The sequence below is a fragment of the Podarcis pityusensis genome (assembly GCF_964106645.2).
Source record: "Podarcis pityusensis genome assembly, chromosome: 9".
Taxonomy (NCBI): Eukaryota; Metazoa; Chordata; class Lepidosauria; order Squamata; family Lacertidae; genus Podarcis; species Podarcis pityusensis.
Window position 1 is genome coordinate 54,749,701 of NC_138034.1, and position 288,358 is coordinate 55,038,058.

The 288,358-nt window shown below is 42.6% G+C and overlaps 6 protein-coding genes and 2 long non-coding RNA genes across 16 annotated transcripts in view; 2 read left to right on the forward strand and 6 right to left on the reverse strand.

Moving 5' to 3' along the window:
- Nucleotides 1-9,707: 9,707 nt before the first annotated feature.
- Nucleotides 9,708-72,069, reverse strand: NPNT (nephronectin). Of its 4 annotated transcripts, XM_081020302.1 has the most exons (14): nt 71,546-72,069; nt 65,552-65,652; nt 48,293-48,343; nt 45,151-45,243; nt 41,653-41,745; nt 36,116-36,235; nt 34,341-34,460; nt 31,935-32,069; nt 28,370-28,492; nt 24,694-25,158; nt 17,791-17,886; nt 16,837-16,935; nt 14,602-14,858; nt 9,708-12,628 (listed from the first exon to the last, which is right to left on the reverse strand). In XM_081020302.1, exons 1-14 carry the CDS (start codon nt 71,614-71,616, stop codon nt 12,533-12,535), a joined length of 1,920 nt encoding a protein of 639 aa, XP_080876428.1. In that variant the 5' UTR covers nt 71,617-72,069; the 3' UTR covers nt 9,708-12,532. The 4 variants fall into 4 exon arrangements, with proteins under 4 accessions (XP_080876428.1, XP_080876429.1, XP_080876430.1 ...); XM_081020303.1 differs by lacking the exon at nt 48,293-48,343 and having other exon boundaries at nt 71,546-72,068; XM_081020304.1 differs by lacking the exon at nt 41,653-41,745 and having other exon boundaries at nt 71,546-72,066.
- Nucleotides 72,070-79,018: 6,949 nt separating this feature from the next.
- On the reverse strand, nt 79,019-135,803 carry GSTCD (glutathione S-transferase C-terminal domain containing). Of its 2 annotated transcripts, XM_081020300.1 has the most exons (14): nt 135,664-135,803; nt 128,772-128,917; nt 125,075-125,491; nt 124,366-124,818; nt 123,592-123,846; nt 122,807-122,900; nt 96,643-96,758; nt 96,390-96,434; nt 94,087-94,215; nt 91,166-91,299; nt 89,257-89,287; nt 85,067-85,136; nt 80,506-80,624; nt 79,019-79,338 (listed from the first exon to the last, which is right to left on the reverse strand). In XM_081020300.1, the coding sequence occupies exons 3-14, from the start codon at nt 125,483-125,485 to the stop codon at nt 79,234-79,236; spliced, it is 1,962 nt and encodes a 653-aa protein (XP_080876426.1). In that variant the 5' UTR covers nt 125,486-125,491; nt 128,772-128,917; nt 135,664-135,803; the 3' UTR covers nt 79,019-79,233. The 2 variants fall into 2 exon arrangements, with proteins under 2 accessions (XP_080876426.1, XP_080876427.1); XM_081020301.1 differs by lacking the exon at nt 79,019-79,338 and having other exon boundaries at nt 80,194-80,624.
- On the reverse strand, nt 121,887-122,800 carry LOC308485095. Its single transcript, XR_013990343.1, has 2 exons — nt 122,495-122,800; nt 121,887-122,427 (listed from the first exon to the last, which is right to left on the reverse strand). It is a non-coding gene; the product is annotated as an uncharacterized lncRNA (long non-coding RNA).
- Nucleotides 135,804-138,044: 2,241 nt separating the features above from the next.
- On the forward strand, nt 138,045-148,873 carry INTS12 (integrator complex subunit 12; the record flags this gene model as incomplete). 2 transcript variants are annotated; one of them, XM_081020335.1, is made up of 6 exons in its annotated part: nt 138,045-138,194; nt 139,233-139,385; nt 140,535-140,725; nt 144,464-144,623; nt 146,177-146,329; nt 148,058-148,873. In XM_081020335.1, 6 exons carry the CDS (start codon nt 138,045-138,047, stop codon nt 148,634-148,636), a joined length of 1,386 nt encoding a protein of 461 aa, XP_080876461.1. In that variant the 3' UTR covers nt 148,637-148,873. The 2 variants fall into 2 exon arrangements, with proteins under 2 accessions (XP_080876461.1, XP_080876462.1); XM_081020336.1 differs by having other exon boundaries at nt 140,538-140,725.
- Nucleotides 148,874-151,083: 2,210 nt separating this feature from the next.
- Nucleotides 151,084-208,436, reverse strand: ARHGEF38 (Rho guanine nucleotide exchange factor 38). 2 transcript variants are annotated; one of them, XM_081020291.1, is made up of 14 exons: nt 208,060-208,436; nt 198,222-198,412; nt 187,883-188,006; nt 181,799-181,946; nt 180,024-180,041; nt 172,774-172,973; nt 171,213-171,346; nt 166,364-166,468; nt 165,346-165,468; nt 163,759-164,079; nt 161,148-161,288; nt 157,816-158,014; nt 156,467-156,732; nt 151,084-154,662 (listed from the first exon to the last, which is right to left on the reverse strand). In XM_081020291.1, exons 1-14 carry the CDS (start codon nt 208,259-208,261, stop codon nt 154,477-154,479), a joined length of 2,358 nt encoding a protein of 785 aa, XP_080876417.1. In that variant the 5' UTR covers nt 208,262-208,436; the 3' UTR covers nt 151,084-154,476. The 2 variants fall into 2 exon arrangements, with proteins under 2 accessions (XP_080876417.1, XP_080876416.1); XM_081020290.1 differs by having other exon boundaries at nt 156,458-156,732.
- An 8,332-nt stretch (nt 208,437-216,768) lies between these two features.
- PPA2 (inorganic pyrophosphatase 2) lies at nt 216,769-239,032 on the forward strand. Of its 2 annotated transcripts, none has more exons than XM_081020389.1 (12): nt 216,769-217,650; nt 220,608-220,672; nt 222,071-222,115; nt 224,678-224,731; nt 225,149-225,268; nt 226,876-226,962; nt 227,933-228,059; nt 232,110-232,237; nt 234,658-234,743; nt 236,187-236,256; nt 238,086-238,125; nt 238,800-239,032. In XM_081020389.1, exons 1-12 carry the CDS (start codon nt 217,458-217,460, stop codon nt 238,826-238,828), a joined length of 1,044 nt encoding a protein of 347 aa, XP_080876515.1. In that variant the 5' UTR covers nt 216,769-217,457; the 3' UTR covers nt 238,829-239,032. The 2 variants fall into 2 exon arrangements, with proteins under 2 accessions (XP_080876515.1, XP_080876516.1); XM_081020390.1 differs by lacking the exon at nt 216,769-217,650 and adding an exon at nt 218,266-218,785.
- Nucleotides 236,465-288,358, reverse strand: part of LOC308485094 — an 840,425-nt gene continuing 788,531 nt past the window's right edge. Inside the window, exon 2 of the long non-coding RNA XR_013990342.1 lies at nt 236,465-237,067. This is a non-coding gene — a long non-coding RNA (uncharacterized lncRNA). The remainder of the gene's footprint in view (nt 237,068-288,358) is intronic.
- TET2 (tet methylcytosine dioxygenase 2) overlaps nt 250,460-288,358 on the reverse strand; it is a 77,452-nt gene continuing 39,553 nt past the window's right edge. Inside the window, exons 2-10 of one of the 2 annotated variants that reach the window (XM_081020273.1) lie at nt 277,135-280,444; nt 275,045-275,135; nt 273,087-273,180; nt 272,229-272,437; nt 266,194-266,344; nt 265,155-265,244; nt 263,179-263,316; nt 261,719-262,079; nt 250,460-258,519 (exon numbers count right to left, since the gene is read on the reverse strand). In XM_081020273.1, the coding sequence (XP_080876399.1) occupies nt 257,147-258,519; nt 261,719-262,079; nt 263,179-263,316; nt 265,155-265,244; nt 266,194-266,344; nt 272,229-272,437; nt 273,087-273,180; nt 275,045-275,135; nt 277,135-280,336 (5,709 nt within the window). In that variant the 5' untranslated portion in view covers nt 280,337-280,444 and the 3' untranslated portion in view covers nt 250,460-257,146. Of the gene's footprint in view, nt 258,520-261,718; nt 262,080-263,178; nt 263,317-265,154; nt 265,245-266,193; nt 266,345-272,228; nt 272,438-273,086; nt 273,181-275,044; nt 275,136-277,134; nt 280,571-288,358 lie in introns of both variants that reach the window. The other variant, XM_081020272.1, reaches the window with a different exon arrangement.

Sequence of the window (288,358 nt, forward strand, 5' to 3'; positions counted from 1 at the left end):
TGAAACTAGTGGGAGGCAAGAGTTCATCTCTTTTTCTTTTGGTGGGGGGGAAAAAGCAAATATTGAGCAGAAGTTGTGACTGGTTGTGGTCTGGTGGCCGCTGGAGTCTCCAATGACAGCAACATCCTCAGCAGGGTATTGAAGGAGCCTCTCATCTATAACAAAGACTCTTGCGGTACCTTACAGATGGGTGAGATTGTTGTGGCCATATTTGTGGATTTCAGCTCAATGGAGAAGATTCTGCTCAGCCTCTGGTTCAAATCCCCAGCATCTCCAGGTAGGGATGATGATATTCCCTGTCTGAAATCCTTGAGAGCCACTGCCAATTAGTAGATACAATACAGGGATGCAGGTGGCACTGTGGTCTAAACCACTGAGCCTCTTGGGCTTGCCAATCAGAAGGTCAGCGGTTCGAATCTGCTCAATGGTGGGGAGCTCCTGTTCCTCGGTCCCAGCTCCTGCCAACCTAGCAGTTTGAAAGCACACCAGCGCAGGTAGATAAACAGGTACCACTGCGTCGGAAAGGTAAATGGCTTTTCCGTGCACTCTGGCACTCGTCACGGTCCTCCGTGTGCCAGCAGTCATTTAGTCATGCTGGCCACATGACCCGGAAAGCTGTCTGTGGACAAACACTGGCTCCCTCAGCCTGAAAGCGAGATGAATGCCATACCCCATAGTTGCCTTTGCCTGGACTTAACCGTCCAGGGGTCCTTTACCTTTTTTACCTTTACAATACAGTGGTACCTTGGGTTACATATGCTTCAGGTTGCATATGCTTCAGGTTACAGACTCCGCTAACCCAGAAATAGTGCTTCAAGTTAAGAACTTTGCTTCAGGATGAGAGCAGAAATCACGCAGCAGCGGGAGGCCCCATTAGCTAAAGTGGTGCTTCAGGTTAAGAACAGTTTCAGGTTATGAACAGATCTCCGGAACGAATTAAGTACTTAACCCAAGGTACCACTGTACAGAACAAGCTAGGTCAAAGGTTTGACTCGGTATAAAGCAGCATTCTGTGTTCCCATGTCCATCTGATGCCAACAAAGCCACCTTTTTGGAAGTTATATCCATGCGACTTTCTTAATACAGTTTATTTTTCCTGTTATAAAAACACAACACAAGGTAATTGCATACTTATTTATCCTCACAACTTCAGTGTGCCTTAACTGCTCATGACTGAAATCTTACCTGACTGAGAATTTGCTCCTTCCATCAGAAAAGAAGTTGCTCTCTCTGATCTATTGCCTTTCAGCTCACGTTTAATTTCACCTATTGACTCTAATCTATGGCCAAAACAAACAAGCCCGCCGATGCTGCAGGGAAATTGGCCCCTTCCAAAAACAAAAAAAAGGTGGTGCATAATGTTTTAATATGCAATTAATTTAACAGCTTCCCCTGAAGAAATTAGCAATCAGTGCTGGTGTTTGCAGCAGTCAAAAAATCTAATTATGAAGAACCCTTAGAAAGTTATATGGAGGCGGCTGGCTCATTCATTCCCTGCTTAATGGTGCCCATAACCGCTAAATAGTCCAATGTGTCTGGCTTTTATGTAAATCACTGACCAATTCAGCGCAGGGCTCTGAAGCTATTTTTCTGCCTTCAGCTTGAGTTACATAATACGTTGCGCAAGGCAATGCTATATTTTACCTAAGGGCACCCACAAAATATAATATGGCTAATATTCCCCGTGTCCTCAGTTAAAATTTAAGGGCAAATCTATTAAGAATCCCATCTGCCTGAGGAAATCTCCTGCAGAGATTTGTGGTGCATCTCTTCTCTCGCACCTGCATGGCACTTGGTCCAGGGAAAGGGCAGGGTGGAAAGTGTGAGGGTTTCAGCCTCCAGTCATGCGGTTAAGGATATAGGCAAAAACCCAGCATTCTTCCTTCAGCATTGGAGGCAGTATGCCCCTGAGTACCAGCTGTTGGGGAACACCAGTGTGGAATGTGCTGTGGTCTTGCTTTCTGACTTCCTGCAGGCATCTGGTTGGCCATTGTGAAAACAGGATGGTGGACTAGATAGGCCATTGACCTGGTTCATGCTGTCAGGTTAGTGTGGGGAAATCTTCAGTACTTGCAAAACGCTCTCTGCAAGGGCACACCATTGCTCTTAAAACTCCCCCGTTTGCTGCACTGTTAGAATCTGAAATTACAACTCAACATTATGCCCATGGCACACCTCTCAACTAATAAACCACTTCCTTAGCGTTCATGCACACCCACACACCCTGCTTGGGTTCTTTGTGCAATTGGTCTCATCCTGATTCCTGATTCTTAAAGTAAATCAGGATGGTTAAAAGGTAAAAAAAGGTAAAGGACTGGACTGTTAAGTCCAGTCAAAGGCAACTATGGGGTGCGGTGCTCATCTTGCTTTTCAGGCAGAGGGAGCCAGTGTTTGTCCGCTAACAGCTTTCCATGTAGCCAGCATGATTAAACTGCTTCTGGTGCAACGGGACACCATGATGGAAGCCAGAGTGCACGGAAATGCCATTTATCTTTCCGCCGCAGTGGTACCTATTTATCTATTTGCACTGGTGTGCTTTCAAACTGCTAGGTTGGCAGGAGCTGGGGCAGAGCAACGGGAGCTCACCCCATCATGGGGATTCGAACCACGACCTTCCAATCGGCAAGTTCCAGAGGCTCAGTGGTTTAGACCACAGTGCCACCTGCGCCCTATTGTTAACAGAGGAACACTTAAGTGATTTAAGTGTTATATAAGTTGCAATGCAATAGAGTTAAACATACATAAGCCCAGTCACATCAAGAATCTTAAACTTGCTTAACTCTGCAATAGATTGTGTCTAGTATTAAATATTGGGGAACATGCACGTTATTTAGTGTGTGTTTTTAGAAGAGTGATCACAGCCAGTGTGTTTATGTAGCAACATGTTGATGATAGTAATACTAATGACGTTATTATTTTTAAAAGGCCCATATTGGCAGTGGTTGTTCACCCGCAGCTAATTTGAGGAATGTTCATAGGTCTGTGGTACAGTAACTGCATTGCATGCAGAAGTTCTCAATTTCCATCCCGGCATCTCCAGGTAGGGTCTTCCAGTCTGAAAGCCTGGAGAGCTGCTGCCAGCCAGTGTATACAGTACTGAGCTAGATGGATCAATGATGCTGACTCTGTGTAAGGCAGCTTCCTTTGCTACTGTTAGCTCCCAAACGAATCATGATCTACTACAATAAGTAATATATAAATAAGTGACGACATTGTTTCACGATCATGTTATTATACGCAAATCCTTGCATTAAAATATCCAGCTGATGTGGCATACTACGCATGGTTTGGGCTCAGAAAGCCGGGAATGCTTCCCTTTGTGGCAGAGCTGGGTGCCGCATGCCTTTGTGTACTCGATCACAGCTGATGACACAAGCCATCCGAAAAAGCAATTTGTACAGAGAGGAGCAAAGGATGACAGGTTTCACTGATTACTTGCCAAGGCCAAAGAAACAGATGGAAACACTGGCCTCAAAAGGTCTACAATCACAGGAAAAACAATGAAATGACTGGGTCAAAAGTGTGATTTCTTTTTTTAATTTTTAAAATAAAAGCTTGGACTACTGCAATGCGCTCTACGTGGGGCTACCTTTGAAGGTGACCCGGAAACTGCAATTAATCCAGAATGCAGCAGCTAGACTGGTGACTGGGAATGACCGCCACGATTGCATAACACTAGTCCTGAGAGATCTGCACTGGCTCCCAGTACGTTTCCGAGCACAATTCAAAGGTTGGTGCTGACCTTTAAAGCCCTAAATGGCCTCGGTCCTGTATGTTCAGCCTGGACCCTGAGATCCAGCGCCGAGGGCCTTCTGATGGTTCCCTCATTGCGAGAAGTGAGGTTACAGGGAACCAGGCAGAGGGCCTTCTCGGTAGTGGTGCCCACCCTGTGGAACGCCCTCCCTTCAGATGTGAAGGAAATAAGCAGCTATCTTATCTTTAAAAGACATCTGAAGGCAGCCCTCTTTAGGGAAGTTTTTAATATTTAATGCTGTATTGTTTTTAACACTCAATTGGAAGCCGCCCAGAGTGGCTGGGGAAACTCAGCCAGATGGGTGGGGTATAAATAATAAATTGTTGTTGTTGTTGTTGCTGCTGTTATGGCACATACACTCGTCCTTTATTGTCAGGCATTGCTGTACCATTAGGCAGAGTGAGGCAGCTGCCTTAGGCGTCTAAAGCAGGTAGGCAGAGGGAAATGGCAGGCTGGAGGGGAATGGAGGGGGAAAGGATATACGCCACACAGGCCCTCCGAAGACGACCCTGCTCTCCTCTGATGTGGTAGAGAATGGTGTACCACGGCTGGTGTTGAAGTAATATTCAACGGCTAACCTTATCAGTTTCTCTGAGTCAGGTGCGAGGAACCTTTGGTCCTCCAGAAGATGCTTAACTACAACCAACATCTTTCCTGGCCATTGGCCATGCTTGCTGGGGATGATGGGAGTTGTAGTTCAGAAACATCCTGAGGGGCAAAGCTTCCCTATACTTGCTCAAAGTGGAATAGGAGAAAGGCCACCATATTGTCCTTCGCCTCAGGCAGCAAAATATCTTGGGCGAGCTCTGTTACTCTATGTTTGTCTTCAGGGTGCACATATTACTGTGTTTTCTTTTTTTCTGATAGGATTGACTTTGTTGGCCTTCTTGTGCCAGTGTGGTGTAGTGGTTAAGTCTTGCAGGGACTTCCGGGGTGGCGCCATCGGTAATGGCGGACTCCCTTCGAACTGGAGGGACCAGCTCCGCATGAAACGGGTCTTTTCCGCTCCGGCGAAGTGGGGACCCTTCTGGAAATCACAGGCGGATGAAGCCTGTGACCGTGGGACTCGGCGGGCACCCTTAGCGCCCCCCCAACCCGCAAAGGAACCCACAAACGGGCTCCGAAGCGAAGAGGGGGAAGTGGCGCGGTGCTGTGAGTCAATCGCTTTTCCTGCGGAGCGAAGCCGCATAGCCATTGCCGGAGAGCGCTGCCTTTTTCCTGGGACAATTTGGCATCTAAAATAACCAACCGTGAGTACTGGAACATTGAATATCTGGACTTTAAATAAGAACTGGAGAAATAGAAAGGAATTTGGACTTAAAAATTTACCCTAATTAGGTACTGAAATGGAAAGGTTTAAACAGGAAGTCAGCCTTCCGTTTCCCTGTAGCCAGAACAAAGCAAAGACAACGCAATTTAGAGCTTTAAAAATCACTCTTAAAGGATTGACTTTCATCATTTAAAATCGCTGAATCCCCCTTCGGTAGCAGGAGAAGAAGGGGGAGCTTTTTTCGAGCTGTTTAAACCTGCAGAAGTGAATCTAAAGCAAAGTAATTTTCCACCGTCCTGATCCTGGAGCGGGGTGTCAGAATTGACGTTTGAAGCTCACTGACCAGAAACAAATGTCTTTGACAGATAGTTAAAAGAAGAGAAACATAGTGACTCCATTGCTCCCTTTCGCATCTTAAAAGAACAAATATGGACAAAATATCTTAAAAAAGAAACTTTGTTGCTATTGTTTTTAAGAGAAAGAACAATCAGAAGTTTTTCCCCCTAGAGGGGAACTGTGAAATTGTAACTAATCCCTGGGAGCTTGCAGCTGTCACTGATTACAACCGTGGGAAAGGGTTTGTGACCTTGCAGGACAATGTCTGCAGAAGCACTGTTGGGTGCTTTCTGCAAAATAAATGCCCTATTGGATCAGTTAAGCCAGAAGACGGATTTGATGATGAATGCGGCCAGAACCTTTGAACAGGTAGTGGGAAACTATATGGAGCCCACCCAGGAACTAAAACAGAACAGCTGAGAGATGAGGATTCTGCTGAATCTTGGGCGCCAGAGACGGAAGGAGCTGCGGCCCAGCAGGAATATAAATTTTTGGATTTGACAAATGAACTTGGAAAAGACCAGACTTGGAAAGAAAAAAATTGGTTTGGTTTGGAAATGGGGGGGTGGATAGACCCCCCCCTATACAGGGAGATTTGGACTTTTCGAGTCTGGAAAGGGGCCGTCAGATGTCTGGAGCAGTGGGGGCTTTCAACTTTGAAGGAAATCTGGAACATGTTTTTAAATACTACATCGAGTCTAGTCTGGACTATGGAAAAGGGACTGTTTTGTTCAAAAGGGTCAAAAACATTACCAAGCTGGAGTTCCCACGAATAAAAGGAAAATATGAAGAAGAGCGGTGGAAGGGACATGGAAGAGACTTGAGGGCCTCGGATACAAGATTGCCAGGTTAATGTGCCAGATTAATAGGACAAAAAGGACTGACAAAACCCGGGACCAGGAGGAAGGGACGCTGGAGGAAGTTTGGATTGCTTAAGTTTCTATTTCTATCATTAGGACTGTTTTACAAAATTGATGAATGTTAGGAAAATGTTGAAATGAAATTATTTGGCTCTTATAAAAATGTTTAAAGAATTAGGTAAGAATGTTATGGTTTGGAGAAGTTGGTAAAAATTAAGATTTAAGTTTTAAACTTTTTTTTATATATAAGATAAGATGAAAATAGACTAAGGTAATGTAAGGACAGAATATTATGAATTATGGAAAGGATTTGCTGTGACTATTATAAATCCGGATACAGGAAAAGGGAGGAGGAGGAGGTCAAGGAAAGAAGGTATTGAAAGTGGAGAATTGGAGAATGATGGTTTTACTTTTCTTTTTCTTTTTTTGTCTTGTCTCTTTTTTTGTGTGTAATTTTAAAAAAATTCTCAATAAATATCATTTTTTTTTAAAAAAAAAAAAAAGAGCGGTAGTCTTGCAATCTGGGGAACCGGGTTCGCGTCTCCGCTCCTCCACATGCAGCTGCTGGGTGACCTTGGGTCAGTCACACTTCTTGAAGTCTCTCAGCCCCACTCACCTCACAGAGTGTTTGTTGTGGGGGAGGAAGGGAATGTTAGCCGCTTTGAGACTCCTTCGGGTAGTGATAAAGCGGGATATCAAATCCAAACTCTTCTTCTCTTCCTGTGGGACATCGGGCACCGGCAGCATCTAGAGATGGGGGCTCCAATTCAGTGGCAGGGAATTCTCCTCCTCCTACCCCAAAGTCAAGCTCCTTTGCACATTCACAAGAATCCGGTTTGTTCCTTTAAAAAGCTAAACAATTTTGCGGGTGTCTGGAATGTTACTTTTTGAAATAGGGCAACCCTACAAAAATACAATGTTGATATAAATTCAGCATGGATCAAGAGGTATGCATATATTTTTTTTTTTAAAAAAACAAACAATAGTACCACAGTGTAAGCATCATTGACCTCTCTGCCCCCACCGCTGTAAGAAAGAGGAAATGATCTCCCATATAGAGATGTAAACCTGAAACCCAGTAAATTGTGACACTTAGGCTGTAACAAGGCAGTGGAACAATTAAAAAGACATTGCATTTCTTCAAGGCAAGGGGGTGTAACTCTAAGAAGCGGGGGACATGATTGAATGAGCACAGGCAATTTTCACAGCAACTTGCTGTTGGGTTTTTCTGCCAGAGGAATAATAAATTGGATTTAGTGGGTCACATACAGAGTTATGGTGAGAACCAGATGTGCGATACTTCCTCTATCTTTCGGGAAGCAAGGAACATAATAATGAAAACATTTGCTATAGTTCAGTCTGCTTCTAAATGGAAAAGCCTGTTAGGAGGGTATCAGTGGAAATGAGAAGCCTGTTGTGCGTGAGGATTCCATCCCCTCACTGAAACAAGAATGCATAATGGTCCATAGCTGTCAACCTTCCCTTTTTTTGCGGGAAATTCCCTTATTCCAGCGCCGTTTCCTTATTCCAGCACCGTTTCCTGCTGCTTCCCACTGCTATCCCGGATTGTTAGATATCCCATAGACTGTCCCCAGGACAGATCCCTTATTTTCGAGGCAGCTGATCCCTTATTTTCAAATTGAAAGTTGACAGCTATGTAATGGTGGCTGCCAAAAATTGGGCACTATCATTACACATTCAGGTGGTGCTGGTGACCAAGATTGGTGCTTTGTTTTCCAAAGCATTTTCAAATGATTTGCCATCTGTGACTGAAGAAAGGGACTGAATTTTAGTTATGTATACAGTAGTTCCTCGGGTTACAGACACTTCAGGTTACATACGCTTTAGGTTACAGACTCCGCCAACCCAGAAATATTACCTCGGGTTAAGAACTTTGCTTCAGGATGAGAACAGAAATCGTGCTCTGGCAGTGCGGCGGCAGCAGGAAGCCCCATTAGCTAAAGTGGTGCTTCAGGTTAAGAACAGTTTCAGGTTAAGAACAGACCTCCAGAACGAATTAAGTACTTAACCCGAGGTACCACTGTATATTGTTATAATCAGAGTTGCCATGTGTCCTCTTTTTCCAGGACACATCCTCTTTTTTCAGGGATAAAATTTGGGACAAATTGCATTTATTTGCTTTTGATGGCCATCATAGCATTCTCTCTCTTCTTTGCTCTTCAAAATATGGCAGCCCTAAAGTATTGCAATGCTTTCTGTGTGGAACTAGCCTTAAAGTTATATGGAAGCTTCAGCTGGTGCAGTGTGTTCCAATGCACATATAAAACATTACCCATGGGCTTCAGTGAAAGGATAATCTTCTACATATGCCTCCCTTTGCTCATGATTGCTGTGTTGCTGGAACTCTAGCTGGTATTCTGTAGTCTGACTGGCCTTCACTGGGTTGAGGAAATCCAAGTCAGTTGTATATCGTGTTGGCTTGCATCTTATCCAATGTACCTTGCACACAATAAATGCTTGCAATTCCTTTCCTCCTTATTCTGTCCTGATTAGTGTAGCATACCCATCCCCTTCAAGCTTTCCACACAGATCTTGGCTCCCCTAACCTAACAGGCCTCTAAATGGACACATTGAGAGAGCCAATGTGGTGTAGTGGTTAAGAGCAGTGGACTCGTAATCTGGTGAACCAGGTTCGCTTCCCCGCTCCTCCACCTGCAGCTGCTGGGTGACCTTGGGCCAGTCACACTTCTCTGAAGTCTCTCAGCCCCACTCACCTCACAGAGTGTTTGTTGTGGGGAGGAAGGGAAAGGAGGTTGTGAGCCGCTTTGAGACTCCTTAGGGAAGTGATAAAGCGGAATATCAAATCCAAACACATTTCTGTCAAACAATGTCCTTAACCTGCACAAGGTTCTTAAATTGTAAAAAATAAAACTGTATCGGTGGTGCAATATTTGTGGTGTTCCGTTCGCATGTGCTGTTCAACACATGGTGTGGCTGTGATCATGTGGAACTGGGATATGCAAACCAGCCCTGCATTCAAGTTATAGTTTTCCCAGTAAGGATGTGTAAGATGACAAGGATTCTTTCTCTCCAGAGCTGTTGAGTGCAGTCTTAAAATGAGTCAGATGTCAGCAGTGCAATCAACTTTGTTTCTACATTTGCTTTGTAGAATTTGTAGATGTTGTCTAGAAGATGCAGTATGCGTGGCCTTTTGGCCTCTCTGTTTAGTTTTAGTTTCTAAAGGAATTTGGCCATGGAGTTAATGATACACATCAAAGAAAATGAAGGGGAGGGGAAGGTTGAAAATAATGTACAATGGTCGCTCAATTTCCTTGCCACTCCTGCTTGGCTCTAGTCAATGATCAGAATAAAATCATACCAAGATTAGGACTTTACAGAAATTATGCTTGTTTATTTCATCAAATGGACATAGCCTTACATGGATGACAAAACCAGATATTGTATTGTACCCATGGTTATCTGCATTTATTTTGCTTTTAGAAATAACAAGAATGACAAATGCATGTGAATTTACAAAGATGTCTTTATTTTGAGTCTGTTTTGGAAAAGTATTCATTTCTTTAAAACCATATTAAATTATTAAGATGTCCTACAGTACATTTGATAAAATGTGTTCCACTTGAACTTTGTGCAATACAGGTTTGTTGGCACCAAAAAATATATTTTTTAAAAAAATAAAAGAACTGTTGTCAGAGAGGAAAGTAGTCACTGAATGGAGGAAATATATATATATATATATATATATATATATATATATATGAATGATATTGGACTTTAGGTACATTTTAATGCCCAGGTCGAGCAAGAGAGATCTCTGTGTACAGAAAGCTTGCTACATGGGCATATCAAATGCAGATGTCTTGATCCAGATCATCATTTTATTGTTTGGACACACATTGACATTTTTACTGTAATGCAATGATAATTCACCCCTTATCTGCTCTTGTGCAATACCTTCTTTCCCCATATATACAGCTGGACCAAAATCATTGTATGTAAAATACTGTGTGTATTGCTTGTCACAATAGTGAGATCTGTGGTATAGATTTTTTGCGCTTGTTTATAAGAACCGTATTTCCATAAAACGCCCTGTGGAACGTAACTAGAGCTGTTCTATATATAGCATGAAAACAGGAAGATCAGCCAAAAAGAACGAAGGGAATAGCACACACACAAAAGTCAGCATTTATGTTTGTTAGATCAGACTAAGCCGAATAGTTGGGGAAAGGTAAGATCAATAAAGCTGCCAGTGAAAATTATGGAAAAATGTATTTTGAGATAGAAGAACTTTCGACAAGTTATCAGAGGCTGTCTTGAGATGCTGTACTGCAGACTACATGAACTAATGGTCTGCCTCAGTATTAGACGGCTTCCTATGTTCCATTGAAGATGTGCATGCAACTTGGCTTTAACATTGTAAGGGGAAGTCACTCCCTCATCCAGCCATGAGTACATGAGCTTTCATTACATCTGGTGCCCATGCATGTCACCACAAAAAGAGATATAAGACTTCCCCCCTGTAGTTATTGCACCAGCAACTCGGTAAGCAGATGCGAAAGCAATTCATGCATCTACTTTTCCAACTGGCGATTTGAAAAAACACCCTTACTGAAATCCTCTTAAGCTGGATAAAGTGATGCCAATTTGTAGCCATTGGAAGCAGCAAGCCATGTCTTTGTCAGGGACTTTTCTCTTTATGGGAGACAATCAGCGGCTTTTGCCCATTGCGAAAAGCAAAGCACAATATGTTGGGTGAGCTGTATCAAGGTTAAAATACCAAGTCCTCAGTGTTTGATATCCCTACTCTGACATGCAGAAAGTCTCCTATGTGAGCAGGCATCCCATTCACTTCAATGGATAGGGCGTCTCTGTCAGTGCAGAGTTCTTCCATTAAACTGAATTGGGATGCGCTTTTTGGTGGTTGCATTGGAGCTCCAGGCCCTGTAAGCTATTATCATGAAAAACTGTACACACACACAAACACACACAAAAATCTAATTTGAACCAAGCAAAGTTGTTAAGAGCATACACTTTTTTAGGATTACAAAAAAAAAGTTTTGTGAACACTTGCTCTCCTATCATACAACATGATTCAGGCCCATGATAAATACACACTTTAATACTGCCAGTATATCACTAAAATCCATGAACAATATGGAAACGTTTGGCCACAATCTAGAAAAAACACTTGATAAGCTTTTGAATTTCATCCTCTTTCCCTGCTCCGGGGGGGGGGGCTCTTGGACTGATCCAAGACAGAGGCAAAGAACAAAATGATGGCCGCATTCCAGATACAGAAGCTAACCAGATCGGCAACTGAATTTTGCTCCAACGCTGATGGTTGGGACAGTGTCTTTCACTGCACCTGAGAGCAGTGGGCTAGTTTAGGAGTGCCGGGCAGGCCATGTGCTAATCATAGAATTGTAGAGTTCGAAAGGACCCCAAGGGTCTTCTAGTCCAACAGCCTGCAGTGCAGGAATCTCAGCTAAAGCATCCATGACAGACAGCCATCCAACCTCTGCTTAAAAACCTCCGAGGATGGAGAGTCCACCAGTTTCTGAGGGAGACTGTTCAACTTTCAAACAGCTTCCAATGTCATAAAGATCTGCCTGATCTTTGCATGACTATCATTGTGGGTTTCTGTGTTCTAATCTAACTTGAATGTGCACAGCTGCAACTTAGTCTTACAAATAGATCCTGCAAATACGCAACACATATAAATACATTAATATCCATACACATTTATACATAACACAGCACTACGAATATTAAGGGATGCAGTGCCTACTCTATAATAACTGTCTCTTGTTATTAAGATACAACTAAAGAATAAATGATATTTTATATATATATATATACATACACACACTCTCTCTCCTTTAAAAGTTGATGGCAGTAGAAGAACAGCTCAGGTCTATTCCTGAGTTATTTTCGATTTATACAGCTGAACCAGTCCCATGGTAGAGTATAAACAGCAAAATGGAGAAACACCCAGAAGTCTATTAATGCAATTGCTGTATGTACTGAAGTTTCCTTTTGATGAATCCTAGCAACAGTTGGTTCTTCTTCATAGAGGATATTCATAGCCTTAATTCAGAATTTAGGAGGCTTTTATCACATATGCAAACGTGAGCTGGATAACTGTTAATGAAAATCCCCAACATTGGCTTGAGCTTACTTTGTCCTTTATGGAAAGTTCATTTTCTTTAGATGTAGGTTCACTGGGATTTCATAAAGGCAAGGGAGAACCAATTGTCAGTCCACCATCTCTCTTGGCTAAAAGCCATGGACAATGTAAGTACGTTCTCTTTACCAGTTTGTCTATTACCACTAATGGTCTTGAGAACACAGGCCTTTCCTCAAGCTCACATCATCCAATCCAATTTCCCCAGTTCTTCCTTTTCCTTTCTCGCCTTTGAAAATAACCTGGGGGAGAAAAATATTTATTTATTTATTAAATTTATATTCCACCCGATACCCGGGGGTCTCAGGGGGGGGTTCACAAAATAAAATCAAGATATATAACCACAAAATACATAATAAAAATAAAGAACAACCACCCAATAGCTCCCACTATTGTGAACTGTAACACAGAAAGTTTATTGTATGAACCAAACTGTAGCACAGCTATCATCCCAGTGCAGGAAAATGTGTGTATTTGTGAAAGACAAGAGGTTATTTTACCATGAACACATAGGTTAGACTGCATCACCTGTATTCTGACAGTAAAATGAACTCTCAAGTCACACTTTATGTGTGATATTGATGAGCCTAAGAAAAAGTATGCCAAGAAAAATATGACTTATATAGCATTTTCTTAGAAGTTGCCTCTGGTAGAGATAGATCAGCACCACTTTGATAATCAGAAAAGGTCCTCCTGATCATGCCACATCCTGCAGAAATACATCACATGATCATATGGAGAAGGGCCTTCTTAGTGGTGTCTAGAGTGGACTTTCCTCAAATGTCAAATCCAGTATGCCTATGAATACCAGCTGCTCAGAATCCTAAGTGCAGAAAATGCTGTTGTACTTGTAGCAGGGCTGCCATATGTCTGGGGCAAATATGGGTTTTGAGTGTTGGAAATAGCATCCGGGCAGAATTCCCCAAAATTGGTTAAAATATCATGGAAAACCCAGTTGTATGGCAACCCATGTTGGAAGTGTTGGGTTTTTTGGGTGAATTTCCATAAAAATAGCTCCAAAACATCTTCTTTTTTATTTTTTGGAGATTTTGCATAGAAAGCTCAACAAAAAAAGTCAACAATTTTGCCTCCCCTCCAAAGAAGAAGCAGCAGCAGCTCAACAACGAGCTTGTATGCCAACCCTAGGCATCAGGTTGGCTACTCAAAGAAGAAAATGCTGGATTAGATTACCTTTGGCTTGATGAAGCAGGTGTCAACAGTGTTTGCATTTCACCAATACACCAAGGTTTATTTTAAGGCCAGTTTTGCTGCTTCATGGATGTTGCGGTTTGTATGTGCATGCATCTATACACACACAAATTTGATTTGTTTTATCGTGTCGCAAACCACCCTGCTGTTGTTGTAACTGAAGGTGGTATATTAATAAATCAATAAAATAATAAGGGTAAAATCTAACCATGACTCCAGTTCTGATCATCTGTCTTCTCAATGCATCTGGCTCAAACACTCCAAAGACACTGATACAATCCCTGCTCTTACAGAAACTGTGAGAACTGCCACCATCTTCATAGCTCATGCAACCTGAGTTTGGTCTTAACTATGACAATGCCTCTTGTTTAATGGCAACAGCGAAGGGAGACATTCTATTTCAGGGAGATCTCCACTTCCTGCCAACATGGCTTTCTCCCAACAGTGAGGAAGTTGATGACTGCTTTTGAAGTACAACAGGAATGCTGTCATCTATGGTAATTAGGAGACACTGGATAACACATGGGCCACAGGCAGCCATGTGCTCTTGTTATAATCTAATATTTTTTTAGCTCCACATGATCACAAGGATGAAAGTAACAAAAGGGTCTGAAACACCACAACACTAAAAGAGAACCCCGAATTACTTAAAAGCACAGGCACACCAACAAACCACTGTTTATTACAGCATGAATGTCTGATATGGCTGAGTTATCCCCCTTCTGCCTTTCTTCTCCTCTTGCATACCTGGCTATGGAGGAGTCATCGTGGTTTGTTAAGCCACAGTTTCCTGTGGCCAAACTGGGAATGACAATTATTCTATGTCTGGGAAGGAAAGCTTAATTTTTAACTTTTTATATTATTATTAACCATACCCAGGAATCTCAGGGATTCAAACCCGGTAGCCACATTTTACAACATAATAGTTTAACCTATATGGAGTTCAATAAAGAATAATATCATTCTCAGGAACTCCCTTTTTCATGCACCCGAGAATGATACTCACACTCTTGATGCCAGATCCTTGCAGACTTATTTGTGTTTGCCTCCAGCCATGACCACCATTCCTTCCCCAAACTGCTGGTCCGTGAGCCCCTGCCTTTCTCACAAAGACTTGAAGTAAACCAGAATGGATCCCAGACACTTTATGCCTGAAGGACAGACACAGATCCCCAAAGTGACCTAAATGGCCAAGAGGAAGGACCAAGCGTGCAACGTGGCCCGATTTTCCTTTGGGTTCAGAGACAGATAAATACTGTCCTCCTATAATAATAGAGAGAAAGAGAAAGAAAGAAAATGTTTGACTCAAAATGCTCATAGTCATCAAACTTAAACTAAAGCACAAGTTGGAAACTTCAGGCTTTGGGGGCAAATGTGGCCATCCAGGCATCTCTACCTGGTGCTCTGAACAGGTCACAACCCTTCACTGGAAATGCTTTGCACTCTGAGTGTTTTAACCTGGCTGGAAGATTGTACTCCGATAATGCCAGCATAATATAACCAGCAAAAAAGGTAAGGTAAAGGTAAAGGGACCCCTGACCATTAGGTCCAGTCGTGGCCGACTCCGGGGCTGCGGCGCTCATCTCGCTTTATTGGCCAAGGGAGCCGGCGTACAGCTTCCGGGTCATGTGGCCAGCATGACTAAGCCGCTTCTGGTGAACCAGAGCAGCGCACGGAAACACCGTTTACCTTCCCACCGGAGCGGTACCTATTGATCTACTTGCACTTTGATGTGCTTTCGAACTGCTAGATTGGCAGGAGCAGGGACCGAGCAACAGGAGCTCACCCCGTCGCGGGGATTCGAACCCCCGACCTTCTGATCGGCAAGTCCTAGGCTCTGTGGTTTAACCCACAGCACCACCCGCATCACCCGCAGCAAAAAAAGGTAGTATAAGTCAAATTCCTTCTGAATGGAGTTTGGAAGAGGAGTAACTTACCCTAGTGTGACACATGTCAATAGAACTTATGCCAGCTTTCTATAATTCTTTAGTTCTCTTGCTGCGCAAATAAAGAGCAGCAGCAACAGAACAGTGTTAATAACCTAGGACTTACTAGACAATCCTCCCTTGCTTAACTCAGATTGTTCATACATCACTTGCTTGGATGTATGGCCTGAACTTACTGTCTGAAACTCATCATGGGAGATTCACTTAGTTCTCTGAGTCTTGCTCCCTAGTAAATGTGCATATGATTACAGCCTTGGATTCCCACCCATTTTTTTTTAAAAAAAAAACAGCCCGTCCATATTTGTAAAAATTGCCCCAAACCCAATAAACATGGAATAAGACCCCAGTACTCCCTAGTGTCCATTCCCTTGCTGCCAAGCATGTGGGATTCATCTGAAGTCATTCATGCACCTCTTCCTCTCTGGGATATTATCTGTTCAAAAGTCATCAGCTGCTAAATGAAAACCAGAAGACTGGCACCATTCAGAAGAGCCAAAATCAAAAAGCATGTAGTATCAATCACTTATTTCATGGGGCCTTTCATGCAAGAAGTCAAAACTCTGCTGAATGAGTCTTCGTGCCACATAAACATTAATGTGGATTTCTTTATTTTGATCTCATTTTATTAAGTGTTTCAAAGCTGGGGGTGGAGTTCATGACAGGATACATAGTTTTTATATGAAAGTGGTAATAGAAAAAACAATCAAACATACAAAACAATTGCCCTGATCCAGCAAGAAAGATCCATGCATGTAAGCAAGTCTTATATATACACATGTAGAGTTTCAGTAGAGATGTCTATCTCAAAGAACATCCTATTTTGAAACTTGATACTCTTTTAAGCATTATTGAACTGGCTAGATGTGTCCTGTATGTCAGAGACACCAGTTACTGTGAATGCCTAGCTGCTTGTAGCAACAAATAGGTGAGAGACCCACATGTTTCTGGGCTTAAATATCCTGAGTATTAACTTAGGAGAAATGCACACTAAAATTGTGGTGAATTGCCATAAGGAAATTCCATGAAATGTGGTAAAGCAAACTTAAGACTAGAAAAAATGAGAAACTGAGAGAAAAAGAAATTGACACCTGTCAATTCCTCCTAAGAACCCCCCCCCCCAAAAAAAAACCTGGAATCAGCCCTACACATTACCTCCCCTCCATAAAATCTTTAAGTCTGGAGTAGAAAATTACCCAACTACACAACTGTGTGGCTGTTCAGATTGCTTGTTTCTTGCCCCTCAAACTTTGATGATAAAATAGGCTTGAACGAAATCCAAGGAAATCAAGCAATACCTGAGGCATCTTTCACAGGTTCCCAGTGCAAATCATCGTCTTTCTCCTTCATCCACCCACACAGACCACCATCAAAGTTACAGCTGTGAACCAGAACACCTGCAGGTCAAAGGTCAAAAAAAGAGCGTAAGGTCTTGACTGTTGGAGCTGGTGAACTTTTCAGCCTAAAGCTGGTTGGTTAGAATTTATAGCCAATGTTGGGGGGGGGGGGGAGGAGTGATCAAATCAGATCTGCAAAGAGAAAGTTGGGCCTATGGGTTTTATTAAGGCTTCAATATTGTGGGTGTGTTTTGTGTTTTGTTCTTGGTTTTTTGTAAGAACTGTCCCTATTTCACTTTTATTGCTATCAAATGTGGTCCATATTTTTATGGCAAACACAAATACTAATGGTGACTATGTTTTTCCCAACAGTTGTGTTTGCTGCAGGAAAATACAGCACACACATAGCAGCATCAACTGCAACCTATAACATAGAGTCACTCTGTATTACTAGGAGTTGGAGAATGCTGGTAAAATCTTTTATCTATTTTATTTCATTCCCCCCCCCCTTCATGGAATCCAAGGTGACATGTGTATGGTTCCCAGGTGGCCCAGGCACTGACCAGCCCTGCTTAGATTCAGCAAAGAGGTGTCTTCAAACCCTTGGACCTTAAGGGGCTCCTTAGTCCATTTTCATAGGTGGCACCAAAAAGTGTCATGATGACCCCTGTATCCGGTAGTGATCTGGACACAAGAGCTGGGGACTGCAGGGGCATCAGACTTGGAGGCAGGTCCTGATCAGGGCTCAAAGCTTAAAGTAAACGGGTCTGAAGAGTGGTGTGTCTCAGCGCCAGATTGTAGGCCAGTTGACTCAAGGATCGCATTGCAAATGAAAGGAGTAAAAATGTTGCACGCACACACCATAAGCCAACAAGAAACACAATTAAAAGAAGATGTGAGAACTGTGGTGGCCACCTGGATCATCGTTCGCTTCGTCGTCATCGGCACTAATCCCTCTTTCAATTTCAAATGTTTCAAAGAGATTATTGCTCACTCCAGGCTGGCGTGGAACTGGGGGAAGGAGAAAAAAAAAAGGAAGCTATTTAGAAGGAATGAATGCAGTAGATAAGGAAGTAGGCCACTGAGTAATTCCAACTTTAACATTAAATAAATAAATAAGGAGGGAATGCTTTATGCTCCTGGAAAATTCAATCTATTTAATCGCCTTTCATATATGGATTTATAGCCCCCCTCAACAACTTATACAGTAACGTTTATCTGGTTTCTGTCAAAGGTAAGTTGAAAAAGCTCAACGGCGTTTCGAACTTAGCAGACTTTGCCCCCATAGAAAACTTCTACTGTCTCCTTCTTCTCCTTTCCTATCCCTGACATAGCAATTGTTATCGTGGCAGCATTTCAAAACACAGAGATGCTGCTACTGCAGTGCAGCCTTTTTAGAGTGGTGGCATCTTAGAAAAAGTAATCAGTTTTGTCATGAGCCTTTTGCAGACAAGACCCACTTTCAAATCCAGTAGGTACACATGATTACCAGGTGTACAGAAATCATTTGGAATGCCTGCATTCTGCTGGCTTGTGTCCAACTGGTTGTGTGCAGGATCTAGTTGCAAGAATCATAGGAAGCTTCCCTGTATTGAGTCAGACCACTGGACATATCAGTATTGTCTACACTGACTAGGTGTAGCTCTCTGGGGTTTCAGGCATCCTGGGGCACCCCCAGCCCTACCCATAGATTCTAAGGATCAAACCAGAGGCCGTCCGCATTCAAGGGTTTACCACTAAGCTACGGCTCTTCCCTCACATAAACAAGTCAGGTGTGTATTGGTTGACCAAGGCAAAGCGGAGGATGCTCTTCACTTCAACACAATTCCCAAAGGAAAAGCCTGCTTTAAACCACTCCTTGTTGAAACTGACCAACCCCCTGCAATGCAGGAATCTCAACATGTGGTCCCTCAGCCACTTTGAAACCATCCTGGACCCTGCTTAGCTTTGCAATTGTGCTAGCAGTTTTATTGCCCCACTGGATGCAATCTTAACTGGTTAAAACCTTTAACTAGGGAGGAGAAACGTGGTCAAATGCCTTTTTGTGTATGTGAATTCTGACTGAAGGAATGTTGCAAAGGAGACTACTTGAGATATGCCTTTCATAGAATATACTCTGCACATGAGCCTAGTATACCTGAAGGAGCGTCTCCACCCCCATCGTTCTGCCAGGACGCTGAGGTCCTGCGCCGAGGGCCTTCTAGCGGTTCCCTCATTGCAAGAAGCAAAGCTACAGGGAACCAGACAGAGGGCCTTCTCGGTAGTGGCGCCTGCCCTGTGGAATGCCCTCCCACCAGATGTCAAAGAGATAACCAACTACCTGACATTCAGAAGACATCTGAAGGCAGCCCTGTTCAGGGAAGTTTTTAATGTGTGACATTTTAGTGTATTTTTTGTCTTTGTTGGAAGCCGCCCAGAGTGGCTGGGGAAATCCAGCCAAATGGGCATGGTACAAATAATATAATATAATATAATATATTATTATTATTATTATTATTATTATTATTATTATTATTATATTGTTGCTATGTATCTTGAGTGGATATAACAGGGGAAAGAACCAATAAAGTTATTTCTTGCACATCTTCAAAGAAATGAGTTATGTATCAGAAGATTTACTGTGACCGCTGTACAGTGGTATATCGAGTTACAAATACCTCAGGTTACAAACACTTCAGGTTACAGACTCTGCTAATCCAGAAGTAGTACTTCGCATTAAGAACTTTACCACAGGATGAGAATAGAAATCGCGTAGTGTCAGCAGCGGGAGGCCCCATTACCTAAAGTGGTACCTCAGGTTAAGAACAGTTTCCGGTTAAGAACAGACCGCCAGAACGAATTAAGTTCATAACCAGAGGTACCACTGTATAATCATAGATATCTAGCCATATTGTTTTAATTTTTTTAAACTATTCTATATGACATCTGAATGACATTTTATCCCCTTATTATCTCTGCACAGCATGTTTGGCTTTCGAAATAAGGTTGACAAATAAACAATACAGCCACTGTATTTATACAAGTTAGCCTTCATTTAATAAAAGCTTTCATTGCCCTTCCTTTTTTTAGCTCTTTCCTCCCTTAGACACATTTTTGTTAAAACTGAAGGCAGAACTAATTCATCTGAACACACAACTCTAACTTTGCAACAAATAAGGATGGATGAGGAATCCTGTGACAGATCTCCCAATATATGCACAATTCATATAAATTAAAAGTAGGTGACAAAAATCCTAATGAGAAACTGTTTAAATTTCCCATTTATTTCAACCTATTATGTTCATTAAATGTAATTTTGATGTTTTCTGCATTCTTTGGCAGAAGGGCGGAGTTGTGGTGGAAATGCTTGGCTTGCTAGGGCAGCATATTAATTCCAAAAAATTAACAAAAAGTAAATAAAGATCTCTAGAAAACAGGAGTGCCAAGAGGAGGGAGTGGGAACAGAATATTTTGAAGGGCTAATTAAAACCAATTTTTCACTCTGCCTTTTAATCTTGAATGCTTTTATCTATTTGCCAGTGGCTGAATTTGGTTGGGAAAGAGTTGCATTGTGGTAAGCCATGATTAAGGGTCTCGGTTTCAAGTTGATTCAACGGGGCAAAAAGAAGCTTACTCAATGCTGTCAGAAAACCTGAGCACTAAATATCAGCCATGAGATTAAAGAGATTGTTAAATTAGGACTTTCTTGAGAGAGAGGATGCAGAAAAGGAAACACAACCACCCTATGAGCTAATAGAAAACTCATTCTCGACTGCTGATCCTTACGTACTCAAAACTGCCATCTGCACACAAGGAGGAGATATCAGCAGGTCTCAGGAAAATGGCAATACTGAAAATCTTTAAGACAACACAAAAGCTTGGTGAGTGGGATTAGTAGGCATGGAATGCTCATTGAATTTAGAATTCAAAGTCCTGATTTTGACCCCTAAAGACTTAAATGGCTCAGTACTGCAGTACCTCAAGGACCGCCTCTCCCCATATGAATTGATTGGATCCTACAATCATCATCTGAGGTCCTTCTTCATGTGCCCCCTCCACAAGAGTTCCAGTGTGTAGCACATGAGAACAGGCCTTTTCTGTGGTGGCTCCCTGTCTGTGGAATGCTCCCCCTAGGGAGGCTTGCCTGGCACCTTCACTACATATCTTTAGGCGCCAGGCAAAAACATTCCTCTATAGCCAGGCATTTGGCTGATTAAACAAACCATAGCCTTTTAAATGTGTTTCTGGGAGGTGGGTGTTATTGGTTGCTGTTGTTGTTAAGATATTATTTTGTATTTTCATTTTGTATTTTTTTACTGTAAACCACCCTGTGATCTTCAGGTACACTAATAATAATAATAATAATAATAATAATAATAATAGTTGGCCAAGGACACATCTCAAATAAAACTCCCCAAACTGGTCCAGACTGAAGGCATGAAACTGAAAATGTAAAGGGGACAGAATCTAAAATCCTTCTTACAGAGATTATAACCAAATGAGTTATTTTATCTAACAATTTAGTAAGAAATTGTCTAGGCAAATGGGTTTTGAATACAGAAGAAAAGATTCCCATCACATGCCCTGCACAAATTTTCTGTCTAAACTGAGAGGGCACCTGTTTATGGTATCTTTAGATAAGGTTAATTACAGTGCTAGTTTTGAGCTTATGTTGTACCTTCCTATTATTTAATGGTTATGATTTTTTTTAAAAAAAGATTTATGTGCTGCTAACAGGGTCCTCAAGGCAGTTTGTAGCAAAACATGATTATAGTATGAACATTAAACAAAAAAGAAAATCATAAAACCTGCCATTAGTCATCACCAATTAAAATAGCAAAAAACGACAAACAAAACTTTTTTAAAAATCAAATAAAAAGAGTTGCGCAGTTAACCTGCTCAAAAATACCTGCAGAAAAGTAGCTGCCTTTGATTGTCCTTCTGCTCAGGACAGATTCTGTGGGTTGACTTTTTTCCCCTATTAGCCAGCATGCTTTTGTCCTGGACTACGTCATCGACTGTCAGGGACAAGAAGATCCCTGGCAATTGATGTGCCTTTATACAGTGTGCCTTTTAATTTCAAGCCACTTTGGGCGATAATCTTGTCAGAAAAGAAAGCAGGGTGTGAGCTGAATAAAAAATATTTTCTAGGGGGGAAATCACTGCTCTGAATTATTTTGGTCCAAATTACACAAAGAGTTAGCAGTTTATTTAAGTAGTTTGTTCAGGACTGGGCGCAATCCTTCTTGAACAAAAAGCAGCTGGAAGGGGGCGACTGTTCTGGAAAGTTTAACTTTCTCCTTTAATGCTACTTGGAAGTCGGTTGGCTCAGTTGGTTAGAGCATGGGGAGAGAGGGAGAGAGTGCCTTGCCAGGCAATATCCACCTAAAACTTAAATTTAAAGCTTTATTTCATTGTTCACACTATTTTTCAAAAACTGACTCGAGTTAAGTTAATAAAAGGCAACATAAACTGGCCCTGGGCTCTCTGGAAAGAAAAAGGCCTCAGGGCAACCACCATAGGAATGCTTAACAAATCGTTAGCATCCAGAGCATGAAAGGAATCTTGTGTGCAGAACACACAGCTGTGCCTTTGCTTCCATGTATATCAACTAAAGGATAGCATTTGGTTAATATTGCCTTGACTTGCATATATCTGTAACTCAGAATGTCAAGGCATGCATGTTGAGTACCTGACATTTCTGCAAGGATGATATGTGGTGTTTGCATGGCACACCTATCACCCTATGCTCCTTACACCCATATGACTTCCTTAAGTACTGGGCAATGTCTTCCAAGTATCCTCTCTCACTTGCTCCTTTCTATGACAATTCCCTTTTCCTCCACTTTCTTCCTCTTTTATGTAGGTACCCTCAGACTTAGAACCTGCAAAAGGACAAAATTCCAGCCAAACTGGGAAGATGGGCTGCTTTTTCAGAGGTGAACCCTTAGAACAGGGGTAGGCAACCTAAGGCCCGTGGGCCAGATGTGGCCCAATTGCCTTCTCAATCCGGCCCGCGGACAGTCCGGGAATCAGTGTGTTTTTACATGAGTAGAATGTGTCCTTTTATTTAAAATGCACCTCTGGGTTATTTGTGGGGCCCGCCTGGTGTTTTTACATGAGTAGAAGGTGTGCTTTTATTTAAAATGCATCTCTGGGTTATTTTGGGGGCATAGGAATTCATTCATCCCCCCCCCCAAAAAAAAAATAGTCCAGCCCACCACATGGTCTGAGGACAGTGGACCATCCCACAGCTGAAAAAGGTTGCTGACCCCTGCCTTAGAACCTGTGAGCACTCCATGCCATCATGCTACCCTGGCTGCCAATCACACTGTGGCTTTACTGCCACAAGCACATTACAATATAGACCACTTGAATGGTCAGCCAGAGCGTTGAAAATACTTTTATCTGTACAAATGTACTTATAACTTATTCTTTTACAGTGATACCTCAGGTTAAGAACTTAATTTGTTCCGGAGGTCCGTTCTTAACCTGAAATTGTTCTAAATCTGAGGTACCACTTTAGCTAATGGGGCCTCCCGCTGCCACTGCACCGCCGCCGTATGATTTCTGTTCTCATCCTGAAGCAAAGTTCTGTAACCTGAAGCGTCTGTAACCTGAGGTACAACTGTACTTGGATACATTAAACTGAAAGATGCTTACAACACAATATTCTTTTCCAAAAACAGACAGAAAGGAGACACTTTTTAATAATGCCAACACAGAAGCAATATTTTGGTCACACTGCGAACAGTGCCTGCATGAGCACCCTTGAAATGAATGGGAATCGCAGTATGGCTCCTCTTTATTTCAACAAGAATTGTACGTTCCCAGATTGTGACTTCATTTTCCTTAAACCTTTTGTCGTGTTTTGTTTCTTCTGTCCCAATTTATCAAGCCTTCATATCTGCAGCATGTACTTAAAAGGAACAGATATCAAACCAGATAGTCGTTTCAACAAGGGGAAGAGCTTAACATGCCTCAAACTGTGCTGCTGGGAGTTGCTGAAGCCAAGCCAAAATCACTCCCAAAGCCATTAAGGAATGCACATGTCCATCTGCCATAAGATAACAAAACTCACAGACTATTTTGCTCAGCAATGCTCCTGTTTATGAGGCTGAAGAGCAAGACTTGTCCAAATACCAACCCCAAGCTCTATAATTAACCTCAGCCCTGGTGCTATAGATGAAACAGAGTGCTGGGTATTTCTTGGCAGGCATGCTAAAATGAGCAAGCCAGCAAGTGTCATCTGTGGCATGAAGTCAACTTGGCATAAAAGTAATGCAGTATCAATACAGCTCTCCGAAAGATACTTCCTCATACGAGGAGCATCTTTACAGCACCACGAGCTTTAAACGTGTCTCCTTTTGGTGGGCACATTCCACAAAGCAGGAATCAAAAGTTATTTTTAATTTGATTTTTGCAGTTGCTTAGCAATAAATACCGAGGGGATGACTCTGTGAATTCATGGATAAGAGCATTGTGCCACTTAAAAGCTTGCACTCGAAAATAGATATGGAGCCAATAAAGTCACCGCTTTATCTATTTCGTGTCCCTCGTTTCATTCAGTCGTAAAGTGGAAGAAACTTTCCATAACACAGCAACTTGCTCGATTCGTTGCCTTCCAGATCTTTGGTTAAATGCTTTCATTAAAAAAGCATTTAACCAAAGTCACAGTTAATTTACCAGTTTTAGCTATGGCACAAGTCGCCCAGGCCTTGAGTGACCAAAACTACAGTTATAGCTATCTACAGTTTTGTGTGTTGCATGAGACTTCTAATGTTTTCCATGTACACAACGGCAAGATTCGTTGATAGAAAAAGATTCGGTGGTACTTACTAAAGACATCTCCTCGCGGTTTCTGAGGATCGATTGGTATCCTGTTGTCAACTGTGAATCCCTGCGGAGCTGTGGTTTCACTAGGAAAGTGCAGTGGCTCTTTAGTTGTGAGTCGTGGTGTTTTTGTCGTTGCAGGCTTAGGCGGAGTTGGAGGCGGCGTTGGGGGCCTTGTGACTGGTGGGAGTCTTGTCACTGGCTTCAAAGCTGGCCTTGTGGTTGCAGGCTTGGGTACAAATCTGGTAATTGGTTTGTGTGTCGGCCTCGTGGTTGGCTTTGGGCTGGGTCTCATTGTTGTCCTGAAAGGAGGCCTCGCTGTAGCTGGAGCATTCGGTGGTTTGATGGGATGCCTCACACCACCAGTTTCAGGTATCCTATTTGTCATGCCACCACTGCCTTTAGGAAAGGTTGTATTTCCCTTAAATACAGTATGTGGGCCAGATGGATCAATCATAACTTTGGGAATAGCTGAAGGAAAAAAACACACGGATGATGTTATCTCTCTATGCAAAGCATACCAAGGACACAATTGAAATATTCGGAACATATGTTTGCTTCATGATTATATGAACAGCATCGCATTACTCACAGCATCTGTTAATACCAGTTCCTTTCCTCCTCTCTTTTACTTTTGAAATGTGATTGATATTATTGCTCATACACACCCTTTCATAATAATGAGAATAGTGTGCAAGGTTCACGCTGATCAATGGTCCCCAGACTTTATTCCCATGGACCACTTGAAAATTGCTGAGATCTTGGTGGACCAGTTATATATTTTTTTTCTGCCTGTTGCAGCAATTGTAACGCTCTGTGCTAGATGCTGGTTTTTCATTATATTTTTATAGACATGCTGCAAACCACCTGAATGAAGTTTGTGGACAGCTGGTCAACCACAGACCACAGTATAGGACATGGTCTTTTCAGGGGTGTGTTTGAAAACACCGAATCAAATCTGACACAACCAACACACTCAAGAACCCACAAACTGAGCACATGAAAAGTGTATATGAATACCTCTGAAGTGAAGGAAAACTATAAGTTTTGAAGAACTATAAGTACAAGACTATCTGGCTGAAATGTGAAAACAAAGGTATTTGTTCAGGGTGGGGTGAGTTCTACATATATGAATTGGCCTAAGCTGCAGTGCCATAAGGTGTGAATTGAGTCTTAGAAAGAGTTCCCCAGGGGAAGAGACTGGCACCTCTGTGGTTTCTGTGGGCCTAACTTACCCATGTTGTGATATAGCCCTATCCCACCAGGATAGTCTTGCATGACAGAGCTAGGCTGCATGGTGGTGCTTGCTAAGCAACATCAATAGGCTGTAGCATTGGTGCAGGGACTCAAGCTGTCTTTGACCCTACTCTTAGGCTGTACGCCAGAACATATTGGAACACTTCTATTACAGTATTGGCCTGAATATAAGCCTCACTTTTTTCCTAAATTCGAGACCTTACAGTATGCAGCCAGGACCGCGGGGCAAACAGCGCCAGGAGAACAGCAAAGTGGCGCCCGCCCCACACATAGTCCCCCATCCTCTCCCCCAAGGCCAGGAAGGGAGAGAGCGAGGAAGGGGAAAGGCCCCTGGCAATGCAGCTTATATTTGGGTATTTTAATTTTTTTTCCCTTTCCCACCCTCTTATTTTGAAGGTGCAGCTTATATTCGGGCCATCACGGTACAATCTGTGTCTCCCGTGTCCTTGGCATTAGCCACTAGAAATGTGAAGCAAGGCTCTGGAGATTCACAGTGCAATGTGACAATTTACACAGCAGGTAAGTCTAGACTTAGTGTTGTGTCAAACAAAGTTCCACTCAGAGTCAACCCATGTTCATTAATTTCAAAGGGTCATCTCTGGGTGATGTAATCGGGATTGAAGGGAGGACATTTTTAGCAGCTTCTTCCTAGCAAGTTTAGCATGTGCTTTTGTTGTAGTTTACAGGCTTCATCTATAAGGTAAATACAAATAGCCATCTAGCCTTGACATAGAACAAATAATCTTTTCAGATTACTGAGACACTTCGTGTTTGAAAAGCTATAACAACATCCTTCCTTCCCCACAAAAATGAAGAAACCAACAAAGGAATTATTGTTAAGGAAGAGGATTGATCATTTGCTGCAACTGTTACATTGGTTATCTGTCATCCAAACGTCTAAAGGTCTAAGGGTTGAAGCCTCACTGCATTAGGAACGGTACAAAGACAGACAGAGACCATCCCTTACCCCACATTTCCCTCTGATATGCCATCTCAGAGAGAAGCACATTAAAAGGATCCTGTTCACCTCTGCCATGCGCCTCAGCTGAGCCAAAACCCGTCTCATTTTCAATAATATCGAAAGCTGGTGAAAGATTTAGCACTATCAGCAAGGCTATCAGTCACGTTCTCGAAAGAAAGACATCTTTGAAAATCACCTATTTGGATCCATCAAAGTCTTTCATGCAGGTTGCCTGACCAAGTCAGGTGTCTGTGCAGTCCAACAATAACCACACTACCAATCTTGTTTCTTCACAATGACAAGCAAGCACGTTTCTAATTCGCATGCAGAAAATCCCTCCCAACAAGCAAAGCAAAAGAAGCCAGAAGCAGCTTCTCTTGCACAGATTCTCAGATCTCTCTTAAAAGCTAGTCACATGCTGTCAAAAGCATGCAGGAAACAGAAGTTACTATTTGCTTCTATAACTTTATAAACTCTCTAACTTTACAAACTCAGAGGTGACTGTACCATGCAAAGTCCCTAAAGATTTCAACATGCTTCAGACAACAGGAAGGAGTAATTTGGGGAACAGAATTTACAAATGCGGATGTCTATAAAGACATCTTTAAAGGTTTTCTTCCTTTCTCCTGTGATTCTTCACATATAACTATTTTCAGCGAAAACAGTGAACATACTATGCTTCCTTATACTGAATCAAACCATTGGTACACCTGGCCAAACTCTGTCTTCTTTTCAGGTGGCCTTAACCTCTCCAAGGTTTCAGACAGAGGGCTACCTGCTACCTGAAATCCGAATGATAAAGCACTGAATTTGGAGCTTTCTGCACACTCTGCCACTGAACCTGACCAGACTCCACTGGGTTAAGCCAATGACTTCCAAATGTTCAGTTAAGATCAAGCTATAACTATTTGCTTCAAGGGAGGCTTCCTGAAATGGGCACTGAGGCCCTGAGCTGTGAAAAGCAACTGATAGTGCAAAGTAGGAAAATAGCTTTCAACTCAAAGAGGGACTAGTGCGTACATGGCTGGGGAGACTTCTTAAGAAAGACCACATTGCTTAGTACTTGAACTCTATAATGAAATCATAAGAGACGTGTGATCTGCTGAAGTTAACTACTGAGAATTACAATTTTATGCAATGCACACCATGACAGAAAAAGCATTAATAACAGTCAACAGGAAAGGCTTAGGCAAGCAGACCATATTCCTAAGAAAAACCGCAGACTGCAAAACATTAAAACAATTAGAGCAATGTACAGAGATGTAACTGCAAACTACGACCACTGGCTTTTCATTCTAAAAACGAAAAGTGCTTGAGGAAATTTATTTTTACACTGGCATATCAAGGCTCATAAAACTTTAAATACACTATCCATTCCTTCAAAATTAGATGAGTGTGATGGCACGAGGATGCCTGGCGATGTTTCGGGATTTGGAATTCAAGAAGAAAATGATCATTACGTACTTATGCAGTTCATTCCGTCACCTCTGTATCCTTCTTTACATTTGCATTTGTAAGATCCCTGCGTATTGTAACACTGTGAAAAACTCCCGCACTGATATTGGCCAAGTGAGCACTCATCTATGTCTGAAACGAAAAACATTGCATGAAACTCGTGTGATAGCAATCATAGGGCACATTTTAAAACTGAACATCAATTATCATTCTCTTGCTTGCTGAAATAGTGAAGCAAATCAGGAATAGGTAATCCGTGGCCCTCCAGTTATTGATGATCTTCTGGGACGGATGTGAGTTGGAGTCTACCAACATCAGGAGGGCCACAAGCCAGGATTTAGGTTTAAGCTACTGGAGGTAATGGGGCCCTTTATATGTCCAGCTGTCCTTTGTCGAATATTCGGTATGCTATATGGTAATTTATGGGCACCCTGTATATAGAAATGAGCAAACCAGTGATATTTTAGGGAGCAGGCTAGCAGGCAGGGCCTATTACAGTGGTACCTCGGGTTACATACGCTTCAAGTTACATACACTTCAGGTTACAGACTCCCCTAACCCAGAAATAGTGCTTCAGGTTAAGAACTTTGCTTCAGGATGAGAACAGAAATCGTGCTCCGGCGGTGCGGCAGCAGCAGGAGGCCCCATTAGCTAAAGTGGTGTTTCAGGTTAAGAACAGTTTCAGGTTAAGTACGAACCTCCAGAACAAATTAAGTACTTAACCCGAGGTACCTCTGTACTTATATCATAGGAGCCTACACAACACAAAATACTGTTGCTGTATGTAGGTTTTATTTTATTTATTTTTTTATCTTATATTTTGGAAATGTACATCCAGGTTTTTTTTCCTTTAAATTTTTTGGGGCCTCCCAAGAGAGTGGAGCACTAAGCTATAGCTTGTTTAGCTTATACATAAATCTGGCACTGGCCACAGGTTTCCCATCCCGGAAAGAAATTGTACTTATATTTTAACATACTGAAACACCAATTGTGAAAATAAAAATAAGAAGTTGACAAATGATTGACTTTATTGGTATTCTGAGGCCCAGCCCCAACACTAGATGTTCAAAATAGTCTTTGGAAGTAACCCTTCTGCCACAACAAATGCTTGCATATTTTTAGTAAATGGTTTTTAAAGAGGCATTGGAAATTCTGTAGGCAGGCAAGCGAGAAGGAATGGCTGAGACATTTTAGGCCATTCTAATTATAACTTACAAGTGGGAAAGAAAAATAAATATATATATTTTAAAAAACAAAAAACTTACACGTCTAGTAATTCGCTTCATGAAAACATTCAACACACTTCCAAATGCATATTAGGATGTGCAAAGTCCACTCCATTCAAATTATATTTGGCTGACTACGTGGTTCCTCCATAAACAGTTGGAAAAAATATTGGTTATTTACAGGAGTTTGGCCATTGTTTTGAGGATTCCAATCTTTTGGGTGAAAGTTTTAGGAAAGTTTTATGTCTTCTACTGAGTCAGTGCATTGATCCATCTAGCTCAGTACTATCATCACCATTATATTTAATTTATCTACCACCCTTCATCCGAAGTTCTCAGGGCAGCCACATTAACTGGCAGCAGCTCTGAGGGCTTTCAGGAAAGGGCATCTCCCAGCCTCACCTAGAGATGCTAGGAATTGAATCTGGGACTTTTCACATGCAAAGCAGATGCTCGAACCCTGATATACAGCACTTTTGCTTTACTGCTTGCACGTTCTCACAGTTCCCCTGAGGAACTGTGGTGTGGGGTAGCTGAAGCAGCTGTGCAACACTCCTGTTTGTTGTCTAGCCTATGGGTAGGCAACCTAAGGCCCGGGGGCCGGATGCGGCCCAATCGCTTCCTCAATCCGGCCCGCAGACGGTTCAGGAATCAGCGTGTTTTTACATGAGAAGAATGTGTCCTTTTATTTAAAATGCATCTCTGGGTTATTTGTGGGGCATAGGAATTCGTTCATATTTATTTATTTTTTCAAAATATAGTCCGGCCCCCCACAACGTCTGAGGGACAGTGGACCAGCTCCCTGCTGAAAAAGTTTGCTGACCCCTGGTCTAGTCCAAGTTATGAGGCACTGGGCCCCTATTTGGGTGCTGAAGCATGGAGGAGTATGTGGTATCATCAGTTTCAACAGCAGAAGCAGTGATGCCAGCTAGATGACTAACAACTGCTACCATAGGGCCGATGTTTGCTCAATGGCACATATCGTCTTCTCTCCTCAGGTGGGAGTGGAGCCTAATGCATGTGTTAGCTTCCAGTTTGTCAAAAATCTTTTCGAAAAACCTCAGTAACGGATTGCTCAGTAGAGATCAGCAATAGCAACGTTTGGGATTTCTGCGGCAAAGAGTTCTCTGCACCTGAGCCTGCAATAAATCCGAATGTGGACCTTTATTTGCACAGGAATTGTTGGAGAGGTCACTGTGTTACCAAAAAGTTTGTTATATGCACGGGCCTTCGCAAGAATGAAATCCTGCTGACAGGTCATAGATTATTTTAATGGATAAGGCCTACTTTAGCTATTTCAGGACTTTGCAAATTAGTTCATTGTGAAGAGCTTGTGCAGCAGCTATAAAAAATCTTTCCCTTCCACAGCCTCTTATCCCCTAAATCTCAGTAAATCTTAAATTAGTATTCTACCACACGCAAATCACGTTGGAATCTGTCTCCGTTTTAAGCAGGCTGATTGGGAACGAGAAAACTCATGACCATCAAGATGAGGTATCGGCTGTAATGCCAGTTACAGTGTGAATGCAATACTTTTAAAAAACTTAGCACTGAACTAACTCTTAAGGAATTGAAGACAACTTCTGTGCAATTACAGAAAAATGGGGACTATGCAGATTTGTCATTTGTCGATGTGCTGTCTGAACTGCTTTATCCACCAGAGAGGAGTTTGTGGACTTTGCAGTATTATCCCCAACCGCAAAAATGGGACAAGTAGTGGAGGCAACAATTCTAGCCCAATGTGAGGGAAAGTTTCTGTATTCTAAGGATGGAACTACACATTATGGGAGATATAGACCTGCATATCTCAATAAAGGTAAAGATAAAGGACCCCTGACAGTTAAGTCCAGTCGTGAATGACTCTGGGGTTGCGGCGCTCATCTCGCTTTACTGGCCGAGGGAGCTGGCTTTTGTCCACAGACAGTTTTTCCAGGTCATGTGTCCAGCATGACTAAGCTGCTTCTGGCAAAACCAGAGCAGTGCACGGAAACACCGTTTACCTTCCCGCCGGAGCGGTACCTATTTATCCACTTGTACTTTTGACATGCTTTCAAACTGCTAGGTTGGCAGGAGCTGGGACTGAGCAACGGGAGCTCATCCCGTTGCGGGGATTTGAACCGCCAACCTTCTGATCGGCAAGCCCAGAGGCTCAGTAGTGGTGGAGCTGTGCTGAAGATGCAGGACTACTGTGTTTTTTTGGGGGGGGGTCTCATGATGGGCTGTTATGCACATCACAGAAGGGAAGACTGCCTATGCCTCCTGTAATAAGTAGGTAGATTTGGAGTAACATTATATTTTGCACACAGTTTTCTTCTAGGAATGCTTTTGTGATCAGCTCATTTCATTACCGTAGCACTGGTATTTGCCTCCAATGTACATCAAATCAAATCCTTTATGGCACTTGCAAATATAGCTTCCAAAGGTATTGACGCACTTCCTGAACCGAGGACAGGTAACTCTGCCAGTGGCACATTCATCCACATCTACAAGTAGAAATCCATTAATTTCACCAAAAGGTTTAATCATAGTACATTCAAAAGTATGTTCATGCGACAAAACCCGAAGGTCATAAATACTTTTTGGAAATTAGCTTTTGCTCTAGCTTTGTGTTTTAAACTGCCTCACAGAAAATACAATTTTGTTTTTAAGGCATATCCATGCTCAACTTTTCTGTCTCTCCCCTCCCAAACTCAGGTCACACACAAGACTTCCTTTTGTGCCACAGTTCTAGGTACAGGACTGGACTTTAAAGTTCCATGTATGAGTGCTGGAGTTTTATTGTCCCAGAGCTTTCCCTGGGGAAATCCACATTATACTGCGTTAAAACCAGATTTTTTTGCAGATTGTTGTTTGCTCCAATTCAGCAGTAAGACGCAGGTCTGCCCAGGAAAACGCCAGAACCCAACCCCCCCCCCCCCAAGCTTAGACACAGAGCTTTAAAGCGTCTGTAAAACTGGATATAGGAGTAACACAGTTCAGTTTTGTTTCCCAAACCTGAATAGATTTTAGTATAGTATACAGTTACCCATGTGATTTTTGGTGAAGTACTGATTGTAGGAGAAACTTGAGGGGCATTAGCAACAGTTTTTGTTGGGGGGCAGTAAGGGAAAGATGCAAAGCCTCAGACTCATGCTTAAAATAGGCGGTTTGTTATAGTCTGAAAGTTGTCCGACACATTTCAAGAACGATCAATCCTGGGGCAAAAGGTCTTCATATATATTACTCTGTTGAACCAGTTGAATAAACTCACTCAGGGAACATTCCTTCAGTCATGAAAATGTTCTTTCACAAAAATATTTCCTGAGTGAATTGTTTCTGCCGAGGTACCAGGGTAAGAAATACAGTGACCCTTTGCTCCTGAGAAGATCATTCTCAAAATGTGTCAGGCAGTATTTTCAAAACTCCACTCTGAGACTTTGACCTTTCCCTTTTCCCCCAGTGCTGATGTGCATCAATTCATTCACTATTAGATATTGCCTTTAATTTTAATTAAAAGTCACTGGGTGAACTCACACAAAACACCCATGTATAGTGTTGTGCCCTCCAGATGTTGCTGGACTCCAACTTCCATCAGCCCCAGAGCCAGCATGGCCAAGATTGAGGGCTTATAGGATCTGTAATCCAGCAACATCTAGACGCATGGTACCCACCCCTAGTTTAGCTGTATCCAGCTTGATCAAAGTGTCAGCTCACATGCTTCTCCCCTGCAACATATAACCTAAGTCGTCTTTGTAGATGACAAAGCGGCAGCAGGATTGCCAACTTTTTAATTAGTTCTGCTCTTGTTAGTCTATCAGGAAAAAATAAGTTGGCGAAGGCTGCACTTAGCAGTAAGCTTTCTTGATCACAGTGCGAGTTACTTTCAAGTACACAACCAGAAAGGATAGGCAACAAAATATATAGTCTGTCTCAGGTAAAAATGGGCAGTTTTAAGCATGTGCTATTAGGGTGTGTATGTGTTTTGCTGCTGGCATCCATCTGTCTCAGGAGATAATGAAAGAGTTCATCTTCAGGGGTGAAGTCAAACCATTGGAGAGTTACAGTGCCTGCTGTGGCTGTAGAGACAAATACAGGAGAGACATGTTTTGTTGCAGCTGGGGCAGATGACGGCATGTACCATGACATTTTTTCCCCTCTGCACTCCTCCTAGTGATCATTTCTCCTCTGGTCACTGCTGTGGATACGTGACCTGACTGATTGTCTCCAGGCACTGTGGTCATCTGCAAGGGATTCCCCCATGTGTTGTCAGCTATCCTGTCACATTTGCGGACATCTTTGTAATGCAGAGTTGGTCTGCCAAGGGACCTGGTGCCTGAAGCCAGCTCCACATGGAGCACGTCCTTGGGGATCCTGCCAGCTTCTGTTCTGTGGACATGACCAAGCCAGTGTAGATGTCGCTGAGACAGGAGTGTGAAGATGCTGGGAATGTGAGCTTGGGAGAGCACATTTTTGTTTGAGGCTCTGTCCTGCTATGGTACCCCCCAAATCTTCCTGATGTAGCGCATGTGGAAGGCATCAAGGCATCGCTCCTGGTGATGGTCAACCATAAAGCAGTGTGGTCAACCATGTGTGTGTGTGTGTGTGTGTGTGTGTGTGTGTGTTTCAGCCAAACAACCATCTGATGTAGCTCCATGTAAAGCTAGGTGTCTTGCCTCCCACCCACCAGTGTCAATGGCCAACAACAACCACTGCTGCCCGGAATTTCCCGGTGCGCATGAAAGGGAGAAATAACACGCTTACAACTTTTGACTTACCTACACAAGTTCTACCATCAGGAGCTAGTTGCAAGCCTGGGGAAGGACAACGGCACCGCACCTCCCCTTTCACGACATCACAGCCGTACTGACAGTTTGCCATTGAACATGAGAGAGCGTCTGTGGGAACATCATACAAATGAAATTATCTGTTATCAACAACAACATTTCAGAGGCTTTGTGAGATTGGGGAAGGGAGGCATAGCTCAGTGGTAGAGCATGTGTCTGGCTTGCAGAAGGTCCCAGGTTTAATCCCTGGCATCTCCAGGTAAGAAGGTGAGAGATTGCCTGCCTGGAACCCTGGAGAGCTTCTGCCAGTCAGTGTAGACAATATGGAGTTAGATAGACAGGGCTTCTTGGAGAACAAAACATATTTTGTTTGATCTTACCTACTTAGTGCAGGAACCATCCTCAATCTGGTGAACCTCCAGGTGTTGCTGGACTAAGACTGCCATCATTCTTGACTTCTGGCCAAGCTAGAAGGCACTGATGGGAGTTGTAGTCTAAAACAACTGCAGGGTACCCAGTTGGAGAAGGCTGTTGTACAGCAAAGCTCCAGTATAGAGGGAGTCCATTATTCAAGTGACCACCCCATCCTGTGGTGATTTTAATTGTCCGTATTCTTCTGTCAAACAGTCCCAGGTACTGATATGGGAAAAACATGTGACAGAATGGCTATATCTGTAACCACCCTGTGACTTTCTGTACCTTGAAATTACTCAAGAGGTTGGCCGCTGGGTTTTTGCAGAATGGATCTTTCAGTGAACTCACTAATGAAAAGCAATTTCCATTCTTAGCAGAAACTGGTATGCTTTTATCTGAAACCCTCCTTCTAAAATCTAATCTCTTGGCTGTAGGGAAGGTTCCGTCATTCCCTCTCCCATTCTTGGTGTGGTGAAGTATTCAAAATATTCGCTTTTGTAAGAGGAAGGAAGAACCTGGCCACTGGGGAGTTTTGTACTACGGTTTCCAAACACAGAAACCAGCAGGCGCTTGACAGTTTTAGTGAGTTGCGTTTACATTGTACAGTAACACGCAGCCAGGTATGTTGCAGCTCTTGCTAAGAACAACATTCCCAAATGAGCTGATTGTGAGTAAAAGAGAGGCTGTGCTTGTATATTTCGAAGAAATTCAATTTCTGCGTACTCCAAAATTAACTAACATGATCCATACCACCCAGACAAATGTGTGAATTGGAAGCTACAGTAATTGTCCTTCTACTACTCCAAATATTGCCTTTCAGTTCTTGGCTCAAAAAACCCAAACCAAAATTCATCAAGAATGTAGATTTTAAGATAAAATATATTTTGAAATGCATGCATTGACGAAGTACAATAGAACTTAGTTACATACAGTTCATGACAAAGTACACGGGCTGTATATAACTAAGTTCTACTGTGAGTAGGGTCATTGAAATTAAGGACCTAAGTTAGGTATGTCATTTAATTACTGTTGGTCTACTCTGCTTATGACTGACATTGGATACAACCCCATATTTTTACACACACACACACACACACACACTCAAACACTAATTTATATTTTTCATGTGATTATTTTCTGAAACAGGACAGAACAGATTTATCGATGAACATGGGCTGCAAAGAAACTGCTCTGTCCATCCCATATATCTTGCAATAATAAAAATAATGGGATGAATTATTCCATTTTTATTGTTTGCTTTTCCAGTTTAGCAGACCGTTCATCCTTTACTCACAGCAACGTTTTCTTTAATCAGTTAAAAAAAAAACCTAAACAGAAGGGTCTTGACTTACTAGAACATGATCCATCTGGCATAAGCATGTATCCATTCAGACAATAACACTTGTAGCTGCCATAGGTATTCATGCACCGGTGTTTGCATGGTCTTGGTTTCAGACCACACTCATTGAGATCTAAAAAGGGCACAGAGGGGAGGAATCAAAAACAGAGCAGGCATTGCATATTGGCATCTTTAGAATTGCAGAAGATGGTAGTGATAAGGTTCTCAAAACCAGACCAGCCTTGATCCTAAAATGCCTCTTGCAATATATTCCCATACCTACATATAGTCAGGACAGTCTGTTTGCAGTACTTCTAATCCCATAACAATAGAGGCATTGCACACTCTCCACTTCCATCCCACATCAATTATCCCTGCCTATGTAGCTGTAGTCAAGGCTTTTGTTGGCACCAGACTTAACCTGCATCAGTATAAACGATTCCTAAGGTCTGGGCTGGTGTAAATCATAATCATTATTAAAGCTGGCTGGCTGGGGAGAGGAGGAGTTGTAAGTATGGAGTGTATAGTTCAGCATCCCTCAGAACAGGGACAGGCAACCTTTTGTCTGTCAAGGGCTACAGGGCTAATCTGTCAGGGGCTACCTGCCAGTGAATCAAAGTCAGCATGGGATGGGGCCAGAATCAAAAGTGTGTGGAGTCATCCCTTTTCTCTTTCTGCCATTTGCTCTTCTTTTCTGCCATCCCCTTCCTTCCTTCCTTCTCTCCCTCTCTCTCTCTAGCTACTATCCCTTTTCTTTCTCTCCTTTTCTGCCACACCTTCCATCTTTTTTACCTCCCTCTTCCACCACCCCACTCCAACAGACTGAAGGGAGAGGGGCAACATAATTTTTGCCAGAATATTTTTAGTACTGACATTCTATCAGTCCTAGGATAGATTTGGCTATAGATAGGCACTCAATTGCTCCATTTCCTTTAAAATCAAGTTCAGCTAAACTCTATAGGTTAGAAGGCAGATATTAAGTGAAGAACATAAACTAAACCCAGCAGATAGAGTAGGTTCATATCTTTTTCTCTCCCAAATAATGCAGTGGCTTAGTAAAACTAAATCCCAGTCCACCTGTTGTATTGTTTGGATCATTCTACTGAGCTTTGAATCTGACACCATCTGGCATAATATATTTTGGTACTCAAGTGTAATGATATTGGCTAGCTATTAGTGGCATAGTCTAAGAATAATGTGCACATACTTTAAGTGTTTCTGCTGGGAAGTGTATTCATACTTTGTTCCAGTAAGCTTCTATAAGTTGCTGAATTTTAATTATATGCACAAAATATTTTTGCTGGCTTTACTCGATCGCTTCATCAGCAAGACAGTGCGAGCATCTAGTATAGTGCTAGAGTTTTGTTTAATGTTTTGAGATTCACTTCTTGCAAAACATTCTAGAAACTTTAGGAAGATGCATAAGGTCACATTTGTTTTCCCACCCCTGGTGTTCCATTCACTGGCCAAAAGCAATACAAGGGGCTTAATTAAGGGTCTCCATTATAATTCCATTAAATCTAAACAAACATTGTGTGATTCCTTCCCTTCCGCAGCCTTAGCTTCTTCTGGGAAATGGTTTACACTTTCAAGTTATATTTGTAACAGCTTTCACTCTGCCTTGTTTAGAACACATAGTACACAGGCAAGTGAAAGAAAAGTCATCAAAACCCTTTTTACGGTTGTTGTGGCTAGTTTGTTGTTCTTTTCGCACATTTCTTACCATTTCAGAAGCACGTTCAATATTTCTGTGTAGCAGGTTTTGCTCTGTGATATTTCTCTCAGTGGTTTTCTCTTCCATTTGAACTAGCTAGGAAATGCCACTGTTTCCATGTGCCTTGTGAGTATCAGTTATGCTGAATCAATGCAATGGACATCTGAAAAATACATCACCTGGCGTAGTTGCATGGGGTGGCCACAAATGTTGATGGACCTCAGCTACCATAGACTCTAACCAGAGGCCATACTGGCTCAGCCTGATGGGAGATGGAGTCCAAAAACATCAGGTTTCCCTTCCCTATTTTAAAAGATATTCTCCACTTCTTCAACCATGGCACAGCTACCTTTTTCGAGAGGGGAATGGTTTCCATCAGTGGGGCAGTGAGAGCAACCACTGTTTTCTCCAACCATGCTCCTGGAAGGATAATATATCATGACTGAATCAGGGAACTAGACACTTTAAAGAGGGACATGTGCCCTGTGATACTCTCAACTTTCATCAGCCTTGACCACTGGTCATGTTGGCTGGAACTGATGGAAGTCCAAGCACATCTATAGGGCACCATGTTGTCTGCTGGTTCCTTGGTGTGTGAAATCATTTCACAAATGTTGCATTGGAGAAATATATACATATTAGCTTTGTCTAGGTCAACAAATAATCCTTTCAACATCCCTGTAAATTAGATCACTATGATTATCCCTAAATGCCAAAGAGGGTGTGTGTGTACGAGGCTAAAAGAAAGAGAGAAAGCAAAGAGAGAAAAGGCCATCCATTTTCATGGAGGAGAATAGTGTTTAGCCAGGAATTTCCTGGGTTTTTAAACAACTCATTCTCTTAGCCACTACACTTCACAACTCATTTTACATATGGTTTTATATTGTGATGTTTAGGGGAGGACTGTTTATTACTGAGCAGGTTCAGGCTAACATTAACATTTAGCTTGGAGTCAGAGAAATGCAAGACTCTTAATAAATTGGCACGCACATGCTGCATTTGCTGAAAAGGTCAGGAAACTTTATCTTTTGTCTATTTTTTATTTCACAGGCTCTCCAAACATTTCACTTAGCACAATTTCTCTCTGGACAAAAGAGGGGAAGAACTATAACCCAGCAGTCTGAATCTTCTAAGATTAAAAGTTTCAAAGACTTTGCAGAATCTTTTCACAACATCTATCGCAATCCTCCTTGCTTCTTTGCGCTTCGCAAAATTTCTAATGGGGGTTAAGAGGTTTTTTTTAATGAACCCACTTATACTCCTCACTGAGATTTCCCTTCATTATTCCAAGTTAAACAATATGACAGTGATGCTATTCACACTCATGGGGTGGGGTAGGGAACCAACAACAACAACAATGCAAGAATAGTGTCACCATCAAAGCTGCATACTGAAAAGCTTTTGGAGCAGGTTGGATGCTGCAGCACTTTGGAAAAGCAGTCTCAGATATAAGCGCAGGCTGCTAAGCTTGAACATCACATTGCAAGAAGAAAGACAGTTAATGTGAACACATGAATTACTCCAGAAAGACAACTGCTTGTGCGCTGCTATATTTGCATGAGAGCTACAAAGAGATAAGCGAGACTCCACCTACAATAATGTGGTGTGCTGTATGTAATAATGAAATATTATTTGCTCTTGAGGATATAATTGCATCCCTACATTTCATTATTGGTCTGAAGCTGCTTTCAGACATACATCTGGGGTCAGCATCAAGGGCTGGCATCAACGGATACCTACAAAGAACCACAACCTGCTGGGTGCCCATCTCTAAGCCCTGGAGGTGCCAAATCCTGCCGCTCTTTTTCTTTGCTGTGTCTACCTGTTCACCTGCTGTCTCTAAGCATGGAAGCAATGACAAGGGTGATGCAAAGGTTGGATGGACCCTGGGGAAGAAGACAAATTGGCAGCAATGACAATGAGGAGGAGGAGAGCCCCATCAGAGAGGTGAGTCCCCTAAAGGAAGCTTCTTGCCCAAGGCCCACCCCAAAAAACTAGCAGTGTCCTCTTTTCACACAATTAACTCTGCAGATTCCTAGTATATGGAAGTGACAAGTGTATGGAGGACACAGCCTGGGGCTGTTTAAAAAAAGCATAGGGAGAGATTCATGTCACACCTTGTGTCACATCTCAAGTACCATCCAACGAATGGCTTTGACACTACTGAAAAGACTTTCCCCACAAAGGAGGAGATGCTATAGTGTGGATTGCAGGGGGAGGGCAATGGTCACAATTTGTCAGCAACAGGTGATCCTGGACTGAAGTGTGAGCACAATTTTCCCAACAACAAAAGCACCTGCACCCAACCACCACCAAGGATCCCTAGCAAAAACACAGCACTGCTCAAGAGCGTTCAGATTTTGATCGTCAGCTTCAAACTGTACTGTGCCAGCGAGCATCACAAACAATCGGGAGCAAGGATCTGTGTGGCTTGATGCAACTTTTAAGAATTGGTTGTTGCTGGCGCTGTCTCGAAGGACAGTGGAGTGGGCCTCTGGGGGTGAAGTCAAACCACTGTTTTAGCAGTACTGAAGTGACGTCCCTGGGGGCGCAAGCCTCGGCAATGTGTTTAGAGGTCCTCGGCTGCCCAGGCAACAAGCCCCACCCCACCTCGGCCTCTCTGATTCGGTCCAAAAGGAAAGGAAAGCAATACGTTCGGCACCAGCTTGGCTTCAGGAGTTGCCAGAAGGAGGCGTACAAGATGCCATCCGTCTTGGGGACTCCAATCCGGATTTGTGCAGAGTTTACTCCTTTCCCTGTTCTTCTCCTGAAGATATCCCACAAGGCAGTGGAGATTTAGGATCAGAGTTTTCCTTCTCCTAGAAGGGCTATCTTCCCAGGTTGATGAGCTCCATCTGCTCCTTGCTTCCCTCTACAGCGTGTACAGAAAATGCCTTCTTGACTGTTGTTCTAATACCAAGTCAAGTTATTTAACCATCCATCCCAGTGCTGTCTTCTCTGCCTGGGAGTGGCTCAGGAAGAGACCTCAAACAGAGATACTCCTGTTTGAAACCCTCAGGAGCCATTCCCAGTCAGCGTAGGCAATAGTGAGATGGATCAATGATTTGACTTCAGATATGGCAGCTTCTTAATGTCTACTTATGCTCCTAACTGGAGATTCAGTAACTGAACATGGTCATTCTGCATGCAGAACATGTGCTCTGCCACTGAGCTATGGCCACTCTTCCTCAGATATTAATGCCTATGTCAGGATGGCATGTAATGCTGTAAGTTGCAAGACTGCCTGTATTGGTCATGTGTCACTGCCATTCCCACAGTACATGTTATGTTTTACATGCATTAAACATGCTAACCCAGACATTAATATCTGTGTCAGAACTACCCCAATATTAAAGATTATGAAATAAAATTCTTCGGCCTATTTCAATCAGACTGTTTCCTTAACCAATGCAGGATTTGGGTTTTCTTGTATTTTGTTTTTAGTGCTTTGGTATTTTATGGATTTGTAAGTTGCTTTGTGAAAAGTGATGAATAAATGTAAATAACAACTATGGCAACAGACTGTTTTCTTGGTCTGAAAAAGAGCTTAGAAAAAGCAGCATGTGTCGTAAAAGATCTGAGTAGGAAGGGAACTATGAGAGCAAATGAAGAGAATTGTCTAAGGTCAAGCCTTTCCAGGAGAGAGAATTGCAGCCTCAAGGAAGTGTCAAAGCAAAGTCGCTTTGCATGCCAATTATATTGCAGGCTGGGCTTTCACATGGCAGCCAAAATAAGTTCATTGTCCTTTCAGCACACTTGCAAGAGGTTTCATGGTGGGGGTTTAAAGCCGTGCAGGTGGAAGGAACGCACCACCTGAAGTAAAGGATTGTCCTCACCCCTCCACGGGAAATGTGTTGCATGATGATCTGGAGGGCTGAAAAAATGTGGTTCACTGGGCCAGTCGTGTGAGGTGGCATATGGGTGGTCAGCTTCACATGTTGAGGAGAAGGCATAGCAGAAGTCAAAAGACCGAGACCCAGTAAAACAACATGGCAAATACCATCAAATACCTGTATGTGCAGGCATGGAGCTCTGGATCAGGAGAATTTTAGGCGTATCCCGTTATAGACCTTCACACTGAACACCAAGCGAACTACAGATTGCACATGAAAAGTCTTTTGCATGTAACTTATGCTTCCCTCCTAATCCAGAGGTGGAAGTGCTTACTTTCTGGGGAGAATCAGCAGATATTCATGGCTATTTTACCCTTTCTTTGCATACAGATTCTGTCCACCTAGTATTCTATCCCACCCCCAACAGTTTAAAATCATTTCCCCTATGTCAATTCCAAAAGCAGAGCCCTCTGGGAAAGCTGTTTCAGGGAAGAATTAGTGACCACAGGCCAGTAAACTCCGCATGTCTGTTATCTTAGCCAGCACACAAATGGATCCACAGGTTTGCCTCCTAGTTCTACTGTAAGATTTGTCGAGGTCCTGCTGATTCTTTGAACTGTGACTATTTCAGATTATTATTTCAAATGAAATGTAAGTGACCACTTATATGTCATAAAAAGAGGAAATGCGTCATCATCACCACCATAAAAAAGGAATGACACTATAAATAGAATGCAATAGAACGGTAAAGTTGGAAGGATCATCTAGTCTCAACCCCCCACAATGCAGAAATATGCAGCTGTCCCATGTGGGGATTGAACCTGCAACCTTGGCATTATCAGCACCATGCTCTATCCAACTGAGCTATCTCCCACAGTATTACTATAAATCAAGTAGAAATCCAATACGTCTCGTAGTGGGAAAGTCTGTTACCAGGTAACCTGTGTGCCTGCTTAGTCTATTCTCCAGGTGTGAATGGCTGGTGGGCAACTTCAAGGCCCCCACTCTCCCTTCTTCTGACCATCTTTAAGCCAGACATGGGCCAGTCAAATAGAGAGCTGTCCTCTGCAAAGTAGGATACATGACTACCATGCAAATGTGTTATGGCAAAAACAAATGTGAAAGTCACTGAAAAAGTACATGGTAGATTTTCTGTTTTCTACTCACTCAATTTACTGTACAATCCTATGAGAACATCTATGCATCTGGCCTCACTTCAGGTAAAGGTGTATAGGATTATAGCCTAAGGCAGCAGTTCTAATGCACACCCTCTACCCTTAGGACTTTACAGATCCACCAAAGAATCACAACCCAGTTGCTCACAGCATCAGCTGCCAGAAGTGGGAAATTTTAATGTCTTCAGCTCAGCTAAGTTGGGGAAAGGAGAAGAATTTGGAAGTCATGTATGCAATCAATTAATTAATTAATGCAAGCAATTGATCACATAAACATCATTATTTCATTTCAAAGTTCTGTGTTTAGTGTGCAAGAAATGGAAATAAATGTTAAATGTCCTGCCTTACGAAAAGGAATTGTCTTCCACTTGTTAATGAGAAGACCCTTAAACACTTGCACATTTATAGAACTCTGTTATAAAGGGAATGCACAGGAATTGTAGCCTTTTGGGATTATGACAATCATAAATGCAGTGAAAATAAATTGCCACAGACAACACCATCCGGTTGGAGCTGGACAACTCCATCTGATCTCATTTCCAGCAGGAGAACTTTTATTTGATGATGGTGCGATAATAATTTAGGGAGACATTTCCCATTCAGGAAAGGCCATTCATATTACAAAATGACATTGACCTATAATAGAGCCAGGCAGTGGATGCCAAAGAAAGCAACAATAATTACACCCATCCGGCCGCTTGACGTGTGATCTGCAGATCTGCCTCATAAGTACAGTTTGTTTAAAATATAGGCAACTCTTTGCAGCCAGGGCTAGAGGAGTGAACAGCTTAATCTGGTCAGGTGGGGTGTTGGGCCCTATTGCAAAGATCTAATTGATTCCTGTTGAAATCAATGAGAGGAAGAGCATATCGAAGCCACTGGGCATGGAGGTAAATGTGTCTTTGTGTTCAACATGCAGGTTTTTAACAAATGCAGATAGTATCAGTACAAGCACAGTCCTCACCCCATACATCAGCTGATTCTATTCTATTCTATTCACCCCATACATCAGCTGATTCTAAAATCTCACTGGAAAGCTCCTCATTGAAATGAATTGGAGTCCTATGATTAAGTAGCAGATTTGTCAACCGGATGCTGTGTATAATCTAAAATCAGCATGAGCTTTCTTCTCTCTGTTGAGCTCGTTTCACAACAGCTCCTCAGTTTTTGATATTTTAAATTGCTGCGGACATACAGTATCTTTGTGGCGGGCACTTCTGAGAGCTGAAGTTCTAGAATAAAAGCAATACATAACATTTCTCCCCAAAGTAAAACAATATATATGGCAAAGTGCCTGTAAGATGGAGAAAAAGAAGGAAGCAGAGGAAATGAGGTCACAGGGAGGGTGGGCTTAGATTCCCCATGAATCCGTCAAGGAAGGATTAATATATCCAAACAAATGAGTTTTAAAAAGCGTTTAGAAATCATTATGCCATCAGAGGATTAGTAACTCTCAGGGAACACAGTTCTGTACAGCACCACCTTACTCAAATTGTCAGGTTTTCTAAAACACTCGTTTGCTTTTCTGTAATGAGCTTAGGAAAGCTTTATCAAGGCTAGCTGGAGAGAGTGGCTGTGACTTCCTTAAGTACCTGGCAGTGCTCAGCACTATATAAAATAATACTTTGGGGAGAAGTGAATAAAAATAGTGTAATATGTTGACAATACTGGTCATTTTAAACAACACTGTTCTTTTTCATTATAATATGACTGGGGTCATTGTGGGTAGTTTGCTATTACAAAGTGAAACTGGAATTATTATTATTATTATTATTATTATTATTATTATTATTATACTTTAAATTAGCATGGGGACTTGCTTTCATAAAAGCAAGGTCCTTGTTACCTAAATCAAAACCAGCATTTTAAGTTTTAGGCCTTACAGCTGATCTTGGAAAGGAACCAATCTTGTACCTCTAACAACAAAAGCACTTTTTTTAATACTTTCATAAAATGGATTGTGCTGGGATGCAGTATTAGCAACTCCCAAGTGGGTGTCTTTGAGAAAGGTGGAAGCTCTAATTCAATTCAAGTAGGTGATTGGTGCTGTGATTTTCATGCAGGGAGACCTAGAAACTCCAGTTCATAAACTGCATCTGGCAGGAAATGACCGCCATAGATATTTTTCCACCAGTTCTTCTTGGGCATCACCAATAGGGCTGCAAATATATGAACCAGCTTTCACCCTGCTAAATTCAGCAGTATGTCAGCTGACCCAGGGGCAGTTGAAACTTGAACTAGCTGCAGAACATTTAGTTTAAGTTTCAATTGCTCTTTTCATTACCTTGAAGCAATACCACATTCCTTAAAATAACATAAATCTTACCTTGATTGCATGTTTTCCCAGTGTATCCTGGATGACACTTGCACTTGTTTGGTCCAACGCATTCCCCATGTTTACATCCAGGCTGACATACAGCTGTGAATACACGTAAGCAGACTTGTCACTCTTCTTGTTGAACTGAGGTGCACAAACACTATTTGATTATAATGCATTTGACGCAGTGGTCTTATTCACATGAAATGCTATGCCAAACCATGGTTTAGTGAGACTTACTGAGCAAATATCGTGGCTGGTTTGCTCCTCCTCTGGACCTGTTGCTGCCATGCTACCCTGAGCTAAGGCATTGTTTGAACCTGGGCTTGTGGTTTGTGTCACTCCCAACAATCCACAAGTTTGTCCTTTGTCTACAGGTTGTGGATTGTTTGGGGGATGTGCCATGAGCCCAAGTTTGCACATAATGTTCATAATGCATAGCTCCAGGTACTTGGGGAGCAGCAGCACAGGGTGATGATGGAAGCAGTTGGATTTCCTCACCCTTGCTAAACCATAGTTTAGGGCCGGTGAGGAGTAAAGGAGAGAGTTGGAGCACAGAAGTGATGGGAAGAAGCAGTGCTCAATCTTTCCCTGCTCACCACTTTTCTGCTACAACTCTCCCCTGCCGCCCAATATGCTTCCATTAAAATACACACAAACAAGGGGGGGAAATGGTTAGCCTCACTTTTAAGTAATTTAAGTTAAAATGCAAAATATAACATGTGGGTTGTTTAGGGAATGTATTGTATGTCCACTACAACTTCCAATGACACTATGAAGAACCAGTAAAAAGGGATATAGCAAAATAATAGGCCTATGCATGTCTACAACTAAGCTGCATTGAGTGCGTTGGGAATTATGCCCAGATGTGGCTGGGGCAATGCAGCCAGATGGGTGGGGTATGAATAATAAATTATGATTATCATTATCAGATATGTATAGGCTTGCAGGCTAAGTGTGTATAGAGTTACAGCATAAGTCCATACATTCATACCATAATAAGGTGATAGTTATTTATTAAAAGGAATTTAAAAAATATATACTACAGATGCATGCATTGTGTATGTTTTATGCATACTTTGGAATGTCATGCTTGAACTTTTCCTGCTATTAAAATTTAACCAGTTGTGTCTGGACACATGTCGGGTCCCTCTTTCACCATACATACATAGCCTCGTGAGCCAGTGTTGGTTCATAATTTGTAGGCAAGGAAGAAGCTTTCAATTAAATGAAGAGTAGCCCTTAAAAGCTTCTCTAGACAGGCACTGCAAATGCATTTTCTTGTCAAAAGTATCTCTATGTATCTAGTACGGATGACACTGAAAGCATGGAACTCGATAGGTTGGCAGTGACATTTCCTGAATTTTCTATGAAAAGTTAGTGCATAAAATATCACATTTCTAGAGTACAGGATTGGTGGGGAAGCAACCTAAGGCAATGATTAAACTGCCCCTTTCTGATTAAGGGACACATAACTATCCTTGTTGTACTATTAATTTAAGTTTTCTTAATCCAAATAAAAAATAATATGTAAGTTTCTAAAACACATGCTTCATTCATGAAACGTATTTTACTATAAAGCCATTGTAATGGTTCGATGTGCACATTTACAACCTTTTAATGTGCTTTCCCAACACTTTATTGCGGGCAGCTGGCCTTTAATCTTTCTCTCTCTCTCTCATATTGGAATTACAGTGCCAAATGTTGGACATATGCTTCCATATGCAATGGGGAGAAGCACTGGAGAACTAAACTTGTGGCCATCTTAAATAAAACAGGTATTGGAATTCCAATCACCCACCATATTATGGCATTATTATTATTAGGATTGTGTATGAGAAAACTAGTGCAAACAACATGCTGCTACTGTTTTTGAAAATGGCTTTCATACTGCACATACAGTTGCTTTACCAAAAAATAAAAATCAAGTCCCAGGTACCTAACCAGCTAAGCTACTTACATTTTATGTAGCAGTAAATCAATATTGCACATCAAGATAATATATGACAAACATTCCTTTGTATGGTACATAATGTTGGAACACCTCCAGGAAAGTTCAGTGCAAATTACTCATACACCGAAGTCTGAAGCAGTATTTCCCAAATCTTATGCTGCAACAGAGGCTGAAATTGGCTTCAAAAAATTAAGCCACCATGTTGGATGAGTTCACCATTTTTTCCTCACAAGAGCTGGGAGGCTCTGGGGCAGATTTGATCCTCATTCTCTGCCAATATTTGGTCAAATGGCATCAGTCCAGGAGCCCTTGTTGTGCCTTGCATTAAAACTGACAGGTGTGAGGAAATCTCACATTTGTCAGCCTTGCTCAGAAAGCACAATCACATTCCTAAGCCTAGCTGACTAGGCAAAAGAGACACCAGAAAACCAGAAGGCAAGGCAGCCTCTGGTTCTGTGAGCTGGTTGATAAAATATGTGTGCTCACCAGAGTGTGTCTGAAAACTCAACATGGCAAGTGGAGTTGGGGTTCCCAGTTTTCGGAAAAAGTAGAAGGAATCAAACAATTGTTTTAAAATGTATACCATGCCAATCACGTGCCCCTTCCTCTGCTTGTTTACTGGGAAGCTCTGCTAAATTAAACTGAACTTTCTTTCAAGAAGTATGCATAATATTTTAGCTTTAGGCTGCAATCCTAAAAAAACCTTATTCAGAAGAAAGTCCAATTGAATCCAGTGGGACTTACTCCTGAGTACTTGGGCAGAGCAGCTCTATGCATATTTACTCAGAAGAAATAAGTCTTGCTATACTTAATGGGTCTCACTCCCAGGTAAGTGTGTATGGGTGTGTGCTACTCACACTGATTTCAAGTCACAATGAGGTTAGACCTCTTTAATAAATTGTAAATATATTACAAAACATATTAATAGCATCCATAAAGGGATAAAGCAAAGTATTTGAATCTTAAAGCCTAATCATTTAAATATCAAGTCATATATATATATATATATATGTCTACATTAGTCATTAAATACATTCATGAAGTTCTGCTATCCCCCTAAAATAATAAGCAAAGTAATTACATGCATATTTCCTGTTGGGTTGTTATATCATTCTTGCGCTCCATGCATGACTTTAGAGATCATGCCTGCAAAACACCATCTTGCCAAAATTATTTTGAGAAATATGTTCAGCTAACCTTTGGGCTGGCACCTTATCCTGGCTATTCTCTGCCTTAAGATGTAGAAAGCTGCAAAACAAATGTCCATAAAAAGCAATTCCAGCTTTTTGTGTTTCCCTGCAAGGAGGATGGACTTGGCTTGGATTTTATCAACTTGCTACATTCCCGGTGACTTACACACATTCAACATTCAGAGCTTTTTTTCTGAAATAAAAAAAATAAACTGGGACACATTTAAAAATAGAAATGTCTTATGTCACTATCTTGTTATGAGACGTCTGCAAACAGATGTTGCAATGCACTCTCTATGAAAGTTACAAAAAGGAATGATGTTATGCTATTCTTATTTCACCCATCAAAGAATTCCAAGTAAACAGTGAATAGGACAGTGTTTCCCCCCACTTCCAGCAGCAAAGGTATGCACCATTCCGTAGTCTAAATGTAAAGCATCTTACAGAACAGTGTTGGGTTGTGGGCTTTTTTTGCCTTTAAAGAGACAGTATCCCTTCATATCCAACTATAATAACAGATTTCCCCCTAATTGTCTTCAGGGTGCTAACTCTGGTTAAACTGACATCACTTGCAACTTGAGTAGATTTTTAACAGTTGGGGACCAATAAAGGAACCAGCCGTCTTTTCATTTTGGTTTTCATTAAACCTAAATAAAGCTTTCGGTCCACAAACCCTTTCGACTTCCATAATGACAGATCACGTGAAAGGCAGATCGCCGTACTGTAGAATCAAATGGAAATTAGATGAAATATGTTTGGCTTCAAATACTCTGCCATGCCTCAACAGCTGATTATAGTACTGGATTATTTAAAAACATGCAAAATATCAAGTCCAGATTTTGTTTTATTGCATTAACAAGATGGGATTGCAACACATCTGGAGCCTAAGAGTTCAACTTCAGTATCACTTGTGTGAGTTTAAATTCTGATTTAAAGAGGAAGTTCTGACTCAAAGCCAGACCCTGATGAAGCTCAGGCCCAATTGCTCCCTTTTACCTTTTCAAGGAGTGTGGCCACCAGAGATTATCCTGCTCTGCATGCAACCTGCACCCCCTATATGTACACCATATTGTGTCAACCGTCTGTCCAACACTGATGGAACAGTTTGCCAACAAAACAGCAGCAAGTGGTTTGGAGGGGAAGTTTAAAAAGACGCACGCCTGCATGGCTTTTTGCCCCCTAAAGTATCTGCTACTGAAGGCCACTTTTGCTCCTGGGCACATGTCTCTCTGTGTTGGTGCTGAAGCAGCAGGATTGGATAGATATGAGAGGAAAAGGTAAGTCTCTTCAAGGGTAAATGGACCCCTGACCATTAGGTCCAGTCGTGGCCAACTCTGGGGTTGCGGCGCTCATCTCGCTTTATTGGCCGAGGGAGCCGGCGTACAGCTTCTGGGTCATGTGGCCAGCATGACTAAGCCGCTTCTGGCGAACCAGAGCAGCGCACGGAAACGCCGTTTACCTTCCCGCCTATTTATCTACTTGTACTTTGACGTGCTTTCAAACTGCTAGGTTGGCAGGAGCAGGGACTTAGCAACGGGAGATCACCCCGTGGGGATTTGAACCACTGACCTTCTGATCGGCAAGTCCTAGGCTCTGTGGTTTAACCCACAGCGCCACCCGCGTCCCAAGACCTCCTAAATGTAGCACAGTACAAAACAATACAGCCAAATTTCACATATATACCTTTTGCTACGAGTTTTGTTGGAAAGCAAATGGTGCCAGTTACTTGTGTATGGGGAAAATGGGTCTCAGTGTGCATGGGAAAGGATACTGTTTCCTTAATACACAATTCATTCCTCTGCGGTGTTTTGCTTAAAATACATTTTGATGTTTTAAAGCAACACGCTGGGGATGGGGGGGGAGCGGAACAGAATAGCAGAACCTCATTTTTGACATAAACACAACAATGCAGTTCTGTACTATAGGTACAGCATAGTTAAAGATTCACAAATTGAAGTATAAAGAGTTAAAATAAGAGTCCCAAATTAAAAGCTCTTTTAGTGAGAAAGTTCTATTCCAGGTCATCTTCAAGACCATCATTTAATTTCTACTTAAGAGTTCAGACTAGGGCATATTTAGTTATTATACAGAATTGCATTTATGTTCAAGCACACAACCCCCCCCCCCAAACAACTAGTGGCTTCCCCACCCGCACCCACCCCAATATCTGTAACTCACGAAGGCATTTCCTATGGGCAACACTCAAAAACAATCCCCACAATTAAGCATAAACATGCATGAAAAGGAATACAGTATCAGTAATTTGAGATGGCAGAATCTAGCATGTATTTTTATCCCCAAAGCATAAAGGAGGAACAGCAGTTTCTAGAGTGTTGTTTCTTTGCAGCTGTAGCAAGAAGGCAGAAGCATGCAGAGCTCTTGGTTATATAGCAGCATCTACAGCACCCTCCATAATCGTTTTCGCAAGCTCTGAACTTTCTTACATGCATTCTACTGCAAGTAGAATATCCTGCACAGATTAAGAGTCACACTCTTAATCTCAGGGAGGTGGGTTTGTCAGTGGCTACTGTCAGTGGGTCCTTTCAACTCTACAATTCTATGATTCATTGAGTGTTTTGTTGAAGAAGGCTAAGCAATGCAGCCAGTTATTACACTATATTTTCATTACCAAGGATATTTTACTGGTGATGACTTTAAAAAACAAAACTTTGGGTTGCATCCAGTGTCATGTTTAGTCACTTAGCACTACGCATGCACTGCTGGTGAAATGTTTGGCACCAGCAAAATGTTGCTACACAAGAGAATGCATAAGAAGATTGCTGAGAACTTTGTTGCACAACAGACAGTGCAACCTGATGCACAACAAGTTTCCACAAGTGCAACTGTTGCACTGGATTTATCTGTTGTGCAACATTAAAGCTCACCCATCCACTAGTGTAAGAGCCTGTTTGCTAGCAGACAGAGGCTAGTGGATGCAGCCCTGTCTTATTCTTTAACCGTTAGCTCCGTGGGTGTTAAAAGCTACATTCCGGTCCCTAAGGAGCTTTATCAGATATTGCTCAGTGTCATTAGTAGTAGAAAAGTGTCCCTGAAATACAGCTTGCTCAGTGCTGCTGAGCTTTCCCTGCAACGCATAGCCTCAGGGTCATGTTAGGTCCTCCCTAAGTTCACTGGTGTAGTGGGCAGGCAGAGGAGAAGTACCAGAGTTTTTCCTGAGAGCTGAAGCAATAGTGCCCTCATAAATGGGTGTGGGGCATTCCACTTTTTCTAATAATGACAATCCTGTGAGGTAGGCTAGGGTCAGATAGTGATCAGGGATGTGAACCCAGGCTTCACCAGACCAAGTTCAACAGGAAACCACTGTACCACCCTTCTTCAGCTTCCTATCCTATGAGTGTCAGCTCATCCCAATAAATTAGGTATTTATGCTACACATTGCTGTTGTGTGTGTGTCTGTGTGCACTTATATGTGTGTTGGGCTCAACACTGTTGGGCTCTCCTTGGGGGTGTTAACAATGGACTCTCCTTAGGAGAGAATACTCAAGGTTTGAGAAACACTGAACTAAGCATAAGCAAGATTCTTCCAGAGATCCTTGCAGTCTATCATTAAGGGGTGACAATTATTTCCCCTGCCCATACTCTATAAGCATGACATATTCCTGTGTTCTCAGTGTAAAGGCATCTGGTAATCCTGAAATGACCAGAACAAAGCCAATCAAGTCCAAAAACTTGAGATTACATTCTTTAAAAATCTGTGAACTGTCCTGCTTGCCATGCTTACATTTTTAGAAAGAAGTCCACTATTGCTCTGAAGATGTAGCAACTTTAAAGGCCACATGTGCAACATAGCTTGATTTGTTAAAGCTGCTGTGCAAACAACAAGCAACAATCAAGCATGCAGGTCAGCCCAGAATAGGTTCATCTTACCAAAATAACAACAAAGGCATATAGTGGCATTTTAAAACTATGTTACAAAGAACCCTGAGGCTCCATGTAAGCTTCTCAGAGGTTTCTAAATGAGAAGATCAATAATGATAGGCAAGTTTCTCTGAAAGACAGTTTGAATGTCCATATATTGGTCCATATATTTAGGATTGTGCTAGCATGCTCTCTCATTTCTCATAGTGCTATTCTATAGCTCAGCAGGCCTGGCAGAATTCTGTGCAAGCTGACAAGACCCTAAGTTAGTGATGGCCATTAACTTCAATAGGTCTACTCTGAGAAATATTTGTTGAATACAATCCAAAAGCTAAGAAATAAAATAAGTTTAAAAAAATGCAATTTAAAATCATATAGCACCTAGAATATCACTTTACAATTTGCTGCAACAGGCAAAAAAAATCCTTAACCTGTCCACCAAGACCTTCAGCAATTTTCAAGTGGTCCAGGTGCAAAAATTTGGGAATCACTTTATTTGCTGTTGAGTGGTACACATATTCTGTTAAACAAATAAATAAAATAAAATAAAAATGTGTGTATTTAAAAAGCAAAACACTAAAAGTAGATTGAGCAGAACTGTCACTCCCATTCAGGGGGGAGGAGGAAAGATGCTCAGAAATGATGTAACCCATATGCCTCATATTCAGCTATCTTTGCAAGTAGCCTTTCGTTCACCCAGCTCCTTAACTGCCTGGCATGCTAAGACCTTAATGTAATCGTACCCAGTATGCAATAGTATCACATAAATACACCATATGTGTCATCTAGTCACTTAACGTATTCCAGGCATTGCTGATTTCTAATTAAGGGGCAGCTTCTCAGCTGATGCAAAGCAACATTACTTTATAGCCTTCATCATGTGGCCAAAGGGAGACAGAGACAGTTTTGCCTTCCTGCACAGGGCTGGGGGACTGGGACCAAATTAAAGGACAAGTGGATTCTGAATATACACTAGAGGTGTGGTCTTCCAGATGTTAGACTCCCAGCATGGCCTAATGGTCAGGGGTGATGGTGGCTGAAGTCCGGCAACATCTGGAGGACCACAGGTTCCCCATTTCTCTCCGATATCCACAATGTTCTGGAAACCTTTGTCTTTGATGTTCAACCAAGTCATGTTTGCCTCCATCTGACAACACTATCAACTCTTCTCAAATTTATGTTGAGCCGAACCTACCTTTGCCCCATTTCAGTGCAGCACCAGTGTTTTGTGCAACACTAGCCCTGACCGGAGGGACGCGGGTAGCACTGTGGGTTAAACCATAGAGCCTAGGACTTGCCGACCAGAAGGTTGGCAGTTCAAATCCCCACGACAGGGTGAGCTACCATTGCTCGGTCCCTGCTCCTGCCAACCTAGCAGTTCGAAAGCATGTCAAAGTGCAAGTAGATAAATAGGTACTGCTCCGGCGGGAAGGTAAATGGTGTTTCCGTGCGCTGCTCTGGTTCGCCAGAAGCGGCTTAGTCATGCTGGCCACATGACCCGGAAGCTGTACGCCGGCTCCCTCGGCCAATAAAGCGAGATGAGCGCCGCAACCCCAGAGTCGGTCACGACTGGACCTAATGGTCAGGGGTCCCTTTACCTTTACTTTTAGCCCTGACTAGAGAGCTAGAAGCAGATCACAGTCATGCACTGTCTCCCTTGCCAAGAGGCCAGGTCTGCACAGGAGATGGACTTGAGGGTATAAATCCATGGCATGCGGTGAATTTTTTTGTAGGGGAATAGTTCAGGTCAAAGGCGCCAGCTTGTGAAGGCAACTTGGGGCGGGTGATGTCATGCATGGGATATCTTGACATCCTGACGTGAGTGTTGTGCCTCTGTCCCTAAACCAATCAGAACCTTCCCGGACTTTAGGAAGGAGGCACCAGGGGAACATTTAGGCGACTAGCCTAGTCACCCTAGCCCACTGACCACACCCAGTGGGATGCATCCATGTTGAGTCAGAGAGACAGAGTGGAGATTTTGCTACTAACCACCTTGCCCCCCAGCAGTCTCTCTATCCAAGCTGGCAGAAGTGGTCTTGAGTGTGATGCCAGAAACCCACCAGATGCTTGTCTTGGGAGATTTCAGCATCCATGTGGAGGCTACCTTGTCTGCCCCAGCTCAAGACGTAATGGCTGCCATAACAACCATGGGGCTGTCTCAGTACATCACTGACCCAACTCATTAGGCAGACATATCCTCAACCTGGTTTTCATGACTGGGCAGTGGGTTAATGTTTCAGTTGGAAGGGTAGATATTGAAACGATCTCATTATTTCCTGGATTCCATCTTGCCCCTAGAAGCCCAAATGACTTTGGCAGCATGGGATGTCTATTTCCAGCTACACCTGCTAGCTACAGCCTAGACAGGGATATCCTGGCTGCTGTGACCCACATTGTAGTGGATTCCCATTTAAACTACTGCAGGGTGTTCTATATGGGCTGGCTTTGAACACAAGCCTGGTCTTATTTATGTGCATATTGGGATGGAAGGGAAATTCCTATTTTCTGTGCAACAACCAAAACTCTTCTTTGCAGTATATAGAAGTGGTGAAGAGTTGGCATGGCTACAGGAAAATACCTTGAGGCACATACCACTCTTCTTCTGTATAGGAGCAAGGCCAAATTCTATTCCCTCAAAAATATGAGTGGGAGCTTTGCATTTCAATGGAGTGGGAAAAGGCTGACCATTTGCAGACCTGCATTTCTGGACACTTTTCAAAGATTTTCTTCTCTATAGTAAACATGCTGAAAGTTCTTACTGAGGTCAAATATGTCATTACCACACCAGCTTAGTTCCTCAGTGCAGGCCCATGCCACCAGAATGTTCTTGTGTAAATCTCCCATCTTCCTTGCACAGGAGGTGGTCTGGTGGATCATGCCCTGGTTTTAGATCACCTGTCCTCAAAGTAAACAGCAGAGGGGAAAGTCTTATCTGAGCATCTATAGAAAAGAATTTGCTTTCATTTGGCTTAATGTCCTTCTATGAGCCACACTTCTCTTTCTTGCCCAGATGGAGGACCAAGGGTTAAAACTCAGTGTGTTTTGCAAGTTTAGCATATCCAATCAGAAGCACCACTGAGTTTAAGGGCGCTTACTTATCAAATCATAGAATTATAGAGTTGGAAAGGACCACCACCCACCGGCTCACTCCAGTAATTAAAAGAGAAGGTGCTTCAACACCTTCAACACCCAATTGCCTTATAATTTACAAAAGTGATTATTGCATAGCAAAAATCTAGTACACCTGCAACATTTGTCCAAGATGGGGGGGGGGGGGATACATGACCAAAAAAGGACAAGTTAATCCACATAGTTACATATGACTGGGTTTAGTGAAAATCTCTATTACAGAAAAGAAAACCTGTGTTCGTGATAATTAACCAGATGCTCATAAACGGAGACATATAATTATTTGTGTCTGCCTTTTTTCGGTACACTGTGGCTGACTTAATCAGCTGAGTAAAATTTAATAATGTAACAATTCTGGAACTTAGCACACACTTTGCTGTTGAGGCAAGCATCAGCTTTGTTGGAAGCAGTAAGAGCAGGAATAGATTTCCTATATATCTCACTGAAGCAGCCAAAACAGAATCCAAAACCAGATGTGAGCTGTAAATCACTGTTGCATCATACACCCAAACCCTTACAAACAAGTAAAGGTAAGAGCATCCATTATTTATAGGTCCTTTTGTAAGAGGATTTAAAAAGAACTGTTGCCTTCGTCTTCAGCCGTGTACAGAAATTAAATACAGCTATAAACTGCATTATAAATCCTCATAAAAGACCAGGCACCTCAACAAAAGATTTCGCTGGTGTAGCACTCAATTGACTTTTTGATATTCCCTTCTCTTCATATTAACTGAAGTCTGGAAAACAGAATTAGCCACACCCAGGACCTTGTCTTCACTTGTTTCTGGGGGAAGCTAGTTGCTGGGAAGCTAGATGCTATAGAACCTGGACCTTAACATAAGGGGTTGATAAGACTAAAATCTAAATGGATTTGTTGCAATGAAGTTTCAGTTACTTCATTCCAGTTACTGGCATCCAAAGACTCTCTAGAGCGACACAAAATGAGTTTATTTGAGTTTCTTTTTAAATGCACTGTCGATTCCTATTTTCAGATCAAGATATAATTTCCCCAAGTTCAGTAATTTGGTTTGTGTCTTTAGAATTCTCTTCTGGCTGACACCTACACTGAAACCAGGCTTCCATGTTTGCTGCAAGGCTAATCAACTAGAAGAAGATGCTAAACAGCTGCAGCCAAAGTGATGCCCTCTAGCTGGTGTTGTGGTGCGACTCCTATTAGCCCCAGCCAGCATAGCCAATGGTTAGGCATTATGGGAGTTGTAGCCCACCAAAGATATTTGCTACTCCTGGGATAAGGATATGTCTGCATCTATTGCAGCTTTGTCCTCATTTCCCCTTTTATTGCTCCTCACTTGTTCAGAAAAGAGTAAGGGACAAGTAAACACACAACTATGTTGGTCCAAGTGGCCATGTTGGTCCAAGTAGACATGGCAAACTGGTAAAGATACTCTGAGATAAATGCAGCAGGACACCTTGAAACTTGGATGACAATGTTCTTAAGTACATCCATACATTGCAATGGATGCTGAGGGGAAATTAGTACTGACCTTTCTGTGACAAATGTGGAAGTGGAGCTCTAGCCAGGGACATTAGCCAGGATGAGATGCTGACTGCACCAGTTGTTCACAGTATGTTTTGGGACACATGACATGAAGAACAGCTGGTACAAACTTAGTTTTCAACAGTGTAGGATTTAAGCTATCAAAAAGCAGTATCTTGCTAAGTACCTGATACTGGAGACAAACAGCAGGGATTGACTATCACCATTAGGCCCAGTTTGTGATATCTGCAGAGTCTTCCAGCTGGTTAACCACTGGGAGAAAGTATACTAGTCTAGACGGATCTTTGATCTGACCAACCAGGCTATTATTTTCTTGTTAAGAAGTCAATGGCCATGTTTGCATGTAACACTAAGCCCTGGTGGTTTATGTTAGCCATGCTTTGGTTAATAAACAATGGCTTACAAAACCATAGCTTAATGTTGCGTGGAAACAGGATCATTGTGTATGGCACCCATGTTTCTACAGTGCCTTGTACAAAACTAGTTTTAGTGGGAGCAGCATTACCTAATCCAGGCATAGGCAAATGTTTGGGACTAAAATTCCCATCATCCCTGACCACTGGTCCTGTTAGCTAGGGATGATGGGAATTGTAGTCCGAAACATCTGGAGGGCCGGAGTTTGCCTATGCCTGACCTAATCTAACCCCCAGTCTGAGAACTTGCGAGGATTCTTAACACCTTTGTCAGACTACAGTGTTCTGCTGACACTGATTTAGAAAATCCAGCAAACACAGCAAGCTATGCCAGTCCCAATAGGGCCCTGCTCCAATCCCATTAAGAGTGTACACGGCTCATGAGCAATGTCAAGAAAAAACAGCAGCTACTTAGCTAAAATAATAATAATATATGACTGCATGCACACACGTGTACACCAGGCAGAGGGCCTTCTCGGTGGTGGCACCCACCCTGTGGAACGCCCTCCCACCAGATGTCAAAGAGAAAAACCACTACCAGACTTTTAGAAGACATCTGAAGGCAGCCCTGTTTAGGGAAGCTTTTAATGTTTAATAGGTTATTGAATTTTAATATTCTGTTGGAAGCCGCCCCGAGTGGCTGGGGAAGCCCAGCCAGATGGGCAGGGTATAAATAATAAATTATTATTATTATTATTATTATTATTATTATTATTATTATTGTGTGTGAGCAGCGGCAGAGCAAGCTCATTGGGCACTTGGGGTAGCGAGTGTGTCCTGCGCCTGGGGGCAGGGCCAGGCAGGACACTCCGCAGGGCCTCCGAGAAGTCTGCCTGCCTCCTCCCACTCAGCCGCCCTACAGCTGAGGGGGAGGGGGGAGGCGGACTGTTTGGGGCAGCACAGAGCCTGCGGGTGCCCAAGCCACCGTGTCACTCCCAGGAGAGATGTGTGACTCGGGTGTACTGCAGGCTCTGCGGTGAGTGCCGCCCAGCATTTTGCCACCCCGCTCAGTTGTGACACGCAGGGCAAACTGACCCCACCGCCCCCTTCCTCCACGCCCCCCTCTATCTATCTATCAATCTATCTGTCTGTCTTTTGAAGTCTGTGTCTTTAATCCAAACATAGGATGCCATTGTTATAAAAGGAGCACACACGTTGAAACCAGGTACTGCCTGCAAGGGCTCATCACTGGATTCATCACATATTAGTTTATGTGATGAGTCCAGTGCTGCCACTTAAGAAACTGCAGAACTTTCCATTCCATAGCACAGTAGGTATTTCTCCTTTGGAGCCAAAGTTGCACATTAACTTTTAGAGGATGTGCCATGTTTTATGCCGACTGCACTCAACGGTGAAGCAATACTGCTAATCTACTTTGCTATACAACCCTGTCATACTTCCTGAGAACTGTCACCTGGAGCAGTCTGTACCACTTTGGATCCCAAATGAATCATTGGTATAAAGCTTTTAAGAAACCTGCCAATTTATCCTATAATTTTTTCAGGAGCTTTTGTATCAGGCACATTTCAAGTCAATGAAAGTGGTAACCGGTTGGTCTCAACTAAGTAGGTCGGGGGGAGGGGGGAATCAATGATCCAAAGCAGATCTGCCTTGTCTAAAACCAGCTTGCTCATGAAACGGAACACTTTCTACTTCTATCCAGTCATCTATAAATGTTTCATGTTATCATTTACTAATAATACTATGAATTATCCAACCAAATACAGGCCAGTAAGTCTTCTAACTTTTTGGCCTGTTTGGCTGGATTATTTACAGGCCTCCTCTTAAAACTGGCATCAGACTTGCCCTGCTCCAGTCTCTTGTTATGCATCATGGTTTGCCTGTATGTAATTATAGAAAAAGCTGCTAAAATGGGAGCCCATTGCTTGATGCTGAAATTCCATCTTTAGCACAAGCATGAAAAATCTCTTTTCTATCTGACTAAAGCTGAAAATAACAATGACTTTAATACTATTGGCAAGCAGGTGGGGGGGGGGACTATGTCTTAACAGCCCAATCCTGTGTTTATTGTTCTGCTATTGCTTCTCTGTTCCAAGTGTCCAATGTGTTTTAAAATTTCGATTTCCATGTGGTTGTCTAATGCAGCCTTTGCAAAGATGATGCCCTGAAGATATTCTGAACTACATCACCCATCAGCCAGCACATACTAATGGGAGCTGTAGTTCAAAACCTTGGGAGGGCAGCAGTCTGGCAAAGGTTGCATCTAATATATCTATTTTTGATTCTGTTTATGAAGCCTGAGCTTAGGATGTGTAGCCTGCCTGCCTTGGTGTCATGTTAAGAAGCTCAGTCCCTGTGTCCATTCAGGTTCTTGGTTTTCTCTTGGTTTGTACTTTCTGCTTTGGTCTTGTCAAAAAGCTTGATGGCTAGAGCTGTGCTTAATGTTTGCCTACAAATATTTTCAGTGATTCTATGGGATCTGAAATATCCCACACCTTTTTCCACAGCCCACGCATAACTACTCCACTAGCAGATACTTTAGTGCTTCTCAAACTTCTTCCAGGGAACACTGATGCCATTGTATAGCAAATCCACTTGGACAAAGCTAATTCAGAAGGCACACAATGCTTAACATAACCAGTCAAATTTAGTTGCTTGATGGTGTCTCTGGGGGCAAAGGGAGCTATTTCAAAGTGAGGAGGCAATGTTTCCTGTGTTGTATTGTCAGGACTCTGAATGGGCAAACACTTCCACACCTTTTCAAAAACTCCTCTTAAAAAAAAGAAATCTGAAAGGAAGAAGGGATTTGCTGGTGAAGAAATCTTCACAAAGCACCCGCCCCCATTGTTTCAGATCAGCCCTGCTGGTGACCTTTTCAACACACCAAATGGTATTTGTCACTTTAGTGATGAACTTTTAGTTTCTAATAGGAAGGAATTCTATCTTGATGTATTTATTTCAGGCATTAGGTAGATATTTTTTTCCTACTGGTTCTTGCTCCTTTGCCTTCAACAGATACTTGTTCAGCAGACATTAATGCTTATCTACATGTTGTGTATAGGACGCGGGTGGTGCTGTGGGTGAAACCACAGAGCCTAGGACTTGCCGATCAGAAGGTCGGCGGTTCGAATCCCCGCAACGGGGTGAGCTCCCGTTGCTCGGTCCCTGCTCCTGCCAACCTAGCAGTTCGAAAGCATGTCAAAGTGCAAGTAGATAAATAGGCGGGAAGGTAAACAGCATTTCCGTGAGCTGCTCTGGTTCGCCAGAAGCAGCTTAGTCATGCTGGCCACATGACCCGGAAGCTGTACGCCGGCTCCCTCGGCCAATAAAGCAAGATGAGCACCGCAACCCCAGAGTCGTCCACGACTGGACCTAACGGTCAGGGGTCCCTTTACCTTTACATGTTGTGTAGATCAGGCATAGGCAAACTTGGCCCTCTGGATGTTTTGAGACTATAATTCCTATCATCCCTGACCACTGGTCCTGTTAGCTAGGGATGATGGGAGTTGTAATCCCAAAACATCTGGACGGCCGAGTTTGCCTATGCCTGGTGTAGATCTTTATGCACCGATCTCTGTAAATCAAGCTCCTGCTAAGTCCCAGGAATTTTTTTCTGAAAATGTATTTGAGCATGAAGTCATTGTGCAACCTCAAGCAAAGCATTTTCTCTTGCTGCAACTTTCAAATCTGACTTTGGCTCCATCCATGTACCAATAGCTGGGGTTAGGTAGAGGAGCACTAGGTGCCTCTTTCTTTTCCCCCAATAAATGAATGCATGTGGAAGAAGAACCCATTTGTGTTCTGTACAAACTCTATTGTAATAAGCATGCATGTTTTACTTTCAGCGCTGCCTGAGCACCTATATGTTAGGTAAGCACACACACACACACACACACACACACACTTCATAAAGGAGCCCCCAAACAGATAATCAGCACTGCTACCTTAGGCTCAGAGAGCACCGTGGTCTGCTGCCCTCTACCCCAAGTCTCCCCTGTTCTTGGAGACAAAGGGCAGAAGGAACAGGTGCTGCTGGCGTAACCTGTCGAGTTTGCAAACTCCTAGGATGGAGGTTAGGTGAACTGTTGGCAGAACACATTGGCTCTCCCTCTGTGAATCTCTCTCATCAGATAGGGGCCTATTGCACCTGCAATAAGCAGCACCCAGTCAGTGTGGGATGCACAAGCTCCATCCTGGTTCTATCTTCCTGCTGCCTCCACCCACCATGACACCATGTGACTCCTCTTTCACCTACAGGCCTGCACAACTTTTGACCCATTAAGCTGAACCCAGCCCAGCAGTCATGCATGGGAGCATACTAGGGACTCGCTAAACCTGTTTTTGCTGCCCACCTGAGACTACAAAAATTGGGGGGTGGGGAGATATGTTGTCAAGCACATTGCAAGCCACCTTATAGTTTTAGTGGGCTGAATTCAACTTGGCAGGTCACTCATTTTTCAGACTTGCCCAGTAGTAAATGGTGATTTCCTTCGCAGGGTTACTGCAAGAGTAAATTAAATGGGATCTGCAAAGTGTTTTGTATATTAAGAGTGATAACAGCAGTTACAAAGATGGTGCGGATCATTCGCAGAACAATTACTACTCTTCTTATATGGCATCTTCCTTAAAACCCAGCTGAAATCTCAAGTAACTCTGTTAATCATTGCAATTTTGTTTGCTCTTCCTTAAGGGAATGGCTCCAGTGACCATTTTTAAATAATGTTTAAAAATAATTACACAAAACCACTGGCTATTATCTGCCCCTGGATCCAAAAATGGTATTCTTGAATTGTTTGAATAAAAACATGCCTTCTCCCCTCAAAAGAGATGAGATTGGTTTATTTTTTTTCTTTAAAGAAGCTAAATGGGTAACAAAGAATTTGTTATTTAATGTGGCTCAGGAAATAATAGCCTGGTAACCTATTTATTGTGGATAAGAAGAAATGATGCCAAATGAAAGTGATATAACTGGATCCTACTATTCCTGACAACTTCCTAATCATTTGACCAGCATTTATTACATTGATGTAAAGTAATGATTTTCATGCCTTATATCACTAACTAAATGTGAATCGTTTTCACATTTATATGTGAAACTTCAGTGGAGTTTCTAGGAAATGTATCCAAAGCTGTTATTACACAAGCAGAATAAACTTCCACTTGCACAATGAAACTTCCTCCCCACCGCAGATCCTCAGCACTATGGGTGGAGCCAGGATTTTTTTTGGGGGGGAGACTTTGTCGGGGGAGTAGGACTTTTGTTAGGCAGGACAGAATCCATGTGATTGGTCAGTTATTGTTTTACTTGGAGGGGCAGCTGCTCCCCCACCTCTGCTTGGCTACACCCATGCTCAGCACCCTCAAAATCTGCTCCAGAGAATGGAAGGGGGGGGGGACTTTCCCAAATACATTATGGAGGTGCATAGGGTCTTAAGCAGAGGAAGAGGAAGTCACGTTGTATAAATGCATTGTTCTTTCCTTCAGTTCCTCCCTCGATACTTTATTTTGTTTTAAGATATTTGCGAATTGAGATGTTTTAGGTTTGCATTTAAATGGTTCGAAATGTTTTGAGATGCAAACTTATATAAATAGGGTTCTTTTTTAAAAAAAGAAAAATAAATATTGTTCATTGCCCAACTAAGTTAAGCATTTTTCACTTAGATTTATTTCAATGGGAGAATTAAGCTTAGGTGCAACTCTTTCCCATTAGAAACCGTGGGAGACTGAAATGTTCAACTCTGGTTGGATTGCACCCATTTGTGCTCGGAGTACAGAGGTAAAGTTCTAATTAGATTTGTCAACTGCAGAGCATCAATCAGCAGAACCAATAAAAACCTTAATTTGGGGCAGGAAAGAAGCACAAATGTCACACTGCAACCAACTGCATTCCATCACAATAATGAAGACAGATTGATGCTTGAAGAAATGTACTTTATCAATTGTGAAGAAAGCTTTGTGGTTGATTGTCTACAGCGTGCCAGATTTTGCATTTTTATTGTTGCCACAGGCTTCGTTTTGCGCAGGACTAGAACCAGCTGATAGAAATTGCAGAGAAGCAGATTTAGGATAAACACTAGGAGAAGCTTCCTAGTAGTAAGAGCTCTTAGATAGTGGAAACATGGCTGGTGCAAAAGGTTGCACTGCCAGGTCCTCCTCCTCCTCCCATCACCCTCTCCTCTGCCTCTTCCCCATCATTGTTGCTTCCTCACTACCCCTCCTCCTCCTATGCTCCATTCTCCCCCACGGCCACTCATCTTGCCGCCACATTATTGTGGTGGTGGCACTGGCAGTTTTCCTGCCTTCCCCTTTGCCTCCTCCCTACCCCACTCTGAGGAAGGACCATGGAGCTCCTTGAGAGCCAGTATGGTGTAGTGGTTAAGAGCGGTAGACTCATAATCTGGGGAACCGGGTTCGCGTCTCCGCTCCTCCACATGCAGCTGCTGGGTGACCTTGGGCTAGTCATGCTTCTTTGAAGTCTCTCAGCCCCACTCACCTCACAGAGTGTTTGTTGTGGGGAGAAAGGGAAAGGAGAATGTTAGCCGCTTTGAGACTCCTTAAAGGGAGTGAAAGGCGGGATATCAAATCCAAAGCTCTTCTTCCTTCCTCAGAGCAAGGCATTCTGGGTGAGGTGTCTAGGAGACTGCCTGCGCTGCCACCGGTACTGCAACAAGCTGAGTAAATGCTGCTCAAACTTTTAAAAGTTTGAAGTGACTCATTGTAAACATCTTTTTCTAGCTGCAGCAAACTACAACAGTGGCACTTGCCAGGCCCAGAATGCCTCAGTCAGAGAAACAACACTCAGAATGAGGCAAGGAGAAAGAAAATGTGGAGAGCAATATAATAATAATAATAATAATAATAATAATAATAATAATAATAATTTATTATTTATACCCCGCCCATCTGGCTGGGCTTCCCCAGCCACTCTGGGCAGCTTCCAACAAAATATTAAAATACCGTAATACATCAAACATTAAAAGCTTCCCTAAACAGGGCTGCCTTCAGATGTCTTCTAAAAGTCTGGTAGTTGTTGTTCTCTTTGACATCTGGTGGGAGGGTGTTCCACAGGGTGGGCGCCACTACCGAGAAGGCCCTCTGCCTGGTTCCCTGTAACCTGGCCTCTCGCAATGAGGGAACCGCCAGAAGGCCCTCGGCACTGGACCTCAGTGTCCGGTAGAACGATGAGGGTGGAGACGCTCCTTCAGATATACTGGGCCGAGGCCATTTAGGGCTTTAAAGGTCAGCACCAACACTTTGAATTGTGCTCGGGAACTGAATGGGGTGGCTGGGAGCACAAGCAGGGCCAGAAGGGTGACAAGGCAAGTAAGTGGAGAGGGGTTGCCACATCACCATCCTCTCCACCTGCTATACAAGACAAATGTCTTCTTAGCTTGCCTTGTTATGGCACTGGCCTTGAGTGAAGCGGACTGCCTCAGGAGGTGGCGGGCTCTTGTTCTCTGGAGGTATTCAAGCCAAGGGTAGCTAGGTGTCAAGTAGGCATCCTGAACTGTAATCTCTGGCTTGAGCAGGGAGTTGACCTCCATGGTCGCTTCCAACTCTAATTATTTTATGATTCTGTGATTGTGAGATTGTGTCTAATCTGGTGCAAACATAGAAAAATATGCAAGTAGGCAACAGAAAACATGGCAATCTATGTCTGGCTACTTTGGTCAGCTTTCCAATTCAACTGAAAGCCAGCATTTCGGTATTCCCATCGCTTCTATAGCTTCTAGCTGAATGCTTCTTTTTCAGAAATTGTAGTTGATAAAGTTGACAGGGCAATGAGAAAGTGAGAAATGTTATTAATATATGTACCACCGCAAGACACTGTCAGGTTAAATACTGGAGCATAATCTGGGAAGGATTTATTTTAATCTTTTTCCTTTAACTTCAGTAAGGATGTTTCTGAAAGGTTCTTGTTTAACCTTCTCTAAATGTTATTAAAGAACAAAATATACAGCTAAAAACTGCTTATGATTGCAATAAGTTCCACCCTTTTTTCGGAAAATTGGGAACAGAAAATGTTAATCTACAAACAAAAATTATGTAGATAAACTTTTTCAAAAACAAAAACCACCCTGAATCAAATGTAATGCTGTAAAAAATAATAATAATGAAATGAAGATACATTTGGTTTAATGCTGTATTTAATTTCCATAACTTACAGTACTGTTCATATGGAAATCTGGAGTTTAAAATGGGTAAGATTCTTAACCTGTCAGTGTCCCTCTAGGTGAAAGCAAAAGCCCCATGTACATTATAAGCCCTGCATCATGTGAGTGTCTGTGATTATATGAAAGCCATTATTAGAGAGGAACAAGCCCTGTTTTAAAAGGCTCAAAGCCCCAGCAGTGGTGATACTCACGTTGGCATTGGCCCCATGAGTGGCGAGCCCAGCCCCAGCAGCAGTCGACTCTGCTTCCAAAACGGCACAATCCAGTCGTGGAAAGTATTTGCCTGGGCCACCTGCACCAACGCCAAAAATAAATTTGGAAAAGAATGAACATGAGGACACATGGTTGCAAGGAGTCCAGCAGCTCATCTAGCCTAGTCCTGCTGCCCTGTGACACAATATTGACATTCTATACTTATAGGATTCTTGACAAAAGGCCTCTAAAACCTTTGGACTGAAAATTTCCACTGGAGACAGTTACTGTCTTCCTTAACAACTCACTCCAGTACACTGAACTGCACCTGTTACTTTAAAGCAGGATTCGGGTGTATTCAGACACACAAGTTCGTGATGGTGCATCTGCAAGACATTACTTGATATCACAGCTATCACTTGATGATTATGCAAATATAGCATCATAACAGAACTTTCCATCTTTCCCATGTCAACTCAGAGGCAGTATTTTTCATTGCAGTATGTTCGTTCAGTTGCCAGCTGTCAGGTGCCAGCAGGGGGGGAAATCAGTGACGCGCACGCAGGTGTGAGACAGGCTACAGGAAAGTTTTGCAAAGGTTAAGATTAATGGACCTTCCTGCCAACTGAAATCTTTTTCAGAAGCCATTGTTCCTTGTCCTGTCCTCAAAAGGTAAAGTGCACCCTTGTTTTATCTCTTCATGCTTCTATGTAGATATTTTGGTTAACTAAAATACCCTCCTTTATCATCTCTTCTTCGCTTAACATAACCCATTTCCTAAGTGTTGCATCATAAGAAACATACCTTTATCATGCTTTTAGTTTTCCTTTTAGGTTAGATTCACACAATAACTACCCTGACAAGGAGGCTTCTCAAAATCCAAAGCATGGGGAAACTACCATATGGCCACATGCCCTAAAATCAAAAATATTGCAAAGCATTTCCTGGTGGTTGTGATGGTGCCATGAAATCTTCAGAGCCAATGGAACTCCTACAGACAGAACTGCTCACTTGTATGGGACAGCCTTTGCAAGGTCTGAATTGTAAACAACCACCCTCTTCCTCCATAATGTTTAGAAGGTTTTACTATCCCAAACCCTTGTATCCCACCATGAATAGCCATCCATCCCTCTGTTCTGTTTGTTCTATGCTTGTCTCTTCTGCTCCATGTTTTTTCATGAAACCATGGGTAGTCGCAGTGTGATGGGCCACGGTTCCAGCACCCCCTTAGCTTTGGGTGGAGGGATTCTGAAGGCTCTGTATAACCCACCACCAATGAGACTCAGGTCTTTGTTAGCTTGGACAACCGCTCTTACATTGCTCTCATACATTCTCATTTAGAAACACAGGAAGATTTCTTATACTGAGTCAGAACACAGATACAGCAGTTCTCCAGGGCTTCTTCTAGTCCTACCTGGAGATGCCATAGATTGAAACTGAGACCTTCTGCATGCAAAAGAGATGATCTACCACTAACCTATGGTCCTTCCCTTTCTTTCATGATACTGTGCTCAGTGGAACTTGTTATGCCCCACAGGGATATTACTAAAGTAATAAACTAGGTGTAGGGGACCTTTGGTCCTCCTGGTGCTGCTGAACTACAACTCCCATCAGCCCTAGCAATTATGGTCAATGGGCAAAGTTGATGGGAGTTGTAGTTCAGCAACATCTGGAGAGCTGATGACATCCCCACAGCTATGTACAAGTCCTGGCTATGATCTTAGGACCGACATCGATAAAACTTATACATATATACATGTAACTTTCCTATTCTCCTCCAAATCCATTTGAAGCACGTTCTAACTTCAGAAGATGATTTCCCCTGCTTCTTCCCCATCCTCAAGATATGGGAGGTGATTGAGCCTCTTGTGGGTTGCCCTGTACCTCTGGGGCTCTTGTGGCACCTTGGAATTACAACACAACTGCGACAATCTCCAGCTCTCCTCCCAAGTTTGAAGCAACTGAGGTGTGGAATTGTCCCCAACACCGTGCTGAATTTCAGAACAGCAGTGCAAGAACCCAATAAAAATACTACCCTAGGGGAATAGATGGAATCCTGGTGACCACAAATGTTGGGTTGACTATCATGAACAAGTGGAATTTGTGGACCCTGACACTACACTGCAATGCACAATGAGGTAGGAATAAAACATACTTTATTGGAGCAAAGTGTCCATATGAGATAAATGTCAACTGCTAAACAAATTGAGAAAAGCACAGTTAAAGGAAAGACCTTTTCATGCAAGATCCTGTTTAGTCTTTTCTACATTCTGCATGACCTACTCCCTAATTTGCATCAAAGTTTTTCATCACATTTTGACATATTATAGCTGTAGCAATTACACACACATTCCAGCTCTTCAGCGCTCATTTTCGCATTTCACTTATCTAGATTCATGTTTAAACTTGAGCTGCAGTCTTCTTGGTATACTGATTCACTGACTCTGTGCTCAAGACATCAACTTCTGACTTATTTAGCTTATAAAATAAGATTTGTATATTAAATGGGATTTTTTAAAATAAGCCATCCAGCAGATCCGTATGATTGTGAAGTAAAATGGATTATTGGGCACATAGCAAGAAGAAATTGCAGGAATTGCTGTTACTGCATTGGTTCTCATGCTACATTTACTAAATAGAAACTCAATGGCTGTGTTCAAACACAGTGCAAAACCACAGTTTAGCACTACGTAAATGAGCCTAGCCTCATTCTGGGCTCTCACACTCCTCCCTCCCCTTTCTGTACTGCTGGGATAAGAAGTTCAGAAGCTTTTGCTTTCTGTTTTAATTAATCACAGTTTGTCATTTCATCTGAACCGAGGATAGTCATTCAACATTAACTATGGCTGGCTTCCGAACAAGCCAATTTAAAACCATGGGTAGTTGAGATAGCTTGTTAAACCACAGTGAGTGTTAAAAACCAGTTAGGATGTAACAACAAATCGCAGTTAATTAAAAGCAGAAATGAATGCTTCTGAACTTTTCCTCCCAGCTGTGCGGGAGGAGGAGAGAGAAGGGAATGTGCAAGCCTGAGAAAAGTTGAAGTCTTCTAGGCTCTTTCACACAACACTAAATCATGATATAACATTATATTCAAATACAGACAGTGCTGCATAAATATCCAAACCATGTAAAGAAATGCATGCATACATGAAAATAAGTTTCTGAATGTGTATTATTAGGAACAGCAAGCATAAATAAGATGCACATCCAAATGTGTGTTAGGAACTGCCCCTAGGTACACATCCAGCTACAGATTTCATCCATGCACACTTCATCACTTTCAGCTGGATGAGTATTCAGTTGGGTATGCATCTCCACACCACTGCATCTAGTCACAAGTAACTACCATTTTTACATATAAAAAGAACTCAATCAAAACAACTGCATAAGGTGGATTCGCACATGTGGCTTAAATAGTTGAACCTTAACTGTTGTTAGGTTCTGTGGTATTTCTTTTACAAAGAAAAAAAAAGGAAGAAGCATTTCCAGTCAATCATTCTACCACACAGATCTGCAACCTTTAGTAAAAACCCTCCATACTGCTTAAAAGGATGAAAGACAACTGAGCTACCCCTGGCAGTGAGCCAGTGTGGTGTAGTGGTTAAGAGCAGTAGACTCGTAATCTGGTGAACCGGGTTCGCATCTCCGCTCCTCCACATGCAGCTGCTGGGTGACCTTGGGCTAGTCATGCTTCTTTGAAGTCTCTCAGCCCCACTCACCTCACAGAGTTGGGGAGGAAGGGAAAGGAGAATGTTAGCCGCTTTGAGACTCCTTCAGGTAGTGATAAAGCGGGATATCAAATCCAAACTCTTCTTCTGGCAGAGGCAGATTTAGGGCAGCGTGAGCATCTTATTGGTGCCCCCCATTTAGTTCAATGTCATTTTATTACATGCTATTTATATCATTGCTGTATTGCTATAAACATGTTTATTGCTAGCCAGCTTACGATGGCTTGCTTCAAAATGCAGGGTAGAAATAATACAAAGTACCTCCATATGTGCAAGCTTCTCCAAATTAGGTGCAGTTGCACATGCAAATTTCAGATACTGTGAAAGCCACAGGAGCTCATTACATTGACTGCAAACTATATACAAAAAGGGTTGGCTACACCTCACTATCCCCAGGTGTCTTCATAAATTCCTTAAGAAAAAGACACTGTGTCAGTTTGCAGACTTTCGTCATTTCCAGTCAATGAATGAGGCAAATTTCCAGGTGTGCCTTTTTTCCTTGGCTTGGGGGATACCAGAGAACATTAAACAGATTCCACTGGAAACTAACACCTCCCAGTCAATTTGCTTGCCACTGCCATGTGCACCATGGCATCTAAAAAGGAAACTGTTTTGTAACAGTCATCAATTCACCACAAATTTCAAATTGAGATGGCTTTATATACAAAATACACAATAGCCATGATCTACCTGATAAATCACACAGAGATTATTGGCTATTTTGCATGGAAGTAGCAACTGAGTAATAAAGTTATAAAGAACTCTGGGTTGCCCAAACCTGTCAAAGCTTGTCTATCTCACATCTCCACACAAGTGAAGTATGTACATTCCATGAGGGAATGCAAGCTAACCCTACATTTCACAGCTTTTCTATTTCCTACTTTAGATACCTGTTTTGCAGCTACACAAGTATGTCTGGAAAACACACACACACACACGCACACACACACACACACACACACACACGTACTTGGGGTATTATGAATATTTGCAGACTTGATGTTGGTTGTACAATTCACCTAAGGGATGTCCCTTCTCTGCACCATGTAAATATATATATACATAAATGAGTTTTGGAGGTTTCAGCTATTCAGTTTTGACAATCTGCACAATTCTGCATAAATAAAGGGGAAATGGTTGCCAATGCACACACAGCAATGTACTTTATTCTGAAGTTCTTGTTGATATGTTTCCCTTTTGTGAGATGTGTCAAAAGTATCGTGGAAAAAGAAATCCATGGAATGCAGCCAACATCCATTGATATGACTGCCACACACCCTTGTCTTCTTCCTGTCAATTAATCCAGAGCAATTTTCCTTTGGTTTCATATGCAGTACAATTCCTCATCCAGATTAGAACCCCCAACTAAATCGTTGCCACCTGCTCTAAGAAAGTAATAGGAATCCACCCTTTTAGTTGACCTTACAGTTAAAAGCCCATAAGGAAGAATCAGTCTAGATTAGGAGTTGAATTGTGCACACACTTACTCAAAGGCAAGTTCCGGAGAACAAAAATGGAAGTTATTTTCAAATAAAACACACCTAGATTGTGTTTAACATAATCAATACTCCAGTATTATAAATGATATGCTCTGATAAATAAGCAGGATTGAAAACAACCCATTCCTACAAATGCAGCCCCCCAGGCCAAGAAAACTGCTGTAGTGACACTGACAGTGAAATCCTAGCTACGTCTACTCAGAAGTAATTCAACGGCTCTTATTCCCAGGCAAGTGGGCTTCAGATTGCAGCCTAAATTGTGCACCAGAAGTCCCCGATTTGACTCATTCCTCCGTGAAACAAGCCATCTCTATGTGTGTCAATGTCCCGTATTTGCAACAAGGAGACACTGACCTGCCTCGTAGGATTGTTGTAGTCCTTGTTATTAGTTACTGCATGGGGAAAAGGGGAACAAACTAACCCTCCCCTTCCCTTATTTCTACGGATTATGCTCCTGTGCCCTCTGCAGTTGGGGTTTGCAGGTGCGTCTGCCGCGTGTGTTTTTTCCCGAGTGCCGAGCGCGCGCCAAGCGCCAGATCTGTCCCTTGCACACTCCGGAAAAAGCCCTGACCTCTCGGGCAAGCGTGGGGCGAATGTGTCACGACGACGAGTCTCCCCGGCTGGCAAGTTGGGACTCCCAGGTTCCCCAGAGGAGCCTGAGCCCGCCCGCCCGCCCGCCGCCCTGGGTCTTTCTCGCCTCGCCTCCCCATCCATCTACCCACCCGTCGGTCCAGTGTCCAAAGTGTCCAAAGTCTGCCCTTACCTTCCGTCGAAGTCCCCTAAAGCCTCCAGGTAGAGCCAGGACAGAATGATTAACCTCAGGGATAAATCCATGGTCGGGAAGGGAAGACAGACAGAGAGAGAGAGAGAGAGAGAGAGAGAGAGAGAGAAGGAGGGAGGAGAGTAGCCTCGGCGCGTCTCTAGCAATAGAAACGACGGTAGCAGGTTGGGGAGGGATGCGAGGCGGCGAGGGCGAAGGCGCACGGATTCCTTCTCCTCTCGGAGGCGCTCCCAGCCAAGCGCGCGCTGTAAACTGAACTCCGGGTGCCCTCGGGGCTGTTGCTAATCCTGGCTGGCGGAGGGATGGGCGGAAGAAGAGAGAGAAGTCCACGAGCAGCAGCAGCAACAGGAGGAGGGAGCCCCCTTCTCTCTCTCTCTTGCGTCCCTGCCTTTCTCTCACTCGCTTCCTCCCTCCCTCTTCCTAAAACGAAGGAGACGCTGCGCTCTGAAGGCGGCGCTGCCGCTCACCAACGAAAGAGGCGCACGCGAGCGCAACCTCGCCACCTTCCCCCGCGGCTCTTTCTCCTTTGGCAGCGGGGAAGAGGAGCGCAGGCTGGGAGGCGGAACTTATTTGTTTCTTTTACTTATTCCTCCCCCCTCACCCCACCATTCATTAAATCTCTGTCCTTCCTTGCCTCTCACCAGACAGTGATAAAGCACCTACAAACATCCAGCAATTAAAACCATTCGAAACCATCTCCATCTATAAAAACAATTGCAGATGCAGACTTCTCAGCACCGCAATGGAGAACTTATTTTACCAAACAGGGACCATTTTGGAACCCTGTTATCGTTTCGTCCGCAGCAGCACCACCACCACTGTATGCTATGCAAGAACTCCATAAATATATTATAAAAGCAAAACAACACCTCAAAACACATTTTGAGTCATAGAATCATAGAATTGTGGAGCTGGAAGGGATCCTGAGGATCATCTAGCCCAGGACTACAATCATTTATGTCGAAACAAAATAAAAAAATTTCTTCCAGACCAACTAAGTTAGTTATTGGTATGAACTTTCGTGTGCATGCACGCTTCTTCTTCTTAGACCAATTGCAGTCGTTAACAGTCGTCAACAGGTTTACCACACCTATCAGCCAATCACCCATTCCCACCACCCTTCTGAGTAATACCCCTCCCCACCCTCTCACTATATATAAGGATCTGGTGACTTCTGTTTCAGTGTATCTGAAGAAGTGTGCATGCACACGAAAGCTCATACCAAGAACAAACTTAGTTGGTCTCTAAGGTGCTACTGAAAGGATTTATTTAATTTTGTTTCGACTACAGCAGACCAACACGGCTACCTACCTGCAACTAAATCTTTTATGTGTTTGACCTTATCAGGCACCCAATGAATCCCACCTGAAATTGGCTGGAAGGTGCCTGCAGCTAAGATGAGGTTCAAGACTGTAAGGAGGCCAGCTGTTAAAAAAACCAAAACCAAAAAGCCAACTCTGCTAGGACAAAGCCCCTTGCATTGAATCTAAGCAGCTTTTTGAATCCCAAACATTGTCTTTTGAACCCCAGACACTTGATACTGGTATCCTTGTCCTTTTGATATTGTATTGCTGCTTTATCTCTTGTAAAATAGGTTACAGAAATGGATGTTGTGGTATTGCAAGATACTTTTTAAGTAAGCATGGAACATGCAAACATGCAACATCCATGGGTTTTGCTGCTGTCGTTAGTAAAGGGGTTTAGAGCAGGAACCACCAACTTTTTGCATTTTGAATTTGAGAGAGTGCTGGGTGTGCCATTCACAAAATAACTGAAGGTGGTTATCGTTCACATAGCAGAACATTAGAGAGCCATCCCCTAAGAACCTTATGCTTACCATGGGAAGTCACCTGTGTCCTGATTCTGGAGATCACACACTGATGTCACACACACACCACAAACACAATGGTGCTTTTGCTGTCCAATAGCAATGGGTACCTGCAGAAATATACTAGGTGGCTCACAACATCCAGTCTACTGGAAGGAATTTTTTTGTTTTGACTATGGCAGACCAACACGGCTACCTATCTGTAACTGGAACATCCAGTCTTATTTCACAGAAATCCTTTAAAAGCTACCCACACATTTTGCCCTGTAACTTCCTATCTAGGAATAGAGATTTGGTTTAAAAAATAAAATAAAATAAAACTCAAGTCTGGGGCACCTGCCCTGGGTCAGAGGTGAAAGCATTCACTGGAACAAGGTTGCTGACCCCTGGTTTAGAGAAAGAAGCATCTAAAGGGAAAAGAATGCAGAAATGAAGTGTTCAGCCAAATAGCAAAGGGCAGATAACTCCTTGAAAAAAATGTAACTGGCTAAATTCTAGTACAGCTTTTCCATGTGGGGAAGCACATGCGTATATGCACAAAGGACCATGCAGATGCTTTGTGAGTAATAGTGTCCTATCATAATCACCTACAACCCAGAGTTCTGCCCAATCTGTGCTTGGTTACCCTGCCATAAACAGGGCACAAATTTTCATGGGTGTGGTGGTGGCAGCAGTGGAGATTGTATGGCTCCATCAAGGTTGGCACATGCCAACTTATGAATTCATAATTCAGACTTATGCACTTTATGGTGTGTGTGTGTGAGATGCATTGTGTTTTACTACAGCTTCCACTGACCAAACCTTTTGGAGGTGGGACTGTGAAATCATGACTGCTCACACCTATGTAGTTGCAGACTGCATAACTTGGGAGAACCACTTTGTACACAACCTGCGTTGTTATGTATGTGGGTCTTCCCAATGACACAGCTGTAGTCTACCCTATTAGTGTTTGGCCCAGCCTACATGCCTTGCCTTTGCGTGGACACTGCATGGGTCCTGTGAGATGGGTGGTTGAGCCTGTATATACATTCTAGTTAGAACTAATGGAAATGGGGTGAAGAGGCAGTCGGCATACAATGCTTGGAAGCAGTACACATCAAATTGCTAGATGTTGTGGGTCTATGTTTTGATGCCATGGCTGCTTTAGTTGGGATTCCTGCACTGCGGGGCATTGGTCTTGATGACCCACAGCGTCTCTTCCAAATCTACAATTCTATGATCACCTTCATGCCTTACCTGTGAACTTATATAGCAGGGATGCAGAATCTGCCACCTTCTGGATGTTGTTGGACTTCAGCTCTCATCATCACTGATAACTAGCTATGCTGGTTGGGGCTGGTGAGAGTTGGGAGTCCAACATTTGGAGGGCCACAGGTTCCCCATCCATTATGCAAGCAGCCAATCAGACAGCATTGATGAACTAGTTGTATGTCGTGTTGATTCAGCAAGGCAATTCATAATACTCTCATGAGTATCCCCTCTGTGTCTTATGCCAGAGTGTGTGCTTTGCTTCATCAATGCAAGAGAACAGGATCAAAGACCCTCCCTTGTGGTTGACTTTTCACCCATTGATGCATTTTAGGAAAATAAGTTGAGAGCTCTGATCCTGGATCCCCCAGATATTGTGTAGCTTGAGCTTAAATAAATTTGGTGGGGTCATCTCATCCGTCTTCATAATGCATAGTTGTGGCACTGAACATGATACCAGAATGCAAGTTAGAAGCTAATAATAAAAAGAAAGGGGGAAAATGCTTTGAAAGCCACTTACCAATCTGAAAATATATCCATGGAATGCTTTGCTAACACACCCTAAACCATGACCTCGGTTTGAACACGAGTATCATATGGAAAAAAATAAACAAACCACAAAGCACATAGTTGAGCAGATAAAATTACAAACTGTGTGGATTGGGAAACCATGCAAGAATTTAAACACAAGCTCTAGTTGTTGATGCATTATGGCAAACAAACATAGAAAATGCCAAATAAAGGGATTCTGAAATTATGTTGCACTGTGATTCCAGCAAGTTGGGTCAGAGTGAGGCGATTTAAAGCATCACAAACCTTGCATGTCTTGCATACTGTAAGATTTTCATCAGTTCGTTTTAGTAAATACACAACACAGAATGACTAATAAAACATGGCTTTTAGGAAAGGCTTGGGTTTTTCTAATCCCAGAGAGAAATGAATCCAGGCAGAAATATGTAGGATCATGCACTCTTGGGAGGAAATACACATCGAAGGCACTGCAGCAAGCAAACAAATCAAATTCAGTGGTGACACTGGCAAATATTCCTCTTGGCTCCTTGTTCACATGCCAAGTTGGAATGAGTTAAAGCAGGCAAAGGAAACAAGCATACCAGAGACAAAAAGTGTGGCAAGATAAAGCAAGCTGATTTCTTGCCCAGAGACAGTGAGCTGTGTCCAGGGTCTTACTGGCTGTGTGTATACACATCAGGTGGTGTCCACAGCAAATCCTCTACTTAACATTCCAATGTTAAATTGCTCTTGCATAGCACGGAATATCTGTAAAATATTCTACCATGTCTAATTTACCAAAGGACTTCCACTGTGCACCCGGACCTGATTTTCTACAGCCATGTTGGTCACAGCTGCTGGCTGTTCTCCAAACTTGTCACTTTTGAAATGTCATTACCAGTGCATGTGAGCTATCTGTCAGTCTGTTTACTTAGCCATCTGCTTCTCTCTCTCCCTTCCACTGAGTACCTGAGCTGTGACTGTGTTGACAGAGTTCAGAGTTCCCCCTACAGTTGATGCCAATCTCCCAACATTTTCCCTGTTTCTGCTAGGTGGCTGCTAGGTAGGATGAAGAGCCATTTGCCTTATCACATTTCTCTTTAGATGCTGGAAAGCTTTTGGACACACGTTCGTAATTTATACACTGTTAACGGAGTAGACCTGCAGGAAAGAGGACAAAATGATACATTGCTTGTTATCACCCTTGTACCAAACTTTAAATATGTTGTCGCTTTTTCAGTTCTGATAGTACCATGCCACTAGGTTTACACATGTCCCAGATCAAATTCCCAACTGAATTCTTCTCGGTTTGAATCTTTCTGACCATGCTACTTCTAACTTGGGAGTTGTGATCCATTAGTTTTAATATTTGGGAATCAGTTTTTTAAGCTGACGATACTAAATTGTTCAGGGTGGTTAAAAGAAAAAGGTGTTACAAAGAGCCCCCAAATGAGTTTTCGAAACTGAGCAGACAGTAAAATGACAAAAGAAATTCCATGTAAACAAGTATAAAGTGATGCATTCTTGGGGACTGAATTATCTTTAATATCTTTCATTTCATTTCATATTACAAAGGCACATCCAAACATCTCCAGAAACAACAAAGTGTGTCTTCAGCCCTCAACTTCACTTTTTTAGCTTTCGCTGATAAAAACTGGGGCCTTCGTATTAAGCTCCTGCTGATTGGTTGAGAAATTAAACTGATAATGCTTGTAAATTCAATACACTCTTACCTAAGAGTAAGCTTCATTGAACACAGTGGGGCCTACTTCTGAGTGAATATGCATAGGATTGAGTTGCAAGGCTTCAGTTCTATGCAATTTGGAGTAAGCCCCATAAATACAGTGGAACTGTAGGAATGCCATATAAAACTTCTAGACTTGCAAACACCCAAACAAACAGATCTGGCTTAGGGCCAGGTGAAATGTTGCATGACAGATGCAGCTATCACAACTGTCTTCTGATATTTTTCTTCCTTTTTGCAGTGAAGCCACAAGAGGCTGCAGTCTTGAGCGAAACGGTTTCTGGGTATGGTGAGCTCAATGGGTCCTTTTCCAATTGTGTTGGGCTGTGTGTGTTGAACTGAAAACCAACTGAAGGGGAAGGTTTAAGCAGGCTCTCTTTCACCATTCCTCCACTTAAGGCTGTCGCTTCCTGTCCCCGCCTTTCATTTAATGATAATGAAAATAAGAAATAATTGGGAGATTGTTACTCACATCTGCCATGTGATGTCTAGTTTGGCTTTAAACCAATGACTATTTGCTCCATATTTTCACTGCCAGGTTAGTTTCCCCACTCTGTCACATTATATGCAACATACGTCATAGTATGGCTTAAAACCATACTAAATAAGTGCTGCTGTGTTCCGCTCTGCCGTAGTCATCTATTAAATACAGAAACTCTTATCTCCACTTTTGCAGATAAGGGTTTGGTTATGAACAGAGTGCTATGAACATGGCTTGTTTACTATAGTTTTGATCCATTTCCTCTGATGAAACACCTCTGAGAGTGTGTAGGACCTTTGATTTTGCTTATATTTATTTTGTCAATTTTACTCTGGTATACTTGGTCCAAGCAAAGGCTCCTCCAGTGGCTTACTATGTTTTTCCTTCCTCTTAAATCATACACATGGCTGGGGGCATTAAAACATGCAACATCTAAACAAATGAAGTGGAGCAACATTGAGAATGCTAATATTTTATAACTGTAGACGGAACACTTTATCATCCAAGGATAATAGAAGCAAATTGCTTTCTTAAAAAGCAAATGTTTTGCTAATTTGCTGAAGATGCCCAGTGTGATGGGTAAGAGCACCTTCCTGGGAAAATAATTGCTAAGTGTGAGTGCCAGGACACAGGAGCTCCAAGATTTTACTGCTCACATTTGTGCTTCCACATATTAAGGAACTAGCAACAGGGCATTCTTTGATGCTCCTTGGCCATTTCCCATATCCCTTAAAAATCTGATATTCAAAGACCCCCTTCATATTTGCATAGTTTGCAAGATCTGGTATTCAAAGAACCCTTTGTACTTTACATCTTGCAATGCTTACAAACGACTGTGTGAAGAATTACTTGGAAAAGTAAGGTCAGACAATTAACTAGAAGTGAAGTAATTCTAATACTAAGAGGACTCTGTCCAGAAGCTGTGCTGCCCAAGGGGACAAACCAATTGTGCATTCTTTGCTCTGAAAACATCTACGGTGGTACCTCGGGTTAAGTACTTAATTCGTTCTGGAGGTCCATTCTTAACCTGAAACTGTTCTTAACCTGAAGCACCACTTTAGCTAATGGGGCCTCCTGCTGCCGCTGCACCGCTGGGGCACGATTTCTGTTCTCATCTTGAAGTTCTTAACCTGAGGTAATATTTCTGGGTTAGCGGAGTCTGTAACCTGAAGCGTATGTAACCTGAAGTGTATGTAACCCGAGGTACCACTACCAGATAACTTGATCATTAATATTTTTTTATGGGTTGATCAGTTCTATATCCAGCAGGATAAAAAATTTAAACACAACAATAATGTGCATTGGACATGCATTTATATCTCAGAAACACAACAGTGAATCGAAAATTGCTGAGATTAAAGACAGCAAGCACAAGAGAAACCTGGTAGGAAATAACATGCTGAAATGTTATAGCAACAGCAGCCACCATCTTCTGTGCATTACTAAAAACTGTGCAAAAAGAAGGGGCAAAATATCAGATCTCATTAGATGGTGAGAAGTCCTTAAAATGAAGTGTGATTTCTATAGGCTTGTTTAATAAATTTAAGAAAATGCATACAGGTCTTGCCTTTATGTTCCTTGCCTATATACAAAAAAGCAACCGATGAATCATTCAAAAATAAATACTTTTACTGCACAACCACAGCACTGCTTATTTATTAATTTATTTCATAAAATTTATGCCCCACTTGATTGTAAAAAAACACACCTGAAAGTGGTTTACAAAAAAAGTAAAGCAATAAAAATCAAGAAAAATTTACAACCATACTTAAAAGATACAAAAGTTAAAATACTAAAACAGATTAAAATTACCTTAACTTTCTAAACATCTGGGTAGGCTTGTCTAAACAAGAATGTTTTTAGCAGGCACCAAAGAGAGTACAGTGAAGCTGCCTACTTGATATCAATAGGCAGGGAGTTCCAAAGTGTAGGTGCTTCCAAATGCAGAATGGGCTTGGAAGGAGCTGTGGCAATGGAAATGGAAAATGAAAAGACAAAAGGAAACTATAAAGCTAAACCAAGGATTATGCTCCTTAATGAGTTCTACAGTTAATTAAGTCAGAGAAAGTCCTCTAAATTGCTGTTGTGGCAAGTCGGCATAAGATCATGAGAAGAACCTGTTGGCTCAGGCCCATCAAGTCCAGTATTCTGTTCTCAGAAGCATACTGTCTCTATGAGCAAAGCCTAATGGGCAGTAACCAATGACAAGACCTATCCTCCATGAATTTGTCTAATCTTCTTTTAAAACCATCCAAGTTGGTGGCCGTTACTGCCTCTTGTGAGAGTGAATTGTCCACACTTCTGCTTGTCCTGTGCCTAGAAAGCAGAGGTTTGAGTGGTCCAAGCATGCCGCCCCCCCTTGCCTCACTCATTTCCCAAGGAAAACCCACTCTTTAGCTCTAAATCAGAGCAAACATCAGTCCAGAGAAAACCTGAATTGCCGGTTTGCTCCAACTGAAAGCTAAAGAGTGGTTTTCTCCAGGTGAAAGCAGCGAGACTAGAGGAATTGTGGATAAGCCCCAAGTGCTGCATGAAAAAGTACTTTCTTTTGTCTGTTCTGAATCTTCCAACATTCTAACTCACTGAGTGTCTCCCAGTGTTATGGGAGAAGAAGAAAAACCTTTATTGTCCACATTCTTAGCATGGTTGCAGAATAAGCATGTTACTAGATTTTAATGATGAGAGTTGAGTTCTGTAGTTGGGTACCCTTGTTAGTATAGTCAAAGTCTGAGTACAAAAATACTTGCAAAATCTGTTTTCGAACATGCAAGATCTATCTTCATAGAAAAGGAAATGAAATCACCTTGCCAGTGATGAAGTTTTTTTAAAAAAAAACCTTTATTGGCATTACTGTGGGGGCAGATGGACATTTTGGGATATTCCTGCTCTGAGAACCAGCTGTCATTTAATCACACATTTCAAGGAGGATTTAGGAAGCTTTGCAAGCAGCCCCACTGCCAACCCCTTTCCTCTCTGCTTCCTTATTTTGGAGACAATGGATTCAAGATGTGCACTGTCTGCTTCACAGCTGCAGTTTGTATCTCCAAAATGTTACTGGACTTTGATCACAAGGAGTGATTATTAATTCAAATTGATCAGAAAAGCCCTTTGAACTAAATTGGGACACCCACTATCAAGTTGTTCTTTGGGGAACATGTCTCTGGTTCCATTGATATCACTTGCGCAGAGTAGTTGCATTTTTCCACTCCCCAAGCCCGGTCCAGATCCACCAGTCCCATGCAGTGTTTACCTAAAAATAAGAACAAGTAACATATACACTTTCTCATAATTATTGTAATACTACAAATGCAAATGTACATTTCAGCATCAACACCCACTGATGAAAACGGGTATCCTAGCATCAATTGTAACAATAGTGAATACGGTCATTTCAGTATCAGTCATTAACAGTAGTGGTGCCAGTATATATTTTGCAGTGTCTCAGACCTTTGTTTTGCTTATTAATGCAACTTGGGATAATTTCCTAATCTGGTTATTTCTAATACAGCTGAAATGTCTCTTTATAGCAGGTGTAGGGAACATTTGGCCCTCCTTATGTTGAGGAACATCACCTTGCCAACAAAGGTCCATATAGTTAAAGCTATGGTTTTCCCAGTAGTGATGTATGGAAGTGAGAGCTGGACCATAAAGAAGGCTGATCGCCGAAGAATTGATGCTTTTGAATTATGGTGCTGGAGGAGACTCTTGAGAGTCCCATGGACTGCAAGAAGATCAAACGTATCCATTCTTAAGGAAATCAGCCCTGAGTGCTCACTGGAAGGACAGATCGTGAAGCTGAGGCACCAATACTTTGGCCACCTCATGAGAAGAGAAGACTCCTTGGAAAAGACCCTGATGTTGGGAAAGATGGCGGGCACAAGGAGAAGGGGACGACAGAGGATGAGATGGTTGGACAGTGTTCTCGAAGCTACCAGCATGAGTTTGACCAAACTGCGAGAGGCAGTGGAAGACAGGAGTGCCTGGCGTGCTCTGGTCCATGGGGTCATGAAGAATCAGACATGACTAAACAACTAAACAACAACAAATGTTGAGGAACGACAACTCTCATCATTCATGGACATTGGCCATGCCTACTGGGGCTTATGGGAGTTGTAGTTCAGCCACTTCTAGAGGGCCAAAGGTTCCCCCCACCTGTTTTATAATATTTAGAGTAGAAAGATTAAGGGCTGATGTTTGCATACTAAGTTACGATAAATGAAAGATGTGTGGCTCAGTGTTAGAAGACATGCAGAAGTCCATGGATTCATCCCTGGCATTACCAATTAAAAATGACTTCTGGCTGAAACACAACTAGCCAGGGTGGACAATATTGACTAGAGCACTCATATTTAATTGCAAGAACGTTTTGTAATATTGTTGCTAATTAATATTCTTGCTGATAATCTGCACTGTTGCTGTTGTTGAACATTTGACTATTTTAAAACATTTTAAAATTTTATTTTTATATTTTAAAATAATACATTGTTAACATTTAACTCCAGAATGTTGAATACAATATGGGCAAAATATCCCATTATATTATGGATAAAATAAGCATGTCGAGTTACTGAAGAACTCTGAAATACGAAAGAAAAAATTAAATATGCCACCTCCCTTAAAATAATAGAATTGAATTTTTAAATGTCCTGATTCTGCATTTGTTTAAAGTGGACTTGTTACACATAACAGCATATATCTGCAACTTCTTATGTAGGTAGATTGTACTATCTTAACATCTAATACTGGAATCCTATACTCACTTGCTTGGGAGTAAGTCCCATTGAATTCAGCAAGCAGAAACACACTGGATTGTGCTGCAAGTTATTTTTATATGATTACTGGTAAGGAATGAGTAGCGGTGCAGTGGTAGAAAAGATATTTTTGTTGTATTGTTTTGTATTGTTTCATTTTGGGTTGAATTTTATTATTTCAGTCACAGACCAGTTCCAGACCACATACAATATCAAGGAAGTCATAGAACATGATAGGGATACATTTGAATTTGCAATTAGGTATAACAGGGACAATACAGATACAGCAACAGTTAAAAATACATAAATTAAAATTTAGTCACTAACATATAAGCTAAAATTATTATTTAAAACCTTAATCATTACGATAGCACAGCTTGTTCCCTAGGTTTTATGGCAATCACTCACAATTTGGCTACTCTTAATGTGATCTCAGGATCCTCATTTTGGGTTGGAACTTTAATTCAAAAACAATCATCTTTATAATAAACGAAGCAATGGTGGTGGTGACCATTTTAACTATGCAACCCTGTGTGTCTTTTTCAGAAAGAAGCACTATTGAATTCAATGAGGTTTACTCCCAAGTAAGCATGCTCAAAATTGCAAGCTAAATAGTACACCTTATGTAGAATCTCACTATCTGATTCTGCCTCTAACAGAGCATGTGGTTAGTGCTGATCTGATCTGACCTTTACCCTAGTCATTTGAAAACAAAACTTAATCCTCACCAACCACACGCCCATTAGCAAGTTTAAAAGGTGAAGAAAGATGACTGAAATGGAAGAGATTCTTTTAATGGAGCGAATAAGCCTGATGTCAAGTATATCTTCAGAAGAAACAAGGAGAAGAACAAAAATGCCAGTGAGAGATCATTTTTGTGGTTCACAAATGTCTGCTCTACCTACTTTATCTTTGAAAGGGGGGGGGGTAGAAGTACTATAGTGTCACAACATCAAATTTACCTGAAATGCTGAGTTGACACTCTGTGATTCATTTACAGCCATCCACTCCACCCTTCATTAAGTGATACATTTCCTTCCCACATCACCAAAGGGCTGGAAGAAATGCCCACTCCCATTTGGTGGAGTGGCACCTCTTGAACTCACAGCTGTGACCTTGTCAGCATGTTTTCCTTTCCAGATACAGGAGTGGCTTTAAAGTTTTGCCAGTTTTTGTGAAAAAATAGGTAAGATTATCTCAAGTCCTCAATGCTTCCTGTTGTACTCTTAGCAGCCACAGAAATGTTTACATCAAGGGTCAGCAAACTTTTTCAGCAGGGTCCACTGTCCCTCAGACCTTGTGGGGGGCAGGACTATATTTTTTGGGGGGGAAGAAAGAATTCCTATGCCCTACAAATAACCCAGAGATGCATTTTAAATAAAAGCACACATTCTACTCATGTGAAAACAACAGGCAGGTCCCACAAATAAGCCAGAGATGCAATTTAAATAAAAGGATACGTTCTACTCATGTAAAAACACGCTGATTCCCGGACTGTCTGCGGGCCGGATTTAGAAGGCGGTTGGGCCAGATCTGGCCGCCGGGCCTTAGTTTGCCTACCCATGGTTTAGATGCATAAACATTGTTTCTTTTTACTGCCTGTTATACATTGGGAGTGAATTTTGTATCCAAAACATGCAACAGTATCGAACCCTGTTTTGTCTATTTATCCCAAACACCTTGTCTTTATTTTTTGAAAATCAATGCCCCATTTACACGTCAACAAAATTCCCAGAGCAGCTTGCAAGAAAACATAACTCTAATATAAAAAACACTAACAAATTAGTAGAACTGATTAAAAAGGCAGAGAAGCCATTGAGTCTAAGAAAACAGCATAAAAACAAAAGGATATAAAGTGCCCGACCATGTTTTAAAAAGACCTTTATCTGGTGCTGAAAATAAAAGAGCTTTGGCATCAAGTAAAACTCCCAAGGGAATCCCTAGAATATCAGCTCACCCTATGCAAACCAATCTTACATATTCTGAAGACATTTGAACAGCTGTAAAAGAGAAACACAAGCTCAAAGCTTCCTTGGGCATATGGAACTAGCTCTGCAGTTGTGTGGATCCCAGCCAGCTACTCTTCCTGTTTTAAAAGGTTCCACTAGATCTATTGCCATCCTTTGCAAATGCGTCCTTGTTACTGTCCTTTTTTTGGCAAGAGGGACACTTTCATAAAAAGGGAGAAAACTTTCATAAAAGCCACCACCCTTTTCAGATTCTATTTATTTTGTTTCAAATACAGTGGTACCGGTTTACGAACTTAATCCGTTCTGGAAGTCCGTTCTTAAACCGAAACCGTTGTTAAACTGAGGCGCACTTTCCCTAATGAGGCCTCCCGCCACTGGTGCCCTTCCATTGTTTGGATTCCATTCTTAGACCAAGGTAAAGTTCTCAAACCGGGAAACTATTTCCAGTTTTGCGGAGTTTGTAAACCAAATTGTTCTTCAACCGGACTGTTCTTAAACTGAAGTACCACTGTATTTCTATCATGCTTTTTAAAGTTCCCCAGACTAAGGCTGCTAGAGTACTGGGCTTGCCTAAGGCCATTTATTTAGTTCATGGCTGATGTGAGATTTGAACGGGTGATTTTCCAGCTCTTGCACTATAGTAGCTCCCTTGCACTGTTACTAACAACCAATGGCATCAGAAAAAACATTAGCATGTTTCTCAAATTCTATCATCTCCTTTATTGGACTGTAACAGATGAATGTTCACTGTATCACTGTGTGATACTTTCAACCCCAGATTTAAACTGAGCTTCAACAAAGAAAACTATTTCACTGTATCTCTAAAGATACCTCCCTGTGTGTTCTGAGAAACCATCACTTTCATTACTTGTTGATAAGCATGCCACGGCAACCCATATATAGTAAGCTAAGCACATCACCAAGTAGAGTGTATGTAATCTACACAACAGCTGTTCTATGGAAAAGCGTACCTATTTGCCTGCGTTCAGGGGGAAGCTGGACAGCTGTCTGATCAGCAAATCGGCAAAGAATCATGTGCTCCTAGAATAGAAAAAACACACAGAGAGATAAATATTGCCAGCTTCTTCCATTACATTATTCCAAAGTAGCTACCATAGTAGCACATACTGGGAGACTGTGTACATATTGATTGGAGTTGCCTGTTTTGCTATGCAATATTATTCAGAACAGGTCCTTCTGGCATGACATCAGTTTTGGAAACCAATGAAAGGGATGCTAGTAGAGGGTATAAATTGAAGCATTCAAATTAGCCTAAGATGGCCCGGTATGACCTGTGTGGACTCTTTCAACACTGTAGTTAGATCCTTAAGCATCTATATCACGTCTGACCCGTGGAAGCTTTGTATCATGCAGCTTCACCAACACAGGCGAGATGGGAAACAGGCAAAGAAACTACTTCTTCATGCAGCACATACCATATTTTTCGCTCTATAAGACGCACTTTTCCCCTCCTCCCTTCTCCCTCCTCGAGGAAAAGCCCCCAAGAGCCGCAGACATGCTCCGCGTGCTCTTTAAAGGGAGCGCGGCTCTTGGGGGAGCCTTCATCCGGCTGCCCTGAAGAGGCTTCACCTGGCTATCCCAGAAGCCAGAACAGCAAGAGGCTATCCCAGAAGCCAGATCCCTCTTGCTGTTCTGGCTTCTGGGATTCAGAATATTTTTTTTTCTTGTTTTTCTCTTCCAAAAACTAGATGCATCTTATGGTCTGGTGCGTCTTATAGAGCGAAAAATGCGGTGGTTAAACTATGAAATTCACTTCCATTAATTGTAGTGGTGGTCAACAACTTGGACAATCTTGTGGAGGATAAGGCTTTGAGCCATGATGACTATGTTTTGTCTGTCTGTGCCTCTGAACACCAACAAGCGAGGAGAGACTTCTGTTCTGCTTGCAAGCTTCCCATAGGCATCTGGTCAGTCTCTATGAGATAAGAATGCTGGACTAGATGGGTCTTTAGCAAGGTTCATATTATGTTCCCAGTGTTTTGCTACTGTGGCACAACACCAGACTCACAACATTGCAGTGCCCAAAGAACGCTTGTACCCAGGCTTTTTTGTTTTCCTTTGTACAGCAAATCATAGAATTAGGCTACAAAATCTATCAATCTCACCTGGTGAACCACAATTAGGTTACGTTGATCACATTTTATGACCCACAGCGACAAGGTTTATAATATACTTTTACACACACTAGACCTTGGAGGTGATTATGCTTTTGATCGGGGGGGGGGGGGGGAATGCAAAAGGAAAGAAAAATGCCATAACAGTGCTTTGGCTGACAGCTGCACTAGCTTGGACAGCTGCAATTTCAAGTGCCAAGTCACAGCAATCAGAACCATTTCAGAGCTGTATATCTTGACAGAGCTGTTTGTAATGTTAGATGGAGATAAGTATGTGAGAACACAAAACACTTTCGGAAGGAATTTAGGTAATACCATTTACAAACGACATCCTCCCATTCTGCTTTTTTAAAACAACAGGGGTTTTAATTTTGCAGGATTTCTTGAATTTTTAGGTTTCCAAATTATGGTTGGATATTATACTCTTTGTTTTTGCTATTTATTTATTGCATTTTTAACCCCAACATTCTATAAGAAATGCCTAAGATGGCTAAAATCCAATTAAATAAATTAAGAAGGAAACAGGAATGTTGAAAATATGCCGAGTTATAGGGATTTAAAAATAAAATAGTCTTTTTGTTTAACAGAGAATATTTTTAGAAACTATGGGAAGGGTGCTATTCCTGTACCTTGACAAAACAACACCAACAAGGTATTTGGGATAGCTAACTTTTGGGGAGCTGTAGAGCACAGGATATGCAATATTCAGCTTCAGGAGAGGGAAAAGTGGAGAAATGGCAGGCAAGGTATGGGTTAAGCATCCTCTTATATGCGCCACTGCTTGTCCAATCAAAATCACCCTGGCCAAATTCTTTTTCCTTTAAAGGCTGTTTCCCATTATGTGTGTTCAGCCCTAATAGGTTTCAAACTGAATAGTCAGTTTCAAACTGAAATGTATGTATACTATTTCCCATGAGAAAAGAGAACTTGCTACAAATTGTTCTAAAAAGTCAGCAATGAGTTGAGTCTTCACTGTGGGATGCCACAGTTGCCATTTTGAATGGGGTGGGTGGGAATCATCAAGTCTCTATAATAACGCTTCGGTTTTACTTGACACTAATCCTTGAATTTCCCAGTGAAAGGAAACAGAAAATTAAGATGAACTATGGAGACAGTGACACAGTGTCTAGCCACCACATTCCAACTTTTGGCAACACATCAGTAACTGAAAATATATCAATCCAATATGCAAAGTTGTATATTATATAAAGCCTACAGAACCAAAAATATATAAATTTATACACTGAACTGAGATACCATCTGGTCTAGATCCTTGTAAATAATACAATACTGATTTTAGAGGGGCTTCTTAGCACAAGTTTTTTTCTTTAAAAAAAATCAACTGATACAAATTTATTAAAACAATATGCTTCTTAGAACCAGTGTAGATTTTTTATCTGTTATGTTCTACTTAAAAGGTTGCATTAATTTTTCTCATAAAATACAGTCTTTTCAAAATTTATGTGAAGGTTGGAAATGTAATGCAATGGAAAATGGGAAAATGTATCAACTATTATTTTCCAGTGAACTATGTGATGGTCTTAGACAAAGTTAAAGATGCATATACTCAATGCCAGATTTATGTATGAGCTAAGCAAGCTATAGCTTAGGGCCCCACTCTCTTGGGGCCCCCCCAAAAATGTAAAGAAAAAAATAACTGGATGTATATTTCCAAAATATAAGATAAAAAACAAATAAAATAAAACCTACATACAGCAATGGTGTTTTGTGTTGTGTAGGCTCCTATTTTTTATGTGCAAATGGCTCTAGATACCTATTAGGTTCATAAATTACCACATAGCACATGAATTCAACACACAAAAAAGTGACAATTGGTTGTTGACAAAGGACAGCCGGACATATAAAGGGCCCCATTACCTTCAGTAGCTTAGGGCCTCATCAAACTTAAATCCTGCCTGCATATACTATAAATAATATTTAAGTTATTTTTCAAATGAATATGTCATATTTTCTAGCCAAATAGGGCATTAAAGTAAAATACGGTTTTAAACAAGCCAGAAAGAAGGCAGAACATAGCTCTTTATGTATTCTTAGAAAGACCTCAAAGCATATTTGTGTGAGCTGAAACATACATGGTTATCTTCTACATTTTGGAGCAAGTTTCAATGGAAAGAAACATTCCACACATGAAGTGTTTGCTTCTGCTGAAATGAATGGAACATTCATTGTGGGTGATGAACTTCATCTATATGTCCATAACAAATTGGCAGGAATTATTATGAAAATTTATTTTTACTTATTTTATTTAAACTCTTTGTTTCTGTAACTATGTCACTAGGCTTGCTTGTGCCAAAAGCAATTCAGCCGCCCATCTTATGAAAATGTGGTTATTAGTTCACATGCTGTTCACTACAAATACTACATCTCAAATACAATTGGGAGAAAAATAAAGCAATTTCAAGCCATCACTGTCCAAATTGAATCTGGATAGAAGAAAATCAAATGAAAAGGGGAAATAGCAGCCATAAAGAAGGAAAACGGTTTAAAAAATGGGAAACTGGCATAAAGATGCACACAAAAGCCTTCAGGCCTATCCAAAATATTCAGTGGAGCAGACTAGGAAGAAAGTACTCCTAGAAGGCTCAACAGGTTCTTGACATCTATGTATACTTGATGGATGAATATGGTTCTTTTATAGTGAAACAATTCAGTTGTTTTATCATTGTTCTTTTCATGGTTTTATGTTTTAACTAATAAATAGTTGTTTTAATTTTTTTTAATGATCTTGTCATCTACTTTTAGAAATTATTGAAACTAAAAAATGAGATATAAACTAAACTACACACAGAAATGTATTCCATACTGTATTTACGAAATGTCTTTTTCCTGCACTAAAAGAAAAAAGAGGAAGGAACACATGGAATGCAATGGTGAAGTTTCAGTATTCTGATGAGTTTTTACCCCTATCATTAAAAGAGAATTACTCATTCCACTCAAACCATACAGAAAGACACAGAAAAGGGCACAGAAAGAAATTCTAAACCACAGCTTCACCTTTTGCATACCTTATAGGATAACACTTCCTTGAACTGACGGCTGAAATAGAAAAGAAGATGGATTTGATCACCATGAGAAACGACGATTTTAAAATAGATGCAGTCTTTAAGGCATATGGCTGAATTTTAAACAAATACTTGGGTGGGTTGTTATCTGGAAGTTGAACAAGATCCAGAAGCAGACACTACTGAGAGTTTCTGTTCTTTTTTAGTAAATGTCTATAATGTGCCAAGTTTTATCACTTACAGACATTTATCATTTAAGATATTTTAAGTGCTAAACAAATGCATAGGGCTGTATCATGTCACTGCTACTGACTCACTGAAAGCAAGCATCTGACTTTTAATATATGTATCCTACATAGGGTTGATGATGGATTCGATGTTCAGTCTGCATTGGTTGGGATTATACACCCTTTTTAGAATCAGGTTTGCAACTCGGGAGTACTTTTGAACATAATAGCATTGCTCCTAAACTAGTCAGATGGTGGCTGTAGCCAGGTTTGCCACACATGTTGGTGGGCCCGGTGCACTTGTTCCTGGAGAAAGATGGTTGTGCCACAGCTACATCCACATGAACTGGTTCTACATAGGGCTATCTTTGAAACTGCACAGACAAAAATGTAGCAGATAAAAGGTTTCTTTGCAGATTGTCTACCACTGGTGTTGTACCAACGACTGAGAATTGTTATAATAAAGAATGAAACAGAGACATGAAGTTTAATTTCCTTCTCTGCACAATATTGTGTACTCCAGTGAATCACAAAAGTCAAGAGATCACAACTGGAAAGTGAAAGGACTGTTTTCAATCCAATAAAAATAATATGACTGTATGAAAAGGTATATAATCAGGCAATCAGAATTCTTGCACCTGAGGAACTACTTGACTTCTACTATGTTCTGTGGTCCTTTCATAGGTGCATCATGGCTGCAATTCTCATTGAGACTTATTTCTGAGAAAGCATCATGGGATTTGCATTGCAGAAGTTTCTTATTTTATAGATCAATGACTTTATTTAAAAGAACCAAGGTTTACAACTGTGGGTGTGATAAATCTTAAAAATAATGTGTGCATGGATGATTAGGCGCGGCTAATTAAGCCTCTGAACAAAACGATAAACAATGTGACTCAAGCATACTGAGAGAGCTCTTTATTGCAGGCATGTATTATGTATTTTTTATAGCTGATACTAACTTCCATTTCAGAAATGTCACTGGTAATTTGCAGAACAGTTAGAAATGTATCTTTACAGCTAGAATTATGAAGTCGTAGCTCTAGGTGACACATTCAGCCACTGTGACAATGAGCAGGAGGTAACTCACCTTTGGGATTACCTGTTCCCCTTAAACAGAGGCAACCCAACCAACCTATTATTCTCATGTCTTCTTCTAAATATCTGAGCCTGAGGTGGAGCTTCACATCACTGGACAGCTGTCTTCTAGCACTTTAAGTAAGGTGTTAAAAATAAAGGTATTGTTGGACTTGGGTATTTTTCTTGTTCTGTGGGACCAACACATTCACTACCTATGCAATCCTTTGTAAGTTTTCTCAAAAGTAAACTCCAGTGGGTGGTAGCCAACAAAGTAGTTTGCTAGCACAAGGACTTTGGGCTGCAATGAAGCTCCCTATCCCACTCTTCTGCCTGTGTGTTGCCTGCACCACATACATCTGTTTTGGGTTTTTTCCCAACCCCCTGGAGCAGATCTGAGGAGGGCACAGGGGTGCATAGCGAGAGGAGAAGGAGAGGAAGTTTCATTGTGCAAGCAGATATATTTATTTTTTGCACTAGCAGAAGCACTTTTGGGGATACCACCCACTAAGCTCAACAGAGCTTACTCACTAGTAAGTAGTCAATGCCATACATGTCAACCCAGGTTCCTCTCCACACATACACACTGATGTCAACAAACCACTGACCTTTGTGGAAATGCAAACTTGGCTGTGTTCTGAATGAAGCCATAACAACATGGAGAGATAACAAACGCTGCATGAGCTTTGACACAGCGTTCAATCACCATGTCTGTTGCCACGCCACAAGCATGCAGTGCTACCTGTGACAGTAAAACAATGGAATTTAATGATAACTGTACATTCAGTTACTATTCAGCCATTTCTGGATGGCAGTAGATATAAAATACAATCCAAAACGAACTAGTGCAACAGCATTATAAAGTTAAAATCTGGCATGATACATAAAGGTCTCAACCCAACATTTTTTGACAGTTCTAATCACCATTTAGGGCCAGATGCCATTTCTTTTCCAGATAAGAACAAAAACTGCAGGCCTCAGATGTTAATCAAACAATGCGTTAAAATTGCCCAGAAAGGTTCATAGGTAACGGAATTTTCCAGTATTACTTTTGCATTTCATTCATAGAGCTCCAAAATGAATCATGGCTGATTATGCTGAACATGGAGATAGCTGAAATTTGACAGTGTTCTGGCATAGGTTTCAAAACAAACTGAAATGCTTCCTGCCAGGTCTACTCTCAGTCACCTGAGATGACAGCTTCAGTCACAGATAGTTCTATAAGCATGATAACTACATAGTGCTTAAAAAATGTTTGGGTTTGGCTGATGAACTGAAGATACTGTGGTTGTTGTTTTTTAAAGACTAGTTGAGAGTCTAGACTCTGCAGCACTGCTATGACAGATTACAGATTACATTGCAAGAAAATATTTAAGTAAATATTTCATCCTTGGCAATATTCAAATTATGCATACAGCAGCAATAATTATTTCAACGCCCCACGCCCAAAGTCATTTCCGGCTCAAATATGACTGTATAATGAAGGTGTTCAGCTGATATGGGTCATGTACCTTTTTAACACCATCTGCTGATAAGAACAACTAAATTTATAAGCATCCCCTCTCTGATTCTACAATTGGTTTGTGTGGCACCTCATCCAATCCAGATTTGTGTTTTTAATTCCCATCTTTTATGTTACAGTTCTCTCTGTCCTAACTGTACTATCATTTTGTTTTCTCTTAGCCTTTTCAGTAGAACTTATTTGTGAGCTTACTTCTGAGTAGACATATATAGGATTGCAGTGATAGCTCTGTTTCACATCGGCTAATTCTTTGGGCCAGAGGATGCTTAATGCAGCCCAGCCCTTAAGTATGTGATTTCCTCTCCTTTTAGAGTACAAATCGTCTAGTCTTTCCCCAACAGTCTTGTCTGTGGGCTAATATTTAACAGCTTGAACTTAGCCAAGATCTGAAACCAAACAGACCATGAATGGGGAAGAAACCATGGGCCTTCAAATGTTGCTGGAGTACAACTCCCATCATCCCTGAACATTGGTCATGCTGTCTGGGGCTGGTGGTCATTGGAGTTCAACAACATCTGGAGGCTTAAGGGATCCCCATCTCTGCCATAGATGTTCTCAATGCGTAACAGGACTAACTCAGAAGGAAGTCCCACTGAGTTCAATAGGGAGGGGAAACTCAGGCCTGAGGGCCAAATGTGGCATTCTAGGGCTCTGTTTGGTTCTTGGGACTCTCCCTAGCCGCTCTCTCTCTCTCTCTAGGCCACCCCCTTCACTGGCTTTGCTTCATATGCCCCTTGAGTGTTTTTGCCTAGCTGGAATTTGCCCTTGAACTCTGACCATGACTCTTGCTTGCCTGGATAGAGGCTAGAGCAGGCATAGGCAAACTCGGTCCTCCAGATGTTCTGGCACTACAACTCCCATGATTCCTAGCTAACAGGACCAGAGGTCAGGGATGATGGGAGCTGTAGTCCCAAAACATCTGGAGGGCCGAGTTTGCCTATGCCTGGGCTAGAGAGTGGTGTGTGTGTGTTGAAAGGTAACATTTACAGTAGTACCTCTGGTTGCGAACGGGATCCATTCCGGAGGCCCGTTCGCAATGTGAAAAGCCCGCAACCTGAAGCACAGTACCTATTCAGGTGTGCGGCGCAATTTGGTGCTTGTGTGCATGCGCAAAGCATGATTTAGCACTATTGTGCATGTATGAGTGGCAAAAGCCAGAAGTAACCCTTTCCAGTACTTCTGGGTCGCCACGGGACGCAACCTGAAAAAACGTAACATGAAGCAAATGTAGCATGAGGTATGACTGTACATTCATTGTTCTATCCACTTTTGCTTCAGGCCCTGCCTATCTTTGGCATGTGACCCTAGGAGGCTCCCAAAAAGGAAACACCACCCTTGCACAGGAAAAAGTTTCTCTCCACTATATTACAGCCCTAAGCATGTTCAAGGACCAGACTGCCTTATGTCTGCATCATCTCTTAGTATCTTCTTGCCTCCTTGTGTATCAACTGAACTTGTATCAACTATTCCTGTCACTATACTATTAAGAAATCATCTCTACTGACATTTCATACTTCTTCGTGTTGAATAATGTAATAATTATTGGAAGCTGACATTTCACAGAGCTAATTATGTTCTGGTTTTAAACACACTCTTCCAAGAGCTAACTTCAATGCTCCATTATTACTATTTGCTTGCAATAATATAAAATAAAATCCTCCTGCCTCCTCTTTGCCATGCCACCATTTCAGTACTACACTAATTAACCTCAGTTGTTTTCTGAACTTGTATGTTCATTTGGCCTTATAAGGTAGCATGGAGGACACTTGAATTCCTTATTTTGTGCACAGCACAACCGTTGGAAATCAACAAATTAGCAATAGCTCAAAACTAACTTCTGATTTCCCGTTAACACAAGTTTATACAATAGCAGGGTTTATAGAAAAATAAGTTGAGGTTACATAATATTAAGTGATATGTTATAAGCGATAAGACAATATATGAAGACAGTATTTTCTTTTTAACATTACATAACAGCAAAGTCTGAATATTTTCAAAATCACTTACCCCTATATTAAAATTTCCTTTAAAATAGTCCATATTTGCTTGGATGAACCAAATGTTGTCCAATCCTAGCACACTGCTTCTTTCTTCAGCACGTGTCAGTGACAACTCTTTATTTTCTACCAATATGATCTATATTTTACACAAAATAACAGGTTATGGTAAACTTTTTGGTGGAATAAAAATTGTTGCAAGAGCATGTTGAAGCACTTGCCGGGGCAGGGGCAGGTGAGAGAGTTGTATTCTGAAACAGAAATGTATCTGTCCAGTCATTAATAACAGCAGACTTCACTTGACTCTATCCTTTAATCAAACCAGACTATGCAGGATTTTGTGCATGCCAAGCAAACTTCACTGCTTTCTTAGTGAAAGATTGTACGGCCTGCTTTCAAAGCATAATGCAAAGTACCTCCATGTTGCTAACCTATCAGAGGGGCTTCCAAGCCTGACATTGATACAGCAACATATCTATGACTGCTGCTGCCCCAGTGAAAGGGACAGTCTGGTTCTGCCAATAGAGATTCAGCTGGCAACTTGTGTGCCAACTTTTAAATGCATGCCGGAAACTTTTATATTGTGCTACACCTATGCAGCAATTAAGAATAAAACCTTCCACAATGGTTAGTTGATGTCTGTTTTTAACTTGTTATGGTTTTTAATGTATGGTTTTATGTTTTGTTGCTGTAAACTCCTTTGGGAGTTTTTTTAGGGCACAGTGGTATACAAATAGCTTTATAAATAAATTAATCAAGGCAGAAAGAAGAGGTATCTTTTTCTAGTACTACCCAGAATCTAGTATCCCATCTTGTGAGTAAAGTGGTACCTCAGGTTAAGTCTTAATTCGTTCCGGAGGTCTGTACTTGAAACTGTTTTTAACCTGAAGCACCACTTTAGCTAATGGGGCCTCCTGCTGCTGCCGTGCCACCGCACAATTTCTGTTCTCATCCTGAAGCAAAGTTCTTAACCTGAAGCACTATTTCTGGGTTAGCGGAGTCTGTAACCTGAAGCGTATGTAACCTGAAACGTATGTAACCCGAGGTACCACAGTAAGTGCTACTCTGCAGAAGACCATAGGCTGGGAGCGTTTAGTTATATTGCATATGGCAACTATCCTATATGTAGCCAGACTTTGCTCCTACAAAGGAAAAAATTACAAAAATTACATTTTTTTTCCTAATTAAAACACATGTGCCTGTCACATCTAGTTTCTTCAAACACATTTGTGGCAATTGGACCCAGTTAACACAATTTTGGAGAACTGTGGAAGTAGCAGTTCCCAAAGGTATCTGTGAACAGACCTCTCTGGTTCATTTTTCAAACATTTGGAAGAGGGCCAACTTTTTCAGGTTCACTTGTAGGCCTGAACATGATAGACTCAAATTTCCCAGAGAAAATCTCCTTGAGACTTAATATGGAGATGTGTTGCTCCTTAGGGAAGCATACAAATCCCGCTTCTATAGTTTATCAGCCAGTAACTGCATCTGGGCATTTCTCTATCATCCAGTAAATGCATCTGGGCATTTCTCATATAAAATCCTTCTAGAAGAATGGGGAAAAAACACAGATTGCCAATCTGGGCTTTTGATTGTAATTTCCAATTGAGTTTTTGTTTTGTTTTGTTTAAACTGTGATAGGATTGCTCACTCTTTTTGGGGGGGGTGTTGATGGTTTTCTCTGTTACTAAGCCCAGAAAGGAGTAATGTTGTCTGTAAAACAACTTAGCCAAAATGAAAAACTACCCCAAATTAGCCACAGTTTGAGATTAGTTCATGCAAGGTTTTATATTGGGCCTAAAATAAGGAAGGGGCTGTCAGACAATGAAAGCCACAAACCCCACCTCCTGCTTGTCCACCAGGAGCCTCTCCTCATAAGCCACACCCCAGCTCATAGGATCTTGCTTAACTGCACTGAAATGGAAGAATTAAGTTCATGTTCTCAAACAATGGCTTTAGCTTAGTTACAGAATAAATGTTCTGCATGCAAAAGGGTTTTAGAGTGTCTATATATTTGAGAGTTTGGAGAGCTGATGTGAGGATGTCCCTGTGCTACTTTTATTCTTACTTTTTAAAAGTTGCCTTCAGTCATACTAATTTTATTGCTGGGAGTGAAAAACAGTGCTTTATCTTACTCAGAATATGAAAACGGGTAAATTAAGTACTTTATTCTACCATACAAAAAAACGTGAGTGGGTGTTTGATTTAGATAATTCTATCACTTTCACATATTTTACAAACAGCCTGCATTTAATTGTGTATCTGAAATTCCAGGTTATTAAAGTCTGAATTTACATTTTACTGAAACCTTACCTGACATGATGGAAGTACGTGAGCAAGGACAATTCCAACATGGCCCTGTTCAAAGCAGAAGAAAGTGCACAAATAAACCTTAATCCCAAAGAGCTGATCCATTTGACAACAAAATATTCCAATAAAATATTGACAGAGACTTTGAAAGCAGATCAAATTCCAGAATTTTGGACTCTTGAGCTGTTGGACTTATAAACATACAAAAACAACTGCTACCGAACTTACAAACAAACAAACAAATAAAATACCTTACCCCACCACTGCAAAAATCCACAATTTTATCTCCAGGTTTAGCCAGCTTTTTCACTAAGGCCACCATATTGTTGAGCTGTTGCTGTTTCCTAAAAGCGCGATCACTGGACATTTTTCCTAAGGATGACAACAAGGAATATACATTTGCTATTGCTTATGGCAAAAATGTGGTTTTTACAGTATTTCCTTTTAAATGTAAGTGATTAGATACAGACTTGCAGCTCCAGATATTGAATGGCTTTTTCCATTCACAGAAAGGGCCAAGATCCAATGGAGGTTGCCAGATACAGGAATCAACTGACACTGATTCCCTCCTGCCTGCAGTTTCTGCACCACTTCTCATGCTGCTCCAGAGTGTTCCCCAAACCCTCCAGAGCAGATTTTCAGGGGGCACAGGGGGCTGCAAGAGGAAGGTGGAATAAAAAAAAGGCATCTTCCTTTCTTCCGATTTATAGTTTGTCCTAATGCCAAGGATTTTATGTTGTAGGTGCCAATGAAAAGGAGGAGGAGCCTGTTCCCAAAGAGCTTGTGATACATTTTTATCATTTATTATTACTTGTGTTATTAGTCACTTGTTACCCTGAGGTCTCCAAGTGACTTACAAGACATTTAAGAACATAAATACGAATGCATTGATTATACCATATCAATAGAACAAAACAACCACCATAACAGCCCGAGGAATATTGTTATATGGAAGGTTTAGAGACCAGCAATGAAGTGCTAACAAGGTGAAGAAGAAGACCACCAGAGGAACTACAACACATTTAATACTACAACACACAAGTGCATTCGTATATAACAATAATAATTTATTATTTATACCCCACCCATCTGGCTGGGTTTCCCCAGCTACTCTGGGCGGCTCCCAATCAAATATTATAAAAACAATACAATATAGAAGGATTTGATCTCTAAGGAGTTTTTCACGTATATGAGCCATCAATTGACATTGCAGCCATCTAGAGATGTATGCATTTGTGTCCATGGGTAACAAGAGAAACAGAAGCTACTTCCCCTCCTATGGGGGAATCTTTCATATGTCTATGCTCTCATCCAATATTCATTTTCCAGATAACTGTATGGTGTGAAAAGGGTTTCCACATGTCCTTGATTATGAGGGAATAAGTCTTCTATCAAAAATTGTCCCTGTTCCATAGCACTCTGCTGCATGTGCTCTGGCACAGCAAATGATGGCTTGGATCCAGAGATGCTTGGGCTGGGTTCCTCTCATACAAGAGTTTTTCTAGCTCCTTTCTGATAATGCCCTTTGCATTCCTTGAAAAGCTGCTCTAGGGAGTTAGAAGGCCCTCTGGAAGAAGGTATTGTTGGAAATCAGTGACACCACCTGTTAATTGCAAGCTTAAAAGCTTGGGGAGCAAGGCCCACTCAGTATGTGGAATTTGGGATACTCAAGAGAGCTTGCAGGGCTGTCCCAGTTCCTGCAAGATCTCGCATGAGCAATCCTAGCCACGCTGAGCAGGCCTAGCCCAGGAAGCAAGGCATGCCGGGTCTGCTTATAACAGTAGCTCTCAATGGTCTCAGGCAAAGAGGTCTTCTTACTTATCTTATCCTTTTAACTAGAGGATTCAACCTGAGGTGCTCTACTTGTCAAGCATATGGTCTATCTCCCAAATGAACTACTGAACAGGTATGATTTGTGTAATAGCTCCCCAGCATATATAGAATGGATATCTCTTTTGGATTTAAAAAGATAAAGCAAAACAATATTTTAGTAATAAAGTATACTACTTATTTGTCATAGGCAATGACATTTGTTTTTAAACTGCATTCCCTTTCTCGCAGCAGCTGAGCTGACATACCGTATCTTAAAACAATCAAATTGAAATTGTACTATATTGGATTGGTACAAGCTAAAAACAATGGCAGTACCCGTAGTAAACAATAATACTTCTAGAAAGTAGTTTTTTTCTCCTTTCCACATCTAGGCTTGTGGAAATCTGATACTGATACCATGTTTGGTGGTGTTCAGCAAGTGGCTATGATTTCTTGCAAAGCACAGGTCTCATTAAAAGTTTAAGTATTTGTTGAAATGCCACATTTTCCTTCACAGTCTCAGAGCAATTTATACAATAGCCATAAACAGGAGCTGAAACTTATAACATGGGAATTAGAGCCAGCCGTGCATTTTTTAGGAATAATTTATGCACCAAGATCAAAATATTTCTTCTTCTGTAATTACTTTTGGTCCAAACACATTTAACTTGACGTAGAGGAACAGCAACAAATGTCTCCGAGTTATTAATGTCACTGTGGCTTTAAAGTATATCCCAGCTGGCTTTGTTCTTCAGAATTATGCACACAACCAGGTAAAACACAGGAAGTGATTCTATTGCCTTATTATAGGAGGATCAGAAATGAAATATTATGACCAAGCAAATGAAACATCTCATTGCCTCCGTGTAAATACCACTGCCATTTTTAGAACGTTGGACAATAAATTGCAGTGAGGGAGCTGCCTAAAAACTCACTACAGAGGGAACTGCAACTTCACAGAGAAATGGACACCTGCAGTTTTCACTCACAAAACATGGCAAGTGCTACTATTACTGTTTGGTGTGGCTGGGGTCGGCCAGATGTTACAGGAAACCAATTCTCTGCATTGTCGTAGTCATGTCATCTCATGAGCAAAGCTTTAGCACTCCCATAGCTCAGTGGCACAGCATCTATTCTGCAGGTAAAAGGTTTCAGGTTCAACCCCCAACATCTCTTGAGATGCTTGAGGTAAATGCTCTCCTACTTCTGGCTATTTCAGGGCTTTTGTATTTGGTAGCAGACTTGCCCCTGCACGGCAACATGCTAATTCCATGGGAAATGCTAATGAACTTTGCTGCATTCACTTTATTTGGGAACCCTATGACCTCATGAGAAGAGAAGACTCCCTGGAAAAGACCCTGATGTTGGGAAAGATGGAGGGCACAAGGAGAAGGGGACGACAGAGGATGAGATGGTTGGATAGTGTTCTCGAAGTTACCAGCATGAGTTTGACTAAACTGTGGGGTCACGAAGAGTCGGACACAACTAAACGACTAAACAACAACAATGACCTAAGTTGCTATAGCTCATTGAGGGCACTTCAGGAGCTGTGGCTGAGGCACAGAAGGATGAGGCCAAGTGAAGCCAAACTGAATGAATGCCTGAACAGGGTTTGTGGAAAATTCCAAGCATAAAACACAAGGCTTTCAGATACTTTACCCTTTTGTGTTCTGCGAAGTACAAAGGCCCTTCTCCATCTCTCTCATTTACAGACAACAAGATTCTACTTTTAGACACACACTACAGTTGAAAAGTTGGTTTAAAAGGTTGTTGAAGACAGAACAACACAATAATGGTTGTTTTTTTAAAAAAAACTAAATAGTACCTCCCCCCCCCCCAATATAGCTAACTAATTTGTTCTGCATTAAGGTAAGCTCTGAAAAATGGTTTTTATCATATAAGGTATCAGAAAATAAAGCCAATTTCTTCTTGGACTTTTAAGATAAAATCAAGCATTTCAAATTAACATTAGCAGCTTGCTTTACTTGTATTTATTTTATCAGATGTCAGCAAAAGTTTAATAAAATTTTGTACTGAAGGGAAAAGCACACCTAGTTTTAATTATTTCCAAGCCTCTTGTTAATCTGTCCTTTTATTGAAGTTCCCACTGGTTGTGATTTTTGTATAGCCTGCTTTGTTTTGCTGTCCAAATAGACTTCTTAACTGCAAGCAAAGTAGGGCTTAAAAAGAGAAATCTGATTCACATTGTATAAATCATCAAGGGAAGTTTTCATAGTCATTTGACCTTTCCAGGAAATAATGGAAAAGGCATGTGTAGGACAATACATATGTGTGTGACTACTTTTGTTATGTTTGTAGTTTTTATATGTTGTAAGCTGCCTTGAGCATGGTTTTAACTTTGGAAAGGCGACATACAAATAAAATGATTGATCAACAAAGTTATTCTCATATGCAAAAATGTGCAGGTTTCCAAATCTCTGAAGATAAAAATAATTTAGCCTTCCTTTCCCACTATTTTCTCTCTTCTATTATTATAACAAATTTATGAATCATCTTTTACATATGCCTCAAGATGATTTACAGCCATATCATAAAACAGCTAAAAATCATGGTTAAAAATACAAAAAATTGCCATAGATTTAAAAAGTAAGCAGGGACCTTTCCATTATTCTGGAAAAGCTTGGTGAAACAAAAAATTTATTTGTTTGCAGAAAATAAAGATAGCGCTAGACAGCATGTGACATCTCAGCAGCAAAACTATTCCATGGAACAGGGGCAGCCACATTGAAAGCCCTGCTGCATTTTAGGGACTTCAAGGAGAAACTCTCCTATGGAATCCAGTAACCTACAAGCAACTTGGTCCTAAGTTCTATAGGGCCTTATATTTTAGTACCCAGTCCCTGAACTTGGCCCAAGAGCAGATTGGCAGCCAATGCAAATCCCACAAACATGGTATTCTAGGCTGTTAGTAGTGTGCCTCCACAAGCAACCTACTGTAGTCACTGTGTTCTACCCTAGTTGAAGCCTCCAGACCTCCTTTTTTTTACAGTGTTGGCATGCTTGTTTCTTCTTTGTAAATATATTTTAGTGATTTTCGATGTACAAAATGAAAACAACCACCACCATGCAAGATAACAGGCTATTAATGCTTCGATCCAGAGATAAAGGGTGCTTCCAGGCAGGTGAGATTATTGTGGGATTGATACTCCTCAGGCATGCAAGTTTCTCACACTGTCCACGTGACATTGTCTTCATTTAAATGCTAGATCTTAACTCCCTTAATCCTAATTTACCCTTTCCATGAAAAATCCAATGGTTAAAAAAACCCCAACTGTTGCCAAGAGGCTGTTTGCAATCTCTGAAACCCATCTGCAATATTAAGACCCATCTAGAAGTACCCAAAGGCACCCTGTATAACCAATGGGTAGGAGAGCTTCAGATACTTCAATTCCCCAATTTGGCAGGAGGTAGCTTTGAAGTTCCACATTATTACAATTGTATGCTAATTTATTCTGAAAACATGAAATGGATATTTATTCAAAGTGTGCTCAGTCTATTCACCATACCATAATGCCACTGCTTTTCTTCTGGTTTTGATTAGTAAAAAGAGGAAAGCGTCACTGAGAAATCCACCACATGTTTTTAATTTAACATGCAAAGATGGTTTGGTTACTAAGTACATGCAATGTTTAATTTCCCCTGTCTTGGGTGGGGGGTGGGGGGAAGGATATCTGAATTAAACTACAGTGGTACCTCGGGTTAAGTACTTAATTCATTCCGGAGGCCCATACTTCACCTGAAACTGTTCTTAACCGGAAGCACAACTTTACCTAATGGGGCCTCCTGCTGCTGCCGGGCCGCCGGAGCACAATGTCTGTTCTCATCCTGAAGCAAAGTTCTTAACTTGAAGCACTATTTCTGGGTTAGCGGAGTCTGTAACCTGAACCGTATGTAACCTGAAGCGTATGTAACCCGGGGTACCACTGTATAGGGTTTTTTACAAAGTGAATATTAAAATCTAGTAAAATCCTATTAACTAAAGATTTCTTGTTCTACTGTTTATCACTAGTTTAAGTAATTCAAGAAGTAAATCACCTATTATGGATGGAATGATGGGAAAGTCCCTTTGGTTTGATTCAGAAAGGGCTCAGCTAATAAGCGTTATTTCCCCTACTGAAAATAAAATCAGAATACAACCTGTTTCACCATCACCACACACACAAAAATTCTACATTGCAAATTCACTGCATCCTCAATGGCATCAACTGGGTAGCAATAAATCCAAAGTCCCACTGTTGATCCCATGAGCCCCCTTGTTTGTCTCTTCCCTGAAAATGTACTTAACTGGTGTTGGTGGTGATGGCAACAACTGGGAATATCTCACACAGGCCTCTGTGAGGTTTCTCAGTTCACCCCAGATAACTGGCATACTGAAATGGCAGCATTTCAGACAGCAAGGACTCTGGTAAACAGTTTTCCAGGATGACTAAATATTTAGTAGGGACATTAGCTGCCTGGACGCGGGTGGCGCTGTGGGTTAAACCACAGAGCCTAGGACTTGCCGATCAGAAAGTCGGTGGTTCGAATCCCCGCGACGGGGTGAGCTCCCGTTGCTCGGTCCCTGCTCCTGACAACCTAGCAGTTCGAAAGCACGTCAAAGTGCAAGTAGATCAATAGATACCGCTCCGGTGGAAAGGTAAACGGCGTTTCCGTGCGCTGCTCTGGTTTGCCAGTAGCGGCTTAGTCATACTGGCCACATGACCCGGAAGCTGTACGCTGGCTCCCTCAGCCAATAAAGCGAGATGAGCGCCGCAACCCCAGAGTCGGCCACTACTGGACCTAATGGTCAGGGGTCCCTTTACCTTTACCTTAGCTGCCTAGGAATCTGAAAGTCCCAGGGCTCTTTGCACCTTTGTGCTTCATGACAGTATCCCAGGGTTTAAGAAGCCCAGAGACATATGGTTTCCAGGCCACCTAATAGCAATATGAAATGCAGTGCTCAGACACCCAAGGAAACTATAATTCCAAAGGATTCTGTAGATATTCCAGACACAAGGGAGCAATGAAGAATTTGGAGAGGTCTCCTTGTAGCATCTACCACTGCTAGATACATTTTCAGGGAAAGGTCTGGAATGAAGACACCAAGACAATCTTATCATGTGATAGACACTGTGAAGTTTGGGTGGAACTCATATTGCATTGGAGGGGAGGCCTCCATTAAAAAGTGCTCCCCTTCAGTACTTTACTAACTCCAGGCAATCTTCATTTTTGTGCAGAGGTTACGTTCTGGACACCCCCATATGTTGGCAGACTGCACATAAGTCTGCTCTGCCCCTTCCCCGTCCACTTTGCCCATTCATGACATCTTTATGACATTTTGGGGCTGTTTCTGGGTTCAGTGCTGTGTATGCAGGCATGTGCAACTGCATGTTATTAGGAAACGTCTAAATTGGTCATTGCCTGTATAGCTCTTTGCAGCAGCTATCAAACTAGCCCATGAATAACAAGAATAAAGTTTCTTCACAACCAGAATGGTTAAATCTTTATAGCTACGACTTAAAATAACAACCATTTTTATGTTATCTTTACTAACATAAATTCTCATACTGCCTCCTAACATGAAGTCATGTACAATGTGCAAAGAAACGTAAATTAGGAATAATTACCTCATTTGCTTTTGTAATAAATCATATTAAAAGTTCAGCTTCAGGATAAAGCTATTTGCCCTTCAGTTGCCTAAAAGGGGCAGGGAAATGGCAGCAACATTTCTGAATTGCTGTTACATGGAATTAATAGAAATTAAAACATTTTTGGAGAAGTTAATTGCCTCCTCGGTTCCTGAATGTCTGATTTCTTGGCGTAAAAGAAAAGCAGCCTTCTTTTCTGAAACAAATGTACCCCTCAACCCCAAACTTTTCCCAAAGACGGTAACTCACTGTCACACAAATATCAAGCTCAGCTAATCCTGTTAAAATAAAGACAAAAATCTGAACATGTCCTAGAGATTCCAAGTTTAGAATATTATGATTTATAGGTATTCCCAGCCTAGCTATCTGTTAATCCAACTTCAAAAAACCAACTAGCACTCTTGCACTCAGCAGTCTTTTCAGGGTGGGCTTTAGCACTACTCATTCTGTTTATGAAGATAAAATGCCAAAGCAGCCCTAAATCCCTTTATTGGCTTTCGAAAGAAAGACCAAGATGTGGGTGGAAAATTAAATGGGGAAAAAGTTTTTCATCACTACTGAGAGATTGGACACCAGCCCAAATCCTCTGAGCCTTAAAGCTCTGTGGTGAAAAAAAATTAGTAAGTGTTCACGAAAATATTAAATGGTTAAATATATTTATGCCTTTCTATATATCTGTTTTGCTGGTTAAAATACTAGCCATGTTGCAAATGAATATATGTCATCAGGCGTCCATCATGTGGCTGAGTGCAAATATAAATAATAAAAGAGGCATGAGATATTTCAAATATGCTACATTACATATAATATATAAGGCTGCTCTGGGCAAAAGCAATTTTTCACCAGTGGTACATCCTGCCCCAGCTGTCAAAAAGTCCACCTGTCCATTTTTCCTCCTGCTGTATAGCAGGGTATCAGCACAGAGGAGAGGAAGGAAGGATCAATGTACTATATGAGCACTGGGGCATTGTCTCTGCAGGAAATTATCTTACCACCATAGCTTTTATTGCTATAACACAATGTCTACATCTTCATTACCTTAAATTCCTTCCATCTTCCAAGGTCAAGGTGGCATCAAGCTTCTTCCTCTCTCCCTCATGCCTCATATTTTCACAACATCACCATGAGTTACCTCTATCAAAGATAGTGACTAGCCCTAGACCGGATATGTCCAAGTAGGCTGTGATCTACAGTCCAATATCAAAAATTGGCAGTGATGTACCACCCAGGACCGGGTGCAGGGTGGGCAGCAGGGATGGATGCAGGGTGGGTGGGCAGGCAGGCACTGGCTGCTTCCCCCGAGGGGGAAGGGATGAGTGCAGGGTGGGCGGGATTATTGGTGCAGGGTGGGCCACGCTTCTCCTCTTCCCCCACCCCCCAACCAGAGTGCGATATCTAGATCTCTTCCCTGAAACCAGCTGGGCTGGGGATCTCTGGGTGACACTTCTCTCCCCACCCCCAAACAGCACACGATCATCTCCCCTGAAACCAGCTGGGCTAAAGATCTCTGGGCGATGCTTCTCCTCTCCCCCAACCAGTGCACAATCTCTCTCTTTCTCTCTTACACACACACAAACAAACACATGGCATGCCTTCCCATCTGCATACGCCTATGTGCTCTTCCTCCTCCCTGCTCCCACCTCACACGGGCTTCTCTTTCTGCCTCTGTTGTGTGTGTGCTCGGCCTGCGATCGAACCCCGCGATCGACCAGTTGATCACGGTTGACAGGTTGGACATGTCTGCCCTAGGCTATTCAGTAAGTTTCATGGCCAAGTGGTATTTGAACATCCCCATATCTAACAATCTAACCATGATGCCACACAGTATGGAGCTGGTAACTCTAGTAAACCAGTAAGATACCCTATTATGCATGAAACTCTTATTTATGTTAGAAATCTTTCAGCTCGGTTGTGACCCTATCTGCTCCACACCTATGTGGGGCAGGTGGGCATGGTTTGATCAAAATAAGACAGGCAGGCTAAATGGGGATGCCTGATGCACCTTACCTGGCTCCCAGGCCAGAGGTTCTGCTTTACATAACACATAGCTCCTTCAGCCATAGCAAATGCGATCTTACATTTTTGAGCCAAAACAAGAGATTGTGGAACACACAGCTTCTGAAGTTCCATATTAATCATTGAAAAATGAGAGTACTTCTTACTTGAGTGCTAACACCACAAAATAAAAATAGCATTATCGTAACTGCTAATAAACTTCATAAAGAACCCATAAGGCCAGCAAGTTCAGGCATACAAAATCCATCTGTCATGGGGAATGACTGTGCTTCGGGATGATCTTACTCTTTATATAAACAGCTGATTCTTGAATAAAGCTTAGCAGAAACCCAAATATTAACTTGATTTCATGTCAAGTTATTTAATACTTTCTGAGAAGGCTGACTTGTCTTCTCAAAAGCTCATTCAGTTATATCTAAAATTGTTTTTTTATTATGAGCTATGTAGGGAGACCCATGTTGTTGGCAGAAGGAAGAGGGGAGCTGCCTGTCAGTCTCCATTCTAACTCCTGAGAATGAGGTTTCCATGGTAGCTATGGAGATGGGTTGGACTTGGTTTTTGTCACTTTCAGTAGCACTGGGGTGGGCAGATCCAGCACCCCCCACTCCTTAGGAATGCAAGATCGTGCAAACCCAATCTTCTCGCTTGGGACAGGAATAACTGGTCCTGCCCTGCTCTTTAAAAGTGAAGCAGGAGGAGTGTGCCAGGTGTTGGGACAATGTCTTCAATACTTCTTAGTCATGTATTTTAGAGCTCTGTCACAGACATATGAATTGTGTGCTCTGCACTATGGGCTAATGTTTAGACTGTGTGCTGACTACTTGAACAAAGTTTTCAGCTCTCCTCGACCAGAAAATCTGACTACTGTGTCCAAGGATAGGAAAGAATTCAGTGTAAGTTCCTGAGGCATAATATCAGAATGACTACCTTATCTCTAGGACCATTTTTTTTCCAACACCTGAGCAGCATGTTTCACTGGAATTCCTTTTTAGCAGCTGAACACCTCTGTTTCCCAGTAGGAATTCCACAGTTAACTATATGGCATTGCTCCTGACACCCTCTTGAGTTTTAAAGAAGTTCATCTATATGTGTGCTGTAATAATGGAGCTGCTTCCTATTAAATCCAGATATCTTTTAGAACCATTGTAAAAGAGCTATATATTCAGGTTGGCTCTAAGCATTTGTTTTTGCCATGTTTTTTCCTCACCTTAGTTGCAAGTGAATATTACCGTATTTTTCGCCCTATAGGACGCACCGTCCCATAAGGCGCACCTAATTTTTGGGGGGGGAAATAAAGGGGAAAAAAATTATTTCCTCCCCAGCTCCCAGAACAGGCAACTCTCCACAACCCGCGGGAGCCCAGCACCGGGCTCCCGCACCTTGCGGAGCGCCGCGCGAAGCCTGGGCAAGCTGAGCTCAGCGCACCCAGCCTTCGGCATGCAGGCAACTCTCCGCAAGCCGCGGGAGCCCGGCGCGGGCTCCCACGGCTTGCGGAGATCAGCGCGAAGCCTGGAGAGCCAGAGGGGTCGGTGCACACTGACCCCTCTCGCTCTCCAGGCTTCAGCGAAAGCCTGCATTCGCCCCATAGGACGCACACACATTTCCCCTTCATTTTTGGAGGGGAAAAAATGTGTCCTATGGGGCGAAAAATATGGTATGTTTTAGGTTTTGGGGGTTTTTTGCTTTAAATTTCCTATCTTAAATCTTTGGGATGTAGTGGATTACTTAAATAACTGCTCTTAATTTTGCCTGTTCCCAATCTCTACTTGTTAACTATACATGGAAAACTGAGTTGCTATATCAATGGCAAACTATTTAATAATTGTATCTCCTGACTTGATATCTAAAAATCAAAGTGAGCAATTAGCTGGTAAGCACCAAACCAAAAAGCCTTTGGGGTGGGGGGAGGAACATATGAAATATGCTTTTAATTATATGCATGCAGTTTCAACTTTGTGTGTTATGGCTGGACCATGAAATCTTTTGAGATAGGTTTAATCTGTTTCTAGTTAATTTTCAAAACACTGTAATCTCCTAGTCAGTAACAAACACTACTGCTAAATTTAACCGACAGAATTTAAAATGAACGGTACATTCTGTTCTTTTAGATACTTGGATAAGATGAACTACAGAAGGAAATGAATATTTTTGGAGCTTTTTGGTATGTGGCCTATTTTATTAAGTATTCACAATATACAAGGAGAAAATCAAGACTTTTATTATTATTCCTACAGCCTTTTTATATGCTGCACTGAAAGCCAGACTAAGAGAGAGACTGGTGATCCACTGAGTAAATCTCCAGTCTTTTAAAATTTCTGTAAAAACCTGTGGGGTGTTTCAATTCAGATCAAGGCCATTGCACTAGAGGGAAAGGGGTGTATCCTTTCCTTCAACACCATTTTCCAAATGAAAATCCCCTCCACCAAGCACTTTATCCCATTAGGGAAATGTATGGGCATTTGTAGGGGAAAGCGCTGGCAGACTTGTTTGAGCATTAAGCATTATGGCACAAACCTCTAATAAAGCAAAGGACATGATAAGGCTGACCCTCAAATTATAACACAGTGTTGTTCAAATACTTGCTGCTGTGCTTCACTTATAACACCAGTGATCCCTAAGTTTGGGCATGTACAATTCATACACATGCCAGTTCATCTGAAAACAGTGTCTCTCTTCTCACTGGCTCATAAAGCTACATACCACTTTTAAACCCTTCACCGAGGTTTGCTGCAAGATGTGGAAATGAAAGAGACATTACTGTGCTAAAAGCAAAACATTGCAGAACACACTAAATCCCTTTCGATTACACAAATTGCTTTTCTGGACAATGACCAACAGATTCACATCTGAAAACACTTGGTCGCAAGCAATACTACCACCTTCAGTAGGACTAGTATCAGTAAGGTGTTCTCAGGGTTTCTGCCAAATTAAGTGTGAATGAGCACATCCATAAAGCTAAGCACATACATAACTATATTTGCCAACTTGAAGATTTGGCTTGAAACTAATTGTGCATAATGTAACTTTACATTTTTGTTTTTAAACAAAATAAAGGCTCTGATAAAATTTTTCCAATGAAAATATTGTTTCTGCAATTGCCTGTTGCAATTTAATGTGTCTGCAAATGAGTGCTAGTCCCTCTGCAGGGACTTTAATTGTGCTTAACAGAAACAAAAAAAGTAAACAAGAACGCAAAGTATGGGAAGACCATTTTTCAGTAGGGTTTCTGTATTATTAGCGTCTATATATGGATGTGTTAGAAAGTCACAGCTTTAAAGAAAAGTTAATGTTATCCTCGTAAACACTCTCAAAACACAAAGTTAACATTATCCTTGTAAACATTCTCAAAATACATTTACAAAGGACAAACGTTAAGTTTATGATACACAGAGAGATACTTTTATTTGTATCAAGTCACAGAATGGCTGGTTTCTGACAAGGGTTGTCTTGGTGAGCATGCAAACACAAATATCTACTGAGCTAGGCCAAATTTTCGCTTAACACATCATCTAAACTGGGATTCATAGTCAAGCTCTCTCCTTACTAACCATAAGCTGTAGCCAAGGTTAGCAAAATAAATAGCTTAACCAACAGCCAGGGCTTGGACAGCAGAGTCAGCCAAACTTTAGCTTAAGTCAGCATAGCACAGCAATAAAAAATGATCAGAGAGCAAAGCAGCTGGGAGCTCCTCTCTGGGAGCTCACAGTCTCACTAAGTCTGTGTTTGACTTAGTATGTTGTGTGAACCAGCTGGTTAAGTGGTAGCTTACAATGGCATACATATGACCCAGCGATAAGCAGATGGCCAGTAATGCCCTACCAAAGAAAATCTTAGCAATCCCCTGCTTCCCTGGATTTTGAATCAGGTGCATGAGTGTAGTAAGATTTTCTTCAGCTGTCACTTAGCAGGAAAATACAGACCACCCAGTTTGCTGAACAGTTACATGCACATTATGGTTAGCCATTGCTTGGTCATCTGTATTCATTCTTCATATCTTTTCTAGGTTTATTTCACATGACAAAAGGCAGTAGCCTGCTTCCCGGAGCGTCGGGCGCCCTGAAAGCAGAGCGCCCGGCGCTTCGGGAACACATCCGCAGCCTAGGCAGCCCTGCGGGAGGTCCTGCAGGGTTGTCTAGGCTGCGGATAGCAGCCTGCTTCCCCGAGCGTCGGGCGCCTTGAAAGCAGAGTGCCCGGCGCTTCGGGAACACCTCCGCAGCCTAGGCAGCCCTGCAGGAGTTCCACGCAGGGCTCCCCACGCTGCAGATAGCAGCCTGCCGCCCGGTGGGCGGAACGCCCTGAAGCAGAGCGCCCCGCGCGCCGGACAGACATCCGCAGCGTGGGGAGCCCTGCAGGAGTTCCACGCAGGGCTCCCCACGCTGCGGATAGCAGCCTGCCGCCCGGCGGGCGGGACGCCCTGAAGCAGAGCGCCCCTCGCGCCGGGCAGACATCGGCCAGCCCCACAAGCTCGGGGGACAGCAGGGAGGCGCAGCGCCGCCATCCCGCTGTTCCTCGACCTGGTTCGGTTTCCCCGACCTGCTTTTGGGGGGGAAATAAAGGAATTTTTTTCCCCTTTATTCCCCCCCCCCAAAAAACTAGGTGCGTCCTATGGGACGAAAAATACGGTATATATATATATATATATATTAATAAAATTTTAATAATAAACGGTGGGGAAAGAAATGTTGTTCAATGACACATAAGACCCATATTTCATTGTTGAACTTTGCCACTATGACATAGGGATGGAGAAGAAATTCAATGGTTCTTGTTTTAATACAAATCTATCCAACTTGCAGTTACTGAAACAATGCAAAAACCAAAACACAGGCATAACTTGAAATTCATACTTCTTCAAATTTTGCAATGCAAAATGTGTACAAACAAAAAATGTGTACAAAACTGTAAATTAGGGGGCAAGTTGGTATAATATTGCATGTATTAGTGAATATAGCACACAGAATGCATTATGTTAAAGGAAACTGCTTGCAAAAATGTGTAAGGATAAATTGCATACAAAAATGTACATATTAGGAGAAATATGCACCAAAATGTAGACCAATTCTTGAGGTTTTCTTTTTAAAAAAAAATCACAAATGTGGCGAGGTGTATTTAAGATAGGAAAAAGGAGGAACTGAGGGAAACAGAAACTGACAGATTTGTCTATCCCTACTATGTCATTGCTGTTGCACAACACAGTTGTAACATTCAGAATTTGCTACCACAAGACTTGGATGGTTATCTCCACCATGGCAGCCTGATGGTACAAGTTTCTTAAATGTATATATCCCTTCTGATATCAGTCCTAGAGATGGGTCTGGGGCTTCATTTCTTTCCATCAAGCTAATACATGAAATTTCACCTCATCTCTCCTTTAAAAATAGAACAACAATCTGGACTAAGAACAGCTAAGTACATCTTGACAATTTCACATTCACAAAGAAAACATAATTGCCCTAAATACAGATTTTACCTTGATCTTTATCTCATTTTTGTATGTATCAAACACATCACAGCTGAGGCAGAGCCCAAACAAGCATGAAAAAAATCAATGTAAAAATGTACAGCAGATAAGATGTACCAGTAACTTAAAACCTCTAATGCAGATGGTATTAGATGTCATAAATGATGGCATGAAATTGGTCCATGTCGAATCAAGTATGCAATGGATGAACTCTTTCAAGGAAATAGGATTTCTAATGAATCATTCCCAAATGTTCCAAAACAGAGTACCAGAATGAATATTTTGGGTACTGGTATATGTCTGTTGTCACACAAAATCACTATTATGCCTTTTGTTGTTGTTGTTTAGTCGTGTCAGACTCTTTGTGACCCCATGGACCAGAGCACGCCAGGCACTCCTGTCTTCCACTGCCTCCCGCAGTTTGGTCAAACTCATGTTAGTAGTTTCGAGAACACTGTCCAACCATCTCATCCTCTGTTGTCCCCTTCTCCTTGTGCCCTCAATCCTTCCCAAAATCAGGGTCTTCTCCAGGGAGTCTTCTCTTCTCATGAGGTGGCCCAAGTATTGGAGCCTCAGCTTCAGGATCTGTCCTTCCAGTGAGCACTCAGGGCTGTAAGAATGGATAGGTTTGATCTTCTTGCAGTCCATGGGACTCTCAAGAGTCTCCTCCAGCACCATAATTCAAAAGCCTACACTACTGTAATTCATGGCTTTTCAATAGGACTCATTCATATATAGTGGTGTCTTAAGGTATAATTGCCCTTTCCTAGAGTGAAATTACTGTTTTGTCTTGTCGGAAAAACAGACAATTTCTTAGAAACCTGTAGTCAATCAAGTGTTGCTTGATTTGGTTTGGCTACGCAGGATTGTACCTTTAAAGCTAGGGGTGCTTCAGACTGCACAACAGGGATGCAAGGGCCATTCAATTTTTATGGTTCTTTTTAAAGAGGGTACATCAATTTGCTATAGGGCCTTTTTTATTTTTAGTTGTAAAGGTAAAGGGACCCCTGACCATTAGGTCCAGTCGTGACTGACTCTGGGGTTGGGGCACTCATCTCGCTTTACTGGCTGAGGAAGCCGGCGTACAGCTTCTGGGTCATGTGGCCAGCATACTAAGCCGCTTCTGGTGAACCAGAGCAGCACACGGAAACGCCGTTTACCTTCCCGCCGGAGCGGTGCCTATTTATCTACTTGCATTTTGACATGCTTTCGAACTGATAGGCTGGCAGGAGATTTTAGTTGTACCTGAAGTTAAAACAACAGCCAACTCTTATTTCACTCATTGAGGGAAGGTGTGAGGCTAGGGAGCAGATAAGGGAGTAACACCCACCCAGGAATCTCCAGCTGAGATCCCACCACCTTTCTGTGTAGTGTCAGTAAGCCTAGATGTTGTGTTATCATGTGTTGCTTTTCTGTCCCATAGACTGAGGACAGGTTTATACTACAGCACACTTCACTGTACAATGGCCACAGTTGCCCTAGTCTCAGTAACATAAAAGGAATAATGAAATAGTATTAAGTTAAATTATACAGTAATCAAATCATATCTGTCACAATCCCTAAGTCCTCAGCCAATGACTGAAACAAAGCCAAAGTTTAAGTAACTTTATTTACGTATATTCAAGCTTTGTTGCCCTCTTATCTATCTCCCAGTCTCTTCTCTACTGTTACAACTACAGGTTGTAAGGTCCTCAGGGCAGAGAATAGTTGTTTTGCTTACATTTTGGTACTTAGAACAGGGGTTACCAACCTAGCCTCCATGGGCACCATGGCACTCACAAAGACTTCAAACAGTGCCTCTGGGCCAGTTGCTCCAGACTCTGAGCTTTCACTTTAAAAAATAAACTAAAATTCTAACCTACCAAGAAAGAAAATTATGGGGCAAAATGTAAAGGTACCTTCTTAAGGGGTTCTGTTAAATCAGAGTGGCACAGCTACCTTGTTTATTTTTCCTGGTCCCAAGTGTGCACATGCTCTTCATAAACAGAACCAGCAAGACATGATTGACTTTCTCATAGGGTTGTTAGAGGTGGTTGCTTCTCTAATTTTGTGTTATTCCATGTTTCCATGTCAGCCATTTTGTGTTATGCCATGTCTCCTCCATGGCAGCCATTTAGTGATTGGTACCCCCAGTACTCTCTCAAAATGCAAGTCCAAAAATTGGCAACCCCTGAAGTCAAAATATGAAAGAGGAGGAGGAGGAGGAAGAAAAAGAAGAAGAAGAAATCCACGAAGGAATTGCAAAAATTCAAAATCTAAAGGCATAGTTAGGACAATCTAGAGTTTGTGGAATCCAACACGGTTGGTCAGAGATTATTTGCAAAATAACCTATGTTATTGTCTTCTAAACCTCCTAGGCAGAAATAAATTGAAAGCTTGCTGCCACAAACGGACCTGCTTTTTGCTGGATAGACCTGGATGTGACCTTGTGTTTGATGTCCTGCCAGTTAAAACAAAGAGAAAGAACCAGCCTCTACAACAACATTCTATTTAAAATAATCAAACCTGTTGAAATGGTGTCAAAAGAAGTAACAACAACAAAAAAGAAAACCCACCCTGGATGTACTTTTTAAGGGATTTAGGCCACAATGCTGATTAAAATTTAAAAATAGTAATACAGGGAGTTTGCCAAACTCTTTGGCTGCTGTGGGAACAGTGATGTGGAATGAAGGCAGATAATTCAAATAGTGGGTTCTAGAAAATGAGTAGAATGTCTGATGGCCTCTTCATCAAGAGTGACAACCTGGGACCATGTGAGTGGCCCAGAAGTAGTCTAAAAGTATATGGCGTGGTTCTAGAGCTGAAGTAAAAAAAAGTCTAGATTTGTAAGCCAGGTCAATGAGATACTGCTGGAAAACTAAGTGCAAACTTCCCTGACAAACAGCCTGGTATAACATAATGTAGAAATAGAATCTCATTTTATCATTCATGCCAAACTCCTTTGCATAGAAAAAACCACTTACATTACCACAACAGCCTAAAACTATCACTGAAGCACTGTTAGATCAGGAAGGTACCACAAGTTCACACACTTTCCCACACCTCTCGTCTGCAAGCTAGCCATTAAGAGGAGTTAGTGCAGTATCCATGCTGTGTCAGAGTCATAGCTAAAAATGTGCCTTTGAAAAAGGATTTTTTCTTAAAACATGTTCGACTCTAAATGAACACTGCTCAATCTCCAGACTCTTGATCATCTTGGTCGCCTTTCCCTGCACATGTTCCAGCTTGTCAATATCCTTCTTAAATTGTGGTGCCTAGAACTGGATGCAGTATTCGAGATGTGGTCTGACCAAGGCAGAACAGAGCAGTTCTATTACTTTCCTTGTTGGGAACACTATACTTCTGTTGATGCAGCCTAGAATAGCATTAGCTTTTTTTGCTGTCCATACTAAACAATGCAGCATTTTCTAACACAACAGGATTTTGGGGCCATGCCAGGTTCCAACCCTGGTTGCACACTCTGAAAACCTTGCATGAATAATGCAGAGGTAATGCAGTTAGCTTCAAAAATTTAAAGTGTAGATAATTCTCCTGAGAGTGAATGAGCCCAGAACACGGCCTTGGTTTCCTAACCATGGTTAGAAGTCTGAGAAAGTCACAACCAATAGTCTTGACTGAGGAATTCTCTAACCTCTCTTTTCAAGTGATGTACATTTTTAATTGTTTTGAGTATAAAACTCAGCAAGTCTTAAATGTATCTTGATCTAGAATCACCATATCAATAGGATTAAGTATTTTAGTAGGGAAATAGGTAGGAAAAACCTCCTTTAAGATTATTAATTTATATGTCACTTCTTTTTTAAAAAAACACACAGGGTAGCCGTGATGGGCTATTTATTTTTTAGATTCAGGCTGGATTTTTTTTCCAATGGAAAAAATAAGTTATGTTAGGTCTGCACAGTTTTATAAATAGAGTGTCATTTAATGACAGAAGGCCAAAAGGTTTCATTTTCCCTTCCTGTCATTTCCTATCTAAAAATTTCTCCTGCCAATGAGAGATGACAGATTTACAGTAAGTTCTTTGTTTTGGTTATCTCTCAGGTATTGAGCCATGAAACTCTGCCTCATATCAAAGTCATGTCATCATCTGTTGCTACAGGCTTTAAAAACCTTGCACTGGATGGTCTTTGTCTATATATGCACATACTCTAGTAACAACTTTAGTCATAAATATATCTGAGAAACTAATCACTTGGCATCAGAACAAACTCTGCCTCACCTTAACTCTTTATGCGGCACTTAACTTGCTTATAAGTTAATGCAAGGCAGATTTTGGTCTAGGCAGACCTAGGACAGAGGCATCTTCTGCTATCTAGAAAAAGGTCTTTCTTGCATGTCCAAGTTTGTTCATGTAAAGGGTTATGGCTGTAATTGTTCCTGCTAGTTCAGATATAATTAAATAATAATAATAATAGGAATGTAATGAAAGATAGGAAAGACAAAACAGGAAAGGTATTTTGTTCTTTTTAAAATTACCCAATTACATACTTTTATCTTCAAACAGAAATATACTGACATCTATAAGGTTAGCAAAGCAATCATCAATAATTTCTCTTGACTTTGACCTAGAGTTCTATTTTGATTCTGCCTGCAACATTATTCCACTTATGACACCTGTCTCTTGAGTCCTTGACCTCTGAACTCCTGAACATGATTCATTTTGATCGTACCTTCCATTTGTTGCTTGATGTCCCAGACATTAATCATAGCAACTCTTCCTTGAGCAACTTGAGGAAGCACTACCTGACTAGGAGGTCTCATGGTTCCTGAATTTGTTGGGATTAGAGTCTGAGGGGAAAACCCCTGAAGACATCTTGGAGGAAGAATCAAGACCTATCAATGGTATTTGAGGTAAAGAATAGGAATCTACTAGGCAAAGACTCCCAGTTGAAGAAGTCAGAAGACACAATCAGAGGTGCCACAGCCCTTGGGCACAAGCCATTGTCCCACCCCGATCAGAAGGTCGGCGGTTCGAATCCCCGCGACGGGGTGAGCTCCCGTTGCTTGGTCCCTGCTCCTGTCAACCTAGCAATTTGAAAGCACGTCAAAGTGCAAGTAGATAAATAGGTATCGCTCTGGCGGGAAGGTAAACGGTGTTTCCGTGCGCTGCTCTGGTTTGCCAGAAGCGGCTTAGTCATGCTGGCCACATGACTCGGAAGCTGTACACCGGCTCCCTCAGCCAATAAAGCAAGATGAGCACCGCAACCCCAGAGTCGGCCATGACTGGACCTAATGGTCAGGGGTCCCTTTACCTTTATGGTCAATTGAGGACCAAGGGGTTTAGAAGTCATCAGGTCTTTCTAGGGGAAGCTGATCTCTGAACCTTGCTGGAACAATGCCTGCCTTCTGAAATAATTATACATATTAAATCACTGGGCTGCATTCAATGCTGTCCACTCACGAGAGGAATGGACTTCAGTCTGGGCAATGGGATTTCCCCCTCCCCTTTCCCATTCTGCTCTGGAGATTTTGGGGGAAGTCCCATTTTGCAAGCAGAAGTCCTCTTGCACAGTGTTGGATTCTATCCAATACACACAGAGCAGTCTGGCCTTTAATTGGGATAATGAAAATCTTTTTGTGTATCTGAACCAATGATGAACTGAGCATAATGAAATACTTAAGATTCATTTGTTATTTTGTCAGAACAATGCTCCTGGCCCAAAATCTGCCAATATAAATTTTAAATCTGTAAACATGTACAGTATAACTTTACTTTTAAACTTGAAGGAAGAAACAAGATAAAAGTCTGACCCTGCTGAATATAGGACTGGATCCAGTTTATGAAATTCATCTGCAGTTCTTAATTTGGAGATCTGAAACTACTACAAAGGCAGATGGAAACAATAAGCAGATTCGGCAGATGAGATTTCCTTTATCTCTGAATTTTGTAGCAATTTGTGTTACCAAAAAAGTCAGCATCAAATAAAAAGCTTAAACTGCTTAGGATGTTTTTTCTCCTTCAGATATTTAACCTAATCCTAGCTTTAATTAATTTAAATCAGCTGCTTCTTTTCATACCCTTGCTAGTTAAGTTGAACACATTGCTTTCACTTCATCTTGATGACATCTGTCCAAATCTGCTCCTCCATTCTTGATCCAATTGATCCAATTTTAGACATACTGAGCAAAGAAATCAAACTGTGGCCAGGGAAGATTGGAGTGACAGAGTCACCACATCCAAAGCCTTGCCAGCTCATGACAGTCAGGAGTACTTCTTTTTAACAATCCAGTAATTTTCTTTAAGGTCACTAATGCCTTGTTAAACATAATACCAAGAATCACAGCAAGCCATATGCATGCAGCATATCCTTTGCCAATGTTGAGTGTTATTTTCTACCAAATAGGCCACTGGTTATACAAACAGATTTTGCTGCCCTCTAGTGGGAAACAAAGGTTTCCAGCCTACCAGAAATTTCCTGTGGAAATTTATTAAAAAACAGGTACAACACAGATAATCTGTCTGTATCCTATAACCTTTGTACTGATTGCCAAGCTGATATAGCATTGTGGATACTTACAGCCAAGATGAATACAGTTTACAGTGGTACCCCGCAAGACGAATGCCTCGCAAGACGGAAAACCCGCAAGACGAAAGGGTTTTCTGTTTTGGAGGCGCTTCGCAAGACGAATTTCCCTATGGGCTTGCTTCGCAAGACGAAAGCCCATAGGGAAATCTCCGGGGACCTCTTTTAAATGCTGGCGGTGGGGAGCAAAGCCTTTCCCCCCCTCCGGCCTTCAGAAGAGGTCCAGGAAGGCCGGCGGGGGCCGAAAGGCTTTGCTCCCCACCGCCAGCATTTTAAAAGCAGTCCGGGATAGCATGGAAGAGCTTCCCGCTATCGCGGACGGCTTTTGAAGGCAGGCGGGGGGGCAAAGACTTTCGCCCCCCGCTCGCCTTCAGAAGAGGTCCAGGACCTCTTCTGAAGGCGGGCGGGGGGCGAAAGTCTTTGCTCCCCCCTGCCTGCCTTCCCGGGAGAGCGGAGAAAGGCAGCGCCTTTCTCTGCTGTTCCGGACGGCTTTTGAAGGCAGGCGGGGGGGGGCAAAGACTTTCGCCCCCCGCTCGCCTTCAGAAGAGGTCCAGGACCTCTTCTGAAGGCGGGCGGGGGGCGAAAGTCTTTGCTCCCCCCTGCCTGCCTTCCCGGGGGCTTTTACATCGCCCCGGACAGCGGAGAAGTCCTCCGCTGTCCCGGGCGATTTTAAAATGCCGCCCGCCAGCATTTTAAGATCGCCCCGGACAGCGGAGAAGTCCTCCGCTGTCCCGGGGTTTTTTAAAATGCTGGGGGTGGGAAGAAAAGCCCTTGTCCGTCCCCCCCAGCCTTCAGAAGAGGTCGGGGGACAGACTGTCCCCGGACCTGGTCTGAAGGCGGTTTCCCTAGGAACGCATTAATTGATTTTCAATGCATTCCTATGGGAAACCGTGCATCGCAAGACGAAAAACTCGCAAGAAGAAAAAACTTGCGGAACAAATTAATTTCGTCTTGCGAGGCACCACTGTAGTTTAAACAATACAAGTCAAATTGTTTTTGTATCTAATAAAATATCTTTTTAAAAAGTGTTATATTCTTGTTTAAAACACACTAAAATTTGTTATTTGCTAAAGAAATATTCTAAAATTTGAATTTTCTTCTAGCAATGAATACACTGATATAATATTATAAACAACTACAGTATTGATATGATTAACATTTGTTCCAGTATCAAACACAGAACTGGACTGTATATTTGAGATGTGATTAAAAACGGATTCTCTCAAGAACACGATTTTGTTTACAAAGCAATCTGTACTACTACTACTAATTAAATTTGTATACCGCCTTTTCACCAAAGATCCCAGAGTGATTCAAAATGGAAAAATACAAAATGAGAATACAAAATACATAATAAAACTTATTGCATCTATTAGAACAGTCATGTCTGTGCCATATGTGAGCAATGATACAAAAGGCCTATATAATGATATTTGGGTGGGGGCCTGGATTATTTGCATGGGGGGGATGGTATTCTATGCAACATGAAAGTACATTTAACATTCTAAACCACTGCAGACATTAATTGCAAATAAACATTATGTGCAGCAATGAAACTGCAAATGATCTAAACCTGCTGCAAACTGGGGACAAAGACAACAAACTATATAACTCAAAATTCAATAAAACTGTTTGCTTTTCCCAGAAAATGCCAGAGAAGAATGTCAAAGGCATTTTTTCAGCTTCTTTATTTTTAAGAATAGGCTGCCAAATGGCATATCAGCCATGTTCACAAGACACATTAAGTCACACTTTAGGTGCAGGGGTGAAGAACTGGATTCAGCCTGAGGGCAGGTTTTCCTGCTGCAGACCAGCATAGACAAGTAAGGCCACCCATCTGTCAATCACCTGGTATCACAATGACATCAGCTGACCAATTTTCCTCTGCCCCTGCAGTTTGGAACTGAACTATGTGACAAAGGCACAGAGCTTTGCAGGCATCAACAATCAGCTGATTATTGTCAGGCAGTGCTTGCAGAAGCAGTTTTGCAAGCACCGATGATCAGCTGATTATCAGTGCCTGCAGAGCACTGTGCTTTGCGAGTGGTGCCAATCAGCAGCATGGATTGGCCAAAAACGACCTGGTTTAGAATGATGTGCATAAGTCACAGCTTGCATGCTTTACTCTTCCCTCTCCGCCTCCTGCAGAGTTTGGAGGAAGAGTTTAGGAATTTCTGCTTCCACATTTGCTTAGCCAGTTTGTCACTTCGTTTGAATAATAATTAATAATAATAATTTAGTTATACCCCGCCCATTTGGCTGGGTTTCCTTAACTAAGGTTTGTTTAAAACAAGTCAACTAAAACAGAGCCACTGCACTCTCAATGTGCTGAAACAAAATTTAAAATCTTATATACTTGATTAGTGTTACTTAACTTTTTAAAAAAGAAATAGGAACTTCCCGTTTCCTTAAGGTAATGTGTTGGAATTGTGCAGAGCCATTCCATCTGCTGTTGGGGTCATAGGATCACCATTACTCTGGTACCATTGTGCAATGAAATTTTCAAAAATGTATGAAGATTTTAAATGTAGGACACAGCAGAAGAGATTAATTAGAAATATTTGTTGATTCACTTGAGCTTCACTTGCATTACATTGCTATCCTTGCAGATTAACAGGCAAAGAACCGTCTGTTGTGAGAAACAAGCAGCAGCAAAGGAAGCTTAAGAGGAAGGAAAGCTACCCAAAAAAAGATGAGGTACTTCTCAAAGCCATTCAAAAAGTTCTGACAGACTCAGAAAGAAAATAAAGGACTTTCAAGTACAGTTTTTAAAACCTTATTTTAAAGGGTAAATAGCTATTTGAATCCTACTTAAGGGGGGGGCTGTTGTGTTTATTATTGAAAGAAAAGCAATGTTTACAGCAGTGATCCTATCACTTTAAACTGGCAATAAATTTTAATACCATATATTTTCACAAGAGCTTTTGCTTTCAAGCTTTCTGTGCTAAATACAGCACTGAAAGAAAATTCAGCTATATTACTTACTGTTATTTATTGTGACATGTTTTGAGAACTCCTGTGAATTATTTTATTCTTCCAGTGAGGATGCAACTGGTAGATTTGCCTAGATTCTCTTCCCCACCTCCACTCCCATGCTTATTTTAAACAGATATTTGGAATGAGTGATGACATGTGTGCATGGGGAGTCCAGGAACTGGAAAAGGTGAAATCTTCCCACTTCAGGCCTCAAAAGACTTACATTTCAATCCAGCCCCAATGCATTGTTGGTTTTCAGAACAATGGAGTCTTCTCTAACATATATTAAACAAACAGATCTGTGCTGTGAATTATGCAGGTAATTGTTTTATGGTTGAGAGCAAGGTCAAATCTGAAAGATCAGGGAACTGCATCACAGTTGTGCAATGTCTTCAGTTATTTTCTTTTATTCAATCATTTCCACAAGTGAACTAGCCCAATACATAAGGCTTGGTGTTCCTTTACCATACACATCTCAGCACCACACATTTGGTGGCCTCATACATCAAACTCTTAAGGCCACACAAGAATACTTTTAACTGACAGCCCCTTCCTGTTTTGGAAAGCTTAAGGAACTTCTGCTGAGACTAGATAATAGGGTTATCAAAAGGCAAATGCCTTAAGAACTATTCCTGCATTCAGACACTATTCTGCACCGACATGCAATTTATGTAGTGATTAAGCCCTTTAAAAATAAAACCAAATTGCAGCTGTTTTGCATGAGTGTCAACCAAAAGCCACCAGAGGTAGCAGTTCTGGGGAAGTTTAAATAGATGGCATCTGCCTGTGCAAAGGACATATCATGCCTGTGAAGAAAGTTGTATTTACAGCTGGGACACATGGTGCAAAATGAAAACAGGCAGCAGTGATGTTAAAGGAATATCACCAACAAAAGCATTCCTGTTAAAAATTGATCTGAGGAGCTGAAGAAACTGCTTGCATTATGTGTTTGTGAGATCTTAAAAGAATGGCAATACATCTGGGCTGTCTATTCACCTTACGTTTGAAACTAGATATTCAATAATCTAAGTGAACAGAGAAAAAGATATGGATAAACACAGGATTAAGTTTCAGGAGTGTACAGATTTTTAATAATGTTAGTTTGTACAATAAGCTGAAGTGTAGAACAATCATAGAATTCAAGGGAGAAATTGATCTAATGCACCTTTTACGGAAGGGATGGAGAACCTGTAGCCCTCCTAATGTTATGGACTCCAATTTCCATCTTCTCTGACTCTTTGCCATGCTCTCTAGAGGTGATGGGAGTTGAAGTCCAACAATATCAGGAGGGTTGTGGATGCTTCATCCATTTTACAGCCCAATATTTTGTCTATTCAGAATTACACCCCTCTGTGTTTAATGATTCCAGGTAACTATGCCTAGGACTTAAATCTTAATCCCTTCTTAACCTTGAATATTTTAGTACTGATTCACAAGTATATGCCAGAGCTAGGGTTGCCACCTTTGAACTGGCAAAAGACAGGACAGGAAAGGGTGGTGCGGTTGGGGGGGGTTATCTAGTGCTGAAGTGATTTCAAAACAATCCATTACACTCTACTGCAGCCTAACAGGATGGCCTCTCTGGAATTTGTCTCTCTCTCTCTCTCTCTCTCTCTCTCACACACACACACACACACACACACACACGTGTGCATGTGCGCACACATACACGTATTTGTAAATCTGTCTGTGCTTGGCTTAAATACATGAATTTACACACACCCTTTCAAACACATACATTTGGAGATGATCCCTAACTCGGCAGAGGTGGGGGGGGCTGAAATACGGTACTGAACTGTATCAATACAGAACGTAGCATTTGAAATAATAATTAAAAGTTGGTGCATTAGAAGAAAAAACCCCCTCCAAAATCCACAGTTGGACATATACTTTATTAGGACCTGTTAAAGTGTTGTCAAAACATCCTTTTGCAAACAAATGAATTTCAACAGGAAAAGCATAAGGCAAATAAAACAAACCTACCTTCTCCTGGATTAACCGCTGCTGGCAGACTGTCCCAATCTAGTGCCCAACTAGGACAAGGATGAGGAGAAAATGTTGCTTCAATACCACTTTTCTGCATTTAAGAGGAGGGGGAGAAATCTTAAATCAGCTAAACAGAAACGTGAACTTTGCAAGTACTGTAATGATGTCCAAATGTTATGGGAAATTATGTTTGTTAAACAGCACATGTAAAATACAGAGCCACTATGTTTGTCAACAAAACATGCTCACTGGGACTAAGGGGAGTTGCAGTCTGAAACATTTGGAGTGTATCAGGTTGGGGAAAGCTGGCGAACATGAACCAGGAAATCTCTAGTTCAAATCTCAGCTGAGCCATGAATTCAATATTTGGGTAGGCACCTGCTCTTTCAACCTCAGTCTCCACCTGCAGTATGGTTATAATGTTGATCATCTTTGCAGAGCTGTTATAAGGGTTACTTGGGAGTTTTGTCTACTTCAAATGAGCTGTATCAGTATTATAGGGTCCTCCCCCTCCCTGGTAGGATTATACCATCAAACAAAATACAACCTATTTTTAGTGACAGAGACCTTTGATAGAGAAATATGCTTGATATTGCAAGAAGCCAGATAAAAAGTATCTATTATGGATGAATGCATTGAAAAGTGCCTATTTTGTTAAATATGTGTACAATTTAAATGCTGACTTTTTGTGCATTCTTTCAAAATATCAGCACAATCCATTCTATGACTCAGTGCCAGTGAGTGAGTGAGTGAGTGTGTTGTGTGTGAAACTATTAAGTTACCATTAATTTTGTCATGGTTGGCCTTGGTCCACCTATAAATGAAGTGTCTTCATGCTCTTCCTCTGGCTCATCAGAAGCCGTGCAGATAAACTGCATGTGTTCATCTGATAAAGAGACTGAGCCTTGATGGGGTAAAAATTGCATATTGCATTTGGCAGCAGCTCTTTTTATTCCAGGTACTTCCTGAACTCTCTGGAACCAACTAGATATCAAAGGCAATCTGAACAAGTTCTCTTGGTGTTTCTTGCTGAAACTCTGCAAGGAAGAAAACAAAGCTCTGGTTATCAGAAAAAAATTATGAACCTACCTGATGTACAAGCATGAATCAAGCGTGTCTCTGTTATCTTAAGACATTCACTACCTTGTGGGCTTACCCAGGAATATATTGGCTTTCTGCCTCACTCAGATTCAAACTGTGGAGTGGTAGTGGTGGGGTTGTACACAAAGAGAGATTCTCATGCCTAACTTAACCACTATGACTACAAAGAGTGACATAATAGATTAATGGATTTAAAGCTTAAAAATAAATAAATCAGAGCCATTACAGGAATAGAGCTTTTAGTGGAGCCAGCATTGTGGTTCTACCAGTCTGCAGGGGCTGCAGTCCTAAGCACACTTACTAGGGAGTAAGTTGCATAGAACTCAGTGAGATATACTTCTGAGAAAATATGCTGAGAATACATAAGCCCTAAGCGATTCGTCTCTTCCCAACATCTACTAGATAATGTTGACAGTTTACTGGGAAGCAACATACATAAATGTGTAAATCCTTACCAAAAAATGATGGATGCATGGAAAGAGGACTACATCAGCCAAAGTGAAGTATAGTCCTTCAGCAAAAACGTGTTCCAAGAGTGGCAATTCGGATGTTTTCATCTTCCTAATATGAGAGGGCTCCCTTTTGGCAGCAACTGGTGTTTTCTGCACAGTTAATTTAGATAAAGCTAAACTCAGTTCCAGTTCTGCAGGAGAGGACTCCAGATTTTCTGCTAATCTTCCCTCTTGTGAAGAAACAGCTTTACATGCTTCCTTGACGAAGGTCTTTTGCTGTTGAACTTTCTGTCTTCGAATTTTGTCATCGTTATGTACTCTTACAGGCTCTCCCAGCTTCTTTTCAAACTGTAATACTTCCTCCGGAATACTCTGAAGCTGATCCAAAGACACGCTCAGAAAGTTTTGAACTGCCTGAGGGATGCTGATTTCACAAAGTCTGGTCCATTCACTAACCTGCAAATAAATAGGATTAATCAGTTGACTGTTTTCCAGGCCTTTCATAACAAAGTGGTGACTCAAAACATTCATTAGCTCCATCCAGCACGACCAATGGTCAGGGATGATGGGAGTTGTACTGCAGACATATATTAAACTTTGTTCAGTGAATAGCCTAACTGGTCACTTCTGCATTAGGGTCATGCACTGAACAAGGTTTAATATATGTGAAATCTATTACGAAATAGATTTACGAAAAACTAGAAATACTCACTTCAGCACAAGCCTTCAAGCAGGTCTTTTTAAATCCCAAGAGTTCCAAAATGTCCTCCTTTGATGGATCTGCTTCATATGTTTTTTGTACTATGTGCCTCAATACCACAGCAAGTCCTGCTCGACAAAATCTTCCATTCTTCTTGACAACAGCAGGTAAACAGCAGCTCTGGACCACCAAAGGAAGTTGACATCTTTTGATGAAGCAAATATCCAGGTCCTTGGGAAATACTTTGTCTTTAGGCTGGGCATCTGAAGCTGTTTCACCTGGCAATACTAAAAATACTCTGAATGTCTTGCAGTCACAATATGACAACAAAAACAAGGATATGGAGGTGTGGAGAGGAAAGACACAATCTGCATTCTGATTAAAGTAGTCCAGGTACAGGTGATCTTCAGTCAATCCTTTCATTTTTTTCTTAAAGGAAGAAATGTGATTAATAAAATTATAAAAGGTTTAATATACAGCTATGCAAAGCAATAATGAAGATGATCCAGAACACAACCCCTGCACAAATTGGGGGTTGCCTGTATATATAAATAAACAGAAACAGTGATCCCTAAAATCCATCAATTTCTCCCTTTCTCAATACAAATATTAATTAATCTTTGTTGTTACTGTTTCTAAATGGATTTTAATATTCTGCATTTTGAGTATATTTCTTATTGTGTTTTGAAAGGCAGGACAGTTAAAATAAAAATAAAAATAATAAATATTACCAAGATTGTTTCAAGGTCACATAAGAGAAGGGTCTTCTGAAGCAAACATTTGATTATTATTAATGAAATGCACTTTTTGGAGGGCCATTATAGGGAGGTCACAAAAATTAGTAATGTATATGCAGTTCTTTCAAGTATAAAATGTATTTGGTTCTATCTAAATCTTACTCAGAGCAGACATAGACTTAACTATTTTTAAAACTCAATATATCGTGGTTATTCTTTTTGTTTATATATATAAAAAAACAACCAAAAGAAAATCAAACTAAACTAAAACAAGAATGGAGGGAAGCAATAAGATGAGAAGAGGAATGGGTCAGCATGCATAGGTTTTGCTCACTTTCAATGTAGAGGCATCATAAAAAAACCTGTACATTCAACTAGAGCCAGAGTTCAGTACAGAATTGCCACAGAGCATGATAAGTACCAAATTTACGTAATCTGTAGCTAGTTCATGTATGGAAAGCAAGAATAGATCTTTTGTCCATTGTTGGATTGTTTGTCCGTTTACTTTTCCAATGTTGTAAAATGATATGTTTGGCAACCAACAGAGCACAACTAATATATTTCCGTTCCCCGGGATAAGCTTCCACACAATAAGGAGGTGTTCTATCAAGGCCCTTTTGTCCATAAATTTTAGTTGTTTCCAGAACCAAGTTGATATGATCAGTGACCTCTGTCCAGAATTGGAAAATAACAGGATAGTACGACATCATGTGAAATAAGGAGAGTATTGACTAAATTAAATCTAGATAGCTCAGTGGATCTATTCTAACTTTGTCCACATGCAATCCACTGTTATTTTCTACCCACAACCAAGACCATTAATATCCCTATCATTGGCTTGGATCAAAATATGCAGTTCTGCTAGCAGAAAGCCTCTTCTGCTCGGGGAAGACTCATTTATGTCCTAGAGAAAGAGAATTGTATGAGGTAATTTATGATAAATCCAGAGATGTTCTTCCATTTTAATGAAGCCCTTTTTCATAGACGTATGCTAGAGGCATCCTTATTCCCAGTTTCTCATACTGTAACACAAGCCCTATATACTATGGTAAAGGTAAAGGGACCCCTGACCATTAGGTCCAGTTGCGGACGACTCTGGGGTTGCGGCACTCATCTCGCTTTACTGGCTGAGGGAGCTGGTGTACAGCTTCCGGGTCATGTGGCCAGCATGACTAAGCCACTTCTGGCAAACCAGAGCAGTGCACGGAAACGCTGTTTAGCTTCCCGCCAGAGCAGTACCTATTTATCTACTTGCACTTGCTTTCGAACTGCTAGGTTGGCAGGAGCTGGGACAGAGCAACGGGAGCTCACCCCGTCACGGGGATTCAAACCGCCGACCTTCTGATAGAGAAGCCCTAGGCTCTGTGGTTTAGACATATACTATGGTGCTACTCTGCAAAACACTTTTCACTACATAGCCCAAGAATTCACAAAAGCCTAAGACTTCAATCCTGTTTGCTATAAGTAAATCTAACAAACATTCTTAGGATTGCAGCATTAGGCTGTACACCTAAGCACTTTATAGGGTATAAGCACTAATGTACCTGGTGAGAATTATTTCTGACTAAACTGGAAACTTGTACTGGGTTGCATTTTAAGACATTTTCTCCATCTGATCAAAGTTATTTAGATCAAAATCATTATTTTTCTTAGACTATAGTATTCCTGAATTGCAGGGGGTTGAACTATAAGACCCTTGGGGCGCCTTCCAACTCTACAATTCTATGATTTCAATTAAAATTACCTTAGTTCTTGACTGAAAACTCAACTTCCACTCCCTTTACATTATTTTGAAAATAGTTGAACACACAGAACTTAAGGGAATAAATTATATGCACAATTAGTTATGATTCTGCACCAATTATATCTGATTTATGGAGACTATATGCTTAGGATCCTAGACTTGAACAATAGTACATATTTAATAAATCCCATTGACTGTCTTTTCAATTACAAATCAGGCTGCAACTCTTGGACGCTAGATGGCACACTTTCAAAACAATTGCAGCTGAAGAACATAATACCATATTAAAAAAAACCCTTCACTATACCAAGAACTGTGTTTATTTATTCATATTTTTTTTCATCTTTAAGTAGAGCTGAAGTGTATTATCAGCCAATACAGCTACAACAGATCTGTGCACTGATTTTCCTTTGTATTAATTGTCATTGTTTGTCCAGATGCTTCGCACTGAGGGATGTTTGTCTTATCAAATGCTAATGTTCTGTGTAAACTGTGTCTGGAACTACATAAAACTTGCTAAAGCCTCAGGAATATCACACCTTGGCCTGCCTGAGCCACAGTAACCCCACCTTATGTGTGATGTAATTTCTGGTTGTTTGTCCTTCTCCACGCCAAAATACAAACCCTTAAAAGAGATGTTTCTTCTTGCTTCGGGGTCTCTCTTGCCTCCTTGATAGGAGGGGAGAGAACTCTGTTGCAACAGAAAAATAAAGATCTTCCTTGCTTTCACTGCATCCTGCCTCCATCCATTCACCTCTGACCGATCATACTTAGGGGACTCAGTCCCTTGTGTAGGAGCCATCCTACTCTTGTGTAGGACCCTGGTCTTCGGCACACTTAGGGATCCGCAGAGTGTTCGCAGTTTGCATAACAGAACTCAATAGCTCAGCATTTGGCTAATCTACATTTATTTACATATAATACACTTGGAGCATTCTGACTTAGCTCCTTCCTCTTTCTCATCAGACAGCAAAGAGAAAGAACAAAGGACAATAGTCCCACTTCATGGAACACAGTAACACAAACACCCTGTCTCTGTCACTTCCCACTCTGTGGAGTCAAAACATACACCGTCATGTGATAGACAACAATCCCATGACTGCAATCACAGAGCAGGAATCTTAACACCTTGGGGAGTTGGGCAGTAAAAGACAACCATCCCTATTTTTCTATATCAACCCCAAATCTCTAAATATTGGAAACAAATATCTTTCAGAAAAACACTCACCAATTAAAGAGCTAAATGTTCCAGGTGATGGTATTTAATGTTCCGCTGTTCCCCTTTTCAACATCTGTAGTTCAATGACAAAGTTTTAATGGCAGTTGTCTATGAAGGATTTAATCTCCATCTCCACCCTGTTTGCACACTGATCCCTGTAGAGAAAGTCAATCCACTGTAAAGTTGAAATAGAATTACCATATTTTTCGCCCCATAGGGCGCACTGATCCATAGGGCGCACCTAGTTTTTTTGGGGGGGGAATAAAGGGGAAAAAAATTATTTCCCCCCCAGGCGCGGGGCTCTGGCGGGGGAAGCCCGAGCTTCCCCCGACCCCAGCCCCCAGAACAGGCTGCTATCCGCAAGCCTAGAGAGCCCGGTGGGAAGTCGCGCCAGTCTCCCTAGGCTTGTGGATATCTGCCCGAAGCCCAGGGCGCGCTGAGCTCAGCACGCCCCAGGCTTCGGGATGCAAGCAGCTCTCTGCAAGCCGTGGGAGAGCTGCGTGACTTCGCGCCGGGCTCCCACGGCTTGCGGAGAGCTGCCCGAAGCCTTGAGAGCGAGAGGGGTTGGTGCACACCGACCCCTCTCGCTCTCCAGGCTTCAGCGAAAGCCTGCATTCGCCCCATAGGACGCACACACATTTTTCGCCCCTATTGGGCAAAAAATACGGTAAATTGTTGCCTTTCCTACTTTTTTAAGTCAGTAAAAATACAGCCTCTTCCATAAGGATACTATATCTTTTCACAAATATATTTCATATAAAGAAGAAGTCATACTCATCCAGAGCAGGCTAACTGAATGTTGCACAGGGCTAGATTTATATGATTTCTAATGGCACCTATTTCTGAGTAAAAATGCATAGTTAATGCTAAGTCTCTTAACTTGAAAATAACTCACAAACTTACTGCTAAATAGAATTTTTTTTTAAAAAAAAATCAAAATATCTAGAGAGATTTAATAAGAATTGTTGGTGTAGTCAAATCTGGAAAATTAACTTAAAAATTAAGGTGGAGAACAAAAAAATTGTTTTTAACTATGTGGCAGAAAATAAATTATATAAAAAATGATAACCATGTTTGAATGCCTCCTGTGAAATATGCTACTACAGTGGTGCCTCGCAAGACGAAATTAATCCGTTCCGCGAGTCTCTTCGTCTTGCGGTTTTTTCGTCTTGCGAAGCACAGCTATTAGCGGCTTAGCGGCTATTAACGGCTTAGCGGCTATTAACGGCTTAGCGGCTTTAAGAAAAAGGAAACAAACTCGCAAGAACTCGCAAGACGTTTCCTCTTGCAAAGCAAGCCCATAGGGAAATTCGTCTTGCGGAACGACTCAAAAAACGGAAAACTCTTTCGTCTAGCGAGTTTTTCGTCTTGCGAGGCATTCGTCTTGCGGGGCACCACTGTACTTGAAAATCTTTGTAACGTTTCAGCTTCAAGTTAGAGTATCATGACTTCAAGGACAATATACCAATATTTATAAATAAAGGAAATGTTTACCACCCTCAAAGATAAGTAACAATAATTATTATTCCCAGGAATTGTGAATGAAATCACCAAAAGTTATATTTTAAAAAATATTATTTGTGCGGCGTATGTTTATTTTTAATTCAATTGTATTGCTTCTTAACTTTTTGTATGTCATTGAAATATATACTCTTGGTTAAAGAAATATAGAAAATATTTTTACTTCTGAGTAAACATATTTAGGAAGTGACAGTACTGATAAACGTTATGAAGAAGCTGGTGCATAAAGGGTGTGAGCAGTCCAATGATTTTATCCGGAGTTATTCAACGCATTACTGAAATGGAGTATACAGCCATGTTTTGCAGAACAGGAAGATCTTTTAACTGCTAGTTCTTCCTCTCTCCTGTTTAATACTGCATGAACTGAGCAATTATGGACCACTCTCAGCAAACCCTAGGGACGTGATTGTCTCACGTGCATGTCTGCAGCCTCCGCTTTCTAGTTGGTACTTGTGAGCAAATGCACCATTTATCCTTTTCTTTCACATTAGCAGTGCACTAGAGTTTGCAGAAGAGGGACACAGCTTTCTACTCCACTTTTAAACTCATTCTGTGGAGAGCAACAAGGTGACATTCTCAATTAAGAGTGTGCCTAAGGCAACAACATTGTTCCTTATTCACAGAGGGCTTCCGAGCAATGAGTAGAGTTCCATTCAGTGGAAACAAAAATGATAAATTCTGTGAAAATACAGAAGAACCACCAGGCAGATAGTTCTTCATTCTAGCTTCCTCTGTTGTTTGTTATTACTGTATTTACTCGGATCTTATGCTCACCATTTTTGGCCAAACTACGTTGCAAAAATTGAGGTGTGCATTAGATTCGATGGCACATTAGACTCGAGTAAATACAGTACTTTAGCTTTTATCTACAGGTCCAATTGTTAAGTTTCACAACGGGTTAAACGTCATCATTCCCATTTGTTTATTTGATTTCTGCGTCACCTTTCCTCCAAAGGGTTCAGGGCAGGACATATAGTTTCACAGGAAATGTACAGATCATCCACTTTCTGGCCCTCCACTTTGGTACCTGAGCTCCAGACTTAAACTTCCTCATGGCAATCACAGAATTATCAGTAATGGTGTTATTGGCAATTAACACAATTTATTCAAGAGCTGTTCTTGCTAGATCAAAGCAAAAACATTCTGGAGCATCTCAGCCTTGTTTTGGAAGCTTAATGAACAACCCTATGCAAAGGAGCTGAAATCTGCTGCAAACACTGTAGTACGTGATTTAAAAGTACAGTTTGGCCTAAATCTCTAATGTAATAATACTACATTCAAAAAGTCACTGGTTATACACAAACCGGTGCACCTCAAGACAGGTGCTACCATTATTTTCACCTGTGTCTTCCACAGAATATACCAGCTGCAATATAACATGCTCAACTCAGTCTCACCGATATATATTCTGTTGATATTTAAAGAAATCAATCATAGATTAATCCTGCAGGCTTTCTTTCATTGTCATTCCCCAACCCATCAAAAGCCTTTTTGTCATAAAACAGATAGTTCAATGGCATTATCTCAAATATTTATCTAGGGAAAAAGGTCTTTTTCAATCTAAGGCAGATGGCAGTGATCAATACAAGCCAGCCTGCTATGTTCAAAGGCCTCCTGCCTTTTATTCCAACTTAGCTGGTCTCTCAAACAATTGGTTCTCCTTTTAAAACCAAGCACTGCCAGTTTCCTGAGTGAACAAGTCTGTTATTACTATTAAAAAGAAATGCCACAAACGATTTTAAAGAAGAATGTTATTTACCTAAAGCAGACCAACATGAGAAAGACAGTCTACCCATCACTAAGAAAAGGTATTTTTTTAACAACCATTCTACAAAAATAAGAGGTATGGATGGCTAAACAATTTCAGTATTTTCACGCCCTGAATGGAATGAAACAACAAACTATTCTTTTACAAACTGATTTGCGTAAATTATCCCCAGTTTACATTTGCATATAGAATACAAAGCCTGCTCTAGAGGTGATCCAATGCATGTGCCACATTCTCATGTAGTTTCCTGGGAAATTAACCAAATATGTGTGTGTGTATACATACATGGACAGACATACACACTTGAGCTTCTAAGCAGGAGATGGAAATTTTCCGGGAAGGTACTTTCTATAATTACAGGGTTGTATCCAACATTAGTCATACTCAAAGTAGACCCACTGAACTCAATAGGCATAATTAAGTCCATTAATTTTAATGGGTCTAATCCGAGTGTAACTTAGTCGGAAAGAACCCAGTTTTTAGGCTATTTGTAGTACAATAACCCCTCCTTAATGAGTTAATGACAGTAACAAATGCATGGTTTACCAATCTGTCACCAAAGGTACCATAGTCAGGATTTTTGTTTTCTGTTATCCTACACAGGAGCAAGAGGGCCTGGAGACCAAACTACAACCTATGTCTGCACTCTTGCCTTGCGCTGTGTTGCAGCTGTTTACTCCCAGTTCAGTGGACTAGATGAAAACCAAACTACGGTTTGTAGTGAGAATGACAACTGCATCTCCAAACAGCAAGAGCAGTTATTACCACAACAGAAAACCACTTGCTGAGCAGGACAGTAACTCTCATCTACTTTACCACAGACAACCTTCTAATTAAGTTGTGACTATACAAGTAAGACGTATAGAATATAAATAGTAACTCTAACTGCTGGGAGTGAGATAGGATGAGAAATGGAAACCATAGAGAATTGGATCATGGAGTGCCCTCATACATTGAACAGTTAACTGATAAAATTCACAGCCACAAGATCTGATAGTTTAGATGATTGTCAGAGGGGATTAGATGAATTTAAGAAGCATAAATCTGTTAATGGATATATGTCATGATGGCTATATGCTTCTTCCAGGTTCAGGGGGCACCATGCCTCTCCATATTAGTTCCTGGAGAACAATGGGAGAGAGCACCATTGTCTTCTTGTCCTGCTTATGGGCTTCTTGTAGGTATCTGGTTAATCACTGTGAGAAACAAGATGTTAAGCTAGGCAAGTCTTTGTCTGATAAAGCAGAGGTCCTTATGCAAACAGCTCCAAATTAACTATATTGCATTATTTTATATAGGACCCTTTGGGGAGCCTTTTAATTAGAAAGTGGGTAAGGGAAAAAATAACATACAGCTGCGCTACATCTAGTTAACAGTAGTGATTAACTTAAAAGCTGCATATGGACAATCTCACTTTAGGAGACTGGGAGAACTATTTAAGCACTCACAATCCTTGCATTAAGTTTTGAGTGCCCGTACAAATACATGAGTACAAATGAGTATGTTTGTATGTCTCCTATATAAAATAATAATAATAATAATAATAATAATAATTAAATTTATTTATGCCCTGCCCATCTGGCTGGGTTTCCCCAGCCACTCTGGGCGGCTTTCAACAGAGTAGTTAAAATACAGTAGTCTGTTAAACATTAAAAGCTTCCCTAAAGAGGACTGCCTTCAGATGTCTTCTAAAAGTCTTCTATGCCCATCCTAGTTTGCCTATTGTCAGTCCGTATGGAGAACAGAGACCAGCACATGAGCAGCATGTGCGTTGCTATCTACACAACTGACTCCCCACCTACTTCCCATGCTAGTTGCAAATTTCAAACTGGATTCACACTCCACCCTGGTCATGGATTTACTGAGTGCTACATAGTCTCCACCCTACTTCCAATAAATGGGAAAAAATAGTAGACTACTTAATTGAAAACAAGCAGTCCTGCACCATGAGGCTGAATTATTCAAGAAGTTGGAATCAACTTAAGCCTTACTTTTATATCCTTGTAATGTGCTTACAATTGGATCTTAAAATTTCAAGCACTCCAAACTCTGTTAACGTGCAGGGATTCTAATCCACAAATAACCAAAATTCAGTAGCTTTGCAGATAATCCTTGTGTGTTGCCCTTTAAGATTTATCACTGTTTTGTTGCTCCACACTAGCATGCAGCGTAAACAAACAATCTCTGTTTTAGCATGATGTTTGAACCTGGGATAGTGGAATTGTTTCACTCCAACAAACTACTGTACAATCTGTAACCAAGGTTTATTGTTGGCTGGCTAGCTGTACTTAAAGCAAAATAAACCATGTTCTCCTGCCCACTAATGCAGAGGGGCAAAGTAGCCCAGATCACATGTTCATGGTAAACCATTAATGTGTGAACAGTGTAATTGTCTTCCTCTCACTGGTACACATGCTATATTTCAGGAGCTATGCGCTATCCTGCACCATGAACCTTTTATTAAGCCTTTGAGAAACCTTCATTGTGGTGGTATATGCTTTTGTGCTTGTGTAAATGAGGCAAGCTCTTCCTTACTCATAGCAGAACAAACATTTAGGAATTTAGGAATACAGTATAGGAAGCTCATACACATACACCATCTACAGTGCCTGCCAGCAGCTTTCTAATATTTCAAACAGGGTTTTCCAACCCTACCTGGAAATGCCAGGGATGAAACCAGGTAACTTTTTGCATACAAAGCATTTGTTTTATCACTGTTCTAGCCCTTCCTTACATTTTCCATCAGTTACACTGTGCAGAGTGTTGCCACGTGTTTAAAAACTGAAACATGTGCATCTTTCAAAAGTTGCCTGATGTGCAGACATTCAACAGATGCAGCCTCCTATCCAGCTCCACATGCTGGTGGAAAACCCCACCTGTTGAATTTCGGCTGTGCCCGTGAAATCATCTACTTAAGTTCACCAGCAGCCAGTATTCAACAGGTGGAGTTTTGCTCCCCCCCCCCCAAAAAAGGGGGGGATGTGCTTTGTAAGAAAGAAGCTGGCAATCTTATGCTCGGTCCTGCAATGAAGCTCAGCCCTGTCTGGAAACCACCCACCTCCCTAAATGAATAGGTAGAAACTAAGTGGAGCCCACTGTGCCCAATTCCTTTGGATCACCATCTCACCTCCAGCAGCAAGAGGAGACTGTAGAGGCAGCAATGGGTCGCTGGCACTAAGCAGCTACAGATTTCTGGGAATCGGGTGGGGAGGGAGGACTAGATCACAACCCTCCACCTACCCACCCCCCTCTTTAAAACAAAACCTAGTCCAGGCATAGGCAAACTCGGCCCTCCAGATGTTTTGGGACTACAACTCCCATCATCCCTAGCTAACAGGACCAGTGGTCAGGGATGATGGGAGTTGTAGTCCCAAAACATCTGGAGGGCCGAGTTTGCCTATGCCTGAGCTAGTCAGAACCGGCCCTGGCTGGGTCTGATCCGAGGGGGAAACGGTGATGCACTCTGCACGCGCTCAGGAGGCTGGATTGCCCAGAGCACCATCGCCCCCCCCCATGAATTTCAGCCAAGGGGTGGCGCCCAGCTCCCTCTTCGGTCCTCCTCCTCCGTCGCCCCTCTCCTGCTCCCCCGGGGACCCTCCGCCAGGCACCTACCCTCAGGAGCTGCTCCCTTATTAGCAGGCAGCCGCCTCCCGGCTTGAAGTCTCAAGCTCCGCCTTTTCCTGCCTTCCGTCATGGCTGCCGCCCGCCGCTTCCGGTGCCTGCCTCCGCGAAGGAGCAAGCGCGGCAGGGCCGGCGGCACCTCCGGGGAGAAAAGCCGGGAGCTTCGCGAGGTGGAGGTCGGGGAAGAGGAGGAGGTTGCGCCGGCCCGACGGGGGCGTCGGCGTCGTCTGCGTGGTTCTCCCGGGCCCTACGAGCGCTCGGCGGGGGAAGAAGGGGCGAGTTTTATCTACGGGGTTTCCCGGGCGGAGACGCAGCTGAGGTAAAAAGAGCAGGGGCGCTGGCGGGAAGCGCCTTTATCTGTCTGAGGAGCGGCAGAGGGACCTAGTCCCGCCTCTCCCGTTAAAGCTCTTCTTCCCCGCCGCATTCAAACACCTCGCTCCCCTAATCTGACAGTTTATAAAATCCCCGTCTCTCCCGTTAATATTGCAGCTAAACCGCTTTCAGGTGTTGAGGCTTCCCCCTCCCCGCCCCCCTCACAATCAAGCGGGGTATAAAATTTTAGGAAACGAAACAAGCGGTGGTTTGTAACCCGGATGTTGATGCTTGTATATAGAGAATGAATCGAGGCGTTCCTTGCCCTGACTTTGGGTCCGCCTTGTTTCGTTTTCAGACGACATTACAGCTCTTTATATTGTGTGTTGGAAAAAATGTTAAGGTTAAATTTATATACCGCCCTTTATCCGAAGAGCACGGGCGTTTTGCAGCAGAAAAACATAATACATAACAACGAAGCAAATACACTTCCCGCTCCTGCCTATTACAGTATTTCAATCATCATCTCCTAGTTTCCACCCCAGTTTTGGTTTGGTTATTTATGTTTTTTGTCGGTTTGTGCTATTAAGATAGGCTTGTATTATAACATTGCAAAACCCAGTGCTTCCCCCCCCTTTTTTAAAAAAGGTATGGGGGCTCTCCTTTTGACTCAAGAAAATCACCATCAAGAAAAATAAATACAGTAAATGGACCAAAGTATAAAGATTCACAAAGTGTTTAGGGGTATGCGTACCCCTGCGTCCTTCCAGAAAAAAGCACTGGCAAAACCTAATAAAAATTACTTTTAAAAAAACACATGACACAGATCAGCGCATAGTGTGAAGAGCTTTGTACAAATTAAAAGTGTAATCATCGTCATAATTTTATTATTTATACCCCCGCCCATCTGGCCGTTTCCCCCCAGCCACCTTGTTGCGCCTGATGTCGATGGGTTGCAAACACATAAGAACACAACACCAAAAAAAGTCTTGTTGGATCAAACCAAAAGGCTCATCTAGTCCAGCATCCTGTTCTTACAGTGGCCAGCCCAATGCCTCTCATTCTAGAGGTAGCCTTATGCTTGGTAGCTCCTGGTAGCCTTATCCTCCATGAATTTGTCTAAAAACTTTCGAAGCCGTCTAAGAGGATGTCATTATTGCATCTTTTGGCATTACTTGGAGTTCCTGGACCAAGGTCAGGGTGTTAAACATTGGTATATACCATAGTTTTCTGTGTATAAGACACTTTATACACAGAAATCCCCAACAATTGGGGGTTGTCTTATACACAGATAGTGCAGGGGGCGGGGACGGGCGATTGGTTGCAGCCGCGAGCAGGAAATTGTCAGTGGCGATTGGGCGCATGATTGGTGGCTGCTGGCGTTGAGCAGGGAGACGATTGGTGACTTTGGCAACACCTGCGATTGGCAGTGCAGTGTCAGGCGGGTGTGTGATTTTCGGCAATCCCCCCTCCCAAAAAAAGCTCAACAACTCTGGGCAATCTCCCCCCATTTTCTTTATTTGGAGTCCCCAAAAATAGGTGTCTTATACACAGGGGCGTGTTATACACTGAAAAAAACGGTAGTATAGCTTGAGACCAGAACAGTGTGGGGCTTGCCCCAGATATGACTTTAGTCTATGGAACTTGCACTGTTAGAGATGCTAAATAACCCTAAATAACACTTAGTGTGGTGGCATCTACACTTTGAAACTGCTCACCTATAAACACCAGACAGGCGCCTTCACTGTAATCTTGTTTTATTTTCTGTAAATTGGTTAGAGGTTTTATTTACAATCAAGAAGTAAATACATTGTTTTAAAGAAAATAATTATAAGCTGCAACTTTCTTGAGTAACTTGAGTTAGTTACTGGGACTGTGTCAGATTCAAAAGTCTTGCAACCTATATTCTAAATGCACAGTATTATTTCCAGAAACTGTTTTATTTTTGCTAAGAATAAGGTGACAGATTTCCTCTTAAGAAACTTGTACTTTTCGAGGGGGGCATATATTTGTTTAAAGTTCTGTTCTTTCATTATTTATTTTCATTTAAAGAAACTGCTATGGCTGCTACTCTGAACTTGGAGCTAGACCCCATATTCCTGAAAGCTCTGGGCTTTCTGCATTCAAAGAGCAAGGATTCAGCTGAAAAGCTAAAAGCTCTACTGGATGAATCTTTGTCTAGGGGGATTGACTATCGCCCATCACAGAAGGTACTGGAGTGAATGAATGAAATGTGTTCGATATATTTGTGCTATATATAACTTCTGAAATGGGAGGCTCTTTCCTATTACTTGAGGAAGCAAGTAAGAATTGAAAAGAACTTCAAAAATAATCAGTATCTACTTTTATTTGTCCATACATTTGCATTCTGATCCAGTACATGTATATTCAGAGGTGAGCCCCACTGGGTTCAACGGGCTTATTTCTTGTTAAGACTGCTTGGGACTTAGAATCCTATTCCGAATATTAGAAATCAATGAAAAATAGAATTTGTAGCCGGTGAGCAGAATGTGGCTCAAGTAAGTAAGGAGCGGTGGTGGTGCTATGAGTCATGTTTCAGGTTCTTTAAAGCACAGGAACAAGAACGGTTATAACAGACCTACCAGATTTCTTTCATCTGGGCTCCAGAAGGCCATTTTAATGGTTCTGATGTTTTGCTACTGCCATCAGCATTGTTACTTGTTCCTTCACTAGTAAAGGGTTGGCCAGTGGGTAAGTTCTGCTTAGCCTTTGTAGTACCACGAGTGATAGATTGACCTGGTAGCTGATCTCATTGTTGATTTGGGATGTAAAGATAAAACCTGATAGCAGGGGAGAGAGAAGTTCTGTCTTGCATAGTAGAAGTGCTGGCATTACTATCAAAATGGCCCAGATCCTTAGCATACACAGGCTGCTGCCATCTTCTACTTAAATAATTTTGTGTAGGATTGGCGTGTAAGTGACTGAACCGAAAAACCCCTGCTGCTTTTAAAATGCCTATACTATCTGTATTAAAGAATCTCAATTTCCTCTGCTTGCTTTGGCACTTTAGGGCAGGGGTAGCCAACATGGTGCCCCCTGGATGTTATGTATGGCAGTTCCCATCCTCCTTGACAACTGGCTGTGCTGGCAGGGGAAAATGGTATTTGGGGTTGGGGTAACATTTTAAGCTTTGTCACCTCTCAAAGTGAAAACATCATTGTTTTGATCTCAGCATAGCGACTATATCTAATATTACCATTAATACGTTATTGTTATGCTTTATACAGGAGGTAGATCAGCCCAAAGTATCTATTACAAAACCAGTTTCTGTTAAGCAAGAGCCTAAGGCTTCCTCAAACCTTCCTTCAGGTAGCAATAATGGCAAGCCCATTGCGGCCGAAAAGGTGAAAAAAGAAGCGGAGAAGAGGTCTGCTGATAAAGTAAGTTCTACTGCTACATGTAAAGCATTATTTGGATAGGAATTTAAAGGGTTACATATTTGTATTTGCAAAAACTGACTCTTTATTATTTCTTGCTTTGGGGGTGGTATTAATCCTTGTGTATGAATGTGTTCTGCTTTGCTAGCTGTGTCCTCTCCATAGTTAATTGCTCACTTCTTTCAAGAGTAGGAGCTGTGTGCTTTCTCTTCTATGCAGATTGTTTAGTTTTCAAAGGGTGCCCTTTTCCTTGTCTACAAATTCCTTAGCAGCTTTCCAGTGCTGCAGGCTGACAAGCAAGCATGATAATTTTGCTTGGGCTTTGTTTATTTTGCCTCGCTTGCAATCTCACTTTACCCACCACTGTTTTTGACTGCATGACAGCAGGGCTTCTATTTAATGCAAGGCTGTAATTAAATCTAGCTGGTGCTAGCATGGAAATTAAGAGTAAGAATGATGGGCCTGGGAGCATCTTAGTTCAGCCATGAAGTTGCTTGGGTAGCCTTAGATTAACCACTACCTCTCAGCCTCAACAAACTTGCCCCATTTATAATATGAGGTAAGAATACTGGTGTTCCATGCATACCACGGTAACAAACAGGTATAGAGGGTCCTTGTAGGAATGAAGTGCTCTTAATAAATCAGGAAAATCACTTTTAGTATTCATAAGTAAGAATTCATTTCATTTTAAGGGATCTACAAACTTGGTAAGGCATTTAATCCAGAAGATTATGAATAATACACCTGATCTTCAGATGATCCATTCTGCTTCACATTATTGGTAATGGAGTAAGATCAGAGTAATACTAAACTATGAATCTGCTGGAAGAAAAAGCCTGAGGCACTTTTTCCAAATGCTTTAAGCAACAACAGCAAACTACTTTGACTTCAATGTGCCAGTACACTTTGGTTCCTTTCATAGTGGCGATAAATACGTTTATCAGTATTACTGGACTTCTTTAATTTTCAGAGCACCTCACATTCTACATAATTTGGAGATATGGGGGGAAAGGTTATGTTAACGAATGTAATGCATTCTGTAAATTTTGTGTTATGCAATGAACATGCTTTCTTTCAATTATAAACTGATTTCCTATTTACTTGCTCGAAGCTTTCATGTTTTCACCATCGCTGTGTGTATATATCATTCAGCAGATAAAGCTGGAAAGCAGTGAAGGAGTTGACATGCCAAAGAAACCAAGACTAGAAAAGCCAGAGGCTCGTTCATCTCCAATCACAGTACAGACTAGCAAGGATTTGGCCATGGCAGACCTTTCAAGTTTCGAAGAAACTAGTGCTGATGATTTTGCCATGGAGATGGGTTTGGCTTGTGTTGTTTGCCGGTGAGTATGAGAAAATTTGGCAATTGCAGCAGATTTATAGGATGTAATTGACCATTTTGTTGTCAATTCTAAATAGTCACTTTTCTTTATAAGCCAAGCGGTAATTTCTAATAGGATTTTCCCATGGTTCATGAGACCTAAAATTTAAACAATAAATTATGTCTGTAGTTTTCAGACTAGCAGCCCAAGCTTGTGCATGCTCACTTGTAGGTAAATATCACTGAGTAAAAAAGGATTTACTCCCAGGTAAGCAGGTATAAGAATGTAGCCTTAATTCACTTTGTTGTTGTTGTGTTCGTGGTTGGTGAGTGTTTTGTGGACATGCATAGGTTTTGTCTTTAAGCATATGGGTATTCAGGTCTAACTGAATGTTCATGCTGCTGTTTTAATGCGGTATGAGAAACAGGTTCACATTGCACAGCAGTATATTGCAGATTTATTAAGTTAATGGGGAAAAAAGAAATATTTGGTTCAAAATCTGTCCCCTACTGCAGCTCCTAATATCGTAGTCGCTTGGGGTTTGCAGAAGATGCCTTTGTGTAATGCACTGCATATCTATGCAACTTGAAAATCTTAAAATCTCAGTTCTCAGGTATCTTTCAGATATTAAAGACTTTTGACTTCACCAAGCAAAGGAATAGGGCTGTGTTCAGTCTTCAAATTGCTCGCTTCAGAAGTTCACCCTAAGTAATCTCATTGAATTCTAGGTTACTTCTCTTGAGTAAATACGACTGAAGGGGGGGGTGGCAACCTGGGCTTAGACAATTGTTGAATTTAACTTTATGTATGCATATATGCTAACCAGTGGCATGAAACTGTCAGTAGTAGAATAAGTATAAGTATAAAAACAATGGTAGTCTGTAGGGAGACCTTAAATAGCTGTTCTGCTTAACAAATATTGTTAAGCCACTGTCTGGTTTCCAAGTGTAACTAAATATTCAAAAGCAAAATGTTCTGTGTGATTTGCAAGTGACACTTCAATCCTGTCAAAATAGAGGATTTATTAGGGAGAAACCTATATACCTTTTCAAGAACTCTTCTATATCATACCATATATATTAATGTTACTGTGTTTTATTTAAGGCATCAAACTCTTTCAACTGTTTCCATTTCAAACCAGCTTAAAATGAAAGTTGGTTTTGACCATTTTTGTCACACAAAGTTTTTATGTTTCATTTGGCGTGGAATTTTTAAAATCTCACCACAGTTATTATTTTATAGATTTAAAATATGAAAGTATGTGTCATATAGTTGGAAGATCTTAAAATTTTGTGATCCAGTTTATTTTTTTATTTTTTTAAGAAACTGTAGCTGCTCTATTTAGCAGTCAAGGCTGTAAATCCTTAGCACATTTCCTAGGAAGTAAGCTCAGCCTGCTTAGAATCACGCTGCACATACTCCAGAACTGGCACAAGATTTTTCTGATTTGTTTTCAAATTAGCCCACCTTTTAAAAAAAGCTGTTTCTGAAGCCATCTGAATATTATCTTCTGTCTTCATTTTCCTGTTAAATAAAGGAATAGCGTATTTCTCTTACCACATGCACCTGCAAATAGAGTTTCCATGGTTACCTATGTACCTGTACCATGGGGATATGTGCCAGAGCAGCTTAGAAGTAACCTGATTTGTCATCTAAAAGTAGTAACGGTTTGGGAAATTGTGTTTGGCTGACTCCAAGCCATATTTCCCTTAACATATAGTCTCTAAATTGTCATTTATATATTTTTCCAAGAGAAGAACCACCTCCCCTGACATAGTAGTAACGTTTTAACTGTTAAAAACATAGCACCTTGACTACTTTGATCAAAGCTGCTGCTAGAATTATCCCATTTTGCATAACAATACATTAGGATAATGCCTTTTAATTCTGTATGCCTCCTTTCCCCCTTTACATCCTGTGCAAACTTCCTGGGTGACATCTAGCAGCGGGCAGACTTCCACTCACAGAGAGGGACTTCTTTTCCTCTTTGTCACATTTTAGGTCCCTGTATGTCCCCAAAATCTGCTCCAGCTGGTTGGGGGTGACCCAGGAGCAGATTTGGGGGCCTGCAGGAGGCAACAAAGGGAAGAAGAGAAAGGGGAAGTACTGTTGTGCAAGATGGAGTCTGTTGCACAGTCTTGCTCACATTGTTGTCTCTCACTGTTTCTTTTTGGAGGTCTTCTTTTTTAATCTGTCATTATTCTAAGATTTGGCTCTTCTTCCACAACTAAATCAGTTTTTTGTTGTAATTGGGCTCTCCTTGCTCTAATGTCTTCCATTATCTAAATGGACTGGATCCAGTCTTCAAACTGTATAACTTGTGTTGACAGTTTGGACAGTTTTCTTTCCAGTTAGATTTACATAACTCAGATAGTAGCAGTCAGCACTGAATACAAGAGTAATAAAATAAGAATTAGTCATGATAGTAATAGTTCAGTTTCTATCTTACTTTGCCGCTTTGGAAACAGCTGACCTTGGTACAGATACTTCAAGGACTGCTTGATATGACTCTGGGCTCAAGGCCAAACCTGCTTTGGGGAAAGAATATATTTCTCTCCCCCTCCCCCTTTTTTTTATTATGAGGAAATCAAAATAGCTATACTTTTTATATAAATGATTTGGTAGCATAATAGCACATCTAGAGTGGATAAAGTCTGCCACATAGATCTGGAGATTTTTGTGAAGGGTATCTTCCAAAAAAATTTTTTTTAAGGAACCCTTTGTAACTTCCTTATTTTTTGGCAGAATTGGATGAAATTTGCAGACATCCTGAGGACTTTTATGGAAGACTCAATCTATCCTAGTATTTTATGGGCAATTTGTATGAAACCATCTTAAATGAGAGAGGTACCCATTGGTAATAAACCAAGTATATCTAGTGCTTTTCATACTACACAGCTTTTTAAACTTGATTTTTTGGGGAGAGGTGAAAAGTAAAGAGAATCATTTTCTTCCCGGTGGCTTTGTGGGCAGCAATTCATTACTAGTGTATCTAGGTACACAGAGTGAGCAAAATGTTTTGAGTTAGGGAGCAGGCTGGCACTGGCAAGTTTCCTCCTTTTGTACAGAAACAGGCTTGCCAGGGCATATCCTGTTCTCTGAGGAAAGATCCTATAATCCTTAGCTTTTTCGCCTCATACCCACTTTTAGATGGTTTAGGTTCCTCAGAGTTGGGGCCATCTTCTGAATGTAGGCTTCATTGTAATGCACATGGATGTTGTTCTGCTGAGAAGTATTAAGAATAGCCCTTTGGAGGCAGCTTTGCAAACACCCAGACTCTGTTTTGAGAGGAAATGTTAGCTGTTTGACAGTGGAACGGACTCTCCTCCCCCCACTCGTGAGGTGGTGGACTCTGCTTCCTTGGAGGTTTGGATGGCCATTTGTCATGTATGATTTAGTTGAGATTCCTGCATCGAAGGGGGTTGAACTAGATCAGGAGTCAGCAAACTTTTTCAGCAGGGGGCTGGTCCACTGTCCCTCAGACCTTGTGGGGGACTGGACTATATTTTGAAGGGAAAAAATGAACGAATTCCTATGCCCAACAAATAACCCAGAGATGCATCTTAAATAAAAGGACACATTCTACTCATGTAAAAACACGCCGACTCCTGGACCGTCCGCGGGCCGGATTGAGAAGGCGATTGGGCCAGATCCGGCCCCCAGGCCTTAGTTTGGCTACCCATGGACTAGATGAACCTCAGGGTCCCTTCCAACTCTACAATTCTATGACTCTTGGGCCGTACATTTTGTGCTTTGCAGACAAATGACGGTTACTTCAGGAAATCCATTAGTAGAGTGCCAGGAATGTCATAATCTCTACCATCAAGATTGCCATAAACCTCAAGTGACAGACAAAGAAGTGAATGATCCTCGCCTAGTGTGGTATTGTGCTCGATGTACCAGACAAATGAAAAAAATGGTAAGAAGTTTCCCCCCTTAGAATAATTGATAGCATGCACTGAGCCACTAATTGGGTTCTTTAAGTAAGGAATTTCTTGACTAAATATAAAAAGGGGAATTAGAAGGGAGGAGGGTTGATGGAATACATTTCCCCCCTATATTGATTTATTGTCAAGTAAGAAATGCCTTAATAAATAGTTATATATGCTTTTTGAAGTCTGCTGGTGTATTTTTAGCTGCTGCTGTATTGATTTTTATATCTTAATATTTCCCATGCCAAAGGTAGGTGTTTGGATTACAAAAAATGTAAAAGTCAGACAAGGTCATTGGAGCACGGGAAGAAGGAATCAGCTAAATGAATCAATAACCCCCTACTCTGTGCACTTATGTCCTGAATGAATTGCTCTCTGCAAATTATCTTTTAAGTAAGAGAAAGTAACAAATATTGGGCTACATTAACCATCTTTAGCTCCCGTAGAATCTTTATCTTTCATAGAAGATGAAAGGCTTCTGTTTCATTGCTTCTCTCTGGGGACATACCATTTTGCATGTTAATTGAAGATATGGGAAGAATATACAATTCCTGCAATTTTAAAAGTTGGTTAATAGAAGGAACATTTCAGTGTTAGAAAAAAATGCGCTTCTCGTAACTTTAATTAAAAAAAAAAAAAAACCATGAAAGAATCACTCAAATTACAGATAAACTCCTGTATCTTACTTTTAAAATCATATAATACTTAGCTTAGATGCTAATGTCCACTTCAGCAATTGATTGAGGCTTCATTAATTGCTGTTTATGAAGCCATGAATGAGCTTTGGAGCTAAGAACTCATCCCCTTGCCCATTTTCTCCCTTCCATCACATACTAACTTTAGTGCAAAGATCCTGGCTTGCATTAGGACAGAGGTGCCAGTTACATCTGAACCAGCTTAGCATTAGGTTAACAAACCAGGAAACCATAATCTGAACTGTGCCATTGACTGATAAAACAGCAATATGACCTAGTCTGTTTAAAAAACAAGCAAACTTTGTAATGTTAAAAAATTTAAATGTTGACTTATTTCTTCCTAGATTGCACCAGCCAACAAATGTACTATTTGAAGGACCTCATCCTTTAATATGTTGGGATGGGGTGTTGACATTTGAATGGGAATTGCACTGCTCATTGCATTTGCTATTCTGCAATTAGGAATAAATTCATATAACCCTGTCTTTCTTATGACTTGTTTGACTTTTGTGATTGATGCCAAAAGAGCAAAACCAGACCTATTATTAGAATCCACCCCATACTAGTTTTCCAGTTCTGTTTCCTTTGACTAAATGCTTCCACCTTACCCACTTGTACTTTTTCCATTTTCCTTGCCATTCTTGCTGCTCTTTTCCCAAAGTTGAGTTCTTGATTTATGTGCCCATTCTCAAACCTTTTATTTCCATGCAGCTTAAAATTCCACACTCATTTTTGTTTCAACTGTTTCTCATGTCCAGTGATGAATATTTCCATTGACATTGCTAAGGCATTTCATTTTGTTTTTAATTCCATATAAAGAATGATAACATGTGTAATTTATACAGGCTCAGAAAACGCAGAAGCCTTCTCAGAAGCCAGCCCCTGCTGTAGTTTCAGTGGTTCCAGCTGTGAAAGACCCGCTGATAAAGAAACCAGAAATTAAACTAAAGATGGAGACAACGTCAACTTTCCTAGCTTTTAAGAGGACAGAAGTCAAGGTACAGTACATTTGTTTTGTGGAAAAAATAAGTTATTTTATTGTGTTTAGCACAGGTCTCCCCCCCCCCCCCAATATCACACAAACCTCATTAGAATCCAGAACTGAAGCACTTTTATTTTACACTACTAGTTTGTCCATAATTCTGAATGGGTGATAAAATATCTCTTCCATTTGGATAGCAGCCCTCAATAAAATACTGAATTCATCCTTTCTAATTTATAAGAATCATTTTGTGTTTGATTTGGTAGACTGAAGGGGTAATCTGCGTTTCTTCCGAGGCTTAGATAAGATGTAAGAATAATTTTGGCTGTTCTTTTCATCCCACTTGTGGGGAATGCAGATAGGTGGGAAGGGCCTAATTGATTTATACTGGAATTTATAAATCACTTTTCCACTTCAGACTGATATATAATAAAATAATTAAAATTCAGTTTTGAACAGTTGAAATAATAATTAAAACTAAAACTAGTCTTATCTCACTATCAGCTGAAGAAGTGATGAAAACAAGCCAGGGGGATAGCTCACAGAGACTGTAATAAAAGCCTTGGCTTCTGCTATTGGCTTTCTGGATTAGGAAGCTTTCCAAGGCTTAAGCTGACAAGCTCCAAGGCTGCACAGCTTCATTTTTTCCAAAGCTTAAGGGCATCGCTGGGCTTGCCCACCAGTAACTGAAACCTTACAGAATCCCTGTTTTGTTTAAGCTGAAATTAGTATGTAGGATTTTTGAACAAATGGAAAAGAGGACTTTTTAAGCCAATCTAATATTGTAGTGTAGCATAGTCAACATTGCAAATCAATTCAGACCTGGAGGCAGGGGGGAAAGATTTAATTTTCAAAGAGTTCTCTAATAACACGTGTAATTATTGACCCATTTCCAAATCAATCTGTTGGGAGTTTTAAGAAATGATCTTTAGAAACAAAGATCAAGAAGTTCAACATTGCCATGTTCTTATACAGCATCCATTCATTTCCATGGGAAATTGTGCAGCAGAATTCCTAGCTGATTGTGCCCAAAGTTTGTGCAAGTGTGATCTATGTTGAGCCAAAGTGTAGATGAGTTCTTTAGTAGGTTTTTCATGGTGATTGCCTTCCAAACAACTTGTCAGAAGCCTGGGCAAATATTTGCAAGGCATTGCAGACAGCCAACTTTACTGTCTATTAAGGCTAAATGGAAGCAATTCCCTTTTTCAAAACATGCAAAACAGATGAAGTCTGTATCTGGGAATTCACATTTGTTGTCCTGATAACAGCAATTTCAGGTAATAGAAAAATAGCCATGGATTATGTTTATCTTTTTAATTCCCAAGTGCTGAAGTTTCTTAGGTCCTGCAGGTTGTTTTGTCATTTTTACATCCGAGTGAAGGATCATTGTGCTTATTTAATTCTTAGGTAAAAATGTTGGTGTTGTCTTAACCTGGAGAATTAAGATATACCTGTCGCTTTGTGCCCTGTTTTTTTGATCAAGGTGATTTGGGATAGTACACTACTTCCTAGATTCTTCTGTTTCAGTGTATCTGAAGAAGCGTGCATGCACACAAAAGCTTATACCAAGAACGAACTTAACTGGTCTTTAAGGTGCTACTGGACATTTTTTTAATATATTACACTACTTCCTTGTTGATTTATTTTCTAATACCAAGAATGTGAAAAATATTATTCATGCTGGTCTGTGTTCTGCAAGGATCAGCTTTAACTAATGTGGAGTTTGTATTGGTCTTTATTTTAGACTTCGGCAGCTATTTCTGGTAACTCCAACAGTGCCAACGTTTCCTCCTCGTCAACCAGTGGCCTTACAGGATGGGCAGCTTTTGCAGCAAAAACATCCTCCGCAGGTCCATCAACAGCCAAGTTGGGATCCACAACCCAGAGTACTAGCAGCAAGCCAGCTACTGCCTCAAATAATCAAAAACCTGTGGGTTTGTCAGGGTTGGCGACAGCCAAAGCAGGGCTAGGCTCAAAAATAGCAACGCCTAACAGTGGCACAACCCCTGTTCCGTTTAAGCCCCTGCCCCCTCTCACGTTGGGAAAAACAGGTCTCTGTCGTTCAGTTAGCAGTGACAATGTAAGCAAAATAGGGCTCCCAAGTCCAAGCAGTTCAGCTCCAAGTATCAGCCAGGCTGCTGGTGGAAACGGAAGTGGTGGAACAGCAGGCAGCAGTGGGAGCAGCACCAGCAAAGCAAATGCAGAATCTGGCAATCAATCCCCTTCTCTGAAGGGTCCTACTTCTCAAGAATCACAACTCAACGCTATGAAAAGGTTACAGATGGTAAAGAAGAAAGCTGCTCAAAAGAAGCTAAAGAAATAATAGAAGTATCTGATGAAGTGCAAGCATGTCTCTGGGATCAGTTGAACAAGAGAGTAATAAAGTCCTATAATAAAAGCTACAATCAGATGTCTTTATTTGGTGGCAGCAGTTGTGCTTTGAAGTCGAAGCAGAATTGGATTTTCAGGTAATGCCATATTCTGAACCTGCTTTAGACCCGAAGCCTAAGAGTATGAACTATTTCTTTAAAATATTTCAATAAAAATATTGTTTGAAATATATGTGACTTAGCACTTTTCTCTATAATTCCTCTAAGAGGAGTTCATATAGGAGGGGAGGAGCTGTCTTAATGCCAGCTTTCCACACATTTTTGTGATTTTCACCGTGCAACAACAAGCCTTTCATTTTTGTGAACATCTCAGATTGCATGGGCAGTTATGTACCGATTGAGATTTATTTAAATGGTGGGCTACACTCACACCCAATGATGTGGCTTTCACATTACGACTTGCCTTCCCTCCTCACCCATACAGCCCCCTCCTGTGAGCATCCTTTACCTCCTCTTAAGTGTGGAGGCATCTTATAGAGTACGAAGGGGGTTGAGATTGAGAGAGCATAACCATTGGGAGGGCAGGCAGATGTCATCGCCTGATAAATAACTTTGTTTGAAGGTAAGGAAAATAAAAGTTTTTTTCAGATTTGTAGAGAAAGTGGAATAGGATGCTTGACAAGTGCAAGTCAACAGCTGTGTAAGAGGAGCAAGCACAAGAATGAAAAAAGGTGTACTTTGTTTTTTAAAGGTCCTGTCCTTTAATAGCAGCAATAAAAATGCATGCAAATGACTGCTGTCATAAAGTATTGAAACCTGTTTTTTGTTTTATGACACATGTCAAGATCCATGATTTGCAACAAAATGATCACCTAAGATAATCACAACACAGCAAGCATTTAGACAACAAATATTTGTAAAAATACATTTTATTAAAAGCAAATACCGTATTACTCTGAGTCACAGACATTGCTGTAGTTTAAATTCACAGTAATAAATCTCTAGTCATACAGGCTTTGTCCCAATAATATTTGCTGTAGAAGGAGCTAAGCTTTTCATTTGTGTTTTGATGAACACTTTTGAATGCAAAGGCATTCTTTAGGATTATAATTGAGATCACAAAAAGATGGTAATATAAACATTCGTGAAAGGAATAAGTAAAGATAGTGTTTGGCCTAGATTCTTTGTGTGCCATCAGAATAAGAAGGTGTATATGCAGACATTGGTTTACCAAAGACAGGCGTGAATATCCATAACAATATTTTGATGGCAATCAGCTCTGATTGAAATGAATAGTGCTTCACACAATGCATTCCATGAGCAATTGCTGCACAAGCACCTTTCAACTGCAGGGTTATTATTTTTTATTATTTTTGCTTTAGCTTTGCTCCTATTCAGCTGAATGAGGCTCCCAATTGTTCAGTTAATTTGATTCTTGATCCTCAAGAATAAACTAAAATACAGTTACACTTCAGACACGACCACAGTTCAGATTGACCAACTGTGTTCCTACCATGATCCCAGTTATTTAGGCTGTTGATGCTATTAGGGTTGCCAGATCCAGACTCAGACAGCTCCTCTGCATTCAAATTACATAGAAAGGCAAACTTTGTTTTTCCGTATGTAATTTGCTGTCGTGATGAAACAACGTGTAACAGAATTTGTATTTCTTTACTACTGCTTAGCAGGGGTGGGCAACCTAAGGCCCATGGGCCACAAGCAGCCCACAGGAGTTGTTTTACAGGCCCACAAGCCACCCCAGAAACGAGCCACCCGCTCAGCAAGTTCCCGCACGCTGCGCTAAACCAGTGTGGTCCGGGGACTCATTTCCACGGCGCCAGAAACTGTGTGCGCAGACAACGGAAATTGCGTGCCCATTATCTGGCCCACGGAGGGGGCTCCACAGCAGTGAACCGGCCCAGGCAAGGTAAACCTTGCTGACCCCTGGCCTGTAGCACAGTAATCCCCAAAGAGTCTACACGCTGAATCTGCAGTTATTTGCTGAATTCATCTGCTTTTATAAGAAAATAAAAACGTTCAACTAGGTATACTATATGGTATGTTTCATGCAAGCCCATCATAAGAGTGAATTCTTGAAACATAAACACATTCTAGACTCCATTGTCCGTGGTTGGCAACCAACTCCTTATGATTCTCCTTGAATGAAATTGAGTTAGAATAGAATCCCTTATGCATCTTTAACAAATCTATCTGAAACAACTGTCCTTCATTCCTCCTTAATCTGACACCCAGTAGGTAAAGGCACATTCAATGACTTGTGGATCTTTAAGATAAGATAAGATAAGATAAATTTATTGTCATTGTCCGTATATACACAGTATACACAACAACGAAAATCAAACACCCACCCAAAGACCGGGTTCACATACACATTTGCACGTATCTCCAACACTCTCATCCTATTCAGACATATTTTATTTCTGGCTTGAGCTAAACATTTTTAACATGACAAGTGCCTGGAAACTAGAGACTTTAAATATCATATTTCAACACCTCAAAAATGAAATCCTGAAAATAACTCTCTGTCACAGATAACATTTATACCCTTTCAGGGTCTCAAAAACCCCCGCCGATAAATACAATAAAAACAATATCAAATTGTCGGCCCAACTGTTTCTTCTTGGCCTCCAGAGCTTCATCAGTGTGTGAGTTCAGTCCTTTGCACACCGTTCAGCGGCTGCTGGAGGAAGGGAAAACTGCTTCATCCCATTTTGAAATGTAAAGCATACCATAAGCAGTGCGGGGAGCCTTTCAGCAAAGGAATGCTTTCTTCATTACGAACCATTTGGTATATAAACAAAAGACAGTGCAACAGATAAGGGTAGTCAACTCAACCACATAGGGCTTTTAAGCTTCATAATCCCCATTAAGATTCAGAAAAGCGGGACAGCAACAAGCAGATACTTCATTCCACCCCCATTTCTCAATTTGAAAGACAGGTAGCATTACTTATAAAGCCATGTTTGTTTTCTAGTCTGCTGAATTTCACTGTCACTGCAAAAACATTGGTGTGAGTGTTCTGTTTATTACAGAAACTGCAAATGCTTAAATGCATGATAGGCTTTCCCCTGGGCAGCCTTCCGTGTGTGTTAAGAGACAACAGACACACTTAGTAAAAAATAATAATTTTTAAAAGCCCAAATCCAAAACTCTTTTAGGGGCCCAATGTATTCCTTCTTATCACAAGGCAATCAAATTGGTGCCATGCACTAAATGTCTGGAATACTTATCCTCTGCCCTGTTGCAGGCACATTAAATAGGGCACTAGGGATGTTTATAGCCCAATCCTGAGCACATTTACTTAGAAGCACATCTACATTCAATGGCACTTACTCCCGCCATTAAGTGTGTTTAGATTTCCAGCTGTACAGAAAATCCTAGGCATGTCTACTCAAAGGTAAGTCCCACGGTGTTCAATGGGTCTTTCTCCCAGCTAAATTCACATAGGAACGTGGCACTGAATACTTCTCCAGCAAAAATAACAGGTATAGGTGAGGGAACTTCATAATTTTATTTTGTACATTTTACTTTTATTTCAGAGATAAAAAGGGCACGTGCTACTTCTGCACTACCCCTAGCTAATTTTTTTTGAAAAGTCTACTTGGGATGCAGTAAGCAACTTGCTGCAAACCATCAGAATCAAGCTAGTGTGGAAGACATAATTTTTTTGTGGGATTCCCCTCCGCCCCACACCAAGCTGCATCTCCTTAGATTTTAACCATTTCTTGGAGATTGCAAGACAACTCTGGGGGAAGAGCTAGGCCAGGGGTTGGGGACCTGCGGTCCTTCAGATATTTTTGGAGTTAAACTCCTATTAGCCCCAACCATTACAGCCAATTGTCATGGATCTTGGGAGTTGTAGATCAGCTACACCTGGAGTGCAACAAGTTCCCCTTATCCAGGTTAGGCTGAGAAATACTATTGGCCAAGGACCCCTGGTGAATCTCATATATGAGTTAATGCAATCTTCATCAGCCTAGTGCACACCCACCAGCCCTAGCTAGGATGAGAGCAGGCTGGGGAAGACAGAGTTGTTGACCTCAAATCACGGTGCTTGCTCTTATGTGGATGTGACATAGATGATTATTTACTTAGTAATTCATTGCATTTATATCCCACCTTTTTCTCCAAGGAGCACAAGGTGGCATGTGTTAGGTTCTTTCCCACCTAATTTAATCCCCACAACCTCAAGGACTAGCTGGGTGACGAAAAATGAAGAGAGGTACCAGCTTGCGTACCCTCTAGAGAGGAAGGGTCAGAGCACGGGACGACGACACTAAGGACAGGTCAGAAGATGAAGGTGGGGGGAGAATGGTGGGCCACTGAAGAAGCAACAGGCTTGAGCGAGAGGGAAGAGCCAAGGGCAGAAAGCAGTTCAGACTCAGCACTTGAAGCTCCCCGGGAGATTGCCTGCCCTACTGTGTTCGGTTGCCATCCCTGCTTATCTCCAAGGGCACAAAGAATTATGGCTGAACAAGGAGCAAGAATTCCCTCTCGCCGTGGTTTACATCTACGTGGGCAGCCTCCAGAGGAGGAGGGGTCTTGGGGGGGAAGTCAGAAGCAGAAACCGTCTGTCCTGGCCAGAGGCGTAGGAAGGGGGCAAGGGGGGCAGATCGCCCTGGGTGTCATCACTGAGGGGGGTAACATTTGGTGCGCTGCCTGCCCGCAACTCCCAAGTCTACCCTGGGCCATTTGGGGGAAGCGGGGAGCTGCGCAGCTTTGCCTTCATTTTGACAGCTTGGGGGAGGCTTGGGAGTCGTAGGCGGGCGGTACGCCCAGGGGTGACATTCAGCGCACTGCCCACCTGCGACTCCCAAGACTACCCCAAGCCATTGATGGGGGGGGGTTGCCAAAAGAAATTCCACGCTGGGTACCTCCTGACCTTGCTACGCCTCTGGTCCTGGCAACTGCGCTATGGAAGCTGGCCCTGCCTTGAAGCTTCTCTGCCTTGTTTGCTGTTTTCTTGTTTGAAGAATTAAACTCATCTCTGTGCTTGAGTGCTGACCTGTGTCCGAGCCAGCCTGTTCACGGGTGATCGAAGTCCTTGCAGGGGACATCAGGACCAGGGGCAAGATGGCGGGGTGGGAGCAGGAACAGGGGTCCAGAAGCCAGGAAGCCAAGAGTCCAAGGGTCAGAGAGCTGGGAATCAAGAAGCCAAGGGTCCGAGGGTCAGGAAGCAAGGAGTCAAGAAGCCGAGGTTCAAGGATCAGGAAGCAAGAAGCCAAACACAGCAAGGCAGGGAGTGTGTTGCTGTGGCAAAGAGCCGAAGGGAAATGCTGACCTTATATCCCTTCCCAGCTCTTGCCATCAGGTGCTTGCCATCAGGTGCATTGGCCTCAGCTGTGAGGCCATGCCTCACCTCTTCAGAACAAGCTTAGGAAGGCCCCAGTCCTGCAAAGTCCTATCAATCACAGGGCCTGGCTCCTGCACGCACACCTGACACAGCCCTGATGCACAACAACCCTTTGAGGTAGATTTGGCTGAAAGGCAGTGACTGGCCCAAGGACGCTCAATGAGCGACTGGGGATTTGAACCCTGGTCTCTCCAGGTCCTAGTCAGACATTCTAACCACGTTGCCACACTGGCTCTCCATACACCAGGGGAGATTCCAACAAAAGCAGTGTGGCAAAGAGAAAGGATGCAAGCAATTCAGGACAATGACTGGAAACAGTTTTTTCTTTGTTTTAAATACCTCCTTCATAAGTTCTTCAGCTCTTGATTTACAAACGAACTTTTGAGCAGACCAGAGCAAAACGGAAGACTTTTGCCTCTGACGTTTCAGAGAATTAGGTGTTGTAAGTATTTCCGATGTTTACGCGTAAGTCATCTTCCCAAGGTAATTTGCTGGCACGTATCCCTTTTGTCCTTTCGCTTCTGCTAACCACCATTCCTTGTTGCCGCTCAGGTCAGAAAAACGAAGGATCCGAACTCGCTGGTACTCTTGAAGGCTGAGCTCCTGGTGGCTCCTTGCTTGAAATGCATGAACCGCATAAAATGTCTGAGAGGGAGAAACAAAAGAGAAAATGTCTTTTCGGTCCTAGCTGCTCTTTCAACATACAATGGCTACATACACACATCAAAAGCACATAGCTCCCCCCAAAGAATCTCAGGGACTGTCATTTATTAGGGGTGCTGTGAGGGCTGGACTGCAGTTCTCAGGATCCTTTGAGGAAAGCCATGTGCTTTAAATGTATGGTATGTATACACCACCAATGGGAAAGGTGGCAGGTCAGTGGGAGAGCATCTGCTAGTCATGCAGAAGGTCACAGGTATGGCTGGTAATGTCTCCTGTCAGAAACCTGGGATATAAGCAACTCTTACGTGCTATGGTGACATGCAGCACTCCTTCTATAAACACAAGCGAGTTTGCAAACCAGAGGCAGCCAATGTGATGTCATCCAGATGTTGCCAAATTACAAATATTGGATGTCCTGTCAACCCCAGGCAGAATGGCCAACATCTGGAGGGCACCCCACTGGCTACCCTTGATGCAGAAAGGCAAACAGCAGGCAAGAGGGAACTTCTTATTTTTCTTATTTGCTGCTTACATTTCTAGCCTGTCTGTCCTCCCAAGGTGGCACCTGTGCTAGGCTATCAGCTGGATAGCTCAGTTGGCTAGAGCCTGGTGCCAAAGTTGTAGGTTTGATCCCCCATATGGGACAGCTGCATATTCCTGCAGTGCAGTGGGTTGTACTAGATGATCCTCAGTCCCATTATTCTCAAATCCAGGTGGGCAGCCTCAGAGTTCCTAGTTCAGAAACTGGGCAGCATGATAGGGCCTCACAGTTTCCAGAAGCACCACTTCACAACTTTAGACTATTTCCTATGGGCTGCTGCTAAGTTTGACATAGGTAAAGGTAAAGGGACCCCTGACCATTAGGTCCAGTCGTGACCGACTCTGGGGTTGCGGTGCTCATCTCTCTTTATTGGCTGAGGGAGCCGGTGTACAGCTTCCGGGTCATGTGGCCAGCATGACTAAGCCGCTTCTGGCGAACCAGAGCAGCGCACGGAAACGCCGTTTAGCTTCCCGCCAGAGCAGTACCTATTTATCTACTTACACTTTGTGCTTTCAAACTGCTAGGTTGGCAGGAGCAGGGACCGAGCAACAGGAGCTCACCCCATCACGGGGATTCGAACCGCCAACCTTCTGATCGGCAAGCCCTAGGCACTGTGGTTTAACCCACAGTGCCACCCGCATCCCTCTAAGTTTGACATAGTCTTCTTCAAATCTAAAGCTTCCTTTGACATGCTCTTCCTCTCACCACAGCAAGGGACAACAGAAAAAAAAACTTTCTGACAGTAAGAGCTGTTCGACAGTGGAATGGTCTCCCTCAGGAGGTTGGGGACTTTCCTTCTTTGGAGGCTTTTAAGCAGAGCTTGGGTGGCCATCTGTCATGGATGCTTTAGCTGACATTGCTGCATTGCAGGTGGTTGGACTCTATGCATTCTATGATGCTATAATACTATGACCTTTGGACAGGTCTTTGGGCAAAGTAGGACCAACTGACTTACACTGTCTAGCTTAGCATTATTCACACTGACTGGCAGCTGCTGTCTCTGGTTTTAGACGGGGCTCTCTCCAGTCTGAACTGGCAATGCCAGTGACTGAACCTCAGACCTTCTGCATATGAGATGGATGCTCTTCCACCAAGCCACACCCCTTCTGAAGATTCTCTGAGGGGGCCACCTCCTTGCCACTACTCATTTGTGTGTCTTCTCCTTGCTGCTCACACGCCTGGAGAGAACAGGTGAGAAAGCAGCTACAAGGAGGAGGGGAATGAAGGTGAACTCACGATGCTTACATCTTGGTCGTCCACTCCATAGAAGCAATCCACCTCTGTCCCATTAATAGTTGCCTTTTCACACAGGCTATTGTAGGAAGAGCTGCTTCCGCTTCTCTTGTGCTGCCCTGTGGGTTTTGTGCTGCCGTCATCCACTTGCCTCACGGAGACAAAAAGGCTGATGTTATCAAAGTCGCCGTCGCAGAAACTGGCATCTGAAGCCTCCTTTTGTGCCTTCGCTGGATTGTAGGGCTTCAGGAAGGAGGAGTAAACATATCCTTTTGAAACTAGGGAGGGAGGAGGAAAATTTAAAGAAATTAGGATGTGCTTCCCTGCTCCCTAGTCCTTCTGCCCTTCATAAAAAGCAAAGAAAGGCTTGCCACCAATAAGGAGTATGGAAACAGTGGGGAGACCACTTGGTTCCTCTTGTCCACCATGTTCTCTCATATACCTAGTCTGGGCCATAATCCTCCCAGTGAGGCTGGGCAGAAGTCACTGGCGGTCCCTAGTCTTACAACTAGTGTTGTTGTGGTGTGGCAGGCCACTCTGGGTTGGGTGACACAGAAGGGGTAACAAAAAAGGGGTTTGGCCCTTTGAGGTCATGAAGAGGGCAAGAGTGACACCTCCTTTTTTTGTTGTTTTAGCCTTTGGAGGTGAAGGAGGAAATATTGTGGGTGATGCCTTATTCCATGTAAGTAGGAGAGATAGCTGCCAAGGTGGGAATGTAGCTGCTACCTATAAATACATGTTTGCCTACTTGGTGGGTGACGCTGGTTGCGTCTGTTGTATTTTAGTATTTTGGATCTGCTAATAGTTGTTATGGCGCCCAATACGTCAGTTGTTTTAGCTTATATTGATGTTTAAGAGGTTATCTTAGATAACTTATTTAGTTATGTTATCTGTGCTACTGTAAAATGTGCATTTTAATTTTCTTTTTTCTTTTGTATTTGACTTCAGTCTGGGATATTTTTAGGGTGTTGTAAAGATTTTATTTAAAACATGAAGCGTTTCACACACCCCTAAAATATATACTGCCAGTTAAAGACCAGAATTCTGCAATTCAGAAACCCAGTACAAGCAGGATAGAATATAAATTAAGAACAGCTTATGTGTTTTCGTAAACTCCATCATGTTGGAAGTTGCTCTGTTTTGCACCAGCAGCGCCAAATCCTTACTCAGGATAATGCCACTCATGCTAGGTTAGGTACTTGTGATGTGAGCCATGACCAGCTCACAGGGCAGGCTAGAATACTACTCGCAACCTCTGTGAGAAGTCACAACGTGGCACAACAGGGCTGTTGCATCCATATTTAATAACCATCACAGCCAAAGGAGATCCAATATTGTGATGAATGTGCCTGAGGACTTACTTCCAGTGTCAACAAGCCATCTGCCAGTACTTCCGAAAGGATCCTTTCGTTCCACGACAGCCACCAATTCTCCTTCGTAGAGATCAATATCAAACTCCTGAGTGGCGTTGCATTTGCGCTTGGCTTGGTACAGCAAGTCTGAGTTGTATGTGGAGAGTATCACGGACCTGTGGCTTTCAGTCTGCCGTGGAAATTCAGGCTGGAAACAAAACAAAACCCAGCTTGAGACATACTTTCAATTGCAATGCCATAGGAAAGCATATTCAGGGTAAATCAACATTCCTGCTCCTCTTTCCTCCACCATATACGACAATCTCTGTCTCATTCACTTTCCCAATCAATCCCCATCACACTCCCTTGGCAAGTCGGTATTATTCAGTATCTCTTCTTCTTCTTTGGCGATCACTCGTAGCCCAGTAAGACTGTCTTCCAAAAACACAGTTTTAACAGTGAATCCGTAAGTATCTAGGGACGCGGGTGGAGCTGTGGGTTAAACCACAGAGCCTAGGACTTGCCGATCAGAAGGTCGGTGGTTCGAATTCCCGTGAGGGGGTGAGCTCCCGTTGCTCAGTCCCTGCTCCTGCCAACCTAGCAGTTTGAAAGCACCTCAAAGTGGGTGCTTCCGGTGGGAAGGTAAATGGCGTTTCCGTGCACTGCTCTGGTTCGCCAGAAGCGGCTTAGTCATGCTGGCCACATGACCTGGAAGCTGTACACCGGCTCCCTCAGCCAATAAAGCAAGATGAGTGCCGCAACCCCAGAGTCGGCCACGACTGGACCTAATGGTCAGGGGTCCCTTTACCTTTACCGTAAGTATCTAAATTCAGTAGCTGAATAGGTATTTGAATCCTGGTAACCCATGTCTAAATCTAGCATGTTGCTTATTGGAATACTCTTGCTTATTTCAACACAGAGCCATGGCCAAACCACTTACAGCATTCAATGCCCCTTTGTATTTAATGCTTCTTTAAAAAATGAGATAGTGGCCACTGGGTGTGTTGATAATTAAAAAAAGGATGCAGCACATGTGGAAGATGGTTTGGCTCTTTCTTAAAGTCCTGACAAAAAACACTCATTTGAAGCTATTTTCACAGGGCTGAAACCCTCCATTGGTAGCACGGGAAGAAAGGGTTAAACTTCCCTTCCTCACCTGCTCTAACCCCCGCTAGTTATCAGCTCCCTCCAAAGAATGCTATTCAATATATATTTTTTAAGTACACTTTAACACCATGCCTAGTTTCATGCTCATTTCCACTGACCTGGGAAAATAACAGCTCGCACACAGTGATTTGTCATTTCGTAGAAGACGTGCCCGATCTAACAATGCCTATGTGAGTAAACTGCTCGTGTAAGTAGGGTTTTTGTGGAAATCGGCTGCTGGGCTCATTGTTAACCATGAACTATTGGGCAGACTGCAGTGCCATGGCATTAAATTCACAGGTTAAAGCTGTGTACAAATTGCTGTAGCGAACAGAGGCTTATTGTACATGGCAGATAGTCTGAGGTACCTGTGCGCTTTACTTTGACGGCTGTAAGATTAGTCCTCTATGAATAGTCATGTAGAGGAAATTTGCCTTCGCCTCCCGTCTTAACGCACTTATCAGTGTCGGTGTCAATTAGCGGGAAGCATTTTGAAGTCACCCCGCACAAAAGTGACAGGGACGTGTAACATCACAAGGCTTGAGAAACCCGTAATCCACGGATTATGCTGTTTTAGATATGGAATGGGAAGTTACCGATAGAGGACAAGCAGGACTTCTACACAGCTCTTGGTGACATTGTGCACTAGACACGTCTAAATCCCAGCACTCCTTTTTTTTTTAAAAAAAAAATAATAATAATAAAATCACCTGCCATCACTATGAAAGGCATTTAAAGGTTTCCTGTGTAATAAAAAAAAATACATCGGAAGACTAGAATTGCTATACAGATGTTTAGTGGGAAATGTGTCTGTGGACTGAATATGCACAAATCGAAGAGGAGCTTACGACAATGGCATTGCCAAGGGCTGTGGAATGAAATGTCAAGCGTGTTTCGGAGAGGAATGGCACAGGGTGGCGTTTGCTTTCAGAGGAATGCATTGCTGGGCACACTTTTTGGAGTTCTGGACCAGGCTAGGCGCAATAAGAGAGATCCCATGCATTTCTGTTCCCTGCCTAATGTTAATAACAGAGCGATACCCAATTCAGATTGGGAGCATGATCCTTTGGAAAAGAGGGATTAACTCCTGATCCTTGTGCCTTTCCCCTGATTAATGCCAGCTACTCCCCCAAGCTGAATTTCTCTGCTTTCCTTTGGACCACATCAGTGAGGCTGAGAGAGGGGTCTTGTTGTCTGGGCAGCCCAGGACCTGCTTACTCCCCAGGGAGGTCACTTTGGTGCTGCTAACACAGCAATTTGACTTCCCCCTGAAGGCACACTCCATTGTCTCTTGAGACCGATGGGTGCCAACAACAGCAACACAACAACAATTCCCACAAGTTGTTATTTGTTGTGCAAGCAGAATACACTGTGCAGGGCTTTGTTAGCCCTTTGTTAGTCCTGCCCTTTACTTCTATGCATACCTCCTGGAAGTTGTGACCTGTTAAAACTCAACGAAACTTTGGAGCCAGACTAAGATGAACTTACACCACATTTAAATCAATGGGACACGCTAGTCATGACCCATGGATTTCAAGTCCCACGGATTTCAATGAGCACTAGGTGCAAATCCTTAACCACAAGCCAGGTCCTTTTGAGCTCTTGACTTTATGCATCAGGGATGGGGAATCCATGCCCTTGCCCATATCTTTGGACTACAACTCCCATCATCTGTTGCCATTGGACATGCTGGCTGGCACTGATGGAAACAGGAGTCCAACATTGTCTGAAGGACCACAACTTTCCCATTCCTGCCGTGCATAATCCAAGACTCATATCTCAAGTTTATAAGCAAGATTAGTCTTTTCTTTCCAAAGCAAATGACTGCTCATTTAACAAATAAAGTGTACATATTCATGTATTGAAAGTAGACAGTAGAACAACCCACAGAAAGTTAAGACAGCTGAAACTGAAATGCAGCCCAGTCAACTACTGTTGTTGACACAGCAGTAGTTTGTAACAACTCAAACGGGACTTACTCCCAGGTAAAAATGCATAGTAGGATTGGGGCCTTAACAGTGCATGGGTGAAGGAATAGGGTTGGAAGGGAAGCTAAAGACATTTAGCTTTCAGTAGATTCAATTGGCAATAAAAATGTGGTTTCTATATATTTACTTCTCTGCCCGGCATTTTGCTTTTCCTACAGGAGTTCCCAAACTTCCAGCGGGGACTCCTGTCAAATGTATGCTACAAACCTGGAGAGGGGTTGGCTTCTTTTTTTCAAAGCTCAGCTTTCTCTCAATGAAATTTATGCTGTTGTTTTCTTTGACAAAATTCAGACTGTGTATGTCTTCGAGCACCTGGTGCTGAACTTCGCTGATGCTTGGAGACGACAGCTGTAAGTTCAAAAGAGGTTCAAGTTTACATGATTAGTCACAAGCTGTGATGGATTGGGGAGTATATATACATAATGCTGGTTCTGATTTGTCAGGCTTAGAACAGCATCACTGCTTTTTCCTGTGGTGGGGCTTCTGGCAGAAGCTCATCAGGGAAAGCCTGATGTTGTACCCCTTGATTTTCTGCAGACACAATGCTGAATTTTTGATGTGAACAACACATAGAATCATAGAATTGTAGAGTTGGAAGGGACCAAGAAGACCCATCTAGTCCAACACCCTGCAATGAAGGATTTTTTTGCCCAACATGGGGCTTGAACCCATCACCCTGAAATTATCAGCTGAGCTATCTTCTCCCATGGGTAAAAAAAGACTACCCTAGTCTAGATGGTAACCTTTATTATATATCTAGCTATCCCTTGAACCATTGGCCTTCAATTACCATTGGCCTTGGCCCAGCATGGGAACGACAAGGAGTTGGACTCCAATTACATCTAGAGGGCCAGAGGTTCCCCATCCCTAGCCCAGCAAGATATGAATAAGCCCACCTCAAAAGCTTCCATGCTTCCCTCTCCCCTATGGCTAATTGGGGTTTGGCAGCTTTCGTTTCTGCTTTTAACCATAGCCTGATACATTACACAAACCCAGAACTGTGCAGCTGGCTTTTTGGAAACTTGTAGATGTTAAAATTAACCGGAGTTTCCCAAGACTGACTGACACAACAAACTGTGGTTAATCACAAGTGGAAGCAGAATCTTCTAAACTCCTCCTTGCAGCCATGCTAGAGAATAAGAGAGGGGAGGAAGGGAGGGTGCAAATCAGGAGAAATATTATGCTCATTAAGCTAAGCTATAGTTTAGTGTGACATCCCCACGCCCTCATTATCTTGTATGCATGTGTTTGAGGAGTAGCAGTATACACTAGGACACTCTCTCTCACCCAAATAAATATTTCCTTTGATGTTTTCATTTTCTTTCCAACACGCCACTGCACATGAGAGCAGAACTACGCTTCCCACCGCTGCTCAGTTGCATATATTAAACTCATTTTAATACATACACATTGAAAAACACTTATTACCTAGCAACAATGCTGAGTCAATTAAAGGGAAACAACATCCAACTAGGTGGCACAAAACCTGGTTGAACCAAAGGACGCTAGAGGGCACCCTTCACACACTGGCAGAACCACACTACAGAAAACCAAATAATATGCTAAGAAGCATGTCATTTTCTGGGACAGCGGGGAAGGCAAAACTGTCCAAGCACACAATCATTTAATAACCCAGGCAGCCCAGCCCCATATCTGTTTAATTGAGTTCAACAGGGCTTAATTCCAAATCAATGAGCATCGGACTGCAGCTGTACTATATCCAGGATTAATTCTGGATAGAGATACCCTAACCACGGTGATTTTTTGCTCTGGTATCATCCAGATCAGAGAACTTCAAATCCCGAGTGGCAAGTCATGGAAGAAACCAAGCTGGTTATTTATCTGGAGAGAGATAAACCACAAGCCTGGGTCTGGACATCGCACTAAACCAAACTGTGCCTTGGTTCACAGCAGCAGCAGCAGGACCAGAGGAGCAAAGCAGTCACAATATTCTCTCCAGGAACCCACACATCTGCACGTTCACACTAAACCATGGCTTGGCATAGTGTGACTGGCTCATAAAATAGGGCTGCCATACAGTATGTCCAGACATAGCTGAGATTCGTCCGTCAAAAATGTTCAAAAAGTGGCAAAAATGTCTGGGGAGCCCAGGCGTATGACAGCCCATATCTGAAGGGTTGATTTTTTGATGCTTTTCCTTAAAAAAAATAAAAATCAACAACTTTGGCCCCCCAAAAAGCTCAAAACTTTTGTGTCCACATTTTCACTTTTGGAAATATGCCAACCCCATTGGAGTTGGAGGTGGTCTTGCCCTAATTTCATGCAGCCTGTTAAGAGTGTTGGGAAATGTAGCTCTGTTAGGGATGAACTACAGTTTCCAGGATTCTTTGAAGGAAGCCAAGTGCTTTAAATGTGCAGTAAGTGTATGGTGTATGGTGTATGGTGTGTGTGTGTGTGTGTGTGTGTGTGTGTGTGTGTGTGACCCAAGTTCATATTACAGTGGCACCTCGGGTTAAGAACTTAATTTGTTCTGGACATCCATACTTAACCTAAAACTGTTCTTAACCTGAGGTACCACATTAGCTAATGGGGCCTCCCGCTGCTGCCCTGCCACTGCCATGCAATTTCTGTTCTCATCCTGAGGTAAAGTTCTTAACCTGAGGTACTATTTCTGGGTTAGCGGAGTCTATAACCTGAAGCCTGTAACCCAAGGTGTCTGTAACCCGAAGGACCACTGTATTTGTCGAATATAATTCTCCTAGGCTTTTGGTTTTTAAATAAGATTTCAAAGGTGCATAGCAGACAGGCAACCTTAATTGTAATCATCTCAATATGAGTATATCTACAGCCGACTTACTGATGTGAGGGATTCCCCCATGGAATAGGATTGCAGTGCTGATGACATCATCCCCCGCAGGAGAGTGACGAGGCAACACAAGCAGTTGGTCACGATTTGCTTTGCTGCCCGGTTGAACGTCTGGAGTTCCTCCACCAGCTGGGCATTGAGAGCCTCGTATTCTTTCCTGGCCAAATCCATCTCCTCTCCCGCCGCCTTTTGGTGGTAGCTATTATAATCCAGCAGTTTGTCATAGCGCTTCTGGATGAGCTTCTGAGGGCCTGGGAAGAGGGCCTGCAACACTGACAGGGGGGCCAAAACCATCTTCTCTACTTGCTCTGCCTAGATGTGCACAGGTAGGGAAAGAGAGACAACAAATAAATCTTCACCACCCACCTCTCCTCCTTTAAAGCTAACATTTCTCCTTCTCTACCAGTTACATATCCACAGAATGGTCTTCCCTCTGAAGTACGTCTCACCTCAACCTGGTAACATTCCTTTGGTTTGATTAGAGGGTCAGACTTGTACCTGGGAGGGCAGGGTTCAAATCCCCACTCGGCCATGAAGCTCGCTGGGCAACCTTGGGCTTCTCAGGCTAACCTACCTCAGAGTTTTCATTGTGGGGATTAAATGAGGATGAGGAGAACCATGTACAGTGGTACCTCGGGTTAAGTACTTAATTTGTTCCGGAGGTCCATACTTAACCTGAAACTGTTCTTAACCTGAAGCACCACTTGAGCTAATGGGGCCTCCTGCTGCTGCCGCGCCACCGGAGCACGATTTCTGTTCTCATTCTGAAGCAAAGTTCTTAACCTGAAGCACTATTTCTGGGTTAGCGGAGCCTGTAACCTGAAGTGTATGTAACCTGAAGCGTATGTAACCTGAGGTACCACTGTACCTGGAGCTCCTCGCAGGAAAAGGTGGGATATAAGGGCAATAAGACAAATAAATGCATTTTAGGAACTGATGGGTTAAGTCGCTTTTTAATGATGATGCTAATTATGTAATGTGCAATAATGATTTTAATGTTTCCGTTGGCTATGTATTATGTTTTCAAATTGCCGTATTTTTGTAAACCTCCCAATTTTGGAGTGAAAGGTGGGGCATAGAAATCTATAAATAAATATGTGTCTGGGGATTAAGGGCGGAATTAATCACAGGGTATAGCCCTGATCCAGCACAAGAACTACTCACGCCACATCTGTCTGTGAGGCAACGTGATTCCAGAAAAACTGTTGTAAGGCTATCAACACATTTACCCTGAATTTAGAACCCTTGGCCCTGGATTTGTGTTGCTTGCCTACACAAGTACAGAGGCCTTTCTGCTGCAGACATTTCCCCTGAATATGTGGAAAGCTGGAAGGAACCATGAGGCAGCCCTTTTTTAACTCATTTTGCCCCTTCATGCCAGTAATGACTGACAAGGGCTGAAATCTTCCTTCCTCCTCATTGTGGAAGGCTAGAATTTTTATTTGCAAGAAATCAGGGCTTCAGGAAGCTGGGTAAAAAAACCACACCTTCTGCTGGCTTTGTTGCAGAAGCAACAAACTTCCTTAAACTCCCTATCCCTTATCTTTTGTTTGAAACCAATATCTTTCAAGAACATACATATCGTTCGCTGGGCTTTTCAGCATTAATCAAGGTGTTTGAAGAGCCACTTTCCTCATCTTCTTTCTCTTGCAGAAAATCTTGAAGTTCGGTTACATTCTGTGCAGCTAGAAGCGTAGACTCCTGGAAATGATGAAAACGATGAAATGGGCAAAAGATGCGCATGCTCAGGTGTACACGCAAATGGAAGAGGATGCACATGAAGGAAATGAAACGGCTAGGTCAAGGTTGGGCCATTTGTGGCCCATCCAGATGTTAATGGACTGCAACTCCCATCTGACCAGTGTGGCCAATGGTCAAAGATGATGGGAATTGTAGTCCAGCAAGATCTGGAGGTTCCCCACCCATGTGCAAAGCAGTCTGCATTCCCCTCCAATGCTAGCATGTGTTTCAGTGGATGACATCCCCACTAAGGAAGCTAGAAGTCTGTTTGACTTGATATTCACTTAAAACAGAATGAGGTGCACCAATGGATAGTTCGTTTCAGAGGATCTTGTGTGAAAAGTTCTACCCAAGCAGGAAATTATCCCTGCAAAGACCGGACTCTGCTACAATCTCTCTCGTTTAGATTTGTCATATTTCCTACTTGATCCAGGAAGTGTTTTAGTTTTTTCTCATGCTTACACCAGCCTGCAAACCACCATCTTCTTCTGCACCAGGCCTTTGACCAAGGATGAGGAACCTGTGGCCCCCGCAGATGTCCACTTCTCATCCTCCCCAAACAGCATGACCAACAGTCAGAGATAATGGGAGCTGTTGTCAAGCAGCATACAGAGTGACATGGAGCCACCCATGCCTTGGACTAATATAGCCCTAAAAGCTTTTGCCAGGAGCCACACTAATTGAGGTCTAACCTTCATATCATTATGCAACTTGAGAATTCATCCTGGTCTTTTGATTTAAAACATCTCATCCAGTGGATTCAAGTTTCACACTCATTCAGAAGCAGCTAATATTCGCTTGCAACATGCAAGTAGCAAATGGATTCTTTTTTTAGTTGTGCTGCTTTAACACTCACCTTCAGATGCTGTAGAGACACTGAAATATTCTTCACGCAGAGTTTGACTGTCTTTTCCAAACTTCTAAATAACTTCTCCTCTTTATTAAAAGTTTCATCTTTCACCTAAAACACAGGGCAACACCGAGATCAGGAGCAGAGGCCACTCATTAGTAATTGGTGGAGTAGCCCTAACACTAGCAGAGATATTGCATAAAGTATTTCTGCATTCCTTCCACTGAAGCTACAAGAATAGCTTTAAGTGCTCTTAGACTGTGGTCTCATTAAGACATAGTGATAAATTATGGCTTATCATTATTGGAATGAATGAGCTGAGCCAACCTCAAGCCAAGAGGAGGAGAGGAGGTTGGAAGATTATGTTGTCATTTTTATCTACGGTTTGTTGTTTCTTCTGGAGGCAGACAAACCATGGTTAGTCTTAGCTAGAAAGACACCTTCAGACTTTTGTTTATGTAACTGACTTGTTTCAGTTCAAATGAAATGCTAAAACATGGCTAACTGGAAGCTTTTGTGTCAATTTTCAATCTCCTCCTCACAGCTGCATCAGAGAGGGGAGGAATGCATAAGTCCAAGGCTCACACAAGCTCATTCACAGAACGCTAAACCATAGTTTAGAATTGTGCCCAAACCAGGCCTATATCTTGTCACATTTCATTTCAGTCCCTTTGCCCGTGTTCCCAGATATACCCTTCATCCTCTCAGAATTACAAGTTCCATTTCATTCTTTTAAAGGTAATGCTGAATTTATGCAATTGTTATCATAAGGCAAGAGTGACACAAATTTGATCAAATTTGCTGGCAGTGGGGGAGAGATGTAGTGTGGGAACCTGAGAAGGGAACAGTAAGCAACCAGTAAGTTGTATCATCTGCAGAAAGTGGAGAATTGAAGAAGTACTGTGTGTTTTTATGAATGGATAGATACCCAAAGAGACATCCTCCACATTGATGAGTCTGCCTTCTGTATAATCAATAAACGTCCACAAAAAAATGCACATGAATTAAGGGAGTGTGTGTTTGTGTGGATGGATGGATAGATAGATGTTCTCCACCCTTATGAGTCTGCCTGCTGCCTGGGGTCATGCTCCATATCCCCCCCACCATTTGAAGCACAAAGAGTGAATATGAGGGACAGGGACTTTTCTGTGTGGGACCTTTTGATGAACAGCTCAGCCATGACGTTTTCATTGGAGTTTTTCTGGTGTTGCTTTTTAAACTGCTCCATTGATGCTATTGCTTTAATTCTGTTTGATTGCTATTCCTGTGTCCGCTTTAAATTTTTGAATTTTTATGATTTTGCTCTATTCCATTAATTTTATTGCTAGTGATTCTACCTTTACAGAAAGGTATATATATATATATATATGTAACAATCGCTGAGATGGCTAGAGCGCCGGTGGCGGATAACTCATTCTGAAGCTGACCAGACACGGGTTAGAGCTCAATGTCAAGCCTACTAAGTGGTGGTCTTGACAGTGAAGAAGACTTTCTTCACCACCTCTATTGCATCTGCAGAAAACAGCAGCAGGAGACTCTTTCAGGTGGTTCGCAATTTAGTGGAACCACCTGTTCCATCGGGGCCCAGTACGGGCCACATGATCTCCTGAGTCATTTTGGACTCAGCTGTCCATGGAGGCGCAGGTCAATTCTGTGTCCAGGGCAGCTGTTTATCAGCTCCATCTGGTACGCAGGCTGAGGCCCTACCTACCCACAGACTGTCTCGCCAGAGTGGTGCATGCTCTAGTTATCTCTCGCTTGGACTACTGCAATGCACTCTATGTGGGGCTACCTTTGAAGGTGACCTGGAAACTACAACTAATCCAGAATGCGGCAGCTAGACTGGTGACTGGAAGTGGCTGCCAAGTCCACATAACACTGGTCTTGAAAAACCTACATTGGCTCCCAGTACGTTTCTGAGCACAATTCAAAGTGTTGGTGCTGACCTTTAAAGCGCTAAACGGCCTCGGTCCAGTATATCTGAAGGAGCATCTCCACCCCCATCTTTCTGCCCGGACACTGAGGTCCAGTGCCGAGGGCCTTTTGGCGGTTCCCTTGCTGTGAGAAGCCAAGTTACAGGGAACCAGGCAGAGGGCCTTCTCAGTGGTGGCACCCACCCTGTGGAACACCCTCCCACTAGATGTCAAAGAGAAAAACCACTGCCAGACTTTTAGAAGACATCTGAAGGCAGCCCTGTTTAGGGAAGCTTTTATTGTTTAATAGACTATTGTATTTTAATATTCTGTTGGAAGCCGCCCAGATTATTAAATAATACAAATTCTCATGCATGCATACATACATATGCAAATATCTACGACTGTGACAATGAAGCAGATATGAAGTAGGGGAACAGCATTGCCCTAGAATGAGGGCAGTGCAAAACATCTGTCTGGACCACTCATGCAGAAATGTGAACCTCATGAGATAGAAGCCATAGTGTGTGGCATGAAGTTGTCACACCTGACCTCCTGATAGCTGTGTTTCTGCTACTTATTTCGGAGGTACAGGGAGAGGGATTGAGGCAGCAGGGAGGTTGACACAGTGCAAATGTATCAGCAGCAGCATTGGATTGGCTCTGCCAGTACATTTGCACCGCGCCAACCTACCTACCCCCCCTCTCTCCTGGTATGCAGCAGTGCCTTGGCTTTCAGGAGATTGGGTAAGCACGACAACCCCAACATGCTGCCCGCTATAGGATAAAAGATTTTGAACATAGTGTGTATTGCAAAGCTATCCCACTGCAGTTCATAAACACCTGCTAACCTCCTGCGTGCTTGGAACACACATGCAACTGTTAAAAGTTTTAACAGCAAAAAGAAAAGGAGGAATGGTAAGCTTAAGAGAAGTGACAGAAATTTCCCTTTGCTTGTTAAGTAGGGTCAGCAAGATATCAGAGAAGCACGGGGTTGATTTTATGACACTTGCCTAGACTTTCATCTTTATGATGCTCTCTTAGCTTGCATAAAAATGTATACGAGCAATGCATCATTTTATATCATGCATTTGTCTGTCCCTCTGCTCATTACTGTACTTCTGCAGAATTAATACTTGCGCAAAGTTTGAGAGAGACTCTATTATTTCAGAGGCTGACCAATACTTGCCCCGATTTGTAAAAGAGGGTTGGCGTTTTTATTTGCTTCAGTTTTCTTTCTTTGTATAGAAGAGAGAGAGAGAGAAGATGACGGCAACAACCTTGGAAGTGTCAAATCTGGTCTTCTCTTCTAATGCAGTAGGAGTTGCTGCAGATGTCAGAGATGTGAAATGTGAGTGCTCTGAACCTCTAATTAAAGGGGGGGAAGGATGCTCAGTCATTCATAAAAGCATCATCTCCTCCCCCCACTCATAGTGTTTCTCCAGTATTTGAGTTTGAAAAGTGTTTGCAAAAAGAACACCAAACCAGAGAGAATTTACTGTCTGAATAAAAATAGCTTCTCTTCGCAATTAAGGACATTTCACGGTGGCTGGCATTGGAAGGCTGCGAGTGCTGCTAGCAGATAGTTATAACTTGTGTGTATGTGTGTGTGTGTGTGTGTGTGTGTGTTGTGTGTGTGTTTGGAAGATGTGGGAGAGTCACATGGCTCATCCAAACAGGCCTCACTCTGGGGACTGGGAGAACTACATTAGCAGTCTTAGTCAGTGCTATTTTCTAGAAAAAGAGGTGCCGGAATTCACATGAACGTCTCCCCTGTTCTCTTATAATGCAATGGTGGCCACCTGAGAGATGCTGGAAGAGAGTTCTGCTGAGTTCTGGCTGAAAAAAACCCTGGTCCTAGTCTCCATAGTCCAGATGTAACATAGGATATACCGTATTTTTCGCTCTATAAGACGCACCTAGTTTTTGGAGGAGGAAAACAAGAAAAAAAATATTCTGAATCCCAGAAGCCAGAACAGCAAGAGGGATTGCTGCTTTCATTGCGCAGCGATCCCTCTTGCTATTTTGGCTTCTGGGATAGCTGTGCAGCGTGCATTCGCTCCATAAGACGCACACAAATTTCCCCTTACTTTTTAGGAGGGGAAAAGTGAGTCTTATAGAGCAAAAAATACGGTAATTCACAATGGCCACCATCAGTTTTCACAGCTGATAAGGCCACATTCATTGCCCACACTCTTCCAAGAGCTATCATAATGCCTTTTACTTGCCAGGATGGAGAGATTTTTGTCTCCATGTGTGTAGAAACCTTTGGCCTTTGTGTGGCTTAGCATATCAATGTAATCATTCCATCCATTGCCCATTTTTTACTCTAGCGTCACATACTATGACTTCCAGCCCTGCCCACTCCTGACACGTGGCCCCACAGAAGGTTGCCAGTGGGGGAATGCACCCTCGTTTGAGAAACATGAATACAATATCCATTTAGATTCCTGAATTCCTTTGCAAAACAGGGAGCCATGCTGTGCTGCAGAGCCAGAATGAATGTTGCCTGCTGTGCTCTCAAGTCCTCTTCCTGCCACAATAAATCTATTAATGATGGACAGTCCCATCATATGAGCAGCTGCAGAGACTGTGTGATTGCAGCTCCCTGGCTCCAAGGGGGTGACAGTGATGGTTGGACACTCCTGAACCTCTGTGCTGCATCAACAAGCCCATTCCAGAGCAGAAGATGCAATATAAGCATTGCCCCTTCTTATCCCACTGGAAAAGCAGCCCCATCAGAAACACAGGACTTCTTCTGAAAATGCCAAGCACAGAGCCTTGTGCTGCAGTGCCCAGTGGGCAGTCCTGTCTGCCTGTCGAATTTGATCTGCAAGACCGACCCTGATTAGGGGTCTGGCCAATGGAGCAAAAAAGCTTCTCCACTCCTAGTTTACGCCCTTTAAAACACTCTGTAAAGAAAAATGCCAGACACCTAAATACCTGAGGTTCTCCTCCAGTCAGAATTTTCAGGTGGCCAGTTACTCTCTTCGATTTTTTACTAATCGAGTGAATGTTTAGTCTTGCAAATTTCTCTTTTAAAGATTCATCTTCGTCATTTTTCTTATACTTCAGCACTGCAATTAGAAAAAAACACATCAATACATCAAATCTGCATTTATATGGGGCTTATCCTACTGTCCTTCAAAGTCATGAAGAGACCAACAAAAGACAGAAAGAGATGAAGGTTACTACCTATGGAAATAACAAGGATAATGAAAATCATTGTGGCCATATAAGCTTTTAAAAATCCATCTCTCTAATTGTTCCTGTTGTTTGTAGTAGCTCCTTTGATGCTATTTACTGCAGAACATATAATTCCGTGTGCTATAATAATTTCCATGCCTTCACGATTTAAATCCCTAGTGAATTTGCTTGACAGAAGCTGAAACATAACAAGAAAAAAATGCCCCAACTTTCTTATACACCTTATGCAAATGCAAGAATCCAATGGTGGACCTGAAACAAATATAATATTTCTTTTTCTCCCTCACTAGTTAAGACTAGTAGGCTGGAAGTCAAATACTGTATGCTGTTTTTCTCATAAACATCTGAGGTCACCTAGCTGGTAACTTGAAAAACAGAATGTTGAACAAGACGGACTTTGGTTTAATTCTGCAAGGCACACATTAACATTTTTAAAGGACCCATTTAATTATCACGGTCAGTGGCTGTGTTCAGATAAATTATGGTTTATCACAACATGAATAAGACTTACATCCTGCCCCTCTCTTAGCTAATCCTGACCTACTCCTCTCCTCTCCCACCACGCAATGGAGTTCAGAGGCTTTCATGTTAGGAAGTTTCCTTTCATTAAATATAGCAGGCATAGCCAACAGGTAGATCACTGGACGTTTGTGGTAGATCACTAGCAGATCACTGGCAGATCACTGGCTTCCCCCAAAGAAGCACAAGAACTTTGGCTCCCCTAAAAAAAGCTAAAAATTTTAGCCCTGCAGCCCATAAAAAGAAGCTCAACAACTTTGAACTGAACCCCAAAAAAGGGGGTAGATCGCTGCCAGTTTTTAATTCTGCGAGTAGATCGCAGTCTCTTGGGAGTTGGCCACCCCTGAAATATAGTTTGCACTGTTGTCCAAACCCAGAAAAACCAGACAACTTCAAACCATGGTTTATGAAGCTGCCTTGTTTCTACTAACCATAGTTGAGTTTAGCCAGTTTAGTGTTTAGACACACCCTAAACTGTGGCTAAACTAAAATGTAAGCTTCCAAACTCCTTCTCACAGAGCATGCACCCAAACTGACATGGGAACATAAACAATACCTGGAAAGGCAGTTGAAACATAGGTTGAAGCCAAGACTTATTGCATTTTTGAGAGCACAAGCCAAAAATTACAAGAACCCCACTGGATAAGGCCAAAGGTCCATGTGTCCAGCATCCTGTATTCTCCAGTAGCCAATGAGATGCTTCTGAAAAGCCCTCAAGCCGGGTTTGAAGGAAATAGCCTTTCCCTGCAATTACCCCACATTGTTGACACTGTCTTACCTAAATCCTTTCTTCTTTTAAGTTCATTTATATTTGTATTCATGCCTTTCACAGCAACCAAGGCATCCTGCAGTGCTGTGTGGTCCGGGTGGGACCTGGGAGTTGCATTCAAGAGCTCACATAGCAACAAGGGATACTTCATCACACGTTGGATGGGTTTGATCATCAGAGATCCCATGTCCAGCAGGTTTGGTTTCCCCCTGAAATTTAAACAAAGCCCTGTTAAGTCAACAAATGAGTTCCTGAAGCTGGGGGAGAGGATGGTCTTAGTTCTTTGTAGTGGCTCCTTTCACAACAAATCCATAACTGGCGAAGCTATTCCCTTTACTGTAAAATATCTAGTGGATGAAAGAATATATGAACTTTGGAAAAACAAACAACTGTTATCATGAGTCATTCTAATTGCAGGTATACCTGCTGCTAGCTAATGCTAATATTCTTTATTGATGTGGCTAATGCTTCCAGCTGTTTGATGCTAGGAACATTTTCACCCCTGTAAAAATTACGATTAGTTGTCACAATCAACCATTTAGCTTTGTTCCACTTGCCATTTAAGCTTTCTTGCTATCTTAAAAAAAGGTATACACAGATGTTTCAAGAAACAGGAGCCTAGGGTGCTGAAACAGTGTTTAGGGTGCTGCATGTGAGATCATATGATTGCTTCCCCCTAAAGTGAACAGCAAGCAATGGTGGCTATCGTCTGTCACCACTACATAGGTACCATATTTTTCGCCCTATAGGATGCACCGGCCCATAGGACGCACTTATTTGGGGGGGGGGGGGGAATAAAGAAAAAAAATTATTTCCCCCCCGAGCCCCAAAGAGCAAAGAAGCCATAACAGCGAGTGGGATGGATCCCGCTCGCTGTCCTGGCTTCGTTTTTAGCCTCGGGGCTGCGGGTCCAGGAGCGAAGGCGAGGTTGCGCAACCTCACCATCGCTCCCAGAGCTTGCGGGGCTGGGGGCGGGGGAAGCCTGAGCTTCCCCAATCCCCAGCCCCCAGAATGGGTCCGGGAGCGATGGCAAGGTTTTGCAACCTCGCCATCGCTCCCGGAGCTTGCTTGCATCGCTGGGAGCTGGGGAAGCCCGAGCTTCCCCCCGTCCCCAGCCCCCAGAATGGGTCCGGGAGCGATGGCGAGGTTGCGCAACCTCGCCATCGCTCCCGGAGCTTGCTTGCGTCGCTGGGAGCTCGGGAAGCTGGAGCTTCCACCGTCCCCAGCCCCCAGAACGGGTCCGGGAGCGATGGCGAGGTTTTGCAACCTCGCCATCGCTCCCGGAGCTTGCTTGCGTCGCTGGGAGCTGGGGGCCCGAGCTTCCCCCGACCCCAGCCCCCAGAACAGGCTGTTGCCCCCCGGGCACGCAAGGCACGGGGCGTCCTCTGGAGGGCGCCCCGTGCTTTGAGCTGCAGGCTGCCGCCCGCAAGCCTTGCGAGCCCGCGGGAACTCCCCCCAGGCGCGCAAGGCTTGCGGACACCTGCGCGAAGCACGGGGCGTCCTCCGGAGGGCGCCCCGTGCTTTGAGCTGCAGGCTGCCGCCCGCAAGCCTGCATTCGCCCCATAGGACGCACACACATTTCCCCTTCATTTTTGAAGGGGAAAAAGTGCGTCCTATAGGGTGAAAAATACAGTACTCAGTATGACTTTCCCAAACAGACAACATCTTTAAGCGTACCTCTTTATTACATTTTTGCATCAAAGCCAGTAGCAGACAGGGGACAGAGGGCAAGGAGGGAGGCAATAGTGTCAAGATTAAATGCACCTTGTGTTATTAGAAAGTTGGCAACCCTAATATAGAAGCATCATCATGGTCAGCTTGTGTATTTGGCAACCCAGTAAGTCAATGCTTGCTTGCAGCATATATGCTTCTGATATATTCATTCTTTATTAGTACACAGTTGTACCTTGGAAGTCAAACAGAATCCGTTCCGGAAGTCCATTCAACTTCCAAAACGTTTGGAAACCAAAACGCAGCTTCTGATTGGCTTAAGGAAGCTCTTGCAGCCAATCAGAAGCCCCGCTAGATGTTCGGCTTCCCAAAATAGTTCGCCAACTGGAACAGTCACTTCCAGGTTTGCAGCGTTTGGGAGCCAAAACATTTGGGAACTAGGCTATTCCAAAACCAAGGTATGACTGTATAATATTTTTGAGGCATACATCAAAGCCTTTCATTCTGTCCTATCTTTTCATTTTAAACAGTTTCATTCTTTCCTTTCCTTCATCTAAAACATCTTAAAAGCAATTCCAGCAAAGATGCAAGCTGGGGAAGATTTAGGCTTGTTGGGAAAAGGTCTTCAGAAGGTGCTGGAAAAACAGCAGAGACAGCACATGTCTAATATTGAACAGGAGTGAATTCCAAAGGGTTGATGTCACAACACCAATGGCATGATTCCTACATTGTTTGGAATGGACCTCTTGATAAGATGGCATAGGGTGAGATGATCTTCAAAAAATAAAAATAAAATCCAGCATTAGCAACCTTACTCTTCCTTGCTTGATGCTGCACCAAATATAGAGTTCTGCTTCTGCAGCACAATTGATTTTAAAGCAGCAGCAGCAGCAGCAACTTGAAATTACTGTTGTTTTCCTCAGAAAACCCATACGAATGCAAATATTTAAAAGCAGCTTCAGGAATGGCGTGAGGTAGATTTCAAGCGTGCCTTTGCTTCCACAGTTAGTCTTTGGATGACTTCCCAAGTGATAAACAGCTCTCTGCTTGCATTTGTGCATGCCAAAATCTAGCAATATGTGTTGGAAAGATAGGAAGTTTGCGAAAAGATGTTTCCCTGGGGCATGAATTGCTACCCAGTCCAGCCCATCTAATTTGACCGAGTCAGATTACCCAGCGATAACTCTCCTTAGATTAGTTGTGTTTTTAACATGCATGTTTTTGCATTACACCGCAACCCTGGAGAGGGAAGGAAGGAGAGATAGAGAGGGAACACAGTCTCCCTGCATAAGTTAAAACAGACCTGTAGCATCTTGTGACATACATTGTGCAGAAAATTAAGCCAATAATTCATTTGTGATGCTTCTTCAGCCATACACCGTCTTCACGCGGATTTAGTAAAAAAAATCTAGCACCATAGGTAGCTACACTGATCTCATCGCAAATCGCTGCTACTCCTTTACACTCATATTAACGCAGCTGGCTTAATTCTGACAGAATCCACTTCCTCTGCAGATGGCAAGCAATGAAATGAAGTCATATGCTGAATAATAACATGTAGCTTCTCCCCTCCCCCCTTCAAAAAACCCTTGAAGTTGATGCAATTGTAAAATGGAATAACTTCATGTTCTGTCGCCCTGAGCAACTTGAAAGGAGGACAGGGGGCGCAAAATGGAATAATGATCACAGATATTCTTGATTCGTGAAAAACCCAGGTAATCAGGCCATCGTTTGAAATCCTCTTTTCCTAAAGCCCTATCTGCACCATACGCTAAAAGCACTTTTGTGCCACTTTAAACAGCGAAGCCTTCCTCCAAAAGAATCCTGTTTTAGAAACTGGTGAGCTCAAAGACAGTGACTGGAACTGATCTTGAGCATTGACTTGGGGCAGGGAAGCAACAAGGTTTTGAATTTGGTGGAATAAGCCTCTTTAGCTCTCCAATGCTAGAATGGGGATTCTTAGCAGAAGTCGGCAAACGATGGGTTAAACTCAACAGGATGAATCATTTTTTCAGAGGCTCAAGCAGGAGGTTGGGGAGAGAGCTGCTTGAAAGCCATTTTCCAAGCAGCAAAAAGGCTTTCAAATAGTGCTGTGCTGTGCTTTGAAGTCTCAACAACTGGTCCTTCAAGGCACAGCATCATCTGGTATTGTAAGTGGGTGGCCTGCCTAATAAAATGCCATTTTACAGTTTAGTATTGTTTTTATCTTGAATTACATCTTGGAAGCGCACCATGATCATTTCCTTGCTTTGTCCCTCTAAATATGATCCGGCCCTGCTGTAAGTATTTTGCGGGAATGAGCGGACTAAAGGACACAGGTGGCACTGTGGGTTAAACCACAGAGCCTAGGAATTGCCGATCAGCAGGTCAGCGGTTCGAATCCCCGCGACGGGGTGCGCTCGCGTTGCTCAGTCCCTGCTCCTGCCAACCTAGCAGTTCGAAAGCACGTCAAAGTGCAAGTAAATAGGTACAGCTCCGGCGAGAAGGTAAACGGCGTTTTCGTGCTCTGCTCTGGTTTGCCAGAAATGGCTTAGTCATGCTGGCCACATGACCCGGAAGCTGTACACTGGCTCCCTCGGCCAATAAAGCGAGATGAGCGCCGCAACCCCAGAGTCGGTCACGACTCAACCTAATGGTCAGGGGTCCCTTTACCTTTACCTTAAAGGAGTCTTGTTGATGTAATGCAGAGTTTCCCAAACTTGGGTCTCCAGCTCTTTTTGGACTACAACTCCCATCATCCCTAGTTAGCAGGACTAGTGGTCAAAAATGATGGGAAACCCCTGTTCTAATGCAACAAATCTAGTTGTTGTTGTTGGTTTTAATTTTGACTTTCTGCAGTTTGGAAAGTGACTGAAATATGTGAGATAAACAAATCATTAATGGGAAAATGTATAAACACTCTGCAAGCAAATCAGGAGGAATTTAGGAGGAACGCTCATTGTCATACAATCACTCCATAAAAAATTTGAAATGAATGCTCAATAAAGACTGGGCATAATCTAACCACTACATAAGCTTTACACAAACAAATCATGATGAATGATGAATAATTGGTTTATCTATACAGCAGTGTGCATTCTCAGATGTTGTTGGACTACAAATCCCATCATCCTCAGCCATGCTAGCCCTTGGTTTCGGATGATGGACGTTGTAGTCCATCAACACTGGGGACCTGATGTTGAAGAACACTAATCTAGAGGGACTCTTAGTCTCTGCTTGGGGATGTTTCCTCTATTCTATATATGAAGGGCATTTTGTAAATTTAAAAAAAAACTAAGGCAGGAGCAACATTCAGTCGTGAATCTCCTTACCTATAGCGTCCTGCTTCTCATTCCAAATAGGCTACCAATATTTTAAACTTTTCACAACTGGGGAAGTTGCTCCCTTGTTAAGTGAGAAGTGATGAACCAATATGTTCCAAGCTGCAAATAGTTTTAGAGGAGTCCAGCAAATGGGACAGCACAGTGACTTTCTCTTCATAGAGAAGTTATCTGGTATATTATCCCAGTTTAGGGAACAACACTAGCTGTGATCTCGCACTACAGCACACTTAGCCTAAAGGTTAAATCAGCTCTGCATTGAACTCAGCGACGGTTATATGGGCAGAGAAAGAACCAGGCAATTTAGCTTGACAGCTTGGGGGAGCTGCTACCACGCAAGAAAGTACAATATTTCTCCCTGCTTAAACTGAGCGGCAAACATCTATCCTCAGAAGAATTCTGATTTCATCGTGGCCGCATATTATTTCTGTGTGCGACTGTCAAAAAATTATTCACAGATCTCACAGAGGTATTTATTCTGCTATAATCGCCAATCTGCTGCCTTTGCTGTGAGTTATGGGGCTTGGCACAGAGGCAAGAGAAAGGGTTACTGTGAAGCTGAAATGTCTTGGAGGCAGGTGTTTCCAGGGCAGGAATCCACAAGCTAAAATGCTCATTAGGGTTTCCAAGAACAGGGACTGTTATTGTGCCTGGATTGTGAAAGCCAGAAGGTTTCATGGGTCCCCCTTATTCAGCCACCACAGGGTCATCCATAAACTGGCCTCTGAAAGGTAATTGCTGATGAATTATTGACCAATTTACATCCCATGTGCAACTCACAGTTTATGGCATCTGTTTTTGAAGGTGATAACTGCACATTAATTTGTGGAAGTGCGGCACAAGCAATTTGTGGCAAGTCTGTGCTCTTCTTACACACACACACACACACACATACACAGGCTTTCCTCTTTCTTTTATATGGCTTGTCTTTTGTTTAAAGCTCCACAATCTTCACTCAGAATCTCTTGATCTTTATCTGGAGAGGAAACTTTAATTTCTGCCTCATCCCATCCAAGAGGAATCTATTGGATGGACCCATTCATGCAACACAGACATTTAGTTTCCTGTAGATCCCCAGAAAACTCATCCACTTGGTGCATGGGAAGGGGTTATTTTCAGTCCGATGCAAAAAAAGTGGGCAGGACAACAGGTGTGACACATACCTCCATACAGTGGCCAATGAAAAGTAGCAAGAAAGAGGCATTATCACAGTTCAAGGCACTTGAGGTGTGCATGTGGATAGGACCAGAATACATCCATAATAGAGGTTTTTAATAGAGGATGAATTGAATTGGGGGGCTGGGGGTTGGATGAGAGGCGGAGAGAAGAGCTAATTTGTCAGTGGCTAGGGGGCGCAATCTGGACGGTTCTGCCAGGAGCGCAATATCACCTCTGATTTTGGAACCCCTGGCCTCAAGTTCCCAACCTCTGGCCCAGCGTATTCTTTCCACGAATCAGTCAGATATTAATCTGGCACCATAACATATTTCCCCCCCTGAGATGACAGCCTGATGAAGACTGCACAAAAGCCATTTCCATTGCTTTAAATTCAGCTAAAAATAACCCCGTCAACTGCCCCCTTGCTCCTTTGCATCTTGCTCAATGGCTCAAATAGCAGAGCTAAGAGGAAGAGAACAGTAGTCTCTGCTTTCGTAGAATTCCAGCTGGAAAACTGGAATTTCAGGGGGAAATGACTGAGACACGTGAAGCAGCAAAGCCACAGCTCAAGTCCTCTTGTCCCAAGGGTCTTCAGCAGAAGAATATCGTGCCCCTCCCAACCAGTGGTTTGTGGAACTGCAGATTTATTTATGTATTTGAATTTTTATTCTCTGCAGTTTCATAAAATATATCAGAGTGGTTTACAGCATAAAATACAATAAAATCCACCTATAAATATCTCCTTTTTTAAAAAACCAGTCAAATTATTTTGAAGGTAATTCTTGCTTTTATGCTTTGTTCTGATCACTACTTAGGCTCACCTTCATTTTGAAGGGGGAAAGTGGGATGTAATTTATGAATGAATGAATGAATGAATGAATCATACCAATTTCCCAAACATGTTGCAAGTGCTGTTGGATTCCCACTCACATTAGCCCCAGTCAGCATCTCCAGATGTGTACCTCAACAAAATCTGAAGGACCATAGGTTCCTCACCCCTGCTGTCCCTCACCCACCCCCCTTCAGATATTTTGAACTACAGCTCCCATCAGCCCTGGCTAGCAAGGTAAAAATGTAATAATAATAACAAAAAAGAAATATGGTACATACCCTTCTTCATATATCTTTCTGCCGAGAGAGAGAGAGAGAAACAGAGGGATCTGTTAACAGTCTGATCCTCATTATATTGAATTAAATGGCCAAGTCCACACGTAATGCTAAAACATTGTCTTTACAAGGATACAGTGCAGTAAGCCTTGATTCCTGAGCTCCCCCTTCCAGCTCAAAGAGGAGACTGAAAGCTTTCATTTCTTTTATAGATTAATCATAGTTTAGGGTAACATCCATACCCTAAACTGTGGTTAATGTTAACTATGGATTTTTTTTAACAAGACAGATTCTTAAACCATACTTTAAAAAGCTAAACTGATTCAACCAATCATAGTTAACATTAAACACAGTTAGAGTTCAGGTGACATGGCGAACGGTATAAGCTAAAATTAAAAGCTTTCAAACTCTTCCTTGTAGCCATGCAGCAGGAGGAGGGAGACGCAAGCGAACCAGATGCTTGCCTAGGCCTATTTTTGCAACACTAAACTATGGCTAGCTGATATGTCCAAACCACACCAGTGGGAGTTACTGCTGAGTAGACAAGTTTAGGATTTGGGAGCAAACAGTATTAACTTCAAGGAATACTTAAATCAACTGCATTATTGGACTTCAATCACTACCAAAATAATAAGGCAACCTGCTAATAAGGCTTTTTTGTTTTTTTACATATGTCCTAAATTAATCTTAAAAAGCAGAGACATCACCTTGCCAACAAATGTCTGTATAGTTAAAGCCATGGTTTTCCCAGTAGTGATGTATGGAAGTGAGAGCAGGACCATAAAGAAGGCTGATCGCCGAAGAATTGATGCTTTTGAATTATGGTGCTGGAGGAGACTCTTGAGAGTCCCATGGACTGCAAGAAGATCAAACCTATCCATTCTTAAGGAAATCAGCCCTGAGTGCTCACTGGAAGGGCAGATCCTGAAGCTGAGGCTCCAATACTTTGGCCACCTCATGAGAAGAGAAGACTCCCTGGAAAAGACCCTGATGTTGGGAAAGATGGAGGGCACAAGGAGAAGAGGACGACAGAGGACGAGATGGTTGGACAGTGTTCTCGAAGCTACCAGCATGAGTTTGACCAAACTGCGAGAGGCAGTGGAAGACAGGAGTGCCTGGCGTGCTCTGGTCCATGGGGTCACGAAGAGTCAGATACGACTAAACAACAACAACAAATTAATCTTCCCCAATCTGGTGCAGCTCTGATGTTTTGGACTGCCTGGTCAGGTATTACGGGAGTTGTAGTCTAAAGCATCTGGGAAGGCTTTTCTAGATTCTCTGGGGTTATACACAGAAGCCAAAAAGTTCCAATAAATCTGATCCTACAGCTTCCTGAAAAAGCAGTTTGTAACGGGAAGGGCCATAATGAAAAGGCTTGCGGGGGGGGGGGGCAGCAAAGACAAGCCCCAATATACTTATGCACAATTTTACAAAATGAGGGTTAAGGATTTTATTATGGTGATAATTTAATTTAGACACAGATGTGCTCAGTGCATTAAAAGGATGGAAGGCTTCAGTTTAAGATGGTGCTTCCCTGAAGCAACCTATTTTTTTAAAAAAAGCCTGATTTGGTGGCATCTTGGATATTCTTTCCATTTGGGATCCCTCTAATAACAGTGAAATATATTCATATTTCCAGGAAAGGAGCATAAGTGTATGTTCCTAGTAAATGCCATAAAAGTAAATGCCAAAAAAGATATTTTGTTTTATATCCATTTAAGCTCTCCCATGACAAGCAGTGAGCAAGAGATGGAAACAACCATTTGAAAAGTTCTTACTTTAAGGACAGTAGGCAGTCACGTATATGCTGCTTCAGTTCTTCATCTTTTTCGTAGGATTCCAGCAGGACGTGTGCATCATCGTGCTGGTAACAGTAGATTTTATATGTGTCTTCTAGTAGGTCTTTCATCTGCAAAAACACTTGCCCTGTTAAAGTGCAAACAAAAAAGCCAAGAAGATGAAAAAAAGCACAACATCAGACAATTTAAGGTCTGCTTCAAATATGTGAACCTGCCATGCCTTGATGGAAGACTGCTCTCTGTCCCATATACTCACGAGATCTTATATTCCAGTACAAGAGACAGGGACTTCTTGGTGATGTCACCAAGAATGTTGCATATGAATACCTTCCTGGGTAAGTTCTGCTGGTTTTCTCTTTTTTGCTCTGTTATCTAAACATTTTAAAACCCAAAGCAGCTTCCGATGTGCATTTTAACTCTTCTAATGTTATCTGCTATATGCTGGGACCTGTAGGATGGACCAGTGGTCTGACCCAACATTCTTACGTTGCTAAGAATGGTGGAAGTTGTAGTGTCTCTCTCTCTCTCTCTCTCTCTCTCTCTCTCTCTCTCTCTGTGTGTGTATACATGCACTGATGATAGTCATTGTTTGGATGGGGGGCTTTTATCTACTTCTGCAGTCACACAATCAATCAATCAGTAGCTGAACTGAGTTCCACAAAGTCACAAAAACAAGTCACGAAAACAAAGTCACAAGCCACAGTCACAAGTCAGTCCCATAAAATGAAGAACAAGTCACAGTCAAAAAAATGAAAAAGCCACACAAACAAAAACACAAAAAAATAGCAAAAACAAAAGCTCCTTTGTGTTGTGTGGATGCTCAGGACTCAATATCCAATAGACTCAACAGGAAGCCTGTGATTAGCAGAGGAGGACTCAATTTACAAATGGAACACACTCAACAGGAAGTGGAACATGTTCTGCATCCAAGGCAAAGTTCACAAACTGGAACACCTACTTCCGGGTTTGAAGCATTCCATTTCCAAGTTGTTCATAAACTAAGCTGTTCTAAAACCAAGGTACCACTGTATTTTGTTTCCCACAGTGGCCAATCAGTTGCCCACGGGAAGCCCAAAAGCAGGGCGTGAGGGCAATAGCCCCAAAATGGCATTCAGAGATATCCTGTCCCCGATTCTGGAGGTAGCAAATGCAGCCATCACGACTAGCAGCCCTTGGCTATATTTGCGCTCAAAAATGTTTGTTTTATTTTTATTGTCTTTGTTTAAGACATTAATATCCTGCTTAATCATTATCAATTCTAAGCTCTAAAAGCAAAAACAAAAGGAAACCACACAGAAAATAAAGCAATAAAAACTCATCATAAAACTGAAGTCTACCTTAAAATGCCTGCTGGAACAAATGAAGTATTGGTCATGCATCTGAGGTTCAGCAAGTATGGCGCCTGTCAAATTTCAGCTGGCAGGGAGTTCCACAGGCTTGAGTCGGCCTGCGCCAAATGCACAGCTTCTAGTATTTATGAGCCATACAGCTCGGCCATTGGGGGAACCACCAACCAACACTTAAAGATTTATATCTCTTCCCTTCCCCACAACAACCAAACATTTGGAAACTTTTCATACTGCATTTCCATCTTTTCGTATTACAGGGAAGTACAAAAGAGGAAGCGTAAGGGAATCGTGCTTCCTTTTTGCACTGCTGAGATAATGTGTGCTTTTTATCCTGCCCTTCAACACCTGACACACAGAACACACCTGCTGAACTTCTGCATGCAAGACTGCTCTTAAAGTCATAGAAGCAAGATGGAAGAAAGGAAGGAAAGAAGAAAGGGGGAGAACAAGGCAGCCCTGTTCTTCGGCTGTAAGAGAAAAGAGCAAACAGAATGAAACTATTTCCCATTTAAGTATATGACATAATTAAGAGTAAAAGTAAGGTGAGGTAAAGGTAAAGGACCCCTGGTTGGTTAAGCCCAGTAAAAGGTGACTATAGGGTGCGGCGCTCATCTCACATTTCAGGCCGAGGGAGCCGACGTTTGTCCACAGACAGCTTTCCAGGTCACAAGGCCAGCAGGACTAAACCGCTTCTGGCAGAACGGAACACCGTGACAGAAGCCAGAGCGCACGGAAATGAAGTTTACTTTCCCGCCGCAGCGGTACCTTCTTATCTACTTGCACTGGTGTGCTTTCAAACTGCTAGGTTGGCAGGAGCTGGGACAGAGCAACGGGAGCTCACTCCGTCGTGGGGATTCGAACCACCAACCTTCTAATCAGCAAGCCCAAGAGGCTCAATGGCATGGACCACAGCCCCACCCTTATCCTATTAAGAGTAAGGCCCATTAGATATATAATGCAGGTGCCAGCTGGTTTCTACAGTGGGTATGAAATTGTTATAACTGTTTTTTTTATATCCAAATGTTTATATCTTATTATGAATTAAATTGTTGCATGCATGTTTCATTGTGGACGTTCTTGTTGTCCTTATTCTTTATTGTGGAAACATCTCAAGATCTGTCATAGAAAGTGATTCATAAATGAGAGAGAGAGAGAGAGAGAGAGAGAGAAGAGAGAGAGAGAGAGATGCTGAACTATAACAGAACAAAACACGGCCTCATCTGGTATGTCAGCTGCTTAAAGGCTTGCAAATAACATTACTTTCGTCTAAGAAGGAGTGCATCCCTATTGTACATTTCTTTAGGCTTCTGGCTAATTCCAGCCATCCTCTGACTTTCTTTTGTGCCTAATGACTGCGATGAATGGCAGATACCAGGGAGGGAGGAGGGGGTGAATTCAACCGACAAGAGGTTAAATGTGCAGCTTTCATTAAAGACAGTGTGCATCCACAATCTGGCTAAATGGGGCCATGTCCTTTATATTTCAGATATACAAAGAGAGAGCTCTCTACCACTCACATCATTTGCTTTCCTCTTTTAAGCAACAACAACATACCAGGCTCACCTAGTCAGATCACGCTTGGATGTTGGAGAAACCTGAAGGTTGCTTCAAACAGCAATTCTTTAAAGCGCCTCCAGACTGTATGTATTTTGGAGGAGGGATTCAAGAACGTTAGGTTTGTGCATTTATTTATTTTATTGACTGCCTTTGTGCCTCACCTTTCCAGCCTAGTCTACGTCACAGGGCTGTTGTGAGGATAAAATGAGGGAGGGGGAGCTCATTTGAAGTGGATTAAGGGGCTCTTTTGCTCTAGTGAAACAAATCTACTTAACAAAACACACAGAGAGAAAAACTTTTCATGGTTTGGAAAGTGATGGGGAAATAAACTGAAAAGTATGGGATGAAGATTCCTTCATGGGTTAATGGGAAAAGGTGTAAACACCCTGCAACAAATCAGGGTGACTGCAGGATGAGTGTTCATAAACAAACTAAACTGGACAGTTAGGTCCAGTCGAATTTGACAATGGGGTGCAGCTCTCATCTCCACTTTCAGGCCAAGGGAGCCGGCGTTTGTCCACAGGCAGCTTTCCAGGTTATGTGGCCAGCATGACTAAACCACTTCTGGCGCAACAGGCCGCCGTGACAGAAACCAGAGCACACGAAAGCGCCGTTTACCTTCCCACCACAGTGGTACCTATTTATCTACTTGCACTGGCGTGCTTTCAAACTGCTAGGTTGGCAGGAGCTGGGACACAGCAACGGGAGCTCACCCCATTGTGTGGATTCGAACCACCAACCTTACAATCGGCAAGCTCAAGAGGCTCAGTGGTTTAGACCACAGCGCCACCCACATCCCTAAACATACGGGTAGGAATGCTCAGTAAAGACTGGACATCATCTAATCACCATTTAAGCTTTGCGCAAGGAATATCAAAATGAATGTTCAATACACAGGTCATCTGTAGGAGCATTTACTGTCTAATGGCATATTGCTGGGCATGGATTTCCCCTCCATTGCTGTCCAAACTACAGTTAACCCCAGCCAGACTGATCAATGGTCTGGGATAATGGGAGTTGTAGTCCAGCAACATCTGGATGACCTCAAGGTTCCCCATTCCTGCAGCAGGGGAAAGAATGCAAGATTTAACAATCCTGCATTAAAAACAACAGCACCTCCTTGCCCTTGGAAAGTTAACCTGCTTCTAGCTAACTCACTGCCATGCTGGTTTCCTATGTACAAGAAACTTTTAAACATGGGGAATTCCCCACTTGCATTCTGGAGTTAAACCAGGATGGATGGCTGTAGCAATTGTGGGAGAGAAATGAGCACTCCTCCCTGCCCTCCAAATCTCCACTTAGCACAACCCACACTGGGAGGTGGAGGGGGGTGGACAGCTGGAAAGGGAAAGGCCCTCATTTCTCCCCTCTTCATAGCCACTTTCCCGGAAAAAACTTCCAAGGTAGGGTATTCAACTTGATGAAACTACACAAATAAAAAAAGAGGGGTGTAGGAAGCATTTGAAAATAAGCAAAAAAAAAAAAAAAAATTTAGGTAGCCAGCATGTTCTGTTAAGACAAAAACAATCTAAAAGTAATATCTTTCTTAGGAACCACTTCAAAGATCACTTCAAAGAAGTTAACAGACTTTCAAGTCCATCGAAACTCTGAATCAGGCTGGAGGTTAAGCTGAAAAAACAAAAGGGGGAGCAAGGAGGAGAGAAAGCAGTTGTTGGGCAAGGTGAAAATGACCTGGTCTTTAAATAGAAGGCAGGTGGATGGCAGGGAGATGTTACTCATTAACCTTAGGGTGCCCTTGGTATAAATCAGGGGTGGAGGACCTTTCTCAGCCCAAGGGCTGCTTTCCCTTCTAGGGAACCTTGCACCAGTTGGAAGACTTGGCTGGAAGCAACTGGAATTTATTCACACATCCCCCTAACCTCCATCTCTAGGCAAGAAGCAAGCATGTCTGAGTTCAAAGACACAGTCAAGGCAAAAGCAGTCAAGGAGGGTGCAAAGTAGGGCAAGAGAGGGGTCTGGATGGGGAAGGGGAGCAGCCTAGGGTGAGGAAGGGAGGCCTGGAGGGAGGGATGCAGTCAGCGCCCAAGCAGAAGGTTCCCCATCCATGCTGAAAACAGAAGACTAAGTAAGGCACAGCTGCTTCGGATCCATTTGACTCTAGCACTATTTGGACACATGTGGGTTAAAAACTTGCATTATATCAGGTGGGGAGAACCTGTAGCCTTCCAAGTGTTGTTGGACCACAGGTCTCATCATCCCTGATCACTGGCTAAATGGCCTCGGTCCAGTATACCTGAAGGAGCATCTCCACCCCCATCATTTAGCCCGGAAACTGAGGTCCAGCGCCCAGGGCCTTCTGGCAGTTCCCTCACTGAGAGAAGTGAAGCTACAAGGAACCAAGCAGAGGACCTTCTTGGTAGTGGTGATCCCCCTGTGGAACGTCCTGCCTTCAGATATCAAGGAGAGAAAAAACTGCACAACTTTTAGAAGACATCTGAAGGCAGCCCTGTTTGGGGAAGATTTTAATGTTTGATGTTTCGTCGTGTTTATAATATTCTGTTGTGGTTTTCCCAGCCAGATGGGCGGAGTATACATTTAGTATTTCTTCTTCATCATCATCATCATTAACATGAGAGATGGCACCTAACAACATCTAGAGCAAAGCTTTCCAAACCGTGTGTCACGACATGCAAATGTGTTACCTGCAGTGTGTACGTGTGTTGTGCGAACGCTTCCTGCTCTCCTCCCAGGGCTGGAAAGGGGTTAGTTTAACCTCTGGTTTGCTAGCAAAACCGAATTACTGAGTCACAAAATGATGCATGTCTAAAAAGCATGTCACCAACATGAAAAGTTTGGAAAGCTCTGACCTACAGACTTGCAGGTTCCCCATCTCTGCTTTATATGTTGTCAGTAAAGAGACATCCCAGTTAAGAGAGGACCAACGAATGTCGTCTTTTATTCCCCATGTCTTTAGCATGTAGGATCGTTACTTTCCACGCCGCATGAATCCACAGCTGGCCTCATGATTATGGGCCTGCTTTTGCTGAACGCTAATTGTTTCTTTTTTTTATCCTCCAGTTATTTATTGAAAGAAATGGCAGCTTGGGAAAAAGCACGGGCTGGAGAAATGCGCGTTTTATTGCATTATCATTATTCTGTGCAGCTTCGAAGAGCTCACAGAAGACAGCAAACATACCGATTACTTGCTTGGCCGGCTCCACGTCCGCCGTTGCTTCTTCCAGTGATGACAGCAGCCTGGTTGAGATCTGATGGACGGATTCAATGTTGCTAAATAAGCCGTCCACATCGAGCCTAGCAATCTGGTGAAACACAAATGTTGGACAGCAACAGTCAGGGGGGGAAATAGTAAGGGGATGCTGTTTATTGCCGACCCTCCCCTGCTATGCCGTTTTTGCCATTAGATGCAGTTTCAGCAAAGCCTTCTTATTAATCCTCTCATGTGGAACAATGGCTTGCATGGGCAACATTGGTTGTTTTTCTTCAATTAATACATTTCGGGCTGACACAGTTCATTGATTAACTACACAGTTATTTGAGATATTCCTTTGGGGATGCCTTGCGAAAGGAAATATTGGAATATATGTTGGATCCAGAGCAGACCTACTGAAATCAATGATACTGAAGTCCATCATAGAATTGTAGAATTGGAAGGATCATCTAGTCCAACCCCCAGCAATACAGGAATCCTGCCCACAGCTGTTCCTGGGTGGGCTCGAACCACCAACCTTCTGGCTAATAGCCAGACATGTTAACCCATCACACCACAGGATATGGGATGATCATTGTTCAAATGTTTGCCAAAGACATAAAGATGGTAAAATCCAACTTGGTGACAACTGGGGAGGAGGAGGAGGAATTATACACTTGATTTATTCTATTGCTTAAAGGCAACCTCCCTTAAAAAGGTAAAGGTAAAGGACCCCTGAGAGTTAAGTCCAGTCGCGAACGACTCTGGGGTTGCGTCGCTCATCTCGCTTTACAGGCCGAGGGAGCTGGCATTTGTCCGCAGACAGTTTTTGCGGGTCATGTGGCCAGCATGACTAAGCCGCTTCTGGCGCAACGGAACACCAAAACCAGAGGAGCACACAGAAATGTTGTTTACCTTCCTGCCGGACCTGTACCTATTTATCTACTTGCACTTTTTGGCATGCTTTCGAACTGCTAGGTTGGCAGGAGCAGGGACCGAGCAACGGGAGCTCACCCCGTCACAGGGATTTGAACCGCCGACCTTCTGATCAGCAAGCCCAAGAGGCTCAGTGGTTTAGACCACAGTGCTACTCGCATCCCTAGAATCTCCCTTAGAAACACACAAAATAAAGCAATGGTGTAAGGGCAAAATTAAAGACATGTAATGAGAAAAATCACAAAAATCTATAAAGAGATTGCCAATGTGGTGCCCTCCAGCTGTTGTCGGACTCCAAGTCCCATCAGCCTCAGCAGCATGGTCAATGGTCAGGGATGATGGGAGCTGTAACATCTGGAGAGCATCCCACTTTGCTGGCCCTGCTGCAAGTTAAATCAGAAATCTAATGAAGCTAAACCTAAATAGGTACAAATTTGACAGGTGTTGGAATATTCAGGACAGAAAGCTCTTCTGCACACAGCACATGTTAAACTATGGAACTTGTTCCCACATGAGGCAGTGATGGCTGACAACCTAGATGGCTTTAAAAGAGGACTGGACAACCAAAAATAATTATTATTATTGAGATTTCGAGGAATAAAAGAGAATCACAATGAGAATATCAAAGAAGTAATAATAAAAGCCCTGGTTGGAAATTCAGGAAGAGGACATCTCTGTCTTCATGGACAGAAATATCCAAATCCATATGGCAGTATAAAAAACCAAGAATTAAACACAAACTTCTAATAGATAAAAAAACATAGAGGCGGACTAGCGCTACCTGACCTAAATTTATATTACGACGCTGTCTGTCTAAATTGGCTAAAAGAGGGGATTGTATTAAAGATGGTGAATTGTTAGATCTAGAAGGATTTAGTAATCGTTATAGTTGGCATGCGTATTTAGCTTATGAAAAAGGGAAAGTACACAGGGGATTTATGAATCATGTCATAAGGAAATCATTATATAAAACATGGACAAAATATAAGGATCTCCTAGAACAGAAAACACCATGGTGGGCATCACCTCTAGAAGCAATTACAATAAAAAAAGAAAAATATGGAATTAGAATGGGCCACATATAACGATCTGATTAAGGAAAAAGACAATAAATTGGTAATTAAAGATTATGAGGAAATTAAACAACACCTTACGGGTTGGATCCGATACCATCAATTGCATGAAGTCTTCAGGACAGATAAGAAAAATGGTTTCTCAAACGAACCTTCATTATTAGAAAAAGCGTTATTACAAAACAAAACCAAGGTTATTACAAAACAAAGCCAACAAAACCAATATCAAAAATGTATGATACATTATTGGAGTGGGAGATCAAAGACGAACAGGTCAAGGAGGTAATGATCAAGTGGGCTTTAGATATTGGGAAAACCATTAACTTAACAGCATGGGAAGAACTATGGAGTAAGAACTAGCAATTTACAGCCTGTGAAGTATTGAGGGGAACCTAATCAAGATGTTTTATAGATGGTACTTAACACCTACCATAATAGCTAAAATGTTTAAGACAAAAACAAATCTGTGCTGGAGGTGTGGAAAAACAGAGGGGACACTTATACATGTTTGGTGGAGCTGTGAAAAAAATCAAAAGCTTCTGGAACACAGTATATGACGAGCTTAAAAAAAATGTTTAAGTATAACTTTATGAAAAATACAGAAGCTTTTCTACTAGGGATAACGGACACGGGTATAGCAAGAGAAGATCAGAAAATATTCCTCTATGCAACAGGAGCGGCAAGGATCCTAATTGCTAAAAACTGGAAAAAAGAAACTGTGCCAACAAAAAAAGGAATGACAAGACAAACTGTTAAGAGTATATTGAACTGGCTAGAGATCACACTAGACAAGAGTTTCAAAAAGCATGGGGGAAATGCAGAGAACACTTCACAAAACAGTGCCCTAAAATACATACCTGGACTTGTTTCGATTAATGTCTGCAGGAGACTTTGTGGATATTTAACTTATAATTAGACTTCAAAATTATTCATGAAGGAAACAGTTTATAAGAAGTAAATAAGGAGGCCAGATACAGGATAAAGGCAGTCTTTTATTTGGTTGTTTGTATTGTTGTATGTTATGCTCACTGTACGTCATGTTCACATTTAATGAGGGTGGATTTGTGTACTGGGGGGTGGGGGGTTGTGTTATGTTGTAAAAAAAATGCCAATAAAAATTTAAAATAAATAAAAGAGAACTGGACAAATTCATGGCAGAAGAGAGGAGCTATTGATGGCTGCCATCCATGATGGCCATTCTCTGCCTCTATGGCTGGAGGCAGCAAAACTTCTGAATACCAGTTGCTAGAAACCACAGGAGCATGGCGTGTGCATTGTGCTGAAATCCTGCTTGTAGGTTTCTCACAGGCCTCTGGTGGGCCCCTGTAAGACCAGGCCTGATCCAGCATGCTTCTCTTACGCTCTCAGCTGCTGCCCATCAAAAACAGTTCCTTTGGAATCATTCAAAAACAAGAATCCAGCTCTCCTTTGCCCACATCTGTTTTTGCCTTTTAAGATGAAGGCAGAATGACTCAGCCTGCAAAAATCATGGAACATACAGCAAGGAGCAACGCATGACGCGAACAATAGTGTTGATTTTGGCAGATAGGTGAGCACCTTCAAACATGCCTGCCCATTAGTATTCATTAGTAACAGAACTGTGTATTTACCCAGCCGCTTTCAGAATACAGCCCTAAAGAATCAAATTGCACGTTGTAGTAATGGGAACAATCATATACCGCAGTAATTGCCAGTGGGAGTAATGTTTGATTACAGAGCCCAGTAACATTTTCAGTGCATAAGAAACTTCAAAGCAGTCTCAGCTAAATTCTGTTCTTCATTCAAGAATAACAGATTTCCTGAGATTTGTCCTGAGAAGAATAAGTTGGTAGCCACTTTATTAAAAAGAAATGAACAGAGGGTACAGCTGTCAAATTGTAGGTTTGGCCGTAGTCCCTCTAACAGCACAATCCCATGCAGTGTGTAGGAAGTTAATTCAGAAATAAATACCACAGAATTCAATGGGTCTTACTCCCATTGGGATGTCAGTTACAATGTTATGATTATTTTAAAGCCACCCACGGGAATTCCATAGTTTAACTAAGGGCTGGATGAAGAAGGACTTTCTTTTACGTGTTCTGTTGGGTGCACAAGATCTCTTAATTTCAGTTAAGGGCCAACATGTTACTTCTGCACTGACCCAGAGACAGAAAGAAAAGTCAGCATGTTGGGTGTCGGCGTTTTAAATAGAGCTTTCTCTGATCAGCAAAAATATGTTTCAAAGTTATACTGGACCGACACCCCCTCCCCAAAAAAGTTGTGTCAAGGAAGAGGTATTCTTGTAACGTGACACAGTTGTGGATGCTCTGTGCCAAGGCTTCAGGGTGGGCTATGATATAAGAGTGCAATTGTGGTGCAGATCATTGACAAGTTGCAATTTGTCCATCTCTCCTGCTGTATTCCAGCAGGTGAAAACAGCTCCTGCCCGCAGAGCATGCTGGGATTCCCAACAGGGCTTTGCCTTGATAGCTCTGGGAAAACAACAGCATGTTGCCGTCTAAATGGTAGCTAGACAGCTTTGAAGCCCCTGCTGAACAACAGAACGGCGGAGTAAAATCTGCATGGAGAGATATAATTGTAGTAAGCACTTCCATTAGCTTCGCTGTCTAAACCACAGTCCCTTGGGACTTGTTCTGCTTCTCGGCAAAGTATTTTCCCACAGTTGCTGTCCACAGAGCCGTGGTGACTTTATCTGAACGGTACAGTGCTTTAGAAAGAATGTTGCTGAAGGATCGCATTGTCCGCAAAACTGGTAGGACCAGCTAGGGCTTGAAGAAGGAACTTGATGGTTGGTGGGCTTTCGGGGATCTGCTCAAGACTGCAGAGACATGGGGAAAGCATAACAGTGATAGTCCATTGCCTCCTCACGCCTCTGGCCTAGAAATGTTTGCAGGCTGGGCCTGGGATGGGGTCTGGGATAGAGCCAGTGTGGTGTAGTGGTTAAGAGCAGTAGTCCCCGCTCCTCCACCTGCAGCTGCTGGGTGACCTTGGGCTAGTCACACTTCTCTGAAGTCTCTCAGCCCCACTCACCTCACAGAGTGTTTGTTGTGGGGGAGGAAGGGAAAGGAGAATGTTAGCCCCTTTGAGACTCCTTCGCGTAGTGATAAAGTGGGGTATCAAATCCAAACTCCTCCTCCTCCTCCTCCTCCTCTTCTTCTAGTTTAGGTCTTCCTTGGCCTTCCCTTCAAGCCCAGAGGTGGGAGATCAGGACTCTTTCCACATCACATCCTCTCCTCAGCCCTTCACGAGCCCTGCTTCTTACTCTCCTTGAGTGCTCTTGCCTGGCAATGACGTGTCCTTGGACTCTGGGTCACGCCCCTTGCTTGCTTGGATTGATGGCAGAAAGGGGTCTGTCAGTGTGTATGTAGAAACTAACTAGCCTACTGTACAACCATATAATGTACATGTTCTTTTTTTTTTTTTTAAAGCAATTTATTAAGTTTTACAATAAAAATAAACATAATAAACAATGTAACATTGATCTTAACATATTTTCACATTTTCTTTAGACTTCCTCACATCTCCCGCTCCCATTTTCATCGTTATAACGTTTTGTCAGCAATTTATCATCTTATTTAAAATTCTTATATCCCTTATATTTCATTATCTTATAGTTCTCAAAAGGAGCTAAGTTTCACAATCTTACTTATTTTCTTAAAAACTTCTAAATTTAGTGGTGCTCAGTTATTTTGATCTAGCGTCTTGTTTAGCATTCACTCAAGTTACAATACTTTTGTAAATAGTTCTTAAATTTCTTCCAGTCCTCCTCAATCCTCTCTTCTCCCAGGTCACGGATTCTGCCGGTCATTTCAGCCAGTTCCATGTAGTCTATCAGTTGTATCTGCCATTCTTCCAGTGTGGGTAGATCTTGAGTTTTCCAATGTTTTGCGAGAAGTATCCTTGCTGCTGTTGTTGCATACATAAAAAATGTCTGGTCCTTCTTTGCCACCCCTTGGCCGACAATACCCAAAAGGAAGGCCTCTGGTTTCTTAGTGAAGGTATATTTAAATACCTTTTTCAGTTCATTATAAATCATTTCCCAGAACGCCTTCACTTTAGGGCAAGTCCACCAGAGGTGGAAGAACGTTCCCTCACACTCTTTGCATTTCCAACACTTATTATCAGACAGGTGGTAAATTTTGGCAAGTTTGACTGGGGTCATATACCATCTATAAATCATTTTCATTACATTTTCTTTCAGAGCGTTACATGCAGTAAATTTCAATCCATTGTTCCACAACCTCTCCCAGTCCTCAAACATGATATTATGCCCAATGTCCTGTGCCCACCTTATCATAGCCGATTTAACCGTTTCATCTTGTGTATTCCATTTCAACAGCAAGTTATACATCCTTGAAAGTACCTTAATCTTTGGTTCTAACAATTCTGTTTCTAATTTCGATTTCTCCACCTGGAACCCTAGTTTTTTATCATTTTTAAAAACTTCTTTAATCTGAGCGTAATGTAACCAATCTCGCACTTTGTCTTTCATTTTCTCCAAACTCTGCAATTTCCAATTGTCTCCATCCTTTTCTAGTATTTCCCAATATTTTGGCCATTTAGCCTCCATATTGGGTCTTTTTCGGGCCTTGGCTTCCAAAGGTGAAAGCCACCTTGGTGTCTTATTTTCCAGCAAGTCTTTATATTTTATCCAGACATTAAACAATGATTTTCTGACAATATGGTTCTTAAAGGCCTTATTTGCTTTAACCTTGTCATACCATAAATATGCATGCCATCCAAAAGCATTGTTAAACCCTTCCAGATCTAGCACATCAGTGTCCTCAAGAAGTAGCCAGTCTTTTAGCCAGCAGAACGCTGCGGCTTCATAATACAACTTTAAGTCTGGCAGGGCAAAGCCCCCTCTTTGTTTTGCATCAGTTAATATCTTAAACTTAATTCTGGGCTTTTTGCCCTGCCAGACAAACTTAGAAATGTCTCTCTGCCACTTCTGAAAGCACCCCGTTTTGTCCAAGACCTGAAGTGTTTGAAATAAAAACAACATCCTTGGCAATACATTCATCTTGATAGCAGCAATTCGGCCTAACAAAGAAAGTTTCAATTTTGACCAACTATCTAAGTCTCTCTTAATTTCTGTCCAGCATTTTTCATAATTGTCCTTAAATAGACTTAGATTTTTTGCTGTTATGTTTACCCCTAGGTATTTTACTTTTTTAACCACATTAAGTTCCGTCTCATTCTGAAACCGTTCTGACTCTGTATCAGTCAAGTTTTTCCCCAAAACCTTAGTTTTCTGTTTATTTAGTTTAAATCCAGCCACCCGACCAAAGTCATTAATCAGTTGTAATACTCTTTTCGTACTGGGCTCTGGCTTCTGCAAGGTCAAAACCAGGTCATCTGCAAAAGCTTTTAATTTATATTGTTTCTGACCGACCTGAATTCCTTCCACCAACCGATCCTCTCTAATCATGTTCAATAGCACTTCCAGAACCGAAATAAATAACAAAGGGGAAATAGGGCAACCTTGTCGTGTCCCTTTTTCAATTTTAAACTCTTCTGTAACCACATTATTAACTATCAGTTTAGCTTTCTGTTCTGAGTATATCGCCCCGATCCCATTCTCAAAACCCCGTCCCACTCCCATCTCTTTTAAATTTCCCATCATAAATTTCCAGGAGATATTGTCAAAGGCCTTCTCCGCGTCTATAAAGATTAAAACTGCTTTTGTATTTATGTCTGTTTGCAAAAGTTCCAAAATGTCAATAATGTTCCTTGTATTAGCAAACAGATGTCTTCCTGGGAGAAAGCCGGCCTGGTCCTTATGAATTACTTCATTTAAAACTTTTTTAAATCTATTTGCCAAAATGTCTGCAAATATTTTGTAATCCACATTTAAAAGAGAGATGGGACGGTAGTTCTTAAGTTGTGTCTTTTCAGCTTCCGACTTTGGTATTAATGTGATAAACGCTTCCTTCCACGACTCCGGTGCCCTCCTCCCCTCCATAATTTCATTGCTGACCTCCATCAAAGGTTGTATCAAATAGTCTTTTAATGTCTTATAGTACTTGGAGGTCAGCCCATCTGGTCCTGGAGATTTGCCAAGTTGCATGTTCTGGATGGCTTGTTCGATCTCCTGTCGTGTTATTTTAGAATTCAGGATTGTCCTATTTTCTTGTGACAATTTAGATAGTCCGTTTTTTACCAAAAATTGTTTAATCTCAGCATCATCTTGCGGCCCTTGGGTGTATAATTTTTTGAAATATCTCTGGAAACACTTTCTGATGTCCACTGGATTCTGAATGTTTTTTCCATCAACCTCTAAGTTTGTAACAGTATTTAATCTTTGTCTTCTCTTCAGCTGCCAAGCTAGCAGTTTTCCACATTTATTCGCCGACTCAAACGTTTTTTGTTTCATTAATTTAACCTTCCATTCAATTTCCTGATTTATCAATTTAGAATATTGTGTTTGATAAAGTTTAATTTCTCTCAGAGTTGGCTGTGACTTCGGATTCACTCTTAATTTTTTCTCTAATTCTTTTATTTTATCCAAAATCTTATCTTTTTTCTCATTTTGTGTTCTTTTCTTTATTGCATTCTGTTGTATCAAGAATCCCATATAATGTACATGTTCTTCTCCTTCTCCTTTTGCTTCTGGCCCATGGGGGCCTGGAAGGGAATGCTTTCCTTTGGCTGAAAATGGCCTCCCACTTCTGCTTTCCTACCTGTCTGTCATGACACTACCCGTAATGAGCCAGAAGTCAGCTTCGCCTACTGGCTCAGCAGCCTGAAGGGGATGAAGTCGGAGCGACTCCACCTGCAGCTGATGAGCCTTCACAGAATAAGAGGCTCTGATGAGAACCGCTGGCCCTGGGCTTCTTAAACTGAACTCTCAGCAGTAGTCAGATGCCGGAAACAACACCTTTGGTTCCCAGCTCTACCTTGGTCTCCATCTCGACCCTTGGCTCTGTGATCATCTGGATGCCTGACCTCTGGGCTGTCAGGCTTTGTATGTGGATTCTGCTCTCAGGCAAGTGTTCCTCAGAGGCTCCTAACCCGTGCTTGCTCACCAATGGAACTCAGTCAAGGCTGCGGCACTACCTTTGAGGACATACAGTGGTTTTCACTCCAGACAGTGAATGATTACCCCTTTCTAGATACCACCACCCCTAACTCACCTGTCCACCACCCATTCAAACTCGACTCTGCCTTGGCTGCTCATAGCCAAGAGAAGGAAGTATCCTAACCCTCAGAAGGTGTCTAATCCAGAAAAAGCTAGAGCAATCCTAAGGTAGGATGTTCAGGTAGGATGCGTCTATGATATGGCAGATCTGCCAACACATCTGAAGCTTGGCAGATCAGAAGACAGCAGATTCACCAAACATTACAGCCCAGCAGATCTTTTACAAATGTCCCCCTTTGAAAGAAAAGTGATGGGAAGATTAGCTACAGCAACTCTGATTCCAGTCCCTCTCAGGGGAATGCATTTAGGAGGTCCACAGCTGACATCAGAGCCCAGCAATGGCTAGAGCCAACAGAAGCATCACTGGCAAGAGCTTTCCACCCATCAAGGTCTCCACAATGGTGGAGCGTCCCCCCCCCCATAGCAAAAACAAAAAGCAAAACAATGGGGAACACGTCCACCATATCCTGACTCAGAGGTGGAGAACCTGTGGTCCCCCAGATGTTGCTGGACTACAACTCCCATCATCGCTGATGATTAACCATGCTGGCTGGGGCTGATGGGAGCTGGAGTCCCACACCATCTGGAGGGCCAAGCATCTTATGACAGTAGGGTGAGATTTCTCTCTTGGTTCATCTCTCCTAGAGTACGCTAGATCAGGGTTTCCCAAACATGGGTCTCCAGCTGTTTTTGGACTACAGCTCCCATCATCCCTAGCTAGCAGAACCGGTGGTCAGGGTTGATGGGAATTGTAGTCCAAAAACAGCTGGAGACCCAAGTTTGGGAAACCCTGCGCTAGATGATGAATACATTTGTTTATCATTTATGTATTAAACATATTTGTTACCCACCGTCCACAAAAAAACCCTGGGGAATAAAATTGCAAAATTCAGTACCTATATAGCAAACAGTTAAAACTACAATCAACCAATAAAAACATTTATATAAATAAATAACCATTGCACTGTCCCAAAAGCCTGGTATTAAGCATATTTCAGGTAACATAAAATTTAAAAAATACAAAGAAGTCAGAGGAACATGGAAAAAAGCAAAGGAAATTCTTAATGGGAATTCAGTTGCTATTCATTGTTGTTGAGCTGAGTAATACTGAATCAATATCTTTATCAGAAACCTGTCCCTGCCAAAACACAGCTGTGATAACCCAGGACTTTCTTACCTGCCTTCCTCTCAAGGGTTCGACCACTATTCTGATGCACAGTTCCAGATCATTGAGATAGTCTTTTTCGGTCTGAACCATTTCTGTAATTATCTTGTGCCTTCTAGCCATCAGACGCCTGTTCAGCTGTTCTTCACTTTCCAGGGGTGAGCCAACTGGCCCCAAGGACCCTGCTTGTGGTGCCATTTTTTCTGTAAGAAACAAACACCGCTTCTGTTTTTTTCTTTATTTTTTAAAAATATCAGTAAGGGCTAGCAACTTTTGCTGCTTTCAAACCAACCAAGGTGAAGTTCAGTCGTAGTTTGTCATAAGCAAAAGCTTATGAACTTCTCACAGCCGTGCCAAAGGAAAGTATGAGGAAGCATAAGAGCCTGAGGATCATCTCGGCCTGTTTCCAACACAGTAAACCATGGCTTGGCTTGCCTTTCAAATGCAGTGACTCACATCATTTTGATATACAGTGGTACCTCGGGTTACATATGCTTCAGGTTATATACGCTTCAGGTTACACACTCCGCTAACCCAGAAATAATGCTTCAGGTTAAGAACTTTGCTTCAGGATAAGAACAGAAATCTTGCTCTGGTGGTGCAGCGGCAGCAGGAGGCCCCATTAGCTAAAGTGGTGCTTCAGGTTAAGAACAGTTTCAGGTTAAGAATGGACCTCCAGAACAAATTAAGTACTTAACCTGAGGTACCACTGTTTTTGAGAGTGGTAGGAAGGATGCCCATCTTTTCTATAGGGTTTTGTTTTCCTAAGAAAAACACACACAACCACACCAATGCAGAACAGCATAAAAACCCACTAGGACAACTCTGAGTTTGCTATCAGCTCATATATGCTGCATTATAAAACAATCCTAACCTTTGATTTGAGTTGATGGAGGGGATTAAAGGTAAAAGGACCCCTGACCATTAGGTCCAGTCGTGACCGACTATGGGGTTGCGGCGCTCATCTCGCTTTATTGGCCAAGGGAGCCGGCGTACAGCTTCCGGGTCATGTGGCCAGCATGACTAAGCCGCTTCTGGCAAACCAGAGCAGCGCACGGAAACACCGTTTACCTTCCCGCCAGAGCGGTGCCTATTTATCTACTTGCACTTTGACATGCTTTCGAACTGCTAGGTTGGCAGGAGCAGGGACCGAGCAACGGGAGCTCACCCCGTCGCGGGGATTCAAACCACCGACTTTCCCATCGGCAAGTGCTAGGATCTGTGGTTCAACCACAGAGCCACCCGCGTCCCGCATTATAGAACAACCCAACCTTTGATATGAGTTGATGGAGGGGATTAGGATGCAGCAATTTCCTTCCACCTGGCTGTGCCAGCATCTCTGTGCTCACTCCAGCTGGGTCTGCCGATGGTGTAGGCTATGAATGGGCTACCACTGCTGCATTCCCATTGGTGGCGGCCAATTTAAGCCCCCCAAATAGGGCAGGACTGGAGAAGGGGTCGGCCACGGTTGGTTTGGGTTTTTAAGGAGGTCCAGCAGCACAAGAGGAGACTGCTTTAATCTCTCTGCCCTGCCAGAGCAACAAAAGTATTTTAAAAAACACCAGGCCCTCTCTATCTTTTGGTGAATGCATTGCAGGAGGTTGAACTAGATGATCCTCTACAACTCTACAATTCTATGATTCATCCTCCAAATGAAATGAATCCTAAGCAGGTCTAACTTCATTTGCACATTCCCATCTCCTTGCTTCTTCCCTCCCTTCACAATCTGAGTTTAGATTGTAAGCTTCTTGGAGCAGGGACCTGCCTTGTATATTTATAAAGCACCATACACGTCTTTTGTACTACAGAAATAAATGATACAAGGACTGTTTTCACAAGTAACGTTCCCAATGTTATACTGCATGAATTAAAAATATGAAATTAAACCAGTTCCCTCTTCTTTGGATGCAGTGTGCTGCCATTGACACTGAAAGGGGGTTAGTGTGGCCTTGGAAATCAGATCTCTGTCTAATTGCATTGTTTTATAATATTACTAACTTTTGAGGGCGGTGTTGAAAAATCCATAGAATTTGATTCACCTTCTGTGAATAAAAAAAAATTTCAGAGGTAACATAAAATCAGTGTGACAGATGCAGGCACTAAGTATTTCTTATTTATTTGTTTATGTACGCATTAGTCACATTTCTAGATCATCCGTCCTCCCTAGCAGCCCACAACAAAATATAAACATGTATACAACAATAACTTTTAAAAATACCTTTGTAAAACTCAGAACAATAAAAACACACCAATCAGCAGTCATTTTTGTCCCCTATAAGAGACCATCCTTCCTTTCGATCCCCTGTGTTTTACAGATAATGTGATTTGTTTTCTAACTAGCTCAGTCGAGGGCTTCTGCGTTCCAAGTCAAGAGCTTGTGCATCCTCCTCTTGATTTGATAGTAATGGCATGGAAGTTGGAGTAATGTACCCAAAAGCACGTATTCCAAGCACCAGACACCCACCTCTCTCAATTAGATATTTGCATCCACAGCAGGGTGGATGTGGGGGAAGGGAAGCCTTGCTTTTGGCTCCTTGCCATTACGCAATACAATAGGAGCTCGGTGGTTTGCTTGTCCTTGGTGGTGTCGGGTTACATGCCTGCAAGGCTCTCCCCGAGGGGATGACATTGCCAAATAAGCTACCTGTGTCCTTTGCAAACAAAAAAAAGTATATTGGAAAAATTAGAATAATAAAAACAATAGTAAAAAGTAAACCATTTCCCATGTCATGCAAGGTAAATCTCTGCACTTACCTCCACAGGTGTAATGGGGTGTGTGTGAGAGATTCTCTGAGTGAAAGAGTGGCAGGAGAATGTGTGTGTGTGTTTGCAAAGCCCTTGGCAAGCTGTGCAGCTCTAAACTCTGCAGCAACTCTCTATGCATCAGCTTGCAAGAGGTGTGTTGGGGGCTGTGTAGGGACAGGGAGGGTCTGCCGCCAGGAGTGTGGATATTCCAGTCTTTCCACTGCATGGATTCTTCCATTCAAGGATTTAAATAAGCCCTTTTAAGTGCGCAAACTTTCAGAAAGCGCACCCAGCTATGCAACATGCCACTTAAAAAGGCACAGACATACATGGCCATTATTTGAATATTTCCTTTGTGGGGGAAAAGGCATGGAACCCCCTGGTTTGCCGAAGCTTACTGGCTTATGTGCTTGCCAGCTGAAAGATTGCCATTTGGTGCCTTGGAGCCATGCCGCATTTAGTCTTCTGTAGCCACACAGCCAACCCCCATGTTGCCCCACCCCACGGCTACTTGGAATTCTGGGAGGGCAGAGGAGCAATGATGCTGGACATGAGAACATAAGAAGATGTGCCAGCCCAATGGCCCATTTAGTCCAGCATCCAGGCCAGCAGGCCAAACATGACCCACCAGGGATAAAATTTGGCCCACAAAGCTGTTCCCCCCCCCCAAAAAAATTATGCCATCAGGTGTGTGGCAGATAGGGTTGTGGTTGCCAGTGCCACAGTGGGGCTGGCAGCAGGGTCAGGGAGGGGTCAGGGGTCAGATCTGCCACAATGACCTTGGTAGCATGGTAGGTAAGGGTGCTGAGAGTTGCTAGCAGACCCCTATTCCCCTTAGGTAAAGGTAAAGGGTAAAGGGATCCCTGACCATTAGGTCCAGTCATGGACAACTCTGGGGTTGCGGTGCTCATCTCGCTTTACTGGCTGAGGGTGCCGGCGTACAGCTTCCGGGTCATGTGGCCAGCATGACTAAGCCGCTTCTGGCGAACCAGAGCAGCGCATGGAAACGCCGTTTACCTTCCCGCTGGTGTGGTACCTATTTATCTACTTGCACTTCGTGCTTTTGAACTGCTAGGTTGGCAAGAGCAGGGACCGAGCAATGGGTGCTCACCCCGTCGCGGGGATTCGAACTGCCGACCTTCTGATCGGCAAGTCCTAGGCTCTGTGGTTTAACCCACAGCACCACCCGCGTCCCCCTATTCCCCTTACAGAGCTACAATTCTCAGAGTAGTTTAATTGTCGATTTGCTGTTCCCACTGAACTCTGGGAATTCTGGCTCAGTGAGTGGAATAGAGTATCCGTAACAACTCTCAATACTCTTATCAAACTACATTTCCCATGAAGCTTTGGGAGAAGCATTTACAGCGGTATGATACTGATTCATAGCGTAGATGGCGCCTGAGCGTGTTTTGCTCGGCATAAAGAAGTTCTAAAAATACGTGTGTATCTAGATTTCCAGAGTATTTGAACAGAGGAAACATTATAGTCTCTGTGACCTTGCATGAACTGCCACCAAATTTGAGAGTGCTCTGATACTATCAGGTCCAGTGACAGATTATTGATTAGGTAATCCAAACTCCAGACACCAGGTTTTGTTTTCCAATGAATTATTTTTTTGGCAATAGATATGAAAGAGGCATCCCTTCCAGGAAATATCTGGTTTCAATTTCCTGACCATAGAGTCTTTTAATTGCTAACCGAGTGCTCTCTGGAGTGTTGAAAGAGCTCAATGAAAGAAAGAAAAATTGCACATATGAAATAATATCCTCACTGTGAATTTTTTTTCTAGTGGATTCAGATGACCATTTTCTCTTCTCAGTGGGTGATAATTTCTGAAGTCAATGCATAAAAGGATTGCTGTATGGATTCTGCAATAGTCATTTCTGAAAGTTACAGGGATGGAATTTGGGGTGAGATGGGTTAGCAGCATCTCCAAAGAATAGTGGTCACAGAATTTATTTATTATATTGACACTGAGGTCCAGCACCGAGGGCCTTCTGGCAGTTCCCTCACTGCGAGAAGCCAAGTTACAGGGAACCAGGCAGAGAGCCTTCTCGGTAGTGGCGCCCACCTGTGGAATGCCCTCCCACCAGATGTCAAAGAGAACAACAACTACCAGACTTTTAGAAGACATCTGAAGGCAGCCCTGTTTAGGGAAGCTTTTAAAGTTTGATGTATTGCAGTGTTTTAATATTATTATTTTTGAAAGCCACCCAGAGTGGCTGGGGAAGCCCAGCCAGATGGGCAGGGTATAAATAAATTATTATTATTATTATTATTATTATTATTATTATTATTATTATATCCTGCCTTTCATCCAAGGAGCTCTTCTCACCTGTGTCGAAAGAATTCTATTGGCCATGGGATAGCTCAGTCGGTAGAGCATATGACTCTTAATCTCAAGGTTGTGGATTCGAGCCCCATGTTGGGCAAAAAGTTGGGTTGGACTGTATGACCCTTGTGTTCCCTTCCAACAATGCTATGATTCATAGCTGTCAAAGTTTCCCTTTTTTTTAAGGGAAATTCCCTTATACCAAATAGGATTCCTCGCCAGAAAAGGGAAAAGTTGACAGCTATGCTATGATTTGTCCACCAGTTTGTTTCTGAGCCTGCTTGGAAATTCTGCTTCCTCTTTCAGGGGGCAAGAGATCAGTAGTCACTGCAACCTCAGTTAAATTTACCTTCTTTTTTTACCCAAAAGAACAATGCCGTGTCATGTTAATAAAGAGTTCAATATGAAAAGGGAAGAAATAAAGGCCCTTAGAAAATATTTTTTACCTACCTGCTGGTCCCCCCCCCCCCATGTAATTATAGCCTCAACCTTATAGGCTGTTGTATTCCTATTTGTAACTTGATTCTATTGAGGAAAAAGGGCTATATATACACATGCAGCAGGACATCAATAATGGAAACAAATCCATTGAAGAGAAAGTGCAACTGACCTGCATGGACAACATCCAGAGTTAAAGGAAATTTGGCAGCCAGTAAGAAAGAATCAGCATCCCTAAGGGCTGAGAGATGGGGGGGGGAGGCCCTGCCCTATATAAACTTTAGCTTAGGAAAGAAAGTTGCTGCCTTGATGGGTTGCATATACCCCACTCCCCACAGACCAATGGTATTTTTTTTTCTAACCTCTGTAGTGCACTGCCTGCTTAAAGATGGTGATTGTCCACTTAAATTACACTAACCTGTCAAAGTAAGTAGAAAAGGGGGGAAGTTTGAGATGTGTCCAACAGCAGCATTGGTAAACCACTGAAAGAGATTTCAGAAACATACTTGGAGGACAAACTTTCTAAATTTTAATAAGGAATGTTTCACAGATAACTACACCACTTTTCAGAGATGCATGGATGGAGGAGGAGATGCAGTACAAAGAATCGTGGGGATCCAGAGCAAGTTTCTATCATTTGTAGAACCTGAGATATAAGGCAAAATATACAAGCACTGTTTGTCTTATTTTTCTGGTGAGAAACTAGCCTGTTTCCCCCCATCCCTCAGTGTTTTACTTATCTGCCAGTCCACCCCTTCTTTCTGGGGAAAAAATCCTACAGCCACCTATGCAAAGAAGTTAGTATTGCAATGGCCAGCATTGTGGTTTGTTTGTTTTTTTGTTTGTTTGTTTGTTTTTGAGACCTCGTGTAAAATCATGCAAATTTCCATTTAATTCTACTGGATCTGACTTTTATCCAGGTATGAGTGTGTGTTTCTGTCTATGTCTTGGTGAGATGACCCAGGAAACAAAGTATATTATAACATACATAATAGAACTGACAAACCTAGACAGCATCTTAAAAAGCAGAGACATCACCTTGCCAACAAAGGTCCGTACAGTTAAAGCCATGGTTTTCCCAGTAGTGATGTATGGAAGTGAGAGCTGGACCATAAAGAAGGCTGATCGCCAAAGAATTGATGCTTTTCCGGGGTATCTGAAGAAGTGTGCTTGCACACGAAAGCTCATACCAAGAACTAACTTAGTTGGTCTTAAAGGTGCTACTGGAAGGATTTTTTTTATTTTGGTGCTGGAGGAGACTCTTGAGAGTCCCATGGACTGCTGGAAGACCAAACCTCTCCATTCTTAAGGAAATCAGCCCTGAGTGCTCACTGGAAGGACAGATCGTGAAGCTGAGGCTCCAATACTTTGGCCACCTCATGAGAAGAGAAGACTCCCTGGAAAAGACCCTGATGTTGGGAAAGATAGAGGGCACAAGAAGGGGATGACAGAGGACGAGATGGTTGGACAGTGTTCTCGAAGCTACCAGCATGAGTCTGACCAAACTGCGGGAGGCAGTGGAAGACAGGAGTGCCTGGCGTGTTCTGGTCCATGGGGTCATGAAGAGTCAGACACAACTAAACAACAAGAACAGAATTGCAACTTCCTATATACTAACAGCCAGCTCATTCTGCAGGTGCCAATCCTTATATCACCAAAATGGTTCTTCCCCCATCCCAAAAAAGAGGGAGATATCAGCTGACTTGGAGAGGGGAATCCCAAAGCTTCACAGCAACACACACACACACACACCAAGTACCATCTAAAGAGGCAGGGACCCAGCAACAAATCTGAGCATGCTCAGTGGGCACTGAGGGCTAAGTGTCTGATGGAGGGAGGGGATGGAATGAAGTTTCCTTGAAGAGGGCATTGCTGGCTGGCTCAGACACTGAACAAGACATTGCAGCATTTTACTGAAAGTCCCACTTGTTCATTGGATTTGCAGTGCAAACTTACCCAGGTATATACTACAGAAACTCAAAAGATTGCCCTTATGAGTTACTTAACTGAAAGGGAAGCATGTAGCCTGAAAACATCTTGAATGACTAAAGAAGGCACCCAGGTTAATCAAGCCACGGGTTTAAAAATGTTGTTTTGCATTACTTTTAAAATGCAAGTATTTAAAGCACCATTGGACACAATGGGATGTGCATGGCAGAGCAGTATACAGCAGCAGACTCCGCCCCTTGACCTATATGCATATTCATGGAGCTCTTATATGTTTGAAACTTCAAGTCGGCCATTGGGTTTTGGCATCATTGGGCTGATGCTCACATCCCAGTAGGGGGACCAATACCAATCCATGGGGTCTCCTGGCCCTGCTATTCCCCCTCCTGGCTTGTCTGTGCAGGCCCTCTTTAGGCAAGCAGTGAGAGGAGCACAGAGAAGGAGCAAAAACATCCACATTCCTTGTCCTCTCCTGGTATCCAGCAACTGAAGCCAGAAGTGAGGGAAGCAAGGAAGGCTTCCTTTCCCAGGGAACTATCCACTGGGAGCATCTTGATCAAGGGAACCCACACTATGGGGCTATTTGATTTTTCATGTGATCAAATGAATGACTGGACTCTCTTCTATGGAATGACAGCCCTGATAGGAAATGCTCTTTGAACAATAAAACAAGCTTACTGTGAATCACAGAACCATAGCATTGCAGTGTAAAGTCTAATGTTTCAATGGCAAGGTCAACCGTATTCAGCACCCGACATCAAACGAGAGAAAATTACAAAATGCCACTAACAGGCTAGGCAAAGTTGTGAAATCTAGTTCCCATGCAAATTGGGCCAGGTCCAACAGGCACGTAAGCTCTGGGGCATATTTACTGCTCACCAGGAACTAGATCATATGACATGAAAGTACGTCCTGGAATTACTGAATAGGTATTGCGGAAGGTGGGGTGGGCAGAACACTGCCGGCACTGGGTCTGTATATATAGCAGAGCAACATAGCCTTCCCTTGACACACCAAGCAAATGCACACATGCTGTTTCCTTGTGTGTTAAGAAGAATGTTCCGTGCAGCTGAAGTGTTCTGCCAGGTAGCCTTTGCATATAAGGAAATGCCGTGTCTGCAGTAACCTTTAAAAGGGCTGGAGGGAGGGAGGGGGGACTAAGAACAACACGGACTATTGTTCATCACAGAGATCTAGTTCTCCCTGGAAAGGGGTGTGTGTGAAAGCCTATGGGGACATGGCCTTAGGGCAGCATAACCAAACCTGTTCCGTATTACCAGTGTAGTTTTACAGACTGCATTCCTCCAGTGAAGCAAAAAGAAATTTCACTGTAGTTATTTAAACCATTTTGCTGATAATCCTATGCACACTTACAGGTAAACATACGTAGAACTGGCGTGTTGATCGTATAGCCTAACCCTCTTTTAGAGGATAGTTGTCTAGGAAGTCGTTTTAATGGTGCACAGATGGTTCTGCATTTTTATTTTCCCTGCTCAGAAATGGCACTTTATTTTCATTATTTCAAATCTGCTACAAGTCCTAGGAACCATGTTTTTTCTCCCTGCACTCTGGGAGATCAGAGTTCTGCTGAATTCACGGAGACAGCTGTGCAATAAATAGCACTGGGGATTGCAGTTTGCAGGAGAGAAAACACACCCTTCTGCCCAAAGGGAATATATATGTGTAAAATAAAATGTCATTGTACTTATGTGTGGCCTCAGGGGTGTGCAGGGGTGGAAAATGTATGTTGTCTCAGATCACCTGTTCCTAATCCAAACAAGAAAATAACCAAATCAAAGCATCTCCCCCCGCCCCACAAGACAAACGTTCACCAGGTGACTTCCTACTATTTAAGGCTGCCTACAAAATATCTCACCCTGTCTGTATATTTCAATGCGTGGCTTCAATGCATTAAAATTGCCCCTTGTGTTACTTACAAAGTGTTACAGCAGGAGCAGTATGACAGTTATAATGCCACAAAATTGCATTTAATCACGCACTTCCCCTCAACGTGAGATGAACTAGGTTCCCTTCAAAGTATTTCCTAGCTTAGTGGTGCTACAGTGGAGAACCTATTTCTAACAACAGCAACAACAATAATACCAGCAAGTGCTTAATAAGATCTATTTCATAAAAATGTTTTCCACCAGCTCTCACCACATCTAACCTGCTCACCACCTTCCATCACAGCTAACACCATCATGCAAGCTTTTCTGGTATGGAATTGTTTTCCAATAGTTAGACCAGTACTTCAGAAATGTGGGTCACAATGCAGTCCTAGCCAGGTCTACTCAGAAGTAAAGATTCACTGAATTCCATGAGGCTGGCTCCCAGGTTAGTAGGGTTAGGATTGCAGCCTCAAGCCCTTCCTCTCCTCATTTTTATTACCTTGTAATTTCTGGTTGTATTCACTCCTGTCGGACTGACTCCTCCTCAAAGTCCCAGAGCTGTTGTGGTCTCCAGAAATATGACTCTCCACCACCGTGTCTGTCTTCCTCCTCTCCAGCATGTACAGCCTGTGCCTTATGAAGGTCAAGTTTTTTTTCCTGGCCCCCACACTTTCTTTCCCAGGTGGCTCTTTGGCGTCCATTTCCAGACCAGAGCAGGAAAAGAAAGGAGATGGAAAAGGAGAAGGAAAAGAAAGAAACCTGATTGAGTAGAAAAGCTAAGCTGGTTCTCCCTTGCAGGAGGTGTGTTTGCCTGCTTGTTGCTTGGGTGAATGGAGCAGCTTCTCCAATGGATCAGCTGTCTTGCTCAAAGTTCCACTTCTTACCTGGCTCACCTGACTGCCACCTCTGCAGCCTAGCAGGGCTCCACCCCTATGAGGTCATCCTTTAGTTACACTGACTGGGGAACCAGACACCTGTTACCTGAGAGACTTGCAGCACAGGGCATGGCATAGCAGCAGGGACTAATCAGCTGGCAAGGCCCTTTAGGAGCAAGCAGGCTCACTTGCATATCTTTCCCTCATTTTTACATCTCTTTCTTTTTATCACCTTTTTATCTATGTGAAAACAAACTAATGCATGGTTTTAATTCTGCTCCACCCTCGGCATGTCCTGTCCTTTAGGTGAAGTAGGTGGAGACTTTGCATATCTTTACACTTGACAGGCAGTGGACACCTGAGTCATTCTCATGCAAGGCAAGGTGAGAACATCTCTATTCTCATGCTTCAGGGCATGATTAACTAACCCAGATAGAGGTCAATGTTTTTTATAGCTCAATCCAATGCTCAGTTGCAAGGCCTTTTTATGATTACAAGGTTGCATTTATTTATTTTATGGTTGGAACAAAATTATACATATATTCCCTTCACTCAATTGAAACACTTTGTATTCTGTTAAGCAGCAACTGTAACATCTAAGTTCTGTGCACTGCAAGGAGCAAAATAAGGTTTTTTTTTTTTAAAAAAAGCTTTTTAAAAACCAAAACTTGACCTTCCTCCAAATCGCTGAGAGTAGCATACAAGGTTACCCTGCCCGATTATCCTCACAATTACTGTTTATTTATTTTTTTAAAAAAATAAAACCTGCCTTTCTGTTTATACAGATAGTAGATTGAAGTGCAATCTATATATATTTTTTTAAAACCCACACAATACAATTCTAAATAAACAACAGAGAGGACAACAGTGGCAGAGCAGGTCAAACAGTAAAACCCTTAAATTGCCCAGGTGGATAAACTTAAGTCTTGACATGGTTCCAAAATGTTAACAAGGCTGGCACCAGTTGCACATCTAAAGGGGGGGCATTCTGCAGAAGGGGGGGCATTCTGCAGAAGGGGCACCACCACAGAGAGGCTCCTCTCCAAGCATCACCACAAAAGGCAAGTGTCCTCAGGATGGGATGCAGGGAAGAGCCATCTATGAGGATCTTAAGGCACAAGAACCCCATGAGATAAGATTCAGGTAGGTAGCCGTGTTGGTCTGATGCAGTCGAAATAAATAAATAAAATTTAAAAATTGTCCAGTAGCACCTTAGAGACCAACTAAGTTTGTTCTGGGTATAAGCTTTCGTGGGCATGCACACTTCTTCAGATAGCTGTGAGGTAAGTGAGGTTGAGAGATGGCAACTGGTGGCCCAAAGCCTACCAGCAAGCTAGCTTAGTGGAATTTGAACTCTTGATATGCTAGCACACCTGGACAGTTCTGGAGTCTTGGGTGCAGAATAAGGTGAATAAAGTGGCAGGGAAGAGAAGTGAAATGTGGGTGGGGAAGTCATCTTCCCACCCATGTTTTGCCACCCTGACACAACAAAAGCTGTTGCTTCAGCTGCTGCTAGAAGTACTTCTTCTTCAGTAACCATTTCCTCCTTGAAAGAATGGCCTTAGGGAAGAGGACCTCAGGGAGGAGAAAATATGGCCCGTGTAGTATCATAGAAACACAGTCTATTCAGTCAGTTCGTAACAGGAACATTGCAGGCAGAGCTTTCTCATGGATCTCTCTGGCTCACATAACAAGCCTCTACAGAAGCACCACAGGGACAAACTAGGTCTGGCAATAACAGAGAGCAAGTGGAAGTCGCTCTTTTAATAACATTGCCCATATGCAAAGTGCCTAAAACACGAATGTTCCTGCCCAGAATATTAAATCTTTCATTTGCAGATAGAATGAGCGTTTGGGTGGATGCAAATGGAGAATTTACTGGTAGGATGTTAAAAATAATTCGATCAATGATAGTAAAATGGCCGTTACTGTTTAGCTAATCAGGTTTCAGATGGAAGATGCATACTAAGATACACTGAAATATGTAGCAACTAGCTTCAACAAAAAGCACTTATATGTACAAGGAAGAACATAAACCATGTGTTTCCCCACTCACAATGGAAGCACACACTGTCCTCGTGTTAGCTGCAGCCTTGCCAATGTTAATGTTCATATGAATTTCCTTTTTATAAGATAGCTTTTTCTTAAGTGGGGAAACAGGTGCTGGTCTCCGAGCGGAAAACATTGGTGCTGTGTTCCCAGGCAACATCATTACAAGTGTATCAGTAGTTATTGTTCTATGCTCACTGCTAATCCTTGTCTGCATCTCCAGTGGTGAATGTGCCTTTATCATGCCTCTGATAGCTGCTAGGTAAACCAAATGTTCCTTTTCCTTTGCAGCCAACTCCTTCTCATTGGTATAGGGCATTTCTTTGTAATCTAGTGAAAATAACATATGGGGCATTTTTAACAATGATTGCAATTTGTTTGCAATTTTGCAAACTGAGGCTCAGTTATGATGCAAATGTGACTTTTAAAAAATACAACAGCAGAGCCATAAACTTGGAAGAGCTTCAAGGTCATCTTGCCCAATTCCCTGCCAGTGCAGGAAATTCACTGATAACCTTATCCTTCATAGGTGTCCATCCAGCTGCTGCTCAAAGACCTCTAACCAGGGAGTCCATTTCAATGTCAAAGAACCATAGCAAGACTTCAGTGGGCTCTCAGCATAGTGCTTCTGATAGGCCCCAATATGAAGTGGCAGTGCAACAGTTGACCTTGGCTCCCAATAAAAGTGGAACCATCAGCTACACTGAACCTGGCCCAACTGCACTGGTGGCCAATTAGTTTCTGAGCCCAATTCAGATTGCTGGTTTTGACCTAGGTAAAGGTAAAGGGACCCCTGACCATCAGGTCCAGTCGTGACCGACTCTGGGGTTGCAGCGCTCATCTCGCTTTATTGGCCGAGGGAGCCGGTGTACAGTACATGAGTCATGTGGCCAGCATGACTAAGCCGCTTCTGGTGAACCAGAGCTGCGCTCGGAAACGCCGTTTACCTTCCCGCCAGAGCTGTACCTATTTATCTACTTGCAGGTGTTGAGCTACAAAGCCTTAAATGGCTCAGGACCTGAAGGACCACCTCTCTCCATATGCAACCATCATCTGAGGCTCTTCTTCGTATGCCACAAGAGGTCCAATGGGCCTTTTCTGCAGTGGCTTCCCGTTTCTGGAATTCTCTCCCTGATGAGGCTCTCTTGGTGCCTTTATTATAACATGTTTTTAAATGTCAGACGAAAATGTTTCTCTTTAATGAGTCCTTTGGTTGATTAAGATTCTATGTGGGCGGTTTTGTGGAGGGTGTTGTTTTTGTTTTTATTATGTAATTTGTGTTTTCATTTTGCATGTTGTGAACTGCCCAGTGAACTTCAGATGGAGGGTGGTATAATAAAACTGAAATAAAACTATCCATGGGTACAAAGGCTATCCTGGGGGAGAAAGTGGGGAGTGGTGGTGCTTCCACATTAGGAGAGGGCTATTGAACTCATGTTCCTATTTGTGAGCTTCTCAGAGGCATTGGGTTGATCTGCTGTGAGAAACAGGATGCTTTTACTAGATAGGTGGCCTTTGAGTGATCCAGGAAGGCTCAAGCTCCGGGCCCCATAGGTCCCTTATACAGTCATACCTTGGGTTACAGATGCTTCGGGTTGCGTGTTTTCGGGTTGTACACTATGCTGAACCTGGAAGCACCGGAACAGGTTACTTCCGGGTTTCAGCGCTTTGCGCATGAGTGCCAAATCGCAACCCGCAGACATGACGTTGCAGGTTGCGCACGTGCCTCCCGCACAGATCACATTCGCGACCCGAGCGTCCACTGTATGATAAACACACAAGGACACGGATAGTGAGTGGTTTGGCTTAGGCATTGGATGAAACCAGACTATATCCTGGCTCCTGCACTCTTAAGTCTCTTAAGGGTCAACCACTGGTAGGGAGAGCACCCCCAATTAAGAGCACCCCCAGGGTCCCCAATGGGGTTGTGGCATGGCCCTAGCTCACGCATAGGCTTCGGACAGAATCCACACCCCCAGACCCCTTCAACGGGATACCCTTATCGAGGAGGGCAGGCAGAGGTAACAACCTCCCCTCCCATCACAAAGGCTTACCCAATGCCTAACCACACAAAGTTGTGACGATACACGGCCTCATCAATATGGCAGCTGACATATGTCCATAGCAAGGTCATGTCATACCAAAGCTTAAGAAGAGGGCGGGTGGGCTGGGAAATCTGGTGAGGAGGCGAAAGGAAGCAGTCCCCCTGGCCGCACCGCTGTTTAAACGTCTTGTGGCCACGCCCCCTGGCCGCACAGATTGGTCGGCCAGCAGCTGGGAGTCTTGGTGACGTGGGTGGCATCCCTCCGCCCCCAATCCGAGTCACTGGGGGTCCTGTATGCCAGTCTGCAACACTGCCCCGCCCCCAAGGAAGGGAAGCAGGCTTCTCATGTTCTTATCGCCAGAGTCTCAGGAGGAAAATCTCTCCCAGCCAGGCTACTTGAGATCCTCTGATGAGAGATGCAAGAGATTGAATCTGGAATCCTAACACATAGAAAGGCAGTGCTCTCTGCCCGCCATCACTGTGAAATGAGCCCTTTTTGTGTCCCACAATTTAATTACATGGCCATTCAGGCTTTTACAAGAAGACCGAAGTCACTGCAAATGGAAGACCATTGTCAATGGAAGTAATCTATGGGTAAAAAAGTAAACATTTCAACTGCTTTTTTTCAAACTTTTAGAGCTCTGCAGAAAGCACACATTTGAGATACCATTTATCAGTGAACCCCTTCTAAAGAGCCCTTGGCTGCAGGAAAGCTCCCATGGAAGAAATCACAGAGGTGGAAATGAGTGATTAAAAAAAACCAACCACCACCAAACCTATACATGGCTGTGTTTCAGAGGACTTTGAACATTGCACCTATGAACTTTTATGTAATTTCTCCTCAGTTAACAGTGGCAAGATAAGAACAGACCCATGATGAAAGCAACAAGAAATGCAGGTAGTCAAAGGAATAAATATGGCACCTATTGACTGCTTATTAATGATAAATCAAAGCTCCAGTGTTAAGAGTAGTTTCTCATCGTGGGGTAGTAAACTGATGAGTTAGCAGCCTTTATACAGTTTCTGTGCTTGCCATGCCTATTTAGAGAACATTGGATATTTATTTGATTGATTGATTGATTGATTGATTGATTGATATACCGCCCTTCATCATAAGATCTCAGGGCGGTTCACAGAATAAAATACAGGATAAAAACAAGTAAATAAGTGAAACAAAACAAGACAAACACTCCCCTCCCCAGATACGTTTAAAAGGATGTAGACTCTTAATCAGCCCAAGGCCTGGTTGAAGAGGAACATTTTTGCCTGGCACCTAAAATATATATAATGAAGGCACCAGGCTCAACTCACTTGGGAGACCGTTCCATAAACAGGGCGCCACTACAGAGAAGGCCTGCTCTTGTGTTGCCACCCTGTGGACCGCACATCTGCTCAGTACGTACAGAGAGTATGCCAAACCACAGGCTCAGTAAATGCACTGGGAATGTAACTTGCAGTGTGGCATTCAAGATTCCAGCTGCTCCTATCAATTCATCTTCACCACCCCATTACCCACCCCTACCTAGAGAGCATTTCATGGTCACTGAGCATGCTCAGTCCTCCCTGGCCGTCTTTGGGAGGCCCTTCCTCTTTAGGTCCCCCCCCCCATCTTCTACAAACCCTGGGATTCCTTCTAACCAGCTAACATCTCCCTCCAGTTTATGGGTTTGGGCTACATGAGTCTTGGCACATCGTTGGCCCCCCAAAAAGGGGGGGGGGTAAAGAAAGGGCATGAAAATCAGTAACTCTTTGGCTTTCGTGTGGTTTGTATCATTTGACACAATGCCCTTGATCTGATGCTATGGCATGTTGCGTAAAGAAAGAGCAAGGAATTTAAAATGCAAATCTACTAGGGGGCCTGATCTCTCGAAGCCACTGCGATTGCATTTTATGGCTGAAAGGTTTATGCAAAATCTTGGTTTAACAAAGTTTTATTCCCTTTAATGATCTTTGTAAGACTTTGAAGAGGAGATAATCCAAATGAGGATCCACAATAGGGAAAAGGAACGCACATTCTTCTTGCTTCAGAAACCCCCCCCCCCCCCCGCTCCAAGGAGTCTAAAGTTTATACATATACAAAAAGCAAGTGTATTGCTACAACACTATATACACAGGTGAGCATATTTCCAAAATAAGCAGTCAGAAAAGGAAGGGGACAGATTTCTGTTTCGCGGAGCCAAATGACCTCAATAAATTAATGGGGCATTTCATCAGCAGAGCTTGCAGACACACATTTTTGAAATTTGATTTAATGCTGGGGGAGGAGGGGGGTCACAGAGAAGCCAAGTCAGTAACTAGGAAATATCATACATGCAACTTTATGTTTCAGAAATACTGTGTAACTGCACCTGGAAGAATATGTACATGCAATCTTCTGGGCTAGGATAGGGCTTCTGTGTGAATTAAATGGCACTTATTGTTTTTAAACCATGGACACGGGTGGTGCTGTGGGTTAAACCACAGAGCCTAGGACTTGCCGATCAGAAGGTTGGCAGTTCGAATCCCCGCGACAGGGTGAGCTCCCATTGCTTGGTCCCTGCTCCTGACAACCTAGCAGTTCGAAAGCACATCAAAGTGCAAGTACATAAATAGGTACCCCTCCGGCGGGAAGGTAAACGGTGTTTCCGTGCGCTGCTGTGGTTCACCAGAAGCAGCTTAGTCATGCTGGCCACATGACCCGGAAGCTGTACGCTGGCTCCCTCGGCCAATAAAGTGAGATGAGCGCCGCAATCCCAGTCGGCCACAACTGGACCTAACGGTCAGGGGTCCCTTTACCTTTAATGGCCAGCCACAAAATAAAAACATCCAGACTTAAATCCTAGCATGCAACCTGAAAGCTCACACTTTCAGTCCGCACAGGGAATTGATGGATTGAGCTTGATGGATTAAACCACTGGCCCACCTGGTCTAGTATCTCCGCACCTTTGCTTCCCAGCAATTTTTTGCTTCATTTATTTGTTAGAGGGTCTATGTTTGAATTTAAAATGCTGTGTGGGTTATTTTCTCTGCAAACAGGCCTATCTCTCTCACACATATTAGAGCAGATATAAAGGCCAAAGGGAGGAGTTGCTGTACTTTTACAAGCTTTTTTGGAAGATGTGAATCCTGATTTGAGGTCAATGGGCTAGATTTGAACTGGCACAACCAGTTCTCTTTTAGCCTTCTGGCTACTCTCCCTTGGCTTTTAAGTTAACAGGATTAAATATTTGTGAATATCAGCTAATTAACATGCACAAATAGACAAAAGGAATTTCCTCCTCTTCCCCTGGAAAGACATTAAACCCATTTGTAATCGGCACAATTGCATGCTTTCTGTCAGATATTACGCTGTCCATTTTTCAGCTGCCCCTCTGCACACTGATCTATGTGTTTAGCTTGCAGTAATTAGGAGGTGGCAACATTTTTCTCTGAAAAGCTTCATTTGCAATTTCTGCAGATCAAGGCTGCTATTAAAGAGACAACCAGAGAAGCCAGTTGGAAAGCTGCCATTTCTATTGAGTTCAGAACCAGACTTAATTTCCTGCAACTATTATTGCTTATACCATTGTTGTAAGTTGACGGTGCATTTGTGGCATCCCACAGCTCATTTCAGGATCTGACCTTAGATGTTGAGGTGTTTTAATCTTTCTTTTAAAACTTGCTAACCTTTTAATTATCTTTAAATGTTGTTTCTAACTGTTTTTGTTGACAACTGTAATATTTCTTGTAAACTGCCTAGAGGTTTTACCAGTGCTTTTTTTCTTTTCTTTTTTTTAAAAAAAGTTTAGGGATACTCTCATTTTGGCTCAATAAAATCACCATTTTATAGTTCAAATCAGGAAAAATAAATACAGTAAATGGACAAAATTACAAAGATTCACAAAATGTTTAGGGGTATGAATACCCCTGCGTCTCCCCAGAAAAAAACCACTGGGTTTTACTACAGTCAAGCAGTGTATACATTTTGTTAAATGAAAAATATGTTAAGTGCCAGAAAAATCTTAGAAAACAAAAGTAAATCCTATTGACCTTGTGTTATCTGACATATTTTTATCCCACCTTTCCATAGTGATCAAAATAGCTTATGTTGTAATTAAAATCAAAACTATACAGCAATATCTATATTAAGGAATAAACATAGGAAGACTGGGAACTTGCCCACAAGTCTGTCAAACTTCAGCACTTTTAATAAGGCTGACTAGAATCCATTATTTTCCATTTAAGATGATGAAATTAGAGAGACAAGGATCCCACGTGGAAATTTTCAAATCCCTCCACGTGCTTTCTTGTCAGCGCACCAGCCTGCAGGGGTTTCTATCCTTTGCACACTTTCCTCGGAGGAAGCCCACTGAAAACAAAGTATTATTGTACCGGAAGTGGATACAACGCTCCGTTTTAATCTGCCCGCGGCTGTATCTGCGAATAGGTTTTTTTGGTTTTCAACTCATTTCGCTATTTACTGAGGTTGCTCATACTCGGGAAATGCAGAAAAATAGCAGAGTGCAACCCGATCTAACGTTAAGTTTTGCACAAATTAAATCGGACTCAGGTACCGGGGACTTCCTCCTAGGTAAACGTGCTCGGGACGGCGGCAGCCCGTCTCTCTGCATGTTTGCTCGGAAGTAAATTCCCTCCGAACTCCATGAGAAATACTGCCATTGAAAAGTACTGGAAGTGCGGAGCTACGGCGAAGGGACGGCTTTTGCCTCGGGCTAGGCTGACAAAGCAGATCCCCTCCTTGCGGGTTTCCCGCCCCCGCGGGACTACCCACAAGCCCCATTGGCCGGTTTCTGGCTGGCTGCCCGTTTCCTACTGATTAACCGAGAGGTGAAACCAGGCTGCTGGCAAAGGCGGCCGGGCTGCGACTTCAAGGCCGTTTGCTGAGCATGCTCCGAGCTCCACCCGCTGCGCCGCCAGAGGAACTGCGCGGAGAAGCGGAAAGCACGAAGCATGCGTGCGGGGGCTGGCTTGGGGCGGCTGCTTTGGGAGGTTCAGCGACACCGCTCTTCGTGCAGGAGAGGGACGCCGGCGCGGCTTCTGCAGCCGTGGGTCCTGATCTGCCGCTCGCACGGCGGCCTCATGGCTCAGTACGGCACGGAGCAGCGGGGGCAGCTCCACTCGCCCGATTTCCGCCTTTACTTTAGTAAGTAGCCGCTCGGCAGGACCCGCGTGGGCAGCGGCGGCGGCAGCGGTGACGCTTCCTTCGAACGCGCCGGCGTTCTATGGAACGCTGCGGGAACATTCGCTTGCTTTGATCTTTGTTACATGGCGTTCTAGGGCGGGGCTTCAGCGCCCAGCGAACACCCGCCCCTCTCCCTCCCTTCTCTGATGGGTGGAATTTAAAAGCAATACAGGGTTCCAGGGCGGGACTCGGGGTTGTTCCTCCCCCTTCCCTTCTGATTGTATTGTCATTGTAAACGCGTAATGAATTACCGGGCGTCCTAGAGCGGCGTTTAGGGAAAGAATCCTTTCCCGGTGTCGACTGGTTATACAGTAATTTAAGATCCTTTGCTGGAACAGATCAGAGATTAATCTAGTCCGCTATTGGCGTTTCCTAGTGGGGGAGGGGGCAGTGATTCATTTTCGGGTGCCAACTGGAATCTGCCCTGGCGAGGCTCAAGCTTTACGTTATAATTAAATTACAAAAATCAAAGCCTGATTCAGAATTTGGGTGCGTGGCCTGCCTTGCACTTACAATCACTTTTCGCATGCCGCAGTGACAGGAGACTCGGTTTGTAACTCTAATGTGTGGATCTGAATAACTGATAACCCCGCAAAGTGCAAATAGCAAGCATATCACATACAAGAGTGCAAGTAGTGTAGAGCCAAGGCCACTTGTAAGCATCCTGGAGTGTGTATTGGAGAATAAGGCCATCTGGCTACTAGCCATGTTGGCCCTGCTCTGCTTCTGCAGTTGGAGACAGTACACTTCTGAGTATCAGTTGTTGGGAACTGCAGGACGAGGGAGCGCTCTTGTGCTCTGGTCCTGCTTGCCGGTTCCTCACAGGTGTCTGGTTGGTCACTGAGAATAGGATGCTCTACTAGATGGGCCATTGGCCTGATCCAACTGTATGGTTATGTGCATTCAAGAATCACACATACACATCTGGCAGATTCTTCCATGATAGCTTAATTCTGAAGCAGCCTGTAGCAGTGGGGTGAAGCAGCAGTATGTACAGTACTGGAGATCTTCAGATGGGACCAGCTTTTCCAGTCTGGAAAGCATATGTGGACTGCCCATGCCTTCTTCTTCTTCTTTGGTGATCACTCGTCGCCGAGTAAGATTGTCTTCCATAAACACGGTTTTAACAATGAGTCCGTAAGTGACTGTGGAGGCCAATTCTGGATCCACATGTCCTTCCACAGTGGGGACATTGGTTTCCGGGCGGGATTTGACAAAGTGTGGGTTTGCCAAGCGTGCCTTCCTCTTAGCACGTTTCTCCCTTGCGTCCTGAGTTTGAGTGTCTTCAAAGCCCATGACACCTTTGGTAAAGGCCGTTCTCCAACTGGAGCACTCACAGGCCAGTGTTTCCCAGTTGTCAGTGTTTATACTACATTTTTTAAGATTTGCCTTGAGACAGTCTTTAAACCTCTTTTGTTGACCAGCACTACGCTTTCCATTTTTAATTTCGGAATAGAGTAGTTGCTTTGGAAGACGATCATCAGGCATCCGCACAACATGACCAGTCCAACGAAGTTGATGTTGAAGAATCATTGCTTCAACACTGGTGATCTTTGCTTCTTCCACTACACTGGCATTAGTTCGCCCATGTATGATGTATGTGGATTGCCGTGCATGACGTTTGCACGGGTTTTGCTGAGTATACCTGTGCTAGAAAGTCTTGGCCACAGCTAATAATAGTTTCCACTGTGCAGTGAAAATAATAGGCCCTGCTTGTAGCTTGGGGCCACTGAGAACAACAAGTTCTCACCAATCAAGCTCTTATCTTGGCTTTGCGGGCAAAATCCCCTGGAGAATGCTTGTTTTGCAGGTCAGCCCTCTGCATGTTTATTCAGAAGTCAATTCAGTGTGCCCTGCTTCTGAGTAGACATAGAACTGAGTTCCTAGGAAGGCATATCTTGAATGCTTACTTTTCTCATTGTTGCAAAGCGTGCCCAGTAAGTGTTGCTGCAGTTGCAGAGCAGATGTACAGCAGCCCTCGTGGTTAAAAAGTCCCATGAGAAGACTGAGGGAGCCATAGCTTAGGGATGGAGTGCATGAGTTGTGTGCAGAGAGTCCCACATTCAACCACCAACATCTCCATTATAGTATCTCCTCCCTTGCAGAGGTGCTATAGACTCGCAAGCAATGTACTGTAGACTCACAGGTACTGTCCCAGTGTTGACCTAGTAACTAGCCTCCCATGAAGGTAGCTTCATACATTTATATGTAAATCTCCTCTACCATCTGATGAAATGAATCTGCATAAGCACACACAGCAGGTTAACCACGGCAGCAACACCTTCCTACAGCATGTTAGTGGTACAGTTCTTTGTGATTTACTCACTGTTTGTAAGGAATGGTCCATCAAATGGTGAAATGTGGGCAAGTTCTAACACTGGTTGCTAGTCATACAACATAGGACCTGCTACCCTAAGGTTACCAGATTTTTTTCAATGAATCTGGAGACACTTTTCAACTTCAATTGATTTTATATGGGGACTGATTTGTAAATCCGGGGACTGTCCCCAGGAAACGGGGACATCTGGTAACCTTGTGCTACCCTATTACCTAGAAAGTTAATTGAATTAATTGAGTTTTTTATCATTGGTTTCTTAGATCTGAAAATCATAGTGTTGAGGTGGGAGAGGAGACAAGCTTCTAGGTATTCTTGAATTTATATTATTGCTTACTGATTGTAGAGCAGGAAAGCAACCCAGCTTTTAAAGCAAGCTGAAAACTAGTTCTCTGCCACGATAACGTGAATTGTTTGTGCTTTGTAGAGGAGGTGGTTAAAACTGTATTGCCAATATTTTAGCTGAGCAAGCAGAGTTTATAGCTGAATAACTGCAAACTAGTTTTTTGTACCAGTAGAGAGACAAGCAATTGTATACACTGCCTGTGTGTTTGTGCTTATAACGTTTTGTTTAATCTTGTAGAGAATTCAAAGGGAAAATACATTTCCCCATTCCATGACATTCCTCTGTTTGCTGGATCAAATGAGGTAATTAACACATGTAACACTTTTATTTGTTGAAATTGCTGGAAGTTGAGATCTTTTAAGGTAAGAATGAGTCTTTCACTTTTAACCTAACTAGTTCTATAGTCATAACTTTTTATTGTCAGGGGAAAAAATCATTTCAGCCAAAGTTTGATTTCATCCACATCTCATCAATTCTGAAATTATCAGTGACATTTGAGTTGTGGTCTTGCACTGGTAGAGGTCAGGAGACCTCATTAATTGCAATGGCCTGCTTCCTAAAGCAAAATTCACAGCAGTGTGTGGGTACTATCCTTTTTTGCATTCTGGGTTCTTTTGACATTATTTGGGCTAACTTGTGTGGTCCACTTGTTACTAAAATCCTCATGGTCATCTGATGTATTTTAAATGTGAGAAGCAAAAGTGAATATTCAATACACAAATTCGTTACGCCTTAACTGTGTTATGTGCTTTTGAGAATGCATTTTTTGTTTTGGGGCAGAAGTAGTCAAAGAAGCACCAAGTCTAGAATTATTTGCAAGAATTGCAGTAATGAGGATTTCCTATTCTGGATGATGGGACAGTCTGCCAATCCATTCTTTATTTTTTTATATAGCATTTTATTTTTACAAGAAGAGACTAGGATAGTGCCTTCTATAGCAATCCTCGTGATTACAAATCATTACAAATTCAAAGATCAACACATCTCAGGGATGGGGAACCTCAGGATGCATTCCAGTCAGTCAAAAATTCTCAAGGTTTGTGCAAGCAGGAGTGGCCTAAAAGTCATCAGATAGAGAGACCTGGAAGGATGCATTTGGGATGCAGGTTCCCCACTCTTACTGTAGTTGAGTTGCTCATTCAACAAATATCCACAACCTTTAAATAACTTTTTTTGGGGAGGAAGGTGTTGAATCTAGTTAGTACTAGACACTGAGATCCAGCGCCGAGGGCCTTCTGGCGGTTCCCTCATTGCGAGAAGTAAGGTTACAGGGAGAGAAACCAGGCAGAGGGCCTTCTCGGTAGTGGCGCCTGCCCTGTGGAACGCCCTCCCAGCAGATGTCAAGGCAATAAACAACTATTTTACTTTTAAAAGACAACTGAAGGCAGCCCTCTTTAGGGAAGTTTTTAATGTCTGATGCTGTATTGTTTTTAATATTCAGTTGGAAGCCACCCAGAGTGGCTGGGGAAACCCATCCAGATGGGCGGGGTATAAATAAATTATTATTATTATTATTATTATTATTATTATTATCATTATATTAGTAATTAGCCAGCAAACTCATAATATTTTTGAACACTCTGGTGCTGAGCTTGACACCTGCATTCGATAGTCACTTTATCACTTGGCCCCATTTTTTAGACTTGTCTCTTTACAAGTTAGCCTTGTGTATTCACTGATTTTTCTATTTTCCTGTACAGGATAAGGAGATTCCTGCAAAGAGGTCGAAGAACAGTGAAAGTGAGGTATGATCACAGAGCCCTTTATTGAGATTATTTGCTGTACCTAGCTTTGCAGGGGAAGGAGAAATGTGGGGGGCTTTTTAAAACTAAAGGCAGCTGTCTGATTGTTCTCTGATGTGTTCAGTTCCTTGCCTTCAAGCCAGGGTTGAGGAAAATTAGGGTGCAATAATTCTGGGCATCAGTAAGAGGATTTTGCTACACTTCTTGTCTTGTGTCCACTGTATGGCCTCAATTAAATATTCATACATTTGAGCAAAGCCTGTATTTTTCATTGCCACCACTCCAGATGGAATTTAATTCGTATTTCAGTAGATACAAATGTCATCACTTGAAAGTTCTCAGATACCCTTTTTGTGTCTCTTTTAACTGGGCAACTTTTTTAAAATAGTAAATCCGTCTGCCTATAGCAGGGACACCCAACTTCCAAGAGACTGTGATCTACTCACACAATTAAATACTGGCAGTGATCTACCCCTTTTGGGGGGTTCAGGTCAAAGTCGTTGAGCTTTTCTTAGGGAGAAAAATCACGTGTGTTTTTTTTTGGGGGGGGGGGAGAAGAAGCCTAAGGAATACATGGAAAAAGCCGCTCAACAAGAGATCACTAATGAAACAGTCAGCCTCGCAGCAGGAGCTCTGACTTCTGTTCTAGCGATCTGGAGGACGGGGGGAGGGGGGGAGGGGCTGGATGGATGGAAGAGCTAGCGATTGACCGCAATCTACCAAAACCTCCCGGGGATCAACCAATAGATTGTGATCGACCTGGACAGCCATGGCCTATAGCAATATTTTTCTGGAAGATAGCTATACAGTGGAACCTCGGGTTACATACGCTTCAAGTTACAGACACTTCAGGTTGACTGTACCATTACAGGCCAGGGTGCGTGTGGCTGTGTTCACGTGTGCTGTTTTTGAACGCTCTTCCACCTAAAAACTCTGCACACATGGGAGAAAGATGGCTGCTCTTCATTCTGAAATGTGCTTCCTAAAGAAGTTTACCAGGCCCACTCTGTCAAATCTGTAAAAATAGCTATGACGTGGTTTTGTGGGACAGCCTTGCACCAGCCATTTTGCCTACAGCAATCATGAAGCACCATTCAAAGATTCAGATTCCCCAGTGTTAAGTAGGACTGCCCATGAATCGATGACTTTTTTCTGGAACTTCATTCTGCTATCAAGAACTTTGTGTTACAGATGGGTAGCCGTGTTGGTCTGCCATAGTCGAAATAAAAAAATTCCTTCCTGTAGCACCTTAAAGACCAACTAAGTTAGTTCTTGGTATAAGCTTTCGTGTGCATGCACACTTCTTCAGATACACTGAAACAGAAGTTACCAGATCCTTCTATATATTGAGAAGGTGGGGTGGGGGATTACTTAGAAGGGTGGTGGGAATCGGAGATTGGCAGATAGCTGAGATGAGCCTGTTGAAAGCTTATACCAAGCTTATACCAAGAACTAACTTAGTTGGTCTTTAAGGTGCTACAGGAAGAACTTTGTGGATTAATTTGCCATGCTGGTCATCTAGTTTATCATCACAGGCGTGGGCAGAGATGCTCACCTGAACTCCGGGCTGGTCACATCACTGATTTTAATGTTACGTAGAGAGGGAGGGGGAAAGTGTTGTGAGATGTTGGTGTGGTGCAAACATACCCGCAGGAGCACCAGACTAGCTTTCCCAGTGTGTCTGCACCACATGACCCTCACAGCTGCCTCTTCCCCTGTACCTCTCCATAAACAGCCATGACACTACCAACCAGAGGTATAAATCTATGCAATCATCAGAATCGCTGTATTTGACCAAGCAGTTTCTTCCACTGATGCCCCATGCAAACAACTCAAATCTGCCTGTCACTTTTATCCTATAAGGCAGTCTTCATGGTCTATGGCTGATGTTTGCCAGATGTAAACGTCCCCTAAAATTAAACAGTTTATTAGTTTACACCACACTCTGTCTATAGATGTTTCACAGAGCCCATGGAAATACTGATAACCAAGATACTACCTAAAACTACAGTGGTACCTCGGGTTAATTACTTAATTCGTTCTGGAGGTCCGTTCTTAACCTGAAACTGTTCTTAACCTGAAGCACCACTTTAGCTAATGGGGCCTGCTGCTGCCGCCGCGCCGCCGGAGCACGATTTGTGTTCTCATCCTGAAGCAAAGTTCTTAACCCGAGGTACTGTTTCTGGGTTAGCGGAGTCTGTAACCTGAAGCGTCTGTAACCTGAAGCGTATCTAACCCGAGGTACAACTGTATTGTAATACTGTGTATGATGATAATACTGTGTAGTGTGAATGTGATCTTTGTTTGGAGGTGGGCCGTATTTGGCAATGGGTTGCTCTAACCATGTTTAGGAAGGGGAGGGACTGTGATGAGCAAGCATGAAGTCTTGAGGCTGGCTCCCAGCTGGTCAGCCATTGCCAGCAGAGAGCTAGCACTGTTTCCTTTGACCCTGAAGAGTATGATAATAACCATGGTTGCTCTGTGCTCATTCTCTGTAGATTTGTGTCTGTTTCCCATTAATTTCTTAGTTGTTCCTTCCCACCCGCTTTTTCTTCTTCTGTTAAGGTTGTACTTAACATGGTTGTAGAAGTGCCTCGCTGGACGAATGCTAAAATGGAGGTAACCATGGACAGCAGCTTGCAAAAAAAGTAATAACTTGGCAAAAGTTTGTGGCAGTGCATCTTCAGGCCCGAAAAGGATTCTTTTGTGAGAGTATAAGATATATAAGTTGTCAACGGCTTGAACACACCACAAACACTATTTTAAATAAAGTATCCCTTAAATGGAAAGAAGCATTTAATATCACTTGGACTGGCATGTCAAGGGAATTCCCTAACCCACCCCAATATTTTTATCACCATAAACAAATATGTTCAATGTACTGTTTCCCTCACTTTGGGAGATGGGGCAAATATATAAAGCTTGACGCTTTGTTGTGTTGTACGCTATGGGGATAATCAGTTGAATCATTTTACAGTAATCCTCCTTTCTCCTTCCTTCCCAAATCTCTCCTCTCCATTTTGCAACATGTTCCAGATTGCCACAAAGGAGCCATTGAATCCCATTAAGCAAGATGTAAAGCAGGGCAAGCTGCGATACGTGGCAAATATCTTTCCCCATAAGGGCTATATCTGGAATTACGGGGCCTTCCCTCAGGTAATGTGGTCCCCCCCCCCCCGTGTGAAAGTTTTCTGTCGTCTTAGTAAAGTCTAGTCATAAATCTTGTAATTTTTTTATGAATGCAAAGTGGTTGCATGGAAAACAAAGGTGTTCAGGAGCCTTGTGCATTGGCTAAAGGGCTGGGGAGACATTATGCAACAATATTTGCCCATTATTTTTGAGAAGTATTTAAAAACAGAATGTATGTGTTCCTGGGAAAATAGTCATGCAGGTTCATAGTGGTCTGATTCATGCAGAATTGTAGCGTTGGAAGGAGCCACAAGGGTCATCAGTGAAGGAGTCTTTTGCCCAACATGGGCCTTAAACTCACAACTCTTCATATTAAGAGACTATCATACTACTAAACCATGGTTTAGTAAACCATGGTTTAGTAAACAATGGTTTACTAAACCATGGCATAGCATCATGTGTGAACCCAGTCTAGTAGCTTAACTATGGTTTATCGACTATGGTTAAAGGTTGCCCATTAACCAACGTTTGTAGCCAATTTATAAAACTTAGGTTACATTATCCTCATCTTGGCATTTTGTGAGAGACTGGACCTCCTCCTCAATTACGGTTAAGGAGTTGTCATGTTCCCAAAGCTATAGACCCACAACAAAGAGCGATTTTCCTGGCTTTGCCTCCTTTAATGGGTGAACCTAATAAACCAAGATTTAAGTCATTGTCTGCCAGATGTTTCAGTTTTAACTATACTCTATTAACTATGGTTATCCTTAATAATGGTTAACATGAACCATGGCTTAATGTTATGTGTGAACCAGGTTAATGTCCAGGGGTTTTTCTGCATAATGCATTTATGTTATATTCAAAACTTTGGGCAGATGGTGAATAGCATTGAAGTGGAGGTGGGACAACTGCTGGCCTATTGTGCGTTATGTGGATCTGTTCCTTAGCACCGATATTTCATTCATTATATTTTTGCCTAGGACTTTATGTCAAAACACCCCCCCCCCGTCCTGTTTATAGCTTCACAATACAGTGGTACCTCGGGTTACATACGCTTCAGGTTACATACGCTTCAGGTTACAGACTCCGCTAACCCAGAAATAGTACCTCAGGTTAAGAACTTTGCTTCAGGATGAGAACAGAAATTGCGTGGTGGCGGTGCGGCAGCAGCAGGAGGCCCCATTAGCTAAAGTGGTGCTTCAGGTTAAGAACAGTTTCAGGTTAAGGACGGACCTCCAGAACGAATTAAGTACTTAACCCGAGGTACCACTGTACCTTATAAGAGAGGGTTGTTACTTTTCTACAGCAGAGTGAAGATTTGACCCAGATCTCTACCCTAGCCAAACACCCTGTAACATGTGCCCCTCACCCCCAGAAATTGTTGGATTCGAACTCCTATCATACCTGACACTTGAAGCCACACATCATCTGGAGGGCCACAGGTTCCCCTGTATTATTTGTTGGGGACACCCGTATGCCATTGTCTCAAGGGAAATGAGAGTCACTATTAAACCTAGTCCACGCAAGAAGCATGGCTCTTTATTTTGGGAATCTTTGTAACCCGTACAGACCAGTAATAAGGCAAACGTTGATCACCAGAGCTGAAATTTGAGATCTTTCCTTGCTTTCAACAGACTTGGGAAGATCCCAATCACAAAGATGATAGCACAGGATGCTGTGGTGACAACGATCCTATTGACGTCTGCGAAATTGGTTCCCAGGTCTGTGTTAACTACTTGCTCTAGATTTTAATCTAATGTTTCAGCCATTTTTTTTCTATTATGAAGTAGGAGAATAGGCCGCAGCAGTCCAACTGGGAGATAGGGATCAAAACCTTAGTTTAGACCCGTGGTAAAGGTAAAGGGACCCCTGACCGTTAGGGCCAGTTGCGGATGACTCTGGGGTTGTGGCGCTCATCTCGCTTTACTGGCTGAGGGAGCCAGCGTACAGCTTCCGGGTCATGTGGCCAGCATGAGTAAGCCACTTCTGGCGAACCAGAGCACCGCACGGAAACGCTGTTTACCTTCCCACTGGAGCGGTACCTATTTATCTACTTGCACTGCGTGCTTTTGAACTGCTAGGTTGGCAGGAGCAGGGACCGAGCAATGGGAGCTCACCTCGTTGCAGGGATTTGAACCGTCAACCTTCTGATCGGCAAGCCCTAGGCTCTGTGGTTTAACCCACAGCGCCACCTGCATCCCGTGGTACCTGCAACCAAATATTGCAGAGTTTCATTTTACCTATACAGGGTTCTAGCCAGCTAGCTGTAAACTAGCTGTGAAAGCTCAAAGAAGTCCAGCAAGACATTTTCCTTCATCTCTCCTCTTTTCCATTTTTCCATTCCGGATGACGCTTCATGCTCTGTTTCCACTAAGCATCTGCAATGAATAGGTGGTGTTTATTTGTTTTATTGCTCTTCTGCAAACCTTGGGGTTCCCTCAGTACCCTAATACCTCTCTCAACCCAATTTTAGCTCTAGTATTGTTGGTACTCACCATCTGAGTTTGCTATTAGAGCGAGCGATGCTGAGACCTTGGGAGATGAAACAATACCACTGATGCGGTAGAAGCAGGCTAGAAAATTAACACATCTAGGAAAGAAACTAGGACGTAGCTGAAAAATAACAGTTGTGGAGTCTTTCTTCTTTGCAGTGCTCTTCTAATCCAGAAGCTCGTTTTCTGTGCTTTTAAGGTTCGAATGTTTGGTGAGGTGGTTCCGGTGAAGGTCCTTGGAATTCTTGGTCTTATTGATGAAGGAGAAACTGACTGGAAGGTCCTTGCTCTCAGTGTGGATGACCCAGAATCACAGAAGATTCATAGTAAGCATTTTTAATCTCCCTGTTAAATCACCCATTGCACCTAATCTACAAACATCCTGTGTTTTAACTGTCATTGTTAGGAACCTTGAGAGTTGTAAGGCTCTATGGAGCATTGAAGATTGCAAGCAGAACTTTCTCAGCTTGCCCACCAAGCTACAATTTGTAGTGTTTGGGGTCAAAGCCATAGTAGCTAAAGAGGTTAAAAATTGGCTTGAGTTTGTGTTTATTAGATCTGAGTTGCTTTGTGACATGTGAAGGCATTTGAATTTGTAACATAGAATTCCTAACCAATCTTTTAATGGCATGACTTTCCAGTATATATAATACCCATCATTATTGTTACTATGTTGACGTTTGGTACCTTAAAAGAGTAATATAATTTATTATGGCATAAGTTTTCATGGACTGGGGTCCACTTCTTCAGATGGACGAAGCGTTAGCCTGAGTTGCGTGTGGATGCAGGTGAGAATTGTAAACAGAACTGAAAATCGGAGGGAAATGAAACGTTTAAAGTACGCACAGTGATAATCGCAATATTAACAGCTGCCATTTTTATTTGGAAAAGCGTATCTTTATTCTTTTCAACCTGAAAGCAACTTCCTCCAAGTTTTTAAGGGACTTCAGTTGGTCCACCAGTTACGACATTTTATGGACAGGGATGATTTGGCCCCTGAACTTCATGCTCTGGATTATTGCGATGTTGTCTATGTGGGGCTTCCCTTGAAGACGATTCAGGAACGTCAGTGGGTCCAGAATGCAACAGGAAGATTTCAGATGGGTTTCTATCTAGATCTCACATAACCCTTATTTTAAAACAGCTACACTGGTTGCTCAGTTTGGGCCCAATTCAAGATGCTCTTGTTAGTGTTTAAAGCCCTAAATGACTTAGGCCTGTCTGAAAGGCCTTCTTGAGGGACCATCTTGATAGTTCTTGTACCTTCTGAGGCCTGGGGATGGGTGGCTTGGGAGAGGGCCTTCTGAATGGCAGTCCCAAGTTGTGGAACTCCCTCAGAGGTGCGTTTGGCACCTTCATTGTACATCTTCTGGTGACTGCTGAAGACACACCGCTTTACCCTGGCTTTTTGACACTTGAGGTGTGTATATTGTCAGAGCCCACCTGGTTTTGTGTTCGCAAGTTGTTTTGAACTGTGCTTTAATGTTTTAACCTTCTCTGGGACCTATATTATTGCTCTTAGTGTTCAATTCTCAGGGTTTTTTTCAGGTGCGAAACCAGAACCATTAACGTACTGTATTGGTTCTCCACAGATAGTGTTTAAATATGTTGAGCAGCAAGGAAGATTTATGAATGCATTGGAGTGAATTTGAATAAACATTCAATATTGAGCAGCTTGAAACATGTGTGAGCTCCCTTTCCCCCCGCTGCAAAACATTGCAAATGCCTTTATATGGTCTGAAGTGGTGCTTCCTGTAAATGTTTAGAAGATGTCATTAAAAACATATGTCCTCTTCCCACAGGCTTTCTCCCCCTGAATGCGTGCTGCAAATTGGGTGTGTTAGCTTTGCTAGAAAAAGAAAAAGGGAGAGGGGAAATGGCCACACGCGCATGTGGAGACACACACATGCACACAAAGTAGTTATGTACAAATTGTTTCTCTTGGTGCCAGTCCCTTTAGAGTTGGGAACTGGCATTCAGTTGCTCAAGGCTGCTTTCATGCGTTCATTAGAAACATGCGCCAGTTCACATTAGTGATCCAAATAGCTCGGCGTTGCCTACTTTGACTGGCACCACCTCTCCAAGATCTCGCTGGGGCTGAGGGGGTGGGGAAGGAGCCCCAAAACATCCTGAACACCTCTCCCCCTGTTCTTCACGATCCTTTAACTGGTGAGGCCAGAGAAGAGCAGTGGCTCAGTGGTAGAGGACATGCTTTGCATGCGAAAGGTCCTGGTATCTCCAGATTGGGTTGGGAGAGATCCTGGTCTGGAACCCTGGAGAGCTACTGCCATCCATTGTAGACAATACTGAGCAAGATGAGCCAGTAATAATAATAATAATAATAATAATAATAATTATTATTATTATTATTATTATTATTATTATTATTTATACCCCGCCCATCTGGCTGAGTTTCCCCAGCCACTCTGGGCGGCTCCCAATCAAATCTTAAAAACAGTACAGCGTTAAATATTAAAAACTTCCCTAAACAGGGCTGCCTTCAGATGTCTTTTAAATATAGGTTAGCTGCTTATTTCCTTCACATCTGAAGGGAGGGTGTTCCACAGGGTGGGCGCCACCACTGAGAAGGCCCTCTGTCTGGTTCCCTGCAACTTCACTTCTTGCAATGAGGGAACCGCCAGAAGGCCCTCGGTGCTGGATCTCAGTGTCTGGGCAGAATGATGGGGGTGGAGACGCTCCTTCAGGTATACAGGACCGAGGCCGTTTAGGGCTTTAAAGGTCAGCACCAACACTTTGAATTGTGCTCAGAAACGTACTGGGAGCCAAATCAGATCTCTCAGAACCGGTGTTATGTGGTCCCAGCTGCCAGTCCCAGTCACCAATCTAGCTGCCGCATTCTGGATTAATTGCAGTTTTCGGGTCACCTTCAAAGGTAGCCCCACGTAGAGCGCATTGCAGTAGTCCAAGCGGGAGATAACTAGAGCATGCACCACTCTGGCGAGACAGTCCAGTGGTTTGACCCTGTATCAGGCAGCTGCTTATGTCCACACAAACCTTGAATCTCCTGTCTGCTCTGCCGTTGAGTGATGGTACTTCCTCATTATGGAGGAATAGAGTCCATTATTCACCTTGGAGGCACTTTTAGGCTTGCCAGGGAGTTGTTTTTTTCTGTGTGTGTGTGTGTCAGTCATAGCTCTCTGCTGCTCAGTGGCATAGCGTGGGTTACTAGCGCCCAGGTCAAGGCAAGTATCCTCAGCACCGCTCGCTGATAAGCTGGAACAAAGGGTTAATAGCTCACAGCGCCTTATGAGCATTGGGCACGGCGGAGAGCGTGATGGGGGATTGGTCAGGAGTGGGTATCTTTCTGAAACCCATGCAGAGGGTGCCCAAATCTGCTCCTCAGTCTACCCATGAGAACATTGGGAGATTTTCTGTGTGAGGAGGAAAGAGCGCTATTTTTTATTTTTATTATTACTACTTTCTCTTTTTTTTCCTATTGAAATTTTGCTCCCCCTTGAATTTTGCACCAAGGGCAACAGCCCCCCCCCTATGCCTGTGCCGCTGCTGCCTCAGACAGAATTGAGCCATCATGTACAAAGCCCTATTTTTTCGACAACAGTGGAGCAGTAGTTGCTGTGAAAGTTTGCTGCAAGATTCTTCCTGTTGTGTTCTAGTGAGTCTCCATGCCAAATCAAGAAAAAATACAGAGCTTCTGTCTCTCAACAGTCTCTCAACTGTACCTCTGCAAATTGGTGGAACTGCCTTCTGAGCTGCCAAAAAGCAGCAGTCTCTAGCTCAGCCTTTCCAAGTCTTCTGGACTCCAGCTCCCATCAGCCCCAGTCAACATGGTCAATAACCAAGGATGATGGGAGTTGTAGTCCAAAACAACTGGCAGGCACCAGGTTGTGGCAGGAGAACCTGTGGCTCTCCAAATGCTGTTGGACTACAACTCCCATCTCCCCTGGCCGTCAACTATGATGTCTGGGACTGATGGAAGATGGAGTCAAACAACATCTGGAGGGTGTTCCCCATCCCTGATTTGGAGTGCAAAACCAGTGTAATAAATTACATAGACTTACAGTGTTGGTTTTCAGAATCAATGTGTACATTTATGGCAAAGTAACTGAAATTATATACAATGCATGGTATCTGTTGTGCATCCAGAACTCTTTGCAAGCAGGGACTAAACCGTAATCCATTCACTTTAGTTTTACAGAAACCTCCATGCACTCACTGAAATGAATCGAATTGTTTCTCTTTGTGGGGTGTGTTTTATTGGAGACCTTGCAGGTGTCACCTTGTAGACCAGTGGAAGCACTTGCATGTACATTTAGACCCTATGGAGTTGGTGCAAAGTGGGATATAGCGCTATTTTGTGCATAAGTATAGATACCTGTTTTTCTAACCCTTTGCAGATATTGATGATGTCCGGAAGTTCAAGCCAGGTTATCTTGAAGCTACGGTTGACTGGTTCAGATTATATAAAGTTCCTGACAGGAAACCAGAAAATCAGTTTGCTTTTAATGGCACTTTTAAAGACAAGGTGAGGTACTTCCTTGTGAAAGATGACAGATTTGCTAATGGTTCTCGTTGAAATTGTACTTTTTGGAATAAAACTTTCAGAAGAGTTCTGGAATCTCATGCAAAAAAGGGTGGGAATCTCCAAATAAAGTAAACTTTTATTTGTGTTAAAAATGTACACCTGATATTTCACCTTTATAGTTCCATGCTTGGCTATGGAACAAGAAGTATTGAGCCTCACCATGTAGGAATAAAGCAGAAGTAGTTAACACACAGGGTGCGGGCCAAATCTGGCTGGCCAAGCCACAAGAAGTGACCCTCCAGCCCTTCCCCTCTCTCCAGTTTTATCACTCCATTTTGCCAGATAATAAATCTCCCTGTCTGTCTTGCTGAGGGTGATTTATATATATATATATAAAAGAGCTCTTTATCTCCCTATGGAGGATCTCTGAAGAACGTTCTGAGTGATCTTTCGTCTCTGATCTCGGCAGTCATCGCAACAAGCTCTGAGATCTAAGCCCCTCTACATCTTCTGTAAGAGTACAAGACAGTGTTTTCTTCCTCTCCAGTGCTGGCATGTGGGGAGGGTTCAGACCCTGCCTTTTTCAACAGATCCATTAATGGTGATAGGAAGGCTACCGATGCTGACTTTGACTATGTGCATGTGCGCCAATGTATTTTTGTATTTGTGTTCATACGCAGGCGTGTAGGTCAAAGGGATGGAACAACTCACCTTCGAGGAGATTACTTGATACTTTAGGGGGAAAGGCAAGCAAGGCAAGGAGCATAATAGAGATGGCATGGAGAACGTGGAGAAGGTTTTCCCACCTCTTTCATAATCCTTGAGCTCGGGGACATTCAGTGAAGCTGAAAGCTGTATAAAAAGAAAGGACTTCTTTAAACTATTGAACTTGCTCCCACAGGAGACAGTGATGGCTGCTATCTTAGAGGAGGACACAAATTATTGGAGAAGATGGCCTCTACCCATGATGGCCGTGTTGTGCCTCTACAGTTGGAGGAAGCAGTGCTTCTGAGTACCAGTCTGCATGTAGCTTTCCCACAAGCCCCTGGGTGGCTACTGTGAGAACAGGGTCTGAAATAAATAGGCCATTGGCTTGATGCAGCCGGCCCTTGTGGTCAGCAGTTGTCAGGGTTATAAGCAGATGTCAGGGAACTGCCATCGGCTCAGAGGCGAGGAATAGAAGGGCAGTTGTATTACAGGGAGCCCACAAAAATCTTGCGAAGCAGTTCCCTTCCGGGGAGGGAAAGGCCCACCTCTAGTGGGGAAGAGGTGCAAGGACCAGAGGATGCTGGTGGGAGCCTTAACACCATTCCTGGACAAGCCGGACAGGAGGGAAACACGCCCTTGCCATCGCCCATACTGCACATTAGCCTAAGACGCAAAGAGGGGAGGAGAAGGTTGGGGGTAACAAAGCTCTTATGTTGGGGGAGGTCCAAAGAAAGACCACTCCTGGATTCTGCTAGCGATTTAGCCAGACATGAGCTTTGGAGCTCTACACTGTAAATAGTTTGCACCAAAATAAAACCTGTAAAACACAGGTTTGGGGTCATGCCTGGTTACTCTCGAGCAACCGCAACAGCCACCTGACATCAGATTTTGAAAGATTGTGACAACAGCAATAAGAAAGAGATCCAGTTAGTCTTGTAGACAATTCTGCTGCTGTAACTTAGGATGTTTTGGAAGAAACCCCACCTTGTCTTCCCAGTGCCTGCGACTTCCAAATAATTGCATGGTCGTTTGAAAGCTTCCCTTTCCCAAAGTGCATTGTTGTAAGCTCATTGACGGTCTGCAATATTCTCCCTCTTTGAGGTTGGGGGAAGCTCCCAAGTCTCAGTTATATTCTCAGACTGACCTTAATTAGACACTTTCCAACTGTTTCACTGAGGTCCAGGGAGGGCCGTTGCCAAAACAGCTGGCATTTAAAAAATTAAGTATCTGCTGAAAAGCTTTGCCTAGAGCAGAGCCAAGGCATGAACTGAATTATTTCGCTCTCTGATTGAACTGTCTTGGAGAGGCTTCACAAAACGGTTCTGGGAATGCTAAGAGGGGTTACTCTTTCCCCAAATATGGCTTAGTTCCCATGGCCTGCATGAAACATAGCTGTGCTCAGGCCATTCCATTCTTATGAAATGCACATTCTCATTCCTGGTGTGTCTCACCCCCCCTTCTACTTTTTTGGGAGCAGATCAGTGTTTTTTTGGAAGTTTCCACAATGTTTGGTCTGAATTGGGGGAGGTTACAGCTTCTTATTTTTAGAATGGAAGTGGCTTAGCAAATGTATTGGGACCTTCCAAGCTCTTGTTCAGCCTGTAGTCTTAAGTGTTCTTTGAGTTCCTGTTTTGTTTTGCAAATCATACAATGTAACATTGATTTTAACGAGGGGGTGGAATCACACCTTAATTGTCATTTTTTTAAAACAGGCATTTGCTTTTGAAATCATTCAATCCACCCATGAGTACTGGAAGGCTTTGCTTCACAAAAAGGCTGATGGAGGCGCCATAAAATGGTAAGCATTCACTTGGCACACAGATCTATTGAAATCCAGTGTGAATTAATGCAAAATTGACATGGGTGGCTTTTATTACAGTGGTTGCCTTTCTGTTCCTGAAGATCACTTCTGCGTACTGCCTTTGTTGGCAATTTCACTTAAATAAAATAATTAAGTCACAACCGCATGAGCCCCGCAGATTATTCAGTAATTAAATCGTAGTAACGGCTCAAAAATAAATTGGCCTGTAATCTCCTACTTGTAAAAAAAAAAAAAAAAGAGAGAGAGAGAGAGGAAAACCTTGGCTTTTGCTTGAGGATATATTGAGTTTCTTGACTTTGCTCATTCTAGGGCCTCATCTGCACCAGAGGTTTAAAGCACTATGATGTTGTGCTTTAAACAGTCATGGCTTTTCCCAAAGAATGCTGGGAACTGTAGTTTGTTAAGAGTGCTGAGAGTTGTTAGGAGGCTCCTATTCCCTTCACAATTCCCAGAGTTCCCTGGGAAGCGGGGTTCAATCCAGGCTGAATCCTGAGAAGACAGAAGTACTGTTTTTGGGGGACAGGAGGCGGGCAGGTGTGGAGGACTCCCTGGTCCTGAATGGGGTAACTGTGCCCCTGAAGGACAAGGTGCGCAGTCTGGGAGTCATTCTGGACTCACAGCTGTCCATGGAGGCGCAGGTCAATTCTGTGTCCAGGGCAGCTGTTTATCAGTTTCATCTGGTACGCAGGGTGAGACCCTATCTGCCCACGGACTGTCTCGCCAGAGTGGTGCATGCTCTAGTTATCTCTCGCTTGGACTACTGCAATGCGAGGCTGTGGGGCTACATTTACCTTTGAAGGTGACCCGGAAACTACAACTAATCCAGAATGTGGCAGCTAGACTGGTGACTGGGAGCGGCCGCTGAGACCATATAACACTGGTCTTGAAAGACCTACACTGGCTCCCAGTACATTTCTGAGCACAATTCAAAGTGTTGGTGCTGACCTTTAAAGCCCTAAACTGCCTCGGTCCAGTATACCTGAAGGAGCATCTCCACCCCCATCGTTCTGCCCGGACACTGAGGTCCAGTGCCAAGGGCCTTCTGGCAGTTCCCTCGCTGTGAGAAGCCAAGTTACAGGGAACCAGAGGGCCTTCTCGGTAGTGGCACCCACCCTGTGGAACGCCCTCCCACCAGATGTCAAAGAGAACAACTACCACCAGACTTTTAGAAGACATCTGAAGGCAGCCCTGTTTAGGGAAGCTTTTAATGTTTAATAGGTTATTGTTGGAAGCTGCCCAGAGTGGCTGGAGAAACCCATCCAGATGGGCGGGGTATAAATAAATTATTATCATTATTATTATTATTATTATTAACTACTCTGGGCAGCACCAGCTTCTTATGTTCCTTCCTGTTCACATTTTCTGTCATAGCACTTGACAGTCACGCCCCAGTTGTTGGTAATTCTGTTCTGTTTTCAGCACCAACACCCAGCTGGATACCAGTCCGTATTGCTGCAACGAAGAGGAAGTGCAAGCTATTGTGCAGTCTGTAAGGGAATTTTTTTACATCCCAATTCTTAAATGTATGTCATTAATTGAAGCATAAAATTTCCAAATGTGCTGCAAAGTGTAAAACAAAGACCTGACCTGAAAATTAAATGGAGAACACAGGTAGGGTGTTTGGGTGTGATGGCGGGAACGGGGGGCCAGGAATCTAGGCGGCAAGGGGTAAAAATATTTCGCAGCTTTAAGTACTGTTTTCTTTACCATTTCTCAATCGGAGTAATTCCATTACCAGTCTTCTCAATGCAGCGAATGCATTTCTCTCTTTACTTATTTCTCTGAAAGCGCCATAAGGCTGGATTTTCTATCTCACTAATACTGAATAATAGCAAGGTGGACCATTTGTATCTCGCCTACTCGGTGTGCTGGCTTTGATTTGCCCTGTTGTCATGCGCTACTAGCACTTAAAGCACATTGACTAGCAGCAATATACTCGTAATCATAGGACGCGGGTGGTGCTGTGGGTTAAACCACAGAGCCTAGGACTTGCGGATCAGAAGGTCGGCGGTTCGAATCCCCGCGACGGGGTGAGCTCCTGTTGCTCGGTCCCTGCTCCTGCCAACCTAGCAGTTCGAAAGCACGTCAAAGTGCAAGTAGATAAATAGGTACTGCTCCGGCGGGAACGTAAACGGCGTTTCCATGAGCTGCTCTGGTTTCGCCAGAAGCGGCTTAGTCATGCTGGCCACATGACCCAGAAGCTGTACGCCGGCTCCCTTGGCCAATAAAGCGAGATGAGCACCGCAACCCCAGAGTCGGCCACGACTGGACCTAATGGTCAGGGATCTCTTTACCTTACTCTTAATCACAAAGAGCATACTTTATTGCCTTGTGTAATTCAATGTATCTTGCAGGAAAAGATAAAAGTGTGTGTGTGTGTTTTAGAAAGAGAATTATTTAAAATATTATTTTCGGTCCATCCACATGTTTCCATTTTCTTTTTTAAGAACACAAAAACTTAAGCAAAGGAGCTAAAAATATCAGAGCCTGCTTTTATCCTAAAAATGAAGCCTCGCATTCTGATCTGTTTATAAATGGGCTTTGCCAGCTGCAATGATTGCATCACTTACATCGAGAGTTTTCCGCCGCCCCCAGAAGTGTTCCCAGCTATTTAGCCAGCTGATTTTTAACTATTAATGCCCTGAAGTGCCCATTTTGTAAACTGAGTCATGGCAGTTGCACAGATGCAGCCCGTACAATGAAGCTTCTGTTTTCTATGAAGAATCTAATCCAAGCTTTCAGAGACTCGTCTTCCCCCACTTTTGATTACAGCAGAATGCATAGTGCATGTTCAGAATGTACAGCGCATGCTTTAAATGTGCTGTAAAAGTATGGTGCCTTTCAGTGCAACCTTTTTATTAAATGAAATGTATGCTTGTCTGTTTTTGTTTTGTTTTGTTTTTAAATCCCTTTTTGTGTGTGCGTGAGCCCTTCAGCTCAGCCTCCAGGTTGCTACACCCTTCTGCAATTAACCCTAAGTGTATGTAACTACCGTATTTTTCGTCCCATAGGACGCACCGGCCCATAGGACGCACCTAGTTTTTTGCGCACCGACCCCTCTCGCTCTCCAAGCTTCAGCGAAAGCCTGCATTCGCCCCATAGGACGCACACAGATTTCCCCTTCATTTTTGGAGGGGAAAAAGTGCACCCTATAGGGCGAAAAATACGGTAAATTAATTGCATGTTCTCCCTTTGTGGACTGCTGCCTCCCCTTCCCTAGTTTCCCCTACTGTCAAATTTTTGATTTATAAGCTTGTTGGATCGCTTTGCATGTTGGTGATGCAAAGTAAATAATACAACTGACTGTTCTTTCCGTAGGTTCCATCCCCTACAGAGGACTATCCTGTTTCCAAAGAAGGTAAGACCCATTTTTCCAGGCTTCTTCATCCCACAGCTGAAGCCTGCCTATCAGCCACACATGTGATAATTTAAACTCCTTGTTCAATGCCACATACAGTTTTGTTCTAGTTGAAAACAATATGATTGTGAAATGGTGTCCTGTGGTCCTATTTTCTGTGACCTGACTTGAGCAAGTAGGATACCCCCCCATCCCCCAAACACTGGAATGATGGCATGAGACGTTTGCACACCACCTCTAGAACTGGAATTCTTCTTAAAGGAAATTCAAAATATCTTGTAGTAGGTTTTATGCAACTTAACATATTATTATATCAGGGTCTTTGCTCCTTTTTGCTACTTGTAAGCATTGCTAACTGCTGGACATCTGTGAAGCATAAATATTTAGCAGATCTGTGAGATCAGGTTGGCACAAACTTGGGGGGGGGGGCTTTTGCTAGAAATTAAAAACATGTCTGTTTCCCTGCCCCTTTATGCTTGTTCCTGATGTTATGCTTTATGTTCTTAACATTTTCTAAGTTGCTTAGAGAAACTTTCTGCAGCAAGCAATTTATAAACTGAACGAATGATTATATATTGATTCATTCACAGACAGCCGTGGTCTGTGTTTGAGTATTCTGTCCTTTTAAGGAACAGTCTAGTAATGAATAATATTTGTTCTGTTTTTTCCTTTAGTTGATAAGTGGCATTTTCTCAGGCAGTGATCATGAGCGTTCCCTGAAGTCAGTCTGTGCCATCTATCTACATCTATCTATCTTCTTTACACACATTCGTTTAATCTCTCTTTCACACACACACACATTTTTTTTGAAAATATGCAAGAGAATATATCACCAAATGGATTCTAAAGATAGAAGTCTACATGTGCTGTGCAAATTTCTATCATGTAAATAAAAGCAGTGATTTTACATTCTCTTTGTGGTATTGTGTGTGCGTGTGCGTAAAATTTTAGATTGTTACCTAAAATACACTTTTAACCAAGTCTACCATTAGGTAATAACTGCAACCTCCCTATGTGTGCTTTACAAAGCAGATTGCCTTTTCCGCCTTGCCCCACTTTTATTTTATTTTTTAGACAGAGCAGTTAGGACTATCGACAAACATCACCTTCTTTGAGCCTTCGTTCACTATCCATGCCCCCCCAAAGCAGTTGTACCCAAATACGCTGGCGTAAATAACTCTGAAACAGCCCTGTCACAATTTTTGCACTTTGTATAGGCAACTCCTGTTTTAGGCGCGACCGATTTGTGCGCAATTACGCACACAGCGCCGAACCCAGAAGTGACCCGGAAATGTCATAAAGATGTCCTTAAAAGAGTGGGATGGGGGGCAGGGCAGAATGGGGTGTTTTCAGTCTTTTTCAATGGGTTTCCAATTTCACGCAAGTGCGCAGTGACTCGGAACGTACCCCTCCCCACATGCAAATGGAGAGTTGTCTGCAATTAAAATTTTAGTTTCGTTTCAAATATGGCATAAAAATGTGTTTTTAGTCCTTGTGAATTTTTAGCTATGAAGGTGAAAAAGAACGAGTGTGGTATAATAAAGAGTGTTGGACTTGGTCCTGGGAGGCCATGGTTGAGTAAAGAATCGAACCCTGATGCTCACTGGGTGAATTTGAGCCAGTCACTGTCTCTCAGCCTGACCCTACCTCACAGGGTTGTTCTGAGGGTAAAAATGGGGAGCCATGTACCCCACCTTGAGCTTGGGGGGGGGAGCTAGTATATAAATACGTTCAAAGTAAAGGGCACTCTCCAGTCAAAAGTGTTTTAAAACCACTGATTTGAAAGGAAGTGTTGGACATGTTCTTAAATATTTCCATTGGAATTGATGTGCCACAGCAGAGTTACATATGGCCTATCAGATATCTTTTCTTAGTTAATGCAAACAATTAAAACAATTGTGCATTCCTGACTGCCCAATTGACTTTGATTTTGTTTACGTAGCCTGGAGTTGAAAAGTAAGTTCTTATAAAGATTTGTGGTTCAGTTTAGGTCAGAGTATGCACCTAATAAATACTTGCTCTAAGAAGGGCTTCATTGACCACCAATGCTTGGGTGGTCCTGTCCGAAGTCAATGGAATGTGTTCTACATTAAATCAACAATAAAGTCAGCCGGACGTCTCTGCAGCCAGTGTTCTGTACGTGCCAGTTATTTACAGGCTCAAACATCTAAACAAGACAGAAAAGGGTGGAAAGAACAACTTGCTGGCATTTCTCTGTAGAACGGTGAGTAATGAAATGAAGTAGACTTGAGGAATTGCCTGAGGAAGAACTGAAGTGAACCATAAGACGTCTTGTGATGTGTGCGTTGTCTTGGAGTTCTGAACATCTGTCAATGGCCACTGTTTAACTAGGATAACTGGAGGTTACACTGGACTCAGAGTTCAGTTATGTTATGGGATGTCTTATCTGCATGCAACTATGGGAGTGTTTGCTTTAGTCCACAAATGAAGCTGTCGTCTGCTGAGTTGGTCTATCTGTCTCAGTATTGACCACACCAGAGTTTCCCAAACTACAACTCCCATCAGCCCCGTCAGGGATGATGGGAACTGTAGTCCAGCAACATTTAGAGACCCAAAATTGGGAAGGCTGGTCTACACTGACTGGCAGTGGCCCTCCAATCTGAATTCAGCAGAGGTCTTGCTTCTGGTTTTTGAGTCTGAACATGCATGCAGGAAACCACTCACTTGGGGAGATTGGCTTGTTCCTGGGCTACAAGCTGCTGGTGCCAGCTGTGCCCTTGACTTTTCCCTGTGTAAGAACATCATCTCTCAAGCCCTGCCCATAAGTAACCAAAGAATGACCTGAACTCAGGAAATGCACAGTTCTCAAAGAGACCAGGAATTACTGTCAGCCTGTGTGTTAATGACATTTCCCTTCCATCCACAGGATCTGTGTAGATAAACTAGACGATAGTTCAAAGGTTCATAGAAGTGCAAAGTAGAAGTGGAGAGATGGGCACTAGCAACTGCCCTATTTACTCCTGATACATTAGGACCCCTGACCTTTAGGTCCAGTCGTGGCTGACTCTGGGGTTGCGGTGCTCATCTCGCTTTATTGGCTGAGGGAGCCGGCGTACAGCTTCCGGGTCATGTGGCCAGCATGACTAAGCCACTTCTGGCGAACCAGAGCAGTGCACAGAAACATCGTTTACCTTCCCACCAGAGCGGTACCTATTTATCTACTTGCATTTGATGTGCTTTCGAACTGCTAGGTTGGCAGGAACAGGGACCGAGCAATGGGAGCTCACCCCGTCGCGGGGATTCGAACCACCGACCTTCTGATCAGCAGGCCCTAGGCTCTGTGGTTTAACCCACAGCGCCACCCATGGCCCAATTCCTGATGCATTACATCAATCTAATTTACATCCCAGGAAGAATTGCCAACAGGACCCAGAGCCAGAGAGGGCCCTGTCTCTATGAACATGGCAGGCTCTTGAGGTGTAGGGAACTCCAGGAGGCTGAGGCATGCAAGGGCCCACAGCCCAGCTCCCAAGCTGGCCAGGTGGGGCTTGCTAGCTCTGGGAGGAGGGGTATGATTCCTCAGATGGATTAGGCTCAGGACAGGTGAGGGTCACATGTCTCGTCAAGCCCAGATGCTGCAATCAGCAGGCAAAGCACAAAGGGAAGCAGAACTGAGGTGCTGTGTCTGCTCTACTGCCCATGTTGATGGACCTTGGCTTGGAGGCTGGTGGACCTCCGTGGGACTGTGCTTCAGGTTTGACTCTGGACTGTATCCTGACTGCTGGACCTTGTAAGAAAAACACTGGGGCCTGATTTGGTCAGTGGAATGTTTGGTATCTGGTGGGAGGGGAGGGGCTTGTGTGTTATGCTCTGGAATTGGCTCCTCCTTTTAGGGTGTTCCATTAAGTTTCAGTTAAGAAACTTGTCTCTCGCCGCAGACTTTCCTCATATTGTTGTATTGAGTTTCTCTCATTACACTATTTTTGTTACAGTTATCTTTATTATTAAAGATTACAGGGGTTGGCATTTGCACGAGCCACTTATTTTTCTCAAAGAAAAAGAAACTTTGCTGAGGAAAGGTGTGGAATACCCTAAACTGCACTAGTGAGGGGATATTCCCAGTTTGCCAGGAGGATTGGTTTTGTTTTGCGGTTGGGATAATGTCATTGCATATTATTGTAGCCTCTTATTGTGACCTACCCTGGGCTATACTTCCCTTCCTGTAGGAAGGGTGGTTTAGAGCTATCTTGACTGAACTAATGTGGTTTCCCATTGGCATGGCATTTTGAGATTGTACAGTCCAGGGATGACTGTACCGCTTGCTGCTTGTGCAGATTTTGAATGGCCAGCCAGGTACTTTCTATGGAATCAACTCACAATGAGTGATAATCTAATGGGAGTCAAGTTAGACCCTTTGCAATCTATGGACTTTCAATGGATTTACTCAGAGTATTACTAACCCTGGATACCACCCAATGTGAGTACAGAATCCCACATCCTTCAAAGAGTGATGTACACTTCAGAAAATATATACGCTTCAATATCTCTATTGAATATATATATGTATATGGAAGTTTTTAATGTTTGTTGTTTTACTGTGGTTTTATAATTTGTTGGAAGCCGCCCAGACTAGCTGGGCCAACCCAGTCAGATGGGCAGCATATAAATAAGATGTTGTGGTTGAGTTTCTCATTGTTACTGTTTCTTACACTTTCTCTTGTGACGTTTGGAATAATTCATTATTCTTCCACTAACCAAGCTTAAAGTCCTCCTCCTAAATTGCTTTGACCACACTTAAATCTGTGGTTTCAAATATCCTTCGAGTGCACATGTGCTTACAGTCTAAGAAGCAGCTTGAGTTGGATATCTGTTGTTGAAATCCCCTGGTTGAGTTGTCCCGTTGAGCTGCCAAAGAGATCTTAAAACATCTTTCCTTTTTGGTATCTGGAAGGCATCAATCAGGGCACTTCACTCAGGAAGAAGGCCCAGGGATTGCGGGAAGGGGTTTCTGTGTGTGTGTGTGCGCAATGGGATGTTTTGTTCTATATCTTTCCTTTTACAGTTAGCTTCAAATGACTAGGCAGCAAATGAATGGCTATTCTGTGTCGTAGGCGACTCTCTTTGCATTAAACCTCATCCCAGATGAGAACGAGTACTGTTTTTACTGAGTTAGTGCTTTGCCAGCAAGCACATAATTCTGGTGAGCTCGACTTCCACGCAAGCCAAAGCAGGACGATAGGTGGCATCATTAGAAGTCGGGACGAACTAATTTGCCATCTCACTTTTGCCACTGCCAAGTCAGCAAGGCCACTTTTGCTCTCTCTTTTTGGAAGCGCATTCCCCATCTCTTATTGATGCAGATAGGAGTTTGCAGGCCGCAATTACATTTTCTTTATTGACCACCTCATAACAAATCAATTCAAAATTTGCCTGGGCTGTCAGTTCGGTGATCTGAAATGACAGAGGTGAGCGACGATCATTGTGACTGAGAACTGAATACCTCGGGGTGTCCAATTATAACTGCGGATAGAGGAAATTCAGAAAAGTCATTTTCGCTTCCTTTATGTTGGCCCCCGAATGAGCAGCTACTCCGCTCCTTTCAGGTTTCACAGTGGAAAGAACATTAATGGCAACGCTGAGCAATTTTGGATTCTCATGTTCAGGAGGTCGAGAATCAATGCTTCTTTCCCCTCGCTTCGACTAAAACAAATTTACCATCCATGCTGTGCAGGCTGTTCCCATCTATACCTGCTCCGAAATGGCAAGAGACAAAACTGCAATAGTTTTATATATGAGTGTTTCTCTTCGCGCCCCCCCATAAAGTAGACTTTGTGGGTAATGCACAGTGGGAACAAAAAGGGGGGGGAAGCAGGGGAAAAACTCAAGCAGAAGCAGGCACCTACTTTAAAGAGGGCTTGACGATTAGCAACAACATGGGGGTCTCAAATATAGAACTTCAAAGGGAGACTGTAGCAGGAATTATGAAGTTTGAATCAGGTCAAGGGGCTGCATTCACATGGTAGGTTATTCCATTTTCCAGAAAATCAGTATTTCCATCTTGGAAAATTTTCAGCCAGGTTTTCTGGGATCTTTACAACATGAGATCCAGCCATTCAGAGATTGGTGTGAGTCCTTAGCAGCTATTTCATACACTCATAATTTTTGTGGTTTTATAGTTTGGTTTTATTCTGTGAACCACCCTGAGATCTCTGGTAATAATAATAATGTTAATTATGAACCAATTTTGTGCCTGCTGGTCTGTATTGGCTGGCTGATGCCGCAATAATGTACATGTGGCAATTTTGCATGTAGTGATATAAAGGAAGAGTAAAAAAATAAATAAAAATCTAACCTTGTTTATCCCCCCCCCAAACCAGGCTTCCTCAAACTCGGCCCTCCAGATGTTTTTGAGACTACAATTCCCATCATCCCTGACCACTGGTCCTGCTAGCTAGGGATCATGGGAGTTGTAGGCCAAAAACAACTGGAGGGCCGAGTTTGAGGAAGCCTTCAGCAAACCTTCAGAAGTTCTGCCAGTCAGGAGTAGGACCCAAGCAGTCTAGTTTCCAACGACGCAGAGAACAGTATTTCCCATAGACATCATGCCATGCCATGATTTATTTATTTGTTTTAACCTGACATATGACGTGAAACTCTAGAGGTGTTTTGAAGGTGGTGGGTTCCAATCAGATCATTATTAAATTCCAAAAGGATTCAAAGTGTAACAAGAAGGCATCCTTCTGCAGAGGAGCTGAAGAATGGCTGACTGTTGCGGCCGCAGCCCCTCCACTCTCAACCTCACCTCTGACTCTCTTGACACAATAGTGATCTGCTCAGCTTATGTTTCCACAGAAAAGCTCTGCTCCAGAGATGGGGGAAACTGTGGCCCTTCAGCTGTTGTTAGACTCCAGCTCACATCAGACCCAGCCAGCATGGCTAAATGGCCAGGGATGGTGGGAATTGTAGTGCAACAAAGCCACAGCTTCCTCAACCATTGTTCTGCTCTCAAGGCATAGCAAGTTAGATGCTGCAGTCAGGGGCTGAGTCCTAGAGATGGACCTCTCCCTTTCCTTTATCAGTTAGCCTTGATAATTAGCCTTGATCAAAAATTGAGGGTTTGCTTGTTTTACCTCTCTCTCTCTCTCTCTCTCTCTCTCTCTCTCTCTCTCTCTCTGTGTGTGTGTGTGTCTGTCTGTCTGTCTTACCCCTTTCTTGGCCAGTCTTAGAGGAAAGCCAACTTTCATCCCAGTTCTGGAGTCTGTTGATGTCCATCAATCATCTACATAGATAGCATTGATATCTTTCTGTGATGAGAGATGAAGCCCTACTCAGAGTAGACCCATTGAAATTACTAATCCTCAGTTAGTCAATATCCATTAACTTCAACGATTCTCCCCTAGTAGGGCTAGCATTGAATGCCACCCAACACATTTTTTTTGGTGTTGATATGCTGATATCTGTCCATGCTCTTTAAGGAGCAAAAGTAGTATTTCAAGCTGGAGTGTTTTAAAACTCAGGGCTTTTGAAAATTTGAAATTACCACATTTTGTTCTCAGTGACATTGACATACCTTTTTTGATCGTATTTACAATCCACTTGGGCAGATCCCCAAAATACACAAAAGGGGGGGGGGAGAGAGATGTATATATAGGAGGACTTCCTTATATTTATTTATTTTTTAAAAAAACCCTCCACAAGTCAACACAACCACTTACTATATAGCTGCCCAGTAGAGGGAGCTCAAGTTTAATTGTTAATTATTTCCTTCAGAGTTGTATTATGGAGGAACAAGTTTTATTTGCCACGATTTATTTATTTATACTTTGAAACCTAAAAACGCAACCTTCTAAAACTGCAGTGCCAAAGGTCGTGGGAATTTATGTTGAAAGTTTTAATTATGGATGTGTACCTCTCTGGGCTCTCAGTTGTGTGGAAAAGCAGTATAAAAATCAAATAAATAAATACACTTATCCTGTTCGATTTAGCACACCCCCCCCTTTGGATTATTTGAATTTCTGAAATATTTTTTCTACTTTTAAGTTTGTTCAGGGTTTGGTTATGTTTCTAAGGAAACGCTCTGTGCGGTGTCCTATGGGGTGGTTTAACTCTGGCATGCAGGCAGCTCAGTTGGTTTTGCATTGTCTTTACTTGTGGAAAAAGTATCATTTGGTCAGATTGACTTGATTCTTGGCTAATTTGTAGTTGTTTTAGAGGCAGTGGCTACAACATTCAAACTCCCTTGTTTCATTGCTGTTACATTTGCTGTTATGTTGCTTTTTTTTTAACTGCTACTATGTAATTGATCTTGCCAGGGTTGATTTTCTGATGTACAGTGGTACCTTGGTTCTCAAACTTAATCCATTCCGGAAGTCCGTTCCAAAACCAAAGCGTTCCAAAACCAAGGTGTGCTTTCCCATAGAAAGTAATGCAAAATGGATTAATCCGTTCCAGACTTTTAAAAACAACCCCCAAAACAGCAATTTAACATGAATTTTACTATCTAACAAGATCATTGATCCATAAAATGAAAGCAATAATCAATGCACCATACTATAAAATAAATAAGACAGTATTGTAGATGATAAAAATTTAAATTATTATTTTTTCCTTACCTGCACTGATGATAGTCATTGTCTGGATGGGGGGGGGGGGCTTTTATCCATTTCCGCAGTCACACAATCAATCAATCAATCAGTAGCTGAACTGGGTTCCACACAGTCACAAAACGAATTAACCGAAAAAGCCTCAAAAACAAAAAGGCAGAATAAATAGCAAAAGCAAAAGTGCCAAACTTAATCTGTTCCGGAAGTCTGTTTGACTTGCGAAATGTTCGAAAACCAAGGCGCAGCTTCTGATTGGTGCAGACACCCTGGAAACAATAGCCGACAGCTGCATCGGACATTCAGCTTCCGAAAAACGTTCGAAAACCAGAACATTTATTTCCAGGTTTTCGGCGTTTGGGACCAAGGCATTTGAGTACCAAGGCATTTGAGAACCAAGGTACCATTGTACTGCGGTTCTCGTTGTTAGCATATGTGGCTTACCCTCTCTATCCAGATGTCATCCCAGGTACACACTCTTCCTATCACTTTGGTGCCTCCCTGCAAAGGCCAGGGCTACTCCTGCTTCCACCAGATGCCATTGCACCAGGCTGCATCTTACCTTGGCTGAGACCAACTAAGTGCCTTCTGGCTTCTCTCCTCCCAGAATTGCCTCCCACTGTTGAAACCGCTGGGTCTGGCACAAACAGAAGGGACCCTAGTTCAGGCATAGACTGCATACTCCACATGTAAGATCCTGGTTTATTCCCAGAAATCTCCAATGTAAAAAGCAAGTAATGCGGTAGACTGCTGTTTGAGAGCGCACCCCCCCCCCGAGTCAACACAGGCTATCAAAATGGCCAAAATTCCCCTTTCCCAACCTTGGGATCCCAGAACTGTTGGACAACAACTCCCAGCATCTCTGACCCATTGGTCACATTGGCAGGGACTTTGGGTATTGTAGTTCCACAACATCTGGTTCCTCACACCTGGCATTCTTGAAGTAAATATTCCAACTTACGGGATTGTAGCCCAGATGTTGGGGACACTGAACAAGGGGGTCTTTACCTCAGTGCCAACACTGAGGGACTTTCGGAGGGGCCACTAGGGGCGCATCGGAAGATGGCTGACAATAACATCTCTCTGACCCGCACAAGGTAATTAGGAGGCTGTGATGGGAGTAAATAGCCTCCCTACCCCCCCAAGTTTGTGGGGGGGGGCTGCCCTTGCCTGCTGTGCCCTATACCACCCCCAAATTTGTGGGGGTGGGGGCACTAGGCAGAATGCCCTTGTGCGGATTTCGGCGCTCCTGGACGCTGTCTCTGATCCTCGCCTCTAGCTGCAATAACTTCAAAAGAAACAATTAGGAGGAAGCTAATGCACATATTTCAAGGAAGGAGGGGGAGTAAAGACTGCTAACCGAAGAGATCTCTGAAAAACAAGACGAGTCGGAGGAACAAGAATAAATCATGAGAAGACTCACCAAGGCTCGGTATGGCAAAGGGACTGGATGGGGGAGGGGGAAAAAACTTTCCTTTCTTTTCTCTATGTGATTAACTAAGAATCCCCCCCCCACAAGTCACAAATGCTGTTTTAATGACTTAAGCTGTGGATTTATGACTGTGTGGAGATAACTTTCTAACCAAATCATGTTTTAAGAAGACCGTGGAAAGTATAAGAGCTTTGGAATGACGCAGTAAAAAATACCGTCGCCATGTTGGCAAGTTCTGTCGGAGGACTTAAGTCTGGGAGGAGGAATAGAGCTGCTTTTATATTGTGGGTGAGACTCCTCAGAGGGACTTAAGAGCGACAGATCTGCGAGATGGAAAGAGCGATGTTATTTATGAAAGCGATGATATATGGAAACCATCTTGATATGAGGATTGAACGAATGGAAAAATTCACACAGGATTATAACTGGTGTTTATCAGCTTAAGGAGATTATCAGAAGAGATCATAAATAAAAAAATAAATAAAAATATGAACAAGATGAGATGTGGAAACAGCAAGATAAGACTGGATAGAATTATGAACATTATTTGGACTGATTTGGACATTAACGCAGTAGCAAGAAGATGATCGGAATCCCCCTTCGGAACTTGAAATATGGGTCCCCTCAACAAAAATTTAAAATTCGGCTTTGTAATTCGGAATTTATGTGATGTGATTTGATTTGATTGGTCGGTTAATAAAAATTATTTAAAAAACAAACAAACACTGAGGGACTCTCTTGGGGACTCTCAGGTAGGGCAGTCTCTGGGCATAAACCAATAATCCTCTCACACTACTGTTTGACTTCCTTGGGTGCTCTGCTCCAAGCAAGGCTCATGGTTGGATCTCATAAAAATCAATCCTTAAGCCTTGATTTTAAAACCTTGAAAACCAGTCGTACCTTGGTTTTCGCACACCTTGGTACTCATACATTTTGGCTCCCAAATGCCGAAAACCCAGAAGTACAGTATTGGCCTGAATATAAGCCACACCTTTAAAATTCGAGGGGGGGGGGAGACAATACCCAAATATAAGCTGCTTCCTTAAAATTCCACAGGCACTCACACCCATTCCGTTTTACCATATGTCTGTTTCAGCAGCGTCATAGTAAAAGCCAATTTTTGTACGGTCGCTAATTTAAGCCGCACTTTTAACTTTTCACGGTCAGGATTTTGAAAAAAAGTGAGGCTTATATTCAGGCCAATACGGTAAGTGTTCTGGTTCTCGAACATTTTTTGGAAGCTGAACGTCCGACGCAGCTTCTGCTTGAGTGCAGGAAGCTCCTGCAGCCAATCGAAGCCATGCCTTGGTTTTCGAACGTTTCAGAAGTCGAATGGACTTCTGGAACAGATTACATTTGAGAACCAAGATACGACTGTACCACTCTTTTTAGTGGCCTGAGTCAATACAGTGGTGCCCCTTCAGGCAATCATGTTGTCTGACCAAGACAGTCAGCACTGTAGTAACTAACGTAAGACGGGGGTGGGGGGGGAGGAGAATGGTAATTGGGTCCATTCATATGTCTTGAACTGAGATCTGTCAATTACACGTAGATGTCGTTTTCAGGTTGTTTGAGTCAGAACTAAAGGTTTGGGTTTTTATTTGTTTTTTAAAAAGAGAGAAAGATTCATACCCTGGGAGAAGTACTTCAGGAGTTTCTTCACACACTTGACTGGATTACAATGGTACCTCGGGTTACAGACGCTTCAGGTTACAGACTCCGCTAACCCAGAAATAGTACCTCGGGTTAAGAACTCTGCTTCAGGACGAGAACAGAAATCGTGTGGCGGCAGTGGGAGGCCCCATTAGCTAAAGTGGTGCTTCAGGTTAAGAACAGTTTCAGGTTAAGAACGGACCTCCAGAATGAATTAAATTCTTAACCCGAGGTATCACTGTAGTCTTAAATTCTTGGATTGCTAGCTTAGAGATAGGGACTCTCAGGCCTGGAGGCCAAATGTGGTTGCTGACTCTCAGGGTTCTCCCCAGCCACAACCTCTTTCCCAAGGCCAGATTCCTCACCAGCCCTTTCAAGTCTGATAATGAAGATGGGTGTGAGAGCATGTGCAGAAACTAGCCTAATGAACAAATTTCTGGCTTTGCCCACTTTTGGCTTCGATCTCACCAATCACAGGCCGGTGGCCCCCAGGAAGGGAAAGCTCCTCCTATAGGTGGACAACTCAGTCAGTAGAGCATGAGACTCTTAATCTCAGGATTGTGGGTTCAAGTCCCCCATTGGGTGAAAGATTCCTGGATTGCAGGGGGTTGGAATAGATGACCCTCGTGGTCTCTTCCAACTCTATGATTCTGCGAACAACACATGATTCCACAAGACAAGCACAGAGTGCATTAAATAAATATAAATTTTATTAAAAACACCCACATTTCAGCATTATCAGGAATGATATAATAAAACAGCTTTTCAAATAACCTGCATTCATTACATTACAATACTTACAGTATTTATAACCATTCTCAGATTTTAATGGACCAAAAAAAAAAAAAAAAAGCCCCTTTGAAAAATGAGGGAAAGTTTCTTTAAAAATAAAAACAAAAACAACTCAAACAGTAGAACATAAGCTTAGAAAATGCACGTTTTTTTTAAAAAGGTCATTATCTTAGTGTCAAACTGTTAAAGTTTCCTACACAAAAGTTAACCACTAGCTTTAAAAGTGAACTTTTAACACCACTGTGCGTCAATCAAGATGAAGGGAACAAATCATTCAAGTAAAGTTGACACCACTCAGAAGTATCTTCAAGTATGGCTATAGTCAACCTGATAATCCTATACAAGCAATGTTATGTCTGCTCCCCCCTCCCCCCAGTTCACTGAGGCAGAGTTCTGTACATCAAAATTACAACTTTTATTTACAATACATATTTCTCCTCCCAGCCCCACTCCCCCTTCCCAAATTCCCAAACTAAGTTTTCTTCTGCCTGCAAGCAATTTGGCAAATGACCTTCGGCATGTGGATGGGGTCTTCCACTCACAGAAGGGTTGCCTGACACTTTGCGTCTGAAGTACCACAAGAGAAAAAGGGAACTGAGCAATGTTCCTGCAACATCTTGCAGAATTAGCAGCACCCTAGCTGCTCTAGAACCGAGCATGGCGCAGTGTTGAACTCTCCTGCATAAACATGTGCAGAACAGCTCCACCCAAAATGTGCATGTTGCTCATGGTTCTTTGGCAGGGCCGGATTTAGGTTTGATGAGGCCCTAAGCTATTGAAGGTAATGGGGCCCTTTATATGTCCAGCTGTCCTTTGTCAACAACAAATTGTCGCTGTTTTTTGTGTTGATATATGGTAATTTATGGACCCAATAGTTATCTAAAGCCATTTGCACATAACAAAATATGTATTTTATCAAAGTAATTGATATAGAAATGAGCAAACCAGTGATATTTTAGGGAGCAGGCTAGCAGGCGGGGCCCATTACATACATCATAGGAGCCTACACAACACAAAACACTGTTGCTGTATGTAGGCTTTATTTTATTTGTTTTTTACCTTATATTTTGGAAATGTACATCCAGTTTTTTTCTTTTACATTTTTTGGGGCCCCCCAAGAGAGTGGGGCCCTAAGCTATAGCTTGTTTAGCTTATACATAAATCCGACACTGTTCTTTGGAATCCAACCTAAAACCTGTTTTTAAATCGGCAAAGAAATGGTAAATGGAAAAACATGATATTACTGGAAGATGGTTTGATTAAGTGGATTCAGCAGCTCCCATGTGGAGCTCCACACAAGCAGAGGCTGTTTGGTTTGGGTTCAATGCAGTGTTGAGAATCATCACTGACGAGGTTTTTCTCCTCAACATGCAGCAAAGCAGAGCAGCCTTGGCTTGTACTGAGGTCTCCGAGATTCACCCAGCTTTGGGTGATTGCAAGGATGCTTATTAATTAAAGTTGCAAAGGTTAAAGATTTGTTTCCAAGTAAAATATTCAAAGGAGTTGAATTTACAGTGTGGTGTTGGCAGTGGAATGAGGAGGGGATGTCCCCAACTGCAGTTCTCCAACATCCAACGGTGATTATAATACCACTTTTAAAAGGCCAAATTCAGGCACTGGTCCTGTAATGGTCAATATTTACGTTGCCCAATTACACACAGTGCTATTGGTGGGACAATTCAATGTATAGAGTGAAGCAGCAACTCGTTTCATGGGTCAGGGTCTTTGCCTCATAATATATTCCCCAGCCAAACATTGAGGCATTAGGTCTGCATTTTTACAAAGCAAGACGTCCTACGAAGAACATTGCTCAGTCAGACCAACATTAGCCAATCGGATGCCTCTGGGAATCCTAAAAGCAGGACATGACTGCAAAAGTCCTTTCTCACGGTGGGTCCTCTGCAGCTGCCTGGAGGCAGCATAGAGTCACCTTGACTAGAAGTAGCCACTTATTCTTCATAAAATTGTCTAAGCTCCCTACTCGCAGCTCCTGCTCCCGCCAATTAACTTTTAATCTCCTTGGAAACACACAACCCTCTAGCAAATGGTCAGTTGCCAAATCCTTGACTTCACAACAGGAACGAGGAGTCTGTGGCCAGCTCCTATCTTCCCTAGCCCACATGGGAGTTGTAGTCCTGCGGCAGGTGGGGAACCAAGTTCCCCCCTCCCTTACTTTACAGTTTCCCTTTTGACTGCTCAGTGCATTCTACTTTCCACTTTGTGATTGGAACATACAACCCCTCCCAGAAGAAAACAGAGTTTAAAACGTTAAAACACTCTCATCACTGTATAAAGGAGCGGATGAATTTACACAAAATATAGCTTTAATCACCATCAGTACATTTACAAGTATTAGAGAAAGATAAAGATTGAATCCTCAAACAATAGAATAGAATAAAATAAAAACCCTCAAGGATAATATTTTGATCAACATTCACAACACATTTACACACCCTCGCACAATATTCTCTCTCTCGCACAGACCCTCTCTCACACACTCACACTCTCACCCCTACTCTCTCACACACTTGGATGATATGTTGGCTTACAAAGGAGATCATGAGCTGATATATCCCTGAATTTTTAGAACAAAAACATTAAAAAGTCGAAGTTCAAGTTATACTTGCTATAATATCAAGTAGAGAGTGAGAGAGAGAAAATATCTTATTTTTCAAAGAATCAGGGGGGAAGAGAGGGAGGGGAAGGTGATATAACAATGTTATAAGCTTCCGCTCCCAATTTAACATCCTATTGCCAACTAGTGTTGAGGTATATGACAAGTAGGAACATCATTCAAACATTTTAATGTATTTTTAGATCACATTATATTTTAATAGCAGGCTGAGTAGCACCGTGATGTCAATTCAGCTCCAAACCCATATATATATATCTATGTATATATATATATATCTAGATATATAATAGATTTATATTTATATATTTGTACAGTATTAAAATACTAAAGCATTAAAAAAAACTGTTTACAAGTTAAGTTACTTACTATACATCTCTTTTGCTTGCATTTTGTTTAATACAAATTACCAATTTAAAAACCCGCCACAGCAAGCCAGCTGCCTGTTCTGTATCCTTTTTTCCCCCACCGACAGAATCGCACAGAATAACCCTGTATCTCGTGTCTTGATTCTACTCAAACCATCCTAGTGAAGATGGGCACCTTACACTGAGCAGTGTGACGTATACTGTAACATAAATAATCCATTGAACACCTCAGTCTGCCCAGCTATTTGGAGAACTTTTATGGATCCTTAAAAAAAAAAGTAGACTAAACTACACAATTATCAAGTCTAACCCATGCTGTTAATTATCTGAAGCTAATATTAAACAAAAACAAAAACAAAATGTATATACGATTTGAGGGATAACACGCGTCATCATAATGGTAAAGAAAAACATGTTCACAGTACAGCTGTGTAAGATGAGCACCAAGGAATTGGAAGATTGGGGGGGGGGGGCGAGTGTGTTGTAAAGGCAATGCTTTGCATCCATTCAACCCAAGCGTGATTCTGCCTTTAAAAGCAGATGTTCCTCTTGTACACCAGTAGATGTTTAAGTAAGAGGCTTATCTACATAGTCTCAACCCCTATTTTTAGTGGGGGGGGGGGAGGAAAAGGATGATCACTCTCCTCTGCTACTTCTCAAGATTGAAATTGCCCCTCCCATTTTTATTTTTGAAAAAGCATAGTATTGGGGCTCTTTTACATGGATTTGCCCCAAAGATAAAATAAGCTTCTAACATGGTTTAGTACCCCAGTGGTGTTTGCCAGTGCTTCAGGCAGACAAAGTACTTTTCAAGCACCATTAAATAAAACAAAACAACCTCACACGTTTCTAATATTTTTTCTCCTTAATCAGGCCTTGACTTGATGGATGCATTCAAATGAGATCCAACAGAGCTTATATGGGCACGCAGCCTAAGGGCTTTTGGGCTGAGGGTCTTTCTAGATGACCCAAACCCTTAATTTTTGCCTTTATCGCACTATTTACTTTAGTCAGCAGTATGCTATTCCGTCTCTGCACAATAGATTGTAAGGCTCCTTGCCGAAGCATAGTGCCACCACGAAAATATTTTTAAAATCCAATATTTCCAGCAGAAATACAGTGGTGCCTCGCAAGACGAATGCCTCGCAGAACGAAAAACGCGCAAGACGAAAGAGTTTTCCGTTTTTTGAGTCGTTCCGCAAGACGAATTTCCCTATGGGCTTGTTTCGCAAGACGAAACATCATGCGAGTTCTTGTGAGTTTATTTCCTTTTTCTTAAAGCCGCTAAGCCGCTAATAGCCACTAATCCGCTAATAGCCGTGCTTCGCAAGACGAAAAAACCGCAAGACGAAGAGACTCGCGGAACGGATTAATTTCGTCTTGCGAGGCACCACTGTATAGCAAGCCAGAGGAAGGGATGGGCTAGGAATTAAAAGTGAGAACTAAGAACACAGAAACATAAGAAGAGCCTGTGAAATCAAGCCAATGGGCCATATTTTTCAGCATCCCATTCTCACGGTGTCTGAGGGAGCAACATGGCATGTTCCAGTACTGTGGTAGTGCATTGATAACATAACCCTACCCATATAGCATCTAAAGTAGCCTTAGTGAATTGCTCACAGGTTTCAATTCTGACTGCAGTCCCAAACAACCATAAAGCTGGTGGGAAATAAATTTGCACCCAGCCAGAGGCTTTTTGGAATTTTTTTTACTGCAGTTTCCCCACAAGGTTCAAACAGGGAAGTCTAGGATTATGACCACTGGGGATTAAATTTCTTTTGACCCCGAGTGCTCAGAAAAATCTGTCAAAATCTTCAGAGTTATTTGAAAACGAGGAAGTTAAAGAAAATATTAACACCAGGGAGTACCTTCCTTGTGGTTAACAAGTATATTTAGCAAAATTACAAAGAAAATGCCTTTCTTCATCTTAATTTATTTTAAAAAATCTAAACTCAAACAAGTTTTCTTGGATTTGCTGAAAATCTGTTCAGCACTCCCTTCTCAAATTCCTCCTTTTTCACTCAGTAAGCTAGCCCATTGAGATGCTCCCCTGACATTAGCCAGGTCTTTATTTTCTGCAAGGTACTGAATGACCACTCTATGGTACAAGTGGTGTATAGCTATGCAAGAGAGATGGCCAGTTAGACACACTGCAGTGGTATCCTAAATTCTGATGTTCTGTAGAGAATGGCTGAAATGATATGCTACAAGCATAACTTTCTACTTTGTGTTAGGTATTATTTACAGTCGTACCTTGGTTGTTGAACACCTTGGTACTCAGACATTTTGGCTCCCAAACGCTGCAAAACCGGAAGTGACTGCTGCGGTTTGCGAACCTTTTTTGGAAGCTGAACGTCTGATGGGGCTTTCCACAGCTTCCGACTGAGTGAATTTTGAACCATTCTGGGAGTCGAAGGGACCCTCAGAACAGATTAAGTTTGACAACCAAGGTACCACTGTACTTGACTGGGGTGGGGTGGGGGTGGGCCGGGGCCCCACTGGCTACACCCATGGAGGAGAAGAGCATGCAAACCCAAGGCTTGATTCTGCTCATTCATGTACAGTAAACAATGTCTTAGTGTTATGTCCTAAACAAGCTGCTGTTTGGATGCTGTCTTTGAAACTTCCATTGCTGAAAAGGCAGACTGCTGTTCAGTTTAAAATGTTGCTTTTGCTTCTTTGCCCATGCAACCAACTATAATGAAAAGCTCCAGAGACACAAAGTCACCCGACTGCTCATATATAAGCTTTGCTGGATCTTGGTCCTGCCTGACCACAATTCCCATATTTTAAAAACTGGGTGTTTTTTTTCTTTTAAGCACCAGATTACAAACAAATACAATTTGGATACAAACACAAAAATAAAAAGGTCCTGTTTGCCGTTTAAGGAGAGCACAGCATACTTTTTAACGTTTTCATGGTTATAAAAGGCATTAAAACTGTTTAGCTGCTGCATTAGACACCATTCTTATACATAGCACCATGTTTTAGAATAGCCAAACAAATTCAGTGTTTCGCTTTGTATTCTTTATGTAATATATGTCGCTATCCTGATTAATAAAAATCAAGTCAAGATTAAGATTATAGCAACAAACAAACCCCTGCATGTTAAAAAGCTGCATTTCCAGTATTTCAGCACATCATAGATTCAGCACCAGTTGGTAATTTAAAATTTTTGCTACTGAAATACTACAGTATTTTTACTTTAAAAACAAACTTCTCTTAATTAACTTGCTTTCATTTAAATGGTCACAGATGTAAAAATTTTAAAGGTTATGCATACAGATTCTCTGTCTTCCAGTAAGTAGTCAAGCCAGTATTTCAACGTTAAATTTGCATAGGGTGCTTTGGTTTTTAGTTGTTAATGTGTTACCTGTGACCAGTTACCAAATGAATGTGGTGGCAATGTTACCTCTTTTGCTGGTACAAGGAGGTTTTCCCATTGACAAGTTAAAAAGAAAAGGGGGAAAAAAATACTGTCTCTTGCCCTTTTCCCTTGTCTCCAGCCTAAAAAGAACGACTACCTACCAACATAAAAACAAAAACAAAAAAACAGATGAGGTAATGAACGAAGATCTGATGTTTATATATATCTGTTGTAAGGCCCTGTAACCCGTGTAAAGGCATATGGAGATGTGGTAACCGTGGAGTTTGTGGTGAGAGACATAGTCCTTTGTGCAAGAGACCTGATGAAACGCATGTAGGTTGGCTCCAAATTCTCATTCAGTTCAGCCGGCTCCCGCTTCACTTTTTTGCCATGCACTTTCTGAGGCACATAATCTGGACCGTACTTTTCGCAGTCCTCCTCTTTCTCCCTCGCCTTCTCCGCCATCTTGGCCTCCCACAAAGCTAGGCCGTGCTTCGGCTCGTTCATGCTTTTGTGCTGGTAGAAGACGAGCGAGATCCTTGTGGGGTGGTTCCTGTTAGGGTTCTTCAGCGGGGTCGTCGCGTGGAGCTCACGTTTCGCGCACTCTATGAGAATTGACCCGTGCGACGGGGCGACCGCCACGCCACCTATATCTGGATCCAGAAAGCTCTGCTCATTGTCTGACCAGACGTCATCGGGATCTTCTGGCGGGAGCACCTCAGTTTTGTTTGTGCCTTCTTGGGAAGCAGTCTGATTGTGGTTAAGACCTGGAAGCATGTTTGACAACCCATTTTGGTTATTCTTGTTCTGGAGGTGGAGTGGATGAGCAGGGCCGCTGAACATACCAGCGGCAGGGTGGTAGTCATGTGTTAAGTGCGGAGGGGGGTAGAGATGGTCGCCATTTTTATTCATGTAGTCCACACTTGGATTATTTAGATTTGATTTCAGTCTAGAGGCGATGTCCATAAAAGGACCATCAGCCTCATGTGTGGGGTAAGGAGGGAAGGAACCTGCATGCTGAATATTTGGTCTAATTGTGCAACTGTTGAGCGCATCTACCTGCACATTTTGGTTTCCATAATTCAAGTACCTGGGCCCAAAGTTCTGGTTGTTTCCAAACCTATGCTGATATAATGTATGAATTGGAGGTAGACTTAGCTTAGATAGAGAGTCTTGGCTCTGATACCTAAACAAGTCCATATGCTGAGGCTGAGACGAATAGGAGTTGTAGTAGGAGGAACAGTTCTCCAGAGGCAAGTTTCCATTGCATTGATAATGGGGATATTGGTTATTTTGACCCAAGTGTACAGAATAGGGATTCACGAGACCAGGAGAATTCAAATAGGCTCCTGCAGGTTGTGAAGACGTTGGGTAGATATTCATGGGGCTGGACCCACCATAAGGATCTGAAGCATGTGAAGAGTTTGGATAGGGATTGGCTGGATTTGGCAAACCCATGTAGAGGTTTGTGGAACCTGAAGCAGTGTATGAGTTGATGTGGTTTGACTGAGGTTTAGTAGGGAGGGCATGATGTGGATGTTGGTAGAGCTTCTGCTGTGACATGGCTGGTCCTGAAAGACGTAACAGATCTGTGGAAGGGGAAAGAGAGAGAGGAAGAAATAGCTTTAGGAGGTAAGAACACCAATTATCACAGGTACAGGAATCATTTTCTGGCTTCTTGTGTTTTAGGAGAGGCACTGCTGCTCCAACCCCTCAAAGATGTTGGTGCATCTCAGCACAGGAGAGTTCTCCCCTGCTATTAAGAACATAAATAATACCACCACAGGTCAGTCCAAATACCCATCTGCTCCAATATTTTGTTCTCATGGTGGCCAATGAGATGCCTGTGGAAATCCCACAAGCAGAATAAGGAGACAATAGCATTCTCCTACTTGTGCTATTGGCGCATGATGTCTCGGATACTGGAGATAACATTTCACCATCATGACCAGGAGCAACTGATAGCCGTATCAGTGTATCTAAGGCTGTGCACGCATTGCCAGCTAGGCTGCTCTCTCTCTCTAGTTTTTTTAAAAAAAACAATTTTCATTAAATATTTTCTTCGTTTACAAAAGTGCATGCATTGTCTCTTTTTCTCAGGTTGTGTTTTCTACATTTCAATTACATTTGTTGTGAGACATTAGTGTTATATGCAGTATAAAGTTGGGGAAGAAAAGGGGGAGGGGAGAAAAAGATGACCCTACTGAACATCTTTTTCTCATTTATGATAGAAGCTGATTTAGAGAGACTGCATGATTATGCAGAATTTCATAACAAACAGCAGGATAGCTACGGATTATGGCTAATGTCATGCACACACTGCTTCCCAAATCAGCAATGAGAGCACACTGGTTATAAAGAGCAGTGTGTACACAGCCCAATTCCCTTTTAAACCTGCTGGTGGTTGCAATCACCAAATCTTACATTTGTTAATTCCATAACTCAGCTATATGCTCTGTCAGTGGTTCCCAATTAACGAAGTACTGTGGACCCCTTGTTTTTCAAAAGCCAAGCCGTGGACCCCCTACTTTCAAAAATTTTGACATATCTATGGCAGTTTTTGATATGCGAATGGTGCCATTGACCCCCTGGGGTCTGTGGACCACCAATTGGGAACCATTGTGCTATGTGAATAAGTACATTATTTTGTTTGTCTTGAAGATCCCAACATTGTTTCACTCTGGATTCTAGCATTATGAGAGTGGGAGAAGATCTCCCTAGTCATCCTCTCCACACCACTTATAATCTTGACTTTCTTTCCTTGCTTTCTTTCTAAGCTCAAACTTCCCCTAAATGAGCAATCTTTTCTTATAGGTGTTCCAGAACCTTGATAATTTTGGCTGTCCCTTTCTGTGCCTTTTCCATCTATTGAAGAGAAAACAGGGATGCTGCCTCTTCCCAGCACAGCCATAAGAACGTAACATAAGATCACACCATCTATCTCAGGGGTCAGCAACCTTTTTCAGCCATGGGCTGGTCCACCATCCCTTAGACCATGTGGTGGGCTGGACTATATTTTGGGGAAAAAATGAACGAATTCCTATGCCCTACAAAGAACCCAGAGATGCATTTTAATTAAAAGGACACATTCTACTCATGTAAAAACATGCTGATTCCTGGACCGTCTGTGGGCTGGATTGAGAAGACGATTGGGCCGCATCCGGCCCGCAGACCTTAGGTTGCCTACCCCTGATCTATCCCAACATCTTGTTCCCACAATGGCCAACCGGATGCTTATATAAAGCCTGCAGGTAGTGCTTGGGCCCTCCATCTCCCAGTTCTCAGAGGTGGTTTTCAAGGACTCAAGGAGGGTGAGGAGAGAAGAAAGCCCCACTGCTTGCATTTCTCTGGAATGAACTGCCTGTGACTTCCACAATGTAAGTGCAACACAACCACCCCAAACCCTTCTGCCTAGCAAGTTGTTAAGTACGGTTTGTCTTGTGAGAGTAAGAAAGTAAGCAAGGAAAAGTTAAACAACAGGAACCCACTGTTTGTATTTCTCCATGCTTGACATGGCTAGGGAAAGAACATCCTTAGGAGATTGTATACACACAGCTTTTTGCAGCTTATGTCTTGTTTGCCCACAGAAAAAAATAGGAACCCTGAAGGCTGTAAGGGCATTTCTGCACACTAAGAGGTTGTTCAGTCTTCATACTTATTCAAGAGGCCCATTCGGATAGAAGCCTAAGGGCCAACCTGGATATGTTAAATGCATTCTTGCTATTCTCCCTCCTTCTGTGCACTTTAGATATTTGTAAATGGCACCCAGTGTAGCTGTAATAGCTGGGGATGGACAACACAAACCTTAAAAGCTCCCCTCTCAAATGACGCTACTTACATTCAAATGAAAGCTCCCACTAGATGCATTTTTAAATATATGGATATATGTTTAGGATCACAGTAAGATTGGCCCTAAATAACCTCTTGAATTATTTACTTCTAACATACTTTTCACATGCTTTATCAAGGAAAAGGCAATGGAATTGCTGGGTGGCCCATCGGCTGCCTCCATCTGCACATCAGGTGAATGACTGGCAGCAGCTTTCCTGAAGCAAAGTAGGCATTATTGGGCAATGTAGATGGACACATTGCCTGAATTGGTATAAGCAAGTATGTTTAAACAACTATGCGATGAGGTCTACAGCTTGAATCAAGCACCACTTTGGTGTAAGGAAAGGTGGTATACGAATACCTTAAGTAACTGAAACATTGTCTACAGATATTCTGAAGTCGTTCACTGAACTATAAAAAGGTAAAGGGACCCCTGACCATTAGGTCCAGTCGCGGATGACTCTGGGGTTGTGGCACTCATCTCGCTTTATTGGCTGAGGGAGCTGATGTACAGCTTCCGGGTCATGTGGCCAGTATGACTAAGCCGCTTCTGGAAACCAGAGCAGTGCACGGAAACACTGTTTACCTTCCCGCATTTCGTGCTTTCAAACTGCTAGGGTGGCAGGAGCAGGGACTGAGAAATGGGAGCTCCCCCTGTCACGGGGATTCGAACCGCCAACCTTCTGATTTAACCCAAAGCACCACCTGCGTCCCTCACTGAACTATAAAGGTAAAGGGACCCCTGACCATTAGGTCCAATCATTGCCGACTCTGGGGTTGTGGCGCTCATCCTGCTTTATTGGCCAAGGGAGCCGGCGTAACTAAGAAGACACTAAAAGCTGAACACATGCACTGCATGCCACCTAACCTGCCTCACCCTTATCTTGAGTGTAAATAATAAAAACGGCACAGGAAACAGAACCATGAACCATGGTACATACAAATTACAAACCATACCTGCTAACTGCTTTGCATGACCCGATGCCTCTGAGATGGCCTGCTTTTGGCGTGCTGCGTTCGACTTCTCTCTCTCGTGTTTGCTAGACCCATTATCCATAGCGGCAAGCTTCTCAGTGGCTGCTTTCTTAGCTTCCAACTTTTTTTGCCGGCAAGTCTTAACTGGCTCAGAAAGCATCCTTACTTTTCTCCGGAAGGAGCTAAGGACCTGGATGCTGCCGTTCCGTTTTTTCTCTTCCTGACCTTCTGCACTTCCGAACTCGTCCACGTTGGAGATTTTGTACAAAGGGAGCACATGCAATTGCTCATCTTCGGGCGTCTGGCCAATTTCACGATTGTCTTCTCTGGTGAGCGTACAGACCTGTTAAAACAATAAATGCCCTCTTAGCATGACAAGAACACAAAGGTCTGTCGTATGGCATGTGTCTCTAATGGGCTTATTTGCTTTATTATCCCATCTTTTCTGCAACAAGGGCAAGGTGGCATTCTCTCAACAGCTCTGTGAAGCAGGTTAGACTGAGAGAGTGGGGGCCACAACAGCAGTAGTGAAATATGACCGATCTTCAGGTGAGTCAGAAAGCAAAGTGAAGTCCAAGAAAGGGGAGGAGCTCACATCCAGTCAAGTGCCTCATCAAATGACTGAAGCATAGCAACACCCACCTAGTGCCATTCCAGCGCCCACCCGAGAACTATTGATGGATTTATTTATTACATTTATATCCCACCTTTCCTCCAAGGAGCTGAAGATGGCATTCATGGTTCTCCCCCTCTTCATTTTAACCTCACAACAACCCTGTGAGGTAGGACAGGCTGAGAATGTGTGACTGGCCCAAAGTCACCCAGTGGGTTTTTGAACCCTGGTCTCTTGGGTCTTAGTCCAACACTCTAACCATTACACCGCCCTGGCTCTCTTTAGAAGGTTTACTTAGGACCCGTCGTGATAAAGGGAGAAAAGGGACACTGGATTAGTTGGCATACCCAAAACATGCTGTTGGGAGTTGAAGCACACGACTTTCTGAGAAAGTCCTTTGGTTTTCTCAGCTTTAAAGGAATGTGCTTCCCTCTGCCTCCAGCTGGGAACTTTAAGAGTCTCAGGATTCTAATGAAGATGTCAGATTCTGCACTTTTTGCAAGTTAAACTTCCCATTCAGGAGCTGATTATAACCACATAGCTCTTGAGCTCTCCTAGTCTTATGTTGTTTCGCTGTGTAATAAAAGCAAGGCTAGGAGCAAGGATTTTAAGAATGAACCCTGGGAATCTCCATCATCTTTTAATTAAAAGTCTGGAGGGTTTCACATTTCTCTTCATATAAGCATTTTGCCGTTCTCTCTCCCCACCCCCACCCCCCCCGACAGCCATCATGTGCCAATGTAATAGAAATACAGATTATGAAAAAATAATGAACTTAATAGAGGAAATTAGTTCTGCATGAGTACGGCTGCATGCATCACTGACTTACCAGTGTGCTGCCATTCTGCATATTATGCAAGTCCCTGTGAGCATGAGCACAGAAATCCAGGCAGGCAGTGACCCCTGAGAACGGACGGCCTTCTTTTAAACCAAGACGGCACTCGGGTGCTCTGTGTTCATATTCAATCTGAAACAAAACAAGCGCACACATGCATTACTGAAATAGTCTAATTTAAAAATGCTGTATTATCCCAGAGGAAATCATAGTCTCAGCTGTGTTGAATTTTTTTTGACCTAGCTGGATTATTTTGATTTGTCATGTGGAGTGCAGGGGCCAAGTAACCTCTCTGGGGGTATATCCATTACAGCGTTGAAGTCAAAACCTTGTAGGGCAAAGACAGTGACGGAAGACCACCAGACTCCCTGAAGTCAGCACTGCTAATGAACTACCAAGCATAAGACCTCAGGAATGGCCCAATGAGGAGGCAAAATGAGACAATGGTGTCAGGCACATGGAAGTGGCAAACTGGCTCCCTTGGACCTCCTCCTTAACTCATTACTGGGCAGGTAGGCTTGGCAATGCATTCTAGGTGAGGTGACCTGGAGAATGCCAGTGGCACTGCTTTCTGTAGCAGCTAGGAAGCCTGCTTAAACTTTTTTTTAAAAAAGGTGCTTGTTGCAGCTTACAAGAAACTGTAATTTTTGTTAGTGGGCTTTCTACATGCCATGTCAAGCCTGAGGAATCTCTGCCTCCCCTCCCGGTGGTTCAAGGAGCCAGGAGAAAACAAGAAAGCTTTTAAGTACAATCTATTTGGTCACTGCGGTAACAGACAAAGAATTCCCCGTTTGCATCCCGAACGGAATGCAAAATGCGACGGCATGTGCGCGGGTTGCGTTTCGGCGCTACTGCACATGCGCATGACGTCATTTTGAGCATCTGCGCATGCGTGAGCAGCAAAACCCGGAAGTAACGTGCTCCGTTACTTCCGGGTTGCTGCGGAGCGCAACTCGAATGCGCTCAACCTGAAGCGCATTCAGCTCGATGTATGACTGTACAGGAGGAAAGAATCAGCAGCATCAAAGAGCCCCAGTCTTTGGGTTCCCACATTGCAGGGGTGCCAACTTGAATAAAATATTGAGGGGCCCAGGTAAGCCCTGCCTCACATAATCGAATATGGGATGTGGTGCACGCACACCACTTGAATGGCAATGCACATCAACTCTGGGGCAGGGGTCTCGGGCCCCTCAAATATTTTAGGGAGGGGCGAAGGGACCTTGGCCTCTAGGAGGTGGCTCCTATGCCACTTTTGTCCAGAATTTGGTGGAGATATATATATATATATATATATATATATATATATATATATTAATTAGAGATTATGGGATAGTATTAGATGTGTGTTGTAATCAAATGTATTGGGGCAATTCAAAGTATATAAGGAGCATCTCATGGAGTGACATTATACTGTGTGAAATGAAAAAATCCCAACCTAAGTTTACTAGCAGAGTTAATTTTTTGGACCACTGCAATCAGTGCCATGAAGAACATGCAAGACCAACTGCTGCTAGAAGCTGAGGAATTCTGGTGTGGGAAAGATCTGAACCTTGGGAAGTCCTGGGGAAGTCTTTCTTGGGGATTTGGTCATTACTTTCAATACAAGATCAGAAGAAGTCCCAAATAACTCCTTAACATGTTTCATCCATTGTTTGGCTTCACATAATTAGAAGCAATTTTTATCCCACTTTCCTCCATTATCATAAGTACATTTACAACAAATCTAATTTGCATTAGTCAGAGCACACCGTGATCTTAGGAGTGGTAGCTATTTCCAACTAATTACTCTAAAATAAGAAGCATGTGGTGTTTAAATGTACTCTAAAGATGTCTTTCAAGCTTTTTTTAAACTTCAGATTCCCAAGGTCTCTGCCACAGACTTATTATTATAATGAAACTTAATGTGATTGCAAAATAAATCAGGTTGTTTTAGTGTTGATAACTAGCACCCCACCCATTTTTCAGCCTACCTGGTTGTTATACGCATCAGGTGCCAGTTTCTTGTAAGTGGGTGCCATCAGAGTCGAGAGAGTTTGCAAATTGGACTCCAGCTTTTCTTCCTATTTTTCAGTAAAGGAGTGATTTCACGTGTTAACATTCAACTGTATTAAGTTTACACTGCAGTCCTAATTATCCATTACAAGCCAAAAAAGGGGGAGATGGAATGGAGATATTGCAATAGATTAAGTTACTGCAGTTACAATATGCAATGCTAGTAAATCGGGAAACACAGAGGAAAGTTAAGGTTATAAAACAGAGGAATTTTGAATTTGCAAATAAACCAGGGAAACTGCTGGCTTGGCAGCTAAAATATGAATGAAGGGGGAATGGAGAAAAGATGAAAAATTTGTTTCTGTGCATGAGTGTGAGAAGGGGAAGGAAGGAGGGAAAGGGTATCTTGCTCACTTCTGACCTTGACTCCACCCATTACCTGCATTCAGGCCCTGCCCACTTCCCCCTAAAGGAATGCAACCCCTGACTTCAGAAAGGTTCCTCACCTTCCTGTGTCAGACAGAAGAGGTAGATGGAAACACTTAGAAATAAATACCATTCTAGGGCGGAATGTTGTACTTTGACAAAACTTAAGACCATCATCTGACACTGTGAGTCATTTTTTTAAAAATTGAGTCTTATCTTATCATTCATTCATTCATTCCCAACACTTTTCCTTGACAAAAACTCAAGGAAGCTTACTGATTAAAACACGAACAGCTAAAATCATAGGGAGGGGGGGAACCAATAATTTAAAAACAATTAAACATGGATAGGATTAAAACTATATATAATCTATTAAAACCATGCAAAGGATTACAATAAGAAAGCACCAGCCTTTATAGTCAAAGCAGTCAGTTCCAACAAGAACACCTGCACCTGCTGGCAGAAGGACAACGACAAGGGAGCCAGTCTTAACACCTCTAGGGTGGGGGTTCCAAAATCTGGGAGCAGCTACCACAACTAGAATGGAAATGCTTCAGAGAGTGCCACACATGCCATCTATTTAGTCCCTACCTCTCTTGGATCATCCCCCAGTAGTTTAAACTTCCTTGGGATCTTGCTTCTGGCAAACTTGCACCCATTGTAGTACATACTCCATGAGCAGCCGAAGGAAAACGATGCGCCACAACTCTCGGGGTCCAGGCCTTGGCATGCGCAAGTTCGCCTAAGAAAGGAAAGAACTGCATTTGTAGCAACCTAAAAGCATAGTGGGGACACCTGCAAAGAATCCCTGCCTGGAAATTTTTTTACACATCATAATGTTTTTGCAGCTATATGCACTAAGCCCAACTTCTGCACTCCCTGAAGAACCCTTCAACAGGCCTTTAATAAAAGTTTGTTAGAAAGGAGAGCCACCCTTTGGCCATGTGTCTAAGGAAGTCTTAGCCATGATGTTCTTGCAACCAGAGCAAACTGCAGACAACTGATCATCTTCTATGAAAAGCCTTTAGTAGTATCAAGAGTGGTTGTGTTGTTGTTGTTTAGTCGTTTAGTCGTGTCCGACTCTTCGTGACCCCATGGACCAGAGCACGCCAGGCACTCCTGTCTTCCACTGTCTCCCGCAGATTGGTCAGACTCATGTTGGTAGCTTCGAGAACACTGTCCAACCATCTCTTCCTCTGTCGTCCCCTTCTCCTTGTGCCCTCAATCTTTCCCAACATCAGGGTCTTTTCCAGGGAGTCTTCTCTTCTCATGAGGTGGCCAAAGTATTAGAGCCTCAGCTTCACGATCTGCCCTTCCAGTGAGCACTCAGGGCTAATTTCCTTAAGAATGGATGCGTTTGATCTTCTTGCAGTCCATGGGACTCTCAAGAGTCTCCTCCAGCACCATAATTCAAAAGCATCAATTCTTCGGCGATCAGCCTTCTTTATGGTCCAGCTCTCACTTCCATACATCACTACTGGGAAAACCATGTGTCAGGGGTTCAGGAGCAGAGGCAAGGGCAAGGGAGGAAACAGAGAGCGAGGGGGAGGAGGCAGAAGAAAAGATGAGTGATGACGACGACCCGAGATCTTCGGGTCTTTCCAGTGAATCAGAAGATTCACAGAAAGGAGCACCAGTGGCCAGGGCAAGGGGGGAGCCTAGGGGGACACCCCAGGAAGATAGAGCCAGAGGGGACTCAGAGGGGAGCAGTTGGAAATCGGGACCAGCGTCACCGCCAGAGAGCAGGGAAGAGGAAGGGTGCCAGGGATCAAGCGCTGGCAGCTCACAACAGGGGGGAGGGCACGAGTCAGGAGTGGCCACACCTCCATCGGGGAGCGAAGAAACGGTCAGACGGAAGGTGGAAGGTTTGGCGCGCGCGCCAAGTTCAAATGCACAGGAAGGTGGCGCAGTAGGCAGCCCGGAAAGGGAGCCAGGTCCTAAAGCCCGGCGCAAGGAGACAGGAGGGTCCGGGGGGTCGGCGTCAGAAGAATCCCGGAAGGAAGAGACCCCGGGGGGCAGAGGGACCCAGAGAAGAACAGTCAGGCGGAAAAGGTGGAGCAGGGCTAGGATATTAAGTTGGTGTACAAGGGGCGGAGACTCAGACGGAGCTTCGCCGATCTAACCATGAGACGTAGAGTTGCACGCAGCAGATTGAGAATGGAAACTGTAACTCAATAAAGACTTTTATTTAATGATCGCTGGCTAGCGTGATCCTCTGTGAGCTAGGATCTGGAAGCAGCTCTGACACCATGGCTTTAACTATACGGACCTTTGTTGGCAAGGTGATGTCTCTGCTTTTTAAGATGCTGTCTAGGTTTGCCATCGCCTTTCTCCCAAGGAGCAGGCGTCTTTTAATTTCGTGACTGCTGTCACCATCTGCAGTGATCGTGGAGCCCAAGAAAGTAAAATCTCTCACTGCCTCCATTTCTTCCCCTTCTATTTGCCAGGAGGTGATGGGCCCAGTGGCCATGATCTTCGTTTTTTTGATGTTGAGCTTCAGACCATATTTTGTGCTCTCAAAATGTGAGATTTGTGCCCTCACTTTCTGCCATCAAGGTTGTGTCATCTGCATATCTGAGGTTGTTGATATTTCTTCCGGCAATCTTAATTCCGGCTTGGGATTCATCCAGCCCAGCCTTTCGCATGATGAATTCTGCATATAAGTTAAATAAGCAGGGAGACAATATACAGCCTTGCCGTACTCCTTTCCCAATTTTGAACCAATCAGTTGTTCCATATCCAGTTCTAACTGTAGCTTCTTGTCCCACATAGAGATTTCTCAGGAGACAGATGAGGTGATCAGGCACTCCCATTTCTTTAAGAACTTGCCATAGTTTGCTGTGGTCGACACAGTCAAAGGCTTTTGCATAGTCAATGAAGCAAAAGTAGATGTCTTTCTGGAACTCTCTAGCTTTCTCCATAATCCAGTGCATGTTTGCAATTTGGTCTCTGGTTCCTCTGCCTCTTCTAAATCCAGCTTGCACTTCTGGGAGTTCTCGGTCCACATACTGCTTGAGCCTTCCTTGTAGAATTTTAAGCATAACCTTGCTAGCATGTGAAATGAGTGCAATTGTGCAGTAGTTGGAGCATTCTTTGGCACTGCCCTTCTTTGGGATTGGGATGTAGACTGATCTTCTCCAATCCTCTGGCCACTGCTGAGTTTTCCAAACTCACTGGCATATTGAGTGTAGCACCTTAACAGCATCATCTTTTAAAATTTTAAGTAGTTCAGCTGGAATACCAGCACTTCCACTGGCCTTGTTATTTGCAGTGCTTTCTAAGGCCCATTTGACTTCACTCTCCAGGATGTCTGGCTCAAGGTCAGCAACCACACTACCTGGGGTGTACGAGCCATCCATATCTTTCTGGTATAATTCCTCTGTGTATTCTTGCCACCTCTTCTTGATGTCTTCTGCTTCTGTTAGGTCCTTACCACTTTTGTCCTTTGTTATGGTAATCTTTGCACGAAATGTCCCTTTCATATCTCCAATTTTCTTGAACAGATCTCTGGTTCTTCCCATTCTGTTGTTTTCCTCTATTTCTTTGCATTGCTCGTTTAAGAAGGCCCTCTTGTCTCTCCTTGCTATTTTTTGGAAATCTGCATTCAATTTCCTGTATCTTTCACTATCTCCCTCGCATTTTGCTTGCCTTCTCTCCTCCGCTATTTGTAAGGCCTCGTTGGACAGCCACTTTGCTTTCTTGCATTTCCTTTTCATTGGGATGGTTTTCGTTGCTGCCTCCTGTATAATGTTGCGAGCCTCCATCCATAGTTCTTCAGGCACTCTGTCCACCAAATCTAAATCCTTAAACCTGTTCCTCACTTCCACTGTGTATTCATAAGGGATTTGACTTAGATTGTATCTTACTGGCCCAGTGGTTTTTCCTACTTTCTTCAGTTTAAGCTTGAATTTTGCTATAAGAAGCTGATGATCTGAGCCACAGTCCGCTCCAGGTCTTGTTTTTGCTGACTGTATAGAGCTTCTCCATCTTTGGCTGCAGAGAATATAATCAATCGATGCTGCCCATCTGGTGATGTCCATGTGTAGAGTCGTCTCTTGTGTTGTTGGAAAAGAGTGTTTGTGATGACCAGCTTGTTCTCTTGGCAGAACTCTATTAGCCTTTGCCCTGCTTCGTTTTGAACTCCAAGGCCAAACTTGCCAGTTGTTCCTTTTATCTCTTGACTCCCTACTTTAGCATTCCAATCCCCTATAATGAGAAGAACATCCTTCTTTGGTGTCAATTCTATAAGGTGTTGTAAGTCTTCATAGAATTGGTCAATTTCAGTTTCTTCAGCACCAGTGGTTGGTGCATAAACTTGGATTACTGTGATGTTAAAAGGTCTGCCTTGGATTCGTATCGAGATCATTCTATCATTTTTGAGATTGCATCCCAATACAGCTTTTGCCACTCTTTTGTTGACTATGAGGGCCACGCCATTTCTTTTACGGGATTCTTGCCCACAGTAGTAGATATGATAGTCATCTGAACTGAATTCGCCCATTCCTGTCCATTTTAGTTCACTGATGCCCAGGATGTCAATATTTATTCTTGCCATCTCATTTTTGACCACATCCAACTTACCAAGGTTCATGGTTCTTACATTCCAGGTTCCTATGCAATATTTTTCTTTACAGCATTGGACTTTCCTTTCGCTTCCAGGCATATCTGCAACTGAGCGTCCTTTCGGCTTTGACCCAGCCACTTCATCAGCTCTGAATCTACTTGTACTTGTCCTCCGCTCTTCCTCAGTAGCATGTTGGACGCCTTCCGACCTGAGGGGCTCATCTTCCAGCATCATAACTTTTATATACCTTTTGTCTTTGTCCATGAAGTTTTCTTGGCAGGGATACTGGAGCGCCTTGCCGGTTCCTGCTCCAGGTGGATCACGTTTGGTCAAAACTCTCCACTATGACCTGTCCATCTTGGGTGGCCCTGCACGGCATAGCTCATAGCTTCTCCGAGTTATTCAAGCCCCTTCGCCACGGCAAGGCAGTGATCCATGAAGGGGAAGAGTGGTTGTAAGTGAAGTCAATTGCTTGTGTTCTACCTTCATCTATAGATATTTGATACAGAAGCAAAACAACAACCTTCTACGTGTGCGCGTGCATATGAAAGTGGTTTCCTTACAAACTTCTGAAAACCAGCAGTTCATATTAAGGTTGCAATTCTATACATACTGTGAAGAAGTGCCACTCAACTCAATGGGACTTGTTTCTGTGTATTCATACATAGTATTGCACTGTAAACAATTACTTTATTAAAAAATGAAAACCAAAGGACGGCACCTTAGCTCTGAATTGTATTGAATAGGTCCAGAGACCCCATGAGTGGTGGGACACTCATGAAATGCTCCAGCTGATAGAAGGTAAGGTGATGTCTACTGACACCTCCACTTCCCAAATTTAATCCCAGTGGTTTTGAGAGACTCCCAGAACATCATGGGCACAAGCCTGCTGAGGGGCTACAGAGGGAAAGAATGGCCAAAAATTGCCTCCATCTCTTTCCATCTGCAGGAGGACCTGCAGATCAAAAGACTCTTCTGCAAACAGAAGGACCTCATCTGTCTGTGGAAAGGCCATGCTGGAGCCAATCCTACGTATTCACAAAATTCCAATACACCTGGGACAGTTGTGCAAACCCAGTGCACCATTTTTACCGTGTCTTGGAAAGAGGTACCTTGCTATAGGGTATTCTTATTGGTTTTCTATGGTCCTGTCTTTGTTGGTATTGCAATAGGTCATGTTAAAAGCCATCAAAGCACATGGCCAGTAGAGCCATACAATAATCCCACCTGTCTCACTAAAACTGTGTAGCTATTCAGGGCACTGAAGATGTATAATAAACACATAGTAAGGGCTAATTTGGAAAGACAATTTATGTCTTAGGGAAGCTTTTAATGTTTAATAGATTATTATATTTTAATATTATGTTGGAAGCCGCCCAGAGTGGCTGGGGAAACCCAGCCAGATGGGTGGGGTATAAATAATAAATTATTATTATGATGTCTATTGGAATACATTTCCATGAAACCATATGAGTTCCTTAGGAAAAGTGGGAGGGGAACACCCAACAGGAAGTTGTCTTCATAATATGACTGGGGCTGCAAAGACACAATACACTAAAATACACAATATCCTTTTTTGTGTAGAAGGGAAAATGTGTTTTAAATGTATGGCATGTATGCAGACTGGGTAACTTTGAGCTAGGCACCACAAATGAAGCTTGCTCCCTATATGGTACTCCGTGTACTGGGCAGAATTTGTTGCAAGAACTTTGATGCAGCAAGGAACATTAAAAGAATCATGGTAGGCATGGAACTAGACTGCAACCACTCACACATATTGTCGTGGCACAGTCCCAAAAGGGGTGTGCTGCAGAACTGAACGTGATGGGAATTGTGGCAATGATATAGAAGGTAGGTGAACTGGGCTCTCTGTTAAACAAAGAAGACTTTCTTGGTTACTGACAACATAAAGACAATAACTTCAATGACTAAGGTCAGCTAAAAACATGAAAAGGAGAACATAGGATGCATGACTTTAGTCGGAATTATTGTTCCTTAAATCTAGGCATTCAAGCTATAGCAAGATCACATTTTGAGAGAAACAAGTACATACTTCACTTACTCTTCATTTAGAGCACAGCGACGGTTTGTTAGTGTGCCATACTTCCTTAAAGTTTCGGAGAGTTCGGAATACAGCTTGTCTGCTAGGCTTCGAGAAATTCCTTCCCACACCAAGATAAGCACGACTATAACTGCCGTTTCACAGCTGTGGCCTGCACGTTCCCGTACCAAACAAAGGAGTTTTTCTTCAGTGCTACTTCTACGAATCACCTGCAAATACAACCCCCCCAAAGAAGTTTTCTGGTTTTTAGTGAGATGCAAAATACGATAGAATGTCTGTTTAAGGAAGACATTTATGCTCATATCCAGTCTACCTGGATTTACTGCAGTCTGCCAGTTTACTGCAGTGTTGTGCGCAGAAGGTTTTAGGTTCAATCCCTGTGATCTCAAAGTAGGGCTGGGAAAGACCCCTGCCTGAGATATTACATAGATGTCAATCAGAACAGACAAGACTCGGTTAGATGGACCAGCACCCTAAATAAATACAAGGCATTTCCCAACTTTGGGAGGCCTTTAATTGGAGGTACATTTTCAAAATACTATACTTTCCTTAGCTCAGTCCAATACTTTTACTAGGTTACATTTCATCTTTGTATACATTTTGTTTTGCAAATTTTGCATGATTGGGCAGCCATGAACTTTGAGATACAGTCTGTGTTTAGGTATTTTTTTAAATATAAACTCATTTCAAAGTTATAATACCTCTTTTGACATCTATCCTAGGTCAGAGGCTTAAAAAAAACAAAAATGGTAATATTCTCTTTTAAAATGATCTGCGTATTTACAGCAAACAAATACTAGTATTCTTTGTTAAACTTAAAAAATATCTTTTATATGATCAAATGGGAAAACGGCTTACCCATTTAGCTATAGGACATCCTTGGGCACTTTTGCCTTCTTTCCCCGTATAGACAATCCGCTCTATCCTTATGGCTTTGCCTTTCTGTCCATACCTTTAAAAATCCAAACAAATGAATAAAAGTAAGTATTAACATCTGAACTGAGCAACAAAGATCCACGTGCAGTATAGGTAAAAGGTAAAGGACCGCTGGACAGTTAAGTTCAGTCAAAGGTGACTATGGGGTTGCAGCACTCATCTCGCTTTCAGGCCAAGGGAGCTGGTGTTTGTCTGCAGACAGCTTTCCAGGTCACGTGGCCAGCATGACTAAACCGCTTCTGGCGCAATGGAACACTGTGACAGAAACCAGAGCACACGGAAACACTGTTTACCTTCCTGCCACAGCAGTACCTATTTATCTACTTGCACTGGTGAGCTTTCGAACTGCTAGGTTGGCAGGAGCTGGGACAGAGCAACGGGAACTCACTCCTTTGTAGGGATTCGAACCACAGACCTTCCGATCGGCAAGCCCAAGAGGCTCAGTGGTTTAGACTATATATAGCAGAGTTAGCCTTGTGCCATTATTTGTCAATTCTTCCTCAAATCACATCCTTTACTTGTAGCTATTATGTGTATACACAATGCTTCAAGAAACTCACACCATACTTTTCAAGAGACAATACACTCATTGAGATCCCTGCATTTGCAGGGGTGGACTAGATAACCCTCAGGGTCCCTTCCAACTCTACGATTCTATGATATATCTATCTGATCTCCTTGCTCAAAAGAATAAAGGCGTGAAGTGTCCTTAGAAGAATATTAAGACCTGCCCTACAGGGCTAAAGCTATTTGTATCACATTTTTAGCATAAAAAAGAATGAGCTTAAACATTGAACTAATTACCTGAAAAAGGACTCTGCTCATCATTTACATCTGATAATCTACTGTTTTATCATATCAAACATATATGGAAATGTAAGTGTGCAGAGGAAAAGGAGGCAATGTCTTGAAAAAAGGTGGAATGTGCTTTAAATTTGCTGCTAGCTGAACGAAAGCCCCCTTAAAATATGGGAAATTTGTGTTGAAGAGAAACAAGCCCTAGAGTCCACAATTTAGCTAATTTCAGTTATATGTGCCTTACATACAATGAAATCTCATCTGCATATAACATTTGTTTGGCTGCCACTTGATTCTAACAACACAGAATAGGAAAAAAACCCTCACCCCGACATATCAGATTAATGTGCTGTAAAAAAAAAAAGGTACTATGCTGTAGAAATAATGACCAAGTTTCCAAGCCAAAACTGGTCATTTATTCCTTTATTGCAGGAATCTCCAACCCTCGGCCCTCCAGATGTTTTGGACTACAATTCCCATCATCCCTGACCACTGGTCCTGTTAGCTAGGGATCATGGGAGTTGTAGGCCAAAACATCTGGAGGGCCGCAAGTTGGGGATGCCTGCTTTATGGAATTCAATGGATGGTACTAGATTCCTTAGTGTAAATAAGCAGAAGGAAAACGAACTCTTAATTGTGTTGTGGTTTTTGTTTTGTTTTGGTGGGGGAGCCTGCTTGAGGTTTTCTTTCCTTGAGCTGCATATGCCTTTTGCCATCTCCCCTATGTACCTTGGCATGTGTGGTGGCCCGACTGGGAATGCTAGGTCCTTTCCTGCTTTTACAGTCAATGCCAATTCGCTAATTTGGCAGGCTGGCCCTGTTGCTGGCATCTGCCTCAGAGTGGGCAGATCAGGACAGCAAGCCAGCCGACCTGTCAAATGTTGTCGTCCTCCAGTGAATAGCACAATGCCCTGTGTTGGCAAAGCAGGAATAGCCAGCCTACCAAATAATTACTTGGGAGTCTGCAATTGTGGTCTTCTTTGTGTGCAAAGACCAAGGGTGTGGGTGTGGGTGTGGGTGGAAATCCTGACATGCACAATGGATAAATTTTAATCTGCCGTGTCCCATAGCAAATTCATTACCGTTCTTCCATTATTTCTCTAATAGCAGCCACATTAGGGCCGGCTCCTAGATGGGTGTAGAAAGGGCCTTCGTCTTTTTCGATAATCTGTTCTGTTTAAAAGAAGACAGAAACAAACAAACAAAAGGTTAACGCTGTATGCTTTTGACGATTTCTTTAAAAGATATTACATAGTAAAGCATAGTTTCACCTTATATACATATTTTACTCACTTCAGGAAAGAAATCTAAATGAAATCTGTAACAAGACCTGTTTGCACTACCCATATGAGTAAAACCAACCCCAAAAACTCTTGGCAGGTCATCCGTGCACCAGATCATTCATGGACTGAAAGCAGGCCAAGGGGAAGAGTTACTATTTTCATTTGGGAATAGTTTTTTAAAAAAAACCTTTATAATGCAAATAGGGAATTATTGTACCAAACAAGAGAGTGAGCAATATTTGGGGCAGTTCTAACTCATAATGCCAAACGAACGATTTTTTTTATTATTAATAAGGCATGGTTAATACAGTTACTGTAATAGGGGCCAATTAGGATTTTCTCTGTTCCCGTTACCATCAGGAATCAATGAAAGTTATTGCTGTGGAATAGCTAATGGAAGAAAATCAGATATTCTCGATATGTCAGCACCTCTGCTTATTGCTTTTTTGGTGCAGAAATACTGGAGGGTAAAATCCCTTTATTGCAGAGGCAAGAAACCTATGACCCTCCATATGTTGCTGTACTACAAGTCCCATTTTCCCTGATCACTGGCCACACCGCCTCGGGCTAATGGGAGCTCAAGTCCAAGAAGAACATCTGGAGAGCCAGAAGTTCCCCATTCCTGCTTTATTACATCTGGTTCGACCATAAATAAAGGTTGGAAATGAGTCTAGACTTTCATTGATAGTATTAGCCTTTTAGTTTTGCAGCAGTTCCTGCTATCTATATATGCACCCCAAGGCTCAGTTATTAAATTTTTTAAAAAGGTAAATTGGGGTTCAGATAAATTCCTTTAAAACCATCTGTTGAAAATGCAAATGCCTCAGTGTGACCGGTTCTATAAAGGCAGAGCAAAGTTTAGTACTATGTGTTGAAAGATTCTCATGCATCTGTGTCCATTATTCTCATTGTGGTGCATACATGGAGGACGACTGTTCAGGCCCAATTTGCATGCATCTGGATATACCAAAGGGGTGTACAGTAGAAGACGGTGCTAAATGTCCTGCTGCTCTTCTGTACCCCATAGCCAGATGCCAGTACAGAGAGAGAGCGAGCCCATCTGGAGAAAAGGGGAGTGGCTGTAGAGGGAAGGACCACAAATGGCGGATTCAGAACCCTCAGACCATGCACTTATTTAATACATTGAATCACAGCTCTATTCCTTTGTGGCACTAGGCCAAAGGTCTTTTATGAAGACGCTATCTTCTATCATGTGCAATTTGGTCTTAAGTCATTCTGCAACAACACTTTTCCAGTGTCCTAATTCACCATGACAAAACTAGATGCAATTTCCTCATTTTACTTGCACGGGTTATTTCAAAGAGACAGTTTTCCATTCTGTTCGCCTAGGAAATCATCTTGCATTTCTGGGCTTGCTCAGGCGATACCTTCAGAGGAGAAATCATACCTGCAAGGATCTCAACTCCACATGTGCCTTCACCTTGTCCAATCACACCCATATAATGTGCTCAGAATGTAACAAACCAGCCATCTTTTTATGCCCATATTTGATTGTGGGGAAATCTAGACACCATAAACCACTCCCAAAGCAAAGTGGAGAGTGGAGTCAGGATGAATCCATAGCCAACCACATGTTGTATAGCATCATTCAACTCATAGTATTGTCCATGAAGGAAACTGAAAGACAGAGTGGCTGGAACAGTAAGAGCCTGAGATACTTATAATTTTATGGATAAGAAATTCCAACCTGCGAACTGAGAAATGCAGTTTGGGACGTTTATTTGAGAAGACAAGGGAAGTCTTCGCTATAGTAGAAAGGGGAGGAGGGTGACGTGAGGAAGGGAGCTGGTTGGGCTTGGAAAATTATAGCAGAATGGTATTATCGTATTCATTTAAAAACAAACTCTGAAACATCAAACTCAACTCACCAACGCAGCTACATGATGGGAAATCGTACTGAGTTTTGACAGGTGTGTCCAGTAGGTTTTTCACAGGAGTATCTAATAACTTGGAAGGTGACTCTAAAAAATGATTGAGAGCTGTTCCAGCAGCCGTTCTTTTGGTTGGTGTTTTTTCACTGGAATGAATGGGCTGTTGATCTAAAGAGGCTGCGTGGCTGTTGAAATCTGCAGCGGCGGAATTCCTTGACAGAATAGTGATGGGTCCCACAGTTTCAACTTTCACATGTTTTGGTGATTTGATAGTAAGGGACTTGTGATCAAAGGGCGTTCTGACCTGAAACTGTTTCAGCTGCTGCTCCATGGTTTCGATTATACTCTTTTGTTGCATGTTCTCACAACCAAAGTGCTGAATCTCTTGTTTAATTGTTTTTTTCCACGCTTTGTTCTCCAGCTGCCCAGCTGATGGAGGGGTGCAGACATTCAACTTGGAGCCAGCTTCAGCTTTAATAGGCTTGTGTCCCACACCGTGACAGGTATCAGATTTGTTTTGTTGTTCTTGCCTGTTTAAGATGTGACACCTGAGAGCAGCATGCTTCTGAAAATCCCTTTGAGGTTGAGTTGGAAGATGGCAGCCTCTCTGATCAACTCCTGCATGGGACGCCGATTGCTGACTGTAGGGTACGTACCTTTGCTGAATCTGGGCAGGTTGCGGGCTACACATGTTGCTGGTCAAATTAGAATATCCCTGTGTTTGCTGGAAGGGTAGTTGTCCAGCTGAAGTTGGTGGAGACTGGGAAGCTTCTTCCTGAAAGCAATGGGGCACATCTGGTTTGGGGGCCACACTATGTGTGTAATATTGCATATGCTGTAAGTCATGAGTTACATTTTCTGCAAAGAGCTCGGTTTTCATAGGGTTTTCTTTTTTCTCAGAGACTAAGTGCATGTTGTTCAAGTAGGAATGCTTCATAACAGTATTTGCTTTGAAAGCATGATTGTAAAGGGAATCTTTACTGTTCATATCGGACACCGGACCTGGCCTGACCTGGGAGTTTTGCATTGGGAAGTCAGTTGATTTGAAGTAATTGTTTGCAGTTTCAAAACATTCTTCCAGTTTAAGCTGACTGAAAGATGCCCCTTCTAGCCGCTGCTCTTGTCTGCTTTGGGAATGAGGAAAGGTCTGAGGAAGTTCTCTGCTTTTCATGTGCAATGATTGCTGCTGGGAGCCCATGGTTAGCTGTGGACTGTGTGGCAATTGTGTTGGCTGAGTCTGGAGCATCTGTTGCAATATATGTGAACGGAGGAACTGTTCATTTTCCAATGGTGGAAGATTTAAGTGCTGTGGCTTCATCTGTGACTCCAGGGACTGTTCAGTGTGGTGTTCAGCTTGCGGCTGAAAGTGGAAGTGCTTTGCATTTTGCTGCTGTTCGTGGGATTTGAGCAGAGTATCCATCTTTGTAGGCTGTGGTGAGTGCTTTTGGAATTGCATTTGCTTCTCAGCTGTAAGATGAGGTGGCAGCTGTGTTGCCTCACCCTTGTACAGTGCTGGTATCTGCTCACATTGTGTGATGTTCTGGAAGCAAGTTTGCCCTGTAACCTCCTTTGATGCATTGGGGCTCCCAGGATATTGTTTTGGATGGGTCTGATCAGCTGAATTTGACTGAAGCTGAAGCATTGTCCTTAAGAGCACCTCATTTGATTTTTGGGGAGACTCACTGGGGCGAAAGTGAGGGGAAGATATTCCTGTCCAAGATGTCTGCAAGTGAGGGTGTGACTGATGCATCTGATTTTTCACCAAGTCTTTTTCATTGTTAGTTACGGTCTCCTGGTTAATTTGGCCCAGGAGATGTTGATAATGTTGTTGCAACTCTTTACTGCTTCCTACTATTTCTGTGTCTTGAACCCGCGGCTCCAGTTTTGACTGCAGTTCATCAGGATATTGTTGCCTGATGCCTGATGCCATTGCAGAAAGCATCAGATCTCTTGTTTCATTGCCAGTCTGTTGTGAAACCTGAACCTCTTGTTGAAGACCCTGTTGAGAACTAAGTGCTTGCTGGCAAAGGCCAGGAATTTGTGCTGCAAGCTCCCCCTGCTGCTGCTGCTGCTCTCCATTCTTCTCTTTCTTCAACTGAGTCTCTTGACTTTGGGTCTCATAATGGTTATGCACTTCTGAAACACTCATGGAAAGAATGCTGTTTATTTCTGGAAGAGGAGAAGAAGCTGCAACAGGAGGTGGGCTGAAATAACTCTTCTTGAACATGGGGTCTTGTTGGAACAAAGCACCATTTTCCTCTGCTGGCTCTGCTGGCCTCTCTGAGCTATTGTTGTGAGCTTTCATATTGCTGTTGGGATTTAGTGAGAAATCTTGACTGGGTAGTGAGAAATCTTGACTGGGAACCTGCCCCATGTTTCCTGGATCATCAGTATTCTCTGTAGGGGACTGGCATGCATTTTCGGATTTTTGCTGCTCCAATTGCAGTTCTGGTTTCTGAAAAGTGTAGCAGGCTGGCAATATGGATATCTTACTGCCGTCTTCTGTGCTGTGGACTTCAGTGGCCACAGAATCTAGCACCTGCGGCAGCTCAGAGTTTGAGGTTTGTGGGGAGTTGATCTGCCCTGAGGTATGGGATGAATGTGGTGTGCCACAAGTCAATTCATTAGTAGCCTGTGTGTTTATGGCATTTGTAAGAGATGTGGTTTTCTGCATTGCAATGGACACATGATCTGGATTATACTGAGACAGCGTTTTCTCAAGGAGTTCACCATGCATGTTTTCCATAGAAGAGGCAGAAACTATAGCACCATTAGGTATTGACACCGCCTTGCTCTTGCAGAGCAAGGCAATGTCCCTGTTGTGGCAATTCATGTTTTCGCTCTCCTGTTCATTCTGAACCTGGGGAGCAGGAGGAGTTTCTGAAGCACCACGGTTGTTTTTGGAGGACTGTATGAGAACTGAAGCTGCATCTTCTTCCATTCTAAAACCCACCAAGTCCTCCTCACTGCATGAATTGGGAGCATTCGGTTGATCACTGCCATCCAAAGAGGTTTCTTTCCCTCCTTTTGCTTCTTCATCTTGTCTAAGCTTTTTGTTCTGGTGAAGCCCGTACAGAGAAGGCTCGCTGAAAGTGCGTTTTATCCCACCATTTTGCATATACCTGCCACAGTCTCTCTTTTCTTGGAGAAGGTCTGGGCTTATTCTGTTATTTGCATTTCCTCTGACAGCGTGCTTCATTCCATAGTTGGCCTTGAAATGCAGCCACGTGTGGTCGCCATTGACTTCAACCTGGCCCTTCTCTGCTGGTGGGCTCCCATTCTGTAGCTTCACTGACAAAGGCTCTCCCTGGCAAACATGAGAAGGATGTGGTATTAGAAATGGGCTCAAACTACTGCCTTCAACATGGCTGGTTCTATCCTGTTCCATCTGGCCTACTCTGGGGCCATCCACAAGGCTGCCCTCCTATTGTATCTGAAAGAGAGAATGGGGGAGGGGGGGAAATCCATGTTTATTTGATGCATGCCACACAAACCCAGATGGCAATTAAGCACTTCATCTAATGCACTTCCCCTTTCTAGATCGAGAGCCTCATGGAAATTGTGACAGTCTAAAAGTGCTGGGATAGACTGTATTTTTCGCGCCATAAGATGCACCCGACCATAAGACGCACCTAGTTTTTAGAGGAGGAAAACGAGAAAAAAAATATTCTGAACAAAACAGTGGATGCGCTATTTTTGTGGTGCAGGCTATGTGATCTGATGGTGAATTTGGGGTGACCCAGTGCAAAAATCCTGAGGATCCATGTGGATCCATGCTTTGTAACCACGTTTTTGCGCCATTGAGGCCCACCGAAACAGTGGATGCGTGATTTTTTTGGTGCAGGCTATAGCCATGGACATGCTATGTGATCTGATGGTGAATTTGGAGTGACCCATTGCAAAAATCCAGGGCCCACGCATTTGCTCCATAAGACACACAGACATTTCCCATTACTTTTTAGGAAGAAAAAGGTGTATCTTATGGAGCGAAAAATACGGTATATTATGTCAAAAAATATGCAGCTGTGCATCTTTCTTGGAGAACAGCAACATGTATGGGAAGACTCTAGAAGTGGTCTAAGAATCGCAAGCTCTCTTTCCAAAAGAGATATATTACAATCAATGCTATAATGGAACTCAGCAGCTCTGAGACTGAACAGATGAAGGTTTTTTTAAAAAAAATATACACTCTCAAAAGCAGTGAACACAGCTGGACAGATGTTCACTCTTTCATCGGGGGAGAAGACAGCACTAAACAGCTTTGAGCATTCTGAGGTTCCAACATCAAAGCTTACAAGAGCACCCACAGAGAATTCAAAGTCCCATGTATGTCTCTGAATACAAGTTGCTGGGAATCACAGTTGATGTTGAGGTGGAACACTGCTACACTCAGGTCCTGTGTGTGGGCTTCCCATAGGCATTAGACTGGCCACTGTGAGAACAGGATGCTGGACTAGTGAACCTTTGGCCTGATCCTGCAGAGCTCTTCTTCTATGTGGAGGTCTGTGAGCTCCATCTTGGGACAAGCCGAGTTTCAAATCATGTGAAGTTTGTCATTAAAAACACTGCTGCTAGTGAAATGGGATGTGAACGCTTCAGTATGATTAATTAACACCTGCTTGAATTATTAAAACAGGATATTTGCATGCAATGATTGCAGCAGCAAAGCCAGTCTTTGAAAATGTCACCTATTACACAGACTGCAGCAGCAGAACAAGACTGCTTGCTCCCTTTTCTGTGTGATGTTTGAATGCTGTGCTCCACTTTCCATGCTTATTTCTGCCTTGTAATGTAAAAAGTAAAAGAAAACAGAAATTCAAATTTTTGCAGTTATCTAAAATGACCACATGTGAAGAAAAAACCAAAACGCCTTAGAAAGTCCTCTGCATTAGACCTCTGCGTTTAATAAGTGAGATGGGGCGAGGCATTCCACACCCCCAAAAAATCCCATTAATTTTTTTCTACTTGTGCCCTTTATCCAATATTGGGCCATAAAGACAAACCATAGGTGGAGGTGGAACTGTAAATATCGAAGTATGTCCCTCTGCAAGTGCAAGCTTTCATTCCAACAATTCTCACACAAATTCAAAATTCTGAATTCCATTCATACAGTGCACATCTGTATGGTATGGTAAGCACGGCAATCCAAAATAATCCTAAATAGATCTCCGCTTTACTGTCCTTCATGGGACAAGAAAGCAGCTGGAGGAAGAGAAGTGGGCAGAGGCCAGAGAAAGAACAGTGAATGGAGGGATGCTATTTTTGCATCCTTGGGACCCCCTGGGAAACTCACTAGACCTGCAGGACCCAGGTATGGAAAGTCTTATGTACTGAAGTTCTCACCCTGGGCCAGCAGGGGAATACTGTAGATAGTTATGCAAATGAAGGATTGAAAGTGACGTTCAGTGATTGGATAGTTTGTATGCAAATGAAGGATCGAAAGTGACGTTCAGTGATTGGATAGTTTGTATGCAAATGAAGGATTGAAAGTGACGTTTAGTGATTGGATAGTTTGTATGCAAATGAAGGATCAAAAGTGACGTTCAGTGATTGGATAGTTTTAGAAAGTTGCAACAGTTACATTGTTCTGGAGCTCTATATAAGCAGGCTGACTGAGCTCCTCAGTTCAGTTCTGTTCTAGCTTGCAAATAAAGAGCTGCTTTGGAAGAATCGCTGTGTCATCTGATACGTTCGCCCACAACTTAACAGAAAGTGTAGCTGACTGCTGAATAGGACACAGCTGTAGGAAGCCCCATCCACCCCAAACACCAAGGCTAGAGTTAGAGACTAGGGGCAATGTTAACAGTTTCCAGGCACCCTTTGTGAGATTTTTGTGGGTGAACGATGGGTTTGTTTGGGCCCTGGGTTGGGTGAGTAGAAACCAGGCGGCTGAGAAGGAAGGCATGTCAGAAGGATGTAAAATTGATTTTGGTTCATATTTATTAATAGTTTCATATTTTTATTAATGCAACTGTATTTTTGTAGTATTTAAGTTGTCTCATGTTTTTGTTGTCTATAAACTACTTATAGTGCATGCATATGCATGTCTCTGTGTGTGTGTGTGTTTATACCCATGCGTGCGTGCACACACACAAGTAAATAATAAATAAAATTCATGGGTTGAGAAGGGGAAGGATTGTGCCAGTTTAGGATTTCTATATCAACATCTGCCCACCATTCATGGTAGAACAACTAAGAGAGAAATCAGCAAATGTGAAAGTCAATTGGCTTATTCAACTGAGTTTGGGACATGGATAATATGTTCTTTAGTAAGGAAGAAATCACAGCCAACTTGAAGGCCATCTAGGGATTTCTGTTGGAGTTGGGTCACTACCAATATATTGAGCAGTTGGGTCACTGCTCAATATATTTATTTTCTTTCCAAAATGGGGAATTAGCAATCTGCAAATAGCTGGACAAATCCCTTCCCCTTTTGTATGAAGTAAATTGTACCTCTTCCAAAGCAGAGTCTTTCCCCAAGTATAGTAATTTGTATTTCCTGCCCCCTTCAGTTACTGAACTCCAGCCAATATACTTATCAGTTTTACTTACACACACACACACACACACACACACACAGGACCAGCCGTAGTTTATTAGAAATTCATGGCACATCAGTAGCATCTGCGAAACAATGATTACATCTAGGACCAATTCTGCAGTCTAATCCATCATAATTATGACTGGCCTCTTTGAAGATGTCACGATGCATGACTTAGAACAGCACATTAGCGTGCAAAAGGGATAGGGATCGTATTTGTCCAATATGAATTTTAAATAATTCCACCCACACCAATTGACACTTTGTGAAACATGGAAATGTTGATATATTACTTTTCTCATATGGGGCATAAACTATTGCCAATTTAGACGTATGCTGCTACTGTTGCTTTTTAAAAGATGCCCAATATCTCTTTGCATGTACCTTCAAGTGCATCACATTGAGAAAAATGCCAGACACTACTTTTCAAGGAGGGGGCCGGGACCCCTCAAAACTATGTGGTGGCTGTGTGCACATGCCATGAGATGTGCTCACCTCACTCACACACTTGCTAAATCACGGGAGCAAGCTGGCACACCTGCCCAAGACAGACAGATGCCAACAATCCTGACATTTTACTTCTATGCATCTACCACACTTCTCAGTCCAGCTGCTCATCTAATGAAGTAGGCTGTTGCCTGTCAAAGTGTATAGCATGGTGTGTCATGAAGTTGCTATGGTGACAGGGGGCCTTTTGGTTTTCCTACTGTTACAGACTAGTGTGTTTATTTGTCTGGAGTTTCTTACACATTATTCGTTTGCTATATTTATATATTGCCATTCAACAGATGGTTTTACAAGAGGACTGCATAGCAAAACTGGTCCATACCCTAGAACATCTTAACTGTAAGATCCTTCACTACAATTTCTCTCTCTCTCTCTCTCTTTTTAAAAACTGGATATTCCTTACACCACGTAGGTGCAGTTGGGAAGGTGGTATCGGTGGGTTTTGGTGAAGTGGTTACCTGAAGGCCTGCAGTGGCCACAGGGAGAAAAAGGTCTCCCTGGAAATATACTGAACTCTCTTCTCCTCAGGAACATTCCAGAAAGGTTGGCGAAACCAAGACAGCATTGAATGGCATAAGCTGCTCGCTCAAAACACACTTGGGAATACATATCGGAGGGAACAGGTGCCTAATCTTTTTATGGAAACATTGTCACAGCAGCATACCAAGCATGGCTTCCGCAGATAGAGAAACCATTCAAAAGTGTGATCTTAAAACTAAGTCCAGCAACAGATGCACAGAGCTGCATAGAAACTCAACACTGTACTAAAGAAGCAATGAACCGGAATACCATAGCCAGTTGATGTTCTAGTCTGTCTCCCCTTTCCTTCCAAAAGGCCTGTATCTGCAAATGCATACACTTTCAGTGCTTATCACAGTGATGATGATTATGATGATGATAATAATAATAATAATAATAATAATAATAATAATAATAATAAATTTTATTTATACCCCACCCTCCCCAGCCAAGACCGGGCTCAGGGCGGCTAACACCAGGTATAAAAACAATTGATTAAAATGTTATACTTTCCATTTTATTAGTCCACTCTCTTTAAGGTCTCATTATATTAAAATGGTATCGGGGGCAGGGAACCCTGCCTACATCTGTACATGGGCATCCATGTGAATTTTTTGGTGGGAGTGGGTAAAGCATTGAAAAGGATGGAACAGGCTAGATTCCTTCACACACACAAATGAAAAGAACAGTACCTGTACATTTTGACTCCTATCTCACATTCAACATATGCTAGAAACTTTTTCTTTAAAGAAATGAAAGCTGGGAATTATTATTCATCCGGGGTGGGAGCATCCCTCCCTCCCAGATACGCATTCATCTGAAAGAAATCAGTCGCCCACATTTTACTGCTGGTTAGTTCTAGTCTTCACCAGCTAAGGCTTGGAACTACAATTCCAAGCAGTTCCACAGGGGCCTTTTGTACCCTTCTCCCTCACTTTCCTTTTAAAATGTTTTCAAAGCTTTGAGAATGGCACGTTTGACTTTGTTCTGGCAGTTTGCCATCTACTGCCAATTCAGTTTCAGCTCCTGATCTTCCAAAGTACCTAGAAACCCAATTAGATTCAGTATAATTTTAGATGGCTGAAGGAGTACTGAGTTACTTCCTATATTTTCAGATATTAAGGGAGACATACGAAAGGTTAATGAAAAAATGACCCTCTGTCGATTTTTCCACAGAGTTCCCCTTCATAGCCTGCCAAAAGCCAGTCACAAGATGTTATTTCACAGATTGGTAATTGTCTCCCCAAAGCATGGATGTAACCATTGGTTCACAAAAGCATCAGTGTGGCTAAAATGGATTATTTCTAAAACAGGAGGGTTTTCCTGACTTCGGTTTGGGTGCTGAATGAAGCTTTTATGGTCTATCCTGATAGCAATGCTCCTCCCCACCATTTTTAGCAGGTCACCATGGAGCTTCATAAAGGATGTTAGGATGAATAGAAGCATTAATCTTATACCTTTGCTCAACCATGGGAGTGAGGAAAAGATGTTGCTTCTCTGAAAGCAGTGAAATACTCTCGATGCTTTGAGACTCTGCAGATAAATGCCTGAATTATAAGGGGTCAGGCCTCTATGGTGACACATTTATAGAATATTGGTAGATAGGCTATGATTTGGCTAAAAACTAAGGGGAGTCAGGAGGTAGAGTTCATCAAGCAACTCTGTACCTTTCCCCCTATAATCTGAACACTGCTTTGGATACTCCAGTTTATAGTTCACAACCAACAGGCATTTCTAGGAATAGCACTTTTCAAGCATACCATTTACTTAACCTAGGGTAAAGGTAAAGGGACTCCTGACCATTAGGTCCAGTCATGACCGACTCTGGGGTTGCGGCGCTCATCTCGCTTTATTGGCCGAGGGAGCCAGCATGCAGCTTCTGGGTCATGTGGCCAGCATGACTAAGCCGCTTCTGGCGAACCAGAGCAGCACACGGAAATGCCGTTTACCTTCCTGCCAGAGCAGTACCTATTTATCTACTTGCACTTCGATGTGCTTTCGAACTGCTAGGTTGGCAGGAGCAGGGACCAAGCAACGGGAGCTCACCCCGTCACGGGGATTCGAACCGCTGACCTTCTGATCAGCAAGTCCTAGGCTCTGTGGTTTAACCCACAGCGCCACCCGCGTCCCTCTAACCTAGGGTAGGGTTAGGCAAATAAGTCTACCTTGGTTTCTCATTTTTCCAATCCTGTTTTCAGCGCATCCCATTTCCACATACATCTACAATTCTTTTTCAAAAGTCTACATGAATATTTGAATGCACTTTCATGCAATCTCTTCCAATAGACACATTTTTGTATGCAGTGTTGCGTAGTATAAGCATTTGTGCAGGCAAGTTACCCATAACAGAATGTATTTTAGCATGCACTTTACACTAAAATACACATTTTTGAGTGCATTCTTTGGCTGGAAAAAAACCCCTGTATTACAAAATTCAGAGAAACGTGAATATGTCTCCTAATATGTAAAGCAAACAAATGGCTGCTTCACCTCTACTCTGGAGTACTTGTATGGAAATCAATGAAATGTTACCATAGATTGTGGTGGCAGCTATGGCCTAAGAATGTACTAGTGTGGGATTTCATGAATCTGATGTCTGATGTCAAGATTAAGAAATCTTGGTCAAATTCCACAGGTGTATGTTCAGTTTGAAATCTTTTAAGGCTGCAGCCCTGAAAGAAATGTAGCGGCAGCTGTAACAAAATAAATAAATAAATGGATGACTCCCAAGCTGCATTTGGTAGCAAAGAGCCTTTGGAAAAATGAACAGCTGTGGATGGAAAAACATGAGATAGCCACAGAGACCAATTATTAATTAAATCTAAAAAGCCACTCCTTTAAATTGAAATGCATTGCTTTCAAAAGCATGTAGGGATTTGAAGCTGGGTTTCCTAAGGCCCAACTCATTACAGAAGTGTTCACAAGTAATTATTATTATTATTATTATTATTAGGTGGGGGAGGAAGAGAAAAGAAACACCATTAGTACACATTATAAAGCAGGCTTACAAACCCAGCCAGATGGGCGGAGTATAAATACAGTGGTACCTCGCAAGAAGAATGCCTCTCGAGACGAAAAACTCGCAAGACGAAAGAGTTTTTGGTTTTTTGAGTTGCTTCGCGAGACGAATTTCCCTATGGGCTTGCTTCGCAAGACGGAAACGTCTTGCAAGTTTGTTTCCTTTTTCTTAAAACCGTTACAGTAATACAGGGTGCATTGCTTGAAGAGGTGCAGTTGCGACTTGACTTCGGGGAGCTACTCATAGCATGCGGTGTGGTAGCCTTTTTTGAGGTTTTTGAAGATTTTTTTGAAAAAATTGAAACCGTGCTTCGCAAGACGAAAAAACTCGCAAGACGAAAAAACTCGCAGAATGAATTAATTTCGTCTTGCGAGGCACCACTGTAAATTATTATTATTATTACAAAGTGAATGGTATTTTTTTAAAAGGTTACTAAAACATCATGTAGTGCCTCCTGTGACCTTCCACCAATTGGCCCCTGCACCCCAACATTTTCCGTTATTCCCTTCTTAATGTCTGAGTTCCCTGTCAAAGGGAATTTTCATGCTCCCATTTTGTGCGTTGGTCCAACTGGTGCCCCTCAATTCCCCTATGAGGCAGCTCCCCATGAGGAAACATTGGGGGCTTCCGTAGTT

Coding starts and splice junctions, on each gene's coding strand:
- GSTCD (XM_081020300.1), bottom strand. CDS start 125,485: ATGAAAGGATTGACTGAAGATCACCTGTACCTGGACTACTTTAATCAG. Junction 89,288..91,165: donor AAGTTTGCATTTCCACAAAG/GTCAGTGGTTTG, acceptor TTTCTATTTCAG/CCGTCAGTTCAAGGAAGTGT. Junction 85,137..89,256: donor AGGAAGTGTTATCCTATAAG/GTATGCAAAAGG, acceptor TTTCTATTCTAG/GAGCACATGATTCTTTGCCG.
- NPNT (XM_081020302.1), bottom strand. CDS start 71,616: ATGGATTTATCCCTGAGGTTAATCATTCTGTCCTGGCTCTACCTGGAG. Junction 45,244..48,292: donor GATAAGGTGCCAGCCCAAAG/GTTAGCTGAACA, acceptor GTGTATTCACAG/CTGTATGTCAGCCTGGATGT. Junction 17,887..24,693: donor ACCGCGAGGAGATGTCTTTA/GTAAGTACCACC, acceptor TCCTTCCCCCAG/TTCCACGCCAGCCTGGAGTG.
- ARHGEF38 (XM_081020290.1), bottom strand. CDS start 208,261: ATGGACGCCAAAGAGCCACCTGGGAAAGAAAGTGTGGGGGCCAGGAAA. Junction 164,080..165,345: donor AAAAGCCCAGCGAACGATAT/GTATGTTCTTGA, acceptor GTGCACATCTAG/GCAGAGCAAGTAGAGAAGAT. Junction 154,663..156,457: donor ACGACCAAGATGTAAGCATC/GTGAGTTCACCT, acceptor TCTCCCTCTCAG/ACATTTTATGCGGTTCATGC.
- PPA2 (XM_081020389.1), top strand. CDS start 217,458: ATGCGTGCGGGGGCTGGCTTGGGGCGGCTGCTTTGGGAGGTTCAGCGA. Junction 217,651..220,607: donor CGATTTCCGCCTTTACTTTA/GTAAGTAGCCGC, acceptor TTAATCTTGTAG/AGAATTCAAAGGGAAAATAC. Junction 226,963..227,932: donor TCTGCGAAATTGGTTCCCAG/GTCTGTGTTAAC, acceptor TGTGCTTTTAAG/GTTCGAATGTTTGGTGAGGT.